This window comes from Carcharodon carcharias, chromosome 1 (genome assembly GCF_017639515.1).
Source record: "Carcharodon carcharias isolate sCarCar2 chromosome 1, sCarCar2.pri, whole genome shotgun sequence".
NCBI classification, from domain to species: domain Eukaryota; kingdom Metazoa; phylum Chordata; class Chondrichthyes; order Lamniformes; family Lamnidae; genus Carcharodon; species Carcharodon carcharias.
Window position 1 is genome coordinate 176,003,981 of NC_054467.1, and position 288,358 is coordinate 176,292,338.

Below are 288,358 nucleotides of genomic sequence, written 5' to 3' on the forward strand. Positions count from 1 at the left end.
ATGTAGTGGTAGTAGGGGACAGTACAGTGAGGGAGATTGATTCTATTCTCTGTAGCAAAGAGCGAGAGCCCAAACGGCTGTGTTATCTGCCCGGTGCCAGGGTTCGGGACATTTGCTCAGAGCTGGAGAGGAACTTACAGTGGGAGGGGGAGGATCCACTCATCATGGTCCATGTAGGTACCAACAACATAGGCAGATCAAGGAAGGAGGTTCTGCGTAGTCAGTTTGAAGACCTAGGCACCAAATTAAGAAGCAGAACCTCAAATGGTAATAATTTCTGGATTATTACCTAAACCACTTGCAAAACGGCAGAGGACAAATAAGATTATAGAAATGAATACGTGGCTCAAAGACTGGTGTGGGAGAAGTAGGTTCTGGTTTGTGGGGGACTGGCAATAGTACTGGGGAAAGTTGGGCTGTACCATTGGGACAGTCTACACCTGAACTGTGCTGGGGCTGGTGTCCTCATGAGTCACTTAACTAGGGAAGTGGAGAGGGCTTTAAACTAAATAGTGGGGGCAAGGGATCAAATTTGGGAAGATGTGGTAAACAAAAGAGTAGAGACAAGGCTAGCGAGAAACATACTCCTAATATAGGAACTGATAAACAGAACATGACAGGAAGGGACAGAGAGTACAAATCTAAGAGTAAATCAGCAGTTAAGACCAGACATTACAAAAATAATAAAAGAATAAAATTAAAGGCTCTGTATCTTAATGCACATAGCATTCAAAACAAAACAGATGAACTGATAGTGCAAATAGAAATAAATAAGTATGCTCTGCTAGCCATTACTGAGACATTGCTGCAGGATGACATAGATTGGAGCCTGAATGTTGAAGGGCATGTGCCATTTAGGAAGGAAAGGAAGTTAGATAAAGATGGAGGGGTGGCTCTGTTAATTAAAAATGGTATTAGCACAATAGAGAGGGATGACCTAAGTTCAGGAAACCAGAATGTAGAGCAGTTTGGGTTGAAATGAAAAACAATAAAGGCAAAAAGCCACTTGTGGGAATGATATACAGTCCCCTAATTGTAACTACTCAGTAGGATAGAGTATAAAGGAAGACTGTGTGCATATGTGTGTGTATCTGGCTCACTCCCGGTCTCAGGGTTCACATACTTCCTCACAATCACTCACTCTCACACCACACCATTAAGGGGCAGGAGGTTGGGTTGGGTCAGGAAGGACCAGGCCATGGGCCAGAGGTGCTGTCTTTTGGATGAGGTGTTAATTTGAGGCCCTATCAGGTGGACATATAAGGTCCCTTGGTATGATTTCGAAAAAGAGCAGGGGAGTTACCCACTGTGTCCTGTCCAATAGTTATCTCTCAATCATCATCATCTCAACAGATTATCTGCTCATTATCACATTGCTGTTTGTGGGTGCTTGCAGTGCACAAATTAGCTGTCACATTTCCTACATTACAGCTGTGACTACACTTTAAAAGATTTTCAGTGGCTCTAAAGTGCTTTGAGGCATTTGGTGGTTTTGAAAGGTGCAATATAAATTCACATCTTTCATCTTTAAGCTGTAGAACGCTTCAAGGCAAGCTCATGTAGCATCAAATAATGGGGCAGAAATTCACTATTGTTCCAACTATCTCCCATTATAACTTCAGCGGGAATCCACCATGGTGTCATGAGCCCAGATTCTCATGTTGATGTCGGGAATCAGGAGTCGGGCCATTTCCTGACTTTGTATTTCCACCTCCAGCATAAAGCAGCATACACAAGTTATTTTCCCAGCAGGGAATTGTGATTGGGTTGGGATATGGCAACCTGAAGCAGGCTAGAAGTGGTAATGAAGATGGGTGATGCCAAGGTCAGCAGGTTACTAGGCCTGCCTCCATTCATTGGGACATTGGCCCAGTTGTATTAAGTTTGTTCGGCCCCTTAGTCCTCACTGCTCACTCAACCCTGCTGAGCTAAATCCATTAGAGGGATCTGAACAATGGCCAAGTACTCATAATGGGATTCCATTGTATAAACAAACCCTCCAGAACTGAACACAATACAGCCTTTGAAGTTGGCAGAAGAGCTGGCTAGTCACCTGGTTTGTTTTTTCAAGGGCTCAACAGATACCTAGACTCTGAATCAATATAAAAATCAAAACATAAGCCTGAGTTCTACCCTCAGGTGTGCCACATGTTGGTGTGGCCAGAAGCTGATGTAAAACCCGCTCCCAGCTGAGTTCGCACTGTGAGCACGATCTTACATTGGGTGGTCAATTAAGGCCCGCCCAGCATGAAACATGACTGCCGGATGTATTTCCATATGCAGGCGGGGGAATGCATCAGGCGCTGGGACAAATGGGGACCTGATGGGGTGTTCAAAAACAGAAGAGGCAGCTCCCTGAAGGCTGCCAGGAGTTGTGGGGGAGGCTGAGAGAACTGTTTTGAAGCAATCCAAGAAGTGTCCTGGTTTGCAGTCATGGCCTCAGCACCTGGTGGTAAGGGAAGGTGGGAGGGCAAGTCATGTGGGCACTCTGACCCCCATTTCTCAGATGTGTGCCTGGGAGGCCTGTTCAAGGAGGTCAGTGCCAGGCTGTACATTTTAATGCCCAGGGACAACAAAAGAAGGTTGTCCAAGAAGGCCGGGACAGATGTTGCTGCCCAGTTCAGTGGGCATGATGCAGTGTGTCGCACATAGCTTCAGTGCCACAAAAAGTTCAATGGTCTGCTGCGGTCAACAAGGGTAAATGCAAAAATGGCATTAACCTGTACAGAGAACTTTAACTGGGTGCCCATGTTCAGGGGTTTAAAAGTGTGTATGCCAACTGGCACTGAAGCATGCCTGCCCTGCCAAGGCTGGGATGTCAGTACGACTGGCCTCAGTGCATTGCAGGGGTGAGATGTGCCACAATGATACAGACCGCCTAATGCCAGTTGGAGATACCAGGAAAGGACCTTCAGGGAGACGGAGCAATAACAAGGCTTTTTATTTTTCCCTGTCAGGAGGAGAGCAGTCATAATGCTATGGAGCACCACAGAATGGGTGGAGGATTGCCAAATCTGTGCTTCCTCACTGAGCAGGAGAGCGATGTACTGGAGCTGGAATGTCACTGGCCGGCTCACTCCTTGGGTCACGGTGAGGAGGGGGGGTCTCAGATTAAGGTAAGAATGCAGGCGACAGGTGTGTGTGTGTGGTGGCTGCTGGAAACATAACGGGCTCCCCTCATCAGAAACTGAACTGTCGTAGCCAGAGAGCCCTTTGAAGCTCCAATGCAGATGGCACCATGTAGCAGGTCTCCACTGTCTCCTCAGCCTGCCTAATGTGCACGGTGGCTTTGATGTTGAATGTGCTGATCTTTTGTCTTTCTCCTGCAGATGTGCCATCCGCAGGAGCCGCTGGTGACCACGAGGACCCCCCATTGAGCTCCAAGGAAGACATCACACCTGGACCAACGTCACACCTCTGTCTGAACAAGGCAATAGAGCAGATACTCATCACTGGTGGACATTAGTTTTTCGGCTCCATGGGTATTTCACAGCAGTGAGGGCACATCACACTCGTATGAGGAGCTGGCACAGGCAGTGAGGTCTCAGGGGGCCGACAGTGGGAGCACAGCTGGAGGCCAGGACCATGCTGCGCTCGAGGCAGATGACGTGCATCTGGAGTCGTCCATTAGGCGGCAGATGCTAGATGTCCAGCGAGATGCACAGGGAGTTTTGGCGAAAATCCATGAGGGTCTGCATGCCATGGTCTCCGTCATGGAGGTGTCCATGCGGAACATGAGTTCTCCGTTGACCCTTAACATCGAGCACACAGCCTCCTCCATGAAAAGAGCAGCAACTCTCATAAAGAGGTAAGTTCAGGAGCAGACTCAGGGGTTACAGGGGTTGCACTTGGACCTGCAAGCCCTCACACAGGCATGAGAGATGGATAAGGCAATTAGTCTCTCTGCTAGGTGCCCATCTATCAATAGTGAGGAGGGAGGTGCAAAAGCACCTCATGTTGGCGCATGAGCTGCCTGTCATCTCCAAGGCTTCTCTCAGGGAACTCTGGATGAGGGCACCAGCTTCTCTGCCCCTCTGCCAATGGCCGCTGCATTTAATGATGCTGTAATAACTGAGGAGTGCCCAGTCAAGGGGCTGGGTGCACTCTCCCAGGCAGAGCCTGCTCAGACTCCGGCAGCCAGAGGACGACTGCCAAGGTCATCAGGGCCACCAGGAGAGCAGAATCAGCAGGCTGCCTCCAACGCCACTGTCAGCGAGAGAGGGGCACCAAGATGCAGCACCCGCAGACATAAGTTGAAAGCACCTTGATCACAACAGGGGTGTGTCTTGGGTGGCATTATTTGTGTTAATTATTTTGTGTTAGGGATGGACACCTTGTTTGTTCTTTGCTTGTCCATGTGAAATAACATAAACATTTACCTGACTTAAACGGGCTGAGTTGTCTGGATGGTAATGAATCGGTGCCAGACGCAGCACAGGCTTGTAAAAGTGTGGTGTTGCGTGGTGCTGGTATACTGGGTTGAGTTCTCACTTATTGATTGTTAACAAAGGAGACAGTGCCATTGGCTTGACAAGGCATCGATGCCTTGGACGCCCAGCTGAAAATTCGCTGGATCAAAGCAAACCTGGTGTCCCTGCCTCCATGAGGGTTCCTGTCCTCTGCCTCGAGGTCCTCACCCTGCACCTCCCAGGCTCTTCCTCTGAGCTATCACTTGAGTCACCCTCCATGGCCTGTGGAGCTGCCTCGCATTCCTCAGCCTCTAGTGGGTCCCTCCTTGTCAAAGCCAGGTTGTGCAGTGTGCAGCTTGCGACGACAATGAGGGAGACACGCTCTGGAGGATGCTGCCCCTGACTGGTCCAGGCACCTGAAATGCATCTTCAACAGCCCGCTGGTCCTCTCCACACTGCCCTTGTGCAGGCATGATCCCTGTTTTATCTCTCCTCGGCCTTTTCTGGGGTGACAGAGTGGAGTCATCAGCCAACTCTTCAAGGGATAGCATTTGCCACCCAGGAACCATCTATCCACTTGTGCAGGAGGCATGAACAGCCTTGGTATCTGTGAGTGCCGCAAGATGTAAGCATTGTGTGAGCTCCCAGGTTAACAGGTACGAACTTGGACAGTCTGTGTCCTGTGGTCACAGATGATCTGAACATTCATTGAGTGGAACCCTGTATTGTTTACAAAAGATCCAGACTCACCTGCTGGCATCTTGATGGCCATGTGAGTGCAGTCTATTACACCCTGGATGCGGGGGAACCCAGCCATCGCTGAAACCTCCTGCTCTCTCTGCCTGGTTCACCTCCTCTGTCTGGAAGTGGATGAACGTGCGGACATGTCTAAAGTTAGTATCAGTCACAAACTTGACGCAACTGTGTGCAGCTGATGGAGAAACTGTGCACAGATCCTCACTGAGCCCTGAGAAGATCCGGAGGCAGAGAAGCCTGAGGGCCACTGTGACCTTCAAAACCACCGGCTTGGGGTGCCCCCCAATGCAGATGGAAGTGATCTCCAGACCTTTCATATTGCTGTCACTGTGTCCTTGGAGAGGTGGAGTCTCCTGCAGCACTGGACCTCGGAGATCTGGAGGTAATTGGAGTGCTGCCTGAACACTCAAAATGTTGGGTAGTGGCGTATTCAGCGTGTCCTCACGCTTTGACCTCCCTGCTGGCTCTGCACCAACTGAGCCCGTGTCTCTCCTCTTAAAGGCCTGTCCCTAGGATAACGCCCGCACCCCCCTGACATCCTCTCCCTCCTGCTCCTCTCTTCCTCTTCAGAGGAGGTTCCACCATGAAATATACTATCCCCATTAGATGGGATGCAGAAGGGCAGTGCCTTGAAAAGAAAGGCGCTCCATGCTGCAATATTCAGGGGAACCTTCCAGGGAAGATGAGGACCTGAGATGCTGAAAGGCAGGTTTGACAATCAAACGAGATGCAACGAAACTCTGGGACAACTCTGTACTCACACAGCAAAGGACTGGCAATGACAGAGAAAGTGCTGCTGCTCCAGGGGCTTTTTATCCTGCCCATGGATGAGTGAATTCCGCCCACCGGTTTTGCCCATGTGACAAACTAAAAATCACACAGGCAATGTAAAATCATCAATAGGCTTTTTAATGATCTTAATTGGCCCTTTAATTGCTGGCGGGGGCTGCTCCAACTCCCGCACATGCTTGCCGATCTCAATATTGCACATGTGTGCTATGACTTTGGGACACACGCCCAACATCATTTCACAAAGTTTTACGTGTATTCAAGTTGGGCTCATACCCAACCTTGGAACACAAAATTCAGACCATAGGATCCAGATACTGCATTAATATCTGATTCTCAATACTGTTTAATGCACAATAGCACTTTACCCAGACGAGAAAGCATTCTAATACACCTGACCACTTCCATAATGTTGGTCAATTTAATGGTCACTTACCTTTAAAAAACAGAGCCCTCTGATCGATTACTGCATTAAATGGATACTTTACTTATCATACAATATCTCATTATGACAATTGAAGCTGGCAACGCCTTTTAAACTTACCTACCAAAAGATTCCCGATTCCACAACAGGTTTCACCCTAGGCTCATGAACTGACCTGACACATTTCACACAAGCTCCAAGAATCCACCCACTTCGGTAAAGATCTCAAACTCAGGGAAAATCAAAATTAAGGCAGGCACTTTAAAAGTTAAACCTGATGTCACTTTGAGGCCGCGTCGGGTGCTGACCTGCCATGTTTCCCATGCCAGTCAAAATGGTGGCTGGCAGGAATTGGCTGCGAAATTTAAATTTACCATCTTCCTGCCTCCATTTTTGGTTTCCTGACGTGTGTTTGCTCAGCATTGCAATGGTAAAATCCAGCCCATAGAGTCATTATGACAGAATAGCTGCAAACCCAAGCACTCCCGGTCCCAGCCTTGATTTGAACTCCTGAACGACCTTGTGGGGACAGAACTTCCATCTGCCCTGACAAAGTCATTGACATAAGGGAGGGTGGGGGTAATCAAGGTTGTGAGTTCCTATGCCCTAGGCCTCAGTTAAGACTCTGTTTCATGTATGAGGACAGCTGTACTTCTTCAGTGTGTTCTCAGTGAGAGGCTTTATTGAACTGAAGAGCAATGGCAGTCTACAGTCAGCTTGTTTCATGGCAGTCACATGACAATAGCAAGCCAAGTAGTACACTTAGGAGAGATTGCATTTCCAAATCTCAAACATCCTTTTTTCCTAGTGAACAAAATACACATTTGCATGCACAATTCTGTGTGACTGTGAATTACCCAAGTTACCCACTATACACCCATTGATCTCATGCATTAGCAACTGTCTGTTCTACTAGTCAATCTCTGCACATGCATTGCACACATAGTCTTTAAACTGTGCAGGTCTCTTAATGGAACGCATGTGCACTGACATAGGCTGTACATCTGGGTGATTTTCCTTGTCCAGAGAGCATCAGTCCCATGGCCCTTGTTGCCTTGGTGACTGTTGCTGTTGCATTGCAGTTGTTGGGGACTCATGGACCTCTGGGATTGGTGGTAGTTTTAACTATCCAAATATTAACAGGGATAGTTTTAGTGTGCAAGGTAGAGAGGGAGAAAAATTCTTAAATTGCATCCCAGAGGAACTTTTTTAACCAGTACATAGAAAGCCCAACAAGGGAGGGGCAGTTCTGAACCTAATATTTGGAAATGAGCCCTGGCAGGTGGAAGGTGTATCAGTAGAGGAGCATTTTGGAAATAGTGACCATAACTCAGTTAGATTTAGGATAGTTATAGAAAAGGATAAGGTTGAGCCAGGAATAAAAGTTCTAAACTGGGGAAAGGCTAATTTTACTAAGATTAGATACGATTTGGCCCAAGTGGACTGGGAGCAGCTACTTGCAGATCAAACTGTGTCAAGGAGGAAATAGTGAGAGTACAGGGCAAATATGTTCCCGTAAAGACAAAGTTGGGAACCAAGTCTGGAGAAAGCTGGATGTCAAGGAACATAGAGATTAGGATTAAGAAAAAAAGAGAAGTTTATGGCAGATACTGAGTGCTCAACACGGCAGAGTCCCTAAGGAGTATAAAAAATGCAGGGGGAATTTAAAAAGGAAATTATGAAAGCTAAGATAGTGCATGAGAAAACATTGGTGGGTAGAATACAGGAAAACCCAAAGGGTTTTTTTAACTATATAAAGAGTAAGAGAATAACTAGGGAAAGAGTGGGGCCAATTAGGCACCATAGAGGTGATCTGTATCTGGACCCAGAAAACGTGAGTGCAGTCCTCAATGAATAACTCGTGCTGGTCTTCACAATGGAAAAGGTTGACACAGATATAGATATCAGGGTGGATGTTTGTGAAATATTAGAGGAAATTAACATAGAGAGAGAAGGCACTAGTGGGTTTAACGGCCTTAAAAATGGATAATTCCGCAGGCATAGATGAGATGTATCCCAGGCTGTTGAGGGAGCCAAGGGAAGAGATGTCAGGGCCCTTGGCAGTAATTTTAAAATCCTCTCTAGCCACAGGTGAGGTGCCAGAGGACTGGAGGACTGCTAATATTGTCCCATTATTAAAAAATTGATAGACCAGGAAATTACAGGCCAGTCAGTCTAATCTCGGTGATGGGGAACTTACTAGAATGAATTCTGTGGGACAGACTATATCTGTGCTTGGAGAGACACAGATTAATCCGGGATAGTCAGCATGGATTTGTTAAGAGGTCATTTTGACAAATTTGATTGAATTTTTTGAGGAGGTAATCAGGAGTGTTGATGAGGGTAATGCACTTGATGTGGTCTACATGGTCTTTAGCAAAGCTTTTGATAAGTTGCCTCATGGCAGACTGGTTGAGAAAGTAAGAGCCCATGGGATCCAAGGCAAAGTGGCATATTGTATCCAAAATTGCCCGAGACACAGAAAGCAGAGGGTTATGGTAAGGGGATGCTTCTGTGACTCGAAGTCTGTTTCCAGGGGGTTCCACAGACTCAGTGCTGGGGCCCTTGCTGTTTGTGGTGTACATAAATAATTTGGACTTAAATGTAGAGGGTATGGTCAAGAAGTTTGCGGATGACATGAAAATTGGTAGGGTGGTAAATAGTGAGGAGGATGGCCATAAACTGCAGGAGGAAATCAATGGACTGGTCAGGTGGGCAGAGCAGTGGCAAATGGAATTCAACCTGGAGAAGTATGAGGTAATGCCCTTAGGGAGGGCTAACAATGCAAGGGATTACACAATGAATAGTAGGACCCTGGAAATTACTGAAGATCAGAGGGACCTTGGTGTGCATATCCATAGATCCCTGGCAGGGCAGGTAGATAAGGTGGTTAAGAAGGCATATGGGATACATGCCTTTATTAGCCAAGGCAAAGAATACAAGAGGAGGGAGGTTATGTTGGAATTGTATAAAATGCTAGTTAGGCCACAACTGGAGTAGTACGTGCAGTTCTGGTCACCACATTATAGGAAGGATATGATTGCACTGGAGAGGGTGCAGAGGAGATTTACCAGGATGCTGCTTGGGCTTGGAGGTTCTGAGCTATGAGGAAAGATTGGATAGGCTGGGACTGCTTTCCTTAGAGCAGCGAAGGTTGAGAGGGGACCTGATAGGGATGTATAAGATTATGAGGGGCGTATATAGGGTGGATAGGAAGGCACTTTTTCCATTAGTAGAGGGGTCAGAAACCAGGGGTCATAGATTTAAGGTAAGAGTTAGAAGGCTAACAGGGATGTTGAGGAGAGGGTGGTGGGAGTCTGGAACTCACTGCCGAGAGGGTGGTTGAGTCAGAAACTCTTGTAACATTTAAGAAGTATTTAGATATTCACTTACATTGCCATGGTCTCCAGGGCTATGGGCCAAGCGCTGGAAAATGGGATTAGTGTAGTCAGATCTTTGTTGACCGGCGTGGACACGATAGGCCGAATGGTCTCCTTCTGTGCTGTAAACATCTATGAGTCTAGGAGATCTGAGCTTCACATGAGTGCAGTCGCTGGCACCCTGTAGCTGTGGGAAACCTGAGATCTGGGCAAATCCCAGCAGCCTTGCTTCCAGGCTTAAACAGAATTACCTGGAAAAACTCAGCAGGTCTGGCAGCATCGGCGGAGAAGAAAAGAGTTGACGTTTCGAGTCCTCATAACCCTTCGACAGAACTTGAGTTCGAGTCCAAGAAAGAGTTGAAATATAAACTGGTTTAAGGTGTGTGTGTGGGGGGCGGAGAGAGAGAGAGAGAGGTGGGGGGGGTGGTGTGTGGTTGTAGGGACAAACAAGCAGTGATAGAAGCAGATCATCAAAAGATGTCAACGACAATAGTACAATAGAACACATAGGTGTTAAAGTTAAAGTTGGTGATATTATCCAAACGAATGTGCTAATTAAGAATGGATGGTAGGGCACTCAAGGTATAGCTCTAGTGGGTTTTTTTTTAGTTTTTTTTTATATAATGGAAATAGGTGGGAAAAGGAAAATCTTTATAATTTATTGGAAAAAAAAGGAAGGGGGAAACAGAAAGGGGGTGGGGATGGGGGAGGGAGCTCACGACCTAAAGTTGTTGAATTCAATATTCAGTCCGGAAGGCTGTAAAGTGCCTAGTCAGAAGATGAGGTGTTGTTCCTCCAGTTTGCGTTGGGCTTCACTGGAACAATGCAGCAAGCCAAGGACAGACATGTGGGCAAGAGAGCAGGGTGGAGTGTTAAAACGGCAAGCGACAGGGAGGTTTGTGTCATTCTTGCGGACAGACCACAGGTGTTCTGCAAAGTGGTCGCCCAGTTTACGTTTGGTCTCTCCAATGTAGAGGAGACCACATTGGGAGCAACGAATGCAGTAGACTAAGTTGGGGGAAATGCAAGTGAAATGCTGCTTCACTTGAAAGGAGTGTTTGGGTCCTTGGACGGTGAGGAGAGAGGAAGTGAAGGGGCAGGTGTTGCATCTTTTGCGTGGGCATGGGGTGGTGCCATAGGAGGGGGTTGAGGAGTATGGGGTGATGGAGGAGTGGACCAGGGTGTCCCGGAGGGAGCGATCCCTACGGAATGCCGATAAGGGGGGGTGAAGGGAAGATGTGTTTGGTGGTGGCATCATGCTGGAGTTGGTGGAAATGGCGGAGGATGATCCTTTGAATGCGGAGGATGGTGGGGTGATAAGTGAGGACAAGGGGGACCCTATCATGTTTCTGGGAGGGAGGAGAAGGCGTGAGGGCGGATGCGCGGAAGATGGGCCGGACACGGTTGAGGGGCCTGTCAACGACCGTGGGTGGAAAACCTCGGTTTAGGAAGAAGGAGGACATGTCAGAGGAACTGTTTTTGAAGGTAGCATCATCAGAACAGATGCGACGGAGGCGAAGGAACTGAGAGAATGGGATGGAGTCCTTACAGGAAGCGGGGTGTGAGGAGCTGTAGTCGAGATAGCTGTGGGAGTCGGTGGGTTTGTAATGGATATTGGTGGACAGTCTATCACCAGAGATTGAGACAGAGAGGTCAAGGAAGGGAAGGGAAGTGTCAGAGATGGACCACGTGAAAATGATGGAGGGGTGGAGATTGGAAGCAAAATTAATAAATTTTTCCAAGTCCCGACGAGAGCGTGAAGCGGCACCGAAGTAATCATCGATGTACCGGAGAAAGAGTTGTGGAAGGGGGCCGGAGTAGGACTGCAACAAGGAATGTTCCACATACCCCATAAAAAGACAGGCATAGCTGGGGCCCATGCGGGTACCCATAGCCACACCTTTTATTTGGAGGAAGTGAGAGGAGTTGAAGGCTTTCCTGGTCCTGAGTGAATGCACAAAATTGTGTGCCTTTGCGAATATGGCGTCTGTAACCTCATGGATGTATTGATGCATGGAGGCTTGCGATATTCCACTGAGGTCACCTGTGAAGCCCTGAAAAGAACCACTAGCGTAAAAATTGAGCGCCGCAGTCACTTTCATGGCCACTGGCAGTGGATGCCGCCCATGTCCCCGTGGTGCCAAATCCTGCAGCAGGTGGCAGGTGTGACTGACCAGTTCCCTGGACATGCACAATCTTCAGCGACACTGGTTCGCAGTCATCTGCTGGAATGACAAGCGTCGTCTATTGGCCCTGGGTCTAGCTAGTCGCCAGCCAGCAATGGCAAGCTGTGGCTCTTCAGCGGCATGCACAGGAGCCCCAGCTGTCCCTTCTTCCTGAGGTTGCCACTCCTCTCTCTGCCCAGCCAAGCTCCTCCGTCACTCTCCTCTCCTTCATCTCTGTTCTCTGAAAGCCGTGAGGCATACAGCTAGGTCACCATGGTCCATGCTCCTGATGTACTTCTCCTGCAGGCTGAAAGAGAGAGATGCATGGGTTGGTTTGGGTGTACTAAGAACCTCTCTTGGTTAAGTCTGAAGGCCCCTTAATGCATCCCAGAGACTGCTGGCCACCACTTGGATGGCCAGGGTTTAGTGCGCTGCATGGCTGCCTGAAACCCCACACACCTCTGTCCCTCTCCACCTGACCAATTGTCAGCAGCCTTGCCCACTGTACTGCATGCTGTGCTCTCAGCTCAGGTGCAGGCATTCTCCTAGCCCGCACTGCGGGGCTGCACTGTTAGCTTGAACTATGGGGAAGAATGGTCCAAACCTGAATGATGACATTGCAAATGGCTGTGAGCACCTCTACTATGACCAGCTTTATCAAGGAGATTGTACAGCTTGCCCAGGTGTCCAACTGTTCAACAGTCCACTAAAATGCTCGTTAGTTTGCTGTCTGTGCCTGAGGGATGATAAAATCTGGAGCACTTGGTGGCACTTCTGTGCCTCTGCATTGCTTGAGTGGGCAGATAAGCTAGAGGCCCAACTCCAAACATATCAATGTGGCTGCATCTGAACTGTCTCAGCTACGGAGGAATGGTCACTTAATACAAGGATTCCCTAATGTGTGGCCACTTCCCTCCTTTTCCCCGCTCCCCGGCATGTGCTTGTGCACTACCATCAATGGCAGTGCAGCTCTTGTTCCATCACTGCACTGTCAGACAGCAGGGGAAAAGTGACTTGCCTGTGCTCTCGCCTGGATGTGAGGCGCCTCAACCTTAAAGTCCAACAGGCGACCCTTTTGAGGACTGCGCAACATTACTGTGCACTCACCTCTGAGTTCCTCTCAAAGTGCAGCTTGCCAGGTGCACGCCTTATAAATGCTGTTGTGAAACACATGGGTGTGATTGGGTAGATGGTCCAATGTGGGGGGATGATTCCGGTCAGCTGGGCTTACAATGATATGCGGATATATTAAAATGAAGTTCCCAATTGCAGTGACGGGAAATGTGGCCCGCCATTGAAGGGTACTCTGGACGATTCCAAACTGGTTTCACGATGTTTTGAATTTTTGGCCTTCCTGCCATATTGTCCGCTCACATCCACCATGACGCCTGACGCCAATTGGCATGGAAAATTCCACCCAATGTGTAATTCTGAATTTCCCAATCCTTTGTGAATCAGCTGAATTCTTCATTTGTGAACTGAAGGCCATTGTCATTCATCAAAATATCTGGAATGCTGTACTGACTGAAATGGGCTTTCTGGCATTCTACTTTTTCTCCTGTTATTTTTGAAGTCAGCTAGTCTACCTCCCAGTAGTCAGAATAGTAGTCTACAGTGACAGGGTAATCAATCAACTATAGTGAAAAGGTCTACTCCCAACCTAATCCATGGTCTGTCTTGGGTGTCATGCGTCATCAATGGCTCTCTAGCTTGTTTAGCTTGGTATTCATTACAAGCACTACACTGGCCAATGTGGTCTTTAATTCCAATGTTGACATTTGGCCAGTAGGGTACATCCCTTGCCTTTCTCAAACTCAATTTAATTCCTTGATGGCTTGCATGGATGCACTTCAGCATCTCTCCTTTCATCTCCTTAGGGATGATGACTATATTTCCTTTGTATTGGATACCATCTGGGGCTGTCACTTCATCTCAGTATGCTCTATATGTTATTGTGATCACAGGTGTGTCCTTGATGCTCTCAGGCCATCCTTTCATACTAATTCTGTTAGCTCTTGGAGAGTTGCATCTTGTTGTGTAGTTCACTTGATTTGATCAAGGAGCTTGTCTGTCAGATTCACTGTCTCTACTGGGTTGATGACTTCTAAATAGTGTTGAACTGCTGCCTCATGTTGAATCTGGAAGATTTCACATTCAGTTGTAACTTTCTTCATGGGGAGTGCTGCTCTCGACAGCATGTCCGTGATATATATCTGTTTCCCTTACTTGTATGTCATGCCCAGATGATAACTCTGTGAATGAAGTAACATTCTTTGCTGATGCTTTGCTTCAGACAGTAGCAATTTGCAAAAAATTATTTGAAGTGGCTTGTGGTCAGACTCCACTATTACTTTGTCTCTCCCAAACTGATATTGATGAAAATGCTTACAAGCTAAAGCAATAGTCAGACACTCTTTCTCAATCTGAGCATATTGTCATCAGTTTGTGTTAATGCCCTGGATGCAAATGTGACCGGCTGTCCTTGCTGTATCAGAGTTGCTCCCAGACCCATCTCGCTGACTTCTTCATTGACATCACAGCACATCAGCACTGACATTGTCATCACTCGTTGTTTGATTTTAGTAAACGCTGCTTCTTGTTCTCTTCCCCAATACCACAGCACCTCATCAGCAGTGAGCTTGCATAATGGTTCATGCTTCATCAACAAATTAGGCAAAAACTTTGCTAAATAGTTCACGAATCCAACAAATTGTTGCACTGCTTTCACATCTGTTGGTCACTGCATCGCTGCTACAGCTCTCACCTTGTCAGGATCTAGATGAAGAATTTGTCCTGGCAGTACATGACCTATGTACTTGACTTCAGGATTCTTCAGTTGCAATTTTTTTCTTGTTCAGCTTCAGGTTCATCTGGCGAGCCCTCTCTCACAGTCGTATTAATTCTGGTCATGTTCCGCTATGACTTCTTCCATTGTGTCTCCACATCCATAGACCAGTAGGTAATCCACTATTGCTTCCACTCCAGGAAGATCACTGACTATCTCATGCCATCTGTGATGTTACTCTTCTGGAGCCATGGAAATGCCAGACGGCATGCACAACCATCTGTATCTCCCGACCCAGTTCCAGAATGCAGTTCGAAAGCTGCTGCTTTCATCCAGCTTTACTTGCCAGTAACCATCCTTTGCATCTAGGGTAATAAAGATCTTTGCCTTGGTAAGTTGTGGCAAAATTCCTTTGATAGTCAGTATGAGGTAGTGAAATCTCTTCAGAACTTTATTTAGATCCTTAGGGTCTAAGCATACTCTCAGTTTTCCAGGTTGTCTCACTGCTACCATGCTGCTAATCCAGTCTGTAGGAGTCATCACTTTTTTGATTACTCCCTTCTTTTCCAGCTCTTCTATCTTGTCTTTTAGACTTGACTTGAGGGCAGCTGTATTCTTCGCGGCAGATGCTGAATTGGTCTTACACTCTCATCTGCTTTGAGATAATAATCTCCTGATAGACATCACAACCCTGTAAACACATCTTTGTATTCCTCTAGGATCTGTTCTGCCATCAATTTTTTTGTGTGCTGTGACATATTGTGAATCTCTGTTGGGTTACCAGTCCAAGCTTTAGAATTGCTTCAGCTGAAATGAGTAGCCTCTGTGCCCCATCTATGATCTAGAGCTTTAGATCTTCCTTCTTGTCATTGCATTGGGGTCTCAGACTAATTTGTCCTCTTGGTAGGAGTATCGTGCCATCATACAGCCTCAATCTTACTTTTGACGGCTTCATTTTTGGATTGCCATGTTGAGCTAGTTCACATAGATCTGTGAAGCTCATTCTGTTGCATGATGCACCAGTGTCTATTTGACATTTCTTGTTCACTTGATACTCTCCCTTTGCCATCATCATTGTAACAGTCACAAACCATTTGCCTCCTATAGACGTGACTGAAGCAACTTGTTGTATCGTGTATGGTTCTTCATCAGAGTCTTCGGCTGGTATCGCTCCCATGGCCATCTATATAGGCTTATTTTGCTTCTTTCCTTCCATACTCACAACCACTACCATCTAGAAGCACAAAGGCAGCAGATAGATGGGAACACTACCACCTGAAAGTTCCCCTCCAAGATACTCACCATCCTGACTTGGAAATATATTGCCGTTCCTTCACTGTCGTTGAGTCAAAATCCTGGAACTCCCTTCCTAACAGCACTGTGGGTGTACCTACACCACATGGACTGCAGCGGTTCAAGAAGGCAGCTCACCACCACCATCTCGAGGGCAATTAGGGATGGGCAATAAATGCTGGCTTAGCCAGCGATGCCTGCATCCCGTGAATTAATAAATTTCTAGCCTAACGCTTGTGTGCAAGGTGATTCTGCATCCTTCAATTAAAACACTGCTTTCCCCTTGCTAGGCAATCCTTCTTTTCCTGTGCATGCTGTCCTCTGCAGTATTTGCATCCTGCCATTTGTCTGCAATTGCTCTGCTCTTTTGGCTTGGACTGTCTCTCAGCATAATGTATTCACTGATCTGCTCTGTCATACATTTGCTCTAGCTGACGTTTCACAACTTGCGCCTTTTGACACAAATATATCGGTTTCTTTAGCATCAGTTTCTCATCTTTCTGTAGACTTGCTCTCACCGAGTAGTCTCACACACCCAAGACTAATCTACCTTTAATCAGAACATATTTTAGCTGTCCAAATTCACATGATTCAGCTGGCTGTATTACTGCAGTCACATACTGTTCAATGGTCTCGAGTTCACCCTGAGCTCTGGTGTTGAAGACATAGCGTTCATAAATTACATTCACTCGGGGTTCAAAGCCTTCGTTCAAGATTTTCAAAATCTCTGTCAAGTGTGGCTACTCTTATTGGTTCCAGCTTTATAATTAAATCTGTTGAAATCGCACAGTTTTGCCATTGTAGTGGAAAAACTTCTATATATCACTGTTCATTTTGACTGGAGCTGGGATTGGAAAGCTTCCAAAGTTGGCCATGTTCACTCACCCTGTATTTACTTGCAGCCACTCCTAACACTGCTGAGGAGGGACTGCTACAAAGCATATGCCACCCTAAATCTAACTGATGAACAAAGAAAGAAGATGACAGAGATTTTGAAAATCTTGAATGAAGGCTTGCCTTTTGTGTTTGCTTGTCCTTTGTCCTTGTTCTTTACCTGAATTCCTTTTGCAGCTTCACTTTTCAGATGTGTACATTTCTATGTGCCTTTCTCAACTGTGCCTTCCCTGTACCATTTCCATTTTTCCTCACTTCCTGACACCATGTTTTTTTTGTATGAGAACAGCTGTACTTCTTCAGTGTGTTCTCATTGAGCGGCTTTATTGAACTGAAATGAAATGGCAGCCTACAGTCAGCTTGCTTCATGACAGTCACATATATATGGCAAGCCAGGTAGTACATTTAGTAAAGATTGCATTTCCAAAACCCAAACAGACTCAAACATAAGCATGATCGTATTAGGTATACCTCATTGGTAACTGGAAGAAGTGGAGTCCACCTGAAACTCTGAGTATCAGGGGAATATTTTTTCAAAGCTCTCAGTTGCTGGCAGGCTCTTCCCCTCTCTGGTGGAACCTAATGTCCCTCATTTTCAGATTGGCAAATTCAGGCTGATTTTTACTGTTCCTTTGGTGTGGGACAATGCCAACCCTTCAAAGGCCATTCCTCTTGGCCAACAATTTGCTAAACTGGCATTTTTAGTAAATATTTACCAGTGTCAAACCCAAAGAACATTGATCGATGCAGCTTTTCAGTGACATAGTTAACCAACAGCCCAAGCTAACTTGATTTACATCTGCATTTGTGAACACATGATCTCTATATTAGTAAACATTACCAGACATTCTGACTATCCTCCTCTTCAAGTAATCTCTTTTAGTAAACACTCATCAATGATAGAGTCCAAGTATCAGCTTGGTATTTATCTACACATGCTGTTCTCTACATTACAACTACTTACTAAACACACAATTCAGAGAAAAGCTTTCTATTTGTAAACAGTCACCAGTATTATTGCTCAACAATCAAATATACACCCAGGATTTCCAGCAGGCAATCAACAGAACCTTCAAGAAGCAAATTAAAATATCTATTTACTCCATAAATAAAAGCAAAAAAACGGCAGATGCTGGAAATCCAAAACAAAAATAAAAATACCTGGAAAAACTCAGCAGATCTGGCAGCATCTGCGGAGAGGAACACAGTTAACGTTTCGAGTCTGTATGACTCTTCAACAGAACTAAGTAAAAATAGAAAAGAGGTGAAATATAAGCTGGTTTGGGGGGGGGGAGGGGTGTAGAGCTGGATAGAGGGCCAGTGATAGGTGGAGATAGCCAAAAGATGTCATTTACAAAAGGACAAAGAGGTGCTGAAGGTGGTGATATTATCTAAAGAATGTGCTAATTAAGGGTAGAAAGCAGGACAAGCAAGGTACAGATAGCCCTAGTGGGGGTGGGGTGAAGGGAAGGGATCGAAATAGAATAAAAGGTAAAGATAAAACGATGGATGGAAATACATTTTAAAATAATGGAAATAGGTGGAAAAAGAAAAATCTATATAAATTATTGGAAAAAAAAGGGGGGGATCAGAAAGGGGATGGGGATGGAGGAGAGAGGTCATGATCTAAAATTGCTGAACAATATTCAGTTCGGAAGGCTGTAAAGTGCCTAGTCGGAAAATGAGGTGCTGCTCCTCCAGTTTGCATCGAGCTTCACTGGAACAATGCAGCAGGCCAAGGACAGACATGTGGGCATGAGAGCAGGGTGGAGTGTTGAAATGGCAAGCAACAGGGCGGTCTGTCCTTGTGGACAGACCAAAGGTGTTCTGCTGTGGTCACCCAGTCTGTGTTTGGTCTCTCCAATGTAGAGGAAACCGCAATGGGAGCAACAAATGCAGTAGACTAAATTGAGGGAAGTGCAAGTGAAATGCTGCTTCACTCAAAAGGAGTGTTTGGGCCCTTGGATGGTGATGAGGGGGGAAGTAAAGGGGCAGGTGTTGCACCTTCTGCGGTTGCATGGGAAAGTGCCGTGGGAGGGAGTTGAGGTGTAGGGGGTGATGGAGGAGTGGACCAGGGTGTCCCAGAGGGAACAATCCCTGTGGAATGCTGCCAGGGGGGTAAAGGGAAAATGTGTTTGGTGGTGGCATCATGCTGGAGTTGGTGGAAATGGCGGAGGATGATCCTTTGAATGCGGAGGCTGGTGGGGTGATATTTGAGGACAAGGGGGACCCTAGTATGTTTCTGGGAGGGAGAGGAATGTGTGAGGGCGGATGCGCGGGAAATGGGCCAGACACAGTTGAGGGCCCTGTCAACCACCATGGGTGGAAAACCTAGATTAAGGGAAAAGGAAGACATGTCAGAGGAACAGTTTTTGAAAGTGGCATCATCAGAACAGACTCTATTTACTCCACTTGTGGAGGGTTTCTGATTATCTTCTGCCACTGTTATGGCAAGAAGTTAGTGGAAACCTATGCAAATTCCCTAATCCGTGATTAGAGCAAGCCGAATAGAAAGTGCTTCTCTCAATATATCTATTCCCCCAAAAATGAATTTGCTAATATTGGCCAGAGATAATAAAAGCTGATGTGTGTTTATTAATTCCTTGTTAAGGTCATGAGTAAGAAATATATGCAACATTCTGCGGCTGCATAGTTAAGTCATGAAATGAGTATTTTATTCCTCTTGAGTTAATGAGCAGGCTAGTTTGGAAGATGTGGGAGGACAGTTCGGGTGCACTGAAGGTACAGCCGTCATGTAAGGCCTAAGGTCAAAATACAATTTGTTTTCCACTGCACCAACTGGTTTGAGATACAATCCTTTTAAATGTGAATCTGTTACTAAATAAACTTAAGGCATATGGTGAAATGTGCTGGGCTACAGGGAGAAGGCAGGGGAGTGGTACTAGGTGACTTGCTCCTTTGGAGAACCAGCACAGACACAAATCAAATGGCCACCTTCAATGCTATAACCATTCTATGAATCTCTGATGTTATACATTTACAAAGTGTTAGATGGTACAATGGGACAGCATGTGTTCTATTAGCCCATTAAGGCTAATACTGCAAACTTTTTCTGAAATACCATGTATAATATTCCCTTGATGACAACCAATCAGTCAAATGAATAAAGAAGCTGTCATGGAGGAATCATTTAGTCTGTTTTTACTTTGCCTGGCATGGCTGTTAGCTGACAAGAAACATCAGCAACATCCTGTACATACAGAGAAAATTCTAAATTCTAAAATGATAAGAAGCATCGATCACAAAATAAAATTTCCTACTTTCAGCTCGTGGTGATTATATAGGCAGCCACTAGAGAATTGTATTTTTGCATGATATCATAATTCCATGAAAATTATATTACCCTAGGGAAGACAAATAGTGAAATGGAAAGTCTGATTGTGAAGAATACCAGATCTATGTTCTGCCTCTGTTGATTGCTTTGTTTGCCAAAATCAGAAGCTGGTATCCAAAAAATGCTTCACTGGTTGCAATCAAGCCACTACTTGTTGGTCTGTAATTATAACAAACCTTGGTTAAATTGAGGGAGAGTAATGTACCGTCCATTGAGATTGATTAGTGGACAGGCTGTCTGTGGTCAGGAGATGCAACACTCATCACAGAGTACTTACCTTCTTGTTAGGAAATAGAGATAGTTAAAATAAGTTATATTGGTATTTGTGGCTGTTAGGAATGAGTTTTAGCTTTACTATTTAAGTTTGATTTGTATTTCTGTATCTGTGTGTTAAGAAAAGGTCAAGTTGAGTCTTAGTTTCACTTTATAAGGTGCTTGCATTTCTAATGTGAGTTTACGACTGTAAGAGAAGTTAAGCAAACACAAGAGTAGAAAAACTGGGCTGTTGCTTAGCAACAGGGGTCCAGAGAGGCAGTCCCCTCCCACAGACACACACAGAAGAAACTAGAAAGAGCAGTTTTTGAGTTAAGTTTTGAAGACAGTTGCTAGGCGAAAGCAGCCTAGAAGGGGCAAATAGCCAGTCCCAAGCTAAAGTGGGTTGAAAGTAGCTGCCAAAGAGAGGCTAGAGCAAAAGAGACGGATAGCAAGTCACAAGCTAAAGAAGAAAGTCAACAAATCCAGAGGAGTGGAACAGAAGAAAGTGCCAAGCAGACCTTCCAGTCAAAGAAAGGACAGGAACCTGGAAAAGATAATGTTAAGACTGTGGAGCAGAGAAAGGCCCCAAGCTTCAAGCTTAAAGAGATAAAGGGATTATGAGAAGTCAGACAATCAAAAGAGGCAACAGATGGTCTGTAACTCTTTGCTATGAGCATGTGAAACAATGGTTTACTGTTGACAGCTGAGTCAGTGAGAGACTGCATGGAAGAAAGCTTGAATGCATGTGGTGACCCAAGCAGCAGCAGAATTGTACTTGAGCACAATCTGTAACCTCATGGCCCGGTATATCTCCCATTCTACCATTACCACCAAGCCAGGGGATCAACCCTGATTCAATGAAGAGTGCAGGAGGACATGCCAGGAGCAGCACCAGGCATACTGAAAAATGAGGTGTCAACCTAGTGAAGCTACAACACGGGACTACTTGCGTGCCAAACAACATAAGCAGCAAGTGATTGACAGAACTAAGCGATCCCACAACCAAAGGATCAGATCTGCATTCCTGCCACATCCAGTCATGAATGGCAGTGGACAATTAAACAACTCACTGGAGGAGGAGGCTCCACAAATAAGCCCATCCTCAATGATGGAGGAGCCCAGCACATCAATGCAAAAGATAAGCCTGAAGCATTCGCCACAATCTTCAGCCAGAAGTGCCAAGTGGATGATCTTCCTCTGGAGGTCCCAAGCATCACAGATGCCAATCTTCAGCCAATTCAATTCACTCCACGTGACATCAAGAAACAGTTGAAGGTACCAGGTACTGAAAAGGCGATGGGCCTGACAATATTCTGGCAATAGTACTGAAGACCTGTGCTCCAGAACTTGCTGCATCTCTAACCATGCTGTTCCAGTACAGTTACAATGCTGGCATTTACCCGGCTACGTGGGAAATTGCCCAGGTTTGTCCTGTACACAAAAAGTAGGACAAGTCCAACCCAGCCAGTTACCACCCCATCGGTCTACTCTCCATCATCAGTAAAACGACGGAAGAGGTCATCAACAGTGCTGTCAAGTGGCACTTGTTTAGCAATAACCTGCTCACTGATGCTCAGTTTGGTTTTTGCCGGGGCCACTCAGCTCCTGACCTCATCGCAGCCTTGGTTCAAACATGGACAATAGAGCTGAACACCAGAGACAGCATTTGACCAAGTGTGTCATCAAAGAGCCCTAGCAAAACTGGAGTCGATGGGAATCAGGGGGAAAACTCTCCGCTGGTAGGAGTCATACCTAGCACAAAGGAAGATGGTTGTAGCTGTTGGAGGTCAGTCATCTCAGCTCCAGGACATCATTGCAGAAGTTCCTCAGGATAGTGTCTTAGGCCCAAACACCTTCAGCTGCTTCCTCAATGATCATCTCCAACAAGAGAGAATCTAACCATTGCCCCTTGACGTTCAATGGCATTAGCATAACTGAATCCACCACTATCAACATCCTGTGGGCTACCATTGACCAGGAACTGAACTGGACTTGCCATTTAAATACTGTGGCTACAAGACCAGTTCAGAGGCTAGGAATCCTGTGCCGCAACTCACCTTGTGACTCCCCAAAGCCTGTCCACTATCTAAGAGGAACATCAGGAGTGTGATGGTATACTTTCCATTTGCCCAGATCAGGCAGCTCCAACAACACTCAAAGATGCTTGATACCGTCCAGGACAAAGCAGCCCACTTGACTGGCATCAAATCCACAAACATTCACTCCCTCCACCACTGACGCACAGTAGCAGCAGTGTGTACCATCTACAAGAATCACTGCAGGAATTCACCAAGGGTCTTTAGACAGCACCTTCCAAACCCAAGACCACTGTCACTTAGAAGGTCAAGGGCAGCAGGTAGATGGAAGCACCACCACCTGGAAGTTCCCTCCAAGTCAATTACCATTCTGACTTGGGAATATATCACCATAACTTCACTGTCATTTTGTCAAAATCCTGGAACTCCCTTCCAAACAGCACTGGGTGTACCCACACCACATGGACTGCAGCGGTTCAAGAAGGTAGCTCACCACCATCTTCTCAAGGGCAACTAGGAATGGACATAAATGCTGATCCAACCAGCAAATCCCACATCTTGTTGTGCAGGGGGCAATTTCAAAGATTGCAGATAACACAAAACTTGAAAGAATTGTAAACTGTGAGGACAGTGTAGGTCTTCAAAAGGACATTGACACATTGGTGGAGTGGGCAGATCGGTGGCAGATGAAGTTCAATGCGTTGAAGTATGAGGTGATGTACAAAGTACATGGAGAGATGATATAAAATAAATGATACTATTCTACAGGGTGTGCAGGAGCAGAAAGACTGCGCATATATGTACATAAGGCATTAAAGGTGGCAGGACAGATAGAGAGAGCTATTTTTATAGCATTCAGTATTCTAGGCTTTATTAATAGGGGCATAGAGTATAAGAGCAGGGAGGTTATGATGGACTTATATAAGACATTGACTAGACCTAAGCTGGTATATTGTGTACAGTTCTGACCACACTATAGGAAAGATGTGAATGCATTGGAGAGAGTGCAGAAGAGGTTTACAAGAATGGTTCCAGGGATGAGACACTTCAGTTATGAGGAAAGATTGGAGAAGTTGGGACTGTTTTATTTGGAGAGGGGACAGCTAAAAGGAGACTTGATAGAAGTTTTCAAAATCATGAGGGGCCTGGACAGAGTAGATAGGGACAAACTGTTCCTGCTTGTAACTGATGAAGAACTAGAGGGCACAGTTTTAAAATGTTTTGCAAAAGAAGCAAATGTGAAGTGAGTAAAAGCTTTCTCACGTAGTGAGTAGTTAGGGTTTGGAATGCATTGTCTGGAAGTGTGATGGAGGCAGGTTCATTTGAGGCATTCAATAGGGCATTGGATGATTATTTAAATAGAAACAATGTTCAGGATTACGTGGAAAAGGCAGGAAATTGGCACTAAGTTAAAATGCTCAGAGAGCTGGTGCAGACATGATGGGCCAAACGGCCTCCTTCTGCACCGTAACAATTCTGTGATTCTGTGACACCCATTACTTGTTTCTCTTAACCTTAACAATGTAATTGACAAGAGATCAACAATCAATCTGATAGAAGCCTCTTGTAGCTGGATATCATTTCCGCACTAAAGGCCTCACTTGATTTATTGGGCTAAGCCTTGAAGCAGGGTCAAGAACCCAAGGCCCAGGTGAATTCTGGGTCCCAACACCATGCATCAACTCCCTAATTGGACTGGAGATGGGCTTAGTGCCCAATTAGTGGTGGTGAGGGGGACAGGCAACAGCCATGATGGAACCTGCCACTGCCTTGCTGAAGGGAGCAGGCAGCTTCTCAGATGGCCAGAAGCTGTAAAGACATGAGACAACGTGTGAATGGATAACACTGAGATAACGCAAATGATCTGGCACAGGATAACCGAGGGTCCAATAATTTTAAACATCAATAAAAAAACATTCCCTTCACTCCATAGCAGTCCCAACAGCTGCACACTAACGTGCACCAGGCTGTTCGGGCTCATTGAAATCGCCATTGAAAATTGCAGCCTGACCTCTCTGGCCCATTAACAAGCTTCTGAAGGAGCTTTTGGGCCATTAATTGTGGGTGAGTGGGTGTGGAGAGGATTCCACATTCCCTCCCCACTGTCCTCACTCTGAAAATTGCATACTGTCCCAGAGGCACCAGGATCCAGAGGTGACATCCAGGACTGCAATTTTTTAATTGTACCCACATTGGTTCCTGACCCTGCCAGCAATTAAAAATCTGGTCCATTGTTTCTATTTAAAGTTGTTTATAAAGGCTGCTATAACAGAGTTAGCACTTCAGGTTGATGATAACCCTTCATGTGATAATGTCCCTTCAACAAACATCAGTGGGTGTGTGGTGACTGTGAAACAGTACATCAGTGCGAGTCAGCATCTTCAGTAGTGGAGAAGAAAAACTGGAAGGAAGTTTTTCAATCAAAGAAGGAGAGATTATACTAACTTTTTAACTCTTTCTTTCTTTCTCTTCATGGAGTGTCCTTGTTGTTTGAGGGTTGCTAATCCTGACTTGTGCCACAATATCATTATGGGGCAAGTTGCAGAGGTAGGCTCTAAGAACTACCAGTTCCAGTTTGGAGATTGAACCCACAATGTTTGTGTTATTCTGTGCCACATAGCCAACTGAGCTCACGAACCTAGCCTTGTCTTTGCTAATCACCACGATAAACAGGGAAGGAATAGAGCAGCCTTTCCTCCTCATTATTCTTCACTATTCCATGAGGAATTCACTGAAGCCATGAAACAGAAAATATTTTAGCTATTACAAAAAAATGCTAAGTGCATTACTCAAAATGTTGAATTCTCTGTTGAAAATTGTTGTGTGGTTTGATTAACTATGCTTGGAAGTTTATCATTGAATGATTTATTAAGTTTATGTGCACCAAAGAAATGTTCACTACATTTGTTCCAATAGAATTGAAAGATATCAAAGTAGAGAATAAGGACTGCAAAGGTCTGATCCACAGCAAAGAATGGAACAAGTTAGGAATTTCAAAGGACTTGCATGTATTCAAATACAACTAAAAGGCAAAGTGTTCCTCTGTGCTACCCACTTACTGAATTGAGTGGGAAAGATTGGTTTTAATGTTTATCTGGAAACTGGATAACATTTTTCAGTCAACAGGTTTCGTAATGTTCCACTAAAAGGAAATCCGAATAAAAAATGTTGCTTGATTGTAGACAAAAAGAGGTTGCAAACACCAAATGGACATATATTGGTGGCATCCCAAAAGGTCTTTCAGAAAATGTTGCTATATACCACACATCTGCAAAGGACTCAATTTTCTTGCTTCCATGCTTCCTGTAAAGATTCCTCCCAAAACATTCAAGACTATTAAGAGGATCTTTGTCCAATAACTGTGGACAGGCAAACAAGCCAAAGCCAGCAAACTTAAGTTTCCAGGAACTGTTAAACACAGGACAGTTGTGTATCTGAGTACTATAATTTGATGTTTTTATTGAAGGCCTATGAAAGGTAAATAGAATAGATGTCTTGGGGCCAACATGAATGGAAACAAACCGAAAATATTGTAAATCTTTTCTAAACAAGGTCAAAAATAAATAATGTGGCTTTAACATAGCTCAGGACAGTAATAAAGAAAGCTTTAAAGAGAGTGAATGAAAGAGTGAAGAAAAAGAAAAACAAGAGAAAGATTTGTGTTTATGTACACCCTTTAGTAACTCAGAATGTCCAACATTCATTACAGTCCACTTGACCTTTATTGCAAAAGTAAGGAAGTCTTGCTGCAATACTTTTGAAGTATAGTTATGATTATAGTGTAGGGAACTTGGCAGTAAATTTGCACACAGCAAGCTCCTATGAACAGATATGTCATAATGACCAAATTATCTGTTTTTTGGTGATGTTGATTGAGGGATGAATATTGGTCAGGACACCGGGGACAACTCCCCTGCTCTTCTCCAAAATATTGCCACTGGATCTTTTACATCCACCTCAGAGAGCAGACAGGGCCTTGGTTTAATATTTCAGCCAAAAGTTGGCACTTCTGACAGTACAGCCCTCCCTCAGTCCGGCACTGACTGTTGGTCTAGATTTTGGGGCTCAAGTTTGGGACTTAAACTCACAACTTTCTGACTCAAAAGGAATAGCGATATTAACTGATCCATATTGCTTTATATATCGTCTCAAATTGTGGGGTTGCACAAACCAAACCAAAGGAAATTTATTCAAAATAAGAAAGTTATTTTAATTAGTTTAGGATAATACATACATTGCAAATACCAGGCGTAATGAGAATCTTTTAAATGTTGGTGTTTAGAGAGATTTGGGTGCCTTTGCATATGAAACGCAAAAAGGCTTCTTGACCTTAATTGCAAAAGTAAGGAAGTCTTGCTGCAATTGGTGAGACCACACCTGGACTACCGTGTAAAGTTTTGGCCTCCTTCCCTAAGGAAAGATATACTTGTCTTACAGGGGTACAATGAAGATCCACTGATTTATGGAATGGAATGACTGTGTTACAAATAAAAAAGTTCATAAGGTTGTTAATGTTTTGGGGCTGTTTCTTTAATTTAGGATAAATTGGAGGAATGAAGAGCTCTGAATTCTGCCTGACAACCAGTTTAGGTGGTTTGGTTGTTAAAGATTAAGGGGTAAGGCAGCAGGGTGGGGTTGGTGGGTGCAGGGGGCAGGATGTCCTTCTGGGAAGAAGGCGTAAGATATTCACACCTGTAGACAATGGTAAGAGCGCCTGTGTTGACTATGTTAGATGGTCAGTCTCCAAGCCTCACTGTGAGGCATTAGGAAACTCAGGTTTCATAAATAGTTATACGTTAAAATGTCAATTTAATTTCAAGATAGAATGGAGTTGGGGGTCTGAAGGATAGCTAATTAGCATTTTGAACTGGATAAAATGTCCTTATGATTCATCCTGTCATTGGGATGGACTTTAGGAAGGAAAATTCCATAGGAAGCCATAGATCAGCTTTAGGTTTTCCCAAGAGATTCTTGAACCTCACAGGCACAATCAGCCTGCAAGAATCAGGGAGTAAGAGAGAGAGAGAGGGAGAGAGAAAGAGAGAGAGAGTGAGAAAGAGAGAGCAGAGAGAAAGATGCAGCCAGACTCTGTTGTTCACCATGCAGAATGAGAATGCATGTGGGAACTCGTGCTCAAGCTCCTAAATCATAAGGATTTAAATGAGACTGAAAGATTCATCAAGTTTTGTCTACAGGGAGGAATATCCAGGGTAACCCGCACCATGAAAGTCGGTTTAGGGAGTAGAAGTTATCAAGCTAGAAAAAGAAAAAAATAAACAAGCCATTGGGAGCTGAGTAGCAGCTTTGAACTGTTCCTGGAGAATGAAGTGTTCACTTAAAGGACAGAGTAAAGTATAACTATGGAGGAGGATTTTTGGCCATTTCAAAGGTTAAATGGGGAAACTTTTCTGTAATTTAGAGTATAAGTTGCCTACTGAAATACTGTTTATTCACTGTTGCTTTTAGTTTGTTGCAGTAAAAGCCTTAAAACTTGAAATCTTGTTGTGTGACCCTTCTAGTTAGTCACCGGAAATTTGAATATATTTCTAAAGGTTATGGGGTGAGATTGAGTAGAACTGCATATGCACTGGAAGAATAAAAGTTAACCTCATTGAAAAATGAAAGATTCTGAGAGGGCTTCACAGACGATATTCTGTGAGGCAATTTCCTCAGGCTGGAGAGTCAACTCGGGGCCATAGTCTCAGGATAAGTGTCTGATCATTTCAAATTGAGATTGAGATAAATTTCTTTGCTTTCTTCACTCAGTATCTTTGGAATTCTCTACCCCAGCAGACTGTGACTGCTCAGTCATTGAATATATTCAAGACTAAAATTGATGGATTTTTGGGCTCCAGGGGAATCACGGATATGTGGATCACGTGAGAAAATTGAATTGAGGTCAAAGATCAGCCATTATTTTATTAAATGTCTTATGACAATGGCTTATGACAATGGCCATCTCCAACAAGAGAGAATCTAACCATCACCCCTTGACATTCAATGGCATTACCATCACTGAATCCCCCACTATCAACATCCTGGGGATTGCCCTTGACCAGAAACTGAACTGGACCAGCTGTATAAATACTGTAGCTACAATTGCAGGTCTGAGGCTAGGAATCCTGCAGCAGGTAACTCATGTCCTGACTCCTCAAAGCCTGTGCACCATCTAGAAGGCATAAGTCAGGAGTGTGATGAAATACCCTCCATTTGCCTAGATGAGTGCAGCTCCAACAACCATCAATAAGCTGTTTTTTTTAAATAATTAACATCATCCATGTTCCAAAGGAGAAATTAGACATGTGACCTTATTCAAAGTATATATTCATTCATTCATGTGTGCTCTGCCGAAAGGCCCTTGGCTGATTGTCTGCTGATGCTTTATCCTGAGCTGTTTTCTTGGCAGGTTTTTTCTGTGTTGTTAGTGGAGGGATGCCAGTGCCTTGCAATCTCAGGGGCAGGGTGAGGAGGCAGGGCCCCAAGTCTAACTCAGCCAAAATAGGAATCAAACCCCACGCTGTTGGTGTTATTCTGAACCACATGCTAGCCATCTAGCCAATAGAGCTCACCAAGCCTCATTCAAATAGATCTGTCACAGTAATTGGGATGACATGTGCCTGCACTGTGGCCAACTTTAGAGTCCCAAATTCACTGAACAAGCAATCGGATGTGATATTGCAGTAGAGTGCAAGATCAGAGGCTTGCTTACCTAACCCATGTACACCATCAGCAAGGACCCAAACCACTGGCACTGTCTTGGAGGATTTTCTCTCACATTTACAAAGTGTTAAATTATCTGGTAGAATGCTAAGCAATGCCCAAAATATAAAACCTGCTATCAGATTTGCATACATGATATACCCACAAATAACTCAGGCAGTTCAAAGTTAAGAAGATTACCAGGGATGATCAACTTCATCAAATTTGTGTAGTTTTTAAATAGTGATTTAGTACATTAATCTGTGTAAACTGTTTGATTTAACTTATGTGATTGATGGTTGCCATCCTACTATCTAGTGAGTTTGTGCTTGTTTTATATTCTTTCAGGTAAATTTTCCAACTTCATCTGCCAGTTGGGAGCATCACACACCAAGAGCAGAACAGAAAATTCAGGCAGGTACCACACATAAAAATATCACCTCGGTTCCAGTGAGGTTGTCTTCCAATAGCGCAAAGTCATAAAATTTCTCATTGTCATCAACTCACCAAGATCACAGTAGCATCCACATAATGGAATTCCTATATATCTAGGTTTTTAAAATTATTTTCTAATTCAATTAATTTCTAATTCCCTCTGGCAGGTGAATCCAGAAACCATGCAGCATAATTTTAAAATTAGACCTACACACTTTGGGATTGAAAGCAAGTTGTATTTCTTCACAAAAAGGATAGTAAAAAATCTGGAACTCACTCCCCCAAAAGACTGTGAGCAATGGATCAGTAGAAATTTTTGAGGCTGAGATCTTTGTTAGGTAAGAATGTCATGCAAATGAAGCAAAGGCAGGCAAATGGAACAGCCATTGAATAGTGAAACAGGGTTGAAGGCTAAATGGCCAATAGCAATAGGCCTATCTATGTACAACTCAAGTAAGACCTGCCAAGACCATCATCATTTTTTGTGTCATCAATAATTTATCGACCTAACTCTATTAAATGTAACTTTTTTTTATTTACTCAGAAAATATACTGTTTAACCCAAAGTAAAATAAACCTCAAGGCATGAAAGAAATTGAGTGTAGTAAATGTTGTTGCGGATATAGGGCTCAGGGATTTCCAATGTGTATAAGATTTGTCAAAGAACACAAGAATTCATTAACAGTTCTTTCAGAGCTCTTCCACACAACATGCACAAAGGTCTCAGTGTTTGTAGCATGCCTGGTGCAGATGGGAAGGGCAGCCAGAATCGTTTTGCTTTCAGCTCATGTGAAATATACTGCAGCATCTAATTTCTACAGTGGGTATGATGTGGGATATGCCAAATGGATGAAAGTAACTCATCTGTGAGCCACCTCACTAAAGCGGGAGTACACACGATAGGCATAGCACACTGGGGTCCATTGTACGAAATATATCCCATCAAAATGTTTAGCACCTTAAATAAAACAAATGGATCATTTAGAAAAACTTGGATTTATTTTTCAGTATGATGGCGTTCGATGCTGTAATAGTTTAGGCACTGACCTGTCACTTCTGATTTCAAATTCAGATGGTTGGAAATCTGCTGGCTAAAATGGTCCAATATAAAAATGTATTTGGAAATTCTCAATCCAGTTTCTAGTGAGCAAAAATCACAGCACAAATCTGAATTGACAATGGAATACCACTTTAAGTTAAACTGTGAAAGTAGCAAAAATGGATACAAATTTAAACTGGTAAAGGGTAACATCAGGACTAATATTAGGAAGTTAATTCTTCTTCATACAGAAAGTGATCAACACTTGGAAGAGACTTCCTGATAGAGTAATGGAGACGAAAACCCTGGAATCATATAAGAAGCAACCAGTTTCAGTAATGAGGGAGATGTAAGGTTGTTCTGGATGGATGAACTAAGAAGGGCCTAATTGCCTTCTTCAACCATAAATATCCTGTGATCTTGTGTGACCTCACTCAAATGTTAAATTCTGAAAATGGAACAAGGAGTTTCTGGGAGTAATTTGGGAGACACAGCAAAAATTCATCCCGAGGAAGAAGAAGCATACTAAAGGGAGGACGAGGCAACCATGGCTGACAAGGGAAGTCAGGGACAGCATAAAAACTAAAGAGAAAGCATACAATGCGGCAAAGAGCAGTGGGAAACCAGGGGATTGGGAAGCCTACGAAGACCAACATAGGACAACTAAAAAAGAAATAAGGAGGGAGAAGATTAAATATGAGGGTAAACTAGCCAGTAATATAAAAGAAGATTGCAAGAGTTTTTTTAAATATAAAAAAAGGTGAGAGAGGCAAAAGTGGACATTGGGCCGCTGGAAAATGACGCTGGAGAAGTAGTAGGGAACAAAGAAATGACGGAGGAACTGAATAGGTACTTTGCATCTGTCTTCACAGTGGAAGACAGGTGTAACATCCCCAAAGTTCAAGAGAGTAGGGAGGGCAGAGGTGAGTATGGTGGCCATTACCAAGGAGAAAGTGCTAGGAAAACTGAAAGGTCTGAAGGTGGATAAATCACCTGGACCAGATGGATTACACTCCAGAGTTCTGAAGGAGATAGCTGAAGAGATAGTGGAGGCGTTAGTGGTGACCTTTCAGAATCACTGGAGTCAGGGAGGGTCCCAGAGGACTGGAAAATCGCCAATGTAACCCCCCTGTTTAAGAAGGGAGTGAGGCAAAAGACGGGAAATTACAGGCTAATTAGCCTGACCTCGGTCGTTGGTAAGATTTTAGAGTCCATTATTAAGGATGAGATTTCAGAATACTTGGAAATGCATGGTAAAATCGGGCAAAGTCAGCATGGTTTCATCAAGGGGAAGTCATGCCTGACAAATCTGTTAAAATTCTTTGAGGAGGTAACAAGTAGGTTAGACAAAGGAGAGTCAATGGATGTTATCTACTTGTACTTCCAGAAGGCTTTTGACAAGGTGCCGCACAGGAGGCTGCTCAGTAAGATAAGAGCCCATGGTGTTAGAGGCAAGGTACTAGCATGGATAGAAGATTGGCTGTTTGGCAGGAGGCACGGAGTGGGGATAAGGGGGTCCTTCTCAGGATGGCGGCCGGTGACTAGTGGAGTTCCGCAGGGGTCAGTGTTGGGACCACAACTTTTCACTTTATACATTAATGATCTAGATGAAGGAACTGAGGGCATCCTGGCTAAGTTTGCAGATGATACAAAGATAGGTAGAGGGACAGGTAGTATTGAGGAGGCAGGGAGGCTGCAGAAGGATTTGGACAGTTAGGAGAATGGGCAAAGAAGTGGCAGATGGAATACAATGTGGGGAAGTGTGAGGTCATGCACTTTGGTAGGAAGAATAGAGGCATGGGCTATTTGTTAAATGGGGAGATAATTCAGAAATCTGGAGTGCAAAGGGACTTGGGAGTCCTAGTCCAGGATTCTCTTAAAGTTAACTTGCAGGTTGAGTCAGTAGTTAGGAAGGCAAATGCAATGTTGGCATTTATTTCGAGAGGACTAGAATATAAAAGCAGGGATGTGCTGCTGAGGCTTTATAAGGCTCTGGTCAGACCACATTTAGAATAGTGTGAACAATTTTGGGCCCCATATCTCAGGAAGGATGTGCTGGCCCTGGAGAGGGTCCAGAGGAGGTTCATGAGAATGATCCCAGGAATGAAAGGCTTAACATATGAGGAACGTTTGAGGACTCTGGGTCTATACTCAATGGAGTTTAGAAGGATGAGGGGGGATCTGATTGAAACTTACAGAATACTGAAAGGCCTGGATAGAGTGGACATGGGGAACATGTTTCCGTTAGTAGGAGGAGACTAGGACCCGAGGGCACAGCTTCAGAGTAAAGGGAAGACCTTTTATAACAGAGATGAGGAGAAACTTCTTTAGCCAGAGAGTGGTGAATCTATGAAATTCATTGCCACAGAAAGCTGTGGAGGCCAGGTCATTGAGTTTATTTAAGACTGAGATAGATAGGGTTCTTGATTGGTAAGGGGATCAAAGGTTACGGGGAGAAGGCGGGAGAATGAGGTTGAGAAACTTATCAGCCATGATTGAATGGTGGAGCAGACACGATGGGCTGATTGGCCTAATTTCTGCTCCTATGTCCTATGGTCTTATAAAATCAAGAGAGTTTTGGTCTGTATCTAATCATATTGTACCTTAGCTGGGAGTGCTCAATGCTTATACTGAGTGCTCCATTCTCATGTCCAATATCTATCATTCTGAGGAACACAGCATGGGATGGGATAAGCCCTGTCTTCCCATAGGGGTATTTTTCTTTTTAAGTCTCTATATACATATAGACAGAGGAGAAAAACTGTGAAGGACGTTTCAATAAAGACAAGTTAATCTCTCAACGATGGTATTTAATTTGTAAGTTGCTGTGAATTCCACAACAATCCACTTGTCACATATGTCTGGAGTTCACATGTAAGAAGCAGTTTTACATTGAGACTTGGCCTTTCCATGGAATTCCCACTGTATTTATTGAAAAGGCCATGGATCTCCATTACACATGTATAGTTTGAGACTTGTACCAGCTTCAACTCTTGCAGAGCAAGCAAAATGAGTTATTATTTCTAGGCAAGAAAAGATTTGTCTATCAGTATCCAAATATCAATAATATTTTAACATTAGCAAACAACTGATTGAACTACCCTTAACTAATGCTATAAAGGTTAAAAATGAAGTTAAAAATTGCCATAAAACTATCTGTTATTTATTGCATGGCAGCATCTTTTGGTAGGGTATAAATAATACCATACAAAGGTCATTGTTACCTTTAAGCAGCAATTATTATTTTGGGTGAAATTTGAAATCATAACTCCCACTGCTGCTGTTTAAAGTTATTCTCCTTTTTGCTGTTTTCCAAATCAAATGTAGTCACACCAGGTTCAAAAAAAGAATCAATCTTGATGTATTAGTTAGGCAATTTTAAGGATAGTGACAGGAGATTCTGGCCTGTGTTTTCCTCTCCTATTCTTCCCCAGGTTGTGATGAGAGGTTAGGAAACTGCAGGGAAAATCATGCACTGAGACCTACTACCATCTCCTTGTTTCCAATCTTGAATTTCCTTGCTTGCTTTCACAAGAACCACTGCCATCGACTCATTCATCATTTTCTACCTAGCAGCCAGTTCCAGGCCAGTTTTTCTTCCTGGTAGGTTCTGTATCGCTTGCCATTTTCGGCAAATCAATCACAAAGTTTCCTGGTGGAGAGGCCAAGGAACGCTTCACAAGTGCTTGTTACAGATGTTGACAATGTTGGACGGTCAGCTCCTGGTGCCTGGAGATTGAGAGGTTGGCAGTGAGGCACTGGCCGAGATGAACTGCCTTGGTGGAATATTTGAGGCCTTTGATGTGAATTTTCTTCTGGAATTGCTTCTGTTGCCTCCATTGTTTGGGGGTCAGGCTGATGGAGTTGGTAGATTGGATAAAGCTGTGATCCATCCAACAGTTGTCAGTACCTGTCAAGGCATGGGTGATGTGTACATCCCTATGGCCCCTTGCTCACATTATGACATGGTTGAGCACATACCAGTGTTTGGACCATGGGTATTGTCACAAGGTCTTGTGCTTGTCTCGCTGGTGGAACAGGGAGTTGGTTACGACAAGGTCATGTTCTGGACATTCTGTCAGAAGGAGGACTCTGTTGAAGTTTGCTTTCCCTACTCCTTCTGTGCCTATCACACCCTTCCAGAGATTTGTGTCCTACCTGATCTGGGATTGAAATCTCCGAGGAAGATCAGTTTGCCAACTGCTGGACCTCGGGTTAGGGTTTGCATAAGGTCGGTGTTGAATTCCTCCTTGGCCTCGTATGTTGCCTCAAGTGTAAGACTGTATATGTTGATGACAGTGATTCCCCATTAGGATGAGCCAATCAGCTTTGAAGCACTCGATTATCCCACTAGGGGATCACTGAGGTGCCAGACAAGCTCATTTTTGATGGCAAAGCCAAACTTGTGGAGGTGTCTTCTGGGAGACCTTTCCTTGAAAAGGTATATCCATCACTTTGCTCCTTCAGTTGGCTTTCTCCTGAATGTCGTGTCTCACTTAGGGTGGCAATGGCGATGCTGAGGTGCCTAATGGCAGTTCAACATTCAGGTCTATCACTGTTGAGGAGGTCCAAATGTTCCAGGTCCCAAACTTCATTTTGACAAGTGGCAGATGCCTGTGCTCGATTTTTTTTTTAACGTACGGTGGTCGTTGTGCGCCACTCACCGTCTCCACAGAGCAGGGCCTTGATCCAATGACAAGGGAGTTCCAAGACGATTGGAGACCAAGTTCTGCTGTGAAACATTAGTACGATCTGTGTATGGCCACACTCAAGTGCACCTTCCACCCTAGTTTAAAGAGGGCACACTGCAATCCAGTTCCCCATGCACACATCCTTTGACCCTGGGTTACTGTACTCTGGTCCCCAACCCCCACTGCTACCTGGTCCAAGCTCTACCTTCCCTGCTCTGTCATCTTAATCTGAAAAAACAGTGGCTGGACCCCTCATTTAAAGTGAAAGCCAAGTTGTTTGCAGAACATCCCCCGTCCTGGGTGTAAGCAAGGCTTTTGTGTCACAGGCGAAATGTGAGGCAACAACTGCTTTCCCAGAGGATGCTGCCAATGAGACAACCACTACAGATATGTGTCCTTCTCACAACAGAAAGGTTTCATATAACCACTGAGGTATTAGTCAAACAGTCAGAACTATAAGCAAAGGTAGCCCTTTCTCTTTGAATCTCAATGCATGCTGCCGATAGCAGCTCTGGATCATTTATGTCAGGGGAAAGGAAATTCTGTCAGAAACAGAAAACATGCATTTGGAAAAAAAATTCCCAGAGTGCTACTCTCGTTTATTTCTCATGAATGGTATAAAATAGAAACATGACATGGGCCAGAGCTAGCATCAAGCATGGCATGGTTTTTATATTCATTCACAGTTTCTATTCTGCTTGCAGAGACACCCCTGTTCACAAAGGGGAGAGGGATAAACCCAGCAATTGTCAGCCAGTCAGCCTAATACTAGTGATGGGGGAAACTTTTACAGGTGTAAATTCAGGACAAGATTAATTGGCACTTGAGAAAAGAAAATTCTCTTGAAAACAGGTTGAGGGTGATCTAATGCAGGACTTTAAAATGATGAAAGGTTTTGACAGAATGGATACAGAGAGAATGTTTCCTCTTGTGGGGAAGAGCATAACTATAGGCCATCAATATAAGATGGTCACCAAGAAATCCAATAGGCAATTCAGAAGAAATTTCTTTATCCAAAAAGTGGTAACAATGTGGACCTCAGTACCACAGGAATGGTTGAAGTGAATAGAATAGGTCAATCTAAGGAGAAAGCTAGAAAAACAATTGAGGGAGAAGGGACTAGGTGGTTACAATGGTAGATTTAGATGAGAAAAGATAGGAAGATGCTCGAGTGGAGCATAAACATCAGCATATACTAGTTGAGTGGATTGGGCTGTTTTTGTGCTGTATATTTTAAATACTCCTATGTAATGCAATTGGATAAATAAGGTTAAAGAAAATGAAAGTCAGCACAGCTTTGCTAAAGGTCACATTTGACTAACTTGATTGGGTTTTTGATGAAATAACAGAGAGTCTGGATAAGGCTGATACTGTTGATGTTCTTTATATGGACTTTCAAAAGGTGTTTAATCAAGTACTACATAATGGACATGTTGGCAAAATGAAGCCCAAGGTTAAAGGGGTGGTGGCTATTTGGATACAAAATTGGCTATGGTACAGGAAACAGAGTAGTGGTGAATAGTTATTTTTCAGACTGGAGGGAAGTGTGCAGTGATATCCCCAAGGGTCGATGTTGGAACTATTTCTCTTTTTGATATATATTAACGACCTGAACTTAGATATACATGACACAATTTCAAAGTTTGCAGATGACACGAAACTCAGAAATTTAATAAACAGTGAGGTTTAACAAATTTCTGGAGGACAGCGATACACTGGTGAAATAGGCAGACACTGGTTAGGTGATATTTAATGTGGAGAAGAATGAACTGATTCATTTTGGTTGAAAGAATTAAGTAATATAAACTAAATGGTACAGTTTTAAAGGTGTTCCATGAACAGAGAGACCCGATGGTGTACATATATAAGCTTTTGATAGTGCCAGGTCAAGTTGAGAAGGGTTTTAAAAAGGCATACAGGATCTTTGACTTTATAAATAGAGGCACAGAGCACAAAAAGAAGAAGTTATGCTAAATCTTTCTAAAACATTGGGTAGGCTGGAGTATTGTGTTCGCATCTGGGCACCACACTTCAGCAAGGATGTCAAGGCCTTAGGGAGGGTATAGAGGAGTTTTACTGAAATGCACAAGAACCAGAGATGAGGGAAAAAAATACAGCAAGTTGTTGTGGTCTAAAATGCACCAGCTGAAAGTGTGATAGAAGCAGATTCCGTAATAATCTTCGCTAGGGAATTGGATAAATACTTGAAGAAAAATTTTCAGGGATGTGATGGAAGAGCAGGGGGAGTGAAACTATTGAATAGCTCTTTTCAAGAGCCGGCAGAGAAATCATGAGTCGAATGGTCTCCTTTAGTGCTGTAGGTTCTGTGATTCTATGAAATAAGTTTCATGCTCAAGGCTAGACCATAAGAAGTGTTAACACTAACTAAACATTAAATGTTGTACATATTTTAAAAAAGTGAAGTTTCTCCAATGGCTCAGAGCTTATTCATTGTCGAACAAGCCCACACAAAGTAGGAAAGTCCAAAAATTTCTACTATATATTTGTCTAGGCAGGGCAATGGCACTAGGTCATAATGATCATTTGGCACACTAGTGCAGGCACGATGGGCCAAAAGGCCTCCTTCTGTGCCGTTAAACTTTTGTGATTCTGTAATTGGAAAGGTTAGCACGGTGTAAAATATTACAATCCTTAACTCATTGAAGAATGGTGCTAAATTCAAAGCTGGTTAGAACCTAAGTTATCTTACTGCTGCATTGAGTGAGGAATTCATGTGCTGGCTAGGTTGACTGGAAATGTTAAACAAAATTAAATTCACACAACTACTAATAGAGGGACCAAAACCCTGAAACAACAATGTAACTCATTTAGAAAGATGTTCTGATCTCAGAAAAGCTTGACTAGAAAATTGGATTTACACACATAAAATGGAAGTTATAGGGTTCAATATGGCAGACTGTGTGCTTGTTCTCATTCCATGCTAGAAGTGGACCACCTATCATATTGGCTGCTAAATAGGTGTGTTGGGCACCTGCCTGAAACTGGAATTAGCCCATTACATACTCAAATCAGGAGCAGAATACCTGCCTCAGACCCCTTTGCCAAATGATTTGCGAATGACCACAGTATGTGCCATGCATGCTGCAGTCAGTTTCGTTATGTGTGCAGAAGCCAAACCAACTAGCAAGAAATATAAAAACAGATTGTAGGAGCTTCTATCAATATGAAAATGGGGAGAGAGTAGTAAAAGTAAACGTGGGTCCATCAATGTGACTCACAAGCCCTACTCTGGCATGACAGTCTCTGCTGCATTTGCTGCAGAGGAAGACAGTGGGCTGAGATGATGAACAATTTGCTGGCCTTTGTTTTCTCTGGGCCTTTTTCTTGGCCAGATGAGCTTTTCCTTTCTGTTCACCTCTTCCAATACCCTCCCAAACAGTCAGCCTCCAGATGTCATGACTGTCGGCGACAGTCTCCCAGTTGTCAGTGTCAATCTATGCTATTTTGATATCCCTCTGGCAGGTGTCCTTGTAGTGGAGGAATGGACACCTAGGAGGTTGTGACCCAGTGGCCCGTTCATTGAACAGAAGGTCTTTGGGTATATGACCGTTATCCATCCAGCGCAGATGCTGTTGGCTTAGCAATGAGTGTTTGCTGATAGATCAGCATGCTCCAGGATCTCAGAGTTGGTGGGCTTGTCCTGCCAAAAGATGCTGAGGATACGTCTGAGTTAGTGAAGGGGGAAACTGTTCAGCCTTTTCTCTTGACTGGCATATGTTGTTCTCCACTATAGAGCAGAGTGCTAAGGACACAGGCTTGGCAGACATACAGTTCTGTGTCCTCAGTCAGGTTGCTGTTGTTCCACACTCTCTTGCTCAGCTTGGACATAACGGCTGCAGCTTTTGTAATGTGCATGTTGATTTCAGCATCAAGTGACAGATTGCTGATGATCAAGGAGCTCAGATATGTAAAGCTATCAACAGCCTCCAGCAACACACTTCAATGTTGATAGGTGGAGTATGGCAACATCCTGGACCATGACCTTTGTCATCAGAAAGGGCACATGAAAGATTTACAAGAATGGTTCCAGGGATGAGGTCCTCAGTTAGGTAGATAGATTGGAGAAGATTGAACTCTTAGAGGACAGACAGTTGAAAGATTTGATAAAGGTGATCAAAATGATCAGGTGTCTGGACCAAGTAGAGTGAGAAACTGTTGATAACCAGGGGACGCTGATTGAAGGTGAATGGCAAAAGAACCAATGGCAACATGAGGAAATACTTTTTCATGAAGCAGGTGTTTAAGATCTGGAATGCACTGATTGAGTGAGTAGTAGAGGCTGTTCAAATGTGGCTTTCAAAAGGTAATTGGATAATTATTTGGATAGATAAAATTTGCAAGACTGCAGGGAAAACGGGGAGAGTGGGACTAGCTGAATTGCTCTTCTAAAGGACAGATACAGACATGACAGGCTGAATGGCCTCTTTCTGTGCTGTAACCATTCTTTGGTTCTAAAATAGTGCCTTGGAATCTTTTATGTTCACCTAAGAGGAAAAAAGAGGGTCATGTTTACTATCTATCCACTGGTGCAGCACTTCCTCAGTACTGCATGCCAGCCTAGATTTTTGCAGTTAGGTCTCTGGATTTGGTCTGGAAACCACAGCTTCCTGACTCAGAGTCCAGACTGCCACCCACTGAGCCATATCTGACACACAGAGAAACTACTGTTTTTTAAATCATTCATGGGATGTGGGCATTGCTGACAAGGCCAGCATGTGTTGCCCATCCTTAATTGTCCTTGAACTGAGAGTCGTTCTAGGCTATTTCAGAGGGTAATTAAAAGTCAACAACATTACTGTCGGTCTGGAGTCACACGTAGGCCAGGAAAGGCAAGGATGCAGATTGGTGAACCAGATAGGTTTTTACAACAATTGATGATAGTTTCATGATCACCATTACTGAGACTAGCTTTCATTTCTGATTTATTAATTGAATTTATATTCCACCAGCTGCTGCGGTTGGGTACGAACCCTTGGCCCCAGAGCGTTAGCCATTGCCGCTCCACCTCCACCCTATAGATACCAATATCAGAAAGCACTTAATTTATACTGGCAAAATTTCCAAGTTACATTAATCTAGACTCTACCTTCACCTTGGTGACATGCCAAGAAGTGAGGAGGGGAGAAACAGTGTTCAAAATACAGGAGGTAACTTGTATGTTTCCAATTCACGTTTATTTTTCAACAATAATTGAAATTTATTCTTTATGGGCTGAATCTACCTGTCTGTGCAGATTCCATTGTCTTCTTTAATTCTGCTGGTGCCATTTAGACATGATGCATAAAAAACAGCATTTCTTCTCATCTGTTATCAATTAACCTCAGTGGAGTCAGGGTTGAATCATACTAGTGGCAACGGGTCCAATAAATTCACCAAAGAGCACATCGTTAGATGGAAATGTGGATCAGGTGTATAAGTTTGTTAGGCAGAGAGAAGAATTTAGCTTTGCTCTAAGGGTAAATTTATACTGCTCAGTTTTTCTCTTAAGCAAGTTTTAATTCTTCAAGGAATGCACGCAAATATCAATCTTATGTGTAAAAATTGCACCCATCTCTCAGTACTTAAAACAAATCTATTTAACAAAAACATACACCAGCAAAAAAGAAAAATGAAGGGCGCTTTTTTTTGTGCCCTGGGAATGAAATCAAACAAAGAGATTTTTCTCTGCATTGTCTGCCCGGCTTTTCACATCTTCCTTCAGAAAGGAGTCTGGATCCATCTGGCTATGTTCCTCTTCATGGATGCCATCAGAAGCATTCCTGCATTAGCCAGTAAGAAACACAATTCCATATTGTTCATCCTTCAAGGCGAAGCTGACCACATTCATGGGGTGTTTGGTAGGGTTCTGGTGGGTACATAAATGACAGCTAAGGCCGATTTGTACCCAGAGGGTTCTGTTGCAAATAGGACAGGATACCACAAATGAGCTTTTTGTTTGGTTGCACCAGATGCAGCAATTCTGGGTGAGCTTCTCCCAGAACCCGAAGTTGATAGCAAAACTCCTCGCAGTGTCCCTATAGTACTTTCTTTGACCATCATGAGAGTGCACCCCAGACTCAAGCTCTCCATAGAAGATTCACTTTGGTAAGCAAATGCCAGACATTCTGGCTACATGATTAGCTCATCTTGAATGAACTTGGATGAGCACCTCAGTGTCTGTATTTTGTCCCGTCATCTGATCTTCAGAAGTTTCTGAAGGCAGTTCGAGTGAAAATGGGCTGAGCTTCTTGGCATGATGTGGGTACACAGCCCAAGTCTCACATGTGTAGAGCTAGTGGGCAAGAACTATTGCTTTATAGGCTTTCAGTTTGTTAGGCAGACTTACTGCTCTTCATTCTCAGACTGATGTTCGGGAAGTCTGCCAAAGGTGACATTTGCTTTGTAATTCTTGCTTGTGTCTCATCATCAATATAGACAGCTCAAGAGGGTGTTGCCAAAATAAATGAACTTCTCCACTACTGACAAGTTCAGGTCATGGACTGGAACCTTGGGCTTGAGATAGGGTTTTTCTGGTACATTGATTCTGTTTTCTTCATGCTGATCGTAAGGCTGAAGTTGTCACATGCATTGAAGAACAAGTTCATGCTACACTGAATATCCAGCTCTAAACCAGTGGCATCAGCAAACAGGAAACTGTGAAGTATCTCCTTTGAGACCTTGGTCTTTGACTAGAATCATCTCAGATTGAGCAGCTTCCCATCCATGTGTTATCTGATTTTGATGCCAGGGTCATCATCATGGAAACTTCAGAAAGCATGGTGGAGAAAAACATGCTGAAGAGAGTTGGTGTTAGCACATGCCCTTTTTAACTCCATTAGTGACTGGGAATGGGTCAGAAGACTCACCATCATCCAGGACATGCGCGAACCTGCCCACATGGAACTGCCAAATCATTGTGATAAATTTCGCACCGCAGCTGAATTGTTCCAATACCTTCCAAAGCCCTCATGGCTGACTATGCCAAAGACCTTGGTCAAGTCAACAAACATGATGGAGAGGCCCAAATTCTGCTCTTGCATTTCTCCTGAAGCTGCCTAACAACAAACACCATGTAAGTAAGTCCTCAAACTTTTCTGAAACCTCACTCACTCTCTGGCAGAAGATCCTGGTCGAGATGTTGCACTAAGCATAACATAAGCATTCCATTGAAGATTGGGATGGATTCAATGATGCAGAAAAGTGAGGTTCCTCTATGATTGCCACATGACTGGCAAGATCCTTTCTGCTTCTACAGGTGGACAATGGAGGATTCTTTGCATTCTTGCAGGATGGTTCCTTGCTACCACTTAGACTAAAAGAGTTCAGTGAGATTCTTGACCAGGCATTAGCCTCCAGCCTTGTAGAGCTCAGCTGAGATAGCATCAGCTCCTCGAGCTTTGCCGCTAGTCAGGAATTTGATTGCATTTGTCATTTCTAACAGTATGGAAGGGTCATCAAGAGAGCAGCTATTGACAAACTGTGGCCGCCTGTTGATTTCTTCTTCATTGATGGATGAAGATTGATTGAGGATGTGATTAAAGTGCTCTGCCCATCTTTCTAGAATTTGGGCTTTTTCTGTAAGCAGTTTTGACCCATTGGCACCGAGGATTGATGATAAACTATGAGACTGGGGCCTGTAGACAGGTTTCAGAGCATTGTAGAATATCTTCCAGTCTTTGATTTTCCATATGACTGAAGTTTGTCTGCTCTTTGATATAGTCAAGTGTCTTGTATTTCTCTGAGCTGCACTGGACAGTCCTGTGGATGTTTCAGGAGGCATTGTGTTTAGATAATGATGACCTATCATTGAGGTAAACCATGTAGAGGCAATGTTTCCCCTGCAGTTTTACCTCATTGTTTTCATCAAACCAATCTGTATGCTCACAAGCGCCAGGGCCAAGGACCTCTGGAGCAGTGGAGTACACTATATCCCTAAAGGTCAACCAGTCATCCTCAAAGGTGAATGTTCATTTTCTCACAATTCCAAGAGCAAGTACAAGTATCAAATGCAGTGCAATACTTCTTTGTAAATTAGAAGCATTTAATCTGGTTAAACTCACATTCAACAACACACCAAACCGTCAAATTTGAAAAATAGCCTCTGACCAAGATCAATTGATCCACTAATTTCATCAATAGACCGGCTTAGGCACAGTGTTTTTTTTTTAATTATTTGAGCAGAATACGTCAAATTCTAATTGGAATAATGCTTTCAAACAGTGCTGGTATAATGCAATTTATCTCATTTAACTATTTCACTTAATTGTCCCTTTAAGTAGAGAGTTTTCTGATAAAGTGGAAATGGCTAATTAAATACACATATTTCCATTTCAGTAAAGAGCAAAAAAACTGAATTTTACATGTGATATTTAGACAGATGCTGCATTTTCAAAAACTGTTGACACACTAAAAGTTTTAATTTAGCAAGCAACATTTTAAAAAAAAATAAGTCATTCTTGGGATGTCAGCATTGCTAGCAAGGCTGGCATTCATTATGCATCCTATGCTTTTGAGAAGGTGGTAGTGAGCCTTCTTATTGAACCGATGCAAACCATGTGGTGATGTAGCTCCTACATTGATGCTCGGCAGGGAGTTCCAGGATTACAACGAAGTGAAGGATAATATTAAGGTCTCTCCTCCAGAATACTATTCCAATTGTAACACAATGCCTTATAGCCTATCAGCAAATATATTTAAAGCAATAGAATTCGGTCCATTAAATCAGAGTTCCAACAAAGAAGATTCAGGTAACAGCCAACTTAAGACTAAAGGGACTGCTGAGAATGATACACTATCAAGCTGTCTAACCCTGTGTTCCTCACAAACCAGACACTGGACTCTTAACTCTACTAAGTTCTGATACAGCCCAGCATCAACAAAAGTGGGTCACTTTTGAATCTGAAGATGACATAATGCATATAATGACATCGCCTCGTCGTACATTATAGACTTTACCAAGGAGCTTGTAAAATACAAATAATAGATCAAATTAAAATGTCCAGCAAAAGTGTCTAGGCCAATGTTCAGAATGAATTACACCTGAAAAGATTAGATCTTAATTCTATACAAGTTTACAGCAGCCTGGCCTTTTGAGGCACAGAGCAGACTGATTAATGAATGTAGCTTGGGACATACACTAAAATGACAGCATGAGACCCTTACATTCTGATTGCAATATGGCATCATTAAATAATGCATGTTAATTAGTCTACAATCACAAAGGACAAAAAGTTGAACATTCTGTAACTCAAGCTTTCAAATGGAACCTGTTCACCTACACAAGAGGTGAGCAGAACAATTCCTTTTTCATTCTTTAATTGGAGTGCACTGGATCCAAAACAGTACAATTTTAACAGCATATTTATTTTCTTGATGTAATCATGGGAAAATGACCTCATTTTCTTTATAATATTCTCAGTTTCCATTATGAATTTTCAACAAAAAGTTTGCTTACTTTCCATATTCATCAAATATAACCTACCCAGCACCCCTTCTGTTTTATGTAACAGATAAAAATGTGCAATTATATAGCACTTATAAATTGGACGTGTAATGCAACATAAATCAAAATATATGTATTAAAAATGAAATCTGGAATATTTTGCAAAATTCTATATGCACTTATAATTATTACTGAGATGAAGAGAAATTCCTTTACTCAAAAGGTAGTCTTTGGAATTCTCTACCCCAGTCGGCTGTGGATGCCCAGCCATTGAATATATTCAGGATAGATATTGACAGACTTTTGGAGACTAAGTAAATTAAGGCATATGCGGAGTGCAGGAAGTTGGAGGCAGAAGATCAGCCTTGATGGTATGAAATGGCGGAGCAGGCTTGAAGGACTGAATGGTCTATTCCTATTTCTCCTGTACTTGTGCTCTTATTTGCAACTAGGAATTGGTCAGCTAGTTTGAGGTTTGATAAAATAGTAAGCTGTATTTTAATCACTAAAACATTGTTCAAAAGAATCAAAGTTCTGCAATTGTTCTGATATAAATTGAGTGTCCTAGTGAACATGCAATGAAGGTATAATACCACAGTATAATAAATACCAATGATACATGGCTCTCCACACAGTGTTATTTTCAATGTCATTGTTGTTGGATTCACAGCAGGGGCATTTTCAGCAGTACTGCTGTAACAGTGGAAGATTCTTTCTGCTTTGGAAACTCATTTAAAAGCTCATTTTTGTACAAAATAAGAGATGTAATTGTAAGAACTAAATTATGTTTCAGTGTCTTAGCTTGGATTATGTTCAAATTGGTCAAGCATATTCACAGAACATCTCTCAATTCCCTCCAGGGAAGACATTATTTCATATCTGATGTATTAAATTATTAAAACATGAAGCATGTTTCTTAAGCTATTTTTTAATTCAATCTCAGGATGTGGGCATTGTTGGCAAGGCTGGCATTTATTGACCCTGTCTGGTTGTCCTGAGAAGGTAGGAGTCCACCTTCTTCTTGAATGTTTGCAATAGCGATCTGATATAATCAAGTCACTTCAGAGGGCAGTTAAGCCTCAATCACATTGTTGTGGGTCTGGAGTCACTGTTAGACCAGCCGGATAAGATTTCCGTCCCCAAACGACATTAATGCACCAATTGGATTCTTAGAAAAATCTGAATTTTTTTTTATTGGCACCAGTTTTTTTATAAATTGAATTCAAATTCCAAATGGTTGTTAGCATTTTTAAAGAGGGCAGGATTTTTCAGATGACAGCTTTGATTAAATGACAGGAAACAGATAGTAGTGAACTGTTGTTTTTTGGACTGGAGGAAGATATATAGTTGGGTTCTCCAGGGGTCAGTGTTAAGACCACTGTTTTTCTTTATGCATATCAATGACAGAGAAAAGGAAAAGGCTGGGGAGTGGGAGTCAGGGAGTTGCCCTTACAGAGTGCTTGCCAAGTGGTCTCATTCTGTGCTGCAACCATTCAATGATTCTACTTTCTTAATGTTCCATATGATCCAAATTCCTTCCATTACCTGTGAAGCATTTTGCAACACCTTTTTAGACATGGACCAGGATTTTTTTTATTATTCGTTCACAGGATATGGGTGTCGCTGGCTAGGCCAGCATTTATTTCCCATCCCTAATTGCCCTTGTTCAGAGGGCATCTAAGAGTCAACCACATTATTGTGGATCTGGAGTCACATGAAGGCCAGACCAGGTAAGGATAGCAGATTTCCTTTCCTAAAGGGCATTAGTGAACCAGATGGGTTTTTTCGACAACCGGCAATGCTTTCATAAAAACAAAAAACTGCGGATGCTGGAAATCCAAAACAAAAACAGAATTACCTGGAAAAACTCAGCAGGTCTGGCAGCATCGGCGGAGAAGAAAAGAGTTGACGTTTCGAGTCCTCATGACCCTTCAACAGAACAGAATTGTTGAAGAGTCATGAGGACTCAAAACGTCAACTCTTTTCTTCTCCGCCGATGCTGCCAGACCTGCTGAGTTTTTCCAGGTAATTCTGTTTTTGGCAAAGCTTTCATGGTCATCATTAGACTTTTAATTCCTGATTTTTATTGAATTCAAATTCCACCATCAGCTGTGGTGGGTTTCGAACTCAGATCCCCAGAGCATTATCCTGGGTCTCTGGATTACCAGCCCAGTGATGACCCCACCACAGTGTGTCTCCACCTGGCAGATGCGGTGAGTCATTTAAATCTCCAGTCAGTTCAGCAGTTCACCGGGCGGGAGGGATCATAAAATCCTGGCCATGATGTGCTATATAAATGAGAAATCTTTCTTACCGAATCAGAATTTAGCACAGCGTTTATGGATTTCAGATGGGTAGTACAAAAGCTTCAATATTTTGGAAATGATGTGAAAATGTAACTTGACCAACAGTAAAAAGGATTTTAATTACTCTGGGAACATCGAAATGTCAAGAAAATATGAACAAGATGCCCGAAATAATGACGGGGTTAGATGCTAAATGGTCAGATTATTTAGGATAGATAGGCAGGGAAGATATGGGAACATCTGTACAAATTGTGAAAGGATAGAGTTAGGTTAACCACCAGGAAGTACTTACTTTGACAGAAAGTTTTCAGTCTTTGGAACAAGTTGCCAGTAGTGTGGTGGGCACAGATTCACTGCAGTCCTTTGAAAGGTAAACAGACAAGTTTTGTTTTGTATTGTTTCAGTTGAACCCAGCAGACAAAGAGGAGGCATTAAATAAGAACAGGAAATGCTGGAAAAACTCAGCTGGTCTGACAGAATCTGAGAGGGGAACAGAATTAACATTTCGAGTCCATATGACTTCTTCAGAAGGCATTATTGATACACACTAGTAAAAGCAAGTTCAGGATCGAGCTCATAGAAATACTGATGGCCCCACCAAAAGTCCATTGTGGTGCACCCAGCTGATGAAGCACCTTATCACAGAAGGAATGATAAATACTTGGTATAGTCTTCAAAGGAGGGAAATAGAGACCACTCTGGAGTCATTTAAGAAGCAATTGGAATGCTGTAATGGATGGACCCATTGTTTTCTGTAGAAGGATGAACTGAATGAGTCTAATGGCCTGTGAAGGTCAGCTCACAAGGGACAATACGCAATGTTCCCTTTAAAATGTAGTTGTTGCGCATGGCCAGTTTTTTTCACTGTGCAATCCCTTACAATTCTTTTGCGCAGCATTTATAATAGAACAAGTCCTGCGTGGTATCTTCCAGGTTGCTGTGCAGCCACACATCCACACAATTTTGCAGGAGCATTGGCAATAGATACAGCTTAAAGGAATATGGACACCTACAGTTAAGTGGCCACATATACAGATGAAAATGTTTGATAGCCTTTACAAAGGCTTCTGATATGTTTAATATATATTTCAGTCTTTGTAAAGGCTACTTGGATAACAAATGATTGCCAAGACTTAGTGGCTGGCAAAATAAATATGAGAACAGGAAGCAGAGTCTTCCTTTAAGGAATGGAACAACATAATACTTGAATTGCCATTTTTAACAGCCGGCATAGTGGACATAACACTTCATGAAGTGATAGTGAGAGGTGGCCCTTTTTGTTAATTTAGGGCACCACCCCACAGGATAACATTTTCATATGCCAGGAAGTAAGTAGAGGCAGAGACCACAGCTGAAATTACTTCCACTGGGAGTTCCAACCCTAAAGTACACATAAGTTGTACCTTCTCCTGCAGGAACTGGTCCGCCTCCGTCACTGCCTCGTTGATGATTCAGTTTGCTTGGAAAGTGGGTGTAATGATACCACCGAATGAATATCTGTTTTGGGAGCAGCTGGACCTGCCTAGCATCCCTCCAATCTTCCTCCTCATCTTCCTTTAAAAACATGAAATGGATAAGACCTTGTGGACCAACCCTTTCTGTCAATATGGTGAACATTGCAAATAATTGTGAGTGTAAAATCACTTGGCGAAAACACTTCCCAATGACAAATAAAATACATCCAGAATAAAAACCTCAGAATACTAGAAGTCTTCCTCAGGCCTCACTAGGAAACCAGAACATAATCCCCTAGCAAAACTGGGCGCTCATTTTAAATGGATGTGTTGATGACAGTGCTATTTCCACACAAGCTGCAGGAAAGTGTGTGAATGTCTATATCACATGATAGGGGCCTCATTAAAATGCTCGGACTGGCAAATGTTGGCACTGCTTGGAAGCCTCACCAAAAAATTAAATTGGGTGTTAAATGGGCATAAGAGGTCTCAATGATTTTTACACTTGATTATTGGATGTAACTGTTAAATCAATCCAAACAGCTAAATCAATCCAAATAAAACTTTTTCTAATCTTTTAACTTTTCCCACTGAATAAAATAAATGTATTTTAAAGTAACTAATTACTTGTGAAGAGTTTTGTGGCATCCTGTGAGACATGGGGCGGTATTGTCCCAGGTTTGCACTAAGTGCAGTAGTGGGTGGGAAAAAGGATGTTTTACCCGCTGGCCGCAATGATGGCTTTTCACGCCATATCTTCCCAATCCTGTCTCATTAACTGTACATTCTGTTTCCAAGGCGTGCGGGCTCTCATTTGCCCACCACAGCATCACCTCGCTGCTTCATCACGCCAGGTGCCATATTTAAAGTGCTGCTGCACACACACCTCTCAGTGCTTCCAGGAAAGGACTGCTGCACAGAAGACATAGCCCGAAAAGGCAAAAAGACTGCAGCCCCCCAGTTTAATGATGCATCACTCGAGTGCTTTTTGGACACAGTGGAGGCCCGCCATGATGTCCTCTACCACCACTCTGACCACAAGATTAGCAGCAACCTCACTAATCCAGCATGGGAGGCAGTGGCAGATGTGTTCAGCGCCAATGCCCTGCAAAAGACGACAGCCGCCCGGTGCCGCAACAGGATGAATAGTCTCATCTGTTCCTCAAGGGTAAGTCACTCTTCTCATTACTCTCAACTCACACACTCACAAGTCCATCACACACCCATAGTGGTCTCACACCTCAAGGGAAAAAATCACTAACTCTCACACACACCTTCACATCTTCCTCGGGCTCATATCCTCTGGAACTCGCATCCTCATGCCATCCATAGCTCCGCTCACCACACAAACATTCCACGCAGTGCCATGTTCCTGCTCACACTCCCTCCATCTGTTTTCAAGCAGGAGAAGCCAACTCACATCAGCAGGGAGAGGTCCAAGACCGGGGGTGGAGTGGCCCACATAAAGCTCCACATTCACTTTGAGGAGCATGCCATTGTGCTGACTGGTGAGGACGTGGACTGTGCCTGTGATGAAGGTGAGGTTGGCAGCAAACTCCCTCATGAGAATGCTGCACCGCATCACCTCTTTCTCAATGCAAATGTGAGTGCTCTCTCTCCTTTTCTTGACTCTGCTGCCATCCACTTCTTATCTCTACTTCAGTTCACAGGGAGCTCTGCCAAGTGACCAACACCCTCAGTCAGCCAGTCCCTCAGTTCCATCCATGTTCTCAGCTCCAGCCAAGAGGACACCTCTTCCATTGAAGAACTGGAAATAAGCAGCCTGGAAGACCTGTCACAGCACTTTCCCCACACCCTGCACCAGCGCAGAGACATGCACCTCGGTGTGACCTAAAGCTAGAACAGCACCCTGGTTCACAATCTGGTTGTCACCTCACGGATACATGTCTGCAGCAGGAATAGGCAAGTTCAGCCAAGCTCCCCGGCACTCAGAGGGCTGCTGGTGAAGAGGCATCAGTTAGGTACAAGTCAGCTGATGAGCCTCTGGATTTGGTTATCCAACTCATCCAGGATATTCGGCAGAAAGCAGGGTAACATCACACAGAGCTGTTAGAAGTCCCAAACATAATGGCTCACAACTTGGAGGAGTGCATCCTCTTGCTGTCTGATGAAGTGGTGTCCACATGTGTGCTATTGGAGGTCTCCATGGGGATGATGGCGGACGTCATGGAGACCTGTTCCAGCAGAATGCTGGGATGTGTGCAGACCTGCGCTCCATCGCGGGAGCCACGGGTGAGTTCCTGCAGTGGCAATGTGAGAGGAAAACGAAGCACCTTGACGGCCCCCCAGGTGTTCCTTCCCCTCAAGGAGTCAGGCTGGGGCCCTTGGGTATCCGAAGGGAGGTGGAGCAGCAGCTTGAAACCCCTGGTTCATCCACTCAGGAATCTTAGAGGCTGTCCTCTTCCTCCGAGTCCCCTGTACCTGTGAACCCCTCAACCTCATCTTCTGTCACTGTAGAGGGAGCAGCACCCACAGGAGGACAGCCAAAGCAAGCCGGGCCCGAAGGTTTCAGTTCTCTGGAGGACCCACACTAAAGTCATCAGAAGCAACAGGGTCAACCATTGCACAGGCTGTCTCCACACCTGCTGTGGATGTCAGGGCAGCACCTAGAAGTGTAAGGCATTCAAAAGTTAAGAAATTCTGATCATGGTTGGTTGCACAGGTGAACACATGTTATCCCTTTACAGTCTGAAAATATATTCACTTTCACTGAATAAAGTGTAATGTTGCCTTTCAGCTACATTGACAGATTTTGCAAGTCCTCCCACTGCATCCTCCCCCACAGTTCAGCTGCATGCAGTCAGCCCACGAGTGATTCTGGAAGAAGTGTGTAAGTGGCAGGGCCTTTTGGAGTCTCGTGTAAGTATTCTCTCATGCACACGGATCCTTCCCCCATCACATTCATCTCAATTTCCTAAGCATTTTCAATGTAGGCTGCTGGGGTTCGCTTTCAGTTCACCATCTGAGCTGACCAGCATCTCCGCCCACCAAATGATCACACTTCCATGCAGCACCTATTTTTTTATTCATTCACGGGATGTGGGCTTCACTGGTTGGGCCAGCATTTATTTTTTAAGCAGAGGGTGGTGAGTGTCTGGAATTCGCTGCCTAGTTGCCCTTGAGAAGGTGGTGGTGAGTTGCCTTCTTCAATTGCTGCAGTCCATGTAGTGTAGGTACACCCACAGTGTTGTTAGGAAGGGAGTTCCAGGATTTTGACCCAGCGACAGGGAAGGAACAGCGATATATTTCCAAGTCAGGATGGCGAGAGGCTTGGAGGGGAACTTCCAGGTGGTGGTGTTCCCATGTATCTGCTGCCCTTGTCCTTCTAGATGTACTGGTCGCAGGTTTGGAAGGTGCTGTCTAAGGAGCCTTAGTGAGTTCCTGCAGTGCATCTTGTAGATGGTACTCACTGCTGCCAATGTACATCAGTGGTGGAGGGATTGAATGTTTGTGGATATGGTGGCAATCAAGCGGGCTGCTTTGTCCTAGATGGTGTCAGGCTTTTAAGCGTTGTGGGAGCTGCACTCATGCAGGCAAGTGGGGAGTATTCCATCACACTCCTGCCTTGTAGATAGTGGACAGGCTTTGGGGAGTTGGAAGGTGAGATACTCAAGAACAACAAAGAAAAGTACAGCACAGGAACAGGCACTTCGGCCCTCCAAGCCTGTGCCGATCATATTGCCTGTCAAACTAAAACATTTTGCACTTCCGGGGTTCATATCCCTCTATTTCCATCCTATTCATGTATTTGTCAAGCTGTCTCTTAAACACCACTATCGTACCTGCTTCCAACACCTCCTCTGGCAGCGAATTCCAGACACTCACTACCCTCTGCGTAAAAAATTTGCCCCGCACTTCCCCTTTATAGTTTTCTCCTCTCACCTTAAATCTATGTCCCCTAGTAATTGACTCTTCCACCCTGGGAAAAAGCTTCTGACTCTGTCCATGCCACTCATAATTTTGTAAACTTCGATCAAGTCGCCACTCAATCTCCGTTGCTCTAGTGAGAACAATCCGAGTTTCTCCAACCTCTCCTCATAGCTAATAACCTCCAGACCAGGCAGCATCCTGGTAAACCTCCTCTGCATCCCCTCCAATGCCTCCATATACTTCTGGTAATGTGGCGACCAGAATTGCACGCAATATTCTAAGTGTTGCCTAACCAAGGTTCTATACAGCTGCAGCATGACTTCCCTCCTTTTATACTCAATACCCCTGCCGATGCCTTCCTGACTACCTTATCCACTTGTGTTGCCACTTTCAGGACCTGTACACCCAGATCCCTCTGCCCGTCGATGCACTTAAGGGTTCTGTCATTTACTGTATAATTCCTACCTGTATTAGACCTTCCAAAATGCATTACCTCGCATTTGCCTGGATTAAACTCCATCTGCCATTTCTCCGCCCAAGTCTCCAACCGATCTATATCCCATTGTATCCTTTGACAATCCTCTTCACTATCTGCAACTCCTCCAACCTTAGTGTGATCTGCATACTTACTAATTAGCCCAGTTACATTTTCCTCCAAAACATTTACGTATACTACAAACTTAGATATCCCAGCACTGATCCCTGTGGAATACCACTAGTCACAGCTCTCCATTCAGAAAAGCACCCTTCCACTGCTACCCTCTGTCTTCTATGATCGAGCCAATTCTGTATCCATCTTGCCAGCTCACCTCTGATCCCATGCGACTTTACCTTCTGTACCAGTCTGCCATGAGTGATCTTGTCAAAGGCCTTACTGAAATCCACGTAGATAACATCCACTGCCCTTCCATCGTCGATCAGCTTTGTCACTTCCTCGAAAAACTCGATCAAGTTAGTGCGACACAACCTCCCCTTCACAAAACCATGCTGCCTCTCATTAATACTCCCATTTGCTTCCAAATGGTAGTAAATCCTGTCACGAAGAATCTTCTCCAACAAATTCCCTATCACTGACGTAAGGCTCACCGGCCTGTAATTTCCTGGATTATCCCTGCTACCCTTCTTAAACAATGGAACAACATTGGCCATTCTCCAGTCCTCTGGGACCACACCCGTAGCCATTGAGGATACAAAGATTTCTGTCAAGGCCCCAGCAATCTCCTCCCTTGCTTCCCTCAGTACTTTGGGGTAGAAACCATCTGGCCCAGGGGACTTATCCACCTTAATATTCTTCAAGACGCCTAACACCTCCTCTTTTTTGATCTCAACATGATCCAGGCTATCTACACACTCTTCCCTAGACAAATCGACCGCTAATCCTCTTTGGTGAATACTGATGAGAAGTACTCATTTAGTATCTCTCCCATTTCTTCTGGCTCCACACACAGATTCCCACCTCTGTCCCTGAGTGGGCCTACCCTTTCCCTGGCTACCCTCTTGCTTTTTACATAAAAATAAAAGGTCTTGGGATTTTCCTTAATCCTGGTTGCCAATGACTTTTCATGACCCCTTTTAGCCCTCCTGACTCCTTGCATAAGTTTCTTCCTACTTTCTTTATATTCTCCATGGGCTTCATCTGTTCCCAGCCTTCTAGCCCTTATGAATGCTTCCCTTTTCTCTTTGACTAATCTCACAATATCCTTCGTTATCCAAGGTTTCTGAAACTTGCCATACTTATCCTTCATCCTAGCAGGATCATGCTGGTCCTGAATTCTTATCAACTGACGTTTGAAAGCCCCCCACATGTCAGTTGTTGATTTGCCCTCAAACATCCGCCTCCAGTCTAGATTCCTCAGTTCCTGTCTAATATTGTTATAATTAGCCTTCCCCCAATTAAGCATCTTAACCCGAGGACTCCTGTTATCCTTATCCACCAGTACCTTGAAACTTACTGAATTATGGTCACTTTTCCCGAAATGCTCCCCTACTGAAACTTCGACCACCTGGCCGGGTTCATTCCCTAACACCAGGTCCAGTATTGCCCCTTCCCTAGTTGGACTATCTACATATTGTCTCAGGAAGCCAGCACTCCTGGTTGCACCTTACAAATTCTGCACCATCCAAACCCCTAGCACCATGTGACTCCCAGTCAATATAGGGAAAGTTAAAATCACCCACCACAACAACCCTATTGCTTTTACATCTTTCCAAAATCTGCCTACATAACTGTTCCTTAATCTCCCCTCGGCAATTGGGAGGCCTATAGTAAACCCCCAACATTGTGACTGTACCCTTCCTATTCCGGAGCTCTACCCATTTTGCCTCGCTGCATGTGCCCACCGAGGTGTCCTCCTGTCGTACAGCTGATATTCTCCTTAACCAGCAGTGCAACTCCCCCACCTCTTCTACATCCCTCTCTATCCTGTCTGAAATATCTAAATCCTGGAAAGTTTATCTGCCAATCCTGTCCATCCTTCAACCAAGTCTCTGTAATAGCAATAACATCATAGTCCCAAGTACTAATCCAAGCTCTAAGCTCATCTGCCTTGCCTGTTATACTTCTCGCATTGAAACAAATGCATTTCAGACCCCCAGTCCCACTGTGTTCAGTAATTTCTCCCTGCCTGCACTTCCTCTTAGACCTATTGGCCATATTCACTAGTTCCCAGTCATTCATTTCACCTGCTGACCTATTGCTCTGGCTCCACCCCCCTGCCATACTAGATTAAACACTCCCGAGTGACACTAGCAAACCTTGCAGCCAGGATATTGGTGCCCCTCCAGTTTAGATGCAGGATTCCTAGCCTCTGAACTGCTCTTGTAGCCACAGTATTTATATGGCTAGTCCAGTTCAGTTTCTGGTCAATGGTAACCCCCACAAAGCCGGGTACATGTCAGTGTTGTAGCTGCGCAGCAAGTTCTGGAGCACAAGTCTTTGGTATTATTGCTGGGGCCTATAGCCTTTGAATTATCCAATGCCTTCAGCTGTTTCTTCATATGTGATGCTGGGGACCTCAAGAGGAGGCCGAAATGGATCATCCACTCGACACTTCTGTTTGACACCACATTATTAGGTATGCCTGGTGCTGCTCCTGGCACGCCCTCCTGCACTCTTCATTGAACCAGGGCTGACCTTCTGGCTTGATGGTAATGGTAGAGTGGGGGATATGCCAGGCCATGTGGATACAGATTCTGCTTGAGTACAATTCTGTTGCTGCTGATGGCCCACAGCTCCTCATGGGTGCCCAGTCTTGAGTTGCTAGATATGTTCGAAATCTACCCAATTTAGCACGGTGGTCATGCCGCACAACACAATGGAGAGTATCCTCAATGTGAAGACAGGACTTTGTCTGCACAATGAATGTGCGGTGGTCACTCCTACCGATACTGTCATGGACAGATGCATCTGTGGCAGGCAGGTTGGTGAGGATGAGGTCATGTATGTTTTTCCCTCTTGTTGGTTCCCTCAGCACCTGCCACAGACCCAGTCTAGCAGCTATGTCCTTTAGGACTCAGCCAGTATTGGTGCTAATGAGCCACTCTTGGTGATGGACATTGAAGTCCCCCACCAAAATACATTCTGCACCCTTGGAGGAGCACTGATTCATCAGCTGAGGGAGGTTGATGTATGTCTGTAGTGATCAGCAAGAGGTTTCCTTGCTTGACCTGATGCCATGAGACTTCATGGGGTCTGGAGTCAATGTTGAGAACTCCCAGGGTAGCCCCCTTCCAACTGTATACCACTGTGTCACCACCTCTACTGGGTCTGTCCTGTCAGTGGGACAGGACATACCCAGAGATGGCAGTGTCTGGGACATTGCCTGTTATGTCAGGCAGTTGCTTGTCCAGTCTGTCTGTGAGACAGCTCTCCCCAATTTTGGCACCAGCCCCCAGATATTAGTAAGGAGAACTTTGCAGAGTCAATAGGGCAAATTTGCCATTGTTGTTTCCAGTGCCTAGGTTAATGCTGGGTAGTCCATCCAATTTCATTCATTCCTTTTTTGAGGCTTTTTTAGCAGTTTGCTACAACTGAGTGGCTTGCTAGGCCTTTCAGAGTCAACCACATTACTATCTATCTGGAGTCATATGTACTCAGACCAGGTAAGGATGACAAATTTCCTGAAGGGCATTAGTGAACCAGGCAAGTTTTTACAACAATCAACAATGGCTTCATGGGGTCATCATTAGACTTGTAATTCCAGATTTTTATTGAATTCAAATTCCACCATCTGACCTGGTGAGATTTGAACCTGGGTCCACAGAGTGTTACTCTGGGTCTCTGGATTTCTAGTTCAGTGACAATACCACTACACCATCACCTCCCCTGATCTTGCCCACCACGACTGTTGTTTCACAGATCACAGAATCACAGCGTGCAGAAGAGGCCCTTCGGCCCATCGAGTCTGCACCAACACGTGAGAAACACCTGACCTACCTATCTAATCCCATTTACCAGCATTTGGCCCATAGCCTTGAATGTTATGACGTGCCTAGTGCTCATCCAGGTACTTTTTAAAGGATGTGAGGCAACCCGCCTCCACCATCCTCCCAGGCAGTGCATTCCAGACCGTCAACACCCTCTAGGTAAAAAAGTTTTATTTCACATCCCCCCTAAACCTCCTGCCCCTCATCCTGAACTTATGTCCCCTCGCGACTGACCCTTCAACTAAGGGGCTCCCTATCCACCCTGTCCATGCCCCTCATAATCTTGTACACCTCGATCAGGTCGCCCCTCAGTCTTCTCTGCTCCTATGAAAACAACCCAAGTCTATCCAACCTGATCTCATAACTTAAATGTTTCATCCCAGGCAACATCCTGGTGAATCTCCTCTGCACCCCCTCCAGTGCAATCACATCCTTCCTATAATGTGGTGACCAGAACTGCACACAGTACTCCAACTGTGGCCTCACCAAGGTTCTATACAACTCCAACCTCCCTACTTTTGTAATTTATGCTATGATAAAGGCAAGTGTCCTATATGCCTTTTTCACCACCCCACTAACATGCCCCTCTGCCTTCAGAGATCTATGGACACACACGCCAAGCTCCCTTTGTTCTTCAGAACTTCCTCGTATCATGCCGTTCATTGAATACTTCCTTGTCAAATTACTCCTTCCAAAGTGTTTCACCTCACACTTTTCAGGGTTAAATTCCATTTGCCACTTTTCTGCCCATTTGACTACCTTGTCTATATCTTCCTGTAGCCCAAGAAACTCAACTCCACTGTTAACCACCCGGCCAATCCTAGTGTCATCCGCAAACTTACTAATCCTATCCCCCACATAGTCATCTATGTCATTTATATAAATGACAAATAATATGGGACCCAGCACGGAACCCTGTGGTACGCCACTGGACACTGGCTTCCAGTCACTAAAGCATCCTTCTGTCATCACCCTCTGTCTCCTACAACTAAGCCAATTTTGAATCCATCTTATCAAATTACCCTGTATCCCATATGCATTTGCCCCCTTTATAAGTCTCCCATGTGGGACCTTGTCACTTTTGATTTAGGCAGCATGGTAGTGCTAGTTTTTCTTGCGCTCCCCCACCCTTTCCCCTCCCCCAGTTACCCATTTCCTTCCCCCTATCCCTTTCAGCCCCGCTGGTATCACCTTCCACCTCCCCTTTCCTTTCGGGGATGTCCTGGTGAACGTGCATGTGCCCTTCCTTGCCAGAAATCCCTCCCCCATCCACATTCCCCAACCTCCTCCTTCCCAGACCCAGGGTCTATGTCTGCCTCCGAGTTCCCACCAATCACCTTCGCTGCCCCTTCTACCAATTGCGCCCTCATCCTCCCACCCTCGTGCTTCACCCTGCCCTCGTTCTTTCTCACCATTCCCTCTTACCACACCCATCCTCAGTACTCTTCCCAGGAGGCAGTCATGGACTCAACAAAGTCCCCCCTTGCTTGCATGTTCAACTGGACATTCCCCCCCCTCCAGGCTCCTTCCTCCCTTGGAACTCCTTACCCTCTAGGAACTCCTTCCCCTCTTAGAACCCCCTCCGCCCCCTTCCCAGATTCCACCCCTCCCAGACTCCCTCCCTGCTTTAGTCCTTCCCTCTTTCTGATTCCTTCCTCCACCCTTACTTCTTTCGTCACCTTTACTCCTTCCCCTCTGTGGACTCCTTCCTCCCCTGAACTCCTTCCCCTCTCTGGACTCCTTCCCCACTTCGAACTCCTTCCCTTACCCATACCTCCCCAGTTGTTGTCTTCTCCCCCAGTAGTCCCCCGTACTCCATCCCCACTCCCAACCTCACCCCCGGACACCTTCATTCCCCCCCACCTCACCTCCAGACACCTTCATTCCACCCCCCAAACCTCACCCGCCTGACATCTTTGTTCCCCCTCCCAACCTCACACCCCCAACATCTTCCTTCCCCCCATCCCAACCTCAGCACCCCCCCCCGACACCTTTGTTTCCCCCTCCAACCTCAGCCCCCCCGATACACCTTTCTCCCCCAGTCAATCCTAGTCCTCCCTCTCCACCACCTCGACCATCATCCATTGTGAGGAAACCCTCAATGGTGACTTTCCATCTTCCATGAACTGCTTCGGGGCTATGAGAATCCACCCAGCCTGCGATGGACATTCCTCCAGGTCCCATTGCTGTAGGGCTCTGGCATCTTCTGCTCCTCGGATGTCCGCGATGTGAGCAGGGCCCTGACGGTAAATCCCGACTTCTACATGTCACACTCGTCAAGACCTGTTTTGCACCGGCGTGTATTCCCACCATAGTGGGGGGATGAACCCAGCGGGCTGGGCATACAATGATATGCAGAGGTATTACAATGAATTCCCAAAGTCCGATGGCAGGGAACCGCGGCCCACATTGACAAGCAGAGCCGATGATTGCAAACTGGTTTCACGATGTCATGCAACCAATTTTTGGCCTCCTCATCATGTTGCCCGCTGATGCCACCAAGCACACCTGACGACAGTGGGAACGGAAAATTTGGCCCATGATGTGCTGTATAACTGGGAGTTCTTCCTCACCTACATCTGAAGTTAATGTGGAGTTTATATATTCTAGAGAGTAAACCTATAAGTTTTAACATTTTGGAAAAGATGTGAAAATGTAGCCTTGAACACTGATTCTGCAGTGAACAATAAAAATGTTTTTGTTTCTATAATTTTGAAAAAGACTGTAAAGGAAGGCTGCCTAATCTCAAAACACAGTGCAGCCATGCTTTTATGATAATGGCGTAACTGCAGCCCATGCCTGATAATGCCATTTTTAAAAATTCATTTATGGGGTGTGAACATCGCCGGCTAGACAGCATTAATTGCCCATCTTTAATTGCTTACCACTACCTTTGCAAGGGCAATACATGCTGGTCTTGCTACTGAGACTCACATCCCATGAATGAATAAATAAAACATAACCTACGCTGAGCTGCAATGTTTGACAGCATGTATCAGATTCACACTGTGATCCTCTGTCTTTGAGTCATGTCAGCTTTTTTCAGATACGTGATGTGTCTGGTTTCTTCCTTCTCAGGTCTACTCTGTAATTTTATTACTCAAGAATTTCTATGGGGAGAATTTTCTCCCCATCAGGGTGGGGGGGGGGTTGGACGGGAACGGGCGCGTAGCTGATCGCCGCCCGTGATCGGCTGTGCGCCACCATTTTATGTGGGTGGGCCAATTAAGGCCCACCCAGCGTGACATGCACCCAGAAGCATAGGCTGAGTCGGGGCCTGCACTCTTGCACACTTGTGCGCAAAAGGGAGCAGAAATCTCCCTGAGGCACAGAGCTGCCTCAGGGAGGTCAGTTTGAGTTTCAAAAATTTTAATAAAGAAAATAAAATTTAGGACATGTCCCCTCACGTGAAAAGTGTCACATGAGCTGGGACATGTCTATGAATTTTAATGAAAATCTTTATTTCACTTATAAATCATTCATGAAATCTCATCCCGCCCGTGGATGAGGTTTCATGAAAAATGCAAAGGCCGCCTGGGCTCTTTGTCTGCCCAGCAACCTTAAGGTTGGTTGGGCAGCTACGTTAAGTGGTTTAATTAGTTTTTAAATGGCCTTAATAGGCCTTTGACAGTTCGGGTGGCACGCAGCCGACTCCAGTTCGTGCCAGCCAAACTCAAGATCTGAATGATGCGCGGTGATGTCGGGACACATGGCCAACGTCACCGCGTGTCATTTTACGCTCAGCGAGTGGGCCCCACCCCATCGCCACCACCACCTCCCCCACCCCCCCCCCCACGCCCGCCGACCAGAAAATTCTGGCCTATAATTTAATTAAAACCACTAAGTGTTGTCATTACACTCCAAATGCCATTGGAATTGCATTCAAGCTATCAACTGATGAAATGTCATAATACTAGAAGTTCTACTGAAAAAGTGCTTAGATCTGCTGTCAATGAAACTGACCTTCACCCTTCACCTTGATCCTTCACCCTGCCAGCCATCAAAGAATGGCTATTTATTCAGTTTTGAACTGAACAGTCCAGTTCAAGGGTAGCTACCCAGTACTGTTATCATTGAAAGGCAGACAACAAAAGCTCAGCTTTCAATTGTCAGATCTAAAACATGATGTGTTTGTGTGCGGGTAGATCAGTATTGCTTTTCCGTATTTGTGAGTATTCCAGCGATCATAAATGGCACGACCAATATACGTGTACTCAGTTGTTCAGCATGCTGCCTTCAGTGCTCCACATTTGGGAGAAAGCCAGTGCATGAATAAAAGATAAAAGACAGTCTATATAATCTAGCAACATTAAGTGAAGCCACATTTGAGAATCAGCCTGAGGAATAGACTGCCATCAGTATCTACATATAACAGACAAAGAGCTGAATTTTAACCTTAAAAAGAGATGGGTTTGAGTTCATGGTGAGGTGGTGGGTGGGGGGGGTGGGGGGCGGCTGGTCAGGGGTAGGTTTAAAGTCAGATAAATCTGTTTCCCCATCCAAAACCACCTCCAACTTGCCCACTTCCAGCTTTAACTGAGACTGGAAGTTGGTGGACGATTAACTCGCTGGTTAATACATTAACTGTGATAATAAGGTGATGAGCCTCATTGTCATGCAGGCTTTTGTTGGTCATGTTTCCTGAACATCAGGACACTCAGCATCTTCATCAAAGTGAGGACTTAGTGGATTCAGGAGCTAAGTGCCTTAACACCTACCTCTCAAATGCCCAGCCTGAGGAGCTGGGCAATCTGGCACCCGTCCAATAAACTTTTCCCTGAGACTTCCAATCCCACCATGAGGCTTCCAACCTCCGCCCTACCCTGACCTCCAAACTTTGATATGGGCTTTCACCTCCCCTCTGGGTGTCCAATTGCCACCCCCACCCTCCACCCTAGTTTCCGATTCCACAGCCTTTTCCCTGAGACATCCAACCCAGTCCTTGACCAGCCCCTCCCCAGCCAAATGGTCCTACCTTCATCTCCAGGATCGCAGCCCACCTGATCCCACCCTTATACAATCCCCTCCTCTCCCCCATCGACCCTGTCCTCCAACTGGTCGCCCTCTCCTCCAACCTCCACTGAATCCCTCAGTAACTACAAATTAGCTTTATCTCTGCTGGCATTTAAACATTTTTTTCCAACAACTATGCACTCCACAGCGAGATAATCAAACTGTGAAAATTACACAGATTAGCTGATTCATTTGCTGTTTGAGAAGTGTTGAAGGTCATAATTACAGCTGTATTGTGACTTCTTCATAGTCGCCAACGAAACAGAATTTCACAAATCGCGCATTGGAGAGCTACATGTTCCTGTGAGTTTGTCCGCAGTTTTATTGAACATCTTTTGCACTTGTGGCTGGAAATTATCTAGTTCAGGCACTCAAAATGGAGACAGTTATGAGCCAGTTTGAGAACAGTATGAGGAGATTGCTGCCTTTTATCATTCACATTCAAAATCTTTCCAGATTCCTGTGCTATTTGAGAGTGTGAGAACAGCAAATAGTGAAATGCCTTTAAATGATGAAGCAATTTTCACATGGTCAGTCAGTAGATGCTCAGTAGTTTATTTCATTCACTAACTGGGATAAAATCATTACTTCTATAATGTGCTGTTCACTGCTGTCTGCAAGTTTTGGGCAAAAAATATTTGGCCTTAGCACTGGACATTACTCTGTAGAACCATATTCATTTCAATGTAGGAACTCTGCAACGACTAGAGAGGTGATTTTAACTTCCTCACTCATGGATGGATTTTGTCCAAAGTTCTGTAAGGTATTCCAACACACTGCATAGTAGTAAGTTATTAACAATTACATTAAAAAATAAACATTTTTATGATATAATTGCAAAGCATGTAGCACACCACTGACCGGCATCACTATAACCCCAGTATATCAATATTGAATTTGGTATCTGCCAGCGTATAGCTGAATTCTTTTGTGAATTGCTGTGAAACACCATTAGCCTCTCCAAATATATATATGACTAGGTTAAGAAAGAACAGTTCATTCGCCAACATTTTTAAGTGACAGACTTCACTGTTCCAAGGTTTCAAGGCTTGGTACATGCATTATCAAGAACTCTTGCTTTTGAAAATAATGCTTTTACAAGGGCCTTTAAAAAGCAGTTATCTTTGAAAGTTGTGGGTCATGTAAAAGGCCCTCCCGCCTGTAGGTCCATTCTAGGCCCCCTTTCTAATAGGCTCAGAGAGATGGGGAGATGGTGGTGTAATGTCACTAGGCTCATAAACTAGTAGCCAGGCTATTGCTAGAGGACATGGGTTCAAATCCCACATTGCAGCTGATGGGATTTAAATTCAATTACTTAATAAAATCTGGAATTGAAAACTAGTCATGGTGACCAAGAAACTATCATTATCAATTGTTAAAAGCCCCTTAGGGAAGGAAATCTGCCATCCTTACCTGATCTGGTGTACATGTGACTCCAGACCCACAATAATATGTTTGACTCTTAGCTGCTCTCTGAAATGGCCTCACAAGTCACTAGGGATGGGCAACAAGTGCTGGCTTTGCCAGTGATACCCACATCCCATGAAAGAGTAAGGAAAAACCAAACTCTAGGTTACAGCTGTCAAAGCAGTCTCAATTTTAATAATCCCAATTTTCATATGAGAAGTTCCAACCTGTGTCACAAAAACCCTCCCAGAAAATTCATCAATCCCTGAAACTGCCATGAAGTAGGAGCAAATTCCCCTCTATTTCTTTACTACAATTATCCATTTTCAAGTGCAAGACTGGTTCCCAAATCTCACCATACCTGCACTTTTTATTTTTAAAAAGGGTCACTAAGTAGCAATTAGGAGTAAAAATTTGGCTAATTTCTCTTGCCCAACTCTGGATTATTTAGGCCAATATGGAGTCTACTCTTGCCCCAGCTGAAATCTAATGAAGATGAGATAAACCTGAGACCTTTCTGGGCGATGTTGCTCATTATTATACCATGTGAAACATTACCACTGATCCATCGGATACTCCACTTCATCCTGGTACTTAAAACTTATTTAGCCTAGTACAAAATATTACAAAGTTACAGAAATACAAAAGTTAAAAAATGCAACCTATCAGCCTCTAAATCTCAGCAGAAAGAAATCTCTTATTCAAAAGAAATGAGGAGGTAAAATTTTTCAGTGCAAAGAATGTTATTAGTTCACAAATGGAATGAAGGCAACCCGCAAAGGTTGTTTGTGTAGGATGATTGTGCATATTTTAGCGAACATCAGAAACCTAAAGAGGTCAACAGCTGTCAAAAACTGGCATGAATATTTCAACTATTTCTTTCATGCCGAGATAAATTTGGTTGCTACTAGAGGAGAGAATCAGGAACTGGAGCAGACCTAGAAGAAATAGGGAGCACTAGGGAGAAGATAAACTGAAGCCCAAACTCAAGGTCTATCACTTGCCTGAGGAGAGAATTGGAGAGTGCAGCGGACCAGCAGCATGCTGGGGTTTAAAACAAGTGAAGAAAATCAAAATATGACATCACAGGAAGACGGCGAGTTGAATGGCTGGTAAATATTGTTGCTATGTTTCCCTTTCTCCAAAGTAGGGAGGTAGTCCAAGTGGCTAAGAAATTTAAAATTTTATTTAAAAAAAAATGGATTAAGAAAAGCATTTAGTTTTCCTATATTAAAGTGATGTCAACAGAATGGAAATGAGTGGTTAGTAAACATTTCTTTTTAGTAGTAAGGTTTATTAGTAGTAGTAAGGTTTATTAGTAGTAGTAAGGTTTATTAGTAGTATTAGGGTTTCTTATTAAGGTTTATTATCTGATTGAGGAATGGCAGGGCAACGTCTACCTCTCAAATGTTCATCATGTGCAGTGTGGGAATTGCAGGGCACTCCCCATCTCCTGGAAATGTACAGAAAGTGTTGTCAGTTGCAGTGCAAGATCCAGATTTTGGGGCTTGGGCAGCAGCTGATGTCACAATGGCTCATCCATGAGGTTAAGAGCTTCCAGGATAGCACATTTATTGATAGAACCAGGCAGCTGAGAAGAAAAAAAGCAGGTAGTTCAAGAGTCCCCTGAGTGCATCCCTGAATACTGATGAAAGGGATGGCTAATCTGGGGAGTGCAGACAGAGCCCAAGTTACCAATGGCACTATGGTTGGCTCAGCTGTACAGGGGGGTACGGCTGAGGAATTAATTGAATATTTTCCATCTGCCTTTACTATGGAAGAAAGTGCTGCGCAGGTCATAGTGAAAGAGGAGGTAGTTCAGACAATTGAAGGTTTTAAAGTTGAGGAAGAGGGTGTATTGGATAGGTAATCTGTATTTAAAGTTGATAAGGCATCCAGAACTGGATGAGATGTATCCAAGGATATTGAGGGAAGTGAAAGTGGAAATTGCAAAGGCATTGGCCATAATTTTCCATTCTTCCTCAGACTCTGGGGGGGTGCCAGAGGACTGGAGAATTACAAATGTTACACCCTTGTTCAAAATATGGTGTAAAGATAAGCCCAGCTACTACAGGCTAGTCAGTTTAACCTTGGTGGTAAGGAAGTTTCTAGAAACAATAATTCAGGACAAAATTAATAGTCCATTGGGCAAATGCAGATTAATTAAGGAAAGTCAGCAAGGATTTGATAAGTGCAAATCATGTTTAACTAGCTTGTTTGAGTTTTTTGACAAGATAACAGAGGGGGTTGATGAGGGTAATGCTGTTGATGTCGTGGACATGGGCTTTCAAAAGACATTGGATGAAGTGCCACACAACAGACCTGTAAGCAAAGTTAGAGTTTATAGAATAAAAGGGACAGTAGCAACATAGATATGAAATTGTCTGCGTGACAGGAAACAGAGAATAGTGGTTAAATAGATGATTTACGGTCTGGAAGAAGGTTTGTATTGAAGTTCCCCAGGGGTTGATGTTAGGACCCCTGCTCTTTCTGATATATATTAATAACCTAGACCTTGGTGTACAGGACACAATTTCAAAATTTGCAGTCGATATAAATCTTGGAGGCATTGTGAACTGTGAGAAGGATAGTGTAGAACTTCAATAAGGACAGACAATTTCGTGGAATGGGCAGACAAATGGCAGGTGAATTTCAATGCAGAGAAATGTGAAGTGATTCATTTTGGTGGAAAGACCACGGATCCAAAATCATGAATGGTCTGGACAGAGTACATAGGGAGAAACTGTTTCCATTGGTGGAAGGACCAAGAACCAGAAGGCACAAATTTAAGGTCATTGGCAAAAGAAGCAATGGTGTCATGAGGAAAACAGCAAGTGGTTAGGAACCAGAATGCACTGAGTGTGTGCTGGAGGCAGGTTCAATCGAGGCATTCAAAAGGGAATTGGATTATTATCTCAAAAGGAAGAATGTGCAGGAATGGCACTGGGTGAATCTATGCTGCAACCATTGTGGATTCTGTGATTGTGTTTTAAAACCCTCTGCAGTTCTGAAAATTAGGCTAAACGTGATGAGTAAAATTAACAATCCAAAAATGTAAAATGCGCAAATAAGGCATCAAAGCTATAATGTGCATCAGTCTCTTCAGGATGATTAATAGCTCATCTGGCATTCTCTTCATTCTCACCAAAAATGAAGTAAGGTGCCACTTCTGCATTGCGAAGGAGCCTGGTTAAGGAAAGAAAAAGGACACATTGTAACAGTTTCTATATGCTTTTTATATAAAGCATACAAACACAATAAAATCTTTTTGCTTCCAAAATAGAAATAAAATCCAGTTAACGTATTTCCATTTTTATTTTATGCCTGTTCAGTTCGCATCAGGAAAGCAATTGGTTGCCGTATAAATATAATGAGGTAGAGTTTCAGCTGAGTGCAACTGGAAAAATGCACCCAAAATATGCTTGAAATTGTGTTAGTTCGGTTACACGATTCCAATGGAATTCATTGTATAATCAGATACATAAAATCTTCATGCAGCAGAGCAATAGGGCAACATAATAGAATGTAATTAAAGCAAGAATTTTTAGAAAGAGTGTCCAGTTCTCCATCTGTGAATAACCTGATTTAAAATCATATGATTAATCTGCATCATTTGACAGTTCATTGGTGTGCACTAGACAGATTCTTTGCAAACTAAATACTTTAGGATATGTCCCTCCTGATGCCCGTGTGCCCAAGGAAATGAGCACAATTGGAAAAGCCTTCCCAAACAGAATCAACAGGGTCTCATAACTCCAACCTAGGGGTGTGGCCACTTTTGTGGGTGGGGCCTGATCCAGTTGAACTGAATGTTGAACCAGCGTGAAAGCTCAGTAGGAAAGCTTAGGGGGAGGCGATGGCATAGTGGTATTGTCACTGGACTAGTAATCCAGACAACCCAAGGTGATGCTCTGGGGTTCTGGGTTCGAATGGTGGAATGGATGGAATGATGGAATTTGAATTCAATGAAAAAAAAATCTAGGATTAACAGTCTAATGATGACCATGAAACCAACGGTGATTGTTGTAAAAACCCATCTAGTTCACTAATGTCATTAACTGGTCTGGTCTACATGTGACTCCAAACCCACAGCAATGTGGTTGGCTCTTAAATGCCCTCTGAACAAGGGCAATTAGGGATGAGCAGTAAATGCTGGCCTAGCCAGTGACATCCAAATGCCATGAATGAATTAAAAACATCTCCATGGTCCAGGACTTTCTGCTCCCGCCTGAGCTGGGCACCATGGCCGGCGGGAGTGGAAAATATTGCGAGATCGAAAAAGTCAGTTTACTGCTATCATAAAAGCAGTCTGGGTTCGCCCACTCCAGCTTTCAATGCAAGGGCACATTTCCCATCATGGCACATCGGGAACCTAATTTTATTACACTTGCATCTCATTATAAGGACTACTCACTGGAATCATCGACCTACTTTGGATCAAGAGAGCATGTTGACATCCAATTAGACTAACATGTTTCACAATGGTATATAGCCATCTCCTGGGGAGTTGAAGGTGTAGTGGTATTGTCGCTGAACTAGTAATCTAGAGACCCAGGATAATACTCTGGGAACCTGGGTTCAAATCCCACCACAGGAGATGGTGGAGTTTGAATTGAATAAAAATCTGGAATTAAAAGCCTGATGATGACCATGAAACCATTGCTGATGGTTCACTAATGCACTTTTGGGAAGGAAATCTGTCATCCTTACCTGGCCTGGCTGACACATGACTCCAAACCCACAGCAACGTGGTTGACTCTGAAATGGCCTAGCAAGCCACTCAGTTGTAGCAACTGCTACTGTCCATGACAGTATTGGTAGGAGTGACACAATCATTGTAGAGATGAAGTCCTGCCTTCACATTGGGGATACCCTACATCATGTTGTGTAGCACTACCACCATGCTAAATGGGATAGATTGCGAACAGATCTAGCAACTCAAGACTGGGCACCCATGACGCATTGTGGGTCATCGGCAGCAACAGAATTGTACTCGAACACAATCTGTAATCTCATGGCCCAGCATATCCCCTACTCTACCATTACCATCAAGCCAGGGGATTAACGTTGGTTCAATGAAGAGTGCAGGAGGGCATGCCAGGAGCAGCACCAGGCATACCTAAAAATGAGGTGTCAACCTGGTGAAGCTATAACACAGGACTACTTTTGTGCCAAACAGTATAAGCAGCAAATGATAGACAGAGCTAAGCGATTCCACAACCAATGGATCAGATCTAAGCACTGCTGTCCTGCCACATCCAGTCGTGATTGGTGGTGGACAATTAAACAACTCACTGGAGGAGGAGGGGGCTCCACAAGTATCCCCATCCTCAATGATGGAGGAGCCCAGCACATCAGTGCAAAAGATAAGCCTGAAGCATTCGCAACAATCTTCAGCCAGAAGTGCCATCTCGGCCTCTCCAGAGGTTCCATTATCACAGATGCCAGTCTTCAGCCAATTCACTCCACGTGATATCAAGAAACGGCTGAAGGAACTGCATACTACAAAGGCTATGGGGCCAGACAATATTCCAGCAATAGTACTGAAGACTTGTGCTCCAGAACTTGCCGTACCCCTGGACAAGCTGTTCCAGTACAGCTACAACACTGGCATCTATCCAGCTATCTGAAAAATTGCCCAGGTATCTCACGTACACAAAAAGCAGGACAAATCTAACCTGGCCAATTACCGCCCCATCAGTCTACTCTCCATCATCACTAAAGTAATGGAAGGGGTCATCAACAGTGCTACCAAGCAGCACTTGCTTAGCAACAACTTGCTCACTGATGCCCAGTTTGGGTTCCGCCAGGGCCACTCTGCTTCGGACCTCATTACAGCCTTGGTTCAAACATGGACAAAAGAGCCAAATTCCCAAGGTGAGGTGAGAGTGACTGCTCTTGACATCAAGGCCGCATTTGACAGAGTGTGACATCAAGGAGCCCTAGCAAAACTGGAGTCAATGGGAATCGGGGGAAAGCTCTCCACTGGTTGGAGTCATACCTAACACAAAGGAAGATGGTTGCGGTTGCTGGAGGTCAGTCATCTCAGCTCCAGGGCATTACCACAGGAGTTCCTCAGGGTAGTTTTCTAGGCTCAACCATCTTCAGCTGCTTCATCAATGATCTTCCTTCCATCATAAGATCAGAAGTGGGGATGTTCGCTGATGATTGCACAATGTTCAGCACCATTTGCAACTCCTCAGATGCTGAAGCAGTCCATACCCAAATGCAGCAATACCTAGGCTTGGGCTGACAAGTGGCAAGTAACATTTGCACCACACAAGTGTCAGGCAGTGACCAAATCCAACAAGAAAGAATCCAACCATCACCCCTTGATGTTCAATGGCATTACTATCACTGAGTCCCCCACTATCAACATCCTGGGGTGTACCATTGACCAGAAACTGAACTGGACTAGCCATATAAATATTGTGGCTATAAGAGCAGGTCAGAGACTAGGAATCGTGCGACCAGTAACTCACCTCCTGACTCCCCAAAACCTGTCCACCATCTTACAAGGCACAAGTCATGAGTATGATGGAATACTCCTCACTTGCCTGGATGAGTGCAGCTCCCACAACACTCAAGAAGCTTGGCATCATCCAGGACAAAGCAGCCCGCTTGATTGGCGCCACATCCACAAACATTCATTCCCTCCACCACCAAAACACAGTGGCAGCAGTGTGTACCATTTACAAGATGCACTGCAGGGATTCACCAAGGCTCCTGAGATAGCACCTTCCAAACCCATGATCACTACCATCTAGAAGGACAAGGGCAGCAGATAGATGGGAACACCACAACCTGGAAGTTCCCATCCAAGTCACTCACCGTCCTGACATGGAAATATATCACTGTTCCTTCACTGTTGCTGAGTAAAACCCATAGAACTCCCTCCCTAACAGCACTGTGGGTGTACCTACACTACATGGACTGAAGTGGTTCAAGAAGGCAGCTCACCATCACCTTCTCAAGGGCAATTAGGCATAGGCAATAAATGCTGGCCCAGCCAGCGAAGCCCACATCCCATGAATGAATTTTAAAAAGTAAGAATAGGTGACATGCACCTGGCGACCTGACCTTCGCTGTGACTTTGAGTTTCGTTTTCCTACCTTGCATTGCACAGCACTCGCAGTAGCTCAAACTCAGTGCCAGGCTTCACAGACAGCGTCACATCGCTTTCAGGGGGTATCAGAGGCATGTCTCTACCTACCAGACCCAAGGTGAGGCAAGGATGACTTTTAATGTGTTGCAAGGTAAGGCCTCCACTGGTGGGGGGAAGACCAGAGAAGGCTGCACTCAGACAACTGACTTGGGGTGAGTGGGGGCGGGGGGGTGGGGGGGGGTGTAAAAGCATCCTCAGTGCCAAGTTAGGGAGAGAGTCGGTTACAGATGACATAAGTGACTTTAGGCCAGAATGAGAGGAGCGCTGTGAAGAAGCGCTTCATCGTTGAGCTTGCAAAGACTGTCCTTGTCCTGGTCCAGGCAAGGGGGAGGGCAATTCAGTCCAGCCTCAGTCATGCCCAGTATGTTGTGCACAGGGCGTTGTCGTAACATCATGCACCTTGGTCCAGGGGGTTTCTGGCATCAAACTGGCCCGCAGATGGCATACTCAGTCAGGGGAGGCAGCTGCAGCCTTTAGATGGGGAGAAGTTATTGTGGGGGCATTCGAGGGCATCAGAAGTGGGGTATATGTCAGACTGTGCAAGTGGCTTCAAGATGGGGAAGGGTAAGGTCCACACAGGGCATGGGTACACATACCTCACCACGTTCGTGGGTAACAAAGGGATATCCACCACAATCAGGATGGGATCAAGGGATACAGGGGAAGATTTGAGAGGTTCTTGGACAGAGGGAAACCTGAACATTAAGCTCCTGCAAGATGATGAGCGGGATTTCCACACTCACACAGGAAGGGTCCAAGCTGGTCTGGTAGTGAGACCTCAGTGCCACCCAACTTGCAGCAATGGTGCAGAAATAAAATTAAAATGAGGCCATACTCTGCTGGTGAGGACTCTGAGGGCCGATTGGAGGACAGGTGCACTGCACCGGGGAGTTAAATAAAGAAGCACAAAACTGAACTGTGAATTCCCAAATGAGGGAGATGCACAACTGAGACATGTTAAGAGCTTTTCAATGACAATGCAGAGAATCAGGAAAGTTCGGCTACGATGTGCATTTGTGCCAGAATAATCCCACAAAGTGGCACTAATCAATCTCCTTATATTACTCCCTTATTCACAGCGTAGAGATCCCCCACAGCAGTAATGCACTCCACAGCAGTTGGGTGACTAATCAAGTTTCAGATGCCTGTTAGAATTGTGATGCTGGCAGCTTCACAGAAGAGAAGTCTCAGGCCCTCCTTAAATAATCTCAGTTCCTGACTAAACATTTTCCCTCATGACTATTCCAAGGTGTGTAATATTAGAGTGCAGTGAATGAGGATCTAAGTACCTAGGCTGATAGCAGCGCATCCAAGCACCTGGCCAAAGCCAATCTCATAGCAGTCAGTCATGTAAAAGGGGGGGTGGTGGTGGTGGTAAAAGGCGCATCTTAAAATAAATTCTGCACTGATCTGGATTTTTGGGGTGAGTACTTTCTGGCACGGGAACAAAGCCCTTAAACCCACATTCACTGACAAGTCATTGACGGAAATATGACCTTTACAGACTGATGCTGACTCATGTCTGTTTCTGATTGATGCTGCAGAAAGCAAACCATCAGGAAGATGAAGACTGGATTTATCGCTGCCTTCATAATCACATATGGGCAGGAGAGAAGGAGGAGAAGGAGGAGAAGATTGCGACAGAAGTGCCAGGCTTGCCAAAGGGAGAAGGTAAACCCTCAAGACCAAGAGGCAGCAGGCCCCCCTCCGAACGCAGAGGATGAGGCTCACAGTGACATTATGTGTGAGTTGTTTGCAAGACCAAGGGGGTACAGAACTCACATGTCTTATCTGCAGATGAGCAAGAGAGACTGTCACCGATGCCTCATGTCCAGGGATCAGGTGACTCACATTTGCCACATCCTCCAAGAATTGGTGCCATAGGGACTGGGAGCCACATTGCCAGTGGCTGTGAAAGTGACGGCCGCTCTGAACTTCTACACGAGTGGCTCCTTCCAGCGCTGCCTCTTCAAGCTTCTCTCCAGCATCCTAATCACAATGGCAGCCTGCAAGAGGCTGATTCCTTGAGGAGAAGGAGCAGCTGGAGAAGATCGAGGTGCCGACCCCCTCTCGCATGGCCACTGCCACCAATGGCTACAGCAATGGAGTGCAGCTCCTGGAGCAATGCAGGACCAACGTCCAGGACCAAGGTCTCCACGCTGGCCACCATCCTGCCAGTGTTGACGTCGATGCATTGGCATGCAGGTGCTATCACCTCAGACTGAACATGGACAGACTTCCCCATCATCCGTTGCAATCTAAGGAATGCCGCAGACATCCCTTCCTGATGTTTGCGCAATCGTCCCTGCAGCTCCACCAACTGATTTAGGACCAAGAAAGGAGGCTCAGCATCTGACTCGGACTCAGCAGAACCCTGGCCTCCAGCAGTCCTCCAAGTGCCAGCGACCTCAGATGTCCATGCCTCTGCCTGCTTTGAACCAAATTGTATGCTGTGCTCACTAGATTGTGACCCTGAGCCTGCTCTAGAATTATGTCCCACCAAGGTGTGTATCTCTGCACTGGTGGAGTGTATGGCTGTGACAGGTATTCCACTGTAGATCCTCAGGATCCTCAGGATCTTCATCCAAGGTGTCATTGGGGCTTGAGCAGGGCCTTCACGTGGGTGTTTGTCAACAACATCACCATCACTGCAGGCATGGTCCACATCCTCTCCAGCCAGCTCAACGACCTGGTTTTCAAACTGAGAGAGAAGCTTGAGTTCCGGCACTCCACCCCCCAATCTGATGATGATAAGGTTGCATGGCATGTGTGGGTGGTGAGGGGTTGGGCTGGGTGGGGGGGGGGGGGGGGGGGGGGGGGGGGTCGCTCATGGACAGGATGAGCCCAGATGGAGATATGAGGGTGTGTGTGAGAGTGAGTGATGATAGAACCATAGGTAGGTTCTTGATTGGTATGGGGATCAAAGGTTACGGGGAGAAGGTGGGAGAATGGGGTTGAGAAACTTATCAGCCATGATTGAATGGTGGAGCAGACCCGATTGGCCTAATTTCTGCTCCTATGTCTTATGGTCTTATGTTATGGCACAGAAAGTGGCCATTCAGCTCATTGTGTCTACACTGGCCGACAAAGAAGAAATACAAAACTAGCCACCCATTCTAATCCCACTTTCCAGCACCTGGTCTGTAGCCTTTCAGGTTATAGCGCTTCAGGTGCAGATCCAGGTGCCTTATAAATGAGTTGAGTGTTTCTGCCTCCACCACCAAACCAGGCAGTGAATTCCAAATGCCCACCACCCTCTGGGTGAAGAAGTTTTTCCTCATGTCCCCTCTAATCCTTCTATCAATCACCTTAAATCTGTACCCCCTGGTAAGTGGTCTCTCCGCTAGGGGAAACAGGTCTTTCCTGTTTATTCTATCTAGGCCCTTCATAATCTTGTACACCTCAAATTTGTCATCCCTCCGCCTCCTCTGTTCTAAGGAAAACAACCTCAGCCTATCCAATCTGTCCTCAGTACAGCAATTTTCAAGCCCTGGCAATATTCCTGTAAACCTCCTCTGCATTCTCTCCAGAGCAATTATGTCCGTCCTGTAATGTGGCGACCAGAACTGTACACAAAATTCCAGCTGTGGCTTAATGATGTCCCTTGGGATGGCAGTGAGTGAGATCCCTGTGAATGTGTAATGGGCTTGTGAGTGTGTGAGTTGAGAGTGTTGGAATGATTGATGTACCCTGGTGGCACGGATGAGACCATTCTTCCTCTTTCTGCACAGGGTGCCTGATCTCTTCTGTGCAGCTTTAACGCAGGCCACCACTGCCGCCACCTCCCAGGTGGATTGGTGAGCTTGCTGAACCTCCTGTGGTCAGAGTGGGGGTAAAGGATATCATGGCAGGCCTTCACTGCATCTGAAAGGTATCCCAGTGAGGCTTCACTGAATGTGGGGGCTGATGTCTTCTTGGCTTTCAGGTCCATGCCTTCAGTGGAGCAATCCTGGCCTGCAGACATTGAGAACACTGTGCGCAGCTGCACTTTAAATATGGTGCCCAGAGTGAGGAAGCAGTGAGCTCACGGCGGGATGGGTGAATGAAAGGCCACCCACCAGCGATCCGGCATGTTTCCCCTGCGTGCATATTTAATGAGGCGGGAAGCGGACAAGGTGGTGGGAAAACCCACCATTGCCGCTGGTGGGAAAAACGCCGATTTTCACGTCTGCCATACACTTAGGACACCGAGGAGAAAATCCCACTTTGATCTTTTACGCTGCTTTGGCCAAATGCACTGGAATCTGGTGCAAAACTAACAGAACAAAATGGAAACTCTACTTCAATATATTTAATAGATTAAAAGTTAATGTACCATATTTCAGCTGCTTTTCCTTTGACATCAGATAGGCAGTGGAACTGGAAAAGAACACTATGTCCTCTCTTAGGGAGCAGCAACAATTAGAACAGATATTTTACAGTCGACTTTTAAAAGAAAGGAGAAATCAGAATTTTTATTTCTGCTATATATGGTGCAGTTGCTCTACAGAAAATAATGTGCGGATACTGTGGCCGGGATTTTCCAGTCACCCTGTGGCGTTTTTATGGAGGGCGGAACAATGCGGCTGGAGCTGAAAAGTCGATTTCCCACCAGCATAAAATGATGTCGGGAACATGCACTTCCACCCATCATGGTGGGTCACCAGGGGCCGGTGTGAAGCCGATTTGCTTCTGTAAACGGGTGCAGATGAATTATCTGCACTGTCATCAGGATATCACGCCAATCCGGAACACATCTGGACCAACGTAGTGTGCACAAGTCGGGACTCACCTGGAAGAAGACCTGGAGCAGCCTGCGGAGAGTGGAAGATGGAAGCCTGCAGCGAGCATGGTCCCTGGAACACCACGTGCAGCAGTGAGTGGGTGGAGGCATCAACCATGTGGATCTTCACACTGCAGGAGCTTCCAGGACATGGATCTTCATTGTTCACAGAATCGCAGAATTTTAACAGCACAGAAGGAGGCCACTTGGCCCATTGTGTGTGCTCCGGCTCTCCAAATGAGCATTATGACCATGTGCCATTGCCCTGCCTTTTCCATGTACCCCGCACCCCTTCATACTGCAGGAGCTTCCAGGATGTGGATCTTCACACCGCAGCTGGACGGTTGCATTAGATACTATTGGGCAGTAACGGTCTGTGCTGGAGTGGGGGTGCGGGGGGGTGGAATTAGGCTGGGAGGAGCAGAATGAAGATGTGGAGCGGGTGCAGAGGTCTAGAAGGGGACCGGGGAGGTTGGGGGTGGTCAGGGAAATAGAGAGATGCTGCAGGGGCTGTGGAATGGGTGAGGTGGTATGGAGTGGGAGGGTGGGAAGGGTTGTGTTGGAGTGCGGGCAGATGAAAGGCAGGCTGTGCAGGAGTGAATGGCCACGGTGGTGGTGCAGGTGTGAATGGACATGATGGGGGGGTGAAAGATGTTTAGAGGGAGGGGTCCATCATGTCAAATGATGAGTCCTTGGGGTGCATGCTGAGGGAGTTGTTCATAGGAAAGGATAGTGAGGGTTAAAGGGGGCAGTGGGAGCCAGTAGGATAGGAGGGCGAGGGTCCTTCAATGACGGTGAAGGGACGCTGTGGGTTGTTGGAGGGGCTATGGAAGTAAAACTGGATTCTGCGGATAGGCAGGATGAGGGGGGCATATCTATTGTCATGGGGGTGGGATCTTTGGGAAGGTAGGGGACGTGGACATTTATCCGCAGGGTGAGGGTTGTAGGGTCAATGGGGGGGAAGGTCTAAGGTCACACCAGGAGGGTTAATGGTTAAACGGGTTGTGGGGAGGGTGTAGCTCATGGGTGGAGGTTGGAAGGTGTTGGACTCAAAAGTCACAAGCACCTTGGCTGTTTTCAAATATCCAGATCCTTGAGGTGGTAATCTCGAGGTGCTGCATGGGAGGTGGGTCAGTGGGGGTGGGCGGAGCGGCAGGTCGACTCAACTGGACACCTGAAGGGGACCCTAGTATGTAGTACTGACAATGCTGAGGCTTTTCAACAGATGGTATGTGAAGGGTAAAGGCTTAGCTTGTGTGGGAGGCTTCTTGCAGCTGGCTCACAAAGGCCCTGGCAAAGATCCTTGCCTCCCGGCACATGCCTGGTTCTGGCGAACATAGACCCAGCCTGGGGTGTCCCCCTGAAGATGGTGGGGGAGGGGGCCCACAGGCTTAAGGGCTATAAATCGCAGTTAAACCACATCAGACCTCATTGAACTGCAAGTAGCCTATTTACAAAAGTGTGAGAACATTAACAATCATAGTGCACCCTTGCAACCACATGTGAAATCATACCTTCTTAATCTTGCTTTCCCTACTAATTCTTCTAGGTGCTCCCCCAACATCCACAGCAGGGGTGGAGGCAACCTGCTGACCAGTTTGCCCTGGATGACCTTGACAAGCATCCTCTGGAGATTCAAGGCCTAGAGGGCCCTGGCTTACATTGGCTGCCCTGCTGTGGGGCAGCTGCTCCAACTGTGGTCACAGAGAATGAGGATGAAGCTGAAGTGGTCACAGGCAAAGGGGATTCCAAAGGACCAGACACCCTCAGAGAATCCTGAGTGGGAGTCCCAGGGATGTCCAGCAGCCACTCCTCCTCCCTTTGGCTGCCTGACTCCTTGAAGATAATGGGCACCTGGAGGGAGGTCGAGATGCCCTGTCCCCATCTCACGTAGCCACAGCAAGATCTCACCCATGGCTACAGCAATGGAATGCAGGTGTACGAGCATCTACGACAGAAATTTGGCATTCTGCTGGACAAGGTTCTCTATGGCATCAACCATCATCCCCATGCAGCCCTCCATGCTTGCATGGGTCTGAACCACTTCATCAGGGAGCAGGTGGACAAACTCCTCCACCTCACGTGCCACTCTGTTGAGGGCCTCTGACACCTCTGCCTGATGTTCCCACTCCCTCTCACAGCATCTTCAGCATCTCCGACACAGCTGATCCCAGAGGCTCATCATCTAACTTGGACGTTGCAGATGCCTCTTCTCCAGCAGTCCTCCAAGATCCACAAAGCTTGGATGACCCTGCCTCCTCCTGCTGCGGACACGTGTCCATGCAACAACCACTAGAATGTGAGACCCTGCCTGAACTAGGTCTAGTACTCACTGAGTACTGTGTCTCTGTGCTGTTGGAGGGTGCTGGTGACTGCTGTGATGGTTCTACAGGTGCACTTTCTTCCTCCTCCCCAATGCCCTCGTTCCCCTGTGGGCTGGAGGTACTGCTGGACAGGGCTTCCTCTTCTGGCCTTCCCCCTTCCTGCTGGCACCTGTAAGTGAGGGAGGAGAGAGCAAGTGACTGCATGAGCTGCCCAAAACAGGGAGGAACACATGACCCTGAGGTTTCTTTGTGACTACATGGGTCCTTACTGGATGGAGGCTGCCCGTCCATTTCTCCATCTGCACAGGCTCAGTCCAGTTCATCCTGTGTCAGCTCACCCGCCCACTCAAACTCTCAGGCTCTTGACGTCAGGCCGGCCCCCTCCCGTCTTCTCTCTCTCTTTCTCTCCTGTTGTGCCTTAACTTTTCCTGCGCTAAGAGAGAAGATGGGGGTTAAGAGCAATTGGGTTTCAGGAATCTTTCTCATGCTTCCATTCTTACAAATGACCCATGTCATGTTGTGTGTCATGTGATTGATGCACTGCATGTTGTCTACCAGGGTTCTGGGGCAGGACCCTCCAGGGCGGTGAGCCTATGTAGAGAGAAGGGTAAGACTCACAGAGGCATGTCATTAGCGCTGCTTGCTGGCGGCCTCATCACCTAACTCCCATCTACTCCCACCCGCCAGCATCTGAGCTCTCTGTGTGGGTCAGGAACCTGCAGTGGCCTCTGCACCTCCAGACTGGATGGACTGCACTAGGGATATGAGGCAACACCTTATAACATTGAGGAGCGCTTTTATGCATGGGCCACACAGATGGTGCCCTTCCCACTGAGGCCCTTGGCCCCTCTACCATTCAGGGAGGTGAGTGTGAGCAGTTGAGGGTTCACTTACCCTGGCAGCACTGCTGAGGTCAATCATCCATTTCCGCACTACAGGGAAGTCCTCCAGTGGAGGCCTCGGGCTCTGACCACCCTGGTGACTTCCTCCTATGCAGGGTTGGTCACATGGCTCGGCCTCCTCCTTCCATCCTCGGGGGGCAGAAGTACAGGATGCCCCTTCTGGCCACTGTTGCGTTGAGAAGCACATCAAGGGAAGCATCGCTGAATCTGGGGGCTGGAGCTCCCTGGGATAGCCGGACCATCTCCTCCTTCCACCTCGGTTTTGCAACCCAAGAAGTTCACACCTTTTAACTATGGTGTCCGGATATAATGGGGCGTGTGTCATCCAGACCGACCTGCCGAGCCATACGTTTGGACACCCCCAACTGCATAAATAATGAGGTCAGCATCGTTCAATTTGGCACAAATTCCCATCGGCCTCTTCAATGGGAAACACTCCCAGTTCCCGGCTCCACAATGGGGCTTAGGCCTGGAATGGAAAAGCCCAGCTTATAAAGCGTTTTACTGATGCTGGCTTGGACAACTACTATAATTATCATGTTTGCAGTTTCAGAGTGCAAGTCACATGCTTCTGCAAATTGCTAAAAAGAAAAAGACTCAGAAAACAATTATACTGCAAACTTCCTTTTCCAAATGACAGTGCAGTTATAAATGTTTTAACATTTGCTGAATACCCAAATCTGACAAATGCAAGCAATTAAATGTTAAATTGAGGTTCCATTGCAAGAGAATTATACAACATTACATGCAGCACAAATGTATCACTAACTGGGAAATGTGAAATGGGAACATGTCAAATTGAGAGGTTGGCTGGAAAGTACAATGTAAATTAAATCTGGCATGAAAAATGCAGAATTTTGTATCTGAAATCAAATACATTTGTGATTGCTCTACAGTGTAAGCATGATCACGTGTAAATAACAATGTCCCTGATTAAACCTTCCCTCAAAAGGAAAGATCAGATAAATACAGCTGGAATTAACTGAATTAATATATTAAAATTGTTACATTTAAACTTCTATTCAAAATCTTTATGGAAATTCCTCATAATTTAAGAGGAAAAAGTACACTTTGAATGAAGGAAAATATAGACTGTAATGTTGAAGATAAATCAATAAAATTGAGGTTCGCAACAGCTCAAAAACCTAGAGGGATGTTAAGCCCAAATATTTGTATGTTAAAGTCAGTTGGGATGTTAAGATTTTAACAACCTCAGACCCAAACCCAAACTGCCTCAAACCCGCTCAATCTCGATTTTATTAGAGGTTAAATGGTCAGCAGACAACCAACATAGAAAAATTAGAAAATAGGAGCAGGAGTAGGTAATTTGGCCCTTCGAGCCTGCTCTGTCATTCAATATGATCATGGCTGATCCTCTATCTCAACGCCATACTCCCGTGCTCTCCCTATACCCCTGCTCCTAGAAGGCGGATTGCTCATTTAAATACTCAAATGAGGCTATGTGCCTCATATTTTATGTCTCTTCCAGGTTTAATTCTGATTGGCCAGTTTTCCGAGGCCTCACAAAACATGGCAGCTATAGAAAAGTGATGACTGATGCATAGAAGAGACAAGTGCTTTTTCCAGCCCTGCTTGTGGGTCAGGAGGAGGTCGAGAGCTTCCCCCAGCCCTACAAGCTTACCTGTCTCTGTCCCCACAATTGGACCCCCTGCAATTGGACACATGCCCCACCAAGATCACTGGCCATTCCCCTGCAATCACCAGTCCACCCTCCCCCACGTTCAGATAACCCAAACACCAATCTTTACCCCTTATCTCTCTTTCTGACACCCTGCAATTAACTCCCGGACCCTTCAGCCCACGCTTCACAGATCCTCTCAGTCTCCATCAGAAAACCTGCTCCTGAGGTGTGGCCCCTTCTGCAAATGCTTTTGGCCTGAATTTCTATAAGAGTTGGCCCAAGTTCATGATTTAACATTTTACAAATCAGCAGATCTCCCAAAGAAATAGCAAAAGGGGCCTTTCAGCCATTTGCACCATTTCTCCAGGGCTTCCTGTCAAAAGTAGAGCAAGAGATTGAAGAAAGCCCATGGAAAATCAGGGCCTTATTATTATGTCAATCATTCCAGAGGAAATGGGTATGCCCTAATATAATGTTAAGCTGAACTAATCCTTCTGGTGCTCAATTGTAACAGGTTCAGTAATATCATCACCATCATCATTTCAGCTGTGAGGATGCAGTATCGCCCGCAAACCCCCCCACCGCCTCGCCCACCCTCCACCATGCTTTATCCATTCATCTCTATTCCTTCTGTTCTTGCCCATATGGTCCTAGGTATGGTGTTATGTCATCTCTCCATTTTCTTCTCTGTCTCCCCCCTTCTCTTTCCTATTCTTGGCTGCCGCTTCATTAACCTTTTTATCCACCTGCTATCATCTTTGGGCAGCATGTCCAGCCCATCTCTATTTGGCTTCTTCTATCATCTGAATGATATCTTTAACTCTGGTTTTCTGGCATAATTCATTGTATCTGATTTTTTCCTGAATGGATATGTGCAACATCTGTCTCTCCACTGTCCTCTGAGTTGTACATAGTTTTTGTATATTTTGTAGTTGTCCATGATTCTGCCCCATATGTAATGGTCGGTAACACACACTGATCATATGCTCTCTTCCTTAATGCCAGTGGTGTTTTCCTATCATATAGCATATCTCCGGAAGCAGCTTTGGTTAAATAACACTATCTCCCAACATTTTCATGGATTAAAATCATGTCTCATTGCAGGAAAACAGGCAAGTTTTCCTCAACAGGCCTCACTCCTAGTTTGTACTCAAAAGTCTCAACAAAAATATGTAGCCACAGAATTTCCATATGTTATCCACAAGTGTCAACTGATAACACCGGGGGATATTGCTTCTCAAATTCAATGTGTTCCATGGATTAGTTGAAATAACTTGCTTCTCTTTATAGATTTATTTCATAACACAATACCTTAGAGTTTTTGCCTCACTCTAGAAAAAGAATTTGCTCTCTGGTTACTTATCATGCTGTGACAGCTGTGGTGGAATCCATACTTTCAAAGCTTGTATCTTTTGAGGCAGACCCTAACTGAAAACAGAAACAGAAAACAGAAATTGGGAAGGGAGACCAGGAAAGTAAACAGAGGGAGGAAACAAATTCTCCCCTTTGTGACTGTGTTTGATGACCTATATAAGCTGTGTGAACTGAAAGGCTAAATTCGTGAGATCTGTCTCTAAGGAAACAAAAACTGAAACTGGCTGAGGCTGTACAAAGGGACACAGAGCAATCCAAGCTCAGTAGTTGTAGCTGATGAGTCCAATGGTGCAGTTTGGCAAGCTAAAGAAGACAGAAGCTAGATCCAGATGCTGAGGATAAGTGGCTGTAGCTGTTTCTGTAATTTGAAGATTGGTGGATCTAAACCATCCAAACCGAGTTGGTGGCTGCTGTTGGCGACTAGCTCCTAGAAGGAGAGTAGCTAAAATACTCCATGAGTAGGAAGGGAGGGCCAGGAGGGGGAGGAGGCCAGGAGTCCATATTCAGCCTACAGGGGAGCCACCTTTGGGATGAGCGGCGCAGACATAAGTGGAGCAGGGCCAACAGGAAGTCCAAGGCGGAAGGGGCCACAGAAGACGCCACTATCCTGTTGCCAGGGTATACAGGCGGCGAAGCAGCTACCTCAATATGCCTGAGGTGCAGTGCCGAAGGAGGTTCCGACTGTCAAGGGAGACAGTCATCTCCCTTTGTCAAATGTTAGGCCCTGAGATCTGCCCCAACTATGTGGTTGGGCACCCCATGCCAGTGCACACCCGTCACCGCCCACCCACTCCCGCTACCTTTGGAAGTTGAGAAATCCGCTGGGTGGGCCTTAATTGGCCTGCCCACGTAAAATGGCGGCACAGACCAGATCACAAGCAACGATCAGGTCCGTGCCCGCCTGCGTTCGCTCCCACTCGGCCCGCCTGACATGGGGAAAATTCTCCCCTTTGTGACTGTGTTTGATGACCTATATAAGCTGTGTGAACTGAAAGGCTAAATTCGTGAGATCTGTCTTAGTTGTATTTGCCATTTAAAGTGTAATCTATTGTTTACTATTGACCATAATTTACTTGTTAATTCATGTTTAACTTATGTTGATTCTTATGTTGGTTCTTGACATTTGAGTAGAGGAAGGTGGCGGCATAGTGGTGTTGTCACTGGGCCAGTATTCCAGAAGACCCATGGTAATGCTCTGGAAACATGGCAGATGGTGAAATTTGAATTCAATAAAAATCTGAAATTAAAAGTCTGGTGATGATCATGAAACAACTGTTGTAAAATCTCATCTGGTTCACTAAGCCCTTTAGGGGAGGGAATCTGATGTCCTTTGTCTGGTCTATAATCAATTTATAATCTATAATCTTTTAATCAATAAGTGGGATACTGGATTTCTTTTTTGTTAAAGTTACTGGTCACTGCTAAATCCTAACACAATCCTTCAAAAAAAAGAAATGCAATAACACAAACCCAATTTTAATGTTTTGAAATTAGGCTCTTCAAATTCTAGAATATGAACAATTAATGCAGCCAAGTGAAATACCTTGAATAGAATTTTCCCTGAATTGCACTAATTGTGGTGGTATCATGAAAAAAAGACGTTTTTTCACTCAACCAAATAAGGATCCTGCATTGCAACATCCATTATAAAACCAGGCTGTGAGCGATGTGTCCTGTTTCACTGTCATGTCCACCGCCATGCACTAATTATTTCTATTTTCTCTCGCAGGCACATCTGGGAAGCAGCCGAGGCTGGCCACGAGCCAGCTCATCGACTCCAGGCCCAAGGATGCCCCAGAAGAGAAATCTGCAGACATACCAACGGAAGTCCCGTCACAATGCTCGCCCACACTCTCCACCAGCACAAAGACAAACATGTCAGTGGGACCTAGTTCTAGATTAGCCTTGGGGTCACAATGTGGCATGTACACTGCACTGTGGGATCCACAGCAGATGGAGGCACGGAAATCTGAGGGTGTCAGCACTCTGAGGACAGCTGGTAGCCAGGAATTGATGAGTCTGAGTCAGATGAGGAGCCTCTGGACTCCGTCATACCTCAGTTGCTGGAGCTGCAAAAGCAAGCTCAGGAACATCAGGAAGGGATGTCCGCTGCACTCCTCAGATTGCAAAGCACAATGTGGGAGTCCATCTGCCTTCGGGCTGAGGTGATAATGTTGGCATGCCAACGGACCGAGGTCAATACTGGTAGGATCATTGTCGCTGTGGAGACCTTGGTTGCAGGAGCTGCACTCCATCACTGAGACACTTGCAGGCATCCATTAGGGTCAACGTGAGATGAGTGTAGGACATCTTAAACTCATTCCAGCTGCCCTTTCCTCTCACAGAGTCAGCCGGGGCCCTCGGGCACCCTTAGGGAGGAGGATCAGCAGAAGCACACCCTGGGCCCATCCACCCAGATGATTCCAATAGTGTCCAGCCCATCCAATTCCCCTCTTCCTGTGAACCCCGTAGCTCCAGCTCCGCAGGCCGAGGAGGGTGCCACTGCCACACCACAGCACGCTGAAAGCAGGCCAGGGCCCTCTAGCTCTCAGTCCTCCAGACGGCACATGCCAAAGTCATCACAGAAAGGGCCTAGCAGTCTGCAGGCTGCCTCCACCTCTGCTGTGGATGTTGGGGGAGCACCAAGATGTAGCGGCAAGGTTAGGAAGGTTAAGAAGATGTGGTTGCACAGCCTGGGTACAGGTGTTAATCACTTGTACATAATGTTCACTATTGTCAATGAACTCCCAAGAATGTCTCTCTGCCTATGGCTCCTTGTTCTGATGAGCAGTGTTCTTGTCATTCAGATGTGAAACCTTAGTTCCTGCACTTGATAAAGGCAGGTGTCTCAGTCCAGGGCCTCTTCCCTGTGCAGTGCGTAACCTTCAGACCAAAATGATGGTCCAGCTTCACACTCAATGGACACATTAGTGATGCCTGCACCTCAATGGTGCTTGTCAATGCTGCCAGAATGTAGCGGGCAGGCATCACAGAGTTCCATCCCTCTCTCTGTATGCTCTCAGCATCTTTAATGTGGGGCTGGCCCCCCATCTCGTCAGCATCAGTGACCGGTGACCACTGTGCTCCTGAAGGCTGAATGTGGACAGAGGATCAGGTGCATTTAAAATTTCACGGCTGCGTCTCCAAGATATGACCCTGATCACAATGTGCAAGTGAGCTGCCCTCAGCCAGACAGGAGTCAGACATTCACAGAGGCTATGTGAAGATCTATAGAGTGTCTTCACTGCTTGTCATCAACATCATCCTGGAATCTAGTGACTATTTGGGCCTCCGCTGAGTCACCATGACATGGACCTGAGCACTGAGGGTTTGTGCGCTGCCATCGGCCAGACAGGTGTCAGATGTACACAGATACAAGGTGAGGATGTCAGGACTGTCCTCATTGCATCCTCCATGATCCTTGAGGCTATTAAGGCCTCTCGAGCATGCCTGCTTCAATTGGCCAGTGCGATGGCCTCATCTCTGGCATCCTTGCCTTCCAGGACCATGCTCATCACCATTGCCTTCATCATCCTCATCAGAGGTGATATGCAGCTCTTCCCTCTCCTCCTCAGCCAGGTACACTCCCCGTTGCAGCGCCAGGTAAGGCCCGCAGTAAGCTACGATGATGCGCAACACCCTCAGTGGACGGTATTGCAGTGCTCCACCAGACCTGATGAGGCACCGGAACTGCATTTTCAAAATGCCCATCATTTGTTCCACCAAAGTCCGGGTCACGGCATGAGCCTCATTATACTGTCACTCTGCTGCAGCCTGAGGCCGCCGCACGTGTGTCATCAGCCACGTCCATTATGGGTAGCCCTTGTCCCCGACTTGCCTGTGCACCCACTCGCCCGCAGTCTGAATATGGGCGCCTCTTCCTTGATGTCATACGGATGACCCTCATGAGCGCTGTGCAAAATTGTGTGCACTCACCTCCGAGTTCCCTTCAAAGTTCAGCTCGCCTTTCAAAGGCAGTCATAAATCATGCCATTCTGAAGTCATACTGATGTGGGAATTAAATTTGACATGGGATGATGATTCCGGCATGCGCTTACAATAATGAGATGCAAATATATTAAAATTAAGTTCCCAACGTTGAATGGCGGAAGCACAGCCTGCCATTGACAGGGGGAGGGGGCAATCGCATCCTGGATTTAAGTTGCTGGGAAACGCGACTAGGGCCTTCTCACAGGACTTCAGGCTTATTGTTGAGGGGAATAGTACATATCCTTTTTACAGTGCTCCTGCTGTACTTGTTTTTCTCTTTGCCAAGAATACAAGTTGAATCCAAGACCATATTTCTTGGCAAATTCATTGCTGGTGGCACAGTAGCTTAGGATATAAACTTTAAAAATAAAGGTTTTTGCTTGCCAATAACAATGACTGGATGACAGTAAAACACAACTTAATAAGTAAACTGGTGTTTGAAATATATACCTACACATTACTTGCAACACATGAATGTGATTCATCACCATTTATAAACCATATTTTTTGGACAACTGGAAACCCGTCACCATATATGTGTCCAAGCCAAACTATTAGTAATGTTTTGCGTTACTACACAAACAAATAACAGGAAGTTAGAAACTTGAAGCAATCCTATCTTCTCTTGAAGTACACAAAAATCCATGTTTACATTACCCTTTTCATTAAATTACGATTGAAATTATAACATAGAAATTTACACAAGCCAAAGATTTTTCAAGCTTTTTTAAATAAATATATATACCATTTTAAAGCAATCATTGTAAGATGTCTGAGTACAAGCCAGACCATAAAAATTATAGCGCAGATTTTTAACTGGAGCTAACTCAGCTAATCCCAATCTCTTGCCCTTTTCAATATCATTTTATATCTTTCCTTTTCAAACACTTATCCAATCTCTTTTAAGTGATGTTATTTCACCAAACCCCAGTGAAAGTCTCTTCTAACTGCCTCCTTCACCTTCTGCTGATAGTTGTCACTAATTGGACAATCAGTGGAAATAAATGATTGAACAAATTCATCATCCTTGCTTTTATATTTAATTATTTTGTAAATCCAGAAACCCCCTTGCCTTCTTTAAAGATGGAAATTCAGGAAAAACTGTCATCCAGATCAATGGGGGCTAATTTTAACCCTATCCAACCAGTGGGAACCTGGCATGATTGTACCAACCAACCCATTTTACATCTCTCTCAATTTTACTTTTAATTAACTTTTGTCAGTTTCCTGCCCAACAGCCAATCCAATAGTCAATTCCCCCCTATTCACCTCTGTACTGGTCCATCTTTCAGCTCTGAATCTTATTATTTGCAGGTGTTTTTAAATTTCATGCTCTTTGCCTCCCTTCTCCCCACAAAAATATGTACTAATCAATATTTCTCACCATTGAACATCACCTATCTGCCCACTCCACTAATTCTGTCTCCTTATAAAGTTTCTCATGCGCCTTAATTATTTCAGCAGCGAATTCTGACACCACTCCTTTTGTTCCTTTGCTATTTATAAGGAGTACTGTAGTGGTAATGCCATTGGATTCGTAATGCCGCAGCCCAGGCTAATACTCTGGGAGCATGGGTTCAAGACCCACCATAGCAGCTGGTGAGACTTAAATTCAATTAATCAATAAAAAATGTGGAATTTAAAGCTAGTCTCAGTAATGGTGGCTATGGTCTGAATTTTACCATTGGTGGGCACGCGCAATTGGCAGACCGGGACCGGCCAGAAAACGGGCCCCCCCGCCTGTGATTTCATGCAATTACGGCCTGCCCAGCGTGAAACGTGTCTTCCCAATGGTCGGGAAGGGCTGGGTGGGGTGGGGGCCTGTTGGGCACCAGATCCAATGGCAACCTGGCAGACAGTTTAAAAACGGCACAGGCATCTCCTTGAAAGCTGCCAGGGAAGAACATATCTTCTGCACGCTGAAGACCAAAGCTAAGGCCTCTACTGCAGCTGGAAGGCAGGTTAAGTGGGCACTCGGCCCCCTCAGTTTTCGGACGAATGCCTCATGGTCCTCCTGGAGGAGGTGGCTGCCAGAAGGGACACCCTTGTCCTCATAGATGGAAGGAGGAGGCCACCGCACCTGACAAAAAAAGCTTGGGAGGAGGTGGCAGCCCAAGTCAGCATGCACGGTGTTGTGCAGCACACATGGGTACAGTGCCGCAAAAGGTTCAACAACCTGCTGCACTCGGGAAGGGTGAGTACCATGTTGGCATGGAACAGTGTGGTGAAATGTTAAGGTCCGCAGGTATCAGCACCCCAATGGGCATTAGATCTTCAGTTAGAATGTTGGTGCACATTGGTGAGGGCACTTCACAGGCGCTAGAGGTGCAGGCGGAGGCAGAGATTGCCCAGGGCACCGGCAAGGTGGAATTTAAAGCTAGTCTCAGTAATGGTGGCTATGGTCTGAATTTTACCATTGGTGGGAACGCGCAATTGGCGGATTGGGACCGGCCAGGAAACGGTGGAGGAATTCATGCGGAGCGTGAGTACTGCGTTGACCCTCATGACCAAGTTCACTGCCTCCTCCATGGTGAGAGTGGCGACTCTCATGGAGAGGCTGCTCCAGGATCAGGGGTTCCTGGGGTTGCACTCAGACCTGCATGCCCCCACACAGGCACTGACCTCAGGTGGTCAGTGCCAGTGTGGGAGATGGATGAGGCACCCAGTATCCCAGCTAGGTACCCGAACATCAATGGTGAGTAGGGAAGTCCAGAGCAACCTCATGTTGGCACACGAGCTGCTTGTTGTCTCTGCGGGCTCCTCCCAAGGCACTCTGGATAACGGCAGTAGCTCCTCCGCCCCTCTGCCAGTGACCAATAAGGCTGCGATGACTGGGGAGATGCCAGCCATGGCACTGGTCGCTCCCTCCCGGGGGGGCTAGGACAGGCTCCACTGACCAGGGGACAACCACCAAGGTCATCAAGGCCAACAAGACACCAGAGTCAGCAGGCTGTCTCCAGCGAGGAGGGGTACCAAGACGTAGCACTCACAAACCTAAGTTTAAAGCACCATGAGCACAAGAGGGACTGTTCACGGGTGATCTTCTGTTCTGTAATGTTTTGTTTATGTTTACTGGTCTTGGAACGAGGACCAGAGAAGGAGATGTTAATTTGTTTGGATTGCCAAAAACAAAATTTACGTTATTTTGGCATAATACTTCACCTTTTTATTGTTTTGGTGCAGGATATACCAGTATGTAATGCTGGACGTGAGTGGCTTTAAACTTTACTGCATAGGTACTGAGTGGACTTTGGGTTCAAATGAAAGGGTCATTTCAGACATCCAGGATGGAGGCAGCAGCCCTGGCGTGAGATGGAAGCAGACCTTTGGCAGCCTAGCTGAAGGAGCATTGGATCAAGGCGCCCCTGAAAGATGCAGAGGTCTGCCTCCACACCCTCAGCACTCTCCTCACCATGCTCCTCTTCTGACTTACTAATGGATTCATCTTCTGTAGCCTTTGGAGCTGCCTCAAGACCCTCTTCCTCCAGTGGGTTCCCCCTTGCCGGTGTCAGATTGTGGAGAGCGCAGCATGCAACCACTATCAGTGACACACACTCTGGGGGGTATTGTAGTGCTCCCCTTGAACGGTCCAGGCATCTGAAGTGCATCTTCAGAAGACCTATGGTCATCACCCTTGTGGAGGCATGACTCCTATTATAACTTGCTTCAGTTCTTGGATAGTGGAGAGATATCATAAATCACCTTTCCAACAGATAGCCCTTGTCACCCAACAGCCATTCATCCAGTCAGGCTGGAGCACTGAATAGCCTTGGCACTTGGGAGTGCCGCAGGATATAAGTATCATGGGAGCTGCACAGACTTGCAGAATCAGCATCCTGTGATCACACAGTATCTGCATGTTCATGGAGTGGAAGCTATTCCTGTTGACGAAGGCACTGGGCTCACCTGCTGGCACCTTGATGGCCACATGTGTAAAGTCTATTGCACCCTGGACATGGGGGAAGCCAGCAATGGCCACAAAGCCTCTGGCTCATTCAGCCTGACTGTCCTCGTCTGCATGGAAATGAATAAATGTCAATACCCACCTGAAGAGAGCTTCTGTCACCAGTTTGACGCAACTGTGGACAGCTGATTGGGAAACTCCACACAGACCCCTCACTGACCCCTGGAAAGAGCCGAAGGGTAGAAGTTGAGGGCCACTGTGACCTTCAGTGCCACTGGCATGGGGTTTCCACCCACACACAGTTGGAGTTGATCTCAAGTCCAATCATCTGACAAATGGAAGTCACAGTCTCCCTGGAGAGGCGGAGCCTCCTTCGGCACTGCACCTCGGACATATTGAGGTAGCTGCATCCCTGTCTGTAAACCCTGGCAGCAGGAAAATGGCATCTTCTGCGGCTCCTTTCACCTTGGACTTCTTGCTGGCCCTGCACCCCTAGCCCCTGCGCCTCTCCTCCTACTGGTCACTCCCCTGGAAGCTGCATTCGGACACCTGGCCTCCTCTCCCTTCTGCCCCTCTCTTCCTTGTTAGGGGAGGTGCGTCCAGCAGAAAACACAATCCCTATTACCAGGGTAAGGGAAGGCTGTCTGATACCTGGAAGGGTTGACACGGTCAAAATCCTCCGGTGCCTTGGAAACACCAATGAGTCCTGAAATGAAGCCTAGAAATGCTAAGAATGAAACTCGGAACTGAGGTGAAGCTGTCAAGTTCAAATAAGCAATCAGCAGCAAACTATCTCTAAACTCCTCACTACTCACAATGGCAATGCTGCTGACCCTTTTTGGCCCTCCCTTGGATGAGGTTTTGCAAAATATGGGCTGCCTGCTTGCGCACTTTGCCTGTGCAATGAGCTCAAAATCATACGGGCAACATAAAATCGAGATCACTTGCCTTTTTAATGGCCTTAAGTGGCCTTTTAATTGATGGCGTGCACAACTCCGACACCCACACATGCCCGTCAACCTGAAGATTATGCACATACAGGATGATGTCGGGACACTCACCCAATGTCTTCTCGAGCTATTTTATGCCCAGTCGGGTCGGGCACGCGCCCGCCTGCAGGGCGTAAAATTCCGCCCTATGAATCTATCATCAATTGTGGAAAAAAAACCCATCTGGTCCACTAATGTCATTTAGGGAAGGAAATTGGCCATCCTTTGTCTGGCTCTAGGCCCACAGCAATGTGATTGACTCTTAACTGCCCTCTTAAGTGACCTAGCAAGCCATTCAAGAACAATTAGGGATGGGTAACAAATGCTAGCCTTGTGAGTGATGATCACAAACCATAAAATGAATAGAAGAAAGAGACTGAAGCATAGAGCCCCGAGGCACACAATTAGTTAAATCCCACCAATCCGAGAATGCTCATTTGCCCCTATCTTTCCTGTCCTGCAGTTATAGCTACACTGGCCTTAACACTGTATGCTTTCATTCTCATAATAATTCTAATATGTGGCACCTTCTCAAATGTCACTTTACATCTAACTCAACATTCATAGCATTTGCCTTCTCCACATGTTCCACATCACTTTTCAGATGTATGCTAGCTGTCCCACATTAACCCATGCCTTGCTAAGTTGTCACAAATATATTAACTCTATGAAATTAAAATTAATTAGGGCATAATTTCCTGGTGACACATTTTTTTTTTGAACAGGGTGTAATATTTCCCACCCTCCAATCCTTTGGCACAATTCCCATTTCCAAAGATTTTTATAAATTAATCTTAATTGCTTCTAACGTCTTTCAACTTACTCTAGGGTGCATAACATCTGGAACTGTTAACTTTGCTTTATTTGTTCCTAATTTGTTTTCATAGCGTTCTTTTGAATATTTATCATCAGCAATAGCAGTTCTAGTTCTTCTTCAGAATTCCCTACAATCCCATTTTTACCTTCCGCTGTTTAAATTGTGCAAAACACATAAGCATCTCTGCCATTTTCTTGCTATCATGTACAAGAGTCTGCTTCATCTCCAAGTGATCTCACCCCTTCTTTAACTGGCCTTTTACTTATGTGCTTAGAAAAGCCCTTTTACTCATTTGTTCTGAAGTCAATCTTCTTTGACTCTTCCTTCTCAGCATTTCTGAGCTTATTTTTTGCTTCCTTTTTATGTTTTGGGCATATAGTTCCTCTTCTATATCCTACCTCATATTATATGCCTTTTCTTTAATTTCATTTGGTTCTAACACCTTTGGCTAGGAGTTTCCTTTCTAGTCCTGCCCACGGTGGGATCGGAAATTCCTGCCCTAAGTCAACTGGCCTTTGGCTGGTCCATCAAATTTTCCAACTCACCCGCGACAATTCCTGTCATGGGTGGGACCGGAAAATCCCAGTCTCTGTCTGTCCATAAAACTCTACTTTGGATGTACATGTTTACTGCTAGATGGAATGTACCTTATCCATATCATATTTAAATATCCTGCACTGCTGATGTGCTATTTGATCTACTTTTTGCCCAGGCAGTTAATCTGGGCATCCTGCACACACAATTTCAGTTCCCCTTCTGTGATGAGGTAAATTTAATTGGATACCATTTGTCAAAATTCAGTAGAAATTAAAATGAGCAAGGGTCTCTGTTGTGATCCTTGAATCATACTTTTTTTTCTTTACTCTTTCATGGGATATGAGCATTGTACGCAAGGCCAGCATTTGTTGCCCACCTCAAAATACCCTTGAGCTAGGCTTGCTAAGTCATTTCAGAGGGCACTTAACAATCAAGTACATTACTATGGGTCTGGAATCACATGTAGGCCAGAACAGACAAGGTAAGATGGCAGATTTTCTTCCTTAAAGGGCATTAGTGAACCAGAGGGGTTTTTATGACAATCAATGATAGTTTCATGGCCACCATTACTGACACTAGCTTCATATTCTAGATTAATTAATTGAATTTAAGTTCCACCAGGATTTGAGCCCATGTCCCCAGATCATTAGCTTTGGTCTCTGGATTACTAGTCCAGCAACAGTACCACAACGCTACCATCTCCCCTTTTATTTGACTAGTCATTGAGCAGTAAAAAAATGCACTCTGGATCTTAGGCAATGTAAAGTCCACCGTTACCAATAATATTGAACTTGAGAGTATCGAGCGCAAAAAACCCAAAATTATTTAGCTGTGGCAGATTTGAGATAAACTATCAAGTCTTCATGCTCACTCCTCTTCTTGAGGCCTGCAGAGATCATTTTTGTTCCTGGGATACATTTCTTCAGATTCTCCAGATAAACCCTGAGTGTTTCATCATCTCAGGTAATACCTTTGTTGTTGTTTGCTTCAGTGTAAGAAAATGACCTTCAACCTGGCCAGTCTTGGGTCCAAATATACCAGACAGGCTTGCCCAGTCTTGGTCAAGGTCAGTACAAACCTTGACATTACATTGTGAGTAGTGCCATATGAGCATTTGAGTTCACATGAAACTTGTTTTAAAGTAAATGGGTCAATATCTCTATTGAAATATAAGGAAAAAATATTTTATACAAACACTTCGGGTCTTCATACAATATACACATGGTGTAATTTCAAAGTTGAAAAGTAAAACAAGTGAAAAACATGAAAAAATACACAAAACTCCTCCAATCCTATAATCTGTGTAATTGGTACCAGCATCAGTGAATAAAAAATTACATTTCTGACTCTTTAACATTTGGATCTATGTTATCAAGGTTTTGCCGCAAATATTTACCACAACCTTTGTTGCAAACATGTTTAAATGTCTGGCTGTCCTTACTTTGTTGCATTAATAACAATTTTTTTAAAATAACAACATTAATTACTCTGCAAGAATGCAATGCTTTTCAAAAATAATTGAATCTGCTATTCATATCTATTACTTAAACCAAACCCGGAAAGAAATGTAATCCAGCAGCATATTTGACTTTCCATTTCAGGTCATGCCCATCAAACAGACAGACTGAGCTTATTACTTCCTATGTCCATAATTCATTCATTATCAATAACAATAATTGTCAGCAGTTGTTCAAAATAGATAACCAATAAGCAGAGAATGCAGTTTAGCCTCTACTGCATTAATATGCCATTAATAATATGACATTAGATAGCGGAAGCTGTTACTAATAGGGTAGAATTTTCTGCCTGTTGGGGGAGGGGGGGGGGGGGGGTGCAGAACTGGAGTGGCCGCAGTTGGGTGCAATCGGTGCCTGCAATCAGGTCCATGCCGCCATTTTGCGTGGGCAGGCCAATTAAGGCCCGCCCAGCACATTTCCGACTCCTGTGAATAGCGGGAGTGTGCGGGCTGCGGCGGGCGTGCACAGACCGCTGGGTCCAATGGGGACCCGGCAGCTTGTTTAAAGGAAGGCCTGGCAGCCTCCTGTAGGATGCTCACAATGGCCACTTCCAGGTCACACCGCAGGGGGCCGGCTGAGCAGGAAATACTGGAGGGAAGGGCAAGCTGCAGGGTCTGCCACAGGAGCAGGACAGGCTGCAGGGTAGGCCAGTGGGGGGGCCAATGTGCCCCTTGCTTTTCTGATGACTACCTTGCTGCCCTCCTCGAGGAAGTGGCGGCACGGTGGGAGGTGTTGGTCCCCCAGGAGGAGGCCACCCCCACATGACCAAATGTGCCTAGGAGGAGATGGCGGAGGTGGTGAGCTCCCACGATGTGGTGCGGTGCACCTGGATCCAGTGCCATAAGCACTTCACTGATTTGTTGCGCTCTGGAAGGGTGAGTACCATGTTGGCATTGGCATTTAACCCAGCAGGTAGCCTTAGCCTTTAAGGCCCCCCTCCCAAGTCTTACTGTTGTGACTGCATTGAATCATGTTGGGCATTTCTCGTACGATGGATGGGCAAGCAGATAGTGCCCATGCTTAGATCAGCCTGAGTGGTTCTTGAGAAAATGAGTTCTCCCCCGCACCATGTGTTGCTCTTAGTCGCACATGACTAGTATGGGGGCAACCTGCAGGAGATGCAGCTAGGTGCATACTCAGAACTCCAACACCTGTTCACGGTGATGAGATTGTGGAAGGGGAGCCTCAAGGTCTCACTGCCCAGAACCATCTGCTGCCCTCAACACTGGACATGGTTGCACCTCCTTGCTATGGGAGCTAAGACCATGTGTTTCCTAAAGTGATGCATGCAGAATGTGTCCAAGGTGGCCATTGGTGGGCAGTTGGGAGCAGGCATACTATCTTTGTGTGAATGATCAGCATAAGCGGGGAGAGGAGGCACTGGAAGCCTGATATGGGCCACTGTGTTTGGGGTGCGGCAGAGTCCATGTGCAAATTGCCTCAATTAATGGTCTTCTCTGTTATTCAGGAGAAGAATGCTCATAATGCGTCTGAGCTTTCGAGGACTGGAGGTGGCCAGGCTCACCTGATGATGTTAAGCCACTTTGAACAGGAAGTCCTGGAGCTTGAGAGGCGCCATACGCCCAGGTCAACCAGTGTCGGTGAGGCTGGGGTGGAACGGCCAGGTATTTGAGGCCAACAGTGAGATCCGCAATGTCCTCCCACCATCCATAGCACTGATGATTGTTTGATTTGTTATTATTGCAACATTGCTTGGTCACAGAGTGATAGAGTCAGAGGTGTAGATCAAAGAAATACGTCCTTTGGTCCTTCGAAGATGTACGTGTCAAGCACCTTCCAAAGTCTCTTAAACCCATTTCCCAGCACTATCCCCATGGCCTTGTATGCCATGGCATTGCAACTGCACATCCACATACTTATTACGTGTTAGGAGGGTTTCTGCATCCACCACCCTTTCAGGCAGTGTGTCCCACATTCCCAACACCTGCTGTGTGCAAAAGTTGCTCATCACATCACCTGTCAACCTCATGCCCCTGACCTTAAATCTATGCCACTTGGTCACTCATCCCTCCGCCAAGGGGAAAAGTTCCTTTCTGTTGACCCTATCTATGCCCCTCATAAGTTTAAAAGCCTCAATAATGTCACCCCTTAATCCCCTCTGCTCCAGGGGAAATAACCCCATTCTATGCTATCTCTCCTCTTAAGTCAAACCCTCCAGCTGAGCCAGCATCCTGGTCAATGACTCCTGCACTCTACTCCAATCACATCCCTCCAGTGAAACGCATTTCAGAACTGCACGCAGAACTATAGCTGTGGCCTAGCCAGCATTTTCTGCACTTGGAACATGTTCTCCCTGCTCCTCTATTCTATTCCTCGGCTAATAAAGGCAAGTATGGCTTTTACCTTCTTAAGCACCTTATGTACCTGTCCTGCTTCCTTAAGTGACCTGTCAACATGCACAGCAAGGTCCGTCTGATCCTCCTTACTTTCCACGGTCCTACCATTCATCGTGTATTCCTGTGCCTTGTTTGTCCTGCCCAAATGCATCACCTCACACTTATCCACATGACATTCCACTTGGCATTCATTAGCCTATCTGGCCAGCCCGTCTATATCCGCCTGTAATGTAAGACTCACCTCATCACTATCTGCTACCCCACCAATGTTCATGTCCACTGTTTCTGGAAGGTTGAGCGCATAATGAGCCAGGGGGAAAGGGATGAAGTGTGTCACTGTGTAGACGCTAACTGATCCACTGTCCTTGTTGTTCATTTCAGCATCATCAGAGCCTGTCTGCCAGGAGGAACTGCAAATGCCCCCTCTCACACCTGAGGGTCCTCAACTGTTACTTGCGTCACACCACTTCTGTGAGGCAGGCACCAACGCAGATACTAGCACCTCGGTGGGCATTGCAACATCGGCTAGTGTCCCGGGCATAGTGGAGAGGGCACTTCACAATCGCTGGTGGAGCTGGCAGAGACGGAGTGTGCCGATGACGCCAGCAGTTGGACGACTGCAGGGGACCAGGCACATGCTCGGTCGGTACCTGATGATGTGCCTCTGGAGTTGGCTGCGACACAGCAGTTGCAGGAAATGCGGCCAGGTGTGCAGGAGCATCTGGGAGTGATACGAGGTTGTGCTTTGCTTGTGTCTGTGGTGGAGGAGTCCACGCGGAGCATCACTGATGCACTGAGCCTCATGGCTGAGCGTCATGGAGAGAGTGGCGACTCTTGTAGAGAGGCACCTCCAGGAGAATAATCAGGTTCTCCTGGGGTTACGCTCAGACCTGCAAGCCCTCACAGCGCCAATGGCCACAGCTGGTCATTGCCAATGTGGGAGATGGTGTGGACTTCAAGCTTCCCAGCTCAAAGCCCACCCATCCACGGTGAGCAGGGAGGTCCGAATGGACCTCACGTCGGTGTAGCAGCTGCCTGTCGTATCTGCAGCTCCTCTCACGGTGCTCCTGATATGGGCGCCAACTGCTCCACCCCTCTCCCAGTGATCGCTTCATCCGGTGAGGCTGCGATGACTGGGGAGAAGCCAGTTGTGGAACTGGCAGATCCCACCCAGGCGGAGCCAGCACAGGCTCCATGGGCCAGAGGATGACCACTAAGGTCATTGAGGCCAACAGGACAGCAGAGTCAGCAGGCTGTCTCAGATGTCACTCCGAACGATGGGGCGGCACCAAGATGTAGCACCCAGAACAGAAAACATAAGGCACCTTAGGCACACCACGGGTTTCTCACTGGTACTTTTGTGTTGGCCCAAGATTAGGTACTTATAATCTTTTTTGCTTGATCAATGTTTTGTTTTAGATTTGTGAGAACTTCTGATGGTTAAAATAAAAACCAGATGTGTTACCATGGCTGAGGGTGGCTCCCTTGTTCTGTATTTGTATGTTTAAGATAAATGTCATGAGTGTTTGTTTCAACATTGAAGTTTATGTCCAAAGCCCTTAGTTGCAGCTGATGACCTGATGCAGATTTAGCACTTAGATGCTGAGTATGGGAGCACCAGGCAAGGCTGGTCCTGAAGATCCATTTGTGTGGAGCTAGCTGAAGGTTCGTTAGATTAAAGGTTCCCAGGTGTCTCTGCCTCCTTGGTGTAGTTCTGGGTCAGCGTTTAGCCCCTCAGCATTCCCCTGTACTTACTCATCCTCAGAATCAGTGCTGGACTCATCGTGTGCAGTCGCATCCACTGCATCAATGTCTTCATCGTCGACTGTGCCCCCCCCTTTCCAGCGCAGGATTATGGAGGGTGCAGCAAGAGCCACTATCACCGAGACACAATCTGGAGTGCGGCCCCTGAGCGGTCCAGACATCAGAAGTGTATCTTGAGAAGATCAATGGCTCTCTCCACCACAGCCCTTTTGGAGGTGTGGCACCTATTGTACCACTGCTCAGCTTCTGATATTAGATGGTGGAGAGGCGTCATGAGCCACCTTCTGAGTGGATAGCCCTTGTTACCCAGCAGCCATCCATTCACCTGAGTTGGGGCACTGAAGAGCCCCGGCACCTGGGAGTGTCTGAGGATGTAGGCATTGTGGGAGCTGCCTAGGTATCTTGCACAGACTTGTAGAATCAGCATCCTGTGATCGCACACTATCTGCATGTCCATGGAGTGGAAGCCCTTCCTGTTGACGAAGACACCGGGCTCACCTACTGGCGCCTTGATGGCCATGTGTACAGTCTATTGCACCCTGGACGTGGGGGAAGCCAGCAATGGCCACGAAGCCTCTGGTTCGCTGTGTCTGGCTGGCCTGGTCTCAACAGTAGTGAATGAAGGTTAATGCATGCCTGAACAAAGCGTCTGTGGCCTGCTTGACACAAGTGTGGACAGCTGATTGGGAGACACTGCAAAAATCATCCACCTGGTAGAAACCAAAGGCATGGATGTTGAGGGCAACTGTGGCCTTCAGAGCCATTGGCATGGGGTGTCCACCACACAGTTAGGGGAGATCTCAGGGCCAATCATCTGACAGATGTAGTTGACTGTTTCCCTTGACAGTCGGAGCCTCCTTCAGTACTGCACCTCAGTCATATTGAGGTAGCTACTTTTCCGCCTGTATACCCTGGCAGCAGGATTGTGGCATCTTCTGCAGCTCCTTCCACCTTGGACTACCTCTTGGCCCTGCGCCCCTTGTGCCTGCACCTGGCCTCCCAAAGTTGGCTCCCCTGGAGGCAGATTGACCCGGCCTTCTCCTATCCCTCCCTTCCTCCTCAGAGGAGTTGCCTCCAGTGGACACGTCAGAACCCGTACCCAGGCTAAGGGGAGGCCTGCGGAAAGGTGCAGGCCCAATAAAGATTACTGACTGCAGAGTGCTGACCTGGAGGTTCAAAGTACACAGAAAGCTGCTGGAATTCATTCTGAACTGCTACAGATCACACAGACAAGTTTAAAACACTTTCTCCAATAAATACTTCACAGACCAGATTCACGACCTCACTGAGCCCTCTTATCCTGCCCGTGGATGAGTTTTATTAAAAAGTCTCTTACCCGCCTGCCCTTTGCGCCCGTGCGCCGACCCATAGATCGCACAGGTGCCTGAAAATCGCCGTCGATTGACGATTTAAGGGCCTCAACTAGCCCATTAACTAATGCTGGGTGTGTGTCGAACTTCATCATGCACCTGCCCAGCGAAATATCGCAATGGCGTGCGGTGACATCGGGACGCTCGCCCGACGTCACCGCCTTTCATTTTACGCGCTGACATGCAGGGCCTGCCACCCTGCACGCCAAACAGATCATTCTGCCCATAGTTAATTTGAAAGGCTATCATTTCTATTTCACACAGACAAAGCTAATGCCATCTGTCCTTAAACATTCCCTTCCCCAACCACCACCGAAGCTCCCTCTCTGCAAGTAAAACAGGACTGCTGATTTGATTCTTTGGGGAAAATGTTGACATTTCTTCCGCTCCTTTCTCCACTAACTGCTGGTATGTAGCTCATCCCACAATGGACAGTTTACATCCTATCTTGCACGCTATATATTTGGCAACCAGTTTCTTTTTGCCCAGCTGCCAGTTCATTCCAACAACGCCAAAGTTCAACAACAATAAAATAGCTCCTACAGAGAACTCCCAATGGTTCCTGGCACATTTATTCACAAAATACTAAACCTAAGTAACAGTTGCTTTGATTTTTAAATTTTGATGTAAAAGGCTGGATATTTGTGGAGTCAGGCCAAGACCGGAGGCCTTTAAAAATGGCAGGCAGAACTCAAATTCTAGATTCCTAGCCCCATTCATAGCAATTTTTGCCAGTGTGGGGTAAGGGTGTGGCTAGCGAGCTCTCACCCTGCTATCTCAACCTGGCCAGTTCCATTGCAAGGGCATCTCTTATTACCCCCACCAACTCTCCCACAATTTTCATGGACTGAGGCTAGCTTTTCAAGGACATGTGATTCATGGCCCCTCAGGGGAATTGTGAATCATAGTTGGGATTCAGGAACTTTTTGAAAGGCATGTTTAAAATATTTTAACCAGGCTCCTCCATGCATTTCATAATTCCTCCATGGCCATCCTGCATCCTCCATGCCCACTCACCCAGTATGCATCATAGAACCAATGAGCAAATCTGGAAAGCTGATGAAAAAAATATCCATTCAGAAATCTTTGAATAATAACTGCCACTCTTATAACCCTATAAAAAATGTCAATCAAACAGAGCCATTAACTCAACTTCACATGTCTTAATCTTGTCCAAATAAACATAAAGACATTGAAAAAAAGTTCAGAGAAAGGATAACTTATTATAACCTCTTAAAGATGTCGATCAAAGTGAATACTCTGCTTCAGTCTGTGAAAACAGACCCCATGCTAAACTAAGCCATTAGTGAGTCTTGGAACTCAGCCAAGGATTCATAACAATACCAACTGTTTATCCAGATGGCTTCATTATTTAATGAATAGTTGCTCCTCCAAGGTGCAAGGTCCAATTAGTTCTTCATTTAAAAGCCTAGGGCCACAATAAAATATGGGGATCTTGTGCAAAAATCTGCTTAACCTTTGGGAATAATGGACAGACACCTCTACAGTGACTCTTTCTAATCCCAGAGATTTATCAAGAAAACACAGTCCACAATTTTTCCAAATTAAAAAATGTTAACAATAATCTGTTGAATTTACTAAATGGGCCTTACCTTAAGAATGCTCGTAGTCTTTCATCCATTCTCCACTTTTTATAGAAAGAATAGGACAGGTATATCAGGATTACGCCACCAATGCAACCGAACACAGCTCCAGTTAGTACATCCCTTACCAAGAGAAAAAGCAAAATAGTCCTTGGAGAAATTGAATGATGCTTAAACATTAAATTGTCAGAAACACAGCAATGTCTGCATTGCATATACTCCGTAAGACTGTGCATTTGTACATAAAGCCACATGAAAATAAACTGTTTCAAACCGAATTATGAACAAGTAGTCATTTGGTAGTACAGAACTTGATTATAGCTGATAAAATATACATGTCGAAGCTTTTTATCTTGCACTCATCAGGAGAGAATCGCAAGAATACCAAATTTCAAATAAACAACAGTTTATACTGCATGAGAAAAGGGTGCTGATTGGTTGGCAAATGGACTGATTGCTATGGAGTCAGGCCCACAACATAACTCACTTATGCATGCTAGAAGCTACATATATTCATATACAGGGCCCTGTCCTTTGCAAACATAAAGAATATGCTCAGGTATTGTGCCTTTTTCAATTAAACAAAAGCATGGGGACAACTGTTCCCTGGTGCATTCCCCACTACAATGCCTCAACCAGCCAGAGTTGACTTGCCTGTTTTGATTTTAAACAAAAGCTTGGAGGATAACTGTACCCTGGTGCATTCTCCATGGCAATGCCTCTACCACTTGCCAACTAATCAGCACACTTTTCTCTTGCAGTACAAATTGTTGTTCCCTTTGAAATTTGGTATTCTTGCAATTCCGTCCTGCTGAGTGCAAGGCGAAAAGCTTCGACAGTATGTTTCATTTTTTAATTCAAATTATAAACAGTTATCTTTTCTTATAATAAGAGTAACATTATGAACTGGTGCTCCAATATTTTGAAGATTGTGATGCCAATAAAGTATGCCAGGAGCATTTAAAAATCATTATTCAAATATTTAACTGGCAGCTTACAGTAATATATCACACCAAACAGAATTGGGCACTAACATTGTGATAGACGTGGAGCTCTCTCCTGTGTCACCTCAGAAAAGAAATGATTTTATAAATCTGCATTCCAAGCCTGAGTTTCAACTGCCAGTATTACATATTAGAAATATAGGCATTGGGCCATTACAATTTTCCATCCATTTGTAAAATTATAATATCTTGTTCATATAAATTATATTTTATCCAATAGACTGCTCCAAATGGAGCCCTGTAAATTGTTTCTAAAACAATTTCTATTGAGCTTATCCTGGACTTGAGTTTTAAACAATGTACAATACTGTTGTACGAAGGTCTGTTCAAGGGGTAGCAATTCATTTCTATTTATGTTATTACCTTTAAACAGCATTTAATCAGGTGAAAGTTGCTTCACTAGTATATCCTCATCGTACAATGGTACGGTGGGCATGTTTACCATTTCTTGAGGAAACTTAACTTATTATTGCCATTAAGGAGGTAGCATAGCTGACATGGGGCAGAATTTTGCCCTTGGCAAGCGGGCTCGGCGGGGGCGGTCGGGAAGCCGACCACTGCCCGTGATCGGCACCACACCGCAATATCACACTGGCGGGCCAGTTAAGGCCCACCCAGCGTGAAACACAAGCGGCAGTACTGAGTGCTGCCTGTGCTAGCAGGAGGGGGGGGGGGGGTCGAGGGTTGGGAGCGCGAGCTGGCCGAGCATGAACTTCGCGCATGTGCACGAGTGAGCGCTGCATAATCTCCGAGATATGGAGCTGCCTCAGGGAGATGCAGAGATTTTTTTTTAAAATAAAAATGTCATAAACCATGTACCCTCATGTGACTCTGTCACATGAGCAGGGACATGTTATTAATGAAAAATTTAAGTTTTTATTCTTATTTGCTTTTGGAAACCTCATCCCACCCATGGATGAGGTTAATTGATAACTTAATGGCCTTAACAGGCCTTTTAATTGTCGGCAGGCATGCTGCCGGCTTTGGCGTACACCCTCTGGCTGAACTATTGCACGGCTTGCATGTTGACGTCAGCACACTGGGCCAAGCTCAACTCACGTCATTTCATGCTCAAGCAGGACAGGTGCGTGCCCGCCCACCGAGCAAAGATTTCTGCCCATAATTTTCAAAATAACTTTATTTAGGCTTCACTTGGCTAACCTCTCTTCAGTGGTGGGGCTGCTATCCACTTCCCTATCTACTCGGGTGAAAGAAATAACTTATAGAATTAATTGAGCAAGTTACTAGATGTAGGAAGAGAGGGATATATCTGGATAACAGCCCTAAGATGTTTGATTTACTCAGTTCACAGGTGTAAGAGAGGGGACAGGCATATACCTAACTGAAAGATGAAAGAACTCATGTTAAGTTTTCTGGGGAGGAAAGCACTGTAAGAAATATTCCCTGCTTGCATATTTCTCATGGAGAGCCTCACCTGCTAAATATGTGCATTAATGGATTATGCATGTGCAACCCATGATTTTCCAACTATCCATTTTAATGGATGAAAAATTATGAGCCAAAGCCTGCAACTATAGATGTGTACTCTCGGCAGATGAACTTCCATATTGGGAATACACAAGTGGAAATTCATCTTCAAGACTTCTGAGCACTGCGATTTTCAAGTCTGGGGAAATCAGTAATATGTGTTAAATATTGCTCTACTATATTAATTTTCTACTTGCGATAATAAAATCATTTTATAGTTTTAGCCTGAATTATATGGTCTGACAGCCTATGCATAAATTTACAACTTGGTGCCTGAGTGCAAAACTGACAATGTACATCAGCTGCCCATTGGAGAAACCCCTAGATTTTCATTTCTGTTGATTTCAGTGGAAAAAACGTCATATCAGAAAATTAAAAATTCAAAAGAAAACACTGCTAACAACCTCTGCACAGCAATAAATGGATGTTCTTAGTCACCAGAAATCGTCCACTTTGAAACCCATGTTTAATCTGTAAATTAAACTTTAGTAATGGGTGATTTATTACTAAGAACTAAGTCCTGAATGAATGTTTTGTGTATTAAACTGAAGTTGTAAGTTGTGAGTTTTCTTTTAATGAGGGCTACTATAAGCAGAGACTTAAAGACTCTGAGGTAGGACTTGGGAGCGAGTGGCCACCATCGTTAAAGCTACCTTTGTGACAAATGTGGAGATATTTCATTTCCTCAAGACCATTTTAGGTTGAAGCACTGAGTTACAGAATTAGGGTGATAAGTATCTCCACTACTATAAGTATTTAACCATATTAAACAGAAGTTTCTACATTTAATTTGAAGCCTGTGCAGATTTAATTTATCCCAGTTGGAGCAAGAGTTAGGCCACCACAATTGGATTTTGCATTCCAAATAGAGAGGATGAAGAGAAAAAAGCATCTAAGACTCAAGAAAAATCAAGTATGTGGAGGATAGGATCAGGTTTATCCCTCTCCCATATTCCAAAAGCTTGCTGATACCAGGTGTAAACATTTGCTCCGTTCTAGTTCTCTTACCTTTGAGCCAGCAGCGTACAGGTTCATGCCCCAGTCCAGTAATTTAAATACATAAGTTGGGCTGACACCCCAGTGCAGTGCTGGGAAAGTGCTGCAATGTTGGGGATTTCAGCTTTGGGATGAGATGTTAAACTGAGGCTCCACCTGTTCTCTGAGATTGCAGAGGAGTTCACAGAATCTTACTGCATAGGAAGAGGGCATTCAGCTCATTGTGCCCGTGCCAATTCTTTGAAATAGTTATACAATTAGTCCCTCCCTTGCTCTTTCTCCAGGGTCCTGCAATTGTCTTCAAGTATTTATCCAATTACCTTTTGAAAGTTGCCACTGAATCTGCTTCCATCACCCTTTCAGGCAATGCATTCCAGGTCATAATAATGTGCTGCCTTAAGAAGTTCTCCTCATCTCATCTCTGGCTCTTTTGCCAATTACCTTAAATCTGTGCCCTAGAGCTGAATTTTCCAGTTGGTGGGGGTGGTGGGGGGGGGGGGGGGGGGGGGGGTGCGGAGGGGGAGCAGGCGTGGACTCGATCGCCACTCACGATTGGGTCCGTGCCGCCATATTACGCGGTGGGCTAATTAAGGCCCGCCCAGCATACTTCACGACTCCCATGCATAGAGCAAGTGGGCAGCAGCGGCGGGCATGCTCAGGCCGCTGGGTCCAATGGTGACCTGACGGCCTGTTTAAAGGAAGGCCCTGTTCGAGCAGGAGGCCCTGGGTTTGGAGAGGCGCTATGCGCCCAGGTCCGCTAGTGTCGGTGAGGCTGGGGTGCCACGGCCAGGTATGTATGGCCAACAGTGACGTCAGCATTGTTCTCCCAACAGCCATAGCACTGCTGAATGTTAATTGATTTAATTTTGCAACATGGCTTGACCATTGCTTATGGAAGGATGAGCGCATAATGATCCGGGGGACAGGGATGGACTTTGTCATTGGCTCCACGTTAAGTGATCCACTGTCCTTGTTCTTCCTTTCAGCATCATCAGAGCAGGGCTGGGAGGAGGAGCAGCAGAGGCCCCCTCTCACGCCTGAGGGGCCCAAGGTCTCACCAGCGTCACACCATCTCTGCGAGGCAGGCACCAGCGCAGATACTAGCACCTCGGTGGGAATTCGAACATTGGCTAGTGTCCTGGGGCACAGTGGTGAGGGCACTTCACAGTCACTGGAGGAGCTGGCAGAGACAGAGAGTGCCCATGGTGCCAGCAGTCAGAGGACTGCAGGGGACCAGGCACATGCTCAGTCGGCACCTGATAATGTCCCTCTGGAGTCATCCGCAACGCAGCAGGGGCAGGAAATGCGGCCAGGTGTGTGGGAGCATCTGGAGGAGATAAAAGAGGCTATGCTTGGCTTGGTCTCCGTGTTGGAGGAGTCTACGTGGATGATCACCGAAGCAATGAGCCACGTGTCCGAACGCCATGCATCCTCCATGGAGAGAGCAGCGACTCTCGTGGAGAAGCTCCTCCAGGAGACCCATCAGGGCTTCCTGGGGATGCACTCTGACCTGCAAGCCCTCACTTCGGCATTGACCTAGCTGGCCAGGGCCAGTGTGGGAGATGGTCTGGGCATCAAGTTTCCCAGTTCACTCCGAGCAATGGGGCAGCACCAAGCTGCAACATCCAGAAACAAAAATATAAGGCACCTTAGGCACACCACGGGTTTTTCACTGGTGCTTTTTTGTTGGCCCGAGATGAGATCCTTATGATTTGTTCTGATTTGTAACACTATTGTCTTTTTTTTTTTTGCATAACTTTGTTTGCTTGACATATTAAATTCAGATATGTTTCCATTGCTGAGGGCCCCTCTTTTCTTCTGCATGTGGATGGTTTCCAAAACTGTAATGAGTGCTTGGTTGGACATTCAGCTTTATTAACAAGGCCCTTAGTTACTGTTCCTAACCTGGCAGATTTTGCACTTAGGTGTCGAGTATGCAGCCGACAGCCCAGGCTTGTCCTGGAGGTCCATCTGTAGTGTGCTAGCTGAACGTTTGTTGAATTAAAGCCTCTCGGGTGTCCCTGCCTCCCTGGAGTATGTCTGGGTCAGCATCTATACCCTCAGAATTTCCCTGTGCATGCTCATCCTCGGACTCAATGCTGGACTCATTGTGTGCAGCTGCAGCCACAGTGCTGACGTCTTCATCATCCACTGCGTCCCCCCTTTCCAGCACAAGATCATGGAGAACACAGCAAGCAACCACAATCACCACCACACGATCTGGGGGGGTCCTGGAGTGCGCCCCCTGAGTGGTCCAGGCATCAGAAGCGCATGGTTCTGTCCACCACAATCCTTGTGGAGGCGTGGCTCCTATTGTATCGCTGCGCAGCTTCTGTTCTTGGATGGCGGAGAGGCGTCATGAGCCACCTTCTGAGGGGCTAGCCCTTGTCACCCAGCAGCCATCCATCAAGCCGAGCCGGAGCACTGAAGAGCCCTGGAACCTGGGAGTGTCTGAGGTTGTAGGCGTCGTGGGAGCTGCCTGGGTACCTTGCACAAATTTGCAGAATCAGCATCCTGTGATCGCACACTATCTGCACGTTCATGGAGTGGAAGCCCTTCCTGTTGATGAAGGCACCGGGCTCACCTGCTGGCGCGTTGATGGTCACATGTGTACAGTCTATTGCACCCTGGATGCGGGTGAAGTCTCTGGCAAGGCCTCTGGCTACTGTGTCTGGCTGGCCTGGTCCCAGCGGTAGTGGATGAAAGTCAATGCACAGCTGAACAGAGCGTCAGTAACCTGCTTGACACAAGTGTGGACAGCTGATTCGGAGACACTGCAAAGATCAACCACCAACCCTTGGAAGGAGCCAGAGGCATAAACGTTGAGGGCAGCTGTGACCTTCAGAGCCACTGGCATGGGGTATCCACCCACACAGTTAAGGGAGATCTCAGGTCCAATCATTTGACAGATATTGTTGACTGTCTCCCTTGAGAGACGGAGCCTCCTTCAGCACTGCACCTCAGACATATTGAGGTAGTTGCTTCGTCGCCTGTAAACCCTGGCAGCAGGATAATGGCATCTTTCAGCCCCTTCCACCTTGGACTACCTCTTGGGCCCTGCACCCCTTGTACCTGCGCCTGTCCTCCCAAAGGTGGCTCCCCTGGAGGCTGAATGTGCATTCCTGGCCTCCTCCCCCTTCTAGCCCTCCCTTCCTCCTCAGAGGAGGTGCCTCCAGTGGAGAGTTCAGCTCCCTTTCCCAAGCTAAGGGAAGGCTTCCTGAAACCTGAAGGTCCAGAAAATATTCCTCACTGCAGAGTGCTGACCTGAAGGTTGAGTTCAGACAAAGCAGCTGGAATGCACATTCTACAGTTTTGAAGTACTGCAGATCACAGGCAAATTTCAATAACTTTGAAAAATAAATATTTGACAGTGCACAGTCATGACCCCAGTGAGACCTCTTATCCCGCCAGTGGATGAGGTTTATACAAATCTCTTCTACCCGCCTGCCCGTTGTGCCCTTGTGCCAACCCAAAGATTGCACAGGCACTGAAAAAACGGCCTTAAGTCAAGGGCCTCAAGAAGCCTATTAATTAATGGCAGATGCGCATTGGACATCATTGTGCGCCTGCCCAGCGAAATATCGCAATGGCATGCAGTGAAGTCGGGATGCTCGCCTGATGTCACCGCACCTCATTTTACGCGCAGACGTGTGGGGCCCGCATCCACACGCCTACAGGAAAATTCTGCCCCTAAGATCTGTGTCCTTTGGTTGTCCCAGTGTACTAGCCAACACTTGTTTCTCAATCAACATCGCTAAAACAAATTGCCTGCTCATTTGTCTCATTACGGTTGTGCAACAAATTAACTGTTGTGTTTCCTCCATTGTAACAGTGACTATACTTGAAAAAAGTACTTGTTGTTTGTAAAGTATTTTGATGCACTCTGAAGTGCATTGTAAATGCAAGTTCCTTAATAAGTCCCAAAATTGTAAAACTCCGTTTAAGATGTCTCATTTGACTGATGCCCAGAGTAGAGAATTGATTGCAGAGGTGATCTCCGCACCCCATTTGTGGTCCCAACAGGCAACACTCTAAAATACTAAGTGATTAATATTCTTTCTTTGAAACAGCATGTGCTGAAATTGGATTGCATTAGCTGCATATGGTCTGTAGTGGTCGCGCTAATGGAGTAGTAATACGGTGGCTTGGACAAATTATCCAGAGAACAAGTTCAAAACCACTGTGGCAGTTTGAGAATTGAACTTTAGTTTTAGAAAGCTAAAATCAGTAAAAGTAACTATGACAAAAACAGAATTACCTGGAAAAACTCAGCAGGTCTGGCAGCATCGGCGGAGAAGAAAAGAGTTGACGTTTCGAGTCCTCATGACCCTTCAACAGAACTGAGTGAATATTAGGAGAGGGGTGAAATATAAGCTGGTTTAAGGTGGGGTGGGGGGGTGGAAGAGAAGTGGGAGGGGGGTGTGGTTGTAGGGACAAGCAAGCAGGGATAGGAGCAGATAATCAAAAGATGTCACAGACAAAAGAACAAAGGTGTTGAAGGTGGTGATATTATCTAAACGAATGTGCTAATTAAGAATGGATGGCAGGACACTCGAGGTACAGCTCTAGTGGGGGTGGGGTGGAAAGACTAACAGGGCACAAAAGGTATAGATTTAAAAATAATGGAGATAGATGGGAAAAGAAAAATCTATATAAATTATTGGAAAAAACAAAAAGGAGGGGGAAGAAACGGAAAGGGGATGGGGATGGAGGAGGGAGTTCAAGATCTAAAGTTGTTGAATTCAATATTCAGTCCGGAAGGCTGTAAAGTGCCTAGTTGGAAGATGAGGTGCTGTTCCTCCAGTTTCAGTTGGGCTTCACTGGAACAATGCAGCAGGCCAACGACAGACATGTGGGCAAGAGAGCAGGGTGGAGTGTTAAAATGGCAAGCGACAGGGAGGTTTGGGTCTTTCTTGCGGACAGACCAAAGGTGTTCTACAAAGCGGTTGCCCAGTTTACGTTTGGTCTCTCCAATGTAGAGGAGACCACATTGGGAGCAATGAATGCAGTAGACTAAGTTAGGGGAAATGCAAGTGAAATGCTGCTTCACTTGAAAGGAGTGTTTGGGCCCTTGGATGGTGAGGAGAAAGGAAGTGAAGGGGCAGGTGTTGCATCTTTTGCATGGGCATGGGGAGGTGCCATACATGGGGGTTGAGGAGTAGGGGGTGATGGAGGAGTGGACCAGGGTGTCCCGGAGGGAACAATCCCTATGGAATGCCGCCGGGGGGGTGAAAGGAAGATGTGTTTGGTGGTGGCGTCATGCTGGAGTTGGCAGAAATGGCGGAGAATGATCCTTTGAATGTGGAGGCTGGTGGGATGATAAGTGAGGACAAGGGGGACCCTATCATGCTTCTGGGAGGGAGGAGAAGCCGTGAGAGCGGATGCGCAGGAGGTGGGCCGGACACGGTTGAGGGCCCTGTCAACCACCGTGGTGGAAAACCTCAGTTAACGAAGAAGGAGGACATGTCAGAGGAACTGTTTTTGAAGGTAGCACCATCAGAACAGATGCAACGGAGGCGATGGAACTGAGAGAATGGGATGGAGCCCTTACAGGAAGCGGGGTGTGAGGAGCTGTAGTCGAGGTAGCTGTGAGAGTCGGTAGGCTTGTAATGGATATTGGTGGACAGTCTATCACCAGAAATTGAGACAGAGTGGTCAAGGAAGGGAAGGGAAGTGTCAGAGATGGACCATGTGAAAATGATGGAGGAGCGGAGATTGGAAGCAAAATTAATAAATTTTTCCAGGTCTCGACGAGAGCATGAAGCAGCACCGAAGTAATCATCGATGTACCGGAGAAAGAGTTGTGGGAGGGGGCTGGAGTAGGACTGCAACAAGGAATGTTCCACATACCCCATAAAGAGACAGGCATAGCTGGGCCCCATGCGGGTACCCATAGCCACACCTTTTATTTGGAGGAAGTGAGAGGAGTTGAAGGAGAAATTGTTCAGTGTGAGAACAAGTTCAGCCAGACGGAGGAGAGTAGTGGTGGATGGGGATTGTTCAGGCCTCTGTTCGAGGAAGAAGCTAAGGGCCCTCAGACCATCCTGGTGGGGGATGGAGGTGTAGAGGGATTGGAAGTCCATGGTGAAGAGGAAGCGGTTGGGGCCAGGGAACTGGAAATTGTTGATATAACGTAAGGTGTCAGAGGAATCACGGATGTAGGTGGGAAGGGACTGGACAAGGGGAGAGAGAAGGGAGTCAAGATAACGAGAAATGAGTTCCATGGGGCAGGAACAGGCTGACACGATCGGTCTGCCGGGACAGTCCTGTTTGTGGATTTTGGGTAGGAGGTAGAAGCAAGCCGTCTGAGGTTGGGCGACTATCAGGTTGGAAGCTGTGGGAGGAAGATCTCCAGAGGAGATGAGGTCATTGACAATCCTGGAAACAATAGCTTGATGTTCAGTAGTGGGGTCATGGTCCAGGGAGAGGTAGGAGGAAGTGTCTGCGAGTTGACGCTCAGCCTCCGCGAGGTAGAGGTCAGTGCGCCAGACAACAACAGCACCACCCTTGTCAGCAGGTTTGATGACAAGTTGGGGTTGGACCTGAGAGAATGGAGTGCAGTAAGCTCAGAGAGAGACAGATTAGAATGGGTGAGAGGGGCAGAGAAATTGAGACAACTAATGTCACACCGACAGTTCTCAATGAAAAGATCAAGAGAAGATAAGAATCCAGGGGGAGGGGTCCAGGTGGCGGGAGAATACTGGAGGTGGGTAAAAGGATCCGTTGAACGGGGAGAGGACTCCTGCCCAAAGAAGTGAACACGGAGGCAAAGACGGCGGAAGAAGAGGTCAGCATCGTGCCGAGCCCGAAATTCATTGAGATGAGGGCGTAAGGGTATGAAACTAAGTCCTTTGCTGAGCACTGAACATTCAGCGTCGGAGAGGGGAAGGTCAGGGGGTATAGTGAATACACTGCCGGGGCTGGGATTGGAAGATGGGGTGGGGACGGAGGGATAGGCAGGGGTGGAAGGTCCTAGATGGGTGTTGGTGTCAATGAGCTGCTGGAGCTTGCGTTCCTTAGCACTTGAGAGAAAGAGAAAAAGTTTCTTGTTGAGGCGTTGGATGGGACGAAGAATAAAATGAAACTGGGAGCATGAAAAAGGGTGCGGCGGTGCTGCTGGAGGGAGAGGTCGAGTGTGTTCATATGGCGGCACATGGCACTGAGTGTGGATCTCAGAAGTAACTATGATGTTGTTGGATTGTCAAAAAACCCTAACTGGTTCACCAATATCCTTTTGGGAAGGAAACTGCCTTCCATGCCTGCTTTGGTTTATCCTGTGTGCTGGGTATGATCAACTACAAGCAGTTTCCAGTCTCACACCAAGATCGATGGCTCTTAACAGCCCTCTGAAATAGATAGCAAACCATTCAGTTGTATCAGGTACAAGAAGGTCCATCACCATCTACTTAGGCAACTAGAGATGGGTAATAAATTCTGATATTCTCCATGACAGAGATGCTGAGGATGAATGTAAAAAACTTAAGCAAAAAGCATATGAAAAATAAATGAGAGATAATTGAAAGATGTTACAAAAATGAACTATTTAATCCCTCATGTGAGATGTGAAAACATATCTGTGTAATGAGTCACCAGGAAGGGAAGCTTGTGGATAAATTATACAGCTGCTATTTAATTACTGCACATTCAGGACACCAGTGAGCCCTCTTAACCCACCTGTGGATGAGGTTTATACAAATCTCTCCGACCTTATTCCTCCTTAAGGTCAGTGCTGTTTAATTACATGCTTTTTGTTTATGTATAATTTCATTTTTTTCAAAAAAGTCACTACAGTTCTGCAGACCACATGCTGCTAACCCAATCCACTATCAGCCCCTGCTATACAGATAAAGGATATTCATGGTTGTTATTTTATAGGCATACAAGAAAATCAAAAATTACACTGAATCTATACACTGACTTCTTTCCAAGACCATTATTCAATGAGCTTGCATATTCCAAATGTTAATCCATTAAATTGTGCATTACGTATAAACATTGCCCCGGCAGCTATGATGCTGTTAGAAAAAGGTATAAACCCAAAAGCAGAATCAATCCTGATTTCAAAACATCAAAGTGAAGGCAAGACAATAGTTTTGTGATCTTAAAGATCGAACAACTGTCTCAAAAATAAATCAGGCTTCAGCCTAATGATCAGCATAATGTGAACCCTTTCACAAAGCCACTGCAGTGTAAGTCCTTCCAAATATGAAGTACTACTCATAGTTAAAGATGCATGCAACCTACTCATATATACTATTGTTATTAACTTGCAGGAAACATAACTCAAAGAAATAATGAAACGTATTGATAAGGGAAATGTAATGGGTGTAGTGTATATGGTGAGGGTGTGGAAGGGTGGGGAGGGGGAGGGAGGGGAAAGAGGGGATGAGAGAGGGGAAACAGGGGGTGCAGGGAGGGGAAAATGGGTTAGTATTTAGGGCAGGCAGAAGTCTTCACTTGTACACAGGCCATGCCCCACCTGGATTTCTCCATGTGGCATGAAAGTTACCCCCTCCCAGCAGGCTGAAGGCATACCCCCCAGGGTTTACCTGGTGATTTATCTGCATAGCATGGCCTCTGCCAGCTGTTAGTTGAATACCAGCAGTGGTGGGATGAGGCCCTTATATGCCCCTTAAGTGAACATTTATTGGCCTCAGGGCGGGAAGGCCATCCTCATGCATTTCCTTCCTGGACTAAATCAGGGGGAGTTGGGAAGATGTTGGGGTCTCCACCCTACACATTCCCGCTCAATCACACGGGCAACCCCCCCACTCCCCCACCCGAACCCACCACCAGGGAAGCCATTAAATTCTGCCGAATTAATTAAGGTGGGCCCAACTGCCTTTCTTATCCATAATTATTTTGTGATAGGCACTGGAGGGACTAGATTGAAGTTTGCTGAAGCCACTAAAATAACAGACATAGGAAAAGATGAGGAAGAAAATAGAAGGATAGATGCAGGTTACTGCAGTTTGCAAATAGATGGCTGGCGCACCTCAAGCCAAACGTTGGGTTGGGCAAGGATTGGTAATGCACAACTTGCAGCTAGGAACAAAGTGAGGTTTTGAGAATATAAACTGCTTTTAAATATTTGCAATGTTTTACACTGCTAACCTTTGCGCCCCTCGAATCCTTAATTACATATCACTGTATAATCATAAATTAGCTGTATTTTCATTTATAAAATGTGTTTGCTTTTATAAACAGCATTCTAAAAACTCAAGGCACTTACTGTTGGATCAGTTCTATAGCACCATCCAGCTTTGGCATTGTAATCTATAATGTGTGCAGATACATTGGGCATTTTCTCGTAAGCGGGTGGGGGGGCGGGGCCCACTCGCCGACATGTAAAATGACGCATGGTGATGTCGAGCGGAACTCCCAACGTCACCGCACCCCATTTAAATTTTCAGGAAGGCGGGGGCCCAGCAAAATCACCTGTGTGCCCACCAACCTGTCGATGGCCAATTGAGGCCATTGACAGTCATTTAGCTAATTAATGGACCTGCCCGTTCAACCTTAAGGTTGGCGGGCAGGCCAGGAGCCATGGAGGGCATTAGAAAAAGCATGGAACCTCATCTGCGGGTGGGATGAGAATTCATGTAGGTTTTTAAAAATGTAATTAAAGTTTTTTGAAAAGTTATGGACATGTCCCAACTCGTGACAGTGCCACATGAGGGGACATGTCAGGGAATTCTTTTTTTTCTCTATTTTTAATTTTTTTACCGTAGAGACGATCTCCCTGAGGCAGCTCTTTGCCTCAGGGAGATGAGTGCGCTCTTTTGTGAGCACTGTCAGGTTTAGGGATTCCCCCCCGCCCACATAGGGAGTGCATCGTGCTTCCGTGCGGATGTCACACTGGGCAGGCCTTAATTGGCCTGCCCAGGTAAAATGACACCGCACCCCTGATTGGGGGCACCAACTTCACCCCCGACGGGGGGAAAATCCTGCCCATTGTGAAAGTGCTGTTACCTTTAAAGCTGATGAAATACTGGAAAACACATTTTCACTCAACTGTTGTAAATACAAACTGCTCAAACTAAAAATGTCAACACCCACTCAATACTGAATCTTTTGCGTCACATTCAATCTAAACTGAAGCATACGTACCCAAATGTACGTTGTAAACAAACTTCTGATTCACTGAAAAGTTGCCTAAAGCTTCAACCAAAAGGTCTTACCAACTTTTAGAAGTGGTCCATGCAATTTAACTGCCCGAAAATAAATCCAAGTAAAATCAGCAGACATTCTGTAACTCATTTTCATGTCATGATGTGCTGTTGCATGTGGCTAAGTTATTGGAACACAAATGTCTTTAAACTTAATTGCTAACAAGTCTGTGAAGCCACTCAGAAATTGAAATCAAATGGGGAAAATTTGAAGTTACTTTTGCTAGTGTGGATCAAATAAATCTAAAATTGATATTATTTCCAACGTAAAAGGAAATCTGTTGGATGATAGCTGGAACAATTCTGAATACCATTTCTATTCTCTTTAAATACACCTATGTACAATGTCACTTTTCTGTAAGAGCAGAAATCATATTCCAGGCATTCTAGTCCACTTCACCCACTCCTTCTGGGTGATATTCCATGATAACCTTGACATTACACTCAATTGTATCAGGCAAAAATGGTGAAGAATGGATATTGTGTGTTATGTTAAACTATCTAATAGTAAAGCACACTATGCAGTGGTTATTAAAATGGTCCACAAGCTTTTGTCCAATGAATCTGCATAAAGACAGTAATTCTGTTCAACCAGAATAAATATTTATAAATGAATAAACTGGATGCAAATCTAAAAAACCCTCAACTATCCACAGGAAGCAATAGTATGCTCTCTATATTCATTTCAGTTTACAATGTAGTATTCAAATTACTCTCCTGGGAACTTTTGCTTTGAGTTTTAGTTTGTATATTTCCTTTGATGTATTCCTGCCATTCCCTTTCTCTCCATCTGTTGATTTACCAGTTCTGTTATTTTTTCCAATATTAGAGCATTGTAGCAGTTACTAAAAACAAATATAGTTTTAGAATTAGATATACAAAATCATTTTCACTTTGAGTAGGACATAACGGAAATCATTGCCCAAGTGCTTTGAGTATTCAACCATATCCAATGCAAAAGGGCTGTGTACAATACCCAAATTAGCTGTCACAAGGTTTAAAGCAACTCATTTTACTGTAGTCTCACATTCCCTCAACTCAGAGATTAGGTTTATTACTTTATGTCAAACTTTCCAGTCAATAATTAAATTCTTCATTCAATTTGAACATCCAGGCTGTTTTTACAATGGCTGTGTTGCTGGGATATCATTCATATATCTGTCAATCATCCATGATGTTGCTCACAGTGAATCAGAGAACACACCAAAGGGTCTTTGATGTTGGATACCAAATGGCTGTGCTACTGGCTATTGGGAAGACTGACACACTTTCAGGTTCAGGGTAAACTAATATTTTCTTGCTGAGCTACGGGCACCAAAAAGGCACCTCGATGTATTCTGCTCTTCCTTGGTAAGAATTCCTGTGCGATTGTTGCTCTTGTATCATGGAGGGCTCATTTAACAGCATTGGCAGTCATAAGATCTGGAGGTAGTTGGAATATATCTCAAGGATGGTTCTGGAATCTAAGGTCAATTAAGAAATGAGGTCCTAAGGCCCAGGAACATTTGGGGTATTCTAGGGATCAGAGAACACAGAATGCAGTCCAGGGAATTGTGGGCATTGGGAAAAGGAGAACGGGAGGGGGGCCTTTGTGTCCATCAAAACTAGAAAGGGGATTTGGGAACATGGGGTGGTAACTGGAATCTATTACTATTGGCACAGCTAGGCCTTGTTGTAAGGTTGGTTGGTGTCTCACTAAGAGGTCTGGAGTCTTTTATGGTTAAACATAAACCATTTATTGGTAACCCACAACTATCCAAGGTACTGCCATGCATATGTGCTGACTCCATGCCGGTTCCTTCTGGACTCCGCTCTACAGCCTAGAGTCTGGGGTCAGACTCAGTCTGACAGTCATGTCTACCATCACGTGACTCTCTACATCATGTCACGGGTGGTACTGTTCTCTAGTCCCACGTTAACCCTTGCTCTGCCAAACCCTTATACTATATGGGAAACATACAGAGGCCTAGGAGAGGGGGAAGGGGGGCTTTTGTGTCCATCAAAATTGGAAATGGGATTTGGGAAAGTGGGGATTGTGGTAACTGGAATTATTAGTATTGGGACAACTAGACCTCACAACCCTGTGAGAGCAAGGAATCCAGGGCAATGAGAACCAAACTGCACTTGGCTCTTGTTGAAGAATTAGGAACCATATTCTATCACATTCCTACATATAAACATACAAACAAGCGGAAAAAGTAGGCCATTCGGCCCCTTGAGCCCACTCCTCCATTTAATAAGATCATGATCTGGTAGTAACCTCAAATCTGCATTCCGCCTACCCCCAATAACCTTTCACCCCCTTGTTTACCAAGAATGTATCCACCTCTGCCTTAAAAATATCCAAAGACTCGACTTCCACCACCTTTTGAGGAAGAAAATTCCAAAGACTCATGACCCACTGAGTGAAAAAAATTCACCTCATCTCTGGTTTAAATGGACGACCCCTTGTTTTTAAACAGTGACCCCTAGATCTAGATTCTTCCACAAGAGGAAACATCCTTTCCACATCCATCCTATCAAGATCCCTCAGGATCTTATATGTTTCAATCAAGTCACCTCTTACTCTTCTAAACTCTAGCGGATACAAGCCTAGCCTGTGCAGCCTTTCCTCATACCAACATCCTCTCACAACCTGTTCACACATTTGTTTGTGCTGACAGCCACCACCTTCCAATGATTTCCCTATCACTGGAGGGGTTCCTGTCTTTACATTCCTTCCTTAAATGCACTTAGTGAGCGTGCCAACTTACTGGTTTTAATAAACGTAAGTTTTCATAAACATTCAAATTATACTGTCATACATTCAAAAGTTGATTATTTTTTCAGTTTTCAAGTTTTGTAATTTTTAAAAATTCCCTTAAGTCCCCAAAGTCATATGAGAGAATAAATTTTACCCAGGAATTTTCAGCCATGGAGGGATGTGACTAAATAAAAACAGAAAATGCTGGGACCCTGGAGGGAGAAACAGAATTAACGTTGGACGTCGGTGACTTTTCATCAGAACTTGGACCACATTCAATCAACAGAATCCCAATTTCTCGAGACTCGTTTTCCTGTTGTGTTTAAATCACTTGGAGAAACAAACCTAGATCCTCTTCAAACTTTGGGAAAAACAAAAGAATTACATTCTTGAAAACATTTTGTTTTCCAACTGTCCACAACCAACTGGCTTCTTGCTAAGCACAGGCAATGTATAAGTCAATGGCTCATAATAGAAAGGAGTTGAACTATAAGCCTTGCCTGAAATAAAGCTTTGAGAATTTAACCTCCAGTTCCTCTTAAAGTCTTTGAGAAGAACAGAAGTTTGCAAACCTTTTGAGGATGAAGATAGAACCCCTTTAATTTAAAAGGCTAATGATAAACATTGGGAAGTTCAGCAAAATGCGGCCTGAATTTTGAAACAGGTGAATGAGCCCAGAAATCGGAAGTCCTGCGCCTGAACACACCATCTCCCATTTTTGTAGGGATGGGAATGGGGTGGGTCACGTTTTGCACAAGCATGTTTCATGGAGGTAGCTGCCTATTTAAAATCAGCAGCTACCTCCACTCATGTGATTTTGGTGAAGGACTTTGCAAGCAGCATTTCACTGCTTAAGCCTTTGAACATTGTAACCTTATGTGATAGACCAGAGAAGGAAGAAGAGTTCCACTACCTCACAAATATGGTCACACCCTTGCTCCTGGTGACCTCAATGTGAGATGGACCTCAGCAATGGCACCCTCATTATCTCTGGTAAGAACGTCCTTCATTATGTTAACATTCTTATTGAGTTCTGTAGTGTACAAACACACACCAAGACATCTACAAATATATGTACATATTTTGATAAAGTGCTCAGGTGTGATACTTACAATGTGAAAAGTGTAACCAGATGAACTCATTAGTGCTCTAGGTGAGACGTCAGCCTACGCTCACACATACTCCTACGACGTGCGCCGCCCCCCACCCCGGCTCTGTGTTGCCTTGGAGGAGGTGGAGGCAGGCTGTTCACATCTCAGTCTATGCAATGAGGAGTATGTTGGCTGGCCTCATCGTGCAGGCGCCCATTGGGAACCTCCTTCAGACTACAGCCTCTGCATCTCTGCATGGGCAGCTGTGGTCACTGGAACCTATGCAGCAGATGAGAGCTCTGGCGGTGGGACTGAGGAGGTGGAAGCTGAGAAGCTGTCGGTATCTTTACCCTCCTCAGTGATCTGCACAGCCCTGGGTTGGTCCTCAGGTGGGGTTGATGGGATTGGCTGCTGGTGCGTAGCTGTCGCCCATTCCAGCAACTGCTGTGCCAACAGTGCGACCCTCCTGTTCAGGGTACACAGCTCCTCATTTATTCTATGGATGTCAGTGTCATACTCAGAGTGGATTGATCCAGGCTACTGAGGGAGGCAGTGCACCCTTTCATGTCCAAGACGCTGCTCTTGCATCCACTCCAAGTGTTGCTGCTTGTGTCTCTCTATGAGATTGGCCAACCTCTCAGGGTTAGAGTTCATGCAGTTGAGCCCCAGGGACAATGTGGAGCTCATGACGGTGATGGATTCCTCCATTAGCAGTCCGAGAGCTCCCACTGCCTCAGGGAACTCGGTCGGATGTCCACACATCTACCCTTGATTTCTGAGGCTCCATGTTCCTGCCTATTGGAGCATCATCGTGACTTTCCTCCCCCCTCTGAGGGGCAATGAGCACAGATGTCTCTGACTCCCTCTCCTGTACTCTAGTGGGGTGCCCTTCACGCTGTGCCACCCTACACATCCTTCCGATGCGCTGGTCTCTGTTTCTGGGTTGGTGGAGTGTGGGCTAGTCAAATGTGACACTGTCTCCTCAGGCATTTCTTCCTCTTGTTCCCCGAGGTATGATCTGGCCAGGGGAGGTGAGGGAATGGAGCTAGGACCTGTGTGAGATATGAAAGGAGTTATTTAGTTATAGCACTTCACTATGTAAGCAGGCTCTGATCCATGCCATTACTTTTAAGCATGCTCGCACTGCCATTATGACACAATAACCCATCCTTGCCCTCAGTCTCATGCCATATTCTTCTTATGCTGTGATGTGACATCATACCCTCCATCATCACCACCATATGCCAAGGTGATTTTAACACTGCCTTTATCACCTGACACTGGTTATTCACCGTCACCAACAGACAGCTGCTCCGGCACCCTGGCTACTTCCATGGCCACCTGTTCCACCACTTTAATTAGTATCGGCCAGGCGGAATCACCCCGAGTCTGGGCCATCTCTTTGGTGTTCTTCACTCTCTTCAACTGCAGAGATAACCTGAATTTATGGTAGCCTGAAATATAGTGCACAAGGGATATTGCTCTTCATTGTGCCTGAGCATCACAGTACTCATTCACATCAGTTCTATGCGCTCCTACATGAGTATCTTACACATACAAACCTCAATGCTGTAGCAGAGGAATGTGCAAGGCCTCACATATTAGCTACTCACCTTGCTGGAACGCAGGAGGTCATTGAACCTTTTGCAGTCTTATATCCAAGATCTCTGCTGCTCTCCTGCTGCGCTCACCACAGCCACAATTTGAATGCAAGCCTTCTTGGTGGCTGGCAGGTGGACTACACTGGCCAGCAGGGCACAGGACTGCTCTCCTCCTCTGGAACACTTCAAAATTTGCAGGTCCTGATCTGAGAAGTGTGGAGCAGCTGGATGCATCCCTTCCCCAACATCTCCTTTGTGTGACATTCTAACATTACAAGTGTAAGGTGAAAAGTGTTGTGAACCATTCAGGTTACAATGCTCTATTTACTTCTATGTGCTTACACGCACTAACCATTTTCACCATATCATCAATGATTACTGGTAAGGTTTGGTGGAGAAAATGGCTTTGCACAAATGCTTGGTGCCATGGATATTGTGGCTGTGACTCTAAGGTAGCATGCTGTGCTCTGTGACCACTGACAGCCCTATTGGCTTCCTCACTCTTAGTCAAACTGTTGTGCCAGGACAGTGTGCAGATGTGAGGGGCCTGGTCAAGGCTCAACTGTGTGGGCACAGATGGGATAGATGGGTAGCAAGAGGGCAAGCAGGTAGAATAATGACCATGGCACTGTACGTTATTCATCCACTGAGGCATGGCAACTAACTACATTACTGTGAAATATCTTTAGCAGGTAGGTGCCAAGACGATGCCATCTCATTGGTTGTGTCTTGTGAATCCACTCCGTGACTTCAGTGTTTCAGTACAGTACGCTGTGAATAGGCAGCAACAATGACAGTTTTTTTTCCCAGGGAAAGCCCACGATGGGACATCTAAACCAGGACTAACAGTGGTACAATATTTACAGAGTTCCCACTCACCCGACAAGTCAATGACGTTTCCTATGAAGCACAGGACCATCACCTTCCAGCCTCTCAAACCTTTCTGAAGGTCCACTTTTTATCTGCACCCGAGTTGCCCAACCCACACTGGGCCCATCTCCAACCCCACACTACTTTTGGGGTCACCTGTTTCCTAAACGGCTGACCTCTCCCATCCCTCCCACCCCCACCACAGGCCGAAAATCAGACATTCGAGGCCACATTTATAGAAGTTGGTTTTGCGGAGGTGGGAATTCTCCCAACTGCGTCAGTGCTTCCTTTCCTAAACAGCATTATTCTCTCAGTACTGACCCTCCGACACTGGAACATTCCTTCAGTACCGCCTCCCTGACATTCCCTCAATACTGACCCCCTGACTTGCTCACAGCACTGAAGCTGAACATACTCCCACAATTTCTATATTATACACAACTCAGTCTCCATCAGAGGCCCAGCAGAAATTGCAAAGTTTCTTGAAAGACTAGTTTGAATCAGAATTCCTGTGTTTTCCAATTCACCCCACAGCACACGTTTAGACAATCCCACTAGAGGGGGTCAAAAATACGTTTCTGCGCATTTCAAGAAGTTTAATCTAGAAGGAATACCCTTTCTTTCCTATTGATCACTGCTTTATTTCCCCATCAGATTATGCAAGGATCTCTGTCCTTTTATTCTGTTTTCTACTTTCCACACATCTCTCCTTATTTTGTCCATTTCCAAACTCAACAGTCTTGGTTTTACTGGGTCCCTGATGTCCAGTGTGTTGCATTTGCTGTGTTGCTAAGGAGGGTATGTTGAACTTGTATAAGACACTAGTTCAGCCTCAGCTAGAGTATTGCATCCAGCTCTGGGTGCCGCACTTTGGAAAGGATGTGAAGGCATTGAACAGAGTGCAGAAAAGATCCACAAGAATGGTTCCAGGGATGAGAAACTTCAGTTCTGAAGATGGATTGGAGAAATTAGGACTGTTCTCCTTGGAGGAGAGAAGGCGAGAGGAGATTTGATAGAGGTGTTCAAAATCATAAGGAGTCTGGACAAAGTAGTTAGGGAGAAACTGCTCCCACTCATGGATCAAGAGGGCTCAGATTTAAAGTAATTTGCAAAACAAGCAAAAGCAATTTAAGGGAAAACATTGAGAGCCTGGAATGCGCTACCTGAGGGTGCAGTTGAGATCAGTTCATTCGAGGCTTTCAAGAGGGAATTGGATTATTATCTTAAAAGGAAGAATGTGCAGAGTTACGGGGAGAAGACGGAAGAATGGCACTGTGATTTGCTCATACAGAGAGCCAGTGCAGACATGATGGGCCAAATGGCCTCCTTCTGTGTGGTAGCCATTCCATAATTCTGTAAAATGGCTAAAAGCAAGAGTCATCTTTCTCTTTGTGATGTGAACATGGGTGTGATATTTCAAAGTTAATGATGTGCTGCCCCCTAATGGTACATGTTAAAGAACTGTCAGTCAGGCAGGCAGGCAGTCAGTGTAAAACCGCTTCCAATTAGAAATCACTTTCTTAGCTTATTTTCAAAATATTGATGTGGCATTTTAAAGTAATTGTCTGAAATAAACGCTCAACTCTCCCTGCATTTTCTGAAAAATGACTTCTTTCAAATCTTTTTGTTCAGTGACCCGTTGTTCTAACTATTCTTCAATAGAATCCTGTACATCTTATTTAGCGGAAAATTAAGACAGGGGAGAAATGAAAGAGCTTGCCAAATTGTCTGAAAGTAAACAAGGAGCATGGACATCAAAGTTAAACTGTTTTCAATAAAGAAACAGCTAGATAATAGTGATTTTTCCTTTGACTTCAATGCTCTAGATTAGACCAAAGTCTGAAATAGCTCCTACTGAAGGCAACTAAGTCATTATTGTTCACACACAAGGGGCGGAATGCCCTCCACTGAGGCAAGTTTAGTGGCAGGGTGGGGGGGTGGGGGAATCGAATTGGATGGGAGGGTGGCGGGTCGCAACTGATCCCAACTTAAGGCACTCATCCCACCACCACTGGTATTCACCCAATGGCAGGCAGGCTCACCTGTGGCCTGGATCCCTCAGCCTCGGATGGGTGCATTACCAGCAACTGCCACTGCTCCCACAGTGGTGCTGCCGAGCAATGCACAGCTGCTGGCCTCTGATTGGCCAGCAGCTCTCACAGGCGGGATTTCCACCCCAGGGTCCTCGATCCCAGAGAAGTGGCTAAGAGGCACTTAAGATGACAGGCTTTCCCAAAAGGAGGTGATTCGGGTCTGGTTCTCTAGCAGGCAGGCCACATCACCTCCATTAAATACCGCACAGGCTGTACCTTTAACCTTATTTAGCTGAATGCCTAAAAACGGATCCAGAGACCTGAGATGGGACATATAAAAAAATGAGGCCATACAGTTCCTCGAGCCTGTTCCACTGCTCATAGAGATCATGGCCGAACTGTATCTTAACTCCATCCACCCACCTTGGCTCCACATCTCTTAATACCCTTGGCTAGAAAACATCTCAGAATTAATTGGGTTAGCATCTGCTCCTTTTTGTGAGAGAAGGTTGCACACTTTATGTAAAGAAGTGTTTCCTGAACTCTCTCCTGAATAACCTGGCTTGACTTTAAGATTATGCCCCCCGCCAATGGAAAATGCTTCTCTCTACACTATCAACTCCTTTAAAAATCCTAAAAATCTCAAGCAAATCACCCATTATTTTTCTATGATCCAAGGAAAACAAGCCTTGTTTATGGAACCACTGCTCACAATCTAACATAGAGCCCAGGTAACATTCTGGTGAATCTGCATTACACTCCTCCCAAGGTTGCTATGTCCTTTCTATGGTGCAGTGTCCAAAACCGTACACAGTTCCTCAGTATAAGCAGTAGTATGTATAGCTGTAATAAAACTTCCTTCCTTTTATATTCTAGCCCTATCATTATAAAGGTGACATTTCATTGCCATTTTTGATTAGATTACTACATTTTAGTGATCGGTATAAACGGAGTCCCAAATCTCTTTAGAACTCCACTGTTCCTAGCTTTTCACAATTTACGAAATACTCAGATCGATGCTCTTTTTAGCCCAAAATAGATGACCTGACAGTTACCAACGTAGAAATCCATCTACCTCAATTTTTCCCACTTGATTAATCTATCAATGTCTCTTTCTAATCTTATGCTCCTGGTTACACTACTTACTATGCCACCAATCTTTCTGCCATTGACAAATTTGGATATATGGGTGTTGTGTTATCTAAGTCATTAATAAGTACAATGAGCTCTTAAGGTCCCAGCACAGATCACTGCATAACACCACTGGCCACTTCTTTCCAATTCAAGTACATACTGATTATCCCTATTCTCTATCTTCTCCTGCTTCAGCAATCTCCTATCTAGGTCGATAATTTGCCTTCAGTTCCCTGAGCTATCATTTTGGAAAACAGTATTTTGTGTGAAACCTTCATGAATGCTTCTGGAAGTCCATATAAACTACATTCATACACAATCTCCTGTCTCAAAAAAAATTAGGTTGGTTATATATGACCTACACTTTAAATATCCATGTTGGCTGTCTCCATTCAGCTCAAATTTTTCTAAGTGCTTAATTATAAATTCCAATAATCTTCCCACAACAAATGTTAGACCAACAGGTCTATAATTCCTGGTATCCTGATATCCTGGTTTCTCTCTCTCATCTTCTTCTTTAAATAATGGAGTTACCTTTGCAATTTTCCAATCTAAAAACACAATTCCTGATAGGGAGAACTTTGTAAGACTATGGCTGAAGTATCTTCAAATTCCTCACCTATTACTTGGAGCTGATGGTGGCACCATGAACATCAGCAGCAGGGGCAGTGGTGTTCCACAGTATGGTGTCAACATTTGTAGATGATACCAAAATAAGAGGTGTAGTTAATTCTTTAGAAGATCAAAGAAAACTATAAAAGGATATTTTCAAGATGGGGCAAGTGCTAAAAAACGGGAGATGAAATATAATGTCAATAAACGTTATGTGATATATTTTAGTTAACCAAAAACAGTAATTATATTCCGAATGGAAGCAAACCTGGTGCTGTGGGAGAGCAGAGGCACTTAAGAATACTGGTTCATAGGGCTTTAGGTTGATTAGACCACTAAAAAAGCTAATGGAATACTAGATGTTATCCCAAGAGGTACAGAACATAAAAGTAAGAAGTAAAGATAAGCCTATATAAAATTGTAATAAAACTTTAGCAACAGCATTGTGTGCAGTATTGGACTCCACACCATATTTGGAATTTTACAGGCAGTACAATGCAGATTCACTGGGATGTTGTCTGGTATGAGGAAATAGCATTACAAATATGAAGAAAGAACTGGGATTTTTTTCATTGGAATAATGCAGATTACGGGTCAATGGCACAATGGGGCTGGTTAGATAGAAGTAAACTGTTTCCAGTAACTTGAAGGTTCAAAAATAAGGAGCCAAGACTCAAGATCAATTGTAAGATATATAGAATAGAGCTGTGAGGTTGTGGAATTCACTTCTAGAATTAATAGTTGAGATAGAAACTATGGGCACAATTTCACCCATAGGGCAGGCTCGGCAGGGCAGACGGGGATGGTCGGGAAGCCGACTGCCACCTGCAATCAGGGCCAGAAGGCAATTTCATGCTGGTAGCCAATTAAGGATCGCCCAGTGTGAAACGCAAGTGGCAGCGCTCAGCGCTGCCTGCGCGGGTAGGGAGAGGGCAGCGAGCAGGGCGAGCACGAACTTCACACATGCACGCAAGTGTGCACTTCATAACCTCCCTGAGGCACAGAGCTACCTCAAAGAGATGAAGAGTTATAAGAAAAAAGAGTAAAGAAAATAAAAAATGAGCAGAGACATGTTATTAAGTTTTAAAATTTTTATTTTATTTTTACTTGCTTTAGGAAACCTCATTCCACCCATAGATGAGGTTTCCTAAAAAGTGCAAAGGCCGTTTGGCCTTTTCCTCTGCCCATAGGGTTGGATGGACAATGAAAAACTCAACTTAATTGATAATTTAATGGCCTTAACAGGCCTTTTAATAGTCGTCGGGAGGGTTGCCGACTCTGGTACATGCCCACCAAACAAAACATCGCGCGTCTGCGCATTGACGTCAGGAAGCTTGCCCAATGTCAACATGCATCATTTTATGCTCGAGCGGGCTGGGCATATGCCCGCCCACCAAGCTAAAAGTTTTGCCCTATGTAACTATTCACAGCTAGATTAGATAAGTGCATGGAGAAAAGGCAGGGTGGATGAAGGGATATGGAAATTGGGTTGATAAATACGAATGGAACTATTAACACCCTCTTGGCCAAGTTACACTGAATAGCCTGTTTCTGAGTTGTAACTTCGAAGTATTTCTTTATTTTTCCTTTAACGTAACTGCCTGCCTATCATTTCCTTTTCCTGCTGTTCATGATCTGCTCCATTACAAGGTTAAACTATGGTTAGGACTCACTGATAGAAGATGGACAGCGAAAGATTGCTAATAATCAGTTTGCAAAATATTCTTCATTGCATAGCTGTGAAATAATGGCAGGAAATTTTACCCAGGTGAGAGGATGGTGATCACAGAACTTCTTCTGAGGATCAGTTCTCACTTTTCAACAGGTGATTGCCAACTTCTTGGGAGTCAGTTACACCTGCCTTGCACTTCCCTCAATTTCAGCCGCACTCCCCTGTTGTCATTCTTCAGCACATGCATGGAAACATCTTGTAAATTATGACCTTGAAACTCTGATGGAGAACAAGAGGAGAAGGAACACCAACACCAGCAACAGCCTCAGTTACATCACCCTCTACAGGGCAGAGGGGATCAACACAGATCTAGCTCCAAGGAGGTGAGACCCCTCCAACACATGGTCTGTAAGCAGTGGATCAGCACTCTCTTCACATGTCTAAGTACCAGTGCCACTAGAGGCTCAGGATTTCATGGCAGGTCATTGTTGACACCAGCAGCCCCCTGAAACAAGACTTCCTTCCCACTGGAGGACCATCCTACCCGGGTTTCTGACAGTTCCCCACAGTTGTGTGCTCTCTTCTCCTGAAAGGAGAGAAGGTAGAGAGTTATGAGTATCAGAAATGGCTTGCATGGAGAGGAAGGAAGAACAACATTTGTGGAGGGAGACTGTACATTATGGGAATGAGAGGGCAATAGGATGCAGGGGAGTGCGAGTGTTGTCTGCTCAGATAGTGATGTGAGGAGGTGCATAGGAAGAAAGGAATGAATAGAGTTGCAAAGTGAAAGCAAAGTACTGTGGATGCTGGAAATCTGAAACAAAAACAAAAATTGCTGGAAAAGCTCAGCAGGTCTGACAGCATCTGTGGAGAGAAAGACAAAGTTAACGTTTCGAGTCCGTATGACTCTTCTTCATTCTGAAGAGTTGGAAGGTATGTTATTCTGAAGCGCATTGTGCAGGGGAATGCTGGGAAAATGTTATGCCACTCATCTTTCTCTCCCTCCTGAGGCCTTGGATTCTCGTGGTTCACTGCCTCCAGATTGGAGGAAGCACACATTTGGTGCTGACTTTCTTGACCACTTCCATCATGTCTGCTTCATTGGAGAGGATGCCCTCTTTCTCCCATCTTTGGGAAAAGTCACCTTATTGTGGCCTTTCAGATCCCCCCAACAGGATCTCTGGGTAAAAGTGAGAGACTGGGGAGTGGCCTACTTAGGTCTCCTCTCCAGTCCTGTGTTGCTGCAGCTTCAGGAACCCACATCTTGTTGAGCCTTTCTAATTCCCACCAGGGTTCCTTTAATTAGAAATCTTCCTTTGACAGGTTGGGTGCATCATCACACCATCCTTTCTGATTGGTCAGGAAACCTAGGAGCACATGTTAATGTCGTGTTCAGTTACAGAGTCAAAGCTGCAGATCCCAATGGATTCCCAATCTGCTATGGATCCAGTCATTTAGGCCGGGACTATCAATTCCTCCCGCTGTTTCTTATTATTTGATAATATATGCTGATGTTTCAAACAAAGCTTTTGGATTTTAATGCCTGTTACCTCAAACACTTCCTGGTTTGGCAGGACATGCAGGTGACCTACCATTTTTCCTGGTCAGGTGCAATTCTAGCAAAAAATGATAAAAATTTGTTCATGTAATATAAGCATCATGGGCTAGGCCAGCATTTATTGCCCATCCTTAACTGTCCTTGAGAAGATGGTGGCAGCTGCCTTCTTGAACCGCTGCTGTCCATATGGTGTAGGTACACCCATGTTGCTGTTAGGGGGAGAGTTCCAAGATTTTGACCCAACGGCAGTGAATGTAAATCTTTCTATAGCCTCCAGATTGTAAATCACATTCTAATATTTACCCTGCTACTGTAAAATACTCAAACCAATTTAAATTTTGAGTGATTTTGAAAACGTCTGAAATAAATTGTTTGAGGACAATAGTTGTACATAAATTCTACTTTGAAACCAATATGTAAGTTGTACGTACGAACTGAGTAACTTGGCATGGTTCAGGTGGCCGCCTAAAGTGGGCTGTGTTTCTGTTCTGGATGTGAATCGTGATGTTGAAGGGAGAAAGCTTGGCTCTACACCTGGAATGCAAAAAGTGATACTTCAATACAAGAATAAGTTTATATTATGTAACTTTAGGAGTACCGAGCTAGGCAATCTTTTCTATTTAGCTTTTACAAAGATTCTAAATGAGTTTCCGTCATAATATAGGTTATTAAATATGTAAACTGGAAAACTTTGATTCAAAGGAAAGAATTGAATATAGAACAGGAATGGAGGCAGCAGGAAGATTAAAACAGTCCTTATCAAATTGAGAAATTGGAAATCCATTTTCATTTTCTGATAAACCCTTTTTCTTCCATGAAAACCATGACCACTAATTTATTAATTTGTAGAACATCAATTTAGTGAAGGCAAGTAACAGAAGAAAAATTCCAAAAAAGATTTGACTCTAGCCTCATTAAAACTAGACAGTTATTGGAAATACCTCTGTGTTAAAATGGTGGTGATTTTACATGCATCATGGTATCATTCATGGAGGAGGGCTAATGTTCTTATGTTCTTATGTCACCTGTGCCATACAGCAAGGATAAAACCATTATCATGTCCACTCAAGTACAGCATGGACATATCATCAGATTACTCATCCAAAAGCAAAATACTGCGGATGCTGAGAAACTGAAATGGAAACAAAAATTGCTGGAATTACTCAGCAGGTCAGGCAGCATCTGCGGAGAGAAACAGAGTTAACATTTCTGGAAAAAATGACATACATTCAATATGTCTAAACCCAGAGGCAAACACAATCAGAATGAAACCGGGCCTGCTGCTTTATCGACTGCGGTGTCAGATACTGCAGCTAGTAACAACATGGCGGTTTACCACGCTGAATTTAATTCTGTCAGCACACTTGCTGACTTATAGAACACTATTTTTGCTGAATTTGCTGGACTCTATTCGGAACTGCGTTCCTTTGTTGCTATTCTACAAGCTTCTGTTGTTACTCTACAAGCCTCTCTTACCTCCTTCAATCAAAGGTTGCAGGATGTTAAACAATCAGCTACTGACTTCAATGACAGAATTGCGTCTCTGGAGGCTCGCTGCACCCAGCTGGAAATTGAAAATACTAAATTGCTGACGAAGGTGAATGACCTGAAGAATTGCAGGTGAAAACAAAATTTAAGGATTGTCTTGGTGCCCAAGGGTACGGAACAGGGAAACTCTACAACTTTTACTGAGGCAATTCTTTTGGAGGTTTTCAGCAAGGAGAGTTTTGATTCACCGCAGGTAGTGGATCGAGCCCATCGCTCTCTGGCGTCATGGCTGCAGCATGGCGAGTCCCCAAGGCCGATAATACTAAGACTGCATCACTATGAGTGAAGGAGCAAATTATGCATCTGTCTAGAGAAAAGGGTCAACTATACTTATGAGGACGCAAGGTATTCATCTACCCTGACCTCAGCGTGGATCAAGCCCAACGTCATGGAGAATACAAATCTCTTAAAGCCCAACTTCATGAAGCTAGACTTAAATATGGCCTTCTCCACCCTGCTCACCTGTGTGTAACTTTCAACGGAGTGAGTAAGATTTTCAACACGCAAGAAGCTTCAACCTTTTTCAAGGACACAATTGTATCTTCTCTTAATAAGTCATAGCATGACTTCACCCAGGACAAAATGGTATTCAATGGTTAATTAGGTAACCATGCATGATGGATCTGTTTTACGATAAGTTTTGTTGGTTATACCAATGTCTTTCTATCTAATGTCCAAACTGCACAATCGCGGCAAGTTTTACATAAATCCTATGGATGTTTATTTTTTACTTTTTACCACATGTGCAATTCAATTCTTTGAGAGTTGAATTTCTCTCTATATTCTCCCTCTCTTGGTAGTAACTGTATTACTAAACTGTTGCTTCCGGACAGATTCTGTACATTTTTAGCATATGCTGGGTGTTTACAATACTTTTGTTTGGGATATTTGATTGTATATTGCTTTAATGTGGGCTGTCTTTTCAAGACACACTGGTAAGATGAGTATGAATAGTTCACTAGCTGTGAGGGGTAGCAGTCACCTCATTTGGGGAGGTGATGTAAGCTTTTCTTTCCTTCCCCCCTTCTATTTTTTCTCCCTTCTCTTCTCCTTTCTCTTTTTCTTATTCTTTTCCAAATATGCATATATACTTTCCTTTTGGTCAGTTTTTAACATTCTTCAGGTGGATGAGCTCTGGTTCAAAAATACTTAATCTTTTATTTGTAATGGTTAACCTTTGTTGGAACATATGAAGCAGGACTTAGCACACTGGTCTAGCTTACCCCTTTCTTTAGTTGGTTTTATAAATTCTGTAAAGATAAATATTTTGCCAAAATTTCTACACTTACTTCAGTGCATTCCACTATTTATCCCCAAGCAATTTTTGTTGCAATAGACCAATTAATTTCTTCCTTTATTTGGAATAAGAAAACACCCAGAAATTGTAAAGTTTTTCTATGAAGTCCCAAGCATTTAGGTGGTTTGGCACTGCCAAATTTTCAGTTTCATTATTGGTCTGCTAATATCTGTAATATTGCTTTTTGGCTTCATTCAGACTTAGCTAAATCAGCGTAGGTGCAATTGAAGGCAACACCCTGTCAATCCACAACTCTGCTTTCTCTGTTGTGCTCCTCCATTCCTTTCTCAACCAGTCACTTTTCTTCAAACCCTATCGTTAGGGTTTGGACCCAGTTCAGAACACACTTTGGGCTACAATCTCTCACTTTATGCAGCCCTATTGATGCAAATCATTTATTTCCATCTTCATTAGGCGATTCTGCCTTTCAAGTCTGTTTTGATGTGAGAGGCATCAAAACCCTTGCTAACTTATACATTGATAATACTTTTGCTTCTTTTGACTCTCTCTCTTTGAAATATGATCTGCCCCGCACACACTACTTACAAAATCAGAGACTTTGCATGCAAAAAAATCTCTCAGTTCCCTTTACTGCCCCCTAAATCACCTGCAGCTAGTTAATTAGTTAACTGGCTTAAACAAGTTTTCAGAAGCTAAATTCAGACAGCATACAAGCAAGCCATCTACAGTGCTGCTTTTGATTAAACTGGAGTGCTGCTTTGGGCTGCATTTGAGTGCTTCAGCTGGAGTTTGGTGAGTGAAGGAGTTCACTGAAGAGGGAAGGAGGTGATCCTTTCATTTTCTGCCTTCCTCAGAAAGAAGAATAGTGGCCTTGAGAAGTAGGACTCAGTGAGTATTTCTACTGTCCTTAATATTTTCTAAACAAGGGGAAGTAAAAGTAAAGGAAGTAATTTAAGGGTAAGTCATGATGGGGCAGCTCGGTCATGTGGAATGCTCTTCCTGTGCGATGTGGGAAGTCAGGGCCACATTTAGTTTCTAAGGTGACCATGTGTACAGGAAGTGTCTCCAGCTGTAAATACTTGAAATCCGTGTTTCGGATCTGGAGCAGTGGCTGGAGTCACTGTGGAGCATCCACAGGACTGAGATCTTTATGGATGGCATGTACAGTGATGTGGTCACATCTAAAGTAGAGTGCACAGGCAGAAAGAGAATGGGTGACCACCAGACAGAGTAAAAGCACTAGGCAAGTAGTGAAGGAGTCCCCTGGGTCCATCTCCTTCTCTAACAGATTCTCCGTTTTGGATACCACTGGGGTAGATGATTTCTCAGGGGAATGCATGAAAGCCAAGTCTGTGGCACCACAAGTAGCTCAGCTGCACAGGGTGGGGGAGAAAAAAAAGAGTGGGAGACCAACAGTGATAAGGGATTCTATCATAAGGGGAACAGATAGACATTTCTGCAGCCACAGACATGACACCAAGATGGTATGTTGTCTCCCTGGTGCCAGGGCTAAGGATGTCACTGAGCAGTTGCAGGACATTCTGAATGGGAAAGGGTGAACAGCCAGAGGTCATGGTCCATATTGGTACCAATGACATAGGTAAAAAGAGGGATGAGGTCCTGCAAGTAGAATAGAGGCAGTTAGGAAATAAATTAAAAAGCAGGACCTAAACGTAGTAATCATGTGCTAGTGAGATGAGGAATAGGAGAATAGACCAGATGAATGCGTGGCTGGAGAGATGGTGTAGGAGGGAGGGATTTTGATTCCTGAGGCATTGGGACCGATTCTGGGGAAGATGGGACCTGTACAAGCTGGACGGGTTGCACCCCAGTAGGACCAGGACCAATATCCTCACGGGGGTATTCGCTACTACTGTGGGCGAGGGTTTAAACTAGCATGGGAGGGGATTGGGAATCTGAGTGGGGAGACACAAGAGAGGGAAACAAAGATAGAAGTGAAAGACAGAAAAGTAAAAAAGCAAAAGTGCAAGGCAGAGGAATTGGGGGCTAGCAGCAAATAGGGCCATAGTACAAAAAAAGGGCAAAAATGTTAAAAAGACAAGTCTAAAGGCACCGTATCTGAATGCATGGAGCATTTGCAATAAGGTAGACGAATTAAAAGTGCAAACAGATGTGAACGAGTATGAAATGGTTACAATTATGGAGACATGGCTGCAGGGTGACTAAGGCTGGGAACTGAATATCCAAGGGCATTCGATATTTAGGAAGGAAAAGCAAAATGGGAAAGGAAGTGGCATTGCATTATCAGATAAGGATGAAATCAGTGCAATAGTGAGACAGGATATTGGCTCAGAAAATCTAGATGTAGAATCAGTCTGGGTGAAGCTAAGAAGCAACAAGGGATGTAAAACATTAATGGGTGTTGTCTACAGGCCTCAAAACAGTAGTGCTAAGGTGGGGGACAGTATTAAACAGGAAATTAGAGATGCATGTAACAAGGATGTTACAGTAATCATGGGTGACCTTAATCTACATATAGACTGGGCAAATCAGATTAGCAATAATACTGTGGTGGATGAATTCCTGGAGTGTGTATAAGATGGGGTTTTAGACCAGTATGTTGAGGAACCAACTAAGGAACAGGCTATCCTAGATTTGGTGCTGTGCATTGAGAAGTCAAGCAACAGCCTGACATAGTCAACCTCACAGGATTATGCCTTACAGATAATGTCCAAGACACCGCCATCACTATCCCTGAGTATGTCCTGTCCCACCGGCAGGACAGGCCCAGCAGAGGTGGCAGCAGAGTGGAAAAGATTCGGGAGGGAGTTGCCCTAGGAGTCCTCAACATCAATTCCAGCCACCATGAAGTTACATGGCAACAGGTCAAAGATGGGCAAGGAAATCTCCTGATTATCAAGTACCGTCCTCCCTCAGCTGATGAGTCAGTGCTCCTCCATGCTGAACACCACTTGGAGGAAGCACTGAGGGTGGCAAGGGCAAAAAATGTATCTCTGGGTGGGGAACTTCAATGTCCACCGCCAAGGGTGGCTCGGTAGCACCACTACAGACTGAGCTGGCTGAGTGCTAAATGACATAGCTGCTAGACTAGGTCTGCGGCAGGTGGTGAGGGAACTAACAAGAGGGAAAAACATACTTGACCTCATCCCCACCAACCTATCTGCCTCAGATGCATCTGCCCGTGACAGTATCAGTAGAAGTGACCACCACATAGTCATTGTGGAGAGCAAGTCCCACATTCACATTGAGGATACCCTCCATTGTGTTGTGTGGCACTAACACCGTGCTAAATGGGATAGATTTCAAATTGATCTAGCAGCTCAAGACTGGGCATCCATGAGGTGCTGTGGGCCATCAGCAGCACTAGAATTGTACTCAAACACAATCTGTAACCTCATAGCCCGATATATCCCCCACTCTACCATTACCATCAAGCCAGGGGATCAACCCTGGTTCAAGGAAGAGTGCAGAAGGACATGCCAGAAGCAGCATCAGGCATACCTAAAAATGAGGTGTCCATCTGATGAAGCTATAACACAGGACTACTTGCATGCCAAACAGCATAAGCAGCATGATAGACAGGGCTAAGTGATCCCACAACCAACAGATCAGATCTAAGCTCTGCAGTCCTGCCACATCCAGTTGTGAATGGTGATGGACAATTAAGCAACTCACCGGAGGAGGAGGCTCCACAAAGATCCCCATCCTCAATGATGGAGGAGCCCCGCACATCAGTGCAAAAGACGAGGCTGAAGCATTTATTACAATCTTCAGCTAAAAGTGCCGAGTGGAAGATCCATCTCGGCCTCCTCTGGAGGTCCCCAGCATCATAGATGCCAGTCTTCAGCCAATTCAATTCACTCCACGTGATAGCAAGAAATGGCTGAAGGTTTTGGATACTGCAAAGGCTATGAGCCCTGGCAATATTCCAGTAATACTACTGAAGACTTGTGCTCCAGAACCTGCCCTAGCCAAGCTGTTCCAGTCCAGCTACAACACTGGCATCTACCTGGCAATGTGGAAAATTGCCCAGATATGTCCTGCACACAGAAAGCAGGACAAATCCAACCTGACCAATTATCGCCCCATCAGTCTACTCTCGATCATCTGTAAAGTAATGGAAGGGTTCATCAACAGTGCTATCAAGTGACATTTGCTTCGCAATAACCTGCTCACTGCCATCTGGTTTGGGTTCCACCAGGGCCACTCAGCTTCTGACCTCATTACAGCCTCAATTCAAATATGGACAAAAGAACTGAATTCTAGAGGGTAATCAAGGCAACATTTGATCGAGTGTGGCATCAAGGAGCCCTAGAAAAACCGGAGTCAATGGTAATCAGGGGGGAAACTCTCTGCTGGGTTGGAGTCATACCTAGCACAAAGGAAGATGGTTGTGGTTGTTGGAGTCAGTCATCTCAGCTCCAGGATATCACTGCAGGAGGTCCTCAGGGTAGTGTCCTTGGCCCAGCCATCTTCAGCTGCTTCATCAATGACCTTCCTTCCAGCATAAGATCAGAAGTGGGGATGATCGTTGATGATTGCACAGTGTTCAGCACCATTCATGACTCCTCAGATACTGAAGCAGTCTATGTCCAAATGCAGCAAGACCTGGACAATATCCAGGCTTGGGATGATAAGTGGCAAGTAACATTCATACCACATAAGTGTCAGGCAATGACCATCTCCAACAAGAGAGAATCCAACCATCATCCCTTGATTTTCAATGGCATTACCATCACTGAATCCCCCACTACCAACATCCTGGTGGCTACCATTGACCAGAAACTGAACTGGACTAGCCATATAAATACTGTGACTGCGAAAGCAGGTCAGAGGCTAGATATTGTGCGATGAGTAACCCACCTCCTGACTCCCAAAGCCTGTCCACCATCTACAAGGCACAAGTCAGGAGTGTGATGGAATACTCCCCACTTGCCAGGATGAGTACAACTCCAACAACACTCAAGAAGCCGGACACTGTCCAGGACAAAGCAGCCCGCCTGATTGGCACCACATCCGCAAACATTCACTCCCTCCACCACCGACGCACAGTAGCAGCATTGTGTACCATCTACAAGATATACTTCAGGAATTCATCAAGGCTCCTGAGACAAGACCTTCCAAATCCATAACCACTACCATCTAGAAGGACAAGGGCAGCAGATAGACAGGAATACCACCACCTAGAAGTTCCTCTCCAAGTTACTCACAATCCTGACTTGAAAATATATCGCCGTTCCTTCACTGTGGCTGGGTCAAAATCCTGGAACCTACATCACATGGACTGCAGCTGTTCAAGAAGGCAGCTCACCACCACTTTCTCAAGGGCAATTAGGGATGGGCAATAAATGCTGGCCCAGCCAGTGAAGCCGACATCCCGTGAATAAATTTAAAAAAAGGGGTTAATTAATAATCTTGTTGTGCAGGGTCCTTTAGGGACCAGTGACCATAACATGATAGAATTCTTCCTTAGGTTAGAAAGTGAAGTAGTCCAATCTGAAACTAGGGTCCTAAATCTAAACAAAGGAAACTATGAACATATGAGACATAAGTTGGCTAAGACAGATTGGGAAACTTCATTTAAAGGCATGACAGTCAACAGGCAATAGCTAATATTTAAGGAAGGAATGAATGCATTGCAACAGTTATATATTCCTTTCTGGTGCAAAAACATGACAGTAAAAATGGCCCAACCATGGCTAACGAAAGAAATTAAAGATAGTATTAGATTCAAAGAGGAGTCATATAAAGTTGCGAGACAAAGTAGCAAACCTGAGGATTGGGAACGGCTTAAAATTCAGCAACGGAGGACCAATAGATTGATTAAGAGGGGAAAACAGAGTATGAGAGTAAAGCTGAAATGAAAATAAAAGAGGACTGCAAAGCTTCTATAAGTATATAAGAAAAAAAAGATTAGAGAAGGCAAATGTAAATCCCTTACAGTCCGAACCAGGAGAATTTCTAACAGAGAACAAGGATTTGGCAGAGAAATTGGAGGAAGGCATAAATAACTTCCCAGAAATACTAAGGAACCAAAGGTCTAGTGAGAAGGAGGAATTGAAGGAAATTAGTATTATGAGAAAAAAAGAGCTGGAGAAATTAATGGGACTGAAAGCCGATAAATCTCCAAGGCCTGATAATCTACTTCCCAGGATACTAAAGGAGGTGGCCATGGAAATAGTGGATGCATTGGTTGTCATATTCCAAAATTCTGTATATTCTGGAACAGTCTTTGCAGATTGGAGAGTGGCAAGTGTAATCCCACTATTTAAAAAAGGAAGGAGGGAGAAAATATCAAATTACTTATCGGTTAGCCTAACATCAGTGGTAGGGAAAATGCTAGAGTCTATTATAAAGGATGTGATAACAGGACACTTAGAAAATATCAACATGATTAGACAAAGTCAACATGGATTTATGAAAGGGAAATCATGTTTGACAAACCTACTGGAGTTTTTTGAGGACATAGCTAACAGAATAGATAAGGGAGAACTAGTGGATGTGGTGCATTTGGATTTTCAGACATCTTTTGATAAAGTCCCACATAAGAGGTTAGTGTGCAAAATTAAAGCACATGGGATTGGGGGTAATATATTGACATGGATTGATAATTAGCTAGCAGACAGGAAAGAGAATAAGAATAAATGGGTCTTTTTCAGAGTGACCAGTGGGGTACTGCAGGGATCACCGCTTGGTCCCCAGCTATTCACAATATAGATCAATGATTTAGATGAGGGAACCAAATGTCATTTTTTTCCAAGTTTGCTGATGACACAAACTAGGTGGGAATGTGAGCGGTGAGAAGGATATTAAGAGGCTTCATGGCGATTTAGACAAGTTGAGTAAGTGAGCAAATACATGGCAAATGCAGGAATATGTGGATAAGTATGAAGTTATCCACTTTGGTCGGAAAAACAGAATGGCAGAGTATTATTTAAAGGGTGATAGATTGGGAAATGTTGATGTACAAAAGGACCTTGTACACCAATCACTGAAAGCAAGCATGCAGGTGCAGCATGTAGTTAAGAAGGCAAATGGTATGCTGGCCTTCATTGTGAGAGGACTTGAGTACAGGAGTAAGGGTGTCTTACTGCAGCTATACAGGGCCTTGGTGAGACCTTGTGTGCAGTTTTGGTCTGTTTACCTAAGAGAGGATATATTTGCCATGAAGGGAGTGCAGCACAGGTTCATTAGACTGATCCCTGGGATGGCAGGGTTGACTTGTGAGGAGAAATTGGGCCAAATAAGCCTGTATTCACTGGAGTTTAGAATGAGAGGGGATCTCATTGAAACGGATAAAATTCGGATAGGGCTGGGCAGACTGGATGCAGGGATGATGTTTCCTCTGGCTGGGGGGTCTAGAACAAGGGGTCACAATCCCAGGATATGGGGTAGGCCTTTTAAGATTGAGATGAGGAGAAACTTCTTCACTCGGAGGGTGGTGAACCTATGGAATTCTCTACCACAGAGGGCTGTGAAGACCAAGTCACTGAATATATTTAAGAAGGGAATAGATAGATTTCTAGACTCTAAAGGCGTCAAGTGGTATGGGGAGACAGCAAGAATATGGCATAGAGATAGAGGATCAGCCATGATCATATTGAATGGCGGAGCAGGATTGGAGGGCCGAATGACTTACTCCTGCTTCTATGTTTCAATGTTTTTAAGATAACTGGAAGTCTATTCCCTCTTGTGTACATCCTTCATCTTTATGTGCAAGACATGGGTTGCTACAATTTAAAATCTTACATTATATCCATCCATCCAAAGTGAAATTATCTAAGGTCTAATCAAATTTTGATCCAACCTGTGATAAATGTCATCCTGTCCCAACCTCTCTAATTCATATGTACTGGTTGTGTCCGAAATTGGCTTTGTTTTGGACAAAAAATTTAACATTGCTCTCTCGCATGTTTTCAGTAGCAACATTGAACCTTCTCCTATTACAACACTTTTTGGGGTGAAACCAAATCCCTCTTACAAAAATTCAGACAAAAACTTTCAACATTATTGGCTCAACACATTATTCTGTTAAATTGGAAACTGTCTGTCCCGCCTTCTTTTACTAATTAGATACATGATCTTATGCAGAATTTTAAACTTGAGAAAATAAAGTACAATATAAGAGGCTCCACTGATGGATTTTATGTAGCTTGGTGACCTTTCTTAGATTATTTTGAGGAGCTACAGATCTCTACTTTCATATAACTGACCCTAATTAGGTTGTGTGTATTTTATCATGTGAAACTATATCTGACCTATGATTGTTGTTGGTTCTCTTACCATCTATTTCTTTGGGGGTTGGGGAGGATTTTTTTTTCCTTTCTCTTCTTCCTCCTACTTCTCTTTTCCTTCCCTTTTCTTTCCCCTTCTCTTCCAAATATAAATATAGTAAATTGGTGCTGTACTGTAAGCTATTTTAGTACCATTACTCATTATGATTGTTGTTACAACTTAATAAACCGAAGTAAAACAAAAGACCTTTCATCAGAACCAAGAGAAGGGGAAAATGGTATCAATTCTATCAAAATCTTACACAATTTTAATGACCTCTATTAAGTCACCTTCTTTTGCCTGTCAATTCTTTCCTGATATGCATATCGTGATATGCATTTCCGGTATCATGCTTGTAAATCTTCTCTGCACCCTCCTCAGTGCCTCTGTATCCTTTTTTATAATATGGTGACCATAGCTGCACGCAACACTCCCTTACTTTTCAATTCCATGCCTCTAGAAATAATGCCTAGTGTTTGGTTTGTTTTTTTTTATGACCCTATTAACCTGTGATGCAACTTTTAGTGATTGGTGTATTTGTTTCACCATTCCTTTGTTCCTCTACCTCCACCTAGACTTGCACCTTCCAATTAATGTGTGATCTCCTTATTTTTCCTAACAAAATATACTACCTCACATTTATCTGTTGAGCTTCATTTACTAACTCTTTACCCATCCTTGTTTATTAAAGCCCTCCTATAATTTGTTGCACTCAATTGGCTTTGCCCCCAATTTGGTGTCATCCAAAAAATTTAGAAATTGTATTTTTGATTCCTCAGCTCAAATCCTTAATAGAAATTATGAACAGCAATGGTTCCAGCACTGATCCTTGTGGATCACCACTTCCCACCTTCTGCCGCTCTGAATAACTATTCTTTACTCCCACTCTCTGCTTCCTGTCTTGAAACCTGCTAGCAATCCATTCTGCCACTTGAACCCTGACTTAACATTGCTTTTTTCACTCAATTCACTAATTTGCCTGCATATTTCTTCCTCCACCTTTCTTTCACTATTAGATGATCTATTATGTTATCCAGAAAAGGTACAGCTACTGTACCCCCCATCACTTTTTTCCTTTCTATCTTTTCTAAATATGTTATATTGAACTGGTTGCGTTTGTACATGATGGAGGCCGCTCCACTACCAAGAAAATGCCAGTGAGGCCAGAAAATTACCCCTAACTGGAGCCTTAACTATGTAAATTGGCTGCCCATCTTCATGATGTGGGCAGCTAATCTTATTTCCAGGCAACCCTGGGAAAGCTCCCCGATGCCAGGAATGCATATATCTCCCACCACTACCAAGCCCTCCAACACAGGATTGGGAAAATTCAGCCCATTTAAAACTCTGCTTCTTTCTCCACTGATGCTGTCAGACCTGTTGAGTATTTCCAGCATTTTTTCTGGTTTTACATCAAAACCATGTCTTCCTTCTGAGCAAGTACTAAAAGTTACACGACTGTACCTGTATCAATGCTGACATTTGAAGACTTGAGAATTGTTTCACCATTAAAGCAGTTCATGCTGATAGTGTAAAGGGTCCCTGTCTCCCGACTTGTTAGCTTCAAACTTCCATTTCTGAAATTTTAATGAACATGTTAGTTAAATATACTGACATGGCACCAAGCAGCTGCAAAATATTGTCAAACAGTAGATATAAATTTGAAACACAAATTATGACAAGTATGGTGTCCGGCAATTCATCATTTCAAAACTCAAAGCATCAATATATCTCAACAAGATACTTATATTGTAGCTAGTTCGTTACATTTAGAAAGTTGCAATAAATTGTGTTTTTCTTCATCTGTGCATTTTGTACAATGTAACAAAACATGAACTGGTGCCCCAACATCTACAGATCCCACTAGAATTTTCTGCAATTAAAAAAATGATAAAAGAGATTGATAGATGATATATCAACAGATGATGGATCAATAGATCTATGCATTTGTTTAGAGAGGAAAGTTGTTCAACAGAGAACTTTCAGCTCTTCAGAAAAGTGCCATGAGATCTTTTCTGTCTATCTGACAAGATTTCAGCTTAATATGTCAGCCAAAAATAAAAACAGCAAAGCGGAGTTCCCACATTATTTAGGTCCAGATGTCACTGCAACCTGGGCAGAACGTAATGAAATAGTGTCAAAGATTGCAGAATTTTAAACCTAAAAAATTGAACACTTTACATGGGAGTCTTTTACATTAGTTAAAAGCCTATTTGCCCAAAGCAGTTTTCACTGACAAATATGGCCACACTCCCAGTTCAAAATGGTGAGTTCCCATTCACCATTGTTCGAGACTTTTTATAGATTGTGCCCAGAAGCTTGGGTACCGAGCATGACTTCAGCATCAATCAGCTGGACCTGCAGTGACCAGCAGTTAATTGAAGCCTGACTCAGGTCTGCTTCTTCTGTTTTTTTTTGAATGGCTCTTTTAAGAGCTTGTTTTTTTTCTGTTTATTATTATCATTTCATTTTAGTATATCGAAGGATTTTATTTCGAGTTGGTGTACTTGGTGCATTTGTCCCTTCCGACACGGCGTGCTTGGCCAGTTCCCCGGGCAGCAGCAGGCGCACGGATGTCTGGATCTCCCGGGGGCTGATGGTGCTGCGCTTGTTGTAATGGGCCAGGTGGGAAGCCTCAACCGCGATGCGCTCAAAAATGTCATTTACGAACAAGCTCATGATGCTCATAGCCTTGGAGGAGATGCCAGTTTCGGAATGAACCTGGTTCATCACTTTGTAACTCTTTCGAGTACAAACCCGTTTCCATCTGTTATTTCAGATGAAGTTACATAGTTTGCCATTGTGAGATTTGAACTCTTGATAAGCTTTTAAATGAAAACCAAATCAACAAAATTGGGATAAATCAGGCACAGCCCCTAATTCAGGTCAGCTGTAAAACCAAGAACAAAGTTTAAAGGAAACTTACAAACTTTAAATCAAAATGTGATTAAAGGGGTCAACAAAACACCCCAGTCCCCGCGGTGCCCACCGAGCACGGAAGGCCTCGAGAGTGCCAGCAGACACCGCGTGCTCCTTCTCCAGGGACATCCGGCAGCGAACGTAGCCACGGAAGAGGGACAAACAATCGGGCGGGACACCCCCGTCGATCGCCCGCTGCCTGGACCTGTTAATTGCCAACTTGGCCAGGCCCAGGAGCAGGTTCACGAGGAGGTCCTCCTCCTGCCCGACCCCCTTCCGCACCGGGTGCCCATAGATCAGGAGCGTGGGGCTGAAGTGCAAACAAAACATCAATAAAAGGTTTTTCAAATAACTAAAAAGGGAGTGCAGCCTACAACACCCTATGTATGCATGGTCCATGGACTCCACAAGACCGCAAAAAGGGCATGTGTCCTGAGAGTCCGTGAACCTATGCATCCTCTTATTATAAGGGACTGCTGCATGCAACACCCTCCAACCCAGGTCCCCGATAGAAAGGGGGAGGACACCTCCGTAGAGGGCCTCCCATCGGGGGCCTCCGCTGCCGGACGGCAACAAGGCATGCCAGGGCATGTCCGGTCGACGGACAAGGGCAAGAAAATGGAAGGTGTGCAGCAGCAGTCCGTACAAAAAGCTCCTCTTTGCCGTGCCAAAAGGCACAGAGGGCATGTCCCCGAAGCGGCTCATATTGCGGGGCACCAGCACCCGAGGGAGGGTTCGGGGCTTGGGGCCAATGTGGAATTCCGTCCGAACAGGGGAACGCTCAGACGGAAGACCACAGCGCACCTGGGCCACCTCAAGACCCAAAATAACGTCGGGTCCGAGCACGACCGTTCAGGTCTTGGATGGCATCGGCTGCGGCCTGGACACTCACAGACGCGCGTCGCGCCAACTCCTGCGGGAGCATCCAGCCCAGTCCTCCGCCACCCAGCACGTCCCCGATCCTGGTCACCTCTGCGGCCACAGCCCTCCTCTCCGCCAACCACTGAAAAGGACGGAGGGGCGGATTCCTGAGCAGCGGCTCTCTGACGATAGCCGCTACTCCTGACGGGGGAGAGCTGCGTCGCGAGGCGACCACTTTCCAGACTTTGATCAGGTCCTGGTAAAAGACGGGCAACGCCTGCAAGGAGCCACCGAGGCCCAGCTGTTCTATAAACAGGAGCTGCACGTCATAATTCAGGCCGTGCACCTGACAGAAAGAAATACGTCATCAGGGCACACCATCTAGGAGGAGGCTTGACGTAGCGGTATCGCTGCAGGGTCTGAAGGTGGAAAGTCGCCACCTGTGTGCGTAGGCACACTAGCGCCTGACCACCCTCCCTAAGCGGGAGACTCAGAACCTCGGCAGCGACCCAGTGCAATCTTTTGTCCCAGAAGAAGTCGACTAACAATCTCTGGATTCTTGTGACAAAGTCCGGGGGAGGGGTCAAAGTGACCAGCCGATACCACAACATGGCGGCGATCAGCTGGTTTATGACCAGAACTCGACCTCGGTAAGATAGCACTCGGAGCAGTCCTGTCCAGCGCCGCAGGCGAGCGGTGACTTTCGTCTCCAGTTCCTGCCAGTTTGCCGGCCAGGATTCCTCAGCGGGGCAGAGATGGACCCCCAGGTAGAGGAGGCTGGTCCTGCTCCAGGTGAAAGGCCTGAGCTCCTCGGGTAGGGGATCCATCTGCCACTGACTGACCAGGAGTCCAGAACATTTACCCCAGTTGATCCTGGCAGAAGAAGCGGCAGAGTAGACCTCCTGGCACTCGCGCATCCTCCGCAGGTCAGCCGGGTCACTAAACATAAGGAGCACGTCATCGGCGTAAGCCGAAAAGACCACCCCGATGCCCGGCCCGCGCAGAACCAATCCCGACAACCTCCTCCGCAAGAGGCGCAGGAAAGGCTCCACGCAAACAGAATACAACTGGCCAGACAGGGGGCAGCCCTGACGTACCCCTCTCCCAAAGCGAAGGGGCGCCGTCAGGGACCCGTTAACCTTCACTAGACACTCCGCGGCGGTGTACAGAAGTCGGATCCGGGCGACAAAATGCGTCCCGAACCCGAAAGCTGGCAGAGTTCCGAGTAAGTATTCGTGATCCACCCTGTCGAACGCCTTCTCCTGATCGAGAGACAGGAAGGCGCTCGACAGACCAGCCCTCTGGGAATGGTGGATGATGTCCCGGACCAGATGGATGTTATCATAAATGGTTCGGTCCGGGACGGTGTAGGACTGGTCAGGGTGGACCATGTGGTCCAGCACGGTGCCGAGCCGAGAAGACATGGCTCGGGCGAAGATTTTGTAGTCCGTGCTGAGGAGGGAGACCGGGCGCCAGTTTTTAAGAAGGCGGAGATCCCCCTTCTTCGGCAGCAGGGCAATCACGGCCCTGCGCCATGAAAGGGGCATCTCCCCGGTAGCAATGCTCTCCCCCAGGACCCCCGCGAAGTCGCTCCCCAAGACGTCCCAGAACGCCCTGAAGAACTCCACGGTCAGCCCGTCTAGTCCCAGGGTTTTGCCCCTAGAAAGACCGTCGAGTGCGCCGGTCAGCTCCCCCAGACTTATAGGGGAGTCGAGCTTTCCGGCGCATTCCGGGCCGACCTGCGGCAGGTCCTCCCACAAAACTCTGCAAGCTTCCTCACTGGACGGATCCGGAGAGAACAGGGCAGTGTAGTAATCTCGGGCAATGGCCCTGATGCCCTCCGGATCCGAGACAAGGGATCCGTCGTCGGCCAGCAGCGTAAAGAGCTGCTTACGGACCCCGTGCCTTTTTTCCAGTGAGTAGAAGGGAGAGCCACGGTCCATCTCCTTAAGGAAACAGATCCGCGACCTCACGAACGCGCCCCGAGACCCGACCAGTTGCAGGTCCCGCAGCGCGCCCTTCTTCTCATCGTACACCGACCGCAGGGCCGGGTCCGCGTCGGGCTGACGGAGACGTGCCTCCAGGTCGAGCACCTCCTTCTCCAACTCCTCGAACCTGGATTTGCGTCTCTTTGTCGACCCCTTCGCGTACTCTTGACAGAAAACTCGGACGTGAGTCTTGCCCACGTCCCACCATAGCCTCAAGGAGGGGAAGCCTCCCCGCTTCCTTCTCCAGCCGGCCCAGAAGCGACGGAACGAGTCCAGGAACCGCTGGTCTTCCAACAACAGGTTATTAAAATGCCAGTACGCGGACCCCGTCCGAGCGCAGAACGAAGTGAGCTCCGCCCACACCAGACGGTGGTCCGTGCACGGAACCTGCTGTATAGAAGCAGCTGGAACGCAGGACACGTACGCCTTCGAAACGTAAAGGCGGTCGAGTCTGGACGCTCCGATTCCAGGTGACACAAAGGTGAACACGCTGGAGTCAGGATGGAGATTTCGCCAGACGTCCACTAAGTCGAAGGACCTGACCAGGTCCCGCAACTTACTCACACTTCGCGTGCAGTGCGGGGTACCGTGACGGTCCCGGACCCCGAGGGTGCAATTGAAATCCCCCCCCCCCCCCCCCGAGGACGATGCACTCGCCAGCGTCGATGGAGCCGAGATGAGTGGACACTTCTTCAAAGAAGCTCGCTTGCTGCTGCGTGCCCAGGGGAGCATAAACATTCACAAAGTGAAGCACCGCCCCCCCCAGACGCACAGTCAGGTGCAGCAACCGGCCTGGCACCGGCTCCTTGACCCCCAAGATCTCCGGCTGAAAATGCAGGGCCAACAAGATAGCCACCCCGCCCGAATTGGAGGCCAGGTGACTCATGTAGACCCCCCCTCGCCACTCCAGGAGCCACGTGGCTTCGTCTCCCGGAACGGTATGGGTTTCTTGCAGGAAGCACAACGCATACTTCCCGTCCCTGAGGACCGAGAAGTTCTGGAACCTGCGCTGTGCGGCCCTGCTGCCGCGGATGTTGAGGCTGGCTATAGTCGTCTTCATTGTCAAAGGTACATCAAACCTTCACCTTAAGTCATTAAAAAGAAGAAGAGGACTTTTTAGTCCTTCCTCTCCTTCAGGAGCCCAGCGAGAAACGTTTGGACCCTCCGCCGCGCGTTCCTATCCAACTCAGGAGACTTGAGAGCCTCGCGAGTGGACCAGAACACCAGCGGAAAAGAATGCCACCGGTCCAAGGCCAACTGAACCCTGTCTCGTCGACCGCGATGACTCGCCAAAAAGTCCCGGAGTTCCCTTGGGGGGATGAGGGGGGAGTCAGTGGAGGGCACCAGGGGATCCACCGCCTCGCTTGAGAGCGACTCAGCGTAATCTCCAGCACTCACCACCGACACCCCGTCCTCCTCCAGGTCGTCGCCTCCAGCTTCCGACCCCTCCCCCGCATTCAGTACGGGGGCTGATTCGGAGCTGCCAGCTGGCCCCACCTGTACCTCGATCCCACCCCCAGGATCAAGGCCAGAGGGGTCCTCTCTGGTCTCCTCTAAACGTTTTGGGTCAGAGGGCAGCGGCAGTTCTGATGCCCGCTCTCCTCCCGGCACCGGGTCGTCCGGGGAGCTCAGGACAAGCTCCTGACCCAAAACTAGGACGCCCGGTGCTAAGGTTTGGGAGGGAGCGGGAAGGCCTTCCTTTTCGCCGCCACCCAATGACCCGTTAACATTTTTTAAATTTTGAAAGCTACAGTCCCCCGACGAGCCAGAAGGTACCTCGGGGGTATCAAGGGTTCCTGAGTCGGGCACCACCTCAAGGGAGGTGCCTTCAGTGACCCCCGAGGGGCCCTGTTCAGGGGACTGCAGCAGGTTGATGGGGGTAACAGTGGTGGGAGTCGGTGCAGGGGTTTTGAGTTCCCCCAGAGGACAGGGCGAGATTTTACTTGGTGGAAACGCCACCACCTCTTCATCGGGGGAAGGGACACACCCAACTTCTTCAGTTTGGGCATCACCCACCTCCTCCTCCGAAGCGTGACGTCTCTTCCGGGTCAGGCTGGGGGCTAGGGAGACCTCCATTTCCGAGGCCCCCTCCTCCTTGTCCAGCCCTCCCGGACACTCCACCCTCTGGGTTTTGGGTGTTAGATTCCCCGGCTCGGGGTCCCGCGTCTTTTCCCCGCCGGCCCCGGGAGCACGCGCAGGGACGACGCCGGGCCCAGCACTCGGCGCCTTAGCACCCACGGGCCCGGGAGCACACGCGGACACGACGCCGGGGCCGGATGATGTCTTTTCCCCCGAGCCAGTGCTTGGAGGTGTTTGGGGGTTTTGGGGCGTTTCAGGGGCCGCCTCCAGGTTGCGGGTCTTCCTCCGCGCCTTCTTACGGCGCGGGGGCTCTCCCCCCGCCTCACCGGCAGCCGAGATGGCAGTGGCCGCCGGCGTCGCTTCCCCTTGCGGGGAGGGAGATGGAGTGGTGGCGGGGGGAGGAGGGGCGGTGCCAGCCGTGGCCGCTTGGGTGGGGCTCGTGGCCTTGGAGGCAGGGCAGTTCTTCCTCACGTGCCCCGCCTCCTTACAAGCATGGCGCCGCACGCCCTCCACGGTCCAGAAGACCCGACAGGCAGTCCCCTCAAAATTGATAATGAAGGCCCCCTCCAGGCACTCCTCCCGGGCCAAGCGGACAAATACCTGGCGCCGGAAGGAGTACACATGGCGGAGGGCCGCGTCTTTGAGGCCGAGCGGGATTGGTGCAACCCCCGACCTGACCTCCCCCAATTTATTAAGGTGGGGGAGGAGGAGCTCACTGGATAGAATAGGCGGGACGTTCGAAATAATAATTCTCTGGGCGGTGGCCTCAAGGGGGTCCACCGCCAGAAAAGTCCCGCCCACAGTGAGTCCTTTTTGCAGGGCGAGGTGCACCGCCCGCTCGGACCTCAAGAAGAATATGGCCTTCCCATATATTTTAGAGGCCGCGACAATGGCTGAGGGGCCGACGACCCCAGCCATAGCCTTTATGCAGGCCTCTATTGTCATTTCAGGGTGAGCATAGCTCTTTACCCCAAGGGCCCTGGTCAGGAGGCGGAATGGTGACAGGGCAGCGGGAGCAGCTGGAGCTGCAAAAGCAGCCACCCCCGCATAAGTTTTCTTTTTTTGAGGCCCTGCCACCGGTGACAAAACCGCCTCCACATTAGCCCTCGAGGGCCCGGCCACAGGCGATGGTGAATTGGCCTTAGGGACAGAGCCACACCCACCCTGGGAAGGATTGGCCATTTTGTTTGAGGAAAGGGGGTGGGGGAGAGAGGTAGAAACAACCTCCCCTCTTTTAGGCAGGAGAGGAGAGGAGGGAGAGGAGTAAAAGACAGGGAGGCACAGGAGGGAAAGAGGTAAATGTCCAGGTGGGTGTCCTCGATGGTGGATGGACGGTGGGTGGGGGCCTGATGTTCTTCAGGCAGGGGGAGGCGATGTCTTCACCAGCTATTGCTGGCCTTACTGGGAAAAGGGCTGGGTTGGGGGGAGGGGTGGCAGAAAGATGGTTTCAGCACACACACACACCCTCCCTCTCTTCCTTCCCCAACTCCTCTGGCAGTCTTCTTGCCTCCCCCTACAAAACACAGTCCTAAATTGCCCCCACCTTAAACAAAAATACACAGTTCAGACACCCACCTAGGATGTTGTTTTTCAACTCAGTCCTGGCCTCCCTGTCCTGTAGCAACAGTAGCAACTGTTCTCTTCTCTCCCTCTCTCTCTCCTTTGGCACCACAGGGGCAAGGCAGCAGCAGCAGCACTGGAGGAGCAGCAGCAGAAGCAGCAGCAGCAGCACACAGCAGAAGCAACAACCCCAAAGGCAGCAGCAGAAACAGTTGAAACACTGAGGAGCAGCAACACCAACACCACACATCTTCTCTCCTCAGTATCAGGAAACCAACTGAATCCACAATTACCTCCACGAGATCGTTAAGAAAATGAACTCTTGATACTCTTTTGAGTAAACCTGTTTCCATCTGTTTCAGATGAAGTTACATTGTTTCATAGTTTGCCATTGTGAGATTTGAACTCTTGATCTTGGGGTCACAAACCCAGTACCATAACCACTTGGCTATTTAGGCCAAGCAACATGTTTCCATCTGTTTTTCAGATGAAGTTACATTGTTTCATAGTTTGCCATTGTGAGATTTGAACTCTTGATCTTGGGGTTACAAGCCCAGTACCATAACCACTTGGCTATTTAGGCCAAGCTTCATCACTTTGTACATGTAGATTGAGTAACACTCCTTCCTGGATCTTTTCCTCTTCTTGCTGCTTTTGGTCGCTGCCTTGTTCACAACTTTCTTGGTGCCCTTCTTGGATACTGCTTTTTTCTCATCACCCATCGTGATTCTTGCTGCTGCAATTACTTTAAGTTACTTTCAATTCAGTTTAATTAGTCTAAATTCCATCAATTACAGCAGAGCACACCTATGTGGCTTCAATTGCTTGTTCCTCGCAAACCTTATCTATCAAGGTCAGATCCAAGCAGCCAGTTGATGCTAATTATAAAATAAGATTGGATCATTTCCTGCCAGGTGATTCCTCTTTGTGATGCTGGAGAAAGCCCTGATACAGTCACCTACCAATTACAAGCAATTCCATGGGAGATTTGATGTTTGAATTTACATAAATGAGTTTGTGCTGAAACTTGACCTCACCTCAACAATAGCAGTGCAGCGTCCAGCACATTCTTACAACATCCTCCTTGATTCTTTTGATTGCATTAGTAATAGGTAATATATATTCCCCACAAAAACAAGGATATTTACTCTAGGTGAGGGTCACAAATCCATGCATTGTGTTCCTTTAAGACTTCTCTCATAAACCCACAATAAGTTAGTTAATATCAGTTACATCCAGGTTTTGAGGTGTGTTGGGGAGGGGGGCCAGCAAAGGCTGCCCTGTGGTTGAGGCAACTTTGTTTGGGGTGGGGTGGGTGGCAAAGGCTGTCCTGTGGTTGAAAGTAGCACACAAGCACATGTGGGGTGTGGGGGGGATGGGCAAGGGAAGCAGCCATGCATTAGGGGCACCTTGTATAAAGTAACCATTCTCCTGAAGCTGAGACAGTTCAGGCACAGCTACGTTGATATGATTGGGGTCAGGCCTCTCGCTTATCTGCCCACCAGCAAGACAGAAGCATCAAAGTGCCAAAAAGCTCCAGAGCTTTTCACTCCTCGGGCACAGACTGCAAACTAATGAGCATTTTAGTGGATTGAAGAACATATGGATGACTGGCATGTTGTACAATCTCCTTGCTAAAGGTGGCCATGGAGCATTCATTGGTGGAGGCACTCAGCCCCTTGCATTGTCATCATCCTGGTTTGGACCAGTTTCTCCCATGGTTCAAGCTAACATTGCAATGTTGGTTAGGAGAATGCCTGCGCCTGAACTGAGAGTACAGCATGCAGTCCAGTGGATAAAGCTGTCGTGAATCGGTCAAGTGGAATGGAGTGGGGTGGAGGTGGGTGGGGTTTCGGGCAGCCATGCATCGCACTAATCTCTGGCCATTCAAGTGGTGGCCAGCACTCCCCGGGATGCATTAAGAGACCTTCAGACTTAACCAAGAGAAGTTCTTAGTACACCCATACTAACCCACGCATCTCTCTTTCATCTTGCAGGAGGAGTACATCAGGATCATGGAGCCTGGTGAACTAAGTGCATGCTTCGTGGCGTACGGAGAGCGAAGGCGAAGGAGAAGAGAGCAACTGAGGCCCCTGGTTGCACAGAAGGGGGAGCAGCACTATCTGGAAGAAGGGACAGCTGGGGCTCCTACACACGCCGCTATCGCTGGTTGGCGCCTAGTTAGACCTAAGGTCTATAGAATCCGCCTTTCATTCCAACAGATGACTGACAGCCAGTGTCGCTGAAGGCTGCACATGTCTAGGAAACTGTTCGATCACATCTGCCAGCTACTGCAGGATTTGGTGCCAGAGGGACATGGAGGGCATCCACTGCCAGTGGCCATGAAAGTGACAATGCCAGTGGTTCCTTTGAGGGCTCCACTGGTGACCTCTGTGGGATCTCACAAGCCTCCACCCACAAATGCATCCATGAGGTCACGGATGTCATCTTCATGACGGCACACAACGTGATGCGTTTTCCCCGGGACCAGGAGAGCCAAGATGCAAGAGATTGGATTTGCCCAGGTCTCAGGTTTCTCACAGGTGCTGGGTGCCATCGACTACACTCACGTGGCGCTCAGATCTCCGCCGCAACAAGCGGTCAACTATGTCAAGTGCAATCTGAATGTGCATCTGGTGTGCGAGCACCATAAACGCATCCTACAGGTCTGCGCACGGTTTCCTGGGAGTGTGCATGACTCCTACATTCTCAGTCGGTCACAGATCCCTGATATTTTCCAGGGTCTGCCATGATGGCTCCTCGGGGACAAGGGCTAACCACAGCAGACGTGGCTGATGACACCCATGCAGCAGCTCAGACTGCAGCAGAGCAACGGTATAATGAGGTGCAACACGGTGCAACTCACAACTTGGTGGAGCAAACCATCGGGATGCTGAAAATGAGGTTCCAGTGCCTGGACCGGTCTGGTGGAGTCCTGCAATATAGTCCGCAGAGGGTGTCATGCATCGTTTTCGTCTGCTGCGCCTTACAACCTGGCGCTGCAATGAGGAGAGGAGTTGGCTGAGGAGGAAATGGAGGAGCTGGAGGCCTCCACCAATGAGGAGGACGTCAGTGGTAAGGAGGTCCTTGAAGGCGACTATGACAGCGATGAGGCCCTCTCACTGGCCAGATGAGGCAGGTGCTCTCGGGAGGCCCTCATAGCTGCTAGATTCATGGAGGATGATGACAACATGATGTGAGGAGACATCATGGATCCTCACATTGCATCTGTGAATGTTTGACTCCAGTCTGGCTTATGGCAGCATGTATACCCTCTGTGATATTGCTTCTGTCATGGAAACACAGTGAAGGCCCTAGTAATTGCTCGATTGCAGGAGGATGATGACGACCTGCAGTGGGGACACTCCATAGATTTTCACATAGCCTCTGAGAATGTCTGACTCCTGTCTGGCCGAGGGCAGCTCGCTTGCACTCTGTGATCAGCGTCAAATCATGGAGACGCAGCCAAGAAACTTTAAAAGCATCTGAACCTTTGTCCACTTTCAGCACCTGACCCCTTCAGGAGCACAGTGTCACTGGTCACAGGTGCTGAAGAGATGGGGGCCAGACCCACCTTAAAGGTGTTGAGAGCACCCAGAGAAAATGAGAGAAATCTGTGGCGTCTGCCCACAACATTCTGGCAGCAATAACCAGCACCGACAATGTGCAGGCACCAGTAATATGTACAAGGAGGGTGAGGCCGGACCATTACTTTGGTCTGAAGGAAGCACAAAGCACAGGAAAGAGGCATTGGACTGAGCCACCTGCCTTCTATCTTGTGCAGAAAGGTTTCACATCTGAGTGACACGAACACTGCTCAACAGAACAATGAGCCACAGGTAGGGAGACATTCTTGGGAATGTCAATAGTGAACATCATGTACAAGTGAGTAACACCCATGCTCAGGCTGTGCACCTTTGGCTTGGCCTAAATAGCCAAGTGGTTATGGTACTGGGTTTGTAACCCCAAGATCAAGAGTTCAAATCTCACAATGGCAAACTATGAAACAATGTAACTTCATCTGAAACAGATGGAAACGGGTTTGTACTTGAAAGAGTTACATCTTCTTAACTCTCCAAACCCTGTCAGACATCCACAGCGGAGGTGGAGGCATCCTGAGGACTGTTACACCCTGTCTGTGATGACCTTGGGGGGGGCGTCCTCTGGAGGGCCGAGACCTGGAGGGCCCGGGCCTGTGTGGCAGTGGCACCCTCCACGGCCTGTGGAGCTAGAGCTACTGGGGTCACAGGAAGAGGGGATTCAGATGGTCCGGACATTCCCAGAGTTACCTGGGTGGATGGCCCCGGGGTGTGTACCTGTTGATTCTCCTCCCTATGGGTGCCCAAGGGTCCCTGGCTGTCTCCTTGAGGAGAAGGGGTAGCTTGAGTGAGATCAAGCTACCCCGCACCCCTCTCGCATACACACTGTTCATGGCCAACTATGGCGTCAGCAATGGAGTTCAGCCTGTGCAGCAATGACATCCTGGACCAAGGTCTCCATAGCAGCCACCATTCTACCAGTGTTGACCTCGATGCGTTGGCTTGCCAGTGCTATCACCTCAGCCTGAAGGCGGACGGATTACTCCATTGTGTCTTGCAATCTGAGGAGTGCAGCGGACATCTCTTCCTGATGTTCCCAAGCTTGCCTTTGCAGCTCCAGCAACTCAGGTATGACAGAATCCAGAGGCTCCTCCTCTGACTCAGACTCAGCAAATTTCTGACCTCCGAGCAGTCCTCCGAGTGCAAGGGACCTGGGAAGTTCCTGCCGCCTGCCTGTGCTCACCAGATTATGATCCTAAGGTTTCTCTAAAGTCGGGTCACACCAAGATGTGTGCCTCTGTGCTGCTGGAGGGTGTGGGTGAGCGCTGTGACAGAACTTCAAGGAGGGTGCCTCCTTCTATTCAAAGGTTTCTTCGGGGCTTGATTGGGGGCCCTGGGTTGTGGACTCTGTCAGCTGTTTGGCAGATGTGCCTGCTGAAAAGGGGAGATAATTAGTGCATGGCAGTGGCCTGCAAAACAGGACCCATCACTCACAGCATGGTTGTCTGATGGATGTTGCACTGCTGGATCCTCACTTGGTAGAGCACCGCTGACCTCACCGTCAACACAGGACCAGTCCCGGTCATCACCAGCCAGCTGGATGGCTCTGTTTTCAAAGTCTGTGAGGACCTTGATTTCAGGAATTCCTTCATCGGCCTGTGACCTCTCCTTTTTGTTGTGAGCTAGCTTGTCCTGTATGAATAGAGATGGAAAGAGTGTAAGCAGGATGCCTGCCAGGCCAAATGACAAGTATACCTGGTATGTGTGGATGGTGAATGGTCCGATAGATGGGATAAGGACAATTAAGGTGTGTGTGAGAGAGTGAATGGTGATGCCGCTGGAACCCACAGTGAGTGAGGGACCTGTGGATTTGTGATGGGTTTGTGAGTGTGTCAGTTGAAAGTGATGAGAAGAATGACTTACTCTGGCGAAATGGAGAATATCATTCATCCTCTTGCAACATTGGGTGGCTGTCCGCTTTCACAGGGTGTTGGCACCGACCACTGCTGCTAACCCCTCCCAAGCCAGAACGGTGACATTGCTGCCCTTCCTGCGACAGAGCAGGGGTACATCACAGTGAGCCTCCACTGCATCCAAAAGGCACTTGAGGGATGTGTCATTGAACCTGAGGTCTGCAGTCTTTAGCCTTTCAGGGACATGTCTTCTTTTTAGCAGTCGTGGGCTGGAAGCACTGAAAGGTGTGCAAGCAGCTGCACTTTAAATATGGCACCCGGTGTGATGAGGCATCAAGATGATAGCATGGCAGGCGAGTGAGAGCCCGCCTGCCATGGAAACGGCATGTTTCCCAGGAATGCATAATTAATGCAGCAGATTTGGGACAATACAGCGTGAGAAGCCGCCATTGCAGCCGACGGGTAAAGTGTCATTTTACCTACGCACTACCGTACTTAGTGCAAATCTAGGACAATTCCGCCCTTGGACATAGAGTCATTTAAAGCACAGAAGGAGGCCATTCATCCCATTGAGTCCATGCCGGCTACCCATGGAGCAATCCAGTCAGTCCCACTCTCCTGCTCAATCCCCACAGCCCTGCAAGTTTATTTCCTTCAAGTGTCCATCTAATTTCCTCTTGAAATCAGTGATTGTTTCTGCTCCCACCACTCTCAAGGGCAGCGAGCTCCAGGTCAATTACCACTCATTGCATTAAAAAGTTCCTCCTCACATTCCCCGTGTCCTTGTACCATCAGCTAATGTGAAATGTTTCACCTTGTCTAGCTGATCTAAACCTGTCATAATCATGTACACCTCTATCAAATCTCCCCTCAATCTCCTTTGCTGCAAGAAGAACAAGCCCAGCTACTCCAACCTAACCTTGTAACTAACTCTTCCTCCCTTTATCATGGAACAATTCTAACAAATCTCCTCTGCACCCTCTTGAGGGCCTTCGCAGTGTTTCCAAAGTATGATGACCAGAACTGGACACAATGCTCTAGTTGGGGTCTAACCAGAGCTTTATATACTTTCGGCATAACTTCCCTGCTTTTGTACTCAATACCTCTATTAATGAAGCCCAAGGTCCCACAAGCTTTGCTAACCACTCTCTCAATATGTCCTGCCACCTTCAAAGAAGGATGCACATGCACCCCTGGTCCCCCTCTTCCTCGGCACTTTTTAGAACTGTGCCATTAAGTCTATTTTGCCTCCACTATCCCTTCTGCCAAACTGTATCACCTCACGCTTCTCTGTATTAAATTGCATCTGCCACTTGTCTGGCCATTCTGCTAGTTTATGTACTGTTGAAGGCGACTCTGGTCATCCTCACTGTTAGCTACACCTCCAAGTTTGGTATCATTGGTAACTTTTGAAATTGTACTCTATATTCCAAGATCTAAGTCATTTACGTATAGCAAAATAAGCAGTGTTCCTATCACTGACCCTTGGGGAACACTACTCTCTACCACCACCAATCTGAAAAACAACCAGCTACCATGACTCGCTGCTTTCTATCCTCAAGCCAATTTTTACCCAGTTGGACACTGACCTTCTTTATTCCATAAGCCTCAATTTTGTTAACCAGCCTTTTATGTGGTACCTTGTCAACTGCTTTCTTAAGATCCATATAGACAACATCTACTACATTCCCTTCATCAATCTTCTCTGTTACTTCATCAGAAAATTCAGTTAAGTTAGTGAAGCACGATCTACCTTGGTGATCCTTAATTAACTAAAACCTCTCCAAGTGTCAGTTAATTTTTTTTCCCTGATTATGGATTCGAAAACCTTTTGGAATTGATTTTTCGGTTCCCTTTTATGTTGACTGCCATTTTATTTTCCACTTCATCTCCTCTTTCAACCTAGCGTATTTGGAGTGGTTCTCACTTGAAGAACTCAACCTGACATGCATCATGCACCCTCCTTTTTGTTTCATCATAATCTCTATCTCTCTTGTCATCCAAGAAGCCCTGTTCTTGGCTCCCTTACCTTTCACCCTTGTTTGAATGGACCTGGACTGTACCAGAAGCATCTGTCCCTTCAAGATTGTTCGGTTACAGTTTTTCCATTCAGTCTCTGTTTCTATTTTACTCAGGCTAGATCCCTTTTCATCACAATATGTTTAGCCTACTACCAATTTATAAGTTCTATATTAGATTGTTCTTTACTCTTCTCAATTACTAATCTAAACCTTATGATATGATGATCACTCTTACCCCAATGTTCTCCCACAGACACTTGGTCCACTTGGCCCACCTCATTTCCCAATATCAGATCCAGCAATGCATCTTTTCTAGCTGGGCCAAGAACATCCTGATCAAGGAAGTTCTCCTGAACACATTTCCAGCCATCTCTGATACTGTGGACCTTTTTGAGAGTGGCACACTGCCTGTAATGATTGTAAGTAAAATCTTTCATACTGTTTTGGGGATCATATGACTGTGCAGATGAATCAGCACTGAGCGTCGGTAATCTTAGGAGTGGAGTTTTCTAGTTGTGGATCTGGTTTAAGCTTGGTTTAAGCTTATCAGGAGCTCTGTAAATAAAGTTTACTGGTTCTAACAAGAAACCTGTCCGGTACACCAAGTTCATTACAATGAGGATAAATAGCTCCAACACTGCACCTTGCCTCCTAAAAGTGAGTATTCCACTTTTTAATGGAAGAAAGAAAAGTATACTCACCAGTCATGTCACTCTTCAGCAGAATCGACCCTTTTAACTCATCCATGGAAGACTGGAGTCAATACAAAGAGCACCTAGGTTTCTACTTTGTGCTGAATGAAATATCAGTGGAGTAAAAGCAGAAAACAATTCTTCTAAGTGACTGCGGGAGCAAGACATATAACCTCATTCATAATCTGATGGCTCCGAATGCGCCCAATTCCAAATCTTTTAACGAGCTAGTGGATCTCATGAAGACACATTTTCAGCCTAAGCAATGGGTGATTATGCAAAGATTCAAGTTCAGCTCTAGAGTAATGGGTCCCGGGTGAGTCAATCACAATGTATCTTGCGAAGGTAAGCAGTTGACTGAGCACTGCGACTTCAGAGATACTCTCAATAACATGTTGCGAGATCGTTTGGTTTGCAGCATACATGACGACGCCATTCAGCAGTGTTTACTTGCAGAAGATAATATTGACCTGAAATGCACCATGGAGATAGCGCTAGCAATGGAGATTGCTGAGAGGGACTCGCAGGCTTTGCAGAGTGTACAACATGGCGATGTTCTTCAGCTAGGGCAGGAACCTGCCGCTGGGCGTGAGCGAAAACCAGAGAGGCAGCCACAAAGTGGGATACAGTTTCTACTGCTCGAAAAACAAAAAGGAATACTGAAAGCATCTCACCAACGATTCAGAAATTAATTTGTTATCGATGTGGAGGTAACCTTGTACTGGAAAGAGGCAGAATGCCACTACTGTCACAAAAAAGGGCAAGTAATAAAGCAATGCGGGGCAAAATCAAGGCAGCCAATCAGACAGCAGGTCAAGATGATTGAAGTGCACAATATAAGTGAACCAGAAGCTGGTGATATCTATTCCCTATACAGTCTCAAGGCAGTGAAAACTGAACTATTCACCATTACCCTTCAATCAAATGGGAAGCCTCTGGTCATTGAGGTTGACACAGGAGCATTGACCACCATGGTGTGAGAACATATCTTTAGGTACCTAAGTGAAGGTACACACCCACTGAATCTGGAGCAAACCACAGCTCAGCTGAAGACATAAACTGGAAAGGCAATACAGGCAACTGACAGCCCAGCTGTCAGTGATTGTTGTAAAAGGTGAAGGTCTTCTGGGCCATGATTGGTTGAAAGAAATTAAGCTCAGTTGGTCAGAAATTTTTCAAGTTGAACAGGAGGAATTCCTGAGCTGTTAAAAAAGTATGACAGCATATTCTGTGATGAGCTGGGAAAGATTAGAGGCCTACAAGCAAAATTATACATAGATTCGGAGGCAACACTCCGGTTCTTTAAGGCCAGACCTGTGCCTTATGCCCTAAAAGAGGAGGTGGGTGCAGAATCGTGCCGCTTAGGGAAGTTAGGAATAATCGAGCCAGTCCAATGTCTGGAAGGGGCAGCATCCATAGTCCCTGTAATGAAACCAGATCAAACTATATGCACTTGTGGAGACTACAAATTAACTGTGAACAAGATTGCTAAATTAGATAAATAACCTATCCCGAGGATTGAAGATTTGTACACTAAGCTAACTGGAGTAAAATCCTGCACCAAACTGGACATGAGCCATGCATACCAACAGCTAGAGCTAAACAGCACATCTAGAGGATGTGTAACCATCAACATGCACAAAGGCCTGGACTAATATATATGCCTACCCTTTGGTGTATCATCTGCCTGTGCAATCTTCCAAAGGACCACAGAAAGCCTACTGCCAGGACTTCCCCGGGTTGTAGTGTACCTGGATGACTTCCTGATCATAGGATCAATGGAAGCCGAACATTTGGCCAACCCAGAAGAGGTTTTAAAGGAGATTTTTGGAGGCTGAGATATGATTGAAAAAGAGAACTGTACTTTGCAAGTGACTGAAGTCACTTACTTCATCGAGTGGATCCCCAAGCATTGCATCCATTAGAGGAGAAAGTCAGGGCAATCAAGGAGGTGCCCTCTCCTACCAGTCTGACCGAATTCAAATCTTTTTTAGACATGATAAATTATTACAGCCATTTCTTGCCAAATTTGTCAACAAATTTTACACTTTTTATCGAAGAAGAACCATAGATGGTTATGGAAGGCGCAACAAGAAGAAGACATAAAAGTCAAGAAGCTTTTACACTCATCATATCTACTAGTACATTATGACCCATCAAAAGAATTAATTTTAACCTGTGATGCATCTCCCTACGGTGTGGGAGCGATGTTGTCACACAGGATGGAAGATGGTTCCGAAAGGCCAGTAGGCTATGTCTCCAGAACCCATCTCCGCAGCCGAGAAGGATTATTCACAACTTGAAAAAGAAGGCTTATCCGTAATATTTAGAGTAAAGAGATTCCATCAATATTTGCACAGTCGACATTTCACCGTAGTGTCAGATCACAAGCCACTGTTGGGTTTATTTTGTGAAGGTCAAGCAATTCCACCAATAGCCTCTGCCAGAATTCAAAGATGGGCCTTGATTTTGTCGGCATATGAGGACACCTTTATGCACCATTCGGGTGGGTATATAGCAAACAAAGATGCCTTCTGTCCTTTTCCATTGCCAGATAGCATTAAACATGTCCCAGTGCCTCAAGAAGTTGTACTTGTGATGAATTTCCTGGACTCCTCGCCAGACTGTGTGAAGCAGATGAAGAATTGGACAAACCGGGATCCAATTTTATCAGGAGTCTGAGACCAGGTATTGCAAGAGTGGTCAAATGCACAAGTCTCTGAAGAGTTAAAACCATTCTATGCCCTTAAAACTGAATTAAGTTGTCAAAATGGGATCTTGTTGTGGGGAGCGAGAGTGGTTGTTCCGTTACAAGGAAGAGAACCACTCTTGACAGAGCTTCACAGTGCGCATCTAGGCATTTCCAAAATGAAGATACTTGCACTAAGCTATAGCTGGTGGCCATGTATAGACAGTGATATAGAAAAAAATGTTTAAACACTGTCTCCAGTGTCAGCAACAACAGGAGTTGCACGGTTCAGCTCCACTACATCCGTGGGAATAGCCTGGGTTAAACTACATATAGACTACATGGTCCATTTTTAGGTACTATGTTTTTGGTGATCATTGACGTGTATTCTAAGTGGACAGATGTATGAAGTTAGATCATAGGCAGCATGCACAACTATTGAAAAACTACATCAATGTTTTAGTATACATGACCTGCTGGAAGTCATTGTTTCGGATAATGGTACTGTCTTTACCAATACAGGATGTCAGAGATTCATGAATTTAAATGGGATTAAACATATCAAAACAGCACCATGTCATCCCTCATACAACGGGTTAGCAGAAAGAGCAGTACAAACCTTTAAAACAGGCATGAAGAAATTATCCAAAGGAACGTCAGAAACATGAATTTCATGATTTCTTCTCAACAATCACATGACTCCTCATGCAACTAAGAGTTCAATACCATCTGAATTACTAATGAAATGCCACCATCGGACAAGGTTGAGTCTGGTGTTCTCTAATTTAGTTGGGAAGGTAAAGAAAAACCAAAGTAGTCAGAAAGTGAGTCATGATATTCAAAATAAAGCTTGAAAATTTACTGTGGGAGAGACAGCTTTCGTGCGAATTTTTGGAAACTGACCTAGATGGGTTCCTGGTATAATTGTCTCTGAAACAGGACCTTTGTCATACCACGTGGAAATGAAAGACTGGATTGTTCGAAACCATGTGGATCATCTAAGAAGTGGAGAGACACTCCAACAACCAATTACTCCACTTGAAATTGAAGTCGAACCTTTGATCCCTGAGGTGCCAGATTGATGTGGAATAGACATACCTGATGCCTCTGTTGAAGTATATAATTCTGAACTGCCATTGTCTAAGGGTGTCCCTGATGCTGCAGTTCCTAATCAAGTCAACGCAGTGGAAGAATCTCAAGTCGTAGAGATACATTGCTCCAACCGAATCAGAAAGCCATCTCAGAGGCTTAATCTATAATTGCATGAACTTTGTACATTTGTATATGTTATGGATTAAAATATTCTTGTAAATAAAAGATATAAAACAAAATTAAAGGGGGAGGAGCGTAGTGATTGTACATAAAACCTTTCATACTGTTTTTGTGACTGTACAGGTGAATCAGCCCTAAGCGCGAGTAATCTTAGGGGCGGAGTTTTCTTGTTGTGGACCTTGTTCAAGCATATAGCTTCATCAGCAGCTCTATAAATAAATATTAATGTTACTAACAAGAAACATGTCCAGTAAACCAACATTATTACATTGCCCCTTCCTACTCTGCCAGCTGGCCACCCACTTACTATCCTGGCTTTTCACTGGGGTTACAACCTCCTGGAATGTCCGATCAAGGAAATTCTCATCCTCCCTGATGCTCCACAGTGACTCCAGCTGTCCCTCAGCTCATAAATCCTGTGCTTGAGACACTTCCTACACATGTAGTCACCCATGTGGTGTGGTTGTGTTTGGGAAAGGCAGATGTACCAAGGGTGGGTGGGAAAGAAAGGTTTAGGATCAACTAGGAGAGGAAGAAGTGTCAGGATGGGATGAGGCTGTGGGGGGATTGAAGGTGTCAGGATGAGGTGAGGTTGGGAGGGAGAATGAAGGAGTCAGGATGGGGTGAGGTTGGGAAGGAGTACAGGGGAGGAGGGGGTAACGGAAGAAGACAGCAATTGGGAAGGTAGGTGTAAGGTGGGTGGAAGGTCTAAGGGAAGGAGTTGGGAGGGGAAAGGAATGCAACGAGGGGAGGGATATTGAGGAGGGGGAGCGGGGGAAAGATTGCAGGGAGGGGACGGAGTCTGAGGGGAGGAAGGAGTGTGGAGAGGGGAGGCAGTAAGGCTGGAGGAGGAAGTAAGGGTGGAGGAAGGAGTCAGGAAGGGGAAAGGAGTAATATTGGAGGAAGAAGTGAGGCCAGAGGAAAGAGTCAGGAGGAGTGAAGGGCTAAGGGTGGTGGAAGAATTAAGAGTGTCTGAAGGAGTCAGGAAGAGGAAAAACTGAGTGGGGGTGGAGTACAACAGAGGAGAGGACCAAGGGTTGGGGGTGGGGAGCCCGGCAGGGGGAAGTGGGGGAACGGGTTCCAAAGGGGGGAAGGTCTGGAGCAGGGGATGTCTAGGTGAATGTGCAAGGGAGGACTCTAATGAGTTGATGACTGCCTCCTGGGGAGTGAACTGAGGGTGGGTGTGGAACCAGGTAATGGTGTGAATGTCTGAGGGCAGAGTGAAGTGGTAGGGTGGGAGCTGTAGAAGGGGTGGCGAGGGTGGTGGTGGGAACTCCGAGGCAGACACGGACCCTGGGGGTTGGAAGGATAAGGTCGGGGAGGTTAATGTGGATGGAAGTGGGATTTTCGGGAAGGAAGGGAACGTGCACGTTCACCTGGACATTCCGAAAGGAAAAGGGTTGTTGATGCTAGGTCACGAAGGGGAGGTGGAATGTGATGATGGAGGGTCAACAGTGATGGGGGAAAGGAAATGGGTGATTGGGGGAAGGGAAAAGATGGGGGAGTGCACAAAAAGCTGAATCACGACCATGCTGTCCAAATCGAAAGTGATTTGAGAGTCGTGGTGGGCGAGATCAGGTACTGCATGGGAATGTGGTCAGTGGGTGGGCAGAGGTGCAGGTCAGTTCAGATAGGCAATTGAAAGTGAACCCCAGCGGGCAGCATTGAAAATACTCAGGACAGTGAGATGAGTGTGATACGGGAAGCATCTGCATGTGTGGGAGAGTGCTTGCACGAGGCTCTGAAAGGCCCTGCTACACACGCACTTCTCCCTCCAGAATCACTCGTTGGTCAGTTGCTCTCTCTGCGGTGACAGTGAGCGAGGTTGAGGGGGTCATAGGCAAAGGGGACTTGGAGGGAGAGGACAGCCTCTGAGATTTCTGAATGGATGACCCAGTGGTGTCCAGCTGCCGCTCCTCCTCCCTTCGGGTGCCCGAGGGCCCCGGCCTGACTCCTTGAGGGGAAGGAACACCTGGAGGGACGTTGAAGTGTCCCGTTTCCCTCTCGCATTGCCACTGCAGGAACTCACTCATGGCTCCCGCAATGGAATGCAGGTCTGCACACATCTCCATGTTCTGCTGGACCAGGGTCTCCATGGTGTCCACTATCCTCCACATGGAGACCTCCATACACACACAAGGGAACCACTTCATCAGAGAGCAGGTGGACGCACTCCTCTAGCTTGCGTGCCACTCTGTTGAGGGGTTCACAGCTCTGCATGATGTTCCCTCGTCTCCTGCCGACTCTCCACGATAAGTTGGAAGGCCAAATCCAGAGGCTCATCATCTGACTCGGTTCTCACAGATGCCTCTTCCCCAGTTGTCCTCTGAGTGCCAGGGAGCTCAGCCGAACCTGCCTCTTCCTGCTGCAGACATGAGTCCGTGTGGTGACCACCAGATCGTGAAGCCGAGCCTGCTCTAGATCTAGGTCCCATTGAGGTGTGTGTCTCTGCACTGGTGGAGGGTTTGGGTAAGCACTGTGATAGGTCTTCCAGGCTGCTTACTTACAGCTCTTCAATGGAGGAGGTGTCCTCTTGGCTGGAGCTGAGGACGTGGATGGAGCTGAGGTACTGGCTGGCTGAAGGTGTCGGTCACTTGACAGAGTTCCCTGTGAACCAAAGTAGAGGTAAGTAGTGCATGGCAGCAGAGTCAAAAGCAGGAGAGAGAGCACTCACAGTTGCGTTCAGAGAGGAATGATCTGGTGCAGGATCCTCACAAGAGTTTTCGCTGCTGACCTCACCGTCACCGCAGGCACAGTCCACGTCCTCACCAGTCAGCGCTATGGCACACTTCTCAACGTGAATGTGGAGCCCAATGTGGGCCACTCCACCCCCGGCTCCCGGTCTGGAACCTCTCCCTGCTGATGTGAGTAGGCTTCTCCTGCATGGAAACAGATGGAGAGTGTGAGCAGACGCAAGGCACTGTGTGGAATGTTTGTGTGGTGAGCGGAGCCATGGACAGGATGAGGACACGAGCTCGAGCGGGCATGAGCCTGATGGAGATGTGAGGGTCTGTGTGAGAGTTAGTGGTGTTTTCCCTTGAGGTGTGAGATCCCTGTGGATGTGTAATGGGTTAGTGAGTGTGTGAGTTGAGAGTTATGAGATGAGTGACTTATCCTGGTGTAATGGATGAGACCATTCATCATGTAGTGACACTGGGTGGCTGTCCTCCTTTGCAGGGCATTGGCGCTGCCACTGCCTCCCATGCCAGACTGTTGATGCAGCTGCCCCTCCTGTGGCCAGAGTGGGGGTAGAGAGGACAACACGGTGGGACTCCATGGCATCCAAAAGGCGCTTGAGGGATGCATCACTAAACAAGGGGGATACAGTCTTTTTTGCCATCCTGTTTTCTGTGCAGCAGTACTGGACTGGAAGCATTGAGAGGTGTGTGCACGGCTGGACTTTAGATATGGCGCCCAGCATGATAAAGAGTTAAGGTGATGGCATGGCGGGCAAATGAGAGCCTGCCCGCCATCACAATGGTCTGTTTCCCAGGAATACATAAATAATGTGGCGGATTTGGGACGATATGGCATAAGAATCCGCCATTGTATTAGGCAGGTAAAACGTAATTTTTCCCACCCGCTACCACACTTAGTGCAAATCTGGGATGATTCTGCCCTCCGACTAAGTTCAAAGCTCTTGTGTATAACCTTGCTTTGATTAATTTAACTTTCATAGAAGCTTTGATATCAGGTCTTTCAGTAAATGCCCATCATCTCTGTTTTGCAGGCCAGTTGCTTGGACACTATCCTTCTCAATAGGGTCAAGCTAGATGCAGAATATATATTTGACTATCTCCTACATGGCCTAGCTGCCTGCTTGCAGCTGTCTGAAAATGTATTAACTAATTTCTCATGCACTTCAGCTAGAATCAGTAGAGAGAGCAACAGTGCCATCTAATGATCTTCTAAAGGAAATTAAAATTACAAAGTGAAAATATTTATTTTGAGGCTTCTTTTAATAAAACCCATAGAAATGTTACAGTGCAGAAAGAGGCCATTCATCCCATCGTGTCTGTGCTGGCCAAAAAGAGAAAAAATAAGTTAGCCGCTCATTTTAATCCCACTTTCCAGCATCTGGTTCGAAGCATTCCAGGTTACAGCACTTCATCTGCAGGTCCAGGTACCTTTTAAATAAGTTGAGTGTTTCAGCCTCAACCACCAGCTTGGACAGTGAATTCCAGATGCCCACCACCCTCTGAGTGAAAATGTTTTCCTCATGTCCCCTCAATTAGGTCACCCCTTAGAACCTCTGTTCTAAGGAAAACAACCCTAGCCTATCCAATCTCTCCTCGTAGCTGCCATTTTCCAGCCCTGGCAACATTCTGGCATATCTCCTCTGCACTCTCTCCAGAGCAATTTTGTCCTTCCTGTAGTGTGGTGGCCAGAACTGTACACAAAATTCCAGCTGTGGCCCAACCAGCGTTTTATACAGTTGCATCATCCTGCTTTTGTATTCAATTCATCGCCCAATAAAGGAAAGCATTCCATGCTTTCTTCACCACCTTGCCACCTGTTCTGCCACCTTCAGGGACATGTAAACATGCACTCCAAGGTCTCTCACTTCCTCAACCCCTCTTAATAACCTCCCGTTATTGTGTATTTCCTTACTTTGTTTGCCCTCCCCAAACGCAATGCCTCACAATTTTCAGGATTAAATTCCATTTGCCACTTCTCCATCTACACAACCAAACCATTGATATCATTCTGGAGTCAACAACTATGCTCTTCACTACCAACTACATGGCCAATTTTTGTGTCATCTGCAAATTTCCCAATCATGCCTCCCACATTTAAGTCTAAGTCATTAATATATACAACAAACGGCAAAGTCCCAACACTGAGCCCTGTGGAACAACACTGGAAACCATTTTCCATTTGCAAAAACATCCATTATCCTTTGCTTCCTGTCACTGAGCCAATTTTGGATCCAACCTGCCACCTTCTCCTGTATCCCATGGGATCTCATTTTCCTGATCAGTCTGCCATGTGGGACCTTGTTAAATGCCTTACTGAAATTCATGTAGACAACATCCACTATACTACCCTCATCAATCCTCCTTGTTACTTCCTCAAAAAATGCTACTATGTTAGTAAGACATGAATCTATGCTAGGAATGAAATCTTGGAGCAACACTCAGTGTGAAAGGTAAATATTATAAATAATAATTGGACCACATATGGAACACTTTATGAAACTGGATACCTTAGCAAGGATCAAAGCACCTATGTTTCAGAGAGGATTGGCACTGATAAGTAACTTCAAAGCTACGGGTTCATGTTATAAAGGAGGTTCTGAGAGTTAAACTTATTTCTATCGTGTTATGAAGCCATGCTTTATAAAAAAAATGACTTTATGAATTTACAGAACATTTGCTTGACTGTACCTTCCACATTCCAAAACTATTGTAATGGAGACAACCTCCCTGCAAAGCCTCACTAGGTACAAATGTCTTGAAAGATTATGAATGGAGGGCCATCTCCTACCCCATTAGCAAAGCTTCCAGAAATCACTTGAGTACTCAACACTCAACTGGGTGGAGAATAGACATAATCATGTGGACATTGGGACTCTAGCTATAAAAGAAATATGCCTAGATGTAATCTAATCACATAAGCCATGAATTCGCCAGCCGTGACCATATTTGGGTCACTGGACAGTTGGAGAGAAAGGGCCGTGTGACAAACCAGTTAACCCTTTTTGAGTTTAAGCACCTGCTTTCACTATAGATCAACATGAGCAAATGAGACACTGAAGAAGCAGGACCCTGACCACGTTCCCTCCATCTCTCTCTTTCGCTTTCTCTCTCCATCCAACTTGCAAATTTTGAACCCTGTCTGCTGATTTCGGCTATCCATGTACACAGGCAGAGACTTTTTTAAGAACTCAACCCAGCAGCTACTGTCTCCAGAAAAACAAATAAATCATCCATCTACATCTTTAAACCACCTCAACTCCAAATCCAGAAGGACCACTGAGATCAGCCTGAATCCAGCCAAGTCACAAACGTTCAAAAGCCATAGCCCCTTTAAGTTTACTGGTTTTAAATTGCTTGATCTATCCTCCTACGCAGTAATCTATTTGTGTGTGCGTGAACTTCGATTGCGTGTGTGTGTGTGTGTGTGCCTGAAAGTTACGGCATTTTTATTATTTTTTTGAGACCGGGTTAAGTACAATAAATGCTATTCCCTTGTCTTTTAAAAACTCCAGGAAACCTGTCTGTTTGTGTCTTTTATAGTCACAGCATGTAAAAGTTAAACACTCACTGAATTGGCGAACATATCATTTAAAAAAAACCATTGGGGCCAAACAAGGAACAGGGAAAGACAGTAACCATTCCAGCTCTCCCCACCTGATCATAACAATTGGAGAACAGAATATTGAGAGGAGTAATGGAGGCTGATTTTCATCTGAAGTCTTAAACATTCCCCAACACAAAAAGGATGACAGTGGCTGAAAAATCATTGCGGTTCGCAACTGATGAGATCTTCCAAGAGAGCTGCCTAGTGCAGTCCATCAACAAATTTCATGTAAGACATCTAGCACTTCCATCCTAAACAGGTGGGAGCCTTAAATATTTAACTTAGGGTCTGACACTAATTGTAGGATCCTGACATGATTTCTGTGGAGCAATAGTAAGGATGTACGTAAACAAATCCTACCCATTGGTCCCTGGCATGGTGTGGCCTAACCAGCAGTCCTTAAAGTAGGTTTTCCACCCACGGTGGTTGACAGGGCCCTGGTCCTTGTGCAGCTCCTCCCAGTTGCCTCCTGCCAAGTGGATTTTGTCAGCTGCTTAGGAGTCAGCCCATTTCCTGGGCTCCCGGCTGCCTAGGAGTACCCATTCAGAGTTTGCACTTCACCAGCCGTATGCCCAACCACCAAGTTTGGGCTCTTGCTGCTGAAATCAGGTGATGCAACATCTGCCACCTGCCCAATTATTGCAGAAAGCCCCACCAACCCCATAATTTCAATCTTCAGAATGATGAGGGGCGCAAATGATGTAGATAAGGGCAAGTTATCTGATTGAGTTACGAATACAGAAGTAGAAAACACAGGTTTAAAATTAAAATTCCTATACAAACTCAGATCAGAAGGAATGTTTTTCTCTTCATCATTTCCCATGAAAATTACGGATGCAGGTACAAAGGCCTTTCCCCTCTCCCAAATGGATAACTTGCTGGATGGGAAAACAATTGAAGGATACAAGGTAAAATCATTGCTCTTTGTGCTAAATTAAATCTTAGTTCCTTTTTCCAATAGAACACAAAATTGAAAAACCTAATTTTTTTAAATTTGAAACATAAAAGAATGAATGAGTTAATTAATACTGTCCAAACAACAGTAAATGAAAAACAGATATTTACCGTGAAAAGGTTAAAGCCTAAATGGAAACTCATATGCAATTTCCAAAACATCATTTCACTTTTGAAGGTTCAAGGACAAGCAAAAGGCAGGGAGAGCCTCCAGGCCCATGAATGAATACACTGCTGTAAAATAGGGACCCTGATCCAGGTATGTCTGTATTTTAGTTTCATTGATTGTGGCTCAAATGTTGGTGGGATGTCATAGTAAAAAAATCTCAAAACAGGTTCAAATCACTCTTAAAGAATATTAATTCAGGATACATATATAAGTATTGTGGAGTAAGAGGTTTACGTGAGTCCTTCTACAGATTATTGTCATCTGCCTCATTGTCTGCCATAAACTAGTTAGAAAATAACAGTTCTGGGCAAACTTTTAGGGTGGAATTTTCCCAGAATTTCACTAAGTGCAGTAGCTGGTGGGTAAAATGGAGACGAAAATGGCGGTATCGTCCCAAACCCGTCTCATTATTTATTCACTCTCACAAAACACGCCGGTTCCAATGGTGAGTGGGCTCTCATCCACCTGCTCGCCAACATCCCATTGTTGCATCACACTGGCCGCCATCTTTAAAAGGAAGCCACCAGCAAAGCGCTCATCACCACCAGCTCACCACTACTGCCCGGGAGACATGGCCAGCAAAGGAAAAAAGTCTGCAGACCCTGTTTCAACAATAGGCCCCTCGAGAAACTGCTGGATTCTGTGGAGGCCCGCCAGGATGTGGTCTATCCACATCTGGCCGCAGGATGGGCAGCAAAGGTACCAAACCGGCTTGGAGGCGGTGGCAGCGGTGGTCAGCACCAACGGCCTGCAGAGGAGGACAACCACCCAGTGCCACAAGAGGATGAATGATCTCCTCCGTTCCGCAGGGTAAGTCACTCTTCTCATCACTCCCAACTCACGCACTGACAAACCCATCACACATCCACAGAGCCCTCACTCACTGCCAGTGCAAGGGACATCACCATTCGCTCTTTCACATACACCATCATTGTTTTCATCCCATCCATGAGACCAGTCACCACCAACACAGGCCAGGCATATTTATCATCTGGCCTGGCAGGCGTCCCAATACACTCTCGCCCTCTCTGTTCATGTAGGACAAATGGCACACAACAGGAGGGAAAGGTCACAGACAGGTGGAGGGATGCCGGAATTCAGAGTTCTGAAGAATTCGAAAACAGAGCCATCCAGCTGACTGGCGATGACCGGGACCGGCACGGTGCTGACGGTGAGGTCGGCTCTGCTGTACGAAGTGAGGATCCAGCAGTGCAACATCCATTAGACAACCATGCTGTAAATGATGTGTCTTGTTTCACAGGCCACTGCCATGCATTAATTATCTCCCCTTGATTTTGCAGGCGCATCTGCCAAACAGCCGACAGAGTCCATGACCCAGGCACTCCAATTAAGCCCCGAAGAAATCTCTGAAGAGGAATCTGAAGGCACCCTCCCTGCAGTCCTGTCACAGGGCTCACCCACACCCTCCACCAGCGCAGGGACACAAACGTCGTTGGGACTTAGCTTTAGAGTAGCCTCGGGATCACAATCTGGTGAGCGCATCGTACTTTCTGATCCACAGCAAGTGGAGGCAGGGACTTCCCAGGTCCCCAGCACTCGGACGACTGCTGGAGGCCAGAACATTGCTGAGAATCAGTCAGATGATGAGCCTCTGATCTTGGACATGCCACAGTTGCTGGAGCTGCAAAGGCAAGCTCAAGAACATCAGGAAGGTCTACTGCACTCGCTTCTCCCAATGCGGTCTCCTCTACATTGGAGAGACCAAATGCAGACTGGGTGACCGCTTTGTGGAACACCTTTGGTCTGTCCGCAAGCATGACCCAGATCTTCCTGTCGCTTGCCATTTCAACACACCACCCTGCTCTCATTCCCACATGTCCATCCTTGGCCTGCTGCATTGTTCTAGTGAAGCCCAACAAAAACTGGAGGAACAGCACCTCATCTTCCAATTAGGCACTTGTGGGCTTAACATTGAGTTCAACAACTTCAGACCATGAACTCTGTCCTCCATCCTCATCCCTTTTTATCCCCTTTCTTCAATATTCATTTTTTTTATCTTTTATCCACTTATTTTTATTTACTTTCATTTTTATTCATTGTTTTATCCCCACCTTTTATCTTATGTTCGATCCTTTATCCCACCACCGTGCCCTCCCCACACCCTGCCCCACAAGGGCCATCTGTCACTTGTTCATGTTGTTCTTTCTAGAGTGCTTATCCTTGTCCTCCTATTATCACATTCTGCTTTCTGACCTTAATGCCTCCATCAGCACTTCCTTTAGCCAGTACCATTACCATTAACACCCGTTTGTCATTTTGTTCATGACAAATTTGTCAATTTCTCCTCTGCCCCCACCTATTGCTGGCCTTCTATCCAGCTTCACCCCCCTGCACCACCCTCTTAAACAGTATAAATTTCATCACATTTTTACTTCTCTTTAGTTCTGAAGAAGAGTCAAACAGACTCGAAACATTAATTCTGTTTTTCTCTCCACAGATGCTGTTAGACCTGCTGAGTTTTTACAGCATTTTCTGTTTTTATTTCAGATTTCCAGCATCTGCAGTATATTGCTTTTATGAACAGCAGGAAGGGATGTCTGCTGCACTCCTCAAGGCACGATGGAGGAGTCCATCTGTCTTCAGGCTGAGGTGATAGTGCCAGCATTACAACGCACCAAGGTCAACACTGGCAGGATGGCAGCAGCCATGGAGACCTTGGTCCAGGACATCGCTCCTGCACTGCTGTGCAGGCTTAACTCCAACGCTAATGCCATAGTTGGTCTCCAAAAGTGTGTACATAAGAGGGGTGCTGAGCAGCTCGATCTCACTCCAGCTACCCCTTCCACTCATGGAGTCAGCCAGGGGCCCCCAGACACCCACAGGGAGGAGGATCAGCAGGTGCACGCTCTGGGGCCATCCACCCAGGTGACTCTGGGAGTGACCGGCCCATCCGAATCCTATCTTCCTATGACCTCCACAGCTCCAGCTTCACCGTCTGAGGAGGTTGCCGCTGCCACACAGCAGGACCCCGAAAGCAGGCCAGGACCCACCAAGTCTCGGCCCTCCAGAGGACACCTGCCAAAGTCATCACAGACAAGGCGTCACAGTCAGCAGGCTGTGGATATCTGGGGAGCACCAAGATTAGCGTCTGGATTAGGAAAGTTAGGTAAAAGTTGTTGCACAGCTTGGTCACGAGTGTTGACCATTTGTACATAATGTTCACTATTATCAATAAATTCCTAAGAATGTCTCCCTCCCTCCGATGAGGAGGACGCTGGCGGGGTTGAGGTTGAGGGGTCCTCGGTGCTGACGACAATGGGGATGAGGCTCTCGCACTGGCTAGACAAGGCAGGCGCACTCAGGAAGCCCTCATAGCTGCCAGATTTGTGGAGGATGATGACGACATGCAGTGAAGTGTCCCCATAGATCCTCACATCGCAGTTGTGAACGTTTGATTCCATTCTGGCTTATTACAGCACCAATACTCTCAGTGAGAATGCTCCTGTCAGTAGTAGGTAGGTGCCACAGAGTTCTCTCATGCTCTCAGCACCTTTAAGGTGGGGCTGGCCCCCATCACACCAGCATCTGTGACCAGTGCTGCTGTGCACCAGCTCCTGAAGAGCTAAGGTGCTGAAGGCAGACACAGCATCAGATGGGTCTAAACTTTCATGGCTGCGTCTTTGAGATGGCCCTGATCATGGAGTGCAAGCAAGCTGCCCTCGGCCAGACAGGAGTCAGACATTCTCAGAGGCTGTGTGAAGATCTATGGAGTGTCTTCACCGCATGTTGTCATCATCCTCCTGCGATCGAGTGACTATTAGAGCCTCCATTGCATCTCCATGACATACAATAGACATAGAGGGGGCTTTGATGAAACACAAACAGTCTTGAGCTGTGAGAACCAAGGTCTTTGCGTACATCTTTTAATTTTGATTGGATAATATAATCATGTATACACCCTTTAGAATAATTGGTTAGCAAAATCACATATTTATGTACTCAATAGGATAGTTTTAACATGGTACCTGTCCGTTGGTTACCGATTGGATGTATTCAAATGTACTCAAATGTATTATGATAAGAAAAAGTACAAAAGTAATGAAATGTAATCAATCAGGGAGCTGGGTCTTCATTCTTAGGAATAATTGCGGTTCCCTTGCATATGCTTGAATAAAACCGGTTAAAGGAAGCCTGAGTCCCTGTGGTCTCTGTGTGATCGGGGATTGTAACTTCTCTTCAACTGGCCTATGTGGTAGTTGCTGGATTGGAGGAATTACCCTCTTTACTGCCCATTCTAAGTATTAGTTGAGTAAACTTTCTCAGAACTGCTTCCAACACATTTACATCCTTCCTTAAGTAAGGAGACCAGTACTGTACACAGTACTCCAGATGTGGTCTCACCAAAGCCCCATACAACTGAAGCATAAGCAGTCTAATTTTGTATTCAATTACCCTCGCAATAAATGACAACATTCTACTAGTTTTCCGAATTATTAGCTGTACCTGCATATTAACCTTTTGCAATTCATGTACTAGGACACCCAGATCCCCCTGCATCTCAGAGCTCTGCAATCTCTCAACATTTAGATAATATGCTTGTTTTTTATTCTTCCCGCCAAAATGGACAGTTTCACATTTGCCTACATTATAGTCCATTTGCCAGATCTTTGCCACTCACTTAACCTATGGTCTGTCACTTTGTAGCGTCCTTATGTCCTCTTCACAATTTACTTTCCTACCTATCTTTGCGACATCAACAAATTTAGCAGCCATTCCCCTGGTCCCTTCATCCAAGTCATTTATATAAATTGTAAAAAGTTGAGGCTCCAGCACCGATCCCTGTCTCATACCACTCGTCATCCTGCCAACCAGAAAAAGACCCATTTAAGCCAACTGTCTGTTGCCTGTTAGCTAGCCAACCTTCTATCCATGCCAATATGTTACCCCTACACCATGGGCTTTTATTTTCTGCATTAACCTTTGATGTGGCACCTTAGCAAATGCTTTCAGGAAATCTAAGTACAGGACATCCACCTTTATCCATAGTGCATGTTACTTCTTCAAAGAACTCCAATAAATTGGTTAAACATGATCTCCGTCACACAAATCTGTGTTGATTCTGCTTGAATTCATCTAGGTGCCCTTCTATGACATCTTTAATAATAGCTTCTAAGATCTTCCCTATGACAGATGTTAAGCTAACTGGCCTGTAGTTTCCTGCATTCTGCCCCCCTCCCTTTTTGAATAAAGGAGTTACATTTGTTTTTTTTCAATCTAATGGAACCTTCCATGAATATAGACAATTTTGAAAAATTAAAACCAACTCATCAATTATCTCACTAGCCACATCTTTTAAGACCCTAGGATGAAGTCCATCAGGACCCAGGGACTTGTCAGCCCAAAGTTCCAACAATTTGCTCAGTACCACTTCCCTGGTGATTGTAATTTTATTGAACTCTCCCCCCCCTTTCCATTTCCTGATTTACAGCTACTTCTGGGATGTTACTTGTATCCTCTATGGTGAAGACTGATGCAAAATACCTGTTCAATTCATCTGTCATCTCCTTATTTTCCATTATTAATTCCCCTGACTCATTTTCTATTGGGTTGCTAAATTTGCTGAGGACATAAAGATAGGTAGGATAGGGGGATGTGAAGAGGACACAAGGAGGCTCCAAAAGGATATAGATAGGTTAGGTGAGTGGGCAAAGACATCGCAAATGGAGTATAATGTGGGAAAGTGGGAAAGTGACCATTTTGGCAGGAAAAATAAAAAGAAGCATGTTATCCAAATTGTGAGAGATTGCAGTGCTCTGAGATGCAGAGGGATCTAGGGGTCCTAGTACATGATTCGCAAAAGGCTAGTATGCACATAGGAAAACTAATATATTATAATTTATCGCGAGGGGAGGTGCTGGCATCGTGGTACTGTTGCTGAACTAGTAATCCAGAGACCTAGGTTTAAATCCCACCATGGCAGATGGTGGAATTTGAATTCAATAAAAACCTGGAACCATGAAGCTATTGTTGATTGTTGAAAAACCAATTTCCCTTTAGGGAAGGAAATCTGCTGTCCTTATCTGGTCTGGCAAAGTAGTTGACTCTGAAATGGCCTAGCAAGCGACTCATTTATATCAAACTGACCTAGACACCAGAATTGATGACAGCTTCTGGGCCCTGTAGACCTGTAAAGTCCTCCTTACTAATGTCTGGGGCTTATTCTTAAATTAAGAGAGCTGTCTCACAGACTAATCAAGCAACAGCCTGACATAGTCATCCTCCCCGAATCATACCTTACAAATAATATCCCAGACACTACCATCACTGGGGACCTCCTTTCTCACCAGCAGGACAGGCCCAGCAGAGGTGGCGGCATAGTGGTATATAATTGGGACGGCATTGTCCTGGGAGTTCACAACATCGACTCTAGACCCCATGAGGTCTCATGGCATCAGGTCAAACATGGGCAAGGAAACCTCCTGCTGATTACCATGCACTGCCTCCCCATCAACCACCAACCTCAGCTGATGAATCAGTGCTCCTCCATGTCGAACACCACTTGGAGGAAACACCAAGGGTGGCAAGAATGTACTCTGGATGGGGGACTTAGAGTCATAGAGTTATACAGCACAGAAACAGGCCTTTCAGACAATCATGTCCATGCTGGCCATCAAGCACCTGTCTATTCTAATCCCATTTTCCATCACTTGGCCCGTAGCCCTGTGTATTATGGCATTTCAAGTGCTCATCTAAATACTTCTTAAATGTTATGAGGGTTTCTGCCTCTACCACCCCCTCAGGCAGTGTGTTCCAGATTCCAACCGCCCTCTGGGTAAAAAAAACTTTCCTCAAATCCCCTCTAAACCTCCTGCCCCTTACCTTAAATCTATGCCACCTGGTTATTGACACCAACGCTAAGGGGAAAAGTTTCTTCCCATGTACCATATCTATGCCCTTCATAATTTTGTATATCTCTATTAGGTCCCCCTTCAGCCTTCTCTGCTCTAAGGGAAAAAACCCTAACCTATCAAGTCTCTCTTCATAGTTGAAACGCTCCAGCCCAAGCAACATCCTAGTGAATCTCCTCTGCACCCCCTCTAGCGCAATCACATCCTTCCGATAGTGTAGCGACCAGAACTGCACATAGTACTCCAGCTGTAGCCTAACAAGCATTTTATACAGCTCCAACATAAGCTCCCTGCTCTTATATTCTATGCCTCAGCTAATAAAGGCAAGTATCCCATATGCCTTCTTAACCACCTTATCTACCTGCACTGCTGCCTTCACGGATCTATGGACATGTACACCAAGGTCCCTCTGATCCTCTGTACTTCCTAGGATCCTACTATTCATTGTGTATTCCCTTACTGTGTTAGTCCTTTCAAAATGTATCACCTCATACTTCTCAGGATTAAATTCTATTTGCCACTGCTCTGCCCATTTTACCAGTCCATCTATATCGCCCTGTAATTTAAGGCTTTCCTCCTCACTATTTACGACATGTCATCTGCGAACTTACTGATCATACCTCCTATATTCATGTTTAAATCATTAATGTACACTATAAACAGCAAGGGTCTCAGCACTGATCCCAATGGTACACCGCTCATCACTGGCTTCCAATCACAAAAATAACCTTCGACCATCACCCTCTGCCTCCTGACACTAAGCCAATTTTGGATCCAATTTGCCAAATTGCCCTGGATCCCATGGGCTCTTACCTTCTTGAGCATTCTCCCATGTGGGACCTTGTCAAAAGCCTTACTGAAGTCCATGCAGACTACACCAACTGCATTACCCTCATTTACACAATTAGTCACTTTCTCGAAAAATTCAATCAAATTTGTTAGACATGATCTCCCCCTGACAAAATTATGCTGACTATCCCAGGTTAATCCCTGCTTCTCCAAGTGGAGATTAATCCTGTCCCTCAGAATTTTTTTCAGTGGGTTCCCTACCACTGATGTTAGTCTCACTGGCCTGTAATTACCTCATTTATCTTTATTACCCTTCTTGATTAATGGTACCACATTCACTGTCCTCCAGTCCTTTGACACCTTTCCTGTGGCCTGAGAGGGTTTGAAAATTAGTGTCAGAGCCCCTGCAATTTCCTCCCTTGCCTCACATAGCAGCCTAGAATACATCTCATCTGGGCCTAGGGATTTATCCACTTTTAAGCCCACTAAAACCGTTAATACCTCCTCCCTTTCAATGCTAATTTGTTCAAGTATATCACAGTCCCCCTCCCTGATTTCTATACCTACATCATCCTTCTCCATAGTGAACACAGATGAAAAGTATCATTTAAAACCTCACCTACATCCTCCAGCTCCACGCATAGATTGCCACTTTGGTCCCTAATGGGCCCTACTCTTTCCCTGGTTATCCTCTTGCCCTTAATGTATTTATAAAATGCCTTGGGATTTTCCTTTATCTTGCCTGCCAGTGTTTTTTCATGCCCTCTCTTGACTCTTCTAATTACTTTTTTAAGTACCCCACTACATTTTCTATACTCCTCTAGGGCTTCCACTGTTTTCAGCCCTCTGTATCTGCCATAAGCCTCCTTATTTTTACCTTGTCCAATCCTCTATTTCCCTTGTCATCCAGGGCTTGTTGGTCCCACCCTTCACCTTTACTGGAACATGTTGGCCCTGAACTCTCACTATTTCCTTTTTGAATGTCTCCCACTGGTCTGATGTAGACTTTTCCTACAAATAGCTGCTCCCAGTCCACTTTGTCCAGATCCTGTCTTAACATATTGAAATCGGCCTCCCCTAACTCAGGACCTTTATTTCCGGTCCATCTTTGTCCTTTTCCATAACTACCTTAAATGTTACAGAGTTATGGTCACTATCCACGAAACATTTCTACCACTTCATTCCCTAAGATCAGGTCCAGTGCTGCCCCTTCTCTTGTAAGACTTTCTACATGCTGGCTCAAAAAGCTCTCCTGAGTGCACTTTTAAGAATTCTGCCCCTTTGAAGCCTTTCACACTAAGACTGTCCCAGTTAATATTGGGGAAGTTGAAATCCCCTACTACTATTACCCGATTATTTTCATACTTCTCTGAGATTTGCCTACATATCAGCTCCTCTAACTCCCCCTGTTTGGAGGCCTATAGTAAACGCCTTTTTTGTTTTTAGGTTCTACTCATATGTCCTCATTTGAGGAACCTTCTAAGATACCATCCCTCCTTACTGCAGTAATTGACTTCTTGATCAATAGTTCAATGCCACCTCCTTTTTTACACACCCCCCAACCCCGAAACGCCTGAAGATTCTATACCCTGGAATATTGAGCTGCCAGTCCTGACCTTCCCTCAACCATGTCTCCATGATAGCAACAATATCATATTCCCATGTGTTAATCAATGCCCTCAATCCATCTGTTTTACTTGTAAAACTCCTTGCATTAAAATATATGCAATCCAGCCTTACATTATTCCCCTGTGCCTTAACAGGTCTATATTTGCTCTGCCTTCCAGGCTGACTTAGTTTCTCTTCTATATTTGGCTGTGCATCACCCCCTATTGTACCTCCACTCTGTATCCCATCCCCCGGCCAAATTAGTTTAAACCACCCCAAGCAGCACTAGCAAACCTCCCAGCAAGGATGTTGGTCCTGTTCCGGTTCAGGTGCAAACCATCTAATTTGTACAGGCCCCACCTTCACCAGAAACAGACCCAGTGATCCAGGAAACTAAAGCCCTCCCTCCTACACCATCACTTCAGCCACACGTTCATCCTCTCTATCCTCCTATTCCTATACTCACTAGCACGTGGCACCAGGAGTTATCCAAAGGTTACAACCTTTGAGGTCCTGCTTTTTAATCTGCTACCTAGCTCCCTGAATTCTTGTTGCAGGACCTCATCCCTCTTTCTACCTATGTAATTGGTACCAATGTGAACCACGACCTCTGACTGTTCGCCCTCCCCCTTCAGAATGCCCTGCAGCTGTTCAGTGACATCCTTGTCCCTGACACCAGGGAGGCAACACACCATCCTGGAGTCACATCTACGACCAGAGAAGCGCCTGTCTGCACCCCTCACTATTGAGTCTCCTACCACTATTGCTCTTGCGCTCATACTCTTCCCACCTTGTGCAGCTGAGCCACCCACAGTGCCGTAAACTTGGCTCTGGCTACACTCTCCTGAGGAACCTTCACCATCACCGTTTTCCAACACAGAAAAACGGTTCTTGAGTGAGATGCAATCTGGGGCTTTCCTGACCACCTGCCTGCCCTTCTTTTGACTGGTGGTCGCCCACTGGTGGCGCTCTCTGACTGCACTTCCTTAAGCTGCAGAGTGACCACATCTAAAAATGTGCTACCCACGTAACCCTCAGCCTTGTGGCTGTACCACTGTGTCTCCAGCTAGCGCTGAAGCTCCGAAACCCGTTGCTCAAGCTGGCCAAGCCAGTGGCACTTGCTGCACATCTGGTCATCCAGACTGCAAGGAGTGTCTAAGAATTCCCACATGCTGCAGGCCATACAACGCATGGGACTGAGCTCCCTTGCCACACTTTTTGTTTGCTTTTAATTAAAAGATGATTTCCTTCAATTTAAGCCAAGTAGAAAAGTATTTAGTTTTTCTTAAAAAAAAACAAATGCTGAGACTCTTACCTTCTGTAATGTCACTTTAAAGTGGAAAAAAACAACTTACCCACTACCTACCAATCAGCTCTCTCCCTTGTCCTGACATCACTCCTTTTGAATTCCAGCGCCACTGAGCGTCTGGGTGAGAACCAACTCCCTCACAGGTAAACTCTGCCCTGCTTCTGCTCTTTATACAGCCGCTCTGCTCCCTCACAGGTAAACTCTGCCCCACTTCTGCTCTTTATACAGCCGCTCTGCTCCCTCACAGGTAAACTCCACTCCACATACAACTGCTCCATCCCTCACAAGTAAACTCTCACTCTTTATACAGCAGCTCCGCTCATGCTCTTTTTATATCCGCTCCGCTCCCTCACAGGTAAACTCCGCTCCGCTCTTTATACAGCTGCTCTGCTCCCTCACAGGTTAACTCTGCTCCGCTCTTTATACAGCTGCTCCACTCCATCACAGGTAAACTCCCATTCTTTTTACAGCCGCTCTGCTCTCGCTCTTTTTTACTGTTTTACCTCTATTGTTTATTTAATTTCCCCCGATCCTTAAGTTACTAATTTAATGATAATCAACAAGTGATAGTTACTCAGCTGCTAATTTAAATCTAAAACAAAGCTAAAAGCTGAAATACTCACCAGCCAATCACCTGCCTGCTCTCCTGTGACGTTACTTTTTTTTCAGTATTGGTTTGAATCACTGTTTGGGGCCTCTTCTCTCCTCCGTTCTTTATTCACTCTCTCTCAGCGCTGTTTTCACCCAGGGCCACTCTCACTCCTGCCACTTCAATGTCCATCACCAACAGTGGCTCAGTAGCGCCAGCACAGACCAAGCTGGCCGAGTCCTAAAGGACATAGCTTCTAGACCGGATCTGGTGGTGGTGGTGAGGGAACCAACAAGAGGGAAAAACATACTTGACCTCATCCTCACCAACCTGCCTGCCACAGATGCAGCTGTCCATGACAGTATCGGCAGGAGTGATCACCACACAGTCATTTGGAGACAAAGTCCCATCTTCACATTGAGGATACCCTCCATCATGTTATGTGGCACTACTACTGTGGTAAATGGGATAGATTTCAAAAAGATCTAGCAACACAAGACTGGACAACCATGAGGTGCTATAGGCGATCAGCAGGAGCAGAATTGTACTCAACCACAATCCGTAGCCTCATGGCCCAGTATATCCCCCAATCTACCATTACCACCAAGCCAGATCAACCCTAATTCAATGAAGAGTGTAGGAGGGCATGCCAGGAGCAGCAACCAGGCATACCAAAAAATGAGCAATCTGGTGAAGCTACAACACAGAACTACTTGCTTGCCGAACAGCACAAGCAGCAAGTGATAGACAGAGCTAAGCGATTCCACAACTAACAGATCAGATCTAAGATCTGCAGTCCTGCCATATCCAGTTGTGAATGGTGGACAATTAAACAACTCACTGGAGGAAGAGTCTCCACAAATATCTCCATCCTCAATGATGGCAGAGGCCAGCACATCAGTGCAAAAGATAAGGCTGAAGCATTTGCTACAATCTTCAACCAGAAATACCGAGTGGATGATGCATTGCTGAATCCCCCACAATCAACATCCTGGGAGTTACCATTGACCAGAAACTGAACTGGACTAGCCATTTATATACTGTGGCTTCAAGAGCAGGTCAGAGGCTAGGAATCCTGCAGCGAGTAACTCACCTCCTTACTCCCCAAAGTCTGTCCAACATCTACAAGGCACAAGTCAGGAGCATGATGGAATACTCTCCACTTGCCTAGATGATTACAGGTCCAACAACTTGACACCATCCAGAACAAAGCTTGATTGACACCCCTTCCACAAAATTCCCTCCCTCCACCACCAACACACCGTGGCAATAGTGTGTACCAGCTGCAAGATGCACTCACCAAGAGGAACTCACCAAGGCTCCTTGGACAGCACTTTCCAAACCCACGATTGCTCCCATCTAGAAGGACAAGGACAGCAGGCACATGGGAACACCACCACTTATAAGTTCCTCTCCATGCCACTTACCATCCTGACTGGGAAATAGATCACCATTTCTTCACTGTTGCTGGGTCAAAATCCTGGAACTCCCTCCCTAACAGCACCGTGGTGTACCTTCAGCACACGGACTACAGCAGTTCAAGAAGGCAGCTCACCACCACCCTCTTAAGGGCAATTAGTGATGGACAATAAATGCTGGCCTAGGCAGCGACACCCACATCCCATGAATGAATAAAACTTGAATACAAATGTTTATGCTTCAGTTTTACATAGCATTGGTGAGGCCACATCTGGAGTGCTGTGTACAGTATTGGTCACCATATTTAGGGAAGGATGTAATTGCATTGGAAGCATTTCAGAAAAGGTTTACCTGAAGTGTCATATGAGGACATGTTGGATAAGTAGGCTTGTATCCGCAGGAGTTTAGAAGGCTAAGAGACGACTGGATTGAAACATATATGATCCTGAAGGATTGTGAAACGGTCGAGGTGGAGAGGATGTTTCCTCTTGTGGGAGAATCTAGTTCTAGGTGCCACTGTTTAAAAATAAGGGGTTGCCTATTTAGGATAGGGATGAGGAGAAACTTATCTCTAGGAGCGTCATGAGTCTTTGGAACTCTCTTCTTCAAAAGGCAGTGGAAGCAGAGTTTTGAACATTTTTAAGGCAGAGGCAGATAGATTCTTGATAAGCAAGAGGGTGAAAGGTTTTTGGGGGTAGGCAGGATTGTAGAGTTCAGGTTACTATCAGATCAGCCATGAACTTATTGAAGGGCGGAGCAGGCTCAAGTGGCTTACTCCTGCTCCTAATTCCTATGTTCATATGTCCTTCCTAAAATATGATGTCCAGAATTGGACACAATATTCTAACTAGTGCTGAACGTATATACGTTCTGCAAAACTTCCTGGTTTTTATACTCCATGGCATTGTTTATAAAGCCCAGGATCCCAGGGCCAGAATTTCACGCTGTAGATGCAGGCATGCGCATGACCTGATGTCATCCCACACTGCAGCAATATTACGGAGCACGCAGGAGTTGGCAGCGTGCTCACCAACAGTTAAACAAGCAATTAAAGTCATTAAAACATCAATTGAGTGAAATTTCATGGTGCCCTTGCGATTTCACACTCGGCACACAGGCAGAACAGGCAGGCTGACAATCCGCTTTTTACATGATGTCATCCAAGGACAGGATAAAAAGGGTCTGGAGCATTGCCATTGTGAGTAGTGAGGAGTTCAGGAAATAGTTTGCTGCTGGTTGCTTAGTAAAATGTGACAGCTTTATCGCTGTCCTGAGCTTCAGTCTCTGCATTGCTAGCCTTCATTTCAGGACTGATTGGTGTCTCCAAGGCCCCTGGAGCATTTATACCATGTAAACCTTCCAGTCACCAGGCAGCCTTCTATTTCTCTGGTAATGGGGATTGTCTATTCCACTGGTGGTACCTCTTCTAGGTATGAAGAGAGGGGCAGAAGGGAAAGGAGGCCAGGTGTCTGCAGGCAGCGTCCAAGGGAGCAACCTGTGGGAGGAGAGTCATAGGCACAGTGGGCACAAAACCAGCAGGGTGTCCAAGGCAGAAGGGGCTATAGAAGATACCACTATTATGCTGCCAGGACTCATAGGCAGCGATGCAGCTACCTCAACATGTCCGAAGTGCAGTGCCAAAGGAGGCTCCGCCTCTCTAAGGAGTCTGTGACCTCCTTATGTCAGGTGATTGGGCTAGAGATTGCCCCCAACTGTGTCAGTGGGCACCCCATGCCAGTGGCTCTAAAGGTCACAGTGGCCCTCAACATCTATGCCTCCGGCTCATTCCAGGGGTCAGTGGCGGATCTGTGTGTAGTGTTCCAATCTGCCGCTCACAGTTGCATGAAGCTGGTCACTGACGCTCTGTTCAGGCAGACCATGACATTATTCATTACTGAATGGATGAGGCTATCCAGGCCAAGCCAGCCAGGGACTTCGCTGCAATTGCTGGGGTCCCCCGCATCCAGGGTGCCATTGCCTGCAGGTGAGCCAGATGCTTTGTGAAAGGAAAGGGGTTCTATTCCATGAATGTGCAGATAGTTTGTGACCACAAGACCCAGATTTTGCAAGTCTGGCAAGATACCCTGGCAGCTCCCATGACGCATATATCCTGCGACACTCCAAGGTGCCAAGACTGTGCATAGCTCCAGCTCGGTTGGATGATTGGCTGCTGGGTGACAAGGGCTATCTGTTGAAAAGGTGCTTAATGACCCCACTCCAGCACCCAAGGGCAGGAGTGGAGCAGAGGTATAATAGGAGTCATGCTTCCATGAGTGTGGTGATAGAGAGGACCATTGGGCTTATGAATATGAGATGGCTCACTTCCATTACTTTACTGATGATCAAGAATGGACTGATGGGGCGGCAATTGACTGGGTTGAGTTTGTCCTGCTTTTTGTATAAGGACATACCTGCGCAATTTTCCATGTAGTTGGGTAGATGCCAATGTTCCCGAAGTCACAGTGTTCTGTTAACTGCTTTAGGTTCACTACTTAGGTTGTGATGGACTCTCTCGAGGCCCTAACTCTGGAATTAAACTTAAACCGCTACATTATTATGGATGGCTTTGGTTGGAAGTCCATTTTCATGAGGTCCACCAATTCATTATAGGACTTAGAATTGGGTGCACTCGGAGCCATCAGGTTGCAAATGAGACTGTATGCTTTACTGCCACATACACTCGAAAGAACAGCTTTCTGCTTTCCCTTTGCGATAAGTTTGTTCACTATGAAATAAAACCCAAGGCACCCCACACACTGGCTCGAGGCTTCCATATTCGTATCATAAGGGTTGATTCTGTCAAAGAGTGGCATGACTGGTGAGTAGTCTTTTCTTCTTCTTAAGATTTGATGTATTCATGTTAACCAGACAAGGTGCAGCATTGGAGCTATCCCATCCTCAACACCAAATGTAATGACTTGACGGAGCGGACAGGTTTCAACAAGAAACAGACAAAATTTATTAGAGAGCTTTTCAGGTGCTACATGCTCGATCAGGACTCTCATCAGGAAGCCCCACCCTCCGGATTGCCCATGCTTAGGGCTCACTGGTACCGGAGCCTCCAAAAAGATCATATGACCCCTGACAGACAGCAGGAGAGGCTATACCCACAGTTACTACACACTCTCACCTTCTTTCTCTCTCTCACACAAACACACACTCACCCTCTCTCTCAGACACACACACACAAACACAAACACACACACTCTCCCTCTCTCTGCCAGACACACACATGCTCACTTTCTCTCTCTCTGTCAGACCCACACATGCTCACCCTTTATCTGTCTGTCAGGCACACACCTGCTCACCCTCCCTCTCACTCTCACCCACCCATCCACCCTCACCCACTTACCCACCCACCCTCACTCAGCCACCCATCCTCACTCACCCACACTCACTTACCAACATTCATTCACCCTCACTCAACCTCACTTACTTACCCTTACTCACCAAACCACCTGTGGGGGTACTGGAGGTGCATTGGAAGCGGAAGAGAGGCCTGGAGCAAGGCCTGAGGCCTAGGTGTGCCCAAGTGCGGGTGCCCACACAGCAAAGCACTGAAAGCTGGTTAAACCTGATGAGAAACTGGGAGAAAGCAAGGAGGAGCCACAGGAACGTGGGGAGAACTGGGGGAACGTGGCCAGAGCTGGACCATAGCACTATAAGCCGAGGGGGAAAGCATGATGAGCTGAGGCCCTGCACACTCCAGAGTTGCCAGTATTTGCTGTTCCTCCAATCACAGCCTGGTTCTCTTCCATGTTTGCTGCTGATAGCTTCAATAGAGAGCAGAAACAGGCTGTGATTGGAGGTAAAGACCCTACAAAAATCTTCAAACTCACTGACCTGACCTACCAGCATTTTCAACAAATGTTCCGGGGGCCATATGGAGGGGGTGCAGCCCGTGGGCTGTGGGTTGGACAAGTTTGATCTATGCAAATTCAAGAGCAGTTACTTACAATAGTGCAAGAATGCTAATTCTGAGTTTATGTCTGTCAGCATGAAAGTATAACCTCCAATTCAAAGCATATTAAATGAAAAGGACACTATTTTAATTATAAATGAAGGGAAACATTTAGAACAAATGGCTGCCATACCCAAATGAAGGGATTGGGCTAGAAGAATGTATGAAAGTCTGTAGTGATTGGGAACAGCTGGCACACCCTGATGTAAGAAAGTCAAGGTAGAACTCACATTGAAAAGTTGAAGACAGGATTGGGAACAGTTGTCTCATTCTATGATTGACCACTACATCAAGTGAACCTGGAACAAGCATTGAAAGGAATTTTATTAAGCTAATAATGGATAGTCATGTTGAACTAACATGATGTTAGGAGGAAATGGCAAAGTACTGAGAAAAAGAGATGAGTTAACCAGACACTGCATGATTCAGCAACATTAAGGACCAATGTTGGTAAAATTGGGGCTCTTCCTTCCCACAGATATGTGTCAAAATCAATTCAACTGAGTCATTGTAAGTGTCAGTTGCAGAAGAAGAAATTGTACAAATAGGAGTGTCTCAAGGAAGGTATAAATATATAATAAAGCCCTTTGTCAGATGAACACCAGCTCAACTGGTGATGTCTCTTGGTGAGTCTCCTGCTGGTGAGTATATAGATGTATCACTTGCTTGCATTACTCATATGTGCTGATCAATAAAATCTCAATCCTCAGTCTCCAGCCTTTATTAATAGCGTGGATCACTTCAACAAGACCAGGCACATTGGGAAGGACTTGGCAAGCAGTTCCACTGTGCTAACCTTTCTACTCAAATTGATCTTGAACCTCACAGGGTTTTATAAACCATAAAGGCATTTACCATGGGGAAATTCTTTCTGGTATCCTTTCTCCTTCAAGTTCTGGATCAATTTAATTTTGAGTTGGTGGGCTGACCCACGATTTCAATAATTTCTCTTGATAGATTCTAGAAATCTCTTTGTGGATGATTTTCTATGATTCTTTTTTTAAATTCAATTCTGAGATATGAGCATGGCCAGCTAGACCAGCGTCAATCCTCAGTTGCCTCCGAGAAAGAGCTGGTGAGCCATCTTCTTGAACCTAAACTTGACACAAATTTGAAGAAAACACAGATGTTTTATCTCCCTTCCGAGATAAAAATAGATGCAATTGAAAAAGTTCACAAAAGGGTGATGAGATAATCAGATTAAATTGTGAAGAAAGGCTCAAGCTATTTAAATGCCTTCCTTGTCGTCGTTGGCATCCTTCCATCTACATGTGAGATGGATGGACATGCAGCAAATTCATTGGGGATGCAATTAATTAATTTGACGCACTTTTGCTCATGGCTGAATCTAGGCAAGTTCTGCCACAAATGCCGTTTATGAGGTGGTTATCAGGTGGTTATCAGGTGGTATCTGGGGTGGTGTTTACAGTGTTGACACCTGTTGTCTAGCCACTATGGCCATTGATCATTATGGAGGTGTAAGCCAGCCCACCAGTGATGTCACCAATTCCCTCTGTTGTTGGCTGGTGTTTCCGATGTGAAAATCGATATTTAGAGGCTTCGTGTCATGCTTGCAGACATCCTTGAAGCAGAGCTTTGTGCGTCTACTGGTCTTCTGGTTCCAGCCACCTCGTTGTAAAGAAAATCTATTATTAAATGCACTGTTGTTGCAGAAAAGACTGAGGGGAGACAGAATGCAATGAACTCAGGACTTGAGGATATGAGCATAACGTTAAGGAGCACAAATATAAAATGCACAAGCTCTAAACTGATTTTAAAAATACATAAAACGTAGCCCTATCAATGGGAAAGTGAACTGTTTTGATGAAAGATCATCGACCTGAAATGTTAACTCTGTTTCTCCCTACAACTCATTCAAAACTCTGCAATCCTAGTAAAACTGGAGTCAATAGGAATCGGGAGAAAACTCTAGTTGGAGTCATACCTAGTACAAAGGTAGCACGAGGACATTGCTGCAGGAGTTCCTCAGGGCAGTGCCATAGGCCCAACCATCTTAGTTGTTTCATCATTGACCTTCCCTCAATGAATGAGTGAACAGTGTTCAGTGTTCAGACCTGGGCAGTACTTAGGCTTGGGCTGACAAGTGGCATGTAACAATTCTCCCATTCAAATGCCAGGCAATGACCAGCTCCAAGAGAGAATCTAACCATCCCCCCCCTTGACATTCAAAGCATTATCATCGCTGACCACCCCACCATCAACAGCCTGGGGGTTATCATTGACCAGAAACTGAACTGGATCAGCAATGTAAATACTGTGGTTACAAGAGCAGATCAGTGGTTGCGAATACAGCAGGATGTAACTCAACTTTGCAAAGCCTGTCCATCGTCAAGACACAAATCAAGAGTGTGATGGAATACTCTCAACTTGACTGGATAAGTGCAGGTTCAACAATGCTCAAGAAGCTCAAAACTATCCTGGGCAAAGCAGCCTGTGTGATTGGCACCCCATCCAACACTTTAAACATTCACTCCCTCCACTACTCCACTACGTACACACAGTGGCAGCAGTGTGTACCACCAACAAGATACACTGCAGCAAATCACCAAAATTCCTGCAACTGGACTTTTCAAATCTCCAATCTCTACTACCTAGAAAGACAAGGGCAGCAGATACATGGGAAGATCACTAACTGGAAGTTTCCCTCCAAGCCACTAACCATCCTGACTTGGAAATAAATCGCCGTTCCTTCATCATCACTGGGTCAAAAACTTGAAGTCCCTCCCTAAGAGCATTGTGGGTGTTCCTAGGCCACGTGGACTGCAGTAGTTCAAGAAATTAAAAACAAAAAAAAGGACTCGAAACGTCAACTCTTTTCTCCGCCGATGCTGCCAGACCTGCTGAGTTTTTCCAGATAATTCTGTTTTTGTTAGCTCACCACCACCTTCTCAAGGGCAATTAGGGATGGGCAATGAATATTGACCTTGTCAGAGACGCTTACATCCCTTGAACAAATTGACAAAAAAAATCCTGTGCACATCATATTCTATTTACTCATTACCCCTATGGTTGCTAATCTACATCAGCTCCAGGTCTCCCAGTGACTTCAATTGAAATTTTCTTTATGTTTACATGGCTTTGGCCTTGCCTATATCTGTAGCTTCTTCCAGGAGAGCAGCAACTCTAACACAAATCCCATCACCACCCAAAATTCTGTGTTCTGACTCTTACATCTTGTACGCTGAAATTCCCTCACCAAATGCCTCCACCTCCACCTCCCTGACCTCTTGAAACCCTTCTTAAAACCCACCTCTTTGACCAATCTTTTTGATTGAGCTTTTTGTCACCCTGCCAAATACCCCCTTCTTTAGCTCAATATCCATTTTCTTTTGATACTGCCTCTGTGAAGTAACTTGAGATTTTTCTCTACATTATTGATACTATATAAGTACTTAGTGTTGTTGTCAATGTTGTGTCTTTACTAAAGAATTATCAAAGAGGAGCTGAATCCTGAAGTGACTGAGAGTGAGTTTAGCAACATTTTGTTTGATAACAAGAATATATTACCTAACTAGCATTAAACCAAAAATGAATGGAAATCAGGTTTTATTACAAGAGAGGCGGGTGGGGTAGTTAAATTGGTAAGACCAGAAAATGAATAACTCATGCTCACTCATTGCATTGCAGGCAGCACATCAGGTTGGCGCTGTGTGCTGTTTTATACAATTGCTGATTGCAGGCAGCAATACCTGCTCTGTTCACTGCTGCATACAGCAGTAGGGACCCAATATCACAAGTGGTTAACACTACTTAAAGACAGCCTGCACCTCTTCAAAGGGAAGTGCACTGTGGCTGGAAGGAGTGTTGTGAAAGATTGACGGATGGCTGATAGTGTGCATCAAAATGCACTGGAATTTTGGTGGATCAGGTGAAAAGCAAGGGAGATGTCCTGTATCAGCAAGGGGGTGGGAGGACCTCCAGACACAAGCTCAAGAGGCAGTGGGAAGATGTAGTGGTGGAGGTCAATCATAGGAGTATTGCTCTTAAAACCTGGATGCAGTACAGGGAGAAATTTAACAAGCCCACATGAGGTGTCAAGATGAGTGTGTTCATCTTCAAATGGTATATCCTATCAACTACATCAGCAGCTTCATTCACTGCTCAACTCAACATAAGTCTGTCACTTACCTACCAGCAATCTCTATCAATTAGAATACAACTTTAACATTCATATGCTTCATCTCGCCCTTACACACTTGACAATGTTGCAAGACTGATAATCATAATTCACAGCTTGCACACACTGGCAGCTATTCACCCAAGACAGGCACATCATCTAAACACATTACAGAAAACTGACAAACATCACTCTTCCTTGCAGGAAAGGTAGCAGCAAAGAACTGGAGGAGGACATAGGTGCCTATATCTTATCAACCTCATGGAGGAGACAGTGCTGACCATAATAGGAAGGGGTATCACCAAGATCATGGCCACTGGCAAGACTGGAGGGATTCATCATGATGATATCTGCGTACTTAGGGCTGAAATTTATGAGGCCTGCAGCAGCAAAAACCTGTAAAATCAGGAGGCCAGGAAGGTAGAGTGCCTGTTGCCTTCCTGCTGCCGTGGAGAAGGTGGAGGCTGGTCCACCCTCCCAGAGAGCCACTTAAACAGCTTCTTCCTGCTGCTACAGACATTTTACCAGCAGCTGCTGGTTCTCTACCATGTGAGGAGAGCACCTAGCAAACTCGAGTGGCATGGCACATGAAGAGACCCTACGGCTGCAAAGACCCCCCACATCAACAGCACCCCTACCCTCACCAACCACCCCACCCACCCTCTGCCAGACCTTCCTGACTAAACCCAGTGACCATGCATTCCCCTCCACCCAACCACCCCACCACACCAACCCCACCCCCCCCCACCCCTCCTCACCGCCGCCCCCCACCGCACCCCCCCCCCCCCCCCCCCCCCCCAGGCCCCTGGCCCCATTTACCTTGGTGTCTATCGCTGTGTCCTCTTTGCTGGGTGTAGTCCCAGCTTAGACTGAAGAGCTGCCGGCCCTCTAATTGGCCGGCAGCTCTTGGAGGCGAGATCTTGTCCCTCAAAGAAACGGGAGTCCCGATGGCAGCACATTAGCTCCAAAATGGACAGAAAATCTGGCCGGGACTCTCCCAAATAACCAAGGTGGGATTGCCCCCATCTTTTCAGCCTATCATCAGGATGACCCCTGCCCCGACAAAATCTTCATTCTCTCATCCCATTTCTCACTTATCTCTTCTGATTGAGAAGTTGCAGATGGTGTAAGCATAGGTCTTTTGCTTTGTCCTCTCCCCATATCACAACCCAACAACCCTTATCCCCTTTTCATTTCAGACACTAAAGGACCGGAGCCATCACTCAATCTTACAGCCAAGCCCATAGCTCAGAAACTGACACTGAATATTTTAGAGGCTACAATGGGAGAGAGATCTGCATGTGGTGAGGCACCGGGTACAAGTGCAAAGGAGCCCAGACACACGGAAAGTTTAGTGCAGGTGCCAGCTCACTGGAATGGGAGGTTAATCACCAGTTCTGCTGCAGAGGAAGGATTTTGGTGGCCTAGGCTACAGAAGATGGTTGTACATAACCAAATTCTAGGTGTTGGAAAGTATGCATATATGGCAAGGGGCATGAAGCAGTCCCGCACCAACTTGCCACAGAGCTTTGTGCAGAGATTGAAGCGCACTCTTTCCAGCATGGAACAGGTGGTCACCTGTGGAACCCACCAAGATGCAGCATCTGATGGCTGATGTCACAGCTTCTATTGCAGCACAACAGCTTTCATCAAAGGTCTGAGTGCTGCAGTGGAACTGCAAACTGCTATTACCATAGCACCATTCAAAGAGGCTTCCAGTACATCACAGCAGTCCATCAATCTGTCATTCAACAGGTCAGTAGGATTGGTAAAGCACACCCCTAGGGGAATGGCAGTGGCTCCATGCAGCATGAATCCAGTCTTCTCTCAGAATGGCTTCATTGTGCTCCCATCACTATCACTCTTCTAGCTATTGTCTGCCATCCAGCCAGCCCATACTGCTGCCACCCAGCCTGGGTTCCTGTGGTCTGAAGACAGGTCTTCTAAATCCAGAGTTGCTCAAGATTGGCTTCCAAGGCTTTTTTTTATTCATTCATGGGATGTGGACATCACTGGCTGGGCCTGCATTTATTGCCCATCCCTAATTGCCCTCGAGAAGGTGGTGGTGAGCTGCCTTCTTGAACCTCTGCAGTCCATGTGGTGTAGGTACATCCACAGTGCTGTTAGGGAGGGAGTTCCAGGATTTTGACCCAGCAACAGTGAAGGAAAGGCGATATATTTCCAATTCAGGATGGTGGTGTGACTTAGAGGGGAACTTGTAGGTGGTGGCATTCCCATCCAAGTGCTGCCCTTGTCCTTCTAGATGATAGTGGTCGTGGATTTGGAAGGTACTGTCTAAGGAGCCTTGGTGAATTCCTGCAGTGCATCTTGTAGATGGTACACACTGCTGCCTCTGTGCATGGAAGGTGGAGGGAGTGAATGCTTGTGGATGTGGTGCCAATCAAGTGGGCTGCTTTGTCCTGGACAGTGTCAAACTTCTTGAATGTTGTGGGAGCTGCACTCATCCAGGCAAGTGCAGAGAATTCCATCACACTCCTGACTTGCGCCTTGTAGATGGTGGACAAGCTTTGGGGAGTCAGGAGGTGCATTGCTCATCACGGGGTTCCTAGCCTCTGACCTGCTCTTGTAGCCATGGTATTTATATGGCTAGTCCAGTACAGTTTCTGGTCAATGGTCATCTGCAATCTCCTCAATTGAAAGTCAGCAGTCTCTCACCAACCACAGGGCAACCACTAGGGAAGTGCCTCATAGAAGCACTAGGATGGGCAAGGGCACATGGAAGATAGTCACTAAGGGAATATTCAAGGGTCATTAGTTTATCTTTGTTTAGTTATGTAATGATTGAATTTATAAATTTGGATCCAAATGTGCATTTTGTGGTAGCTTTTTCTTTTGTGTTGTTGGAAAGAGGGTGATTTGATGGTCACCGATACAGGCATAGCAAGAGCATGTGACTGTTGATGGATGAGGAGGTGTGGTTGAAATGACCAACATCACTCTCATTGGTTATTTCATCACACTGTTGCCTCCCATTCTCATTCTCTTCCTCTGCTTTCACCTCCTCTTCCTCTTCTTCCTATTCCTGTTCCTCAGATTCTCACCTGATAGGTGATGGCAAAGGCTGAGCCTTCATAATGGCCATGTGGTGCAGCATGCAAAATACCAATACAAATCTTGATATTCATTCAGCTAAGTACTGCAGGGCTCCTCCAATTCATCACAAGCTTTGGTTGAGGATGTTCTATAATGGTGTGCTCTGTAATGTTCCTTGTGGCAGCATGGCTCTCATTGCATCCCTGCTGCACATGTATGCATGGATTCCAGGCCAAAGTCATGAGTCAGCTTTGCACACTGATTGACGTCATGACCCGTCTGCACTACATGTTGCCAGGGATCAAAATGTACCCTTGCGTCTCGGATGCCATCTTCACACATTAGGAGGCCAGTTTAGCCTCAACAGTATATAAAAGTTAATTAATGATGAGCCTGTATGAAACATTCATGAGACTTCAATTCAAGAACTGTGTGCAATATTGGACTCCACACAATAGGACATAGAGATTTTGAAGAAGGTACAACACAGTTACAAGCATACTGCCTGATACGAGGAAATGCAAATATGATGGAAGGCTTGTAAAAGGGGATTTTGTTTTAGTTAAAACAATGCAATTACTGGCCGATATAATAGAAGTATTTGAAATGACAAAAAGGTGGAAAGGATGGCACAAGGTGCACAAGCACACTGTCTTCAATAGTTTAAGGGTCAAGAACAAGGAATCAGAAGTACAAAATGATACAATAGAACAGAGGACAGGAGAGATCTCTTTACACAGAGAGTTGTAAGGCTGAGGAATTCACTTCCAAAGTTATTTGTTAGGATAGAAGCTATGTTAAAACTGAAAATTAGATTGGCTGGATGAGGAAAAGGAGATGAAGTGATGTTGGAACAAGATGGGAAAAAATGATTTGGAATTTGCTTACATGTAGGGTAAATGCAAGCTTGCATTGGTATGCCGTAATGCCTGTTTGTGGGTTGTGACTTCTATGTACTTTTATAGTTGGGAACACTGTCAAAGCTGCTCCTGTTCCACCACTGTAATTCACAGAAAGCTTGATTTTAACTTGAACAGGGTATTAGTATAATCACAAAATGCAATTATTGTGGTGCATGTTACAGAATTACCATGACATTAAAGTATTTCAAAGTCACTCAGCCTCACAATACCATACCTATCTAAAATTCCTTTTAATTATGTAATCTATACCAGTTTTAGAATGATTTCCTAAACCAAATTTCAGTAAATAAAAGCAATAATAAAGGAAAATCTCAAAACAGAGCTAAAAGTTTTAATGTTTCTTTTCTTTTCTGAACTCCTTCTGTACATTGTTTTACCTGGGCAATAAAAATATCTCATCTTCCTTACTTCCTTTAACGAAGACGAGAAGAACACATCGTAATACAGAATGAAGATGCGAGTCCCACTTAATATGGATGGTGGTAGAGTTTTCCACTTCCACCTGCACATCAACATGAGGTTCCATGACATCTGTAACACACAATATTAAAAACTGAACTTAGCTTAAATGTTTTCATCTGCAAAATCTATCAGGGTGGGGTGGTGGGACTGATTAATTTTGAGAATTGGTCATTTTTAAATGAATGATAAACTTGCCGGAGCCCCCAGGACTTGCAGTGTGAGAAAAGGTTTAATGACCTTATCAGAGCTGCCCACTTAAAACTTCCCTTACTCTGAATACAGTTCTATAACACTTTTCCAACAAATACTAACAATCAATAACAAAAACAGAATTACCTGGAAAAACTCAGCAGGTCTGGCAGCATCGGCGGAGAAGAAAAGAGTTGACGTTTCGAGTCCTCATGACCCTTCGACAGAACTTGAGTTCGAGTCCAGGAAAGAGCTGAAATATAAGCTGGTTTAAGGTGTGTGTGTGGGGGGCGGAGAGATAGAGAGACAGAGAGGTGGAGGGGGTTGGTGTGGTTGTAGGGACAAACAAGCAGTGATAGAAGTAGATCATCAAAAGATGTCAACGACAATAGTACAATAGAACACATAGGTGTTAAAGTTAAAGTTGGTGATATTATCTAAACGAATGTGCTAATTAAGAATGGATGGTAGGGCACTCAAGGTATAGCTCTAGTGGGTTTTTTTTTTAATAATGGAAATAGGTGGGAAAAGGAAAATCTTTATAATTTATTGGAAAAAAAAAAGAAGGGGGAAACAGAAAGGGGGTGGGGATGGGGGAGGGAGCTCATGACCTAAAGTTGTTGAATTCAATATTCAGTCCGGAAGGCTGTAAAGTGCCTAGTCGGAAGATGAGGTGTTGTTCCTCCAGTTTGCGTTGGGCTTCACTGGAACAATGCAGCAAGCCAAGGACAGACATGTGGGCAAGAGAGCAGGGTGGAGTGTTAAAATGGCAAGCGACAGGGAGGTTTGGGTCATTCTTGCGGACAGACCGCAGGTGTTCTGCAAAGCGGTCGCCCAGCTTACGTTTGGTCTCTCCAATGTAGAGGAGACCACATTGGGAGCAACGGATGCAGTAGACTAAGTTGGGGGAAATGCAAGTGAAATGCTGCTTCACTTGAAAGGAGCGTTTGGGTCCTTGGATGGTGAGGAGAGAGGAGGTGAAGGGGCAGGTGTTGCATCTTTTGCGTGGGCATGGGGTTGTGCCATAGGAGGGGGTTGAGGAGTAGGGGGTGATGGAGGAGTGGACCAGGGTGTCCCGGAGGGAGCGATCCCTATGGAATGCCGATAAGGGGGGTGAAGGGAAGATGTGTTTGGTGGTGGCATCATGCTGGAGTTGGCGGAAATGGCGGAGGATGATCCTTTGAATGCGGAGGCTGGTGGGGTGATAAGTGAGGACAAGGGGGACCCTATCATGTTTCTGGGAGGGAGGAGAAGGAGTGAGGGCGGATGCGCGGGAGATGGGCCGCACATGGTTGAGGGCCCTGTCAACGACCGTGGGTGGAAAACCTCGGTTAAGGAAGAAGGAGGACATGTCAGAGGAACTGTTTTTGAATGTAGCATCATCGAAACAGATGCGACGGAGGCGAAGGAACTGAGAGAATGGGATGGAGTCCTTACAGGAAGTGGGGTGTGAGGAGCTGTAGTCGAGATAGCTGTGGGAGTCGGTGGGTTTGTTATGGATATTGGTGGACAGTCTATCACCAGAGATTGAGACAGAGAGGTCAAGGAAGGGAAGGGAAGTGTCAGAGATGGACCACGTGAAAATGATGGAGGGGTGGAGATTGGAAGCAAAATTAATAAATTTTTCCAAGTCCTGACGAGAGCATGAAGCGGCACCGAAATAATCATCGATGTACCGGAGAAAGAGTTGTGGAAGGGGGCCGGAGTAGGACTGCAACAAGGAATGTTCCACATACCCCATAAAGAGACAGGCATAGCTGGGGCCCATGCGGGTACCCATAGCCACACCTTTTATTTGGAGGAAGTGAGAGGAGTTGAAGGAGAAATTGTTCAGCGTGAGAACAAGTTCAGCCAGACGGAGGAGAGTAGTGGTGGATGGGGATTGTTCGGGCCTCTGTTCGAGGAAGAAGCTAAGGGCCCTCAGACCATCCTGGTGGGGGATGGAGGTGTAGAGTGATTGGACGTCCATGGTGAAGAGGAAGCGGTAGGGGCCAGGGAACTGGAAATTGTTGATGTGACGTAAGGTGTCAGAGGAATCACGGATGTAGGTGGGAAGGGACTGGACAAGGGGAGAGAGAAGGGAGTCAAGATAACGAGAAATCCCTCTTCCACTGCACAGGCCTCTCCTCCATTCACAACAGGACATTTTGCTACAGCACCTTTCGCTTACACTCACATCTCAACATCTGATATTGCCCTCATAACTTGCACAAACACACAGGACCATAAGACATAGGAGCAGAAGTAGGCTATTCGGCCCATCGAGTCTGCTCCACCATTCAATGAGATCATGGCTGATCTGATAATCCTCAACTCCACTTTCCTGCCTTTACCCCATAACCTTTGATTTCCTTACCAATCTCAGCCTTGAATATACATAATGACCCAGCCTCTAAAGTCCTCTGGGGTAAAGGATTCCACAGGTTCACTGCCCTCTGAGAGAAGAAATTCCTCCTTATCTCTGTTTTAAGTGGACGCCCCCTTACTCTGAGATTATGCCCTCTGGTCCTAGACTCTCCCACTAGGGGAAGCAACCTCTCAGTATCAACCCTACAAATGTTGTATGTTTCAATAAGGTTGCCTCTCATTCTTCCAAACTCCAAACAGGCCCAACTGACTCAACCTCTCCTCATAAGAAAATCCCTCTATCCCTGGGATCAACCTAGTGAACCTTCTCTGGACTGTCTCCAATGCCAGTGTATCTTTCCTTAGATAAGGGGATCAAAATTGTTCACAGTATTACAGGTATAGTCTAACTAGTGCCTTGTAAAGTTTAGCAAGACTTCCTTATTTTTATACTCCATTCCCTTTTAAATAAAGGCCAACATTCCATTTGCTTACCTATTACCTGCTGAACTTGTATGCTAGCTTTTTGAGATTCATGCACGAGGACCCCTGAATCTCTCTGTGCTGGAGCTTTCTTCAGTCTTTCTCCATTGAAATATTCAGCTCCACTATTCTTCCTGCCAAAGTGCATAACCTCATATTTTCCCACATTATATTCCATCTGCCAACTTTTTGCCCACTCACTTAACCTGTCTATATCCCTCTGTAGTCTCTTTGTGTCACCACTTGCCTTCCCATTTATTTTTGTGTCATCCACAAACTTGGCGATAGTACATTCATTTTCCTCATCCAAGTCATTAATATATATTGTAAATAATTGAGGCCCCAGCACTGATCCCTGTGGCACTCCATTAGTTCCAGGTTGCCATCCTGAAAATGCCCTCAGTATTCCAACTCTCTGTCTTTTATTAGTTAGCCAATCCTCTATCCATGCTAATATACTACCCCCAACACCATGGGCTCTTATCTTATTAAGTAGCCTTATGTTGGTACCTTATCAAACACCTTTTGGAAATCCAAATATATTATCTACTGGTTCCCTTTTATCTATCTTGCTTGTTCCCTCCTCAAAGAATTCTAATAAATTTGTCAGGCATGATTTCCCCTTCATGAAGCCATGCTGTCTCTGTTTGATTATATTATGCATTTCTAAATGTTCTGCTATTACATCCTTTATAATTGACTCCAACATTTTCCCAATGACAGATGTTAAGCTAACTGGCCTATTGTTACCTATTTTTGTCTCCCTCCCTTTTTGAACAAGGGTGTTACATTGAATGCACTTGAATTCATTTTCACATTTTTCTGATACTTCACATTGTGCCACTTTCTCTCATCCTTTGACTCTCTTAATCACTCCCTTGCACACATTTGCTTCTTCTTCCTATAAGTGTGCACAATCTGTTAAGCTGCCTTGCACATTTTCACAATCTTTTTACATGTCACACACTAGGCCACTCTTACTCTTTTTGCAGGATAACTTTGCATTCAACAGTAGGTGATCTGTTCTGTTGCTGCTACTGCTGATGTGTACTGCTTGGACACCATGAAGCAGCCTTGTTGAAGTTAAAAAGACATCTTTATTAACATTACTGAAGTCTGTACATATCTACAGTAGAGGGTAAAGGTATGGTGAGGACTCCATACTAGGTCCTTATTATTGCTACTTTTCTCTGGACTGCCCTCAGCTCTTGGTCATGTGCATTCTTATATCACTGTGTGGGCAGTACTCTGCTCAATCCCATATTAACTTTTTAGGTACCAGATCCTTCTACTACACCTCCCCCAAGTCTTTATCCACCCCTGGATATAGTTTACTTACAGTTTGCTTCACATCTCACATTGCTATAAGTCTTGGGTACTTAACTTTAGTGTTTGCGCTATAAAGTATTCTAACTTCACACTACTTCATGATTCACATTACAGCATTAACAGCATGCCTTAACAATGTTCTTACTCTCCCACTTCCCTCCCACTTCAACTCATTGAAATCAGAGATCCAGGTGGTCTAGAGGTCTCGTACCCCTGCCACATCTCGTTTGCCATCCGGTTGGGAGTGTGGTAGGCTCTAAGGTTCTGGATCTTGGCAGTGGTTTGGAGGCTGTATCTGGATGTAAGTATGGCTTCATGCACTTCTTCCAGTGATGGGACGGGCTGGTTGATGTGGCGGTGATTTGTTGTAGTGAGCGGTGATGGTTTCTTTCCGAGTGGACGAAAGCAGTGTTTGTCAGATTGTTGATGGTGTTTCTTCTTCTTCTTCCACCTTTTACAGCATAAGGAAGCTCTCTGTGGTTGAGGGAGAGCAATCCTGTGGATGGAAGAAAAGAAAGAGGGTAGCTCACCTTTGTTGAGTAGTGTTTACATGAGGTTGCTACCTGATTCCAGCTGATGCTGTAGTTTCAGCATGCTGGTTAGAGCTATGTGTTGTCAGCATCTCTGCTGTCTGCACTGTGCTCACTGGCGGAGGCAGAGGCTTCTCTGGAGTTCGTTCTGATTCTGCGGGGTGGTGTGGTAACACTCCTGCGCAGTGGATTGGTCTGGCCCTTGGGTAGGTTCGGGGGACTGAAATGAAGAAGAACAGACCTGCTCCACTAGCAGAGAAGAGAGGTTACAAATAAAGGCAACATTTGAATGGTGTGTAGTGGTTGGGCCTTCGGGAGGATGCCTTTCAGGCTGGGTGGGGACCATGGTTTCTTCACATCTTCTGCCGGTTGAAGGAGATCAAGAGCCAGGCAAGCGTCTCTGCTAGAGAGTGAAAAGGGCTGATTCCACAAGATGTACATCAGCACCATAAACTGTCACCGTACCTCATTGACTCCTGAATCATGCCAATGACCGCAGAGTGAGGTGTCCGTCGTTCAGACCCAGCAGCCTTAGAGCCACGGTTCCATTGGGATTGTCACCCTGGCGACAGAATCTAACCTAAAGTTGGTTAGATGGCCATTGACTGAGAGGTCTGCATTCCAGAAGAAAAAGCTGCATCATCTGATGTCGCCCGAGAGAAAAGCTGTGTGTCTTCTGGGTCAGTGCCCTCGACTTTGTGGATGTCTCTCGGGTTGTCTGTGTGGTGCTGAGGTTGTGACTGGCACAGCTTACTGAAGTGTCCCTGCCTGTGGCAGTGGAAGCATTTGGCAGCACTCGTAGGACATTGGTCCTTCCTGTGAATGCACTTTGCACTGGCTCGGTCATTGGCTGGGTGGTTGGCTTACCCTGGCTCAGATAGTCCCTGTGTTTGTGTGGCTTGATGTGTTGATGTGGCTTCTGCCCCATGAAGCTCCTTCTCCTCTGAGAATGATCCTATGTTGGTCTCGCAGCTCAGACAGCCTAATTAGCTGGACAACTTTGTCAACAGCAAGATCAGCTTTGGCTTGGAGAAGGTTGTAGAGCAAATCATCCACGATTCTGTCTCAGATGAGTTTGGAATTCAGATCACTGTATTCACATCCTTCTGCCATGTGATAAAAATCATTGATAAAGGAATCGACAGGCTCCCCACGCTGTTGGACTCTCCTGTTAAATTTGGCGCATTCCAAAGGTTAAAGGTCGAAAGACTAAAACATTGCCAAATTTAGCAGATGATTCATCCATGGCTTGCTTTGAGATTATATTGTTTGCAAACGGCCTAATGGAATAAAGTAATGTGCTAACTTGTTCTGCCTCCAATTTTTTATTTAATCCTACAGCAGCGCTCTGCCTCAGGGACCTTTCCCTCCAATAACTCCAATTGTGACATTGGTCAGGGCCATAGGTAAGGCATATTGGTGGTGGTAGTGAAGAGTTGTGTTCCAACATATTTGGCCTCATTCTTACCAACCTGCCTACCACAGATGTATCTGTCCATGACAGTATCGCTAGGAGTGACCATCGCACAGTCATTGTGTAGACAAAGTCCTGCCTTCACATTGAGGATACCCCCCATCATGTTGTGTGGCACTACCACTGTGCTAAATGGGACATATTTCAAATAGATCTAGCAACTCAAGACTCGGCAAAAATGGACCATCAGCAGCAGCAGAATTGTACTCAACCACAATCTGTAACCTCATGGTCCAGCATATACCCCACTTTACCATTACTATCAAGCCAGGGGATCAACCTTGGCTCAATGAAGGGTGCAGGAGGACATGCCAGGAGCAGCACCATGCACACCTACAAATGACATGTCTTCCTGGTGAAACCATAACGCAGGACTATTTCTGTGCCAAACAGCATATGCAGCAAGCAATAGACAGAGCCAAGCAATTCCACAACCAACGGATCATATCTAAGCTCTGCAGTCCAGCCACATACAGTCAGGAATTGTGGCGGACAATTAAACAACTCACTGGAGGAGGAGGATCCACAAATATCCCCCTCCTCAATGATAGAGGAGCCCAACACATCAGTGCAAAAGATAAGGCTGATGCAGTTCCAGCAATCTTCAGCCAGAAGTGCCGAATGGATGGTCAATCTTGGCCTCCTCCAGAGGGCCCAGCATCACAGATGCCAGTCTTCAGCCAATTCGATTCAATTCACATGATATCAAGAAACGGCTGAAGGCATTGGATACTGCAAAGGCTATGGGGGCCCTGACAATATTCCGGCAATAATACCGAAAACATGTGCTCCAGAACTTGCCGTGCTCCTAGCCAAGCTGTTCCAGTAGCTACAACACAGGCATTTACCCAGCAATGTGGGAAATTGCCCAGGTATGTCCTGTACACAAAAGTAGGACAAATCCAACCTGGCCAATTACTGTCCCATCAGTCCATTCTCGATCATCAGCAAAGTGATGGAAGGGGCCATCAACAGTGCTTTCAAGAGGCACTTGCTTAGCAATAACCTGCTCACTGATGCTCAGTTTGGACTCCAGAAGGGTCATTCAGCTCTTGACCTCATTACAGCTTTGGTTCAAATATGGACAACAGAGCTGAATCCCCGAGGTGAGAGTGACCACCCTTGACATCAAGGCAGCATTTGACCGAATGTGGCATCAGGGAGCCCTTGCAAAACTGGAGTCAATGAGAATCAAGGGGAAAACTCTCCACTGGTTGGAGTCATACTTGGCACGGAGGAAGATGGTTGTGATTGTTGGAGGTCAATCATCTCAGTTCCAGGTCATCACTGAAGGAGTTCATCAGAGTAGTGCCCGAGGGCCAAGCACCTTCTCCTGCTTCATCAACAGCAATCCTTCCATCATAAGGTCAGATGTGAGGATGTTCGCTGATGATTACACAGTGTTCAGCACCATTCGCAACTTCTCAGATACTGAATCAGTCCATGTCCAAATGCAGCAAGATCTGGACAATATCCAGGCTTGGGCTGACAAGTGGCAAGTAACATTCATGCCACACAAGTACCAGGCAATGACTATCTCCAGCAAGAGAGAATCCAACCATTGACCTTTGACACTCAATAGCATTACCATTATTAAATTCCCCACTGTTAACATCTCGGAGGTTACCATTGACCAGAAACTGAACTGGACTAGCCATTTAAATTCTGTGGCTACAAGAACAGGTCAGAGGCTAGGAATCCCATGATGAGTAACTCACCCCTTACTCCCCAAAGCCTGTCCACCATCTACAAGGCACAAGTCAGGAGTGTGATGGAATATTCCCTACTTGCCTGGGTGAGTGCAGCTCCAATAACACTCAAGAAGCTTGATACCAACCAGGACAAAGCAGCCCAATTGACTGGTATCCCAACTACAAACATTCACTCCCTCCGCCACTGATGCACAGTGGCAGCAGCGTGTACCATCTACAAGAGGCACTGCAGGGACTCACCATGTCTCCTTAGACAGCACCTTCCAAACCCATGGCCTCTACCATCTAGAAAGACAAGGGTAGAAGGCACATGGGAACACCACCACCTGGAAGTTCCCCACCAAGCCACTCACCAACCTGACTTGGAAATATATCGCCATAACTTCACCGTCGCTGGGTCAAAATCCTGGAACTACCCCCCACCCCCACCAACAGCTCTGTGGGTGTACCTACACCACATGGGCTGCAATGGTTCAAGAAGGCAGCTCACCGCCACCTTCTCAAAGGCAATTTGGGATGGGCAATAAATGCTGGACTAGACAGCGATGCCTACTTCCCATGAATTTGTCAGTGAAAAGCATACCTTTTTGGCTGATAGTGTGATTGTTAAGAATATCTCTCTAACAATATGATTGCCTACATAGCTTACAAATTATAAAATCACCTGAAGTTACTAGTCAATTTGATTTGTCTGAAGTGTGCAACATTCTGCAGACCATATGGTAACATGCCTTGAAATGATTCTATCTTCCTGTCATTTCAAACACTTGAATGTGCCTCTAATCTTGGTCACTAGGTGGTGCTGTAAACTACCTAAATTAAGATGAAAACAAGTGTGAACTAGGGAAGTGAAAAATCTGAAGCAAGATTCAAAAAGTGCTGGGAACACTCAACAGGTCAGGCAGCAACTATCATGACAGCAGATTAATTTTCACGGTTTTGTTCTTGATTCACAAGATCACTAGATAATTACAAACGAGTGAGGCAATTTGGTCTATTTAATTCACACATCCAGAGAGATCTAGACACTCCCCCTCTATCACTTTTAAATGATTCCAGGGTTTTTGCCTCTGCTATTATGTCTGGAAGTGTTTTCCACATGTACATCAATCTTTGTGTGGAAAATAACTTCCCAATATCTATCACAGAAGTACTCTTCTCTAGCTTAAAACTGGAATGTCTAGTTCTACTCCTGCAAATCAATTTAACGTTAAATTCCAGCTCAACATTTTCTCTGCCCTTAAAATTGCTCCACCAGATCAACTCTCTAACACCTTCCTTTAAGTTTATCCAGTCTTTTCTCATCGCTTAGACACCTGTCACTGATAATTGGCTTCTCTGCACTGCCTGCAGCACTTAAAATCCCTCTTATTTCTTGGCAATCAGAATAGGATGCAGTATTCAAAGTGTGGCCTGACTAGAGCACAATAAAATTTGATCCTTGCCTACTTTGACCTAAACTTCACTATTTTGGCTTTGTGGCTCAGCATTCTACTGGCTTTATTCATAGAAACATTGGAAAACAGGAAATAGGAGCAGGAGTAGGCCATTCAGCGCCTCAAGCCTCTTCCACCATTTAATTAGGTCATGGCTTAATTTCTAACCCAATGCCTTTTTCCTGCACCACACCAATATCCCTTGATATCATTAATGTCTATAAATCTATCGATCTCTGTTTTGAATATACTCAATGACACAGCCTTCTGAGGTACAGAATTCCAAAGATTCACCACCCTCTGAGTAAAGAAATTCCTCCTAAATGGCTGACCTCTTATTGTGAGGCTGTTTCCCCTGGTTCTAAACCCCAGCCAAGCGAAACATCCTTCCTCCATCTACCCTGTAGAGCCTTTTAAGAATTTTGTATGTTTCAATGTGATCACCTCTCATTTTTCTAAACTCTAGAGAATACAGGCCCAGTCTCCTTGGTCTCTCCTCATAGGACAATCCCGCCATCCCAGGGATCAATCTGGTGAACCTGTGTTGTACTCTGTCTGTGGCAAGTATATCCAAAATTATACACAATACTCAAGGTGTGGTCTCATCAAGGCTCTATACAATTGCAGAAAGACTTCTTTACTTCTGTACTCAAATCCTCTTGCAATGAAGGCCAACATAACATTTGATTTCCCAATTGCTTGCTGCACTTGCATGTTAGCTTTCAGTGACTTATGAACAAGAACATCTCCCTTTGGACATCAATATTTCCCAATCGCTCACCATTTAAGAAATGCTCTGTACTTCTGTTTTTCCTACCAACGTGGGTAACTTCACACTTACCCACATTATATTCCATCTGCCTGACCTTGCCCATTCACTTAGCTTGTCTAAACCCCCTTGAAGCCTCTTTGCATCCTCCTCAATACTCACATTCCCACCTAGTTTTGTGTCATCAACAAACTTGGAAATGTTACATTTGGTCCCCACATCCAAATCATTGATATAGATTGTGAATAGCTGGGGCCCAAGCACTGATCCTTGCAGTACTCCATCAATCATGGCTTGCCAACCTGAGAATGATCTGTTTATTCCTACTCTGCATTAATTGGGTCATGTTTTAAGGGAATGAGGCATTACCTCAGGATCTTATAGCAGAGCTAGCAGGAATTACCTACGAGATGTCAATGAGAGGCATGACACGAAAGAGTACAACCAAACCTAAAGGACCTCACGCCCTATGAGGAAAAGACCAGAAATCTCATGGGGAGTTGCAAGATGGGCAAGAATTTGGAAAGCTTGAGCAGACCATGTCCTAGAATCTGATTTAATGGAGAGCAGAGTGCTGTGGGTGGAGCTTCAGTTGCAAAATTCAGGCCACACCCTTCTTTTACATACATTTCATGTTATATTAAGGCTGCACATACCAGTGACACAGCCACTTTTTTAGTCACTATTGCATTTCAGAACATTTAGAGCCTGGTAAATTGCTTGCACGAGGTAGAGGATGCAATTTTCCCACTCACATTCACTATCATCAGGGTCACATAAATTCAGAGATTAAGGCTCAGCCTCAAGTCCTTCTGTGCACTGGTAGTCAGAACTTATGGGCTAGCCTCAGCAATATGCCCTCTGACTCGTATGCTTGTTGACTTGGCAATAAAACTCAGCATTTTCTGTGCTCTGTACATTGTTATTCGGCACTTGGAAATGGTCAGATCTCTTTCAGTCGCAAACTAGTCTGTGACATCTTTTGATTATCTGCTCCTATCACTGCTTGCTTGTCCTTACAACCACAACAGCCCCCCAACTTCTCTTCCCCCACCCCCCACCCCAACTTAAACCAGCTTATATTTCACCCCAAAACAAAAACAGAATTACCTGGAAAAACTCAGCAGGTCTGGCAGCATCGGCGGAGAAGAAAAGAGTTGACGTTTCGAGTCCTCATGACCCTTCGACAGAACTTGAGTTCGAGTCCAGGAAAGAGCTGAAATATAAGCTGGTTTAAGGTGTGTGTGTGGGGGGCGGAGAGATAGAGAGACAGAGAGGTGGAGGGGGTTGGTGTGGTTGTAGCGACAAACAAGCAGTGATAGAAGCAGATCATCAAAAGATGTCAACAACAATAGTACAATAGAACACATAGGTGTTAAAGTTAAAGTTGGTGATATTATCTAAACGAATGTGCTAATTAAGAATGGATGGTAGGGCACTCAAGGTATAGCTCTAGTGGGTTTTTTTTTATTTTATATAATGGAAATAGGTGGGAAAAGGAAAATCTTTATAATTTATTGGGAAAAAAAAAGAAGGGGGAAACAGAAAGGGGGTGGGGATGGGGGAGGGGACTCACGACCTAAAGTTGTTGAATTCAATATTCAGTCCGGAAGGCTGTAAAGTCCCTAGTCGGAAGATGAGGTGTTGTTCCTCCAGTTTGCGTTGGGCTTCACTGGAACAATGCAGCAAGCCAAGGACAGACATGTGGGCAAGAGAGCAGGGTGGAGTGTTAAAATGGCAAGCGACAGGGAGGTTTGGGTCATTCTTGCGGACAGACCGCAGGTGTTCTGCAAAGCGGTCGCCCAGTTTACGTTTGGTCTCTCCAATGTAGAGGAGACCACATTGGGAGCAACGAATGCAGTAGACTAAGTTGGGGGAAATGCAAGTGAAATGCTGCTTCACTTGAAAGGAGTGTTTGGGTCCTTGGACGGTGAGGAGAGAGGAAGTGAAGGGGCAGGTGTTGCATCTTTTGCGTGGGCAAGGGGTTGTGCCATAGGAGGGGGTTGAGGAGTAGGGGGTGATGGAGGAGTGGACCAGGGTGTCCCGGAGGGAGCGATCCCTACGGAATGCCGATAAGGGGGGTGAAGGGAAGATGTGTTTGGTAGTGGCATCATGCTGGAGTTGGCGGAAATGGCGGAGGATGATCCTTTGAATGCGGAGGCTGGTGGGGTGATAAGTGAGGACAAGGGGGACCCTATCATGTTTCTGGGAGGGAGGAGAAGGAGTGAGGGCGGATGCGCGGGAGATGGGCCGGACACGGTTGAGGGCCCTGTCAACGACCGTGGGTGGAAAACCTCGGTTAAGGAAGAAGGAGGACATGTCAGAGGAACTGTTTTTGAATGTAGCATCATCGGAACAGATGCGACGGAGGCGAAGGAACTGAGAGAATGGGATGGAGTCCTTACAGGAAGTGGGGTGTGAGGAGCTGTAGTCGAGATAGCTGTGGGTGTCGGTGGGTTTGTAATGGATATTGGTGGACAGTCTATCACCAGAGATTGAGACAGAGAGGTCAAGGAAGGGAAGGGAAGTGTCAGAGATGGACCACGTGAAAATGATGGAGGGGTGGAGATTGGAAGCAAAATTAATAAATTTTTCCAAGTCCTGACGAGAGCATGAAGCAGCACCGAAATAATCATCGATGTACCGGAGAAAGAGTTGTGGAAGGGGGCCGGAGTAGGACTGCAACAAGGAATGTTCCACATACCCCATAAAGAGACAGGCATAGCTGGGGCCCATGCGGGTACCCATAGCCACACCTTTTATTTGGAGGAAGTGAGAGGAGTTGAAGGAGAAATTGTTCAGCGTGAGAACAAGTTCAGCCAGACGGAGGAGAGTAGTGGTGGATGGGGATTGTTCGGGCCTCTGTTCGAGGAAGAAGCTAAGGGCCCTCAGACCATCCTGGTGGGGGATGGAGGTGTAGAGGGATTGGACGTCCATGGTGAAGAGGAAGCGGTAGGGACCAGGGAACTGGAAATTGTTGATGTGACGTAAGGTGTCAGAGGAATCACGGATGTAGGTGGGAAGGGACTGGACAAGGGGAGAGAGAAGGGAGTCAAGATAACGAGAAATGAGTTCTGTGGGGCAGGAGCAAGCTGAGACGATCGGTCTACCGGGGCAGTTCTGTTTGTGGATTTTGGGTAGGAGATAGAAGCGGGCCGTCCGAGGTTGGGCAACTATCAGGTTGGAAGCTGTGGGAGGGAGATCCCCAGAGGAGATGAGGTCAGTGACAGTCCTGGAAACAATGGCTTGATGTTCAGTGGTGGGGTCATGGTCCAGGGAGAGGTAGGAGGAAGTGTCTGCGAGTTGACGCTCAGCCTCCGCGTGGTAGAGGTCAGTGCGCCAGACAACAACAGCACCACCCTTGTCAGCGGGTTTGATGACAATGTCAGGGTTGGACCTGAGAGAATGGAGTGCAGTAAGTTCAGAGAGAGACAGGTTAGAATGGGTGAGAGGAGCAGAGAAATTGAGACGACTAATGTCGCGCCGACAGTTCTCAATGAAAAGATCGAGAGAAGGTAAAAATCCAGAGGGAGGGGTCCAGGTGGAGGGAGAATATTGAAGATGGGTAAAAGGATCCGTTGAACTGGGAGAGGACTCCTGCCCAAAGAAGTGAGCCCGGAGACGAAGACGGCGGAAGAAGAGTTCAGTATCATGCCGAGCCCGAAATTCATTGAGGTGAGGGCGTAAGGGTATGAAACTAAGTCCTTTGCTGAGCACTGAACGTTCAGCATCGGAGAGGGGAAGGTCAGGGGGTATAGTGAATACACGGCTGGGGCTGGGATTGGAAGATGGGGTGGGGACGGAGGGACAGGCAGGGGTGGAGGGTCCTAGATGGGTGTTGGTGTCGATGAGTTGTTGGAGCTTGCGTTCCTTAGCACTTGAGAGAAAGAGAAAATGTTTCTTGTTGAGGCGTCGGATGAGCCGAAGGATAAAATGAAACTGGGGGCACGCGCAGCTTTGAAAAAGGGTACGGCGGTGCTGCTGGAGGGAGAGGTCGAGTGTGTTCATATGGCGGCGCATGGCACTGAGAGTGGATTTCAGAATGTGACGGGAACAGCAGTCCGAGAAACGTTTTATGTCCCGGAGATACCTGTAATCCTGGGTGGGTTCGAAACATGAGGGGTGGAATTTCAGTTGAAATCCATGTGGGGTAAGTCGGAGACGGAGACAGTCACTGAGAAAGGAGATATGGCTGTGAAAGCGGGTTTTAGTAAACACCTTGTCAAACACTAGGAGAGAAATGGAAAGCAATGAAGGTGAACAAGGCAACAGAGAAATCCGGAAATCTTGTCGCAGAGAGGAACAGAACTTCTTCAAGGAGGTAGGCATTTCTTGAAGAGCAGTGGCAGTCAATTAAACACAGAGATAAAAACAAAAAAACTGCGGATGCTGGAAATCCAAAACAAAAACAGAATTACCTGGAAAAACTCAGCAGGTCTGGCAGCATCGGCGGAGAAGAAAAGAGTTGACGTTTCGAGTCCTCATGACCCTTCGACAGAACTTGAGTTCGAGTCCAGGAAAGAGCTGAAATATAAGCTGGTTTAAGGTGTGTGTGTGGGGGGCGGAGAGATAGAGAGACAGAGAGGTGGAGGGGGTTGGTGTGGTTGTAGCGACAAACAAGCAGTGATAGAAGCAGATCATCAAAAGATGTCAACAACAATAGTACAATAGAACACATAGGTGTTAAAGTTAAAGTTGGTGATATTATCTAAACGAATGTGCTAATTAAGAATGGATGGTAGGGCACTCAAGGTATAGCTCTAGTGGGTTTTTTTTTTATTTTATATAATGGAAATAGGTGGGAAAAGGAAAATCTTTATAATTTATTGGGAAAAAAAAAAAGAAGGGGGAAACAGAAAGGGGGTGGGGATGGGGGAGGGGACTCACGACCTAAAGTTGTTGAATTCAATATTCAGTCCGGAAGGCTGTAAAGTCCCTAGTCGGAAGATGAGGTGTTGTTCCTCCAGTTTGCGTTGGGCTTCACTGGAACAATGCAGCAAGCCAAGGACAGACATGTGGGCAAGAGAGCAGGGTGGAGTGTTAAAATGGCAAGCGACAGGGAGGTTTGGGTCATTCTTGCGGACAGACCGCAGGTGTTCTGCAAAGCGGTCGCCCAGTTTACGTTTGGTCTCTCCAATGTAGAGGAGACCACATTGGGAGCAACGAATGCAGTAGACTAAGTTGGGGGAAATGCAAGTGAAATGCTGCTTCACTTGAAAGGAGTGTTTGGGTCCTTGGACGGTGAGGAGAGAGGAAGTGAAGGGGCAGGTGTTGCATCTTTTGCGTGGGCAAGGGGTTGTGCCATAGGAGGGGGTTGAGGAGTAGGGGGTGATGGAGGAGTGGACCAGGGTGTCCCGGAGGGAGCGATCCCTACGGAATGCCGATAAGGGGGGTGAAGGGAAGATGTGTTTGGTAGTGGCATCATGCTGGAGTTGGCGGAAATGGCGGAGGATGATCCTTTGAATGCGGAGGCTGGTGGGGTGATAAGTGAGGACAAGGGGGACCCTATCATGTTTCTGGGAGGGAGGAGAAGGAGTGAGGGCGGATGCGCGGGAGATGGGCCGGACACGGTTGAGGGCCCTGTCAACGACCGTGGGTGGAAAACCTCGGTTAAGGAAGAAGGAGGACATGTCAGAGGAACTGTTTTTGAATGTAGCATCATCGGAACAGATGCGACGGAGGCGAAGGAACTGAGAGAATGGGATGGAGTCCTTACAGGAAGTGGGGTGTGAGGAGCTGTAGTCGAGATAGCTGTGGGTGTCGGTGGGTTTGTAATGGATATTGGTGGACAGTCTATCACCAGAGATTGAGACAGAGAGGTCAAGGAAGGGAAGGGAAGTGTCAGAGATGGACCACGTGAAAATGATGGAGGGGTGGAGATTGGAAGCAAAATTAATAAATTTTTCCAAGTCCTGACGAGAGCATGAAGCAGCACCGAAATAATCATCGATGTACCGGAGAAAGTGTTGTGGAAGGGGGCCGGAGTAGGACTGCAACAAGGAATGTTCCACATACCCCATAAAGAGACAGGCATAGCTGGGGCCCATGCGGGTACCCATAGCCACACCTTTTATTTGGAGGAAGTGAGAGGAGTTGAAGGAGAAATTGTTCAGCGTGAGAACAAGTTCAGCCAGACGGAGGAGAGTAGTGGTGGATGGGGATTGTTCGGGCCTCTGTTCGAGGAAGAAGCTAAGGGCCCTCAGACCATCCTGGTGGGGGATGGAGGTGTAGAGGGATTGGACGTCCATGGTGAAGAGGAAGCGGTAGGGGCCAAGGAACTGGAAATTGTTGATGTGACGTAAGGTGTCAGAGGAATCACGGATGTAGGTGGGAAGGGACTGGACAAGGGGAGAGAGAAGGGAGTCAAGATAACGAGAAATGAGTTCTGTGGGGCAGGAGCAAGCTGAGACGATCGGTCTACCGGGGCAGTTCTGTTTGTGGATTTTGGGTAGGAGATAGAAGCGGGCCGTCCGAGGTTGGGCAACTATCAGGTTGGAAGCTGTGGGAGGGAGATCCCCAGAGGAGATGAGGTCAGTGACAGTCCTGGAAACAATGGCTTGATGTTCAGTGGTGGGGTCATGGTCCAGGGAGAGGTAGGAGGAAGTGTCTGCGAGTTGACGCTCAGCCTCCGCGTGGTAGAGGTCAGTGCGCCAGACAACAACAGCACCACCCTTGTCAGCGGGTTTGATGACAATGTCAGGGTTGGACCTGAGAGAATGGAGTGCAGTAAGTTCAGAGAGAGACAGGTTAGAATGGGTGAGAGGAGCAGAGAAATTGAGACGACTAATGTCGCGCCGACAGTTCTCAATGAAAAGATCGAGAGAAGGTAAAAATCCAGAGGGAGGGGTCCAGGTGGAGGGAGAATATTGAAGATGGGTAAAAGGATCCGTTGAACTGGGAGAGGACTCCTGCCCAAAGAAGTGAGCCCGGAGACGAAGACGGTGGAAGAAGAGTTCAGTATCATGCCGAGCCCGAAACTGGGAGAGGACTCCTGCCCAAAGAAGTGAGCCCGGAGACGAAGACGGCGGAAGAAGAGTTCAGTATCATGCCGAGCCCGAAACTGGGAGAGCACTCCTGCCCAAAGAAGTGAGCCCGGAGACGAAGACGGCGGAAGAAGAGTTCAGTATCATGCCGAGCCCGAAACTGGGAGAGGACTCCTGCCCAAAGAAGTGAGCCCGGAGACGAAGACGGCGGAAGAAGAGTTCAGTATCATGCCGAGCCCGAAACTGGGAAAGGACTCCTGCCCAAAGAAGTGAGCCCGGAGACGAAGACGGCGGAAGAAGAGTTCAGTATCATGCCGAGCCCGAAACTGGGAGAGGACTCCTGCCCAAAGAAGTGAGCCCGGAGACGAAGACGGCGGAAGAAGAGTTCAGTATCATGCCGAGCCCGAAACTGGGAGAGGACTCCTGCCCAAAGAAGTGAGCCCGGAGACGAAGACGGCGGAAGAAGAGTTCAGTATCATGCCGAGCCCGAAACTGGGAGAGGACTCCTGCCCAAAGAAGTGAGCCCGGAGACGAAGACGGCGGAAGAAGAGTTCAGTATCATGCCGAGCCCGAAACTGGGAGAGGACTCCTGCCCAAAGAAGTGAGCCCGGAGACGAAGACGGCGGAAGAAGAGTTCAGTATCATGCCGAGCCCGAAACTGGGAGAGGACTCCTGCCCAAAGAAGTGAGCCCGGAGACGAAGACGGCGGAAGAAGAGTTCAGTATCATGCCGAGCCCGAAACTGGGAGAGGACTCCTGCCCAAAGAAGTGAGCCCGGAGACGAAGACGGTGGAAGAAGAGTTCAGTATCATGCCGAGCCCGAAACTGGGAGAGGACTCCTGCCCAAAGAAGTGAGCCCGGAGACGAAGACGGCGGAAGAAGAGTTCAGTATCATGCCGAGCCCGAAACTGGGAGAGGACTCCTGCCCAAAGAAGTGAGCCCGGAGACGAAGACGGCGGAAGAAGAGTTCAGTATCATGGCGAGCCCGAAACTGGGAGAGGACTCCTGCCCAAAGAAGTGAGCCCGGAGACGAAGACGGCGGAAGAAGAGTTCAGTATCATCCATTCTTAATTAGCACATTCGTTTAGATAATATCACCAACTTTAACTTTAACACCTATGTGTTCTATTGTACTATTGTGGTTGACATCTTTTGATGATCTGCTTCTATCACTGCTTGTTTGTCGCTACAACCACACCAACCCCCTCCACCTCTCTGTCTCTCTATCTCTCCGCCCCCCACACACACACCTTAAACCAGCTTATATTTCAGCTCTTTCCTGGACTCGAACTCAAGTTCTGTCGAAGGGTCATGAGGACTCGAAACGTCAACTCTTTTCTTCTCCGCCGATGCTGCCAGACCTGCTGAGTTTTTCCAGGTAATTCTGTTTTTGTTTTGGATTTCCAGCATCCGCAGTTTTTTTGTTTTTATCTCTATATTTCACCCCTCTCATATTCGCTCAGTTCTGTGGAAGGGTCATGAGGACTCGAAACGTCAGCTCTTTTCTTCCCCACCAATGCTGCCAAGACCTGCTGAGTTTTTCCAGGTAATTCTGTTTTCAAATCATGGAGATGCAGCCATGAAACTTTAAATGCACCTGATCCTATGTCCGCCTTCAGCACCTGATCCCTTCAGGAGCACAGCATCATCGGTCACAGATGCTGAAGAGATGGGGGTCAGTCCCAACTCAAAGGTGCTGAGAGCACACAGAGAGAATGGGGAACTCTGTTACACCTGCCCACAACATTCTGGCAGCAATGACCAACACCATCGAGGTGCAGGCATCAGTAATATTTCTAGGGAGCGTGAAGCTGGACCATCACTTTGGTCTGAAGGTTACAGACTGCACAGGGAAGAGGCCCTGGACTGAGACACCTGCCTTTATCTTGTGCAGGAACCAAGGTTTCACATCTGAGTGACACGAACACTGCTCATCAGAACAAGGAGCCGTAGGCAGGGAGACATTCTTGGGAGTTTATTTACAATAGTGAACATTATGTACAAGTGATTAACATCCATGCCCAGGCTGTGCAACTATATCTTCTTAACTTGTTTTGACTCAAAAGAGGTACATGTTCTTAACTTTCCTAATCCTGCCACTACATCTTGGTACTCCTCGGACATACACTGTGATGGTGGAGGCAGCTTGCTGAATGCTACTTCATATCTGTGATGACCTTGATGGGCGCCACAGGAGGGTTGAGACCTGGAGGGCCCCAGCCTGCTTTCAGGGTCCTGCTGTGTGGCAGTGGCACCCTCCTCGGCCTGTGGAGCTGGAGCTGCTGAAGTCACAGCAAGAGGGGATTCGGATAAGCTGGACTCTCCCGGAGTCACCTGAATGGATGGCCCCAGGCTATGCACCTATTGATCCTCCTCCCTATGGGTGCCCAAGGGCCCCTGACTGACTCCTTGAGGAGAAGGGGAAGCTGGAGATCAAGCTGCCCTGCACTCCTCCCTCGTTGACACTTTTGGAGGCCAACTATGGTGTCAGCGATGGAGTTCAGACCGCACAGCAGTGCAGGAGCAATGTCCTAGGCCAAGGTCTCCATGGCGGCCACCTTCCTATCAGTTGATGTTTCGAGTCCTCATGACCCTTCAACAGAACTTAGTTTTGTTGAAGGGTCATGAGGACTCAAAATGTCAACTCTTTTCTTCTCCGCCGATGTTGCCAGACCTGCTGAGTTTTTCCAGGTAATTCTGTTTTTGTTTTGGATTTCCAGCATCCGCAGTTTTTTGTTTTTACCTTCCTATCAGTGTTGACCTCAGTGCATTGGCATACCTGCACTATCACTTCAGCCCGAAGGCCGATGGACTCCTCCATTGCACCTTGCAATCTGAGGAGCGCAGCGGACATCCCTTCCTGATGATCCCAAGCTTGTCTTGGCAGCTCCAGCAACTGAGGTATGACCGAGTCCAGAGGCTCGTCCTCTAACTCAGACCCAGCAGGTTTCCAGTCGCCAGCAGTTCTCTGACTGCCGGACATCTGGGAAGTCCCTGCCGCTGCTTGCTGTGGATCGAGCTGGATCACCAAGTTGTGACCCCAAGGCTACTCAAGAACTACGTCCTACTGAGGGGTGTGTCTCTGCGCAGGTGGAGGGTGTGGGCAAGCGCTGTAAAGGGTCTTCAGTTAGGGGGTCATTAGATTCTTCTTCTGAAATGTTTTGGGACTTGAGTCGAGGACCTGGGCCATGGACTCCTTGGCAGCTTCCCACATGTGTTTGCGAAAGCAAGGAGAAATAATTAGTGCATGGCAGGGGACTGCAGAACAGGGGAACTCACTCACAGCATGGTTGTCTGATGGATGTTGCACTGCTGAATCCACACTTGGTTAAGCACTGCTGACCTCATCATCAGCACAGGAACGGTCCAGATCATCGCTGACCAGCTGGATGACTCTATTTTCAAAGTCCGCGAGGACCTTGATGTCAGGCATTCCTCCACCAGTCTGCGATCTCTTATTTTTTGTGTGCCAGCTTGTCCTGCATGAAGACAGATGTAAAGCAGGATGCCTGCCAGGTCGGATGAGAAGAATGCCTAGTATGTGTGTGTGGTGAGCAGTGCCATGGATGGGATAAGGACACAATCTGCAGGGCAGATGAAGGTGTGTGTGTGAGAGTGAATGGTGATGTCCCTTGAACTATCAGTGAGTGAGATTCCTGTGGATGTGTGATGGGTTTATGAATGTATGTGTTGAGAGTGATGAGAAGGGTGACTTATCCTGGCGGAATGGATGAGACCATTCATTCTCCTTTTGCACTGGGTGGCTGTCCACTTTTGCAGGGCATGGACCACCACTGCCATCGCTTCCCATGCTGGATTGGTGACCTCGCTTGTTGGTCTTTGCCCAGTGCAGGGGTAGAGGACATCGCGATGAAGCCTCCACTGCATCCAGTCAGCGCCCGAGGGAGGCGTTGCTAAATTTGGGGGCAGCATGTTTCCTCCCATTGGCAGCCATGACTTTGCAGTAGCTGCCGCTGCCTTACAGAGTGCTCGCTCTGTGCAGGGGTGTCGTTTAAACATGGTGCCTGGATTACTGAAGGCCTGAGGTGACGGCAGGGTGGATGAATCAGAAATCCAGCGTCGTTTCCCAGGAATGCATTATTAATAAGGTGGGACGCACCGGGAATGGGACAATACAGTGTGAAAACCCACCATTGCAGCCAGTGAGTAAAACTTCCTTTATTTCCCGCCCACTACTGCACTTTGTGCAAATCTGGGAAGATTATGCCCCACAGCTATAAGCTTGCATAATAGCTTTAAATGTGGCGCATTATCAAAGACCTTCCTATGTGGCGCATTATCAAAGACATTCTGGATGACTAGATATACCTCAGTGTGTTGCCGTATTCATTTGGGCTGTCTCTTCGAACAAGCCAAGGTCAAGGTAAATCTCTCTACACCCCTGTATGTTTTTTGAAATCACTTGGCTCCTATTAACCATGTACTTTTCTTATAGGTAATCCTGTCATTTGTATTTAGTTATCCATTTTATTTAATAATGGATCTGAAATTATTGGGTACGTATTCATCAGAACTTTGTATTTTCAGTGCAGTCTTAATTAACATCCATCGATATGCATCATTTATCCCTGGGGATTTACTGATCCAAGAGCCATTTTAACTTGCCTAGGACATCCGTGTCAATAATCAAACTCATTAAGTTTAAAAACAAGCACTTAAAGAAAACCTTAAAATATTCTTTAGTCACTTCTACATGTACAAAGTAGCTTTTTACCACAATTGTCCAATTATCAAAAATATTGCATATTATTCTAAAACAAACTGCCCACTGCACTTCCTCTCAGTATAGATCCTGTATCCCCATCCGCTCTCAGTATAGATCCTGTATCCCCATCCCCTCTCAGTACAGAGCATGTACTCCAAACTGCTCTCAGGAAAGGCCAAATACCCCCATCTCCTCTCAGTAAAGACCCTGTACCCCATCCACTGTCAGTACAGACTCTGTACCCCCATCCCCTCTCTGTACAGACTCTGTACCCCAATCTCCTCTCTGTACAGACACTGTACCCACATCCCATCTCAGTACAGATTTTGTACCTCCATATTTATTTTATTCAGTTATGAGGTGTGGGCATTGCTGGCTAGGCCAGCATTTATTGCCCATCCCTAATTTCCCTTAAAAAGGTGATGGTGAGCTGCGTTATGGAACGTTTGCAGATATGTGGTGTAGGTACACCCACAGTGCTGTTAGGGAGGGAGTTCCAGGGTTTTGACCCTGCAACAGTGAAGGAACGGCGATATATTTCCAAGTCAGGATGGTGAGTGATTTGGAGGGGAATCTCCAGGTAGTGGTGTCCCCATATATCTGCTGCCCTTGTCCTTCTAGATGGTAGCACTAGTGGGTTTGGAAGGTGCTGCCTAAGGAGCCTTGATGAGTTTCTGCAGTGCATCTTGTAGATGGTAAACACTTGGAGCTGCACTCATCCAGGCAAGTGGGGAGTATTCCATCACGCTCCCTGATTTGTGCCTTGTAGATGGTTGACAGGCTTTGGGTAGTCAGGAGATGAATTACTCACCACAGGATTCCAAGCTTCTGACGTAATCTTGTAGCCACAGTAGTTATATGGCTAGTCCAGATCAGTTTCTGGTCAATGGTAACCCCTCAGTGATGTTAATGCCATTGAATTTCAAGGGGCGATGGTTGGATTCTCTCATGTTGGAGATGGTCATTGCCTGACACTTGTGTGGCACCAATGTTACATGCCACTTGTCAGCCCAAGCCTGGATATTGTCCAAGTCTTGCTGCGTTTGGACATGGACTGCTTCAGTATCTAAAGTGTTGCAAATATACTGAACATTGTCCAATCATCAGCAAATATCCCCACTTCTAACCTTGTGATGGAAGGAAGGTCATTGATGAAGCAGCTAAAGATGCTTGGGCCTGGGGCATTACCCTGAGAAAACCCTGCAGTGATGTCCTGGGACTGAGATGATTGACCACAACCATCTTCCTTCATGCTAGGTGTGACTCCAGCCAGCAGAGAATTTTCCCCTGATTCCCATGGACTCCAGTTTTGCTAGGGCTTCTTGATGTCACACTTGGTCAAATGCTGCCTTGACTTCTTTCAATACAAACCCTGTAACCCCATCTCCTCTCAGTGCAAATCCTGTAACTTATTTCCTCTCACACCATGCCCTGTACCTCCATTTCTTCTCAGTACAGTCCCTGTATCCCCATTCCCTCTTAGTACAGACCCTGTACCCCTCTCCCCAAGGTGCAGACCCTGTACCCATACCCTCAGTACAGACCCAGTACTCCATCCCCTCTCAGTGCAGACCCAGTACCCCATCCCCTCTCAGTACAGACCCTGTACCCCATCCCCTCAGTATCTACCCAGTACACCATCCCCTCTCAATACATACCCTGTCCCCCATCCCCTCTCACTTACGATCTTGTATCCTTATTTCCTCTCAGTATAGACCCTGTACCGCATCTCCTGTCAGTATGGACCCTGTACCCCATTTCCTCTCAGTACAGACTCTATACCCCATTTCCTCTCAGTGCAGACCCTGCACCCCCATCCCCTCTCACTTACGATTCTGTACCCCATCTCCTCAGTTATAATGCTGCACCCCAATATCCTCTCAGTACAGACACTATACCTCCATCTCCTCTCAGTACAGACACTATACCTCCATCTCCTCTCAGTACAGACACTGTACCCCCATCCCCTCTCAGTGCAGATCCTATACCCCATCTCCTCGTAGTACCAATCTTGTAACCCCATTACCTCTCAGTACAGACCCTTTACCCCATTCCCCCTCAGTACATATCATGTGCCCCCATCTTTTATTATGCATTTACAGGATGTGGGTATCGCTGGCTAAGCCAGCATTTATTGCCCATCCCTAATTGCCCTTGAGAAGGCGGTGGTGAGCTGCCTTATTGAACCGCTGCAGTCCATGTAGTGTAGGTATACCCACAGTGCTGTTAGGAAAGGAGTTCCAGGATTTTGACCCAGCAACAGTGAAGGAATGGCAATATGTTCCAAATCAGAATGGTGAGTAGTTTGGAGGGGAACTTCCAGGTGGTGGTGTCCCCATATATCAGCTGCCCTTGTCCTTATAGGTGGTATCGCTAGTGGGTTTGGAAGGTGCTGCCTAAGGAGCCTTGGTGAGTTTCTGCAGTGCATCTTGTAGCTGGTACACACTTGGAGCTGCACTCATCCAGGCAAGTGAAGAGTGTTCCATCACACTCCTGACCTGTGCCTTGTAGATGGTGGACGGGCTTTGAAGAGTCAGGTGGTGAGTTAGTCGCCACAGGATTCCTAGCCTCTGACCTGCTCTTGTAGCCATAGTATTTATATGGGCTAGTCGGTTCAGTTTCTGGTCAATGGTAACCCCCAAGATATTGATAGTAGTGGATTCAGTGATGGTAATGCCACTGAATTTCAAGGGGTAATGGTTAGATTCTCTCTTGTTGGAAATGGTTATTGCCTGGCACTTGTGTGGCACAAATGTTACTTGCCACTTATCAGCCCAAGCCTGGATATTGTCCAGGGCTTGCTGAATTTGGACATGGGCTGCTTCCATTTCTATGGTATCACAAATAGTGCTGAACATTGTGTAATCATCAGCGAACATCCCCATTTCTGACCTCATGATGGAAGGAAGGTCATTGGTGAAGCAGCTGAAGATGCTTGGGCCAAGGATGCTACCCTGAGAAACTCCTGTAGCAATGTCCTGGGACTGAGATGATTGACCTCCAACAACCAGAACCATCTTCCTTCATGCTAAGTATGACTCCAGCCAGCAGGGAGTTTTCTCCCGATTCCCATTGACTCTAGTTTTGCTAGAACTCCTTGATGCCACACTTGGTCAAATGCTGCCTTTACTCCTCTCAGTGCAAACCCTGTACCTTCATCCCCTCTTAGTACTGTTATGACACAGCAGTTGGTAAAGGCTGAATTGTTAAATCCCAGAGGGATAATTGAAACAACTGTCATAACCTCTATTTTCAATTGGTATGTTTGAGATGCAGCTCTGAATTCAGGAATAAGACCACCGAACCTCAAGGGTGTTTTTATATAAAACTAAATTAAACATTTATTAATTTATAACACATGTCTACAAATTACTACCATAATAACTTTTAAACAAATCCCCAAATTAATCATTCCCAGGTAAATCTCCACCAAGGCAAAGGTAACCCATAGACTTGAAACAGACACCAGGCAAAGCATATTTGTCCTAACACGTTTGGTTCCTTTGCAGACCCAGTTGGAGGCTTACAGGCTGGTTAGCTCTTAAATGCCTCTGACTCACCCACAATCTCCTTTCCCTCTTTATACCTAGCTTCCTCTCTGAATGTAAATTTTCCATGATATCACTCGGATTTTAACTTCACATCTTCTAACATTTTCATGCCACTAATTTTATTGGCAATATAAACACATTGCTTGGCATCTCCCAGCTACGTGAAAGATTTTACTCCCATTCTTGGATGCTTTGGTCAACAAATGCAAACGTATGCTTTACCTTTTAACTTCCTTACTGTTTACCCAATTAACATCTCAAACTACTATACATGAAAGCACCCAGACTAGCTGGCTTTATTCCAGTTAAGACACACACAGTCAAACACATAGACACAGACCCCATTACAACTCCATTTTAAAAATAATTTCCAATAACATTATAGATATTAATATCTCTTCATGACAGTACAGGCGCTGTGCCCTATCCCCTCTCAGTACAGACCCCGTACCCCATCTCCTCTCAGTACAGACCCTGTTACCCACCCCCTCTCAGTACAGAGTCTGTACCCCATTCCCTCTCACTTATGATCCTGTACCCCCATCTCCTCTCAGAACAGACCCTGTACCCTAACCACTCTCAGAACTATCTCTGTACCCCATCCCCTCTCAGTACAGATCCTGTATCCCCACCTCCTCTCAGTATAGACGCTGTACCCCTATGTCCTCTCAGTATAGACACCGTATCCTATTTCCTCTCAGTGCAGACCCTGTACCCCTATCGCCTCTCAGTAGAGACCCTGTAGCCCCATCTCCTCTCAGGACAGACACTGTAATTCCATCCCCTCTCAGTATAGACACTGTACCCTCTCCTCCTCTCAGTATGGACATTGTACCTTGACTACGCCTTCTGTCTCCATCTGTAGATCCCATTTTTGGTCCCTAATAGGCCCCACCTCTCCTTTTATACTCTTTCACCATTTATATGCCTGTAGGGGACTTTGGAATTTCCTTTTATATTAGCTGTCAGTCTCTTCTCATTCTCTCCCTTCCCTCCTTTTTTCCCCTTTTCACTTCCCCTGTGAACATTTTATATTCAGACTGGTTCTCACTTGTACTTTCAATCTGACATCTTCATACACACCTTTTTTCTGCTTTAGCTTACTCTCTATCTCTTCCATCATCCAGACAGCCCTGGCTTTGGTTGCCCTACCTTTTCCTTTTATGGCAATGTTCTTTGACTGTACCTGAATCATCTTCTCTTTATGGGTTGCCCATTGTTCGATTACAGTCTGTCTGCCAATCTTCGGTCCAATTTACCTGGGACAAATCCACTCACAACCTACTGAAATTGGCCCTCCTCCAATTATGTATTTTAATTTTTTAATGGTGCTATATAAATGTAAATTGTTGTTGTTGCAGTGTTTTCATTCCTTTGATTGATCATAAACATTTATGTGGGGGAGTGGCATGGGGGCAGATGGTAGACATCTCCTCGACCAATGTAAAACAATGATCTCACAGCACATTTGCTTCAAGTGACTGCCACAGTGTGTTGGGCTTGAAGCCTCACGCCAAATTCTGAATTGGCAGGGCAACAGGATGACTGGGTGGGAACTAATGTGCATGGGATTTCACATTGCAAACTCAAAGAAACCTAAAAAAAACCTGGAGCCTCTAGGATAAAATTTCCAAAGGGTTTTCTCAATATCGTGCCATTTACACAATTTTTACAGGGTCTGTGCTGAAAGATCCTTGTGGGAATTCCAGGTGACCATGTTAACTCGGTAAGTTGGATTCTCTGCATGAAATATTAAATGTTAGCATTTCTGTTTAATGTCCATCTGACTTTATTAGTCCCATTTCTCATGACGAATCAAGCCAAATGAAAATAACAAACTAAACCACAATGTCACTGACTGGGGAATATCAGTGAGGGTTCCCCAATCTTCCATCTATAACTCCAGCAGAAATCCCAGAGAAGCAACATAAATGGTGGGAGTTCAGCAGAACCTTGCAAAAATTCCAGATGAGCAAATATTAACCTTTTAACCTTCTTGCAAAATCTGTGGGTTATTCTGGTTATTTGTTTCCTGAAAAGAACATATAGGTCACCCACAACCTTTTTGGAGAAGATTCTATGCATTATTTCTTTGTAAACTATCTTTAATTTTAGTAAAGGTAACAAAGGGTGCCTTCTCACCATCCAGTCTCCCACCATCACTCCACCCTCAGGAGAAGAGGTTTTAGAAGAGCAAGTTGAAAAGCAACTTTGATGTTGAAAACTTCAATAGGGAAAATTTACTGCACTTTTATGCTGGATCAGTACATTTTTTGGGTAGGTGGGGCTGTCACGTGAAACTTTCCTGTGAGCTGTATTTACACATAATACAATGAACAATCATGCAGTGATTAGACTATTTTTAACATGACTGTAGCAACATATTACACTAAACTATGTCTTAGCATTATGTTCAAGAGATACATTTGCTGCAGACTCTTAGACTTATTATGGCACACTAACAGTAAAACCTGAATTTCCAGAAATTGGAAAGGCACAGTATTACTTGTTGGTATTGTGCCAAAATTCTAGAAGCAGATTTCACTTAGGCGCCATGCCCTTCCAAATTCGCATTACTGACAGCAAGAATAGATGACACATTTTATTATAAAGGCCAATGAAAAGTTAATGGAATCTCCCAAGGTAACAGACACAAGGTGAGGTAGAAAGACCATACTGAATGAGCTGTACTGCCTGTTATTGGCCCCTGCTTGATATTCAGTTAAACTGAAGTCGATGGAACTAAATCTCAAATGGGCATATATTAAATGTTCCCTTTAAGCCACCAAGCAAACCCAAAGTTTCTGTTCTAGATGCACACAAGTCAGTGCTTTGAAGTTACTTTGCATGCAGGGCCCACACATGTAAATGAATCAGCTGCAGCCTACATAATACACGTGCATCCAGTCCAATACTTCCCATTTTGTATCACTGCTCAAGGCAAGTTTTCTACCCCAAAGAGTCAAAATCATTCCCAGCAGCATTATTAGGCAGAAGCATAATTAGACTAAGATGGGTAAGGAGGGAATGGAATAGAGTGGTGTGAGAAGAAAAGTAGGGAAGAGGAGAAAGGGGGGGTGGAGAAGGGAGGACAGGAAGGGCACAATGATGGAGTGGGCATGAGGGGAGATAAGAAATGAAGGGGGAAGGGGAGGCTGCCTGATGGCCTGTACCTAGGAGAACAACCACATGACTGCCCTAGTGGGAAGTAAGTGGGTGAGTGAGTGAGTGGGTGAGTGGGTGGGTGAGTGGGTGGGTGGGTGAGAGAGCAATGAAGGGAGTGGGCGCAGGGGTAGTGGAGGAAAGGGAGCAGAGGAATAATGTCAGTAGAAATGGATATGGCAACATTGACTCTTTCATTAGTATAACATTGTCCTTCTGTGTGACACGTTAAGCAGGCTTTACCAATGTGATGAGGTCAGAGGATGCGCAGCTGAGATTTGCTCCTCCAAGTAGATGGCAGGGCAGGAGGAGATTTAGGAACAACAGCTATTCACTTTCCTTCATAATTTAAAAAAAATTTTCACGGGATATGGACATCACCGACTAGGCCATGCTACAGACCACGTGGTGTAGGTACACCCACAGTGCTGTTAAGAAGGGAGTTTGAGGATTTTGATCCAGTGACAGTGAGTGAATGGCAATGTATTTCCAAGTCAGGATGGTGTGTGACTTGGAGGGTGGTGTTCCCATGTATTTGCTGCTCTTGTCTTAAGTGGTAGAGGTTGCACATTTGGAAGGTGCTGTCAAAGGAGCCTTGGTGAGTTGCTGCAGTGCATCTTGTAGATAGTGCACACTGCTGCCACTGTGCATTGCTGGTGGAGGGAGTGAAAGTTTAAAGTGGTGGATGGGGTGCCAATTAAGTGGGCTGCGAAGTCCTAGATGTTGTCTTCTGGAGTGTTGGAGTTGCACACATCCAGGCAAGTGGAGAGTATTCCATCGCAATCCTGACTTGTGCCTTGTAGATGGTGGACAGGCTTTGGAGAATCAGGAGGTGAATTACTCGCCACAGGATTCCCAGCCTCTGACCTGCTCTTGTAGCCACAGTATTTATATGGCTGATCCAGTTCAGTTTTTGGTCAATGGTAACCCCCAGGATGTTGATAATGGGGGATTCAGCGAAGTTAGCGCCATTGAATGTCAATGGAAAATAGTTACGTTCTCTCTTATTGGAGATGGTCATTACCTGGCAATTGTGTGGCGTGAATGATACTTGCCACTTGTCAGCCCAAACCTAACATGAGATCTGTCCATTTGCCTCCAGTCCAGTAATGCCTTGATTTTAAAGTTCTCCATTATTGTGTTTAAATCCTACAGGGGTTCACCCTTCCATATATATATGTAATCTCCATCAGCACCACAACCCTTTGAGAACTCTGCATTGCTCCAATTTAGACCTCTTGTTCACATCCTTCATTTCTCCATCACCATTAAGCCAAATGACCAGCCCTGGTTTAATGAGGAGTGCAGAACAGTATGTCTGGAGAGCCCAATGCCTTCCTGAACATGAGATGCCAACCTGGTGAACCTACAACACAGGATTACATGAATTCACAACCATCTTTAACCAGGAGTGCAGAGTAGAAGATCCTTCTCGACATCTTCCTGAGACACCCACCATCACAGCTACCAGTCTACAACTAACTCAATTCCTTCCATGCGATATCAAGGAATGGCTTAATGCACTCGGCACAGCAAAGACTATGGGTACAAACAACATCCCGGTTGTGATGCTGATGATCCATGCTACAGAACTAGCTCCACTTCTAGCCAAGCTGTTCCAGTGCAACTAAAACGCTGGCATCAACCCAACAATGTGAAAACATTTACAAGTATGAATTGTCCATCAGAAGCAGGATAAATCCAACCCAATTAACAGCCTATCAGCCTACTCCCAATGATCAGCAAAGTACTAGAAGAAATATTACCAAAAAAGATTTGACATGGAGCCAGGAATTTTAAAATTGAGGCTTTGTTAGAATAAGAGCCAACGTAGGTCAGAAAGCACAGGATTTGGTGCTAGTGTGCATATGGACAGTAGAGTTTAGGATATGCTCAAGTTTATGTAAGGTGAAAGATGTAGGACTGTCCAGGGTAGCACTGGAATAGTCAAGTCTAGTCAAGTCAGGGCACGAAGAGAGTTTCAGCAAGAAATGAAGTCGGATAATCTTACAGAAATGAAAGTAGCCAGTCTTTGAGATAGAGTGATGAATTGGTCGGTAGCTCATCTCAGAGTCAAATGTGACACTGAGGTTGTAAATGTTCCAGCTGAGCCTTAGACAGTTGTCAGGGAGAGGAATGAAATCAGTTGCTATGGAGTGGAGTTTGTGGTGAGGAGTCTTCCCATTATTTCATTGGAGGACATTTTTGCTTATCCAGAACTGGATATCTGACAAGCACTCTGAAGATTTAAAGACATTGCAAAGGCTGAGAGCGGTGGTGGTAAAATAGAACTGAGTGTCATCAGCATACTTGTGGAAAGTGGTAACGTTTCTGGATCATATCGCCGAAGGGCAGCATGTAGATGAGAAATAAGGAGGCCAAGGATAGATCCTTGGGGGCACCAGAAATAGCAATATCGGAAGAAATGCCACTACAATTAATTCTTTGGCTATGAATGGCTAAATAAAATGGAACCAGATGAGTTGAGTCCCACCCAGCTGAACGATGGTGGGGAGGCCTTGGCAAAGAACATTGGAACCAAAAATGTCAAAGGCCACAGACGTATTGAGAAGGATGAGGAAATACAGCTTATCATGATCACAGTCACATAGGATACCATTTGTGATTTTCCACACAGTCGCAGTGGCAGAAAGCTTATTGAAGGGATGTCCCAGGACATCACTGCAGGAGTTCCTCATGGTAGTGTCCTCGGCCTAAACATCTTCAGCTGCTTCATCAATGATCTTCCTTCCATCATAAGGTCAGAATTGGGGATGTTCACTGATGATTGCACAATGTTCAGCACCATTCACAACTCCTCAGATACTGAAGCAGTCCATGTACAAATGCAGCAAAACTTGGACAATATCCAGGCTTGGGCTGATAAGTGGCAGGTAACATTTGCGCCACACAAGTGCCAGGCAATGACCATCTCCAACAGGAGAGAATCTAACTATCACCCCTTGAAATTCAATGGCATTTCCATCGCTGAATCCCCCACTATCAACATCTTGGGGGTTACCATTGACCAGAAACTGTACTGGACTAGCCATATAAATACTGTGACTACAAGAGCAGGTCAGAGGCTAGGAATCGTGCGACGAGTAACTCACTTCCTGATTCCCCAAAGCCTGTCCATCATCTATAAGGCACAAGTCAGGAGTGTAATGGAAAACTCCCCACTTGCCTGCGCTACTCTCCTATTGGTTACTACAGATTATATGATCTTCCTTAACAAATTTTATTCTTAAAGGTACATTGCACACTAAATAAAACCATAATTACTACAGGTGCCAAAGGAGTTTGATGTGATTTGATGATAAGAATCACAATGCCTTCATGTGCATTTCGGCAGGCAAGTGGTGTAAGGTGTAGCCAGGAAGGAAGACTACATACATGAAGAAAGTATCATAACCCCTTAAAGAGGTTGACAATGAAAAGATTTCAATGAGAGGGGCCATAAAAGTATCAAGAGTGGAGAAAAGGGGACATTAAAAATGGCAATAGTTCAACAACAGGGGCCATAAAGGTGGTGAGAGTTCAGCAACAGGTTCCAGGAAAGCATCAAGTGTTCAGCAAGAGGGGCTATTAAAGTGAAGAGAGTTCTCTGATAGGGGCTTGGTGGTAATGGTAGAGTGGGGATATGCCGGGCCATGAGGTTACAGACTGTGGTTGTCACAGAGAGGGGCTATAAAAGCAGAGAGAGTTATGCGAGAGGGGCTATAAAAGCAGAGAGAGTTATACGAGAGGGGCTATAAAAGCAGAGAGAGTTAAGCGAGAGGGGCTATAAAAGCAGAGAGAGTTATGCGAGAGGGGTTATAAAAGCAGAGAGAGTTATGCGAGAGGGGCTATAAAAGCAGAGAGAGTTATGCGAGAGGGGCTATAAAAGCAGAGAGAGTTATGCGAGAGGGGCTATAAAAGCAGAGAGAGTTATGCAAGAGGGGCTATAAAAGCAGAGAGAGTTATGCGAGAGGGGCTATAAAAGCAGAGAGAGTTATGCGAGAGGGGCTATAAAAGCAGAGAGAGTTATGCGAGGGGGCTATAAAATCTGAGAGAGTTATGCGAGAGGGGCCATAAAAGCAGAGAGAGTTATACGAGGGGACTATAAAAGCAGAGAGAGTTATGCAAGAGGGGTTATAAAAGCAGAGTTATGCGAGAGGTGCTATAAAAGCAGAGAGAGTTATGCAAGGGGACTATAAAAGCAGAGAGAGTTACGCGAGAGGGGCTATAAAAGCAGAGAGAGTTATGCGAGGGGGGCTGTAAAAGCAGAGACAGTTATGCAAGAGGAGCTATAAAAGCAGAGAGAGTTATGCGAGGGGGACTATAAAAGCAGAGAGAGTTATGCAAGGGGGCTATAAAAGCAGAGAGAGTTATGCGAGGGGGACTATAAAAGCAGAGAGAGTTATGCAAGAGGAGCTATAAAAGCAGAGAGAGTTATGCAAGAGGAGCTATAAAAGCAGAGAGAGTTATGCAAGAGGAGCTATAAAAGCAGAGAGAGTTATACGAGAGGAGCTATAAAAGCAGAGAGAGTTATGCAAGAGGAGCTATAAAAGCAGAGAGAGTTATGCAAGAGGAGCTATAAAAGCAGAGAGAGTTATGCAAGAGGAGCTATAAAAGCAGAGAGAGTTATGCGAGAGGGGTTATAAAAGCAGAGTTATGCGAGAGGGGCTATAAAAGCAGAGAGAGTTATGCGAGGGGGCTATAAAGTCTGAGAGAGTTATGCGAGAGGGGCTATAAAAGCAGAGTTATGCGAGAGGTGCTATAAAAGCAGAGAGAGTTATGCGAGGGGGCTATAAAGTCTGAGAGAGTTATGCGAGAGGGGCTATAAAAGCAGAGTTATGCGAGAGGTGCTATAAAAGCAGAGAGAGTTATGCAAGGGGGCTATAAAAGCTGAGGGAGTTATGCCAGAGGAGCTATAAAAGCAGAGAGAGTTATACGAGGGGACTATAAAAGCAGAGAGAGTTATGCGAGAGGGGCTATAAAAGCAGAGAGAGTTATGCGAGAGGGGCTATAAAAGCAGAGAGAGTTATACGAGAGGAGCTATAAAAGCAGAGAGAGTTATGCGAGGGGGGCTATAAAAGCAGAGAGAGTTATACGAGAGGAGCTATAAAAGCAGAGAGAGTTATGCAAGAGGAGCTATAAAAGCAGAGAGAGTTATGCAAGAGGAGCTATAAAAGCAGAGAGAGTTATGCTAGAGGGGCTATAAAAGCAGGGAGAGGGCTGCAAGAGGGGTTATAAAAGCAGAGAGAGTTATGCGAGAGGGGCTATAAAAGCAGAGAGAGTTATGCGAGAGGGGCTATAAAAGCTGAGGGAGTTATGCGAGAGGGGCTATAAAAGCTGAGGGAGTTATGCGAGAGGGGCTATAAAAGCAGAGAGAGTTATGCGAGAGCGGCTGTAAAAGTAGAGAGTTATGCGAGAGCAGCTAACCGCAGGCATTGCCTGTGGACAGTCAAAGCTGCATTTGGAAGCAAAAATTAAGGTGAGATCACTGGGAAGGAAGTATGTTGGCTGGTGAGTATTTCCAATTTACCTTTTCTAAACTAAGTAATTTCAAGAGGGGTAAGTAGAACATTATTTGCACAAACAAGACTAGACAGATTAATTAAATATTTAATTAAGAAATTAATTAATTAAAACACAATAAAGGTGACAGGGCAGCTGATGTGTTGCAGCTGCAGTATGCTGCAGCTCATGGTTGCCAGTGTGATCCATGGCAACATGTTTGCAGTAAGTGTCTTTGACTCAGAGTCAGTGAGTTGTTGGCAGAGCTGCAGACACCAAGATGCTCAGGGAGGGGGAAAGTCACCTGGACACTTTGCTTCAGGAGGCAGTCACACCACTTAGGATATGGCCTTCTGATTTGGTCCATGGTCAAGGACAAGAGGGTGTGACCGTCAGTGAGGCAGATAAGGGTTCCAAGAAGTTGGAACTGGAGGAACCCCAGCCTTTGTAATTGTCCAACAAGTTTGAGGTTCTCACTGCTTGCATGGAAGAGATCAGTGACTGCAGGGTGGATGAGCAAACTAACCATGGTACAGGAAGACATTCACGTTGAGAGAGTAAAGAGGAATGTAATGGTAGTTGAGGACAGTGTAGTCAGGGTGATAGACACAGTTTTTTGCAGCTGAGAGCAAGACTCCAGATGGCTGTGTTGCCTGCATGGCGCTAGCGTTCAGGGCATTTTCTTGGGGCTGGAGGAGAACTTGCAGTGGGAGGGGGAGGGTTCAGTTGTCATGGTCCACATGGATAGCAATGACATAGACAGGACTAGGAAAGAGATCCTGCAGTGGGAGCATGAGCAGCTAGGTGCTAAATTAAAAAGCAGACCCACAAAAGTGATAATCTCTGGATTATTACCAAGCCAAAAGCAAATTTGCATAGGGTAAATCATATTAGAGAGTTAAATGCATGGCTGAAATAGTGGTGTGGGAGAAATGGATTTTGATTCATGGGACACTAGCATCAGTACGGGGGAAAGTGGGAACTGTAGCATTGGGACAGCCTTTACCTGAACCGTGCTGAGACCAGTGTTCTGGCGAATCGTATAACTAGGCTAGTAGAGAGGACTTTAAACCTGTCAGGAAGATATAATAATTTCCATAATGTTATTGGAATTTATTGTAAAACAGAGTAATAGTGGAGTGTGTGTGTGTGTATGTGTGAGATAGAGACTTAATTGAATTAGATAAAAGCAAAATACTGCGAATGCTGGAAATCTGAAACAAAAACAGGACATGCTGCAAAAACTCAGCAGGTCTGACAGCATCTGTGGAGAGAGAAATAGAGTTAACTTTTCGAGTCTGTATGACCCTTCTTCAGAGCTGAAGAGAAGTGGAAATGTGATGAAATTTATACTGTCAAATGGGGGGGTGGGGTAGATGGAGCTGGATAGAAGGCCAGCGATAGGTGGGGGCAAAGGAGAGATTGACAAAAATGTCATGAACTAAAGGACAAAGGGAATGTTCATGGTAGTGGTAAGAGCTAAAACAGTTGCTGATAGTGACAAAGGTAAGAATGCAGAATGTGATAATAGCAGAACAAGGGTAGCATTGTGTGAAAGAACAACATGGAAACAGGTGGCCCTGTAGGAGATGGGGTGGGGCGTGGGGGGAGGGGGCACCACAGATAAATGAATAAAAATAAAAATTAAAACGTATAAAAAAATAAAAATGAATATGGAAAAAAGGGGGTGAGGATGGAAGAGAAGCTGTGAAGCTGTTGAACTCAATGTTAAGCCCAGAAGGCTGTAAAGTGCCTAATCGGAAGATGAGGTGCTGTTCCTCCAATTTGCGTTGAGCTTCACTGGAACATTGCAGCAGTCCAAGGACAGACATGTGGGCATGAGAGCAGGATGGTGTGTTGAAATGGCAAGCAACAGGAAGGTCTGAGTCATGCTTGCAGACAGACCGGAGGTGTGCCACAAAGCAGTCACCCAGTATGCATTTGGTCTTCCTGATGTAGAGGAGACCACATTGAGAGCAGCGAATGCAGTAGACCAAATTGAAGGAGGTGCAAGTGAAGCACTGCTTCATCTGAAAGGAGTGTTTGGGCCCTTGGAAGTTGAGGAGGGAGGAGGTAAAGGGGCAGATATAGCACCTTCAAGGGATGAAGTGTTGGGGGTGATGGTGGAGTGGACCAGGGTGTCCCGGAGGGAACGCTTCCCTACGGAATGCTGCTTCATGATCTCATCTGGACCTGGAAAAATTTATCAATTTTGCTTCCAATTTCCATCCCTCTATCACCTTGACATGGTACATCTCCAACACTTCCCTTCCCTTCCTTGACCTCTCTGTCTCCATTTCTGGTGATAGACTGTCCACCAATATTCATCACCAGCCCACCGACTCCCACAGCTACCTCGACTACAGCTCCTCACACCCCGCTTCCTGTAAAGACTCCACCCCATTCTCTCAGTTCCTTCACCTCCGTCGCATCTGTTCAAATGATGCCACTTTCCAAAACAGTGCTTCTGACATATCTTCCTTCTTCCTTAACCGAAGTTTCCCCCCCAAGGTGGTTGACAGGGCCCTCAGCCATGTCTGACCCATCTGCCTCACACCTTCTCCTCCCTCTCAGAACCATGACAGGGACCCCTTGTCCTCACTTTTCACCCCATCAGCCTCCGCATTCAAAGGATCATCATCCGCCACTTTTGCTAACGCCAGCATGATGCCACCACCAAACACATCTTTCCCTCACCCCCCACTGTCAGCATTCCTTCCCTCCTCCATCCTCACACCCTTTTTTTAAGCCCCTTTTTCTACATTCATTTTCATTTTTTATCCATTTTAGTTTTTACTTTTATTCAATTGCCCACAATTTTATAACCTTTTTTATCCCCCCTTCTATCCCATTTTCTATCCTTCTTTTCCCCACCACTGCCCCCTCCCCCCACCACATCCCCTACAGCACCATCTGTTACTTGTTCCATGATATTCTTTCACACAATGTTTTACTATTATCACATTCTGCTTTCTTCCCTTTATGCCACTATCAGGGCCTTTTTTTAGCACTAACCGCCACCATTAACACTCCCTTTGTCCTTTCATTCTTGACATCCTTGTCAATCCCTCCTTTTCCCCCACCTATCGCTGTCCCACCTCCCCAATGACAGTATAAATTTCATCACATTTCCTCCTTTCTTTAGTTTAATTGAATTAGAGGCAGCTAGTCTGGATGCTTTGATGTAAGAAGAGAAGTTAAGTCTGAAATGTTAATTAGGTAAACATGGGGAAGTTTAGAAACCTGGGTGTCAAGGGAACATTTGCATTTTTAAACAAACCAGACTAGATTGTTTTCAAAAGAGGGATTGAAATGTATTCCCTAGCCAAGTGAAGTTTAGAAACAGTGTGTTTATTTTTCCCAAAGGTTACTGGTTAAACTTAGTGCAATGAGAAGTTTTTATTATCAGAAAGATAAAGTCCAAAAATATAGTGAAACAATGGGGATTTGCATTCAAAGGGGAAAATATGTATAAAGGAGAGAAGACTATAAGGCAGGCAGTTTAAGATCCAACAAGTGTGAAAAGCTTGCAGCCAGTATATACCAACTACTGCATCCAGAGACTGAAGTTAAGAAAACTCACTTTGAATTCAACCTGTTCAGGGTATTGTTTACTTTTCCTGGGCCTTTTAAAATTGATGTCTTACTGTTGCCTTAACGAAAGTGTAATTGGGAGTTAGATTGATTAGGGAATTTAGAAGTATTATTAATTTATAGATTTCTGTATGTATTTAAAAATAATTTCTCTTATTAATAAATTTTTAATCTAGTTTTATAAAACCTATAAGACTTGTTGGTCTTATTACTGCTGAATTCAAGGCATGCATCGTGAAATTTATACAAATTGCAAATAAGTTGTGACAGTTGTTTCAAGTTTCCCTCTGGGATTTGAACAACTTAGCATTTACCATCAGTTTGTGCCATAACAAACTGAACAGTAGGGGTAATGGATTGAAGGCGTGGTAAATTACAGGAAAAGGACAAGGCAAGAGAGCAAGGCAGCAATAAGAGTAATGACAATCAGTGCATGGCAGGATGGGACAGAGGGACAAACCTAAGAGTGTGACAGCAGATAAGGCCAGAGTTTACAAAAATAGTTTAAAAAAAAGACAGAGCCCATAGAATTTGTAACAAAATTGTCAACTCAAATAGAAGTAAATATGGAGATAAAAACAAAAAAACTGCGGATGCTGGAAATCCAAAACAAAAACAGAATTACCTGGAAAAACTCAGCAGGTCTGGCAGCATCGGCGGAGAAGAAAAGAGTTGACGTTTCGAGTCCTCATGACCCTTCGACAGAACTTGAGTTCGAGTCCAGGAAAGAGCTGAAATATAAGCTGGTTTAAGGTGTGTGTGTGGGGGGCGGAGAGATAGAGAGACAGAGAGGTGGAGGGGGTTGGTGTGGTTGTAGGGACATACAAGCAGCGATAGAAGCAGATCATCAAAAGATGTCAACGACAATAGTACAATAGAACACATAGGTGTTAAAGTTAAAGTTGGTGATATTATCTAAACGAATGTGCTAATTAAGAATGGATGGTAGGGCACTCAAGGTATAGCTCTAGTGGGGTTTTTTTTATATAATGGAAATAGGTGGGAAAAGGAAAATCTTAATAATTTATTGGAGAAAAAAAAAGGAAGGGGGAAACAGAAAGGGGGTGGGGATGGGGGAGGGAGCTCACGACCTAAAGTTGTTGAATTCAATATTCAGTCCGGAAGGCTGTAAAGTGCCTAGTCGGAAGATGAGGTGTTGTTCCTCCAGTTTGCGTTGGGCTTCACTGGAACAATGCAGCAAGCCAAGGACAGACATGTGGGCAAGAGAGCAGGGTGGAGTGTTAAAATGGCAAGCGACAGGGAGGTTTGGGTCATTCTTGCGGACAGACCGCAGGTGTTCTGCAAAGCGGTCGCCCAGTTTACGTTTGGTCTCTCTCCTCTACATTTAATAAGGAGGGAGGAATTAGAGTATGAGGGAAAGGTCGCTAGAAATATAAAAACAGATAGCAAGAGTTTCTACAAGTATTTAGAGAGGAAAAGAGTAACTAAAGTGAGCATGAGTTCTCCAGAGAGTGAGTCTGGGGAATTAATAATGGGAAAAAAGGAAATGATGGCAATGTTGAACAGATATTTTGTGTCTGTATTCATTGTTGAAGAAATATACAACATCCCAGAAATACTTGTAAATCAAGAAATGAAAGGGAGGGAGGAACTTAATGCAATCACAATCACCAGGGCAAGTGTGCTGAGAAAACTATTAGAAGTAAAGACTGACTAGTCACCAGAACCCGATGGACTTCACTCTAGGGTCCTAAAGATAGTGGCTGCGGAGATATTAGATACATTGGTTTTAATTTTCCAAAATTCCCTTGATTCTGGAAAAGTCCCATCAGCTTGGAAAATAGTAAATGTAACTCGTCTATTCAAGAAAGGAAGGAGACAGGAAACAGGTAACGACAGTTAGCCTAACATCAGGATAATGCTAGAATTTATTGTTATGGAGATTATAGCAGTGCTTAGAAAACCTTAATGAACATGGTTTCACGAAAGGGAAATCATATTTGACTAATTTATAAGAACTTTTTGAGGAAGTAACAAGTAATGTGGATAAAGGGGAACCTGTTGTTGTGGTGTACTTGGATTTCCAAAAGGCACTTGATACGATGCCACATCATAGGTTATTATGCAAAATAAGAGCTCATGGTTTAAGGGGTAACATATTATCATGGATGGAGGATTGGTTGGCTAACAAGAAAGAGCGTAGGGATGAATGGTTCATTTTTGGGTTGGCAAGTTATAACCAGTGGTGTGCCACAAGGATCAGTGCTAGGGCTCAACTATTTACAATCTATAAAAATGACTTGGTTGAAGGGACCGGAGATATAGTGCTAAATTTGTGGATGATACCAAGATAGGCAGGAAAGTAAGTCATGAAGAGGACATAAAGACTTAATAAAGGGATTTAGGTAGGTTACGTGGGTGGCAAAAAATGACAGATGGAGTATAATGTGGGGAAATGTGAACCCATCCACTTTTGCAAGAAGAATAGAAAAGCTGCATAATATTTAAATGGAGAAAGATTGCAAAACTTGGTGGTACAGAGAGATCTGGGTGTCACAAAACGAGTCACAAGAAGTAAGTATGCAGGTACAGCAAGTGATTAGGAAGGCAAATGGAATGTTATCATTTATTGCAAGGGGGATAGAATATCAAACTAAGGGTGTTTTGCGACAGTTATACAGAGCATTGGTGAGACTACATCTGGAGTACTGTGTACAGTTTTGGTCTTCTTACACAGTTTTAGTCTTCTTACTTCAGAAAGGATATAATAGCATTAGAACATTGTGACCAGTTGACTAATTTCTGCAATGAGAGGGCTATCTTATGAGGAAAGGTTGAACAGGATGAACCTGTATCCATTGGAGTTTAGAAGATTGAGAGATGATCTTATTGAAACATATTGCCAGGGTAAATGCTGCAAGGATGTTTCCTCTTGTGGGAGAGATAAGAGCTAGGGGACACAGTTTAAAAATAAGGGGTCTCCCATTTAAGATGGAGATGAAGAAAAATTTTTTCTCTGAGGATTGTTGGTGTGTGGAATTCTCTTCCCCAGAGAGCAGTGAAGGCAGGGTCATTGAATATTTTTAGGCTGAGTTAGATAGATTCTTAATTGACAAGGGAGTCTATAGGGGATAGACAGGAAAGTAGAGTGGAGGCCACAATCAAATCTAGACCTAGACTTTGGTGTGCAGGGCACAATTTCAAAGTTTGCAGATGACTGAAAACTCAGAAGCATTGTGAACTGTGAGGAGGATAGTGGAGAACTTCAAAAGGACAAGGACAGGTTGGTGGAATGGGTGGACAGGTGGCACATGAAGTTCCATGCAGAGAAATCTGAAGTGATTCATTTTGGTATAAAGAACATGGAGAAACAGTATAAAATAAGGGGTAAAACCCTAAAGGGGGTGCAGGAGCAGAGGGGCCTGGGTGTATGTGTGCATAAGTTTTGAAGGTGGTAGGACAGGTTGAGAGAGTGAGTAATAAAGCACACAGTATCCTGAGCTTTATTAATAGGGGCATAGAGTATAAAAACAAAGAGGCTATATTGATCTTGTGTATGTCACTAGCTCGGCCTCAGCTGGAGTATTGCATCCAGTTCTGGGTGCCACAATTTAGGAAGGATCTGAAGGCGTTGGAAAGAATGCAAAAAAAAAATTCACAAGAATGGTTTCTTTGATAAGGAACTTCAGTTACAAAGATAGATTGGGAAGTTAGGACTGTTTTTCTTGCAGAAAAGGAGGCTGAGAGGAGATGTAATAGAGATGTTCAAAATCATGAGGGGCTGGACAGAGTAGATAGGGAGTAACTGTTTGTACTCATGAAAGGATCAAGAACAAGAGCGTGCAGATTTAAAATAATTTGTAAAAGAAGCAATAGTGATATGAGGAAAAACTTTTTCACGCAGCAAGTTGTTAGGTTCTGGAACATTCTGCTTGGTGGAGGTAGGTTCAGTTGAAACATTCAAAAGGGATTTAGACTGTTGTTTGAAGAGAGAATGTACAGGAGAATGGAACTAGATGAGTTACTCATTCGGAGAGCCTGTGCAGACATAATGGGCCAAATGGCCTCCTTCTGCACCATAACAGTTCTGTGATTGATCAGCCATGATCCAGTTGAGTGGTGGAGCAGGCTCAAGGGGTCAAATGGCCTACTCCTCCTCCTAAGTCTTATGTTCATATGTTCTATCAAGACCATGCTGGTAAAGCAATCATCCATTGGTAGCTTATTGTTGGTAAGGGTCTTGTTCACAAGTACAAAGAAGGAAGGGAGATGGAGAGGGGGGTGGTAATAGACAACCAGGGGTAAAGCTAGCTTGAGCCACACCTAGAACAAAGGATGATGGCTGTGATTGTTGGAGGCCCATCAGTTGCTCAATCAACAGTCCATCCACAATGTTAAACATGTACTACCTCCACCACCTGCACACAGTGGCTACAGTTGATAATATCTCCAGGATGCACCACAACAGCTCACCAAGGCTCCTTCGATAGCACCTGGAAGCCCCCTGATCTCCATAACCTAGAAGGACAAGGGCAGCAAGGGCATTGGAACACCATTACCTCCAAGTACAACTCCAAGTCACACACCATCCTGACTTGGATGTTTATTGCTATTCCTTCACTGTAGCTCGGTCAAAATCCTGAAACTCCCTACTGAACTACCTTGTGAGTACACTTCTGCCACATGTACTATGGCAGTTCAAGAAGGTTCATCACTACCTTTTGCAAAGGCAACTAGGAGTAGGCAATAAATGTTGGCCTTGCCAGTGATGCCCACATCCCAATGAAAAGAAAACGTCACAAGGCACTACATGGGACTGTAATAAAACAAAAGAACTGAGGCAGATCCAAAGAGATATTAGGACATATGACCAAAAGCTTTGTCTAAGAGGTAGGTTTTAAGGAGCTAGGTGGTAAAACACAGCAAGGTTTATGAGGGGAAGAACCCAGTGCTTCAGGGCCACATATTGTGATGTGGGGACGAAGATAGGGGTGAAAGAAGCACATGAGGCCAGACGTGAAAGACCGTCGGATGGTTATAGGGCTGGAGGAGGTTAAAGTTTAAATTGAGGTTTTGATTATAAATATTAATATTGGTAAGGATCTAGAGGCGCCATCCAGCTCTATGCAAAATTAACTCTCTGCAGCTGTTCATTTTTTTTATTTTCAAATAAACAGGACAGAGCGAAATAGCGAGGGCATCACATCACAGGTAGATGTAAATTAAGTAATGCCAATCACTGCTCTGCCTATGCCTCAAGGATTCTATCGCGTTATGAATGGAGGTTGTGTCTTCTCCAGTTTCTACATGGAACAAAATTAATTGGAAGGAATGAATTATAATATTCTGTCAATCGTATAAGGGGCAGCACTCAAAATTTCGCTTTAAAATAACTCATTAAGGACTGCTGGTATAGGTTTTAACAGTAGTTTAGCAATGTTGCAATTTACAAGAAGACCCGCCTATTCGACCCTCATTCGTCCAGTGTCAGGAGTGGTATTGTAGTCAGTTATTTAATTAGACACTGAGTGCATCAATCACTTCACACTGGATGGAAACTTCGCCCTTGTGCTCAGCGGGCAAAGTAAACTGCGTGTTGGACTTCACGTGAGGAAACGATTGCTTGCTCAGCCCTTACCTTCACTGCATACGATGGGTGCTAAGGACAGCAGGAGCAAGAAGCGCAGACTCATGTTGTGTGGGACTCGGTGCAGTGTTCTTGCTGCCGAGAGCTTGCCTTCCATTCCGTGCCCTCGCTGTTGGCCATCCCCGGGGCAGTCTGCCAGCTACGTGCGCTAGTCGCCGGTCATCGCCTCCTGTCATCAGGCGAGGCGGAGCTGGAGCCACCACTGCATCTCCTTGGCATTAAGTGGACGGGCCAGGCAGTGTGTGGAAACCTTCCTGTACCATTTCTACATCATGAAGTAATGCTCGAAAAGGATTGTTTTTCAATCTAGCAATCCTGGTGTTCCTACAAATCCCATATGACCCATATATTAAAACGACTCAAAAAAACTTGTAATTCCACAATCTGGCCACCAGGCGACATTTGCCTTTTCTCCTCAAATTGCTTTCTGATTTTTGGAACTGAAAATTTTAATAATGCCTATTTTCCAATATTTAAATTTATTCATTGCATTATCTCTTGGTCTCATAGTTGACCCCAAGATAAGCTTATAATCACTTATGATTCTTCACCCAGACTGCAATACCTCTCTAACATAAGTCAACCTTGCTCCTGCCACAGCTCATTTTGTGCTGAAAAGCCTCTCCCATGCCTTTGTCACCTCTAGCCTATTCCAGTGCACTCTGAGCCAGCCACCCACCTTTCACCTTCCGCAAATTTGAGGTCATCCAAAACTCTGCTGCCCATGTGCTAACGCGCACTAAGCCCTGATCATCCATCTCTTCTTCTCTTAGACTGCTCCTCGGGATCGAGGATGACTTGCTTCCCACTCCGGTGCAATGGGTTCAGAGATGGCTGATGAGTCCAATGCACGATGCGGGGTAAGTGGTGCTTGAAGGGTTGGGTAGATGGGTTATTTGGAGGTTTGTGCATTCCCTCTGATGCCTCAACATCTCTGCACATTCCCGATGAAGTCTCTTGATATGTTTGGTGCCTTTCCAGATGAGCTTTCTCTATTTTGGTCGGTCAGAAGCCAGGGACTCGCATGAGTCCATAGTGATATTTGACCTCTTCAGGGATGCTTTGAGGACGTCCCCAAAGCGTTTCAGCTGTCCTGGGTGTCTCCGTCACCTATCGTCCCTATGCTCGCTGACTTACATTATTCCCTGGTTTTTAAAATTCTCATACTTATTTTCAAATCTCTCCACAGCCTGGCACTTCCCTATTTCTGTAATCTCCAGCCACACAACAGGCCTGCTAATCCTGGCCTCTCGAGTATCCTGATTTCAGTCACTCAACTATTAGCAGCTGTGCCAAAGCTCTGGAATTCTCTCCTTATACATGTCTGCCTTTCTTCCCTTTCCTCCTTTAAGACGCTCACCTTTGAACAATTTTTTGACCATAAACCATCTCTGTGTAGTTTGGTGGAAAATTTTGTTTGATAATACTCCTATAATAGACCTTGGGGCATTTTGCTACTTTAAAGGTGCTATATTGATACAAGTTGTTGTTGAATCTTTAATGTTTTCATTAAAGTTTTTATTTGAAAGTCTCAGCCTGTCCCAATGCCTGGGCTGGGCATTGTAAATTGGGTGGTTTCTAGACATGCAGCCAAATTGCAATGACATTTTTATACTTGAACAGAGTTTTAAAAAGCTCCCTCAATACTTCTACCCAGAACTGTGAGACTGAATTTGGTTTGGGCAGTTTGACCATGAGTCATAGAGTTATAGAGTCATTATAACTCGGTGACACCGAGTGAGGCTATTCGGATCATCAAGTCTGTGTCAGTCCTCTACAGCAATCCAGTCAGCCCCATTCCCTACCCTATCCCTATATCCCTGCTAGTTCATTTCCCTCAGGTGCCCATTCAATTTCCTTTTAAAATAATTGATCATCTCCACTTCCACCACACTCATAGGCACTGAGTTCCAGGGCATTAACACTTGCTGCGTAAACAACTTCTTCCTCACATCGCCCAAAACTTTAAATCTGTGCCTCCTAGTCTTTGTACCATCAGCCAATCGGAACTGCTTTTCTTTGTCCACTTTATCTAAACATGTCATTACTTTGTACATCTATCAAGTCTCCCCTCAGTCTCCCATGTTCCAAGGTGAACAACCCCAACTTTTCCAACCTAACCTTGTAACTAAAATCCCTCATCCCTGGAATCATTCTGGTGAATCTCCTCTGCATCCTCTCATGGACCCTAACATCCTTCCTAAAGTATAATAATCAAAACTGGATGCAATAATCTGGTTGGGGCCTAACCTAAAGCAGTGGCCCTAGCACTGACCCTTGGGGAACACCAATGTCCACCATCCTCCAGTCTGAAAAATAACCATTTACCACAACCCATTGTTATTTTCCTTAAGCCATTTTTTTATCCAAGCTAATACTGGTCCTCCTATTTGATGAGCCTCAATTTTGTTAAACCAAACTTTTAGGTGGCTCTTAAAATCCATATGGCCAACGTCAACCTTTTCTGATACTTCAAAAAATTCAATTATATTAGTCATGCATGATTTGTTTTTTACAAGTCAGTGCTGGCTTTCCTTAATTAACTCAAACTTCTCCAAGTGCCTGCTGATTCATTTCCCTGTTTATTTGTTCTGAAACCTCACCCACCACTGATGTTAAACTGACCAGCCAGAAGTTACTAGGAATGTCCTTACACCCTTTCTTTAATAAGAGTGTTACATTTGCAAATCTCCAATCCTTTGGCATCTTCCCCATTTCTAGGGAAGATTGAAAGATTAAGGCAAGCCCTTCCACTATTATCACCCCGCTTTCCTTAACAAGCTGGGATGCAAGTCTTCAAGACCAGGCGCCTTGTTAAATTTAAACATAGCCAGCCATTCCAGTACATTCTTCCTATCAATTTTCACCCATTCATTACCTATACCATCACTGCTTCTACCAATATTTTGTTAGATTCCTTTTCCTTAGTAAACATCGATTCAAAGGACTCATTAAGTATTCCGGCCTTACACTGTGCCTCTAAGCATATATCAGCCTTATCTCACGTCTCTTACAACCCATTTACTCCTTACATGCTGATGGAAGGGTCTGGGTTCACTTTTATATTAACTGCATTCTATTTTTTTATTCATTCATGGGATGTAGGCTTCGCTGGCTGGGCCAGCATTTATTGCCCATCCCTAATTGCCCTTGAGAAGGTGGTGATGAGCTGCCTTTTTGAACAACTGCATTCCGTGTGGTGTAGGTACAGCCACAGCGCTTTTAGGGATGGAGTTCCAGGATTTTGACCCAGTGACAGTGAAGGAATGGCGATATAATTTACAAGTCAGGATGGTGAATGACTTGGAGGGAAACTTCCAGGTGATGGTGTTCCTATGTGCCTGCTCCTCTTGTCTTTCTAGATTAAAGCAGTCATGGACATTCTGTTCTCATATCCTCTCTTTGCCCGTCTTATTTTTCTCCTCACTTCCCCTTTTGATTTATTTTATCTGGCCTGGTTCTCATTTAAAAAATTTACTCCATATGCATCATACACCATAATTCTTTTTGTTTCACTGCATTCTCTATCTCCCTTGTCACCCAAGAAGCCCTGGCTTTGCTTCCCCTATCTTTAGCCCTTGTTGGAATGTACCTAGTGTCACAACTGACTGGGGATAGTGCACAGTAATATCAAGCCCCACTGCTCCCTGAGCTGCGATAAATGTGAAAAGTTTGACCAAACCACCAGATTGCACCAATTCTACCTAACTGTTTAATCTAGGTTAACAGAATACGAGAACCAGGTTTATAAACTTAATAAGTAAATAACTGTTTGTTGAACAAATTGCCTTTAACTAGTGGCAAAAGAAAGAAATATGAACCGCTAACTTCTAACACTATAACATAAACTCTACCCCCTTCTTAAATCCCTATACACACACATGCAAAAGACATATAAGACACACAAAACATGGATTTTAAGGGTGGGATAAAACAGGTCAATAGCACCAATTCCAGAGTACAGGATTCGATGGGTTGATTTTGATCAATGTCTTCCAAATTCCTTTCAGTTCTTGTTGATGACATGAGGTGGTCTTCCAGCACTTTCAGTATTTAGTTCATTGGTTGAAAACTTGCCTTTCAATATCTCTAACAATGATTTTCCTCTTTGTCTTTTGACAGTGGTTTTCAAAGAGATCAAGATATAGAAATATGAGGAAGATAGATTTTTAGCTGGCCAGGAGCTTTCTACTCTGGAATTACAGCAATCTTCCACACACAGGTTTCAGGTCCTGTTTCTTTCAGGCTACGACCTTTCTCCATGCTTTCTTGCAAAACCCTGGTTAGGAGCCAGTTAAAATGCTGTTGTCAGGCAGCTCATTTGCTCCAGGACTCCTTTCTGGCACCACCCTGCCTTTCATGGCACACTCTGTTCCAGGACTGCAATATTGTATATATATCTCATCCTGTTCCAGTGGACATGTCTTTCAACCTGCAGCCATTGTAATTCTACTGCAGTCCAACAGAAAATAAAAAGATATGTTCTTTACCACAGTCTAACAGAAAAAAAATGTATGTTTCTTACACTAGCCTGTAGCTCAAACATTTCCTTAAGGATCACCATTATGTTGCTCCATTACAATTTTTCCTGTTGATCCTTGGTTGCATTTTACCTTAGATAGGTCCCTTCTCATCACATTGAAGTTAGCCCTCTTCCAATTTAGAAGTTTTCCTTTAGATTGTTCTATACTCTTCTCCATTACCTTATAAATAATAATCACTCTTACTCAAGTGTTTCCCACAGACACTTGATCCACCTCATTCTCCAGCACCACATCCAGCTTGTGCTCTGACGGCAGGTGCATTGAACCCAATATACAGTAGTTCCTAGTTAGACCAACATACCAGTCAAGGGAGTTCTCATGAGCCATAATTCTGAAATTCTTCGCCCTCCTTTCCCTTTACTCTAACATTATCCCAGTAGATACTTGGGTCATTAAAGTCACCCAAAGTCACTACATTACAGATCTTGCACCTCTGTGATTTCCCTGCCAATTTGTTTTCTCTCTTCCCCTCTCTTTGGAGGCCTTTGGAATAGCACAAGAAGCGTGATCATGCCCTTTTTGCTTCTCAAACTTAGCTAAATAGATTCTATCTTTGCTCCCTCAAAGACATCCAATCTTTCCAGCACTACAATGTCTTCAATATTGCCACCTGACCTTTTCTCCTCCCCTGTCTTTTCTGAATGCTTTGTATCCTTAAATTTTCTGAATTATTTTTATCCTCAGCCCTCACCACTTTTATGCCACATTTCCATTATTGTCATTACATCATATGCCCACATGGCTATTTGTGCTTGTATCTTATTCATCAACGAGTACAATTCTGCTGCTGCTGATGGCCCACAGCACTTCATGGATGCCCGGTCTTGAGTTGCTAGATCTGTTTGAAATCCAATCCATTTAGCTCGGTGGTAGTGCCACACAACACAATGGAGGGTATCCTCAAAGTAAAGGCGGGACTTTGTCTCCAGAATAACTGTGCGGTGGTTACTCCTACTGATACTGTCATGGACAGATGCATCTGTGGCAGGCAGGTTAGTGAGGATGAGGTCAAGTATGTTTTCCCCTCTTGTTGGTTCCCTCACCAACTGCCACAGACCCAGTCTAGCAGCTATGTCATTTAGGGCTCAGCCAACTCAGTCAGTAGTGGTGCTACCGAGCCACTCTTGGTGATGGACATTGAAGTCGCCACCTAGAGTACATTCTGCACCCTTGCCACCCTCGGTGCTTCCTTCAAGTGGTGTTCAACATGAAGGAGCACTGATTCATCGCTGAGGGAGGGCGGCAAGTGGTAATCAGCAGGAGGTTTCCTTGCTTAAGTCTGACCTGAAGCCATGAGACTTCATGGGGCGCAGAGTGGAAGTTGAAGACTCCCAGGGCAACTCCTTCCAGGCTGTAAACCACACTGTGCCACCACCTCTGCTGTGTCTGTCCTGCCGGTGGAACAGGACATACCCAGGGATGGTGATGGTGATGTCTGGGACATTATCTGTAAGGTATGAGTCCGTAAGGATGACTATGTCAGGCTGTTGCTCGACTAGTCTGTGAGACTGCTCTCCCAATTTTGGCACTAGCCCCCAGATGTTAGTAAGGAGGACTTTGCAGGGTTGACAGGGCTGAGGTTGCCGTTGTCATTTCCAGTGTCTAGGTCGATGCCGGGTGGTCTGTCCAGTTTCGTTCCTTTTTTGTGACTTTGTAGTGGTTTGTTACAACTGAGTGGCTTGCTAGACCATTTCAGAAGGCATTTAAGAGTCAACCACATTGCTGTGGGTCTGAAGTCATGTGTAGGACAGACCATGTAAGGATGACAGATTTCCTTCCCTAAAGGACATCATTGTCTCAATTTATTTTCATGAGGAATAAAACTCAACACAGCGACCAAATCAGACAAACACCCATCCATCAGCTGTCAATCGATTTTAGTTCTTCTTTCCTCAAAGCTCCTGTTTTATATGTATTTACTTTTCCCAGATTCTTCCCTTTTGTACTATTTCCCTCATTGGGTTTTCTCTTTCACTGCTGCCTAATGATTAACATAAACAGCTTTCTCAGAGTTTGTACAGGAACAAAGGAGCAGGAGTAGGCTATTCTGGACCATCGAGCCTGCTCCATCATTCAATTAAATCATGGCTGATCATCTACCTCAACGCCACTTTCCTGTGCTTTCCCCATATCCCTATATGTTATTAGTATCCAGAAATCTATTGAATTCTGTCTTGAACATGATTGAGCTTCCATAACCCTCTGGGGAAGAGAATTCCAAAGATTCACCATGCTCTGAGTGAAGAAATTCCTCCTCATCTCAGTTCCAAATGGCTTGCTCTTTATTTTGAGACTGTGCCCTCTGGTTCTAAATTCACTAGCCAGGGAAACATCCTACCTACATCTACCCTGTCACATCCTGTAAGAATTCTGCAAGTTTCATTGAGATCACCTCTCATTCTTCAAAACTCTAGAGAATACAGGCCCAGTTTCCTCAATCTCTCCTCATAAAACAATCATGTCATCTGAGCGATTAATACTTATAATGAGACATATCCATCAAGCTGCATATAATATATATGTAGTATAAAGACAGGGTGTAACTAAGGGTATAAGAGCTCTTGATTTGGTGGAGATTCTATAAAAATGGCTTTGAATTAGTTTGCTTTCATAGATAACTGAATGTATGTTTAGGTTAGACATAAATTTTTGCATAATTTTAAGAATGAAAATCAACAATTAACAAAAGTAACGTGTGGCAACACATACCGTTAAGTGGGTGACTAAATTAGGAATATGTTTTGGGTATTACATTCTGATGACCTTTGACCCAGTACAATAAGGAAAACTTGCAAATTCTTTAAAATATCTGTGGAATCTGTCATTGTTTTTAATAATGTTTGAAAAGGACTTTTAAGAGTTTGCACCAATTGTAAAGGGATCAATTGTACCTTTCTTGGATAATAAGAAGCACTGATCCATGTGACCTGGCAATCCTTGACCTGGATGTAATACCAACAGGAAGGAGGTTAAGACATGGATGCCGTAATGGAATACACAAAGGAGAAGTACAAGCAGAGGAGCTGCTGGGTGAAGGTGATCCGTGCATAAAAGCACACACAAAGAGAAAGCTTACACGGACAGAGAAGAACACACAAATTCTTGTGAGGAAAAGGACCAATTCTCTCTCAGGAAGAGGTCAGTTTTTCTGTTTGGCAGAAAAGGAGAAAGAAGCCCTTGGATATAATGTGCTAGCTGGCTTAAAATAAAGGTCTAAAACCTGGAATGCTTTGTGAATAGCTCAGAGATGCTAAAGAGATGGGTGTTTTCCCAGAAGTGGCCAAGCCATGAACCAGGATGTTATTGGTTGGTCAATTGAAAAGGAACTCTGGAAAACCACACCATCAAGGCTGTCGTGATCTAAGGGTGAGAGGGTTTAAAGAATTGTGAATCACTGATGATAATCGTACTCATGAAACACAGAGGTGAAAGCGATTGTCAGATAAGACTCCTGACCAAATGTCCACGAATAAAGGGCAGTGGAACTGTGTAGCTACGTAGTGCTACATGCATGCGGGGAGTGATGCCGGTGATTATGGCTGTGTAGGACGTGTCTTTATTGTATCGGCTATTGAAAATGAAATTTAACTTTCTATTTGAAGTATCATCTTGTTAATTTTTAATTTATGTTGGTTCTAATTCATGTTAAAGTAAAAACTACAATAAGTGGGATCTTGTTGGTAATTTTTTTCATTTGGGAGTGACTCAATAAATGTATTAATTTTTGTTTATGGTTCCCCCGCAGGGCTTGTAACAGCATGTAGATATACAGTAAATATATATATAGGCCTCCACTGATGAATCACTGGGTAATTGCACCAACTTAATGTGATACTGACACAGGAATATCTTGGTTTGATCCCTGGACTGTAATTAGTTGGCTATCCTGAATCATATGGCAAGACTTCCTCCAAGGAAGGATAAAATAACATCAGTTAGGATTCCCACTTGATTGTTTATACAGTGACCCCTGCTGGAAAATGCATGTATGGGACAATCAAACAAAGCAGGGTCATGTTGGCTGTGATGCAACTGAATACGAAACTGTTTATGAAATAAGGGGATGCACAGAGAGGAGACTACTGCAAAGTGAGATGTAGAGAGAGCCTGTAGTTGGGAATTTGGTGCACAGGAGAAATGAGGTAACCCTTTTTCTACAGCCTCCAGTAGTTGGTGAGTTTTCTTCCTTTCTCTCCAAGCTAGGAGGTTGCAACTTTCTATTCCTTTAACGGTGTAAATTATTAACTAATTGACTTTTTAAAACTTTATTCTTTCATAGCAAGGCAAGCATTACTGCCTATCCCTAATTGCCCATGAACTGAGTGGCTCACTAGGCCATCTCAGAGCCCAAGTTAAGAGTCAACCTTGCTGTGGACTTGGTGTCCCATGTAGACCAGTAAGGATGACATTAGTGAACATGATGGTAGATTAGTGAACCAGAGGGGTTTTTATAACAATCAACGGTAGTTTCATCGTCACCATTATAGAGACTAGCTCTCAACAGGTTTTATTAATGGTATTTAAATTCCACCAGGCACCATGGTGGGATTTGAACCTATGCCCCCTGAACATTATCCTAGGCCTCTGAATTACTGGTCCACTGAAATTACCACTACACCACCTCCCCTCCACTAATTTAACAAATAAGATTGAACAGAAATATCAGGGCTGGTGGTATACATGATTGCAACATGTTAGAATCTGTGGAATCACTGCAATCCCAGGAAACCATATCTGCAGCCTGTACAGTTTAGAGTTGTCCAAGTTTTGGACATTGCAGGACATCAATGAGGGGGAGAGTTACATGGACACTTTGTTCCCAGGGGCAGTCACATCCCTTAGGTTAGGCAGGAGTTTAGAGATGGTCAATGGTCAGGGACAGGAGATTGTGACTGCAAATCAAGCGGGTATGGGGAACCAGCATGTAGTGATGGAGGAACCTTAGCACCTGACCTCTCCAACAGATACCAGGGTGTGTGCTGTGTGGATGAGGAGAAGGACTTCAAGGTGGATGAGCGAACTGGCCATGGCTCCATGGAGAAGGATGCCATTCAAGTGAGGGGAGCGAAGAGGAATGTGGTAGTGATAGGAAACAGTATAGTCAGGGGGATAGATACTGTTCTTTGCATCCATGACTGGGAGCTCCAATGGCTGTGTTGCCTGTCCTGTGTCTGGGTTAAAGACATCTCCTTGTGGCTGGAGAGAAACTTAGAGTGGGAGGGGCGGATCCAGTTGTCAGGGCCCATGTGGGAACCAACGACATAGTTAGAACCAGGAATGATGATGTGCTAAGAGAATTTGAGGGGCTAGGGACCAGATTAAAATGCAGAACATGAAAGGTAATCATTTCTGGATTGTTAGCTGAGCCATGCGTAAATTGGCATAGGGTCATGCAGATTAGAGAACTAAACACGTGGCTCAAAGAGTGGTGTGGAAAGAAGGGGTTTTGATTCATGGGGCACTGGCATCAGTTCTCAGGGAAGAGTGAGTTATTCTGTTAGGGTGGGCTCTACTTGAATGGGGCTGGGGCCAATGTCCTGGCCAATCGTATAATTAGGGCTGTGGACAGGGCTTTAAAGTAACAAGAATGATGAAGAAGGGGTTCGGGTGAAGGGGGATTTAGAGATCCAAAAAGAGTTGAGGCATCAGAACAGTATAGCAATGTGGGTAATGACAAGCAGACTGGGTCAGGAAAGGACTGAGTTTTTAAAATGTTGTACATCAGCAAATAAGGACATTGCAGGGAATGGAAGTAAAAATTCCTTATCTGAAAGCATGAAGATTTCGCAACAAGATAGATAGTAGCACAAAAAGAAGTAAATGATTTAGTTCTAATCACTGTTACAGGGTTACGGTTACAAAGTTATCAGGGTTGGGAAAAGAATAGTCCAGGGTATACTATATTTCAGAAAGACAGACAGAATGGCAAAGAGGAGGGGTAGCCCTGGTAGTAAAGGGTGACATGAGGACATTAGTCGGAAATAATCTGGCTTCAGAAGATATGAAGTAGAATAAGTATGGCTGGAAATTAGGAATAGCAAGAGTCAAAAATCACTGGTGGAAGTAGTTTACAGGCCCCCTAACAGTAGTTATATTGTTGGACAGAGAAGTAAACAAGAAATTATTGGAGCTTGTAACAAAGGTAATGTAATAAATGTGAGGAATTTTAATCTTCAAGTAGACTGAGACAATCAAATTGGCAAGAGTGGTCTAGAAAGTAGAATGTTTTCATGACAGTTTCTTGGAGCAATAGATTGCGGAACCGACTAGGGTAAAGCTATCTTAGATCTAGTATTATGTAATGAGGCAGGATTAATTAGTAATAGCACAGTAGAAAGTTCACTGGGAAATACTGATCATAATACCACTGAATTTAACATGAAGTCTGAAAGTGAAATACTCCAATCACGAACCAGAATCTTAAACTTAAACAAAGACATAGGTATGAGGAGAGATCTGGCTAAGATTAATTGGGTAAATAGAATGAAAAGGTATTAAGGTAAATGAACAGTAGAAAACATTTAAAGAAACAATTCAAAATCTTCAGCAAAAATACATGCAATTGAAAATCAAAACCTCAACAAAAAAGATTCATCCATGACTCACTCAGGAAGTTAAAGATAGTATTAGATTAAAAGAAGAGGCTTAAATTGTTGCAAAAACAGTACCAAGTCTGAGAATTGGGAGTATTTTAGAAACCAGCAAAGGACCACCAAAAGTTGATAAAAAGGGAAAAAATAGAATATGAAAGTAAATTAGCCAGGAATATAAAGCAGATTGTAAGAGCTTTTATAAGCCTATTAAAAGGAAGAGAGTACTTAGAGTAAACATTGGGCCGTTAGAAATGGAGACAGGAGAAATTATCATGAGAAATGAGCAAATGGCAGAGGCACTGAGAAAGTATTTTGTGTCTGTCTTCACAGTAGAAGACACAAGTTGCAAACCAGAAACAGAGAGTAACCCAGGGGCTAAAATAGTAAGGAAATTAATATCAGCAGAGAAAAAGTATTGGAGATTAAAATCTAATAAATCCCCTGGACTTAATGGCCTACACCCTAGTGTTCTAAAATAAATAGCTGCAGAGATAGTGGAAGCTAGCTATGATTTTCCAAAATTCTTTAGATTCTGGAATGGTCCCATCAAATTAGAAGTTGGCAAATGTTGCACCACTTTTCAAGAAAGGAGGGTGAGAAAACAGGGAACTACTGGCCAGTTAGCCAGCATCAGTTATTGGGAAAATGCTGGATTCTATTATTAAGGAAGTCTTAACAATTCACTTAGAAAAGCATAGTATGACTGGGACAAGTCACATGGTTTTACTGAGGGGAAATCCTGTTTGACAAATTTATCATAGTTTTTTGAGGATTTAAAAAGTAGGTTAGATAAAACACAGCCAGTAGATGTAGATTTCCAAAGGGCATGCAATATGCTAATAGGCAAAATAAGGGCTCATGGAGTTGGGGGTATTATATTAGCATTGATAGAGAATTGCTTAATGGGTAGAAAACAGAGAGTGAACAAAAACAGAGCTTTTTCAAATTGGCAAGCACAGCATAATGGAATGCTGCAATGATTAGTGCAGGGACCTCAGCTATTTACAATCTATATTAATGACTTAGATAATGAGACTGAGAATAATGTATCCAAGTTTGCTGATGAAACCAAGCTGGGTGGGAAGGTAAGCTGTGGTGAGGACACAGAAAGGCTGCAAAGAGATATAAAAAGATTTAAAGTGAGTAGCAGCAAGATGGCAGATGGAGTACAATGTGGGGAAGTGTGAAGTTATTTGCTTTAGTCATAAGAATAGAAAAGCAGGATCTTTGCTAGGTGTGAAACTTGTAGGCTTCGGTGTGCTCATACAAGGAATGCAGAAAGTTAGCATGTAGTTACAGCAAGCAATTAGGAAGGCAAGTGACACGTTGGCCTTTATTACAAGGGATTGGAGTACAGGAATAAAGAAACTTTGCTACAATTGTACAGGATTTTGGTGAGACCACATCTGGAATACTGTGCGCAGTTTTGGTCTCCACATGCATACTTGCATTGGAGGCAGTACAACGAAGGTTTATTAAATTGGTCCCTGGGATAAGGAGGCCATCCTAAGATGAGAGGCTGAGTAAATTGGGTTTATATCCTCTGGAGTGTAGAAGAACGAGAGGCAATCTCATTGAAACCTAATTCTGGGGAATGAAGCCAGACAGGTGGCTGAGGTGGTGGTGGGGGAGCATTTTAGCGATAGTGACCACAACATGGTACAGTTTAAGTTTGTTATGGACAAAGAAATAGACAAGTTGCAAAAAAATGATTTGGATTGGGGGAGAGTGGATTTTAGTAAAATAAGGCAGGATCTAGCCAAGGTAGACTAGGATCAGTTACTTGTGGGGAAATCTACAGAGGAGCAGTGGGGGGTGTTCAAAAAGGAAATGGGGAGTGTACAGGCTCAACATGTTCCTTCTAGGGTGATAGGAAGGAGTAACAAGCGCAGAGAACCATGGATGACCAGAGATATTCAGGTTACGATGAGAAGGAAAAGAGAGGCTTTTAGCAGGTACAAGGGAGGCAAATCAGCAGAGGCATTATTGGAGTACAGAAAGTGCAGGGCGAAGCTTAAGAAAGCAATTAGGAGAACAAAGAGGGGATATGAGAAAGCTCTGGCTGGTAAAAGTAGGGAAAATCCCAAGATATTCTATAAGTATATCAAGGCGAAGAGGATAACCAGGGAAAGATTAGGGCCCATAAGGGACCAGGGGGGCAATTTATGGGTGGAGCCAGAGGACATCGCTAGAGTGTTGAATGAATACTTCACGTCCGTCTTCACCCAAGAGAATGAGGATGAAAGTATGGAACTTGGAGAGAGAGACTGTGAGGCTCTTAAGCAAATTAATATAGGGAGTAACAAGGTATTGGAGGCATTGGCAGGCTTAAAAGTGGACAAATCTCCAGTTCCGGATGATTTGTGTCCCAGACTGCTGGGGGAGGCAAGGGAGGAGATCGCAGGGGTTCTGACCCAAATTTTTAATTCCTCTCTGGCCACGGGGGGAGGTGCCAGAGGACTGGAGAACAGCTAATGTGGTTCCGCTATTTAAGAAGGGTTGTAGAGATAAGCCAGGGAACTACAGACCAGTGAGTCTCATGTCAGTGGTAGTGAAACTATTGGAGAAATTTCTGAAGGAGAGTATCTATCTCCACTTGGAGAGGCAAGGTTTGATCAGGGATAGTCAGCATAGCTTTGTCGGAGGGAGGTCATGCCTAACAAATTTGATTGAATTTTTTGAGGTGACCAGGTGTGTAGATGAAGGTAGTGTAGCTGATGTGGTTTATATGGATTTCAGCAAAGCCCACCTGGGAGACTTATAAAGAAGGCAAATGCACATGGGATACAGGGTAATTTGATGGTGGATTCAAAATTGGCTTAGTTGTAGGAGGCAGAGGCTGATGACAGAAGGATGCTTTAAATGACATAGATGACTATGGGGGGGGGGGGGGGGGGGCGGAGAGAGTAGGATTAGTAAGTTTGCAGATGACACAAAGATTGGCCGGGTGGTTAACAGTGAGGTTGAGTGTCTTGGGCTACAGGAAGATATAGACGGGATGGTCAAATGGGCAGATAAGTGGCAGATGGAATTTAACCCTGAAAAGTGTGGTGATACACTTTGGAAGGAGTAATTTGACAAGTATTCAATGAATGGCATGACACTAGGAAGTTCTGAGGAACAAAGGGACCTTGGTGTGTGTGTCCATAGATCTCTGAAGGCAGAGAGGCATGTTAGTGGGGTGGTGAAAAAGGCATATGGGACACTTGCCTTTATCAGTTGAGGCATAGATTACAAAAGTAGGGAAGTCATGTTGGAGTTGTATAGAACCTTAGTGAGGCCTCAGCTGGAGTACTGTGTGCAGTTCTGGTTGCCACATTATTAGGAAGGATGTGATTGCACTGGAGGGGGTGCAGAGGAGATTCACCAGGATGTTGCCTGGGATGAAACATTTAAGTTATGAAGAGGTTGGATAGACTTGGGTTGTTTTCATTGGAGCAGATAAGACTGAGGGGCGACCTGATCGAGGTGTAAAAATTATGAGGGGCATGGACAGGGTGGATTGGGAGCAGCTGTTCCCCTTAGTTGAAGGGTCAGTCACGAGGGGGCATAAGTTCAAGGTGAGGGGCAGGAGGTTTAGGGGGGATGTGAGGAAAAACTTTTTTACCCAGAGGGTGGTGATGGTCTGGAATGCGCTGCCTGGGAGGGTGGTGGAGACAGGTTGCCTCACATCCTTTAAAAAGTACCTGGATGAGCACTTGGCATGTCATAACATTCATATGGGCCAAGTGCTGGTAAATGGGATTAGGTAGGTAGGTCAGGTGTTTCTCACGTTTCAGTGCAGATTCGATGGGCTGAAGGGCCTTTTCTATACTGTGATTCTGTGAAACCTACAAAATTCTGAAGGGGCTTAATATATGAATCACAAAAAGTTAGTACGCAGGTACAGAAAATGATTAGGAAGGCAAATGGAATGTTGCCTTTTTTGCAGGTGGAATGGAATATAAGTGTAGGGATGTTTTGCTACAGCTGTACAGGCTGTTGGTGAGACCACATCCAGAGTACTGTGTAATGTTTTGATCCTCTTATTTAAGAAAATATATAATTGCCTTAAAAGCAGTGCAGAGAAGGTTCAGTCAACTGATTCTTATAAGGAAAAATTGAACAGGTTGGGCCAATATCCATTGGAGTTTAGAAGAATGAGAGATTCTCTTATTAAAAATATAATATCCTGAGGGAACTTGGACAGGGTGGTGCTAAAAGGTTTCCCTTATTGGAGACATTAGAACTAGGAGACACAGTTTAAAAAAAAATCTCCCATTCAAGATGGGGATGATGACATTTTTTTCTCTGAGTGTCCTTCTGTGGGATTCTCTTCCCCAGAGTAGTTGAGGCAAGATCTTCGAATATTTTTAAGGCTGAGTTGGATAGATTCTTGACTGACAAGGGCGTCAAAGTGTATAGGGGTTAGACAGAAAAGTAGAGGCCATAAGCAGGTCAGCCATGATCTTATCAAACGGCGGAGCAGCTTCAAGGAGCCGAAACGCCCCCGCCTGAGCTTAATTTGTATGTTCATATGTATGTTTGTAAGATAAATGTCCTATTTACTAGCCACCTGAACGACAGGGAGAGAGACAGATAAAGGGAAGTGGACAATATTTCCTCAATCCATTTTTATTGAAAAGTTAAATTTTGAAAGCTAGTAAAACACCTGAGTCAAAAAAATAGGAATGGAAAAAGATTGAAGTTGAGTTTGTCATCTGACCTCAAAGAAGCAAGGAGGGGTGAATTGAATAGATAGTTAAGGGTGAGATGAGTAACTGGAGTGAGGGGGATACAGGGTTTAAGTTCTTATTTCAGAGAGGAAGAGGTGGGATTAATGATGGGTGAGTGGGAGTAACGGGAAAGTAGAGGTGAATCGAACACAATGAGAGTGAGTGGTAGAGCAATCATAAGTAATTGGAACATGAGATGAGAAATGAGCCAGAGGACAACATTTTAGAAATATAGAAAATTTATGGCACAATTTTTCTGACTGGAAGGTTGTTTCCAGTGGCGTTCTGTGGGGTTTGGTACAGAGTCCCTTGCTTTCCTTGGTGTATATCACACTTCTCTGGATTGAATTCCATTTTCCACTTTTCTTCCACCTGACCAGTCCATTGGCATCTTCCTGCAATCTACCGTTTTCTTCCTATTGACCAGCCAATTTTTGTATCATCTGCACCTCCCCAGCTAATGGCACATGTGGCAGCCCAGGACACAAGATGTCAAGCAAGTCCTGCGTTAGGCTGGCATAATATGCTTCAGTATCAGAGCATTGAAAACTGTGGAATCATCAACAAACATCCCCACTGCTGACCTTTTAAATTTTAAAGGGGATGGAAGAACAAAGAGACCTGGGGATGTACCTACTCAAATCTTTGAAGGTAGCATGGCAACTTGAGATGGTCGTTTACCTCTGGCATTCCCCAAAGGCCTATCCTTGTCTACCTCCTATTTCTCATCTATATACCAACACCGTCATTCAAAAACACATCAGGTTCCACATGCCCATTGACAATATCCAACCCTACCTCATTACCATCACCTCTCGACGCTTCTGTCTCTAGACTTATACTGTTTGTCTGACATCCAGTACTAGCTGAGCAGAAATTCGCTCCGACAAAAAACCCTTGTCTATGACCTCTGCCAGCGATTCTATCCCTTGAAACTGTCTGAGGCTGAACCATTTTAAAGGCTCATCTTTCAATTAAGCACTTTACAACCTTCCTGACTCAACATTGAGTTTAACATTTTCAGACCATAAACTCTGTCCCCAGCCTAGCCCCCAACACTTTTGTTTCCTTTCCCTTGCACGTTTCAATTAATCTCTTATTTTTGTTTTCAGACAGCAAAATGCCTGTTCTTGGCACATCTTTTGTTTCTTTTCTTGTTCCACCACCATTCTCTTTGGCCCTGTAATTCTGTCATTCAATCTCTCCTGCATTCCACCTTATTATAGACCATCATTTGTCCTTGTCCTACCCATCCCTTGCTCAAAATCTATTACATCTCTAACTTTTCCGAGTTCTGATTGTTTTTTTCTCCATTATTCTTTCATGGGATGTAGGTGTCAGTGGTATGGCCAGCATTTGTTGCACATTCTTACTACCCTTGAACTGAGCAGCATATTAGGCCATTTCAGAGGACAGCTAAGAAACAATCCATTCAACCCAATTGGTCTCTGCTGCACATAGGCATTCTCTTACTTGACTCCATCTCACCCTATGAGCATATCCTGTTCTATTCCTTTCTCCCTTGTGCACTTATCTATTTTTTCCTTAAATCCATTTATATATGATTTGCCTCCTGCAACTTATATTTATAATTATATAGCAGCTTTAACATAGTAAAGCATCTCAAGGCGCTTGACAAGAACATTAGGAAACAAAATTTGATATTGTGCCACACAGGGAGATGCTAAGACTGGTCAGAAAAAACTTGGTCAAAGAAGTAGCTATTAAAGGAACTTCTTAAACATGGAAAGAAAGGCAGAGAGACTTAGGGAGGGAATTTCAGAACTTAGGGTCTCAGCAGCTGAGTGGTGGCAAGAGGCCAGAATTGGAGAAGCACAGGAATCACAGAAATGAGAGATTAGGAGAGATGAGAGCATGGAGGGATTTGAAAACAAAGATGATAATTTTATCAAACAGTCTAAAATAATAACAGAAAATGCTGGAAATACTCAGCAGGTGAGGCGGCATCTGTGGAGAGAGAAACAGAGTTAATGTTTCAGGTCAAGTGCAGGGCACTTAGAAAAATCAGGCAGAATCAACATGGTTTTGTGAAAGGGAAATTGTGTTTAAGCAATTTATTGGGAGTTCTTTGAAGGAGTCACATGTGCTGTGGATAAAGGAGAACTGGTGGATATACTGTAATTAGATTTCCAGAAGGCGTCTGATAAGGTGGCACATCACATTATTGCGGAAAAACTTATGATGTAGGGGGTAATATATTGGCATGGATAGAAGATTGGCTAGCTAACAGGAAATGGGGTGGCCAAAAACTGGTCTTTTTCTGGTTGGTGGGATGTGACAAGTGGTGTGCCACTGGGATCAGCACAGAGCCCTCAGCTTTTTACAATTTATATAAATGAGTTGGATGAAGGGATTGAAAGTCTGATTGCCAAATTTGCTGATGATACAAAGATAAGTAGGAAAGTAAGCTGTGAAAAGGGCATAAGCAGGCTACATAGGTTAATTGAGCGGGCAAAGATTTGGCAATGGAGTATAATATGAAATTGTTCATTTTGGCAGGAAGAATAAAAGAAGAGCATGTTATCTAAATGGTGAGTGATTGCAGAGTTCTGAGATGCAGAGGGATCTGGGTATCCTCATGTATGAATTACAAAAGGTTAGTAGGCAGGTAGAGCAAGTAATTAGGAAAGCTAATAGAATGTTATCATTTATTGCGAGGGGAATTGAATATAAAAAGTAAGGAGGTAATGTTTCAGGTGAGATCACATCTGGATACTGAGTATAGAATTGGTGTCCTTATTTAAGAAAGAATGTCAATGCATTAGGAGGAGTTCAGAGAAGGTTTACTAAACTTATACCAGGAATAGGCAGATTGTCTTATAAGGAAAGATTGGACAGTCTAGGCTTGTATCCACTAGAGTTTAGAAGAGACGACTTGATTGAAACACATAAGAACTTCAGGGGTCTTGACAGGATGGAAGTGGAAAGGATATTTCCTCTTGTGGGAGAATCTAGAATTAGGAAGCACTGTTTAAAAATAAGGGGTCGCCCATTTAAGACAGAGATGAGAAGAAATTTTTCCCCTCTGAGGGTTGGTGTCTTTGGAACTCTCTTCCTCAAAACGCAGTAAAAGCGGAGTCTTTAAATTTTCTCAAAGCAGAAGTAGTTCTTGATAATTTGTGATAAACAATAGGGAGAATAGTTATCGGGGGTAGGCAGAAAGTTACCATCAGATCAGCCATGATCTTATTGAATGGCAGCGCTGGCTCAAAGGGTGACTGGTCCTGCTCCTGGTTTGTAGGTTCTTATGTTCCATGACTTTTTATCAGAAAGGTGAAATATATGTGGGGAGATGTTGGCGTGGTGGTAACATCACTGGACTAGTAAACTAGAGGCCCAGGCTAATATTCAGAAGACATGGGTTCAAATCCCACCATGGCAGCTGGTGAAATTTAAACTCAATTAATAAAACCTGGAACTGAAAGCTCGTCTCAGTAATCGTGACCATAAGACTGTCATGAAAGCTCATCCCATTTAGGGAAAGAAATCTGCCATTCTTACCTCTTCTGGCTTACATTTGATTCCAGACCCATAGCAATGTGGTTGATTCAATTTCAATTGACCCTGCATCCATTATCCTTTCTGTGAAAAACTGCTTTCTTTCTGTGAAAAATTGCTTTCACTCCTGAATCACCTAGCATTTCTTTTTAAGTTCTGAAAAGGAGTCATATTGGTGTCATTCAAAACGTTAACTCTGTTTCTCTCTCCACAGTTGTTGCCAGGCCTCCTGAATTTTGCCAGCATTTTGTTTTTATTTCTATTTTTGATGTTCCCTGGTTCTGAAGTATCTTTTCTGTATCTACCCTATTAAATTAACCTTTTAAAATTCGCTGTTGATGGGTCAAAATCCTGGAATCCCCCTGTTAACAGCACTGTGGATGTTCCTGCAACATATGGACTACAGCGGTCCAAGAAGGCAGCTCACCACCACACCACCACCTTTTCAAGGCTGGTTGGGAATGGGCAATAAATGCTGTTCTGGGCAGTAATACCCACATCCAATGAACAAATAAATTAAAAAATCTCAAGGGAATGCATGACAAGTTTGTGAAAACCGTGCTTGTAATTTAATCCTTTAGTCAAGTATCTCTTTTGAATCTGTGCCCAGTCCCTTAAAATGATCTTTTATCCATTTTTGGAAAAACGGAATTGGCACATTTGTTTTAAATGCTCTACATAAATGCAAGATGTTGTTATTAGCTAAACAAACTCAGAGCAAGTTATTAAAATTTGGGCACCTTAACTTCCTGTTGGAAGTGGGATTTTCAGTGAAGTTTGAATTAAACAGTTAAATACAATGTGGCTGTTTGACTTGTCAAGAGTGGGATTTACTGAAATTGGGTGTCAAATTAATATAACTTCTTTCCAGCAGCGTAATTTAAATTAATAGCAGCAATAAATTAATTAAGCATGGACAAAATTACATAATAAATGAAAGTACTGACCCAGCAATAAAAAAGCCTGGCCTTAACGGAGAAAATATTGAATTCTACAATTAACTAACTGAATAAATCTGGCAGTCGTGTGTGATTGCCACAAATAAATAAAAACAATGCAGTTAATAGAATACAAACAAAATGAAAATACTATATTAAAACATAGATCAAAAACACCCAAGGCCCAAGATCGTCCAGGGATCAAAGCCAGAGTCAAACCACAAGTGCTGAGTCTTCCACAGCTGACAGCACCTAGCTTTGCAGGCAAAGAGAGAATCCAATCATCGCCTCTTGGTGTTCAATGGCATCACCATCAATGAATCCCCCACTATCAACATCCTGAGGATTACCATTGACCAGAAACTGAACTGGACTAGCCACATAAATACTGTGGCTACAAGAGCAGTTCAGAGACTAGAAATCCTGCGATGAGTAACTCACTTCCTGATTCCTCAAAGCCTGTCCACCATCTATAAAGCACAAGTCAGGAGTGTGATGGAATATTTCCCACTTGCCTGCATGAGTGCAGCTCCCACAACACTCAAGAAGCTTGACATCATCCAGCTTGATTGTCACCACATTCACACCCATACACACTCTCCACCACCAACATATAGTAGCAACAGTATGTACCACCTATCAGATGCACGGCAGGAATTCACCAAGGTTCCTGAGACAGCACCTTCCAAACCCACGACCACTACCATCTAGCAGATCAAGGGCAGCAGATAGATGGGCACACCACCATCTGGAAGTTCCCCTCCAAGTCACTCATCACCCCGACTTGGAAATGTAACTGTTCCTTCACTGTCGCTGGGTCAAAATCCTTGAACTCCCTTCCTAACAGCAGTGCGTGTGTACCTACACAACATGGGCTGCAGTGGTTCAGGAAGGCAGCTCACCACCAACTTCTCAAGGGCAAGTAGGAATAGGCAATAAATGCTGGCCCAGCCAGCGAAGCCCACATCCCGTGAAGAATTTTTAAAAATTGTGACAGATATGTAACATGCAAGAGTGCACATTTTAATACTGCAATTTCTATTGAAGATTTTAGTGAAGTATATCACCAATATAAATTATATCTATTGCGCTATTTTATGCATTTTATTATCTCTCACCTTTTTTAAAAATTCAAATACATGGTGAGGTAATATTTGAAGTAGTGGGGGCATGAGTGTTTGCTATACTGAGAAGGGTGGCCTTAGGCTTTAGCAGAACTGCAGTGTCGGAATCAAGGAAGATTGCATAGGCTCTTTCATTTATTTCTGTTTCTATGATCAGCAAGGGGAGAGAAGAGAGCATAAGCAACAGTTGGGGAGTGAGATCAAGGCTTGACAGCATTGGTACGGAAGGGTGCTTTCCCATACCTGACAGCAATGGTTTAGAAGTTTGCAAAATATTTTGAATGTATGTGTGTCTGTCTCTGTCACAGGCACTCATGTGACTAATTAGATTTTTCATATTTTGTAACTGTCAACAAAACATGCTGAGTCAGTTTATCTGGGAAACTTTCAAAATCCAATTTATTTGTTCTTTGGTTTGGGAAAAAACCCTCAAATTAGGACAGTAAAAGATTGTTCCTTCACATTTATCTGTGGCCCCCTCAGCTCAGTAGACATACTGAACTTAAAATTAGCTTTATTGAAATGTTTAGGTGGAAAGCGACTCAATTCGTTTATCCTAGTCATATTTAACTTATTTTCTTATCACGGAAACTAATAAGAGACTTAATTTGACTTTCACCTCACAGATAAACAGATAGTTAGATTCTCCTGCTCATTTACACCAGTAATATCAGAACAATCCAGGCAGAATCAAACCACTGCAGTAGATTGGGCAATTTTAAATTTAAGTGACAGCTACAATCAAAACCACATAAATTTGTGTTTTCTGTGATCTTCAATACTGGTGCAAGATTCTTTATACCTCGATCAGGTCCTGCCCACAACTCCAGGTTGAAATTAAAGGAACCAATTGCACTGATTCAGGAAGGCTCCTCGAATTGTGCTCATTTTCTTACATGCACAGGCACTTTTAAAAGCTTATTTATTTCAAAGTATTTTTAGTTTACTACGCATTGACTAATGTTTGCCAGTGAAACTATTGAGTGGTTCAATATATATTTTTATAAATTTTCAATTATTTAAAATCAGGTGAAGGATTGGACACTTACTAAAGGTGCTTATTTTTGCTGAGAAACGTATTTTTGGGTGAATTCATAAAACTGCACCAGAGTAACATGCAAATACAATGGCAAGCAATTTTTTTAAACGGAAAAGAAAAGAAAGATTGCATTCCATTAAGCTGCCTGATTGCACTGGTTCATGAAAGATTTTGTGTTTGTGATTATGTTAATAAATTTTAGCAGAAATTTCAATTGCAGCCTACCCAGCGCAATTTCAAATGCATTTTGGTACAGTTTTCAGAATGCCTCCAAAGTGGAAACTCAACCCCAGAACGTTTAAAGCTGCAACAGGCGTGTAATCTATAGACAGCTGCATTTAAAATATCTTCCTGTTTCACAAGACATGCAAATAGCACATTTTAGAAATAGTCAATATAAACTTATAACTGAATAAGTTTCTGAAATTTGAACTGTATCTTATCTTCAAATCGTTCTGTAGAACAACTATTTATACATGTTGGATGCAAAGGTTTAAACTAAATATTTTTAAAAAGGTTAATTAAAATGAATGACAATAGATAAATACCTCACAAATAAACAAGCTCTAACACCTAGAAGGACAAGGGCAGCAGGTGTATGAGTGCACCACCTCTAATTTCACTTCCAAGTCACTATCCTGGCTTGGAAAGATCTAGCTGCGTCAAAATCCTGGAGCTCCTACCTTCACCACAGTCTTGCAGTAGTTTAAGGTAGCAGCTCACCACCATTTTGTCAAGGGTATTAGAGAATGGCAGTACATGCTGGCATTATTAGTGACTTCCACATCCCATGAATTAATAACTAAAATATACACCCCATGAAGAAAAAGTACATAAATTGCATATCACTTTACAATAAACCCCCTCACAATATATTAAATGCATTGAGAACATTAACTCCTTGATTTCAATGAGAAAATCAATTATAAAAAGGTGATTACATGTACAGTGAAACCTGTAAATTACAAACACTTCAGGGGCAGGCATCTGCTACCCTACTTTTGCAGGTGTCCTTATTTTCAAGTTAGTCATCATGTGAACTGTAAAAAATTTCAGTACAATGGGGAGTTCTTTACCCAACATCCATATGAACAGAAGAAACATTCTATCTTTAGGATTGAAATGCTTGCAAGGATAAAGCAGTTTCTCTGTCACTATGGATGCTGGGTGAAGAGCTCTCCATTCCACAAAAACACTTTAGAAGCAAGCATACAACGATAGGAAAGTTACAACACAGAAAGAGGCTATTCAGCACATCACGCTGGCTGAGAAAGAAAAAACATTTTTTAAAAAGCCACTCATTCTAAACCCACCTCCCAACACCTGGTCCATAGCCTTGCAGGTTACAGCACTTCAGGTGCTGATCCTGGTACCTTTTAAAAGAGCTGAGGGTTTCTGGCTCCACTAGGAAACCAGGCAGCAAACTCCAGGCACCCACCACCGTCTGGGTGAAGAATTTTTTCCTCATGTCCCCTCTAATCCTCCTACCAATCACCTTAAATCTGTGCCCCCTGGTAATTGACTTCTCCGCTAAGGGAAAAAAGTCTTTCCTGTCTATTTTATCTAGGCCCTTCATAATCTTGTACACCTCATTTAAATCACCCCTCAGCCTCCTCTGTTCTAAGGAAAACAACCCTAGCCTACCAATCTCCTCATAGCTGCAATTTTCAAGCCCTGGCAACATTCTGGTAAATCTCCTCTGTACTCTCTCCAGAATAATTATGTCCGTCATGTAATGTGGCAACAAGAACTGTACACAAAATTCAGCTGCTGCCTAACTAGCATTATATACAGCATTATATCCCTGCTCTTGTATTCAATACCTCATCTAATAAAGGAAAGCATTCCATATGCATTCTTCACCATCTTATCCACCTGTCCTGCCATCTTCAGGGACCTGTGGGCGTACACTCCAAGTTCTCTCATTCTTCTACCCCTCTCAATATCTTCCCATTTATTGTGTATTCCCTAACTTTGCCCGCCCCAAATGCATTACCTCACACTTCTCTGTTTGAATTCCATCTGCCAATTTTCCGCTCATTCAACCAAACCATTGATATCATTCCAGAGTCCACAGCTATCCTCTTCACTATCAAGTACAAGGCCAAAATCGTGTTGTCTGCAAACTTCCCAGTCATGGCTCCCACATTTAAGTCCAAATCATTGATATATACAACAAACAGCAAGGGACCCAACACTGAGCCCTGGGGAACACCACTGGAAACTGCTTTTCATTTGCAAAATCATCCGTCAACCATTACCCTTTGTTGCCAGTTACTGAGCTAATTTTGGATCCAACTTGCCACATTCCCCTGCATCCCATGTGCTTTTACTTTTCTGGCCAGTCTATCATGTGGGACCTTGTCAAATGCCTTACTAAGATTCATATTGACAACATCCACTGCACTATCCTCATCAATTTTCCTTGTTACTTCCTCACAAATTGCAATTAAATTAGTAAGACACGACCTTCCCCTAGCAAAATCATGCTATCTCTGATTAATTGTTCCTTTCTAAGTGACAGTTTATCCTGTCTCTCAGAATTGATTCTAATAATTTGACCACCGAATTCAGACTGACCGGCTTATAATTTGCTGGCCTATCCCTTGCACCCTTTTTAAATAATGGGGCAACATTCACAGACCTCCAATCCTCTGATACCTCACCTGTATCAAGTGAGGATTGGAAAATTAACCTCAGAGCATCCGCTATTTCCTCCCTAGCATCCTTTAACAGCCTGAGATACAATCCATCCGGCCCTCGTGATTTATCCACCTTCAAGGATACCAGTCCCTCCAGTAAATCCTCTCTCATTATGCTTATTGTATCCAACATTTCACAATCCTCTTCTTTTACTAGAATGTCTGCATCATCCCTCTTCTTTGTGAAAACAAAGTACTCACTAAAAACCTTGCCCACATCTTCTGCATCCATGAATAAGTTTCTTTGTACATCTGATAGGCCTGACCCGTTCCTTAGTTATCCTCTTGCTCTTAATGTACTAATAAAAACATCGTTGGGTTTTCCTTGATTTTACCTGACAATATTTTTTCATTTTCTCTCTTTGCTTTCCTAATTTCCTTTTTAACTTCACCCCTGTACTTTCTATACTCCTTTGGGCTTTCTACAGTATTGACCTTTTTGTGAACATCATAAGCTTTCTTCTTTCGCTTTACCTTACCCTGTATGCTTCTGGATAACCGGTGGCTCTAGATTTGGCAGTACCACCATTTTCCTTTGTGGGAACATGTCTACACTGTGCCCGTAGAATCTCACTTTTGAATGCCTCCCACTGATTAGTCACCGATTTTCCTTCAAGTAGTTGTATCTAGTCCACTCTCGCCAAATCACTTTGCAGCTTCGTAAAATTTGTTTTTCCCCCAATTTAGAACTTTTACTCCTGTTCTATCCTTGTCCTTTTGCATAATGATGTTAAATCTAACTTATTGTCCTTAAGTATTATGGTCACTATCTCCAGAATAGTCACCCACTGCTACTTCATCCACTTGCCCAGCTCCATTTCCTAAGACTAATTCTAAAATTGCACCCCCTCTCATTGGGTTTGTGTGCTGGCTAAAAAAGTTCTCTGGAATGCAATTCAAGCATTTTATGCCCTCTGTGATTTTCACATTGTTTGTATTCCAGTTGATATTAGGGTAGTTGAAGTCCCCAACTATTATTACCCTATTGTTTTATCATTCAGACATTTGCCTACATATTTGGTCTTCTAACTCCCTTCCACTATTTGGGGGTCTATAGTACACTCCCAGCAGTATGGTTCTCCCTTTTAAAATTCTGAGCTCAGCTCATATGACCTCATTAATGATTCATTTAGTATATCATCCCTCCTCAAAGCCGTAATTGATTCCTTAATAATGCTGCACCCCCACTTTTTTTATACCCCTCTCTAGCCTGCCTGCAAATTTTATATCCAGGGATGTTGAGCTGCCATTTTTGCCCTTCTTTAAGCCAAGTTTCTGTTATAGTAATGATATCATGTTAATTTGTGTCTCTCTGTGCCCTCAGCTTTATTTGTTATACTCTTTGCATTTATACACACCTTTTAAGACTGCCAAATTCATATGCTGTACACTTTTTAACCTTTCCTTCTTCTGTCTTAGAGTCATTCGCTAATTTTCCTGTTTCCTGGTCCCTGGATTTTTCCTATCTGAATCTGCCCTTAGATTCCCCTGCCAATCTAGTTTAAACCCTCCCCAATAGCACTAGCAAATCTCCCTGCAAGGACATTTATCCCAGTCCTGTTCAGGTGTAAATGGTCTGGCTTGTACAGATCCCACTTTCCCCAGAACCGGTCCCAATGCTCCAGAACCATTCCTAATGTCCCAGAAATCTGAAGCCCTCCCTTTCTTTCACAAAAGCCACTGCTGCCTTGTACTGACCTGCATGACCAGTGTTTTACATTGTAAAACAGCCTGATGTATGGAAAGGTGTCTGCAACTTGTAATTGGTGATTCTCCATGGTTTCAGAGTGCTTCTTGGATATTTTACCATGCAAGTTAATTGGATCTCAATCATGTCCTTTTTTTTTGAGTGCCTGCCTATACAAATTTTAATGTGTACTTGCAATGTCACTTATGCCTGTAGGTGGCCCTGTGATACAATGTTAAATGTAAGGGGAGATTAGCCAGATTAAAATATGTTGGTCCAAGTTTCGCAGTTGTAATGACAACAAAACTGTTAGCATTCGGCATCATTACAACTCTGAAACTGTTAAAACATGAAAATCTAGAAGTTGCTATCAGTGATTCCCCACAGATGGAAAACTTTTGACATCACCTGAATTGATGAGTTTCCCCTTTTATAGTTTCGCTATGAAAACCCTGAGAAAAGTTATACTTTGCTGGCTGAACTGTAACTGGATTTCTAACAGCAACAGAATTCATAATTACTGTTGAGTGACCTCTCCGACCCTGAAAAACTATTATATTTGTGAAATTTAAAATTTCTCCAAAATTCAATGGATTTTTTTTTAGCTATATAAAGGTTAAAGTTTGTGAATGATATTTAATTTTCTACCTTAATTCCATGTATATATCCAAAACTTTATTTCACTACCTTTTAAAAAGTTTTTTTTAAAAGTGAAGGATAATCAGTGCATTTTACTTCCGGGTTTGCTGTCCATGAGAATTCTTCAATGTCATTGGCTGCTAAGTCTGCTTAGTAATATCACTGTTACTGGACACTGGAGATCCCCTGCAGATGGCATCAGAATCAAATTAGCTTCAGGCAAGGTGAAGCCCATGCCACAGAGATCACAAGGGCAGCTTGCTTGAAGGTCAGCAGCGAGTACTGTCTGCTGCCTGCAAAATTCAGGCCATTGGATGTTATCTAGCATTCCTGATGCTATAAATGATCATTTCCTCTAACTCACCACCAGAAATACACCTTAACTTCAAATTTGTAAACTAGTAACAATTAAGAAGGTTATTATCGGTTAAGTGTGTGGAAAAAAGTGTCAAAGAAACTGTGAAGTGAAACTAAAGCACAGTGAGGTAAATCTACCAAGAAAAGAAAATGAGTTAATGAAGTGAAGAAAATTCTCAAAATATTTTGCAAAATTTGAGTGGCGATCTTGAACTTTTCCAAACTGAAAATTGACCGGTAAAAGTAACATTTATTACATAAGAAATCCATAAAATGACAATTCTGAAAAAAGTGTTCATTCTTACTCAGAGTTTCTTGCAAATTTAAAAAAAACAAAATTCTTAGAGGCCAGTTTTGGATTGGAGGCCTGATGCTCGGTTTGACCAGTTTGCCTAGAAATTATATTCTTCACTTGGATTTGCTGTGGTGAAAATGATCCCTATGGCATTAATGCATACTGAAGTCTGATGACACACACCACCATTTTCTGGCCGTTCCAGTATCTTCCATTGTAGGTACTGTTGAAAAAGCAGCCGGAGATGGTGTACTATGCTCCTGTTGTAGTTGTTTTCATCCCCAACATAGCAGTTTTTCCACTCTACCCTCATGCTGTGAAACCCAGAGAGTCACTTCCCATTACTCACAAAGTCTAACTCTCAAACATTGCAAAATAACAGGTTCTCTTTCTTCCCTTCTCCCCAGTCCTGCTCAAGCTGATGCTGCTAAATCCCAAGATTCCTCTTTCAGCAATATAAAACTGAGATACCCCTGTGGTGTTTCAAGACTTCAAGATCATTTAATGCTCCAACTCAGTTCACCCGAGCTACAAAAAAAAATCAAATCTTCCAGATCCTATGCCTCAAAACTGCTGCAAAAAGCAAACCCTCTCTAGCCATCCCTAACAAACACAAGCATAAAAAATAGTACGAGCAGTGTGTCTGGCATTCCTCTGGTTCTTCTGCCTACAAGAAGCCACTCTGGAGTCTCTGCCTCCCCACATCTCTCAGCCGTAATCTCCAATTCGTTTGTGCTCCATCACCTCCAGGGTTATCTCTCCTTTCCTGATTCTGGTACCTATCTCTAGCTTGGGTCATCTTACCTACCTTCTTGTTGTGACTCCTACACTTTAAAAAGCCACGAGCTAAGAAATTGAGACTGGAGGCTAAGGGCTGAATTCTGCTTGCCCATTGTCACTTCGGTGAAAGCCATGGAAAGCCTAGAAAAAAATAGTACGAGCAGTGTGTCTGGCATTCCTCTGGCTCTTCTGCCTAAGTTGTTCTTCCTTCTTCTGACAAGAAAGCCAACTCCTGTGGAAATTCATTAACTATCATTATCAAGGCCACTCATTATGCTTTCATAAATTTGATTTTCAATAAAAATACCAGAATACCACCTGATAAGAATTGAATTAGGCTTCTTCAGTCCCCATAAAAATCAGTGGTCCTGATGTTATATTCAGTGTTAAACATCATAAAACGTAACAAAACAGTGTATCCTTTGAGTCACAAAGCAACACCACGAGAGATCTGTTAGTGTTTAAATGATTTGCTGAGTCAGGAATCCTAATGCCAATAACACGCCTGTAAAGTGTTATAAAAATTTAAATAGTATTAAATGCTTTAGAAAGATTTTTACAATCAAATTATAACTAATACTTGTCGTTTTTCTTTTCTTTCAGACAATTCAGTCAGGCTGCAAAGGTTAAATAAAATAATTTACTGCCTATATTCAATCTTCACAAAATCAAAGCCACATAATCTGGGCTGAATGAAAGGATAAAGGCAGAAAACTTGCATTTATATAGTACCACATCACTTATCAAAATCCCAAAGTACTTCAAAGAATGAATTAGATTGTTTAGCTACTGTTGAGAGTAAATGCAGTAGTCAACTGGACATAGCAAGCTCCCACACAGAGCAATGAAATTAATGGCTATTGCTGATTTTCTTCGACTACTGGTTGAAGGATTAATTTTAACTAGGACAACGGGAAAATTCCACACTCTTTGAATAGTGCAATGGGATGTTTAAAGTTTCTCAATCATCAGAATGGGCTTAGTTTAATGCATAATTTGAAGGACAGCACCTCTGACGATATAGTACTCCCTTAGCCTTGTACTGAACTGTTAACACAGATTATATGCTCAAATCCTTGTGTGGAGATTAAACCCACAATGCATTATGAGTCATAACTGCAACCTTTTTAAAGGTTTCAGATTTCCTCAAGGTAATGAGAATTTGAAGTCTGATATTAAATATGCAGGAGCACCAACTCCTAAAATAGTTCTGGCACAAAGTCAGACCAGCATCAGACTTGCCGCAAATCCAGTTTTTATTCCATTTAGTGAATAGATTCGGCAACTATGATCATAACCTCTTGGTATTGTAAATAACTGCTTTATCAAAATAATCTGTCAATTTTCAATAGTTTGCTTTGGACAGTTCACCCTGAATATCAAGGCTGTGTGCAGTGCAGATAAAGCTCTTAATCTCAGGTTTTTTTCTTTCTACAAATTGAAGGATGTGATGATTTAAAAAAAACTACAAATGGTTAAAAAAGCAATTAACTTTGAGAAAGAAGTGGAACAGTACAGGAGCACTCATTAAATTTAGGCAATGAAAACTCTAATGCACCTTTCTCCACTTTTGATCAACATGCTACATCACCTGTTTTTCTGTAGACAGTGGACTTGCAGGGTCCTGTTTTGATAATGAATATGATTCAACAAGCAGGATACTGTGTTTTCAGATTGCTGTTTCTCAACGAATGGAACAACTTTAAGCCAAAAGCTCCATGGAACAATACACAATTTGAACTTCAATTCGGTTTATTAGATCTGTGAATTATCCCATGATCAATATTTTTTTTCACATTGTAGTAATGTATCTTCTGATCAGCAGTGATGAAGCAGATCAATGCTAAATCCAACTGAAATCCTCATTACTACAAAAGGCCGTTACAAAGCATTAAGCAAAGTTCAAATTAGGCCAAGTCCAACAATCTGTGTTCTTGAATAAAGAAGTCCCCTCAAATTTCTTCTGGTGGGGCAGCATACTGCTTTTAATGCAGTTTATTTTTGGCAGTTTACCACAATGATAATTATACCCAAATAATTTTTATGTCTTTCTTTAATCTCTCACACATCATCATCAGACGTATCGCTGCTGCTCGTCTCGGTGTCATCATTAACAGTGGGCTTATAAGTGCTCTTCCACGTACTAAATTTGAAGTTACAAGTTAGACCATTTTTCAGAAGGCCATTTTTTCGAAGACCATTTTTCTGTAGCTGAAATTTTAAAAAAAGAGTTACATGAGAACATGTAAAAAAATGTGGTAATAATTTCTAAAACAATATCATAACTATATGGAATCTGTAAAGAATCCAGCAATAATAAATCAAAATGCTGCAACCTTAGTCCAAACATGGACTAAAGAGCTGAATTCCAGAGGCAAGGTGAGTGACTACCCTTGACATCAAGGCAATATTTGACCAAGTATAATATCAAGATGGGCATCAAAGGGAAAATTCTCCTCCAGCTGAAATCATACCTAGCACAAGGAAAATGTTTGTGGTTGGTGGAAGCCAATCATTTTAACTCCAGAGCATCTCAGCATTAGTTCCTCAGGGTAGCATCCTAGGCCTGTCCATCTTCAGCTGCTTCAATGACCTTCACTCTATCATAAGGATAGAAGTGGGGATGTTCGCTGCTGATTACACAATGTTCACTATTGTTTGCAATTCCCCAGATACTGCAGTAGTCCATGCTTGCATGCAGCACAACCTGAACAACATTCAGGCTTGGTTGGACGGAAGCAAGTAACACAAGTGCCAGGCAATGGCCATCTTCAACGAGAGAGAAACTAAACATATCCCCATTACATTCGACAACCTTACCATTGCTGAATTCCCCACTATCAACATCCTAGGGGTTAGCATTGAACAGAAACTTAAAAGGATGAGCAACATAAATACTGTGATTGCAAGTGCAGGTCAGAGTCTGGAAATTCTGCAGCAAGTAACTCACCTCCTGACTCCCCAAAGCCTCCCCATCATCTACTAGGCACAAGTCAGGAGTGTAATGGAATACTCTCCACCTGCCTGAATAACACAAGAAGCTTGACACCATACAGAGCAAAGCAGCCCGCTTGATCGGCACCCCATCCACCATCTTAAACATTCACTCCCTCCAACACCAGTACAACTGTGGCAGCAATGTGTACCATATACAAGATGCACTACAGCAACTCAGCAAGGATCCTTTAACAGCACCCTCCAAACCCACAATCTCTAGCACCTAGAAGGACAAGGGCAACAGACCACTACTTGCAAGGTCCCCTCCAAGTCACATCATCCTGATCTGTAACCAAATCACCATTCCTTCACTGTTGCCGAGTCAAAATCCTGGAACTCCCTCTCTAAGAGCATTCCTAAAATATCTACGTCACATGAACTGCAGCGATCCAAGAAGGTAGCTCACCACCATGTTGGGCATTTAAGGATGGGAAATAAATCACATAATCACACAGTGCAGAAGAGGCCCTTTGGCCTATCGAGTCTGCACCGACACGTGAGAAACATCTGACCTTCCTACTAATTCCTTTTACCAGCACTTGACCCATAGCCTTGAATGTTATGACATGCCAAGTGCTCATTCAGGTACTTTTTAAAGGATGTGAGGCAACCTGTCTCCACCACCCTCCCAGGCAGTGCATTCCAGATGGTCACCACCCTCTGGGTAAAGTTTTTCCTCACAACCCCTAAACCTCCTGCCTCTCACCTTGAACTTATGCCCCCTCGTGACTGACCCTTCAACTAAGGGGAACAGCTGCTCCCTATCCACCCTGTCCATGCCCCTCATAATCTTGTACACTTTGAACAGGTCGCCCCTCAGTCTTCTCTGCTCCAACAAAAACAACCCAAGTCTATCCAACCTCTCTTCATAACTTAAATGTTTCATCCCAGGCAACATCCTGGTGAATCTCCTCTGCACCCCCTCCAATGGAATCACATCCTTCCTATAATGTGGCGACCAGAACTGCACACAATACTCCAGCTGTAGCTTCACCAAGATTCTATACAATTCCAACATGATCTCCCTACTTTTGTAATCTATGCCTCGATTGATAAAGGCAAGTGTCCCATATGCCTTTTTCACCACCCCACTAACATGCCCCTCTGCCTTCAGAGATCTATGGACACACACGCCAAGGTCCCTTTGTTCCTCAGAACTTCCTAGTGTCACGCCATTCATCGAATACTTCCTTGTCAAATTACTCCTTCCAACGTGTATCACCTCACACTTTTCAGGGTTAAATTCCATCTGCCACTTATTTGCCCATTTGACCATCCCATCTATATCTTCCTGTAGCCCAAGACACTCAACTTCACTGTTAACCACCCGGCCAATCTTTGTGTCATTTGCAAACTTACTAATCCTACCCCCCACATAGTCATCTATGTCGTTTATATAAATGACAAATAATTGTGGACCCAGCAGAGATCTCTGTGGTATGCCACTGGACACTGGCTTCCAGTCACTAAAGTATCTTTCTGTCATCACCCTCTGTCTCCTACAACTAAGCCAATTTTGAATCCACCATCAAATTACCCTGTATCCCATGTGCATCTGCTTTCTTTATAAGTCTCCCATGTGGGACCTTGTCACAGGCTTTGCTGAAATCCATTTAAACTACATCAACTGCACTACCCTCATGTACACACCTGGTCACCTCCTCAAAAAATTCAATCAAATTTGTTATGCATGACCTCCCTCTGACAAAGCCATGCTGACTATTCCTGATCAAACCTTGCCTCTCCAAGTGGAGATAGATTCTCTCCTTCAGAAGTTTCCCTACCACTGACATGAGACGCACTGGCCTGTAGTTCCCTGGCTCATCTCTATAACCCTGACCTTGCCAACAATGCTCACATCCCAAGAACAAAAAACGATTGTGTTTGAGATAAAAACAAAAAAACTGCGGATGCTGGAAATCCAAAACAAAAACAGAATTACCTGGAAAAACTCAGCAGGTCTGGCAGCATCGGCGGAGAAGAAAAGAGTTGACGTTTTGAGTCCTCATGACCCTTCGACCGAACTGAGTGAATCCAAGAAAGGGGTGAAATATAAGCTGGTTTAAGGTGTGTGTGTGGTGGGGTGGGGTGGGGGGGGGGGGGGTGGGGAGGAGAAGTGGAAGGGGTGGTGTGGTTGTAGGGACAAGCAAGCAGTGATAGAAGCAGATCATCAAAAGATGTCACAGACAACAGAACAAAAGAACACATAGGTGTTCAAGTTGGTGATATTATCTAAACGAATGTGCTAATTAAGAATGGATGGTAGGGCACTCAAGGTACAGCTCTAGTGGGGGTGGGGGAGCATAAAAGATTTAAAAATATTTAAAAATAATGGAAATAGGTGGGAAAAGAAAAATCTATATAATTTATTGGAAAAAACAAAAGGAAGGGGGAAGAAACATAAAGGGGGTGGGGATGGAGGAGGGAGCTCAAGACCTAAAGTTGTTGAATTCAATATTCAGTCGTTTAGATATCACCAACTTTAACACCTATGTGTTCTTTTGTTCTGTTGTCTGTGACATCTTTTGATGATCTGCTTCTATCACTGCTTGCTTGTCCCTACAACCACACCCCCCCCCCCACGCCCCCCCCACCACACACACACACACACCTTAAACCAGCTTATATTTCACCCCTTTCTTGGATTCACTCAGTTCGGTCGAAGGGTCATGAGGACTCGAAACGTCAACTCTTTTCTTCTCTGCCAATGCTGCCAGACCTGCTGAGCTTTTCCAGGTAATTCTGATTGTGTTTGAGTGTCAGTAGCAGCCAAAACACTAAACTAAACATCTTTTTAAGCTGACCTCAAGTACACTAGTGGAGACAATGCATCCAGGCAGGACTAACTCGTCTTCCCCCTCCAGCTTCATTTTGGCTGAGCTTTGGCATTATAAGAGAGTGTTCATAATAGTGGAGAGAGCTGCAGTAATGTTCTATCCTTCAAACAAGTGTTAAGAATCTTAGGTGACTGAGATAAAAGAAACATACCTTTAAGAATGCAGAGAAAAAAATATTCTGTTCCTATTTAAGTAGTTTTTTTTAAAGCCATCTTCTTAAATCTATTCAGCATACATAAAGTAAATGATTTACTGCAACTCATTCCCAGCTCTCCTGCTAAATACCACTCCTGAATCTGCTAAACGTAAGAGAGGCGTGCAGATTGTCTCAACTTTTCCTTCTCTCTCCGTTGGAGAGCATCCAAATGAAAATGAAAAAAATGAGGTGGGGAAAATACAGGAATGAACATTCTCCATGCCTCCTCAGTACATGTCTGTGCACCAATCTACAGTCTAGATTTTACTGTTTAAATTGGTGATATATGGAGCGATAAAAGAGGCAACTACACTTCTGTTCCAGTTTTCAAATCTATGCTTCCCGAACAAAGTGAGAATCTAGCATTTACAAACCGTTAAGATTTCCTTCCAAATTCTGCTTTTTTGAATAAATGTCAAATTATTGTTCACCAGTATGAAACACAATATATTTTAGATTTAAACTGACATTTGAAAGGATACACTTAAAGTAGCCACACAAATAGTTCTCTCTTAGAGGGTTTTAAGATATACCCAAACATGACGGAATGCTCTGCACTAAAAAAAATGGTATCTTGATCTAAATAACTGCAAAAGAATGTTCTTGCACAGGATTCATAAATATGCATTTGATTCAATTTGCCAGTTTTATTTTCATTTTGTGGTGAAGGAGAAGTGTGGTTTAAATGTATATGATTCACCCATGTAAACTGTTCCTCAGTAATTCTGTAACAATTCCACAAAGGAGGGGAATACCATCCTGTGAATGCTATAGTACAGACAGTGCAACATCTCTGCTAACAACACGGAAGGAAGGTTGTTTTTTATAATAAGTTTTTCCAGACATTGAGAAATTAATTCAAAGTCACAACCCTGTGATCCAGAGGACATTCAAAAATCACTTGAGCTTCACCACTATACCTTTTAAATCCAAGTTTCCATTACAATTTAAGCTACATCATTCGAATTCTTTTAGTGCAAAAATAATAAATGATTCAGTTACTTGATTTAGGCAATGCAAATAACAAAGGCAAGCAGGAACTTTAATGCTTAAAAAATGAATAATCAGATCATTCAAATTGAATGTGCAAACACAACACAGACAGGAAACAGTGAAGATTGTATCATAATGTACAGGTTAGCTATGGGAAAGGACAAGGAACAATCTGGAGCAAAAATACTTAATTGGAGGAGGGCCAATTCCAAAGGGGCAAGAATGGATTTATCCCAGGTAAACTGGGAAAAATTGGCAAGCCTTTAAAGAAGTGAAGGTTCAGGAATCCTCGAAGTACATCCCCAAGAGGAGGAAAGATAGGCCAATGTTTTTTGAATAAATGTGAAATTATTGTTCACCAGTATGATGAAAGAAAAGTCAATGCTTGCTGGAGGACAAAAGGGATAGAGGATAAGATGAAGCAGGAAAAGTGGGTGTATGACAGGCATCAGATTGATAACATAAACGAGAACCGAGCTGACTATAGAATGTTCACAGGGGAAATTGAGAAGGAAATAAGAGAAGCAAAGAGATAATATGAGAAGAGACTGGCAACCAACATAACAGGGAACCCAAAAGTCTCCAAAGGCATATAAAGGGTACTAAGAGATGGGGTGGGGCCAATTAGAGACCAAAAAGAGGATCTATGCATGGAGGCATAGGGCATGGTGGAAGTACTATATGAGTACTCTGCATCTGTCTTTATCAAGGAAGTCAATACAGCCCAAGTCATATCGAAAGAGGAGGTAGTTGAGACACCTGATGATAGAAAAGGCATTAGAAAGGCTGGCTGTACTTAAAGTTGATAAGTCACCAGGATCAGATGTATCCCAGGATGCTGAGGGAAGTAAAGGCAGAAAATTGCAGAGGTCCTGGCCATAATCTCCTTTGATACAGGAGTGGTGCCAGAGGACTGGAGAACTGCAAATGTTACACCATTTTTCAGAAAAAAAGTGAAAGGATAAACTCAACAACTACAGGCCAGTCAGTTTAATCTGGGTGGTGGGAAAGCTTTTAGAAGAGACAATCCAATTAACAGTCATTTAGCAAAATGTGGATTAATTAAAGAAAGTCAGCACAAATTGTGTTTAACTAATTTGATTGGCTTATTTCATGAGGTAACAGGCAGGTTTGATGAGGGTATTATGAACCCTGTGGGGGAACCACAAACCAAAATAACTAAATTTACCAAACAACCACAACTGAAGAAATACCAATAAGTTATCATTTTTTATAACTTCTATTTTAACATGAATCAGGACCAATGCAAATTAAACATGAATTAGCAGAAAAGTAATACTTCAAATAAAAGGGTAAATTTCACTTTAAATGGTCAATATAACAAAGAAATCTCTTGCACAACCACCCCCACAGACATGTAACACCAGGTGCAGTTTCAAAGTTTTCTAACTCTGCCTCTGGTACACAGGATCTCTCTCTTCTCCACTCAGTTGATTTGGCCCTAGAGTTGCACTTACCAACAGCCATAATCCATCTGAGGTCACAGGAAATAGTCATCATCTTAACATCACACTGCTGTAGAACCTCCTTAGCTAGGTTGATGACTGTCTCAATAGCACACATTCCCAGAAACTCCTTTAATAAACCCCATTAAACCATTTGGTGGATTCTGGCAAATCTGAACTAACAGCAACAATAACATTATCCAATTCGCAATCCCTGCTCTAATCCGGTCTTTGACATTTTGTTCTGTTTAACTGTATAAAACACACAGCTCCTTGTAAATATGCCTTTGCTGTTCTCCCCTCTGCTGCAGCTCTCCTTTGTTCTCTACAGCAGAAGCTTGTCCATCTTCCCTGTGACTTGCAATACAGCTTTTTTGTATCTTAACTTCCTTCCTGTCAGTACTGTTTCCACGTCAAAGGTCACCAGGTCACATGGACCAGTATTTATTATCTGAGAAAATTACAATTCATCCCAATACAATTGATGAAAACTCTTAAGAGTCCCTTTCAAATATTCTTAAAAATTAAATGACAAATTTTAGTGTACTGCTTCCGGGACAAAAGTTGTCACACTTCCCTCTTGGAAAAAGGAAAGCTTTACTGTAATAAAGTCTTCTTTATAGAAGTGTTCAACATACAGCAAACTTGACATTCTAAACACTTAGCATATTGCATATTACACAGGTAACAACAATGATAATCATATTTAGAAAACAAGCTTCATTACAAATAGTGTTATTTTACAATCTTATAAAACCTAATACGTTCACCTGGCTTTAAGACGCTGTTACCATCCTTTGTTTTTTAAACTCTTGACAGGGCATCCGCATTTACATTGGCCCTAATCTCCCATTCAGAGTCAGAACCCCTATTTCCAACCCTGAACCGACAACAAAGTTCACATTTACCTTCCTCAGATTTTTCAGGGTATTCTTCCAATGGAAGATCTGACTCAGTGCAGCATTCCTCGCAGAGAGCAGTGGAGAGAATCTGAGCAGAAACCGTGCCCCTTTTTACAGCAACAGCTGCCATATTCTGTAAGTAAAGAGTTTAAATGTCCCAAAGCTTCTTTGAAAAGCTACGGAGAGAAAATAAGTGGCTAAGTGGTGAGGCTGGGTAGGTTAAGTGGGTAAGAGAGCAGGGGAGTGAGGCGGTAGGGTGGCAAGGGGGAGTTAGCGTGGCAGGTGGGTAAGTGGGTAGGAGGTTGTCATGTTGGGAGGGATTGTTAGGTCGTGTTGGTGGAGGAGGCAGGAAGTCAGATGGTGGGAGCTAGTCAGAGCAGGTAGTGGGGTTGGTTCAGGTTGGGTTGGGAGGGGGAGAAAGTCAGCTGGTGGGTTGGGTCAGATGGGTGTTGGGTGGTGGGTATTAGTCAGGTCAGGGGTCAGTGAGAAAGCAATTAGGGGGTCAGTTCTGTAGTTACACAAGGGTTAGGCTAGGTTTTAATCTGTCAAACATTTCCGGGGTAACTATCCAGGTAAGTAAATTGGAACTGTTTGAAGTTACTGTCGTGAAATCAGAGTCAGAGTCAGAGAAATTCACGGAGGGTGCCAGGGAATTGCCCATCGAAAGTTCAAACTTCTCGGGCAATCCCCACAAAGTCCTTACGTTGAGGCTTTCAAGGGGTCCCATAGCACATCTTCCAGGCTACGTCTCGTCTCCAACTATTTGGAGATCCAAAGATCTGGCCATGGTTTTGACTAGCATCATGAACAATTTTTGTGAATGGCTGCAGCCTCAGACTACACCGAAACAGCCATTGGTTCTTGGTTTTAAACATTTCTGAAAAGCCATTACAAGACTTAAAGCTTCCTTTTTAACAAATGAGTACTTTCTTTGACATTTGTCAAGCTTCCTAGAAAAGTAGATAACCTGCCATTCTATGCGAGCATAATCTTGGAGCACAAAAACACAAGAAATAGGAGGAGTAGACCATATGGCCCATCAAGCCTGCTCCGCCATTCAATGCAATCATGGCTGTTCTTGAGTTTCAACTCTATTTCCCCACCCACTCCCCATATCCCTTAATTCCCTGAGACACCAAAAATCTGTCTTCCCAGCTTTAAATGTATTCAACGATGGAGCCTCCACAACCTTCTGGGGTATAGAATTCCAAAGTTCATAATGCTTTGAGTGAAGTAATTTCTCTTCATCAGTCCTAAACGATTGGCCCCTTATTCTGAGATTGTGCCCCCTGTGGTTTAAGCTCCACAACCACAAGAAACAATCTCTCGGCGTCTACCCTTTCAAGCCCCCTCAGAATTTTATATGTTTCAATGAGATCACCTCTCATTCTTTTAAACGCCAGAGAAAAGGAGCCCAATTTACTCAGTTTCTCATCAAAGGACAACCTCCTCATTCCAGCAACCAATCTAGTGAACCTTCACTGTACCGCCTCCAATGGCAAGCATATCCTTTAAATGTGGAAACCAAAACTGCGCAGCATTCCAGACGTGGTCTCAACAAAATCCTATACAACTGTAGCAAGACTTGTTTATTCTTGTACTCCAATCCCCTTGTAATAAACACCAACATGCCATTTGTCTTCCTAACTGCTTGCTGCACCTGCATGCTAACTTTCTGTATTCCTTGTAGAAGCATACCCAAGTCTCTTTGAATATCAACACTTACAAGTTTTACACCTTTTAAAAAAGATGCTGCTTTCTGTCCTTACGACCAAAGTGAATAACTTCAGGCTTCCCTACATTATACTCCATCTGCCATCTTGTTGCCCACTCACTTAACCTGTTTATATCTCTATGCACGCTGTGTCCTCCCCACAGCTTACCTTCCCACCCATCATCAAATGCAGGTACATTATTCTCTGTCTCTTCATCTAAGTCATTAATACAGATTGTAAATAGATGAGGCCCCAGCACTGATCCTTGCAACATTCCACAATTCATTGCCAGCCAACTTGAAAAAGCCCCATTAATGCCCATTCTCTGCTTACTATCCCTTAACCAATCATCTATCCACGCTAATATATTACCCCCAACCCCATGAGCCCTTATTTTGCCTACTAACTTTTTGTATGGCACCTTATCAAATGCCTTTTGGAAATTCAGGTATACTACATCTACTGGTTCCCTTTTATCTATCCTACTCATTACATCCTCAAATGACTATAAATAAATTTATCAAACAGGATTTTCCCTTAGTAAAGCCATGTTGACTGGTTAGGACATATTATGCTTTTCCAAGTGCATTTTAAGACTTCCACAATAATTGGTTCCAGCACTTTCCCAAAAACTGGTGTTAGGCTAACTGACCTGTAGTTCACCGTTTTCTCTCTCCCTCCTTTCTTGAAAAGTGTTGTAAAATTTGCCAACCTCCAATCTAATGGGACCATTTCCAAATCTAAGGAATTTTGGAAAATCATAGCCAACACATTCACTATCTCTGCAGCTATCTCTTATAGAACCCAAGGGTGTAGGTCACCAAGTCCAGGGATTTGGTGGATTTTAGTCCCTCCAGTTTCTTCAATACTTTTTCTCTGCTGATAAGTTCCTTAATTTTTCACTTTTTGTAGCCCCTAGATTACCCTCTATTTCTTCTATGTAACTTGTGTCTTCTACTGTGAAGACAAAATATTTCTCCAGTGCCTCTATTTCCTCATTCCCCATGGTAATTTCTCTTGTCTCTGATTTTAAAGGCCAACATTTATTTTAGCTGCTCTCTTCCTCTTTATATACTTTTAAAAGCTCTCACAATCTGTTTTTATATTCCTGGTGAGTTTACTCTCATATTTCTATTTTTTCCCTTTTTATCAATTTTATGGTGGCCCTCTGCTGGTTTCCAAAACATCCTCAGACTTGCCACAATTTTTGCAATATTGTAAGCCTCTTCTTTTAAACCAATACTATCTTTATCTTCCTGAGTGAGCCACAGATGGGTCTTTCCGTGAGTTTTTGTTTCTCATGGAATGTATTTGTGAAGATTTTGAATTGTTTCTTTAGCCAGTTCTCCCCTCAGACCAATGTAATTGGCTTTGTTTAAATTTAAATTTCTTGTTGTGATTGGAGTATGCCACTTTCAGACTTCATGTGGAATTCAATGGTATCATGATCACTATTTCCCAGTGATCTGTTACTATGACATTACTAATTAGCCCTGCTTCATTACACAATATTAGATCAAAAATAACTTTAATCAGTCAGTTCCACAATGTATTGCTCCAAGAAACTGTCACAAAACCATTCTACAAGCTCATCTTCTGGATCACTCTTGCCAATTTGATTGTCCCAGTCTATATGAAGATTAAAGTCCCTCACAATTATTACATTTCCTTTGTTGCAAGCTCCAATAGTTTCTCATTTAATGCTCTGCCCAATGGTAGAACTACTGTTAGGTGCACTATAAACCACTCCCACGAGTGTTGCTATTCTCACCATTCCTAATTTCCAGCCATACTGATTCTACTTCATGATTTTCTGAAGCCAGATCATTTCTGACTAATGTCCTCATGTCATCCTTTACTATCTGAGCTACCCCTCCTCCTTTGCCATTCTGTCTGCCTTTCCTAAATATTACGTACCCTAAAATATTTATTTTTCACCCTGATCACCTTGTAACCGTGTCTCTGTAATGGTGATTAAATCTAAATGATTTATCTCAATTTATGCTACAAGTTCATCTACCTTATTGTGGATGCTTTGCACATTCAAATAAAGAAACTTTAATTTCAATTTTTCACTTCTATTTCTTGCAGTGTCCTTATTTGCCAATGTACAAATTTTGTTATAATCTCTGTTCCTTCTTGATCCACTCTGCATGTCTTTACCCACATTGCTATAATGTTCTGATGCCTTGACTTTTCTCTGTGGATTTCTAAATCTCCCTTCACCCGAGTCCTCTCTACTCTCTGTTAGTTTAAAGCCCTGTCCACAGCCCCAGTTATACGAATGGCCAGGACACTGGTCCCAGCCCAGTTCAAGTGGAGCCCATCCTAACAGAATATCTCACTCTTTACTGAGTACTGATGCTAGTGCCCCATGAATCAAAACCCTTTCTTTCCACACCATCCTGAGCCATGTGTTTAATTTTCTAATCTGCCTGACCCTATGCCAATTTACGTGTGGTTCAGGTAACAATCCAGGGATGATTACTTTTCATGTTCTGCATTTCAATCTGGTCCCTAGCTCCTCAAATTCTCTTAGCACATCATCATTCCCAGTTCTACCCATGTTGTTGGTTCCCACATGGGCCTTACAACTGGATCATCCCCTTTGCACTCCAAATTCCTCTCCATCCATGAGGGGCTGTCCTTAACACAGGCACAGGGCAGGAACACAGCTAGCGGAGCTCCCGGATGCAGAGAATAGTATCTATCCCTGGCTATACTGTCTCCTATCACTACCCCATTCCTCTTCACTCCCCCACTTGAATGGCATCCTTCCATGGAGCCATGGCCAATCTGCTCATCCACCTTGTAGTCCTTTTCCTCATCCACACAGGTAACACACACCTTGTATTTGATGGAGAAAGTCAGGTGCTGAGGTCCCTCCATCACTACATGCTGGTTCCCCATACCTGCCTGACTAGCAGTCACAATCTCCAGTCTTTGAACACTGACCAACTCTAAAGTTCTGCCCAACCTAAGGGGTGTGACTGCCTCCTAGAACAAAGTGTCCATGTAAATCTCCCCCTCCCTGATGACCCGCAATGTTAAAAACTCAGATTGCAGCTCAGCAACTCTGCGCCAAAGTCGCCTAAACTACGTGATTGTGACAAAGGTAAACTATTCATCCTTGTCCTACTCAACCTGTGCGCAGCCTTTGACATGGTTGACCACACAATACTTATCCAATACCGCTTCACTATTGTTCAGCTGAGTGAAATTGCATATACCCAGTTCAATTCTCATCTAATTGTAACCAGTGTGTCACTTGCAATGGCTTCTCATCCTGCTTCTGGACCACTGCTGCTGGTGCTCCCCAAACCTCTATCCTTGGCTTCCTCCTATTTCTCATCTACAAACTGCCCCTCAGCGATGCCATCCTAAAACCAGCATTAGTTTTCACAAATACACTGACCTAGCTATACCTCACCACCACCTCTCTCAACCCTTCCTCGGTCTTTAAATTTTCAAGTTTCTTATTTGACATCCAGTGCCAGAGTGTGAAAATTTCCTAAAATTAAACATTGGGAAGATTGAACTATTACTTTCAGCCCAACAACAAACACTGTTCCCTAGATCTATTGTCTCTCTCCCTAGTAACTGTCTGAGGCGAAACTGGACTGCCCATAACTTTGACATCATATTTGACTCAGAGATGGGCTTCCGGCCACATATCAGCACCATCACTAAGACTGCCTATTTACAACTTTGTAACATCACCCAAGTCTGTGCCGCATCAGCTCATCTGCTATTGAAATCCTCATCCAAGCTCGGTTACCTTGTGCACTCCTGGCCAGCCTCCCATATTCTACCCTTCATAAACTTGAGGTCATTCCAAATTCTGCTGTCCATGTCCTTACTTACACCAAATCCCATTCACCCATCACCTATGCGTGCTAATCTACACTAACTCCCATTCAATCAATGCCTCGATTTTAAAATGCTCATCCTGTTTTTCCAAGGCCCTCCACTGCCTCATGCCTCCCCCTCTCTGTATTCTCCATCAGCCCACAACCCTCCAAGATATCTGTGTCCCTCTAAATCTGCCCTCTTGAGCACCATAATTTTAATTGGCCCACGACTGGTTGGTGCAGCCTTCAGTTGCATAGCCCCCCTAAGTTCAGGGATTTCTCTCTAAACTTCTTACTCTGCACCTTTCTTTTCTCCTTTAAGATACTCCTTAAAATCTACCTCATTAACCAAGCTTTAAGCCATCTGCCCTAAGACCTCCTTATGTGGTTCAGTGCCAAAGGTTGCTTCATAACGCTCCTGTAAAATGCCAAAAGATGTCTTATTACGTTAAAAACTCAATATAAATACCAAGAGAGCCCAGATATTTTTTCCAACTCTTAAGCATCCAGTGCAATAAGTATGGACTTAGGAATATCTGTCAGAATGTTCCAGAGAGATCTAGAATTCTGGAATATAGATATAGCTAAATTAAAAGTTGCTGGTAAAAGCTGAACTAACTGCTTGGGCAGCACAAACATCCAAATGCCAGGACTGTAGTGATGGACGAAAGCCAGCACAAGATAAGCAACTGCACCTCACTTTCAAAAAACACTGGATAAAAGTGTGACACCTTTCAAATTGAGGAATGGAATGTGAATACACAGGGTTTGTTGCTTTTTAAATCAACTATAAAGGTTTTCATAAGAGTTGGAAAAACAGTGGCGACCAAGAATCCTTTTCATTAAAAAATTGTGGTTTTTTTTCTCATGTCCACACACTTTATCACCTTGCAGGATGGTGAGATGTAATAGAAGAATTCATGGGCTGACTTACAGTCTGTCAGGTCGCAACACAAACAGTGTTTCCATTGCCACCAGAATCTTTACACCAGCCAATTGGATAGCCAGCTTTATATGGCGCAAGGCAATAATGGGCTTCTAAAGGGGAATGGAGGGACACCCACCAAACCCGTTAATATAGCTCGGTTCCGAAATTTGGAGCCAAATCTCTGTTTGCCACATGTCACGTATGTCTGCAGTGGGGATCGAGTGCTGCACATTCTGACACTGACACAGAAATGCTACCAGCAGGTCAAAAGCTCGCTCCCAAAATTGACAGCCCTCCAAATTGATGTTTTCAGAATTTTGCCAATTTGGCATATACCGGTTACTAGGTATTTGATCCATTTAGTATCCAACAAGATACATAACTAAAAAGGCACAGCAATTTTAAAGAGGGGGAAGATGGGGGAATAAAAGGGTCAGAGAATAGATGCAATTCTGCTTATTACTGAGCAGAACATTGTTACCTGTTCACTGATTGCCTGGAATTCCCTCATCTCATCCTCTGTTAATGGAGCACAAGTTTCATCATTTTCACCTTCTTCCTGCCAACCCATCTCTTTAAGCAGCCTAGAAATAAAACAAAGTATTTAGTAGAATAATGCTGCATTACAGGTCATTGTACCATTCTGAAGGAAATCCAAGTTCAAACATTTAGTGCATAATATTCTTCACTACCATTTGAAGGTCCATTTTATTATAAGTATAATGGCCCCAAATCAGAATTCCAGTTCAAGGTTTGTCATTCAACAGTCAGCTGCCATCAGTTGTTTTCAGCATTATCTAGATGATGTCAAGTCAGAATTGTAAAGTCCGCATGAACACAATGCAAACTAACAAGCCTAATTATCGAATACAATTTTTTCTCCAGGTGCACTAAACACTGAATTATTCTGTTTTCTTAGCAGATACAAATATTGTATGCCATGAGTGTATATCTGAAATGGTAAACAATGTAATTGGGAATAAACCAAGGCGATAGGAAAAGAATCACTGGATGGTTATGACCATGACAGTTACAGCTCAGAAGGTGCAATTGTGATAAAGAGGGTGTAAAAATCTTTTGAGATGGAAAGAAAGCATCCACATAAGAGAGAAAAAAAAGTATCTGTATTAAATTGGGGGTGGGGGGGGGAGAGAATCAAATTCTACAAACATGCCTAAGTACTGTAAACAATACGACTCTCAAAAGCAAATGAACAAGATACCGGGATGGAAATTGCATTTAAAGCAGCTGGCAGCATAATGTCCAGGTCCTGCTGGAGATTGTAGGATGTAACTTTCCTAACAACTTGTAATTTTTACTCCTATGCAGTTTTGCTGCGTCTAATCAATAAGACAAATTGAAGTTTCAAATTTTAGAAGTATGTCTATATGATTTTATACACATACCTATGCTCAGCTTCCAGTGAACTTGATAAAATATTAGATTGGGGGAATGCTGATGGGCGAATGGCTGTCTGGGATAGAGCTCGAGCATTTCCATTCTCCCTACGATCACCATTTTTATCAAAATTTCGGTTTTCATCTCTTTCTTGATGAGTATTCTTGCTTTGTTGCATGCTAAACATTTCATAATCCTGCAGATGGTAGACCAAGACAAATAAAAACAAATCTTGCAGACCAGCTGTTTGCTAATATTTATTTCTTGAATAAACAAAGTACACTCTGGTGTGTTGCAAAACTTCGAATTTTTAAAGTTACACATTGATAGTGTAACAAGTTTCATAGGTAACCAAGCATTTTACTTTAAAAACAAACAACTCAGGACAAAAGATACCCAATGCCATTTGTAGCACAAGAGTATATGATGCAAGCCTTTGTCAATAACGATTTCTATTTAGAGAAGAAAACATAATTCTATCGGGTGATGGAAAATATACTCCCTCAAAGTAGATGGAGGAAAACCAATAATTAATTTGAAATAGATACACCAACATCTACTGATAACAGTGAGCCATGGCTCAAATGATGGCACTCGCGCCACTGTGTCAAAAGGTTCAAAATCCAGACCAGACACTTAAGCACAAATTTCTAGGCTGACACTCCAATGCAGTACTGAGGGAGTGTTACACTGTGGGTTGTGCCATCTTTTGGATAAAATGTTAAATCGAGGCCCTGTCAGCTCTCTCAGGCGGACATAAAAGATCCCATGGCACTATTTCGAAGAAGAGCAGGGAAGTTATCACTGGTGTTCTAGATGATATTTAGCCTCAATTGATATCACTAAAACAGATCATCTGGTCAATATTACATTGCTGTTTGTGGGAGCTTGCCGTGCACAAACTGGCTTCCATATTTTCTACATTATAAAAGATTGCACTTCAAAAGTACTTTTTCCACTGTAAAGCGCTTTTGGATATCCTGCATTCTTTCTCAAAGGTATAATCACAGGAAGTAAGGGAAAGTCCTATACCCCAACATAAAATATACTCCACTCTGCAGCACACCAGTAAGGTGTAAAATTAGCTGCATACCCTTCTTGATTAGTCACCTCACCACACAAAGTTATTGGGATGAAAACTAAAGATTTAAACAGTACACATTGAATGTGGATCAATAATGCAACTACGACCTTCAAAAGGGACATTTCGCCTCTCTCATTGGTAAATTGGAAGGTGTACACTAGAATTTTCAGCACCTTGCACTCCAAATTCTTTTCACAGCCTTTGTTTAATCTTCCTGGTCAACCCTCACCCGATTTCCTAACAAGCAATTATGCCAAGAATTTTCTCTGAGCTGTTCCTGCTCTGCCAAGGAAATTCACAGCCATAATCCTTTTTTCAAAGTTCATTAGCATTAATACAAGCAATCACAAAGGTAGCTTAATTATGGTTTTATACTTCCAAGCTAAATAAATTACTAAAATCATATTAGCCGATGAAAATATTTACTAAATTAAACCATAAGGTATGTTCTATGCATAATGAAGACCAAGTTAAGCAGACTCAAGTTCATTGCTGGTTTATTTTCCTGGAAATTAAATTGTGCCGTATTTTGTAAACTTTTTTAAAAACCCATGTTTCATTGATTTGTAACAGAGTACCAAAAGAAAAGTCCAGCATTTGTTAGTACAGGTCTGGCAACTGTTAATAGGGGCATTCACTTTCACAATGAATACCTGGCTTCAGTTTGGAACACAAAGAGCTGCAGTAGTAAGCGAGGGGAAGGTGAACAATTTGTTATTATATTGCCTTAAATGTAATAAAACATTCCAAGACATTTCAAAGAGACATTATAAAACAAAATATAACATTGAGTCTCATAAGGAGATATCAGGGCAGATGACCAGAAGTTTGGTCAATGAGATGTTTTAAGAAGTATCATAAAGAAGGAAAATGAGGTATAGGGAGGGAATTCCAGAGCTTGGGTCCTTGGCAACTGAAGGTACAGCCACCAATGGTGGAGCAATTAAAATGTGGGACGCTCAAGAGGCTGGAATTAAAAGAGCGCAGGAATCTCAGAAGGTTGTAGGAAATTACAGAGATAGGGCAGGATCAGACCATGAAGGGAGGTGAAAACAAGGTTGAGAATTTTAAAATCGAGGCATTGTTTAACCAGGAGCAAGTGTAGGTCAGTGAGCACAGGATTGATGGGTGAATGTTGTGTGTAGGGCACAAACAGCAGAATTTTGGATAACATCAAGTTTATGGAGGGAAGAATGTAGGTGGCCAGCCAGGACTGCGCTAGGATAGTCATGTCTAGAGGTGACAAAGGCACAGATAAGGGTTTCAGCAGTGGATGAGCTTAAGCCAGGTGGGTACCGGCAATGTTACTAACGTGAAATAGATGGTCAGTGATGGCGTGGATATATGGCTGAGAGGTCATCTCAGGGTCAAATATGACACTGAGGTTACGGACAGTCTGGTTCAGCCTCAGACCAGGAAGAGGGATGGAATTGGTGATGGAGTTTGCGGCAGGGTCCAAAAACATTAGCTTTGATCTTCCCAATATTTAATTGGAGGAAATTTCTGCTCATCCAGTACTGGATGCCGGATGTGCAGTTTGAGAATTTAGAGAACATGTGGAAGAGTCAAGAGAAGCAATGGTGAGGTAGAGCTGGGTGTCATCAGCTTAAATGTGGTAAATGATTGTGTTTTTGGATGACGTCACCGAAGCACAGCATTTAGATGAGAAATAGGAAGGGGGGGGCCTCAAGGATAGAACCCCAGAGGTAACTACGCAGGAATGGGAAGAGAAGACATTGCTGGTGATTCTCTGCCTACTATTAGATAGATAAGAACGGGACCAGGCAAGTGAAGTCCCACCCAGCTGGGTAAGGCTGAAAAGGTGTTGGAGGAGGATGGTGCAATCAACTGCGTCAAAGGCTACAGGCAGGAGGAGGACAAGAGGGATAGTTTGCCTTTGGCAAAGTCACATCGGATGTCATTTATGATTTTCATAAAAGCAGCTTTGGTTCTGCAGCAGGGACAGGAATCTGATTGAAGGGATACAAACATGGGAGTTCCAGGAAAGATGGGCATGGATTTGGGAGGCAACATGTTCAAGAACTTTGAAGAGGAAAGGGGGTTTGGAAATGGGTAGTAGTTTGCAAAGATAGTGGGGTCAAGGGATTTTTTTTGAGGAAAGCAGTGATGCCAGCAGACTTCAAGAGAGGCAGAGGAGAGAAAATTAACAATGTGAATTAATAGAGCAGCAAGGAAGGCAAGTTGGGTGGTTGGTAATTTAGTGGGAATAGGGTTGAAAGAGCAGGCGATGGTCTCACGGAAAAGATGAGTTCAGAGAGGGCATGAGAGGAAGTGGGAGTGGAAAAAGAAAGTTCAGGTCTTAAGGTGGGGGAAGCCTTAAAGTTTGGCCCAGTGGGTTATGGGAAAGGAGGGGCATAACAGAAGCAAAAAATAAAAACAAAAAACTGCGGATGCTGGAAATCCAAAACAAAAACAGAATTACCTGGAAAAACTCAGCAGGTCTGGCAGCATCGGCGGAGAAGAAAAGAGTTGACGTTTCGAGTCCTCATGACCCTTCAGCAGAACTGATTTTTCTTTACAAGGAAAGGGGTGAAATATAAGCTGGTTTAAGGTGGTGGGGTGGGGGAGAGGAGAGAAGTGGAGGGGGGAGTGTTGTTGTAGGGACAAGCAAGCAGTGATAGGAGCAGATCATCAAAAGATGTCACAAAGGAACAAAAGAACACAGAGGTGTTGAAGTTGGTGATATTATCTAAACGAATGTGCTAATTAAGAATGGATGGTAGGGCACTCAACGTATAGCTCTAGTGGGGGTGGGGGTGCATAAAAGATTTAAAAATAATGGAAATAGTTGGGAAAAGAAAAATCTATATAAATTATTGGAAAAAAAAAGGAAGGGGGAAGAAACAGAAAGGGGGTGGGGATGGAGGAGGGAGCTCAAGACCTAAAGTTGTTGAATTCAATATTCAGTCAGGAAGGCTGTAAAGTGCCTAGTCGGAAGATGAGGTGCTGTTCCTCCAGTTTGCGTTGGGCTTCACTGGAACAATGCAGCAAGCCAAGGGCAGACATGTGGGCAAGAGAGCAGGGTGGAGTGTTAAAATGGCAAGCGACAGGGAGGTTTGGGTCATTCTTGCGGACAGACCGCAGGTGTTCTGCAAAGCGGTCGCCCAGTTTACGTTTGGTCTCTCCAATGTAGAGGAGACCGCATTGGGAGCAACGAATACAGTAGACTAAGTTGGGGGAAATGCAAGTGAAATGCTGCTTCACTTGAAAGGACTGTTTGGGCCCTTGGAAGGTGAGGAGAGAGGAAGTGAAGGGGCAGGTGGGCATGGGGAGGTGCCATAGGTGGGGGTTGAGGAGTAGGGGGTGATGGAGGAGTGGACTAGGATGTCCCGGAGGGAACGATCCCTACGGAATGCCGACAGGGGGTGAAGGGAAGATGTGTTTGGTGGTGGCATCATGCTGGAGTTGGCGGAAATGGTGGAGGATGATCCTTTGAATGCGGAGGTTGGTGGGGTGATAAGTGAGGACAAGGGGGACCCTATCATGTTTCTGGGAGGGAGGAGAAGGCGTGAGGGCGGATGTGCGGGAGATGGGCCGGACACGGTTGAGGGCCCTGTCAACGACCATGGGTGGAAAACCTCGGTTAAGGAAGGAGGACATGTCAGAGGAACTGTTTTTGAAGGGAGCATCATCGGAACAGATGCGACGGAGGCGAAGAAACTGAGAAAATGGGATGGAGTCCTTACAGGAAGCGGGGTGTGAAGAGCTGTAGTCGAGGTAGCTGTGGGAGTCAGTAGGCTTGTAATGGATATTGGTGGACAGTCTATCACCAGAGATTGAGACAGAGAGGTCAAGGAAGGGAAGGGAAGTGTCAGAGATGGACCACGTGAAAATGATGGAGGGGTGGAGATTGGAAGCAAAATTAATAAATTTTCCAAGTCGCGATGAGAGCATGAAGCAGCACCGAAGTAATCATCAATTTATATAGGTTTTTCTTTTCCCACCTATTTCCATTATTTTAAAATCTTTTATGCCCCCCCACCCCCACTAGAGCTGTACCTTGAGTGCCCTACCATCCATTCTTAATTAGCACATTCGTTTAGATAATATCACCAACTTCAACACCTCTGTGTTCTTTTGTTCCTTTGTCTGTGATATCTTTTGATCATCTGCTCCTATCACTGCTTGCTTGTCCCTACAACAACACCTCCCCCTCCACTTCTCTCCCCCCCCCCCCCCCCCCCCCCCCCCCCCCCCACCCTACCCCCCCCCCCCCCCCCCCCCCTCCCCCACCCCCACCACCTTATATTTCAACCCTCTCCTTGTAAAGAAAAATCAGTTCTGCTGAAGGGTCATGAGGACTCAAAATTCAACTCTTTTCTTCTCTGCTGATGCTGCCAGACCTGCTGAGTTTTTCCAGGTAATTCTGTTTTTGCATAACAGAAGCATCTGATCAGGTGGTCTCAATCTGAGGGACACAGAAATCCATAAGCTCCTTGCACTTGTCATTGGAGGAGAGAGTGGAGAAGATGGGAAGAGGAATTTAAGACGATGGTTTACAAAAGAGAAGAAGCCAAGGGTTAACTTTGTATTCCAGGTGATCCTGGAATAATTTTTGCAGATGAGTGCTTTATGGCGATCTAGCCAGATCTGGCAGTGAATGGTCAAACTACTTGTGCACCATAGCCATTGAAGTCTGCATCCCTTGGAATTGAGAGGGTAGAGACGAGGGCCATACCAGGGGAATGGCCAGCATGAAAGAGAAAGGAATGTTTTTATTGGGTATTGGGAAATTAAAAGGTTACGAGGGTGCAGTTGAGCAGGCTGGTAGTTGCAGGAATGTCATAGTGAACAAAAGTCCTAAGGTGAGACAATAGAAAATTTGAGAGTGCCATCTAAGTAAGTTGGGTGAACAGTTGTTTTTCCAGCTGTGGATACAGAAGGAAGTAGGGCCTTCTTTGTTGGGGGGGTGGGGGGAGGTATGAGACAGGGGAAGCAGGATACGGGCGGAGAGCAATACAAGGAAGTAATCAGAGATGGTCCTAAATCTATGAACACTCACGGGAATGCTCTCCTTCATTGGCAGAGGTGTAGAATATATAAGTAAGGATACAATGTTGGAATTGTATTAAACACTGCTGAGGCCACAACTGGAGTATTGTGTGCAGTTCTGGTCACCACATTACAGGAAGGACGTAATAGCTCTGGAGAGAGTGCAGAGGAGGTTTACA

The 288,358-nt window shown here is 44.8% G+C and overlaps 2 protein-coding genes across 4 annotated transcripts in view; both read right to left on the reverse strand.

The window, feature by feature from the left end:
* Positions 1-66,161: 66,161 nt before the first annotated feature.
* LOC121281877 lies at positions 66,162-236,123 on the reverse strand. The gene is made up of 6 exons (XM_041194982.1): positions 235,859-236,123; positions 192,390-192,543; positions 139,859-139,971; positions 127,764-127,866; positions 100,371-100,484; positions 66,162-66,529 (listed from the first exon to the last, which is right to left on the reverse strand). Exons 1-6 carry the CDS (start codon positions 235,962-235,964, stop codon positions 66,463-66,465), a joined length of 657 nt encoding a protein of 218 aa, XP_041050916.1. The 5' UTR covers positions 235,965-236,123; the 3' UTR covers positions 66,162-66,462.
* A 30,410-nt stretch (positions 236,124-266,533) lies between these two features.
* The window catches only part of LOC121283038 (vasculin-like), a 224,055-nt gene continuing 202,230 nt past the window's right edge, over positions 266,534-288,358 (reverse strand). For all 3 annotated transcript variants that reach the window (XM_041197025.1, XM_041197014.1, XM_041197004.1), the window contains 3 exons: positions 282,091-282,278; positions 281,166-281,268; positions 266,534-267,010 (listed from right to left, as the gene is read on the reverse strand). In XM_041197025.1, the coding sequence (XP_041052959.1) occupies positions 266,861-267,010; positions 281,166-281,268; positions 282,091-282,278 (441 nt within the window). In that variant the 3' untranslated portion in view covers positions 266,534-266,860. The remainder of the gene's footprint in view (positions 267,011-281,165; positions 281,269-282,090; positions 282,279-288,358) is intronic.

What these genes read in the sequence shown, in the direction of transcription:
- LOC121281877 (XM_041194982.1), bottom strand. Translation starts at nt 235,964, where the DNA reads ATGGAAGGCAAGCTCTCGGCAGCAAGAACACTGCACCGAGTCCCACAC. An exon ending in GAGATATTTTTATTGCCCAG is followed by an intron (nt 139,972 to 192,389) that starts GTAAAACAATGT and finishes TTAAAATTTCAG; the next exon opens with AAATGGAAGTTTGAAGCTAA. An exon ending in CATGCCAAGTTACTCAGTTC is followed by an intron (nt 100,485 to 127,763) that starts GTACGTACAACT and finishes TCTCTTGGTAAG; the next exon opens with GGATGTACTAACTGGAGCTG.